The following is a 288,358-nucleotide window of genomic DNA, read 5'->3' as shown; positions in this document are numbered from 1 at the left end:
ACAGCTTAGATTTGCTCCGAAGTTAGGACGTTTCGTAAAACGTGAATAAAGTACAGAATATATAATCCTCTAATTTACATGATATACCTTCCACGTGCAGTTCAGCGGATGCATTTTCTTTTGGGTGGATACTCGGCAGCGAGGGAGCATCACATGAGACTTCTGCTTCAGTTGAGTCTTGGTCAGCTCTGGTCGAGGTACCTTGCGTGTGCTCTCCAGCAGACGAAGCTTCCCCCTGCTTCTCGTTGTCCTCCAGAGTCTTACTAACGTCACGACAGGCTTCTGCTTCTGCGTTGCTTTGGTCTTCACTGGTCAAAATTCCCTCTGCACCGCAATGTGTAGGACTATCAGATTTTCCACTCATTAAAATGCATTTAAAACTGCTAGCACACCAAGTCTGCCCTGTCGCGCCCTATTCTGACCTATCCCACTTATTACTCCAATGAATCACTCGTGGTGGTTGGTTCTTTCACTCCAACGTCAAATGCATCGGACGTCTATCGCTGTCAATGCCAGCCGAGTGTTAAGTCATCAAAGAGTTTGAAACGTTACTTGCAGCTCGGTAGCGTTCTCTCAAAACCCTCATGGGACTTACCATGGCTTTGCTTTTCAATGTCCCATGTCAAGACGTCCTCTTCAACATGTCCCACCTGGTCCAATGTCACCAAGGTTGTACAATCTTCTACACGCTGGCCATCAGACGCCACTTCTTCCTCCTCTGTTGGAGCGTGGCATGAAACTGCTGCTTCTGTCCCGTCTTGGCTCGTTTTGTCTGTGGCACAACACATCGCGGTTTATACAGATTCAAAAGACTGTCCAGTCAATCCTTGAAGCTAACCAGAAGCTGGTCGGAGTCGCTTCTTGTCACGGCTTATCGAGAGGTTCTCTTCGATGTGTTCCAATGTCTCCATGATTGTGCTGTCCCCTTAAAAAACAAAAGTCACATCCTCGTCCCCCTTCCAACCATAAGTTATAGGACAACTTTTTACCATACCTGTGTCGTCACTAAATTTACGTTTAACAGACGAGGAGGTCCGAACACTTCCATCTTTCTCCTCCTCTTCATCATCATCACCCGTTTCATCTAAAGTCAGCAGGGTCTGCAAGAAGAAACAAGCAGTTCAGTCATGACTTCCATGTATTTGCGCATCTTTTTCAAGGTCTTTCCACAAATTGCTCAGTTACCTCTGGGTTCAAACAGTCCTCTAATTGTTCTCCGTCGCTGGGTGGATGCTGCCCCATTGCCTCTTCCTGCTCCAACACAATCTCATCCAAAGTGACCAAAGTGAATTCCTCCTCTGAGACATCACCCTCTAATGTTGCCTTTGTGTTGTCAGGTGCCCGCTTGTCTTTGGCCTCCTCTTGGTGCGGAGTGACACGCTCTTCCGCACCTTCACTTCCTCTGGACCGACGCCTGCTGGATTTGCTCGGCTCCCGCCGCCGGCTCTTCTTCCGTTCCTTCTCGGCTCGTCCTTTCGACTTTTCTGGCTTCTCAGGTTTTTCGTCGTCAGAGAAGTTCTCTTCTTCGTCACTCACTTGTTCCAGTGATAGAGCGCTGGTCACAAGGGATGTCTCGGCGTGTGGTAGAGGTTGAGGGGACTGTTGTTGCGTTTCGGTCTCCGTTTGGGAAGGCTCTTTGACGTCAACCGTTTCACATCTCGTTGCTTCGACTTCCAATTCAGTTTGTGGTTCTCCCGTCTTTTCTGACCCACAAACTTCTTCGGCACACACTTCTTCTAGAGTCTGATCTTCTTCCAAAGAATCAACCACTTCATATGTCGCATCCTCTTCATCCTCTAGCTTTACGGGAGACATCCTCTTGGTGACGTCTTCCGTTTTTGGACTACTCTGTGTCTCCACGGTAGATGCCAGATCCTGGCCAGTCTCATCCTCCAAAGAGTCCAGTACTTCAAATGTAGCTGCTTCTTCTTCATCATCAGCAGTGTCCTTTTTTTCTATTTTCATCCTTTTTGCATCATTCTTTGGTCTTCCCCTTTTTCCTTTTCGTTTTGTAGCCGGAACCTTAACGTGGTCCAGGACCTCTTCGGGAGGTTCCTCTTTGACGACAATCTCTGTCTTCTTGATTGGTGCTTTTTCCTTGGCAGTTTCAGGTGATGTTCTCGAAGGAGGTTTCGTTCTCGAGACTGTTTTTTCTTCTTCGCTTGCTGTGTCTTTCTTAGATGGCCTTCCCCGTTTTCTGGAAGCTCTCGTGGTGACGCCCGCATCATCTTCTACAGAGGCTAGAACTTGGAAAGGGGGGTTCTCGTCCTTCACAACTATTTCGGTAGTTCTCTCTTGTGTCTTTCCCCGGGTGCTACGCCTTCTACCAGACGAGGGAGCGTTGCTAGAATCGTCCGCTTGTACAGAATCCACCACGAGGTACTTCTCAGGGTCAGGAGTTTTGGCATTGGTGTCCTCCTGCTTCTTTGAAGACTCTTTACTCTTTGATGCTTCTGGGACACTCTGCTCAATATCAGTAGAAGCTGGCTGATCTTCCACAGAATCAATCACCTGATATGCTTCTGCTTCTTCCCCTTTGTCTTCATTTTCCGAGGGGTCTTCTTTGGTTTCTCTGACTTGACTGTCTGAGGGTTGATCCTCAAATGTGTCCTGTTTTGCCGAGTGGGATTCTGCCATCTGCTCTTTGTCTACATATTCCTTCAAGTCAGCCATCTCCATTTCTGTTTGGCTGTCATTTTGCTCTTCAGGTTTCGGCGCATCAACTGGTGGAATCTGCTCTATTTCAACCTGACTGACGTTTTCCAGATTAGGAGCTTCTTTAAGCTTAGTAGGGCCGTCTTCCGATACATCGAATTTCTCGTCCGGAAGAGGTTTCTGATCATCACCCACACTATCCAACACCTGAAAGGTTTCGTCGCTAGCCATTGTCAACAAATTATCTTCTTCACAAGTAGTGGGAGACAGCTGTGATCTATGGGATGAATCCTTTGATTTTTTGGCTTTACTTTGGGCTCTAGTGGAGTCTCTAACAGGTAAAGACACAGTCCCAGAAGAGTGGCTCCTTCTTGATGAGCTTCTGGTGGTCCTTGAGGAGGCCGGAGAGGATGACTTAGAGCTCCTAGACTCTTTTGAGGCTCTCGTTTTGTTCTGTTTAGAATCACGCATGGAAGAAGGTTTCTTGGAACGAGAGGAGGCTCCACCACTGCTTTCCTCTTGTTCACCAACTTCATCAACTGTGACAAAATCATCAATGTTGAAAGGTTGCTGGTCACCAAGAGCAGCATTTAATGGAACGTTTTCGTTTTCCACCTGAATGGAGACAACAGAATTCAATATTTTCCAATCATCAACACAGAAGTCGCAATGACAGACCATACACATCAATTCTATGTTCCGTGCCAAAATGTGAGGTTCAGTAGATTCTAAAAGCAAAGACTTACCAATACGTCCTGACTTTTCACAAGGGATTCTTTACAGGGGACCGATGTGTCATCACTTTTCAGAAGGGTTTCATCTTGAACAGGGAGAGCCTCTTTCCGCTGTATGAGTGTCTCGTCGTGACTGCCAACCGTAGGCAGAAGGGTCTCACTGTCAGCACAAGTTGAAGCTGACAGTGTCACATTTTCCACCTTCACCAAATCGTCTTTATCGTCCTGAACCTCAGGAATGGCAGTGGGCTCCCCATCAACTGAAGATTCTGTTTTCTGACAATGCTCTTCAGCCGCCATTTCAACCTCCTGTGACTGTGCCACGAGCCCTTTTGTGGGTTGTTCAGAGTCAACTGATGGAGCGACTACCTCCAGCGACTTTGTCACGAGTCCCTTTGGTGGTTGTTCAGATTCAACTGATGGAGCAACTACCTCCTGCGACTGTATCACTAGACCCTTAATGGGTTGTTTAGAGTCAACTGATGGAGAGACTACATCCTGCGACTCTGTCACACACGACTTTGTGGGTTGCTCAGAGTCAACTGAGGGAGCGGCTATCTCTTGTGACTCTGTTATGAGCCCCTTTGTGGGTTGTTCAGAGTCAACTGATGTAATGACTACCGCCTGCGAGTCAGTTACTAGCTCCCTTGTGGGTTGTTCGGAGTCAACTGATGGAGCGACTACCTCCTGCGACTCTGTCACGAGCTCTTTTGTGGGTTGTTTAGAGTCAACTGATGGAGTGGCTACCTCCTGCGATTCTGTCACGAGCTCCTTTTTGGGTTGTTCAGAGTCAACTGATGGAGTGGCTACCTCCTGCGACTCTGTCACAAGCTCCTTTTCGGGTTGTTTAGAGTCAACTGGTGGAGCGGCAGTAAGTGTAGGAACCATCATCGGTTTTTCCACAGCCGTTGGGCTGGTCTTAATGCTGCTGACGTTACTGTCCTTCTTTGGACCCAGTGTAATCACATGTGGATCCTGAAGGCGCCGGTTCAGGCTTTCAATGCTGAAATCAAAGGAACTGGCTGTTATTCTGTCATGACTTGATGGTAATATATTCAGTTATTGAAAATCCTTACCTCTCAAACCTTTGAATTCTACAACTTGGTTTAATGGAAACCACATTTGAGTAAGGGTTTTTCTGGAATGTTGTTGTTGTAAACTGACTGGCATTCTCCAGCACACGTGCAAGTCCCACTGAGTCGGCCATCTCGATGCATATCTGCAGTGGCGAGATAATCATTAAAACAGAGAAGACAACCCTCATTAATGTGGATTTGCAATCGGAAATTTTCCCCGTTCTCTTACCCGGTTGGCCAATGGTAGGAAGTTGACAAACTCTGCATGGCTGGAGACAAACTGTAGAAGAGACAGAAGGGCACCTGGATGCAACTGTGGGGTCTCCACACAAAGCAGGCGCTTGACCAGGGACTCCACCTCACCAATGCTCTGAAATACACAAAAGCAGAGCAGAATCCCTGAAGCTGTTCCTGCATACTACCTCCCATAGTGTACACCTTATAAACTCACAGAATTGCTCAGCTGCATCAGTGACATGTACATGTTCTCCTGCGAATAAAGGGCACATTGTATGGTCAGTGATGCCGCCAATATACTGTGGGGCAAATAAGTATTTAGTCAACCACTAGTTCTTCAAGTTCTCCCACTTGAAAATATTAGAGAGGCCTGTAATTGTCAACATGGGTAAACCTCAACCATAAGAGACAGAATGTGAAAAAAAAAAACCAGAAAATCAGTTTGATTTTTAAAGAATTTATTTGCAAATCATGGTGAAAAATAAGTATTTGGTCGATACAAAAAGTTCATCTCAATACTTTGTTATGTACCCTTTGTTGGCAATAACGGAGGCCAAACGTTTTCTGTAACTCTTCACAAGCTTTTCACACCCTGTTGCTGGTATTTTGGCCCATTCCTCCCTGCAGATCTCCCCTAGAGCAGTGATGTTTAGGCGATGTCGTTGGGCAACACGGACTTTCAACTTCCTCTACAGATTTTCTATGGGGTTGAGATCTGGAGACTGGCTAGACCACTCTAGGACCTTGAAATGCTTCTTACGAAGCCACTCCTTTGTTGCCCTGGCTGTGTGTTTGGGAACATTGTCATGCTGAAAGACCCAGCCATGTCTCATGTTCAATGCCCTTGCTGATGGAAGGAGATTTTCACTCAAAATCTCTCGATACATGGCCCCATTCATTCTTTCTTTTACACAGATCAGTTGTCCTGGTCCCTTTGCAGAAAAACCGCCCCAAAGCATGATGTTTCCACCCCCCATGCTTCACAGTGGGTATGGTGCAATTCAGTAATCTTTTTTCCTCCAAACACGAGAACCTGTGTTTCTACCAAAAAGTTCTATTTTGGTTTCATCTGACTAGAACACATTCTCCCAGTCCTCACCTAGATCATCCAAATGCTCTCTCGCGAACCGCAGACGAGCCTGGACGTGTACTTTCTTCAGCAGGGGGACACATTTGGCAGTGTAGGATTTGAGTCCCTGGCGGCGCATTGTGTTACTGATAGTAGCCTTTGTTACTGTGGTCCCAGCTCTCTGTAGGTCATTCACTAGGTGGTTCTGGGATTTTTGCTCACCATTCTTGTTATCATTTTGAAGCCACAGGGTGAGATCTTGCATGGAGCCCCAGCTTGAGGGAGATTATCAGTGGTCTTGTATGTCTTCCATTTTCTAATAATTGCTCCCACAGTTGATTTCTTTACACCAACCGTTTTACCTATTGCAGATTCTGTCTTCCCAGCCTGGTGCAGGTCTACAATTTTGTCTCTGGTGTCCTTCGACAGCTCTTTGGTCTTGGCCATAGTGGAATTCGGAGTGTGACTGACTGAGGTTGTGGACAGGTGCCTTTTATACCGATAATGAGTTAAAACAGGTGCCATTAATACAGATGAGTGGAGCCTCGGTAGAAGACGTTAGAACTCTTTGACAGCCAGAAATCTTGCTTGTTTTTAGGTGACCAAATACTTATTTTCCACTCTAATTTGGAAATAAATTCTTTAAAAATCAAACAATGTGATTTTTAGGTTTTTTTCCCACATTCTGTCTCTCATGGTTAAGGTTTACCCATGTTGACAATTACAGGCCTCTCTAATCTTTTCAAGTAGGAGAACTTGCACAATTGGCGGTTGACTAAACACTTATTTTCCCCACTGTATAACTTTTCCCAAATGTGCGTACCTCGCTGTTTTGAGCAGTCATGTGCTCCATGACAAAGTGCACCCCGAGCTTTTGGCCCTTCAACTTAAATTCAGGGCCCTTCAAGTGGGAGCGGACGAAGTTGCCGCACGCAACCCAATCACTAAAATGCACAAAGGCCTGTAGGCAAGGAGAGAAAGAGGGGGAATTAGTACTTGCAGTCTAAAGACTATGCAACTCTGCAGTCTCCTCACCCTCCCCTGGAGCGGCAACGCAATCACATTGTAGTACAGAGACCGAAGGTCCTTCTGAGAAAAATACGGCCACGCAAGCGTGGCTACATCTTCGAGTCGGAAACCGTGTCGAGGCAAATTTGTCAACATGACTGTTGACGGCGCGCCACGCTGAATGGCCTCTTTGATGTTGTCTTCTGTTTTGACGGTCAGGAACTCTATAAAAAGCAGACCAGGCTTGCATTACTTACTCCTGACATTACATGGGCATTTGCAAAAGCAGGATCGCGGCTCTCACTGGGGATTATAAACCACGGCGAACTGGTGGAAAACAGATAGGGGGCTGTCCTCATTGTCCGGAAAAATGGGGAGATTGTGCCTTCAGGGATGCCAAATTTAGCGGTCTCAACAGTTGCCCCGGCAAATGCCACTTTAGGCATGGCTTCAACAGGAAACGTTTGTGCTGTGGAGAGAAGTAAATGTGCATGTACCCACCTTTATTTGTCATTTTACATTATGATGGCGTGTCCTGAGAAACTTACGACTTTGCGTTGATGATACTTTAGGCAATCTCAGCCTGCTTATCTGATAAGCCGGACATTGATTGTGAAAGGTGTACCAAACTCCCAAGCAATCAGCATATTTATCATTCTCAAATTCTACAAAGACCTGCAACAAACAGGTTGAGCATCAATGACTTCTGAAAGTAGCGCTCCTACACAACAACTTGCCTTGTTGTGGAGCGGCAGAAAATTTTTGACACCGCCAATCTTCCAAAGAGCTCGACGGAGAGTGGCCGTCTCGCCCAGTGTGATGCCTTTGATGAAGATGATTCTTGAGTGTCTTTCCTTCACCAGCTGAGAATCATGTCAAAGTTCAAATCGTGAACCGGCGATTACATTCAATGACTAATTTACTTACATAATCCATCATCCTCATCAACCACACGTAGAAGTTTTTCTGGAATATCAACATCAGATTAACATCTAAATCACCTTAAATCGCCCGTACTGAATAATTTTGTCACAAAGATTTACCGGAGACATGGGGATATTGTCTTTCAGGACACCCACGTCCAACTTCTTGTTTTTGAGAGTCGGTTTCGTGGTTTTCCAGGCATTCATGGCAGCGAGCACTGACTGCTTTTCAACCAGCTCAACGAATGCCTGAGACAAAAGTTTTCAAATTAGACATGACAACTTTTCAAATATGGATCAGTGTTCCCTACCATCCTTGATTGAGGAAGAACATAGATCTTATCTGCTGAGGGACCAAATGGCTCGAGTAATTGAATAATGTCTTGCACGCAGTAGCTGTGCTGATCAGCAGGCAGACTGGAGATTAACAGCCGTGTCTTCCCGTCATACTGTAATGATCAAAAAAACATGTCAACTCATCGAAAGTCATAAGGTTTGACGTCATCTTACCTTGTCTACTCTGTCTTCAAGGAGTGCCGCTGCAACAAAACACAATTGGGATTTGAATACCCATGAGCAGCATGTGTTGACAACATGTTGAGACTTACCGATCTTGTCCGGAAGCAGAAATTCGCACATCCTCTCTCCTATGGTGATTGTCGGGTCAGGATTTTTCTGTGGCGCTACTGCTTTTTCAGCGACAGTCACATTTACATCCGCTTTTTTCGAAGTTTTAGCCACTTTTGTTGTCTTAGCTACCACGTCTAGCTTCTTGTCTGGAGTGTTGACCTTCGTACTGGTAGCATCTTCTGGTGTGTTCGCTTTGGTCAATTTGGCTTTTGGTGCTTCACTATGGTCTTTGCCGGTGGGGCTTAATTTAGCCTTCACAGGAACCTTTTTCACTGTCACAGTCTTCGCTTTAACCTGAGCGGGGGAGGTACTTTTTGATGTTTGTGTCTTAGAAGCTTTGGTCAACGAAGGGAGTTTCCTGAGAAAACAAGGCGATTCCAATGTTAAGACTGGAGATGTCCCGATCCGATATTTGGATTGGATATACACTGCCTTGCAAAAGTATTCGGCCCCCTTGAACCTTGCAACCTTTCGCCACATTTCAGGCTTCAAACATAAAGATATGAAATTCAATTTTTTTGTCAAGAATCAACAACAAGTGGGACACAATCGTGAAGTGGAACAAAATTTATTGGATAATTTAAACTTTTTTAACAAATAAAAAACTGAAAAGTGGGGCGTGCAATATCATTCGGCCCCCTTGCGTTAATACTTTGTAGCGCCACCTTTTGCTCCAATTACAGCTTTGTAACTAATGCACGAAACATTAAAAGCATCTAATAGCTTGGGGGGTTTGTGGGATTTTCCACTGAGGTTGTTTGTGTGTTTTGCTTTTTTAAGACAGTTTACAATATTATTTGCACGTTTTACTGACTGACTATGCCATTTCTGTTTGTTATTTATAATGTTTTGTGTTTGTCACTGAATAAACAGGTCAGTTTCTTGTTACCAACCGTTGTGGGTTATTCAAACTCACCTAATTCAGCTGGCTAGTTGTTATCAAGAGTACTAAAACCCTTTTCAAAATGAGTCTGACAACTAAGTAAGGAGGCTAAATAACTTTAAATTTTAACACATGCTCAGATAGGCCGGTATCGGTATGGGCCAGTATCGGATCGGAAGTGCAAAACAACATCGGTATCGGATTGGAAGTGCAAAACCCTGGATCGGGACATCCCTAGTTAAGACCGTTCACCAAAGATAAACCTTCACAAGTGTGCTACTTACTTCTGAGGATTGTGCTTTTGTTCACTTGGGACACCCTCCTACCGCAGAAAAAAAAAAACATTTAGAAACAACAGGAAAATAAAAAATCATAACTACGCGGCCAAAATGCCCACCTTTTCTTCCTGAACAATGACTTCTAAACCTTTAATGATGATGTTGCTTTCTTTCCGGATTTTGTCTGCGTCTTCCTTTCTCTCAAAACACACAATGGCCTGAGCGAGCACACACAAACAGTGACCAAGGTGTTGACTACCAAGTCAAGGTAACACTGAATATGGGATTCATGCACCTTGTAAATACTGTAGATGGCTTTTAGTGTGTGATGAAGAAACACAGAAAAGGAAGCTACCTGCAATTGGCTGCGAAACAGGACGACGGATTTGGTTTTTCCGTACACCTCAACAGCAGTCACAACGTCTTTGTGGGTGAGAGACTTGGAAATTCCAGTCAGTGTCACAAACGTTGGGACTGAGGTTTTGACTGACTGAAAAAGCAGAGAAGACCACGACAAGACTTTAAGACAAACTACATTTCGCCAAGCCTAGCACCAACCTTTGCGGAGGACAATTTCTGCTCGTCAGAGGTTGTTTTGTCATCCACTGGCTTTTTGTTGGCTGGAGAGGAGGAGGAAGAGGCTTCGGATGCTGCAGAAGCACTTGCTTTGGAAGAGGTTGACTTCATCTTGGCTAGTTCTGCCAACAAGGCAGGAGCCAGAGTTTTGACCATCGCCTCCAAGTCGGTCTGCTTTGACAGAGATTGGACAACTGGACAGAAGACAACGTGGTGATTTTAATTTATATGCTTTCTTGCTTCGCACCTGTCATGACTCGATTGGACCCACCTGATGTTTTCATGAGTTTCTTTGCAAGTATGTCAGCTTTGGTCGACATATTTTGACTGTTCTGCGACGTAGCGCTCGATTCACGGCTTCTCTTGGCGGGTGACCGTCTCTCGCGGCTTCTCTTGGGTGACGAGCGCCTATCGCGGCGACTCCGCGACGAGGACCTCCTCCGCGTGGAGGACCGCCTTTCATCGCTTCTTCTCGAAGGCGAGTGTCTCTCCCGGCTTCGCCGCGAAGCGCTTCTCTCATAGCTCCTCGAACGCGAATGACGAGAATCGGATGAAATCGAGGAGAAAGTACGAGACCTGGAACATTTGGAGAATGGCAATTTCGAGCCAGAGGGAATAAGAATTGGGAAGAGTGAAAACTGGACAGCACCTGCGTTGGTGTCTGGAGCTCTGAGGCGAGCGTGATCGGGTCCTCTTCCGCGTCCTCTTCTCTTTTTGAGGTTCTGAGCTGCGGCGGCGGCGGGGACTGACAGAGCGGGAAGATGAGCGGGATCCACGATGAGGTTCCTTACTTTTGGACTCTGGTGTGGGCGCCGCAATGTTTGGCGTATCGTCGCAAGAATTCACCACCTCCCCATTCCATTCTGGATATCTAAATGGTTTCATCGCCGTCGGACCAGGTTTTACCAAACTACAACTTTTGAAACAATTGTTTTATAAGAAAAACTGACCGCTTTCGGAGGACTTTGCAGTTCTCAAGGTGAAAGTTGGTGTTCTGATGAGTGAGCCAATCCTGGCAGGCAAAACACAACACTAGATAAAAGGGTAGTATCTTCAAAGTATTCAAACACTACAAGCTTTGCTACTGGAATTGGTTTATTCCTCTAGTTTCATAAACAAAGACGCACAAGCATTGGTTTTCTTGCTGTAGCCCAGCAAGTCGAATAAATTCACGGGTTCCCAGTGAAATGATTTATTTCGAATAAATGTCCATGAAGACTTGGTTCGACGACACGCCGGGAAAATAACAAAAAGTCGATGCAAACTGGTAAAAAAATGACTAGGGGATATTTTTCTGTGACTTGGGCTAGAAATAAAATATGACGTGCCTTGGGCGTGGCTTAGAAAAAAAGGTATGTTGGATCACATAGCCAAAACCAAAAGTTTAAAAGGATTCTTCGATGCAATTGGTCCTCAATGTTGACAGGCGACGGCTCAACAAAACGCTGGTCCGACTCCAACAAATTGCAACAGATTACAACACAGCAGCAAAGTATGTGTGACAAAGAGGGAGAAATGAACAGCAGTAGGGAGACGGAACAAGACAGCGGATGTCCACTCACCTTTAAATGGACGCACTCTTTGTTACACAGAGAACACAAGTGTGGAAAGACCCTTGGCGTGGCTGCCGCATAGTCCCGCATCAGGTTTGCCTTCGGCAAACTCGTGCCGACCTTCACCTGCGCCGGTTTTTGGGGATGCGGGACGCCGGAACTCGGACCCGGGACGCCGGAACTCGGACCCGGGATGCCCAACGGACGTGGTGTCAAGTTTAGGAGGCTGGGGATAGCTAAAGTTCTCGGTACGGGGTGAAACTGCGGCCTTGTCGTTGGGGCAAACACTGGGATCTGCAACAAGGCCTGCGGCTTGCTCGGCGGCAGTGTCTTGCTCGGCGGCTGCGTCTTGCTCGGCGGCTGCGTCTTGCTCGGCGGCTGCTGCTTAGCCTTGGTGGTCTCCTGCGTCTTCTTGATCTCTGGTGGTTTCTGTGAGGGCGGCTTCTTTTGTGACTGCTCTTCCTTGATATTCTCCCACCGTGAAGGCACCTGCTGCTTCTTGGACTTCTCATCACCCGCTGGAGCTATATTTTGGAACTGGTCACTGCCGCTGAAATCTCCTCCGAGGACCACGAGATCAGGTCTGCTTGGATGGACGCGATGTAGAATCTTTTGTTGTGGTTGTGGCTTTAAGATGGGCTTAAGCACAGCCGGTACTTGTTCAAAACCACTGGATTTCGGGGCTTGAGGTTTCATGCCTCGAAGATCCGTGTCCTGTTTCGGTAAAGAGAAAGAGGGGAAAATGGACTGCGCAATAGCCGGCGCTGGTTTACCCGGATCGCGACCTTCGAGAGGGGTAGGCATCAGGAGAGAGCTAAAGTAAGAGCTGGGACTCATCTGTCGATCCAGGGAAGAAGTTGCCAAGCTAGAGCTTCTTCCAACCTGCTGCACCAGGTCTTGACCGCTACCTCTTCTGTCCAAATTGTCCATTGTCAGCAAATTGTCACCCTCAGCTCTTTTTGCCCTGCCCTGAACCTCCTCCTCCATATTGCCAGCATATTTGCTCATATGTCCATAGTCTATGACTTTACTTGTTTGGAGAAGAGGAGACGGGGTGTCCTTTTGTGCCAGTCCAGGCCCTCTCCAACTGTCCCCACTAGCATGGCTTCGCTCGGGGGCCGGTTCACGCGAGGGTTTGGAACGATTGCCGTCAGAGGCCTTTTTAGCCTTCTGAATGCGGATTTGGCGCAAGATGAAGGGCAAGGTCTCTGGGGTGATCTGGTCTTCGGGGTAGGAGATGAGATGTTCCAAGTCTTCCTTTTCAAGTCCAAACTGCACAAGGACGTCGACGGCTGACTCAGGTGTATATTTGGGTTGCGAGGCTTCAGCTCGGTCCATGTCAGGCTTACCGTAACGTAGGCTTGGACCGGAGCGGATGTCGCGATCCTCCTCAATGGACACAGCGAGCAAAGAACGTCCTCCTGATGAAGACGGTTGATAATAGCTTGACGAGGCGGCGGCAGCAGAAGTTCGGCCATAGTTGGACAAGTGACTGGCGGAGCTATCGGCTACGTCAGAGCGTCTGTTGATGTTTTGGGAAGACCTCGGTGCCGCACCCAAGGAAAGGAAGTCTTGCCCGCGATCGTTTAGTTCTGAAGCATAAATGTCTACACCAGCGTTGAGTCTTGGACGGTAGTTGGGTGCCAACGTGGGAATCACGCTGCCATCCGGAAGACTTTCGCCAGGGAACGAGCTACGGGGGTCTCTCGTCCTCTGCCTTCTAAGAGCCGCAAACAGGTCGTATGGGTTGTGGGACATGGTTGCCCGTGGGCCAATCAGGAACAGGCTCACAGCAACCCCAGCTAGTTAGCTGGAGCAAGGGAACAGGTACAATGCTTCGATGTCAACGCAACGCTGGAAAAAGTTCAAAAACAAAGCGATGTTATTGAAACAAACTGGACCGCTGCTCGCCGGTGGGAACGCCTTTCAACGCTGCTTCTTTTTCCAGGTAACGTCGCACGCTCGTGGGCAATTCCTGCTTGTCTTTTGCAAAAACAAAATTTCATACATGTAGCATCACTCGCATAAAGGACACACAAATCCTAACATGATTTATTGGGATTTCATTGTGTATCCAGCACAACCAACATCTTTTCACTTTTTGGATGTAGCGTTACTACCTTAGTATCAGAGAGAAATCAAACTCACCCGTAGGGTTTAGCAAAACATGAATACATTAAAATGACAGTAGAAAAGTCATGACGAAGTATATTTAGAAACAAAAATAAAAATTGTGGTTATCAGCACAAGCCGGTTGGCAACCGTCACGTATCCTATAGAAAACATGCATTTCTGATTGGTTCTTTGGGAAACAACATGAGCTTAGTTTCACAAAATATTGAACGTTTCTGTCCTCTTTTAGGCAAGATATTTACCATTTACGAACGTTTCTGTCCTCTTTTAGGCTAGAAATTTACATCTTCCGGCCGTCAAATGTATTTGAAGACACTTTTTAATCATTATTTGATGATGTTTCATGTAATTTCACGTCATTCTAAAAATAACTTGTTGTGTATAGCAGGGGTTCCCAACCTATTCCACTAAGGCACACTGTGGGTGCAGGATTTCATTCTTACCAAACAAGATGACAACACTTTTTCCCCAATCTGGTGTTTTACAAGTGCAATCAGTTGATTGCAGTCAGGTGTGGCTTGTTTTAGCAGAAGCCTCATTGGTTCAACTGTCTCTGCTGGATCGGCTGGAACAAAAACCAGGACCCACAGTGTGCCTTGAGGACTGGGTTGAAAACCCCTGGTGTATAGTACTTTGAGGCTCCCATATTTGGATTTGCACTCATATTTCATAACCGTATTGCACAATACAACACAAACTATACATCAAAATTTGTCTTTCAAGTCAAAGTAATGGCAGAACTCAGAAATAAAGAGACTTGCATCTTTGGTTCCTAAGTAAAAGCTTCGGTAACATATTTCCTTTGTTCTAAAATGTATTTGGGCGATTTTCTTACGTTAAATGAGCTGTATTTCCTCTATTTCTTAACCAATTCCAATCGTCTTTGAGTCCGTTTGTGTCCGTGTAGTAATGCACTGCGATGCAATACATGAAGAATGAGTGGGCACTATAAACACGTATTATTTAGCAGAAAGATTGGGCCCGAAAAAAAATATCACACACAAGAAACATCAGAATACAGTATTTGGCTAACAGGCACAGAAAACAGTACACAATTACCGCCGCTAATAAGGAGTTTAGCATGCTCGCTGGTTGAGCAAAATGCTGGCCTGTTAGCTTCCGACGATAAGAGTGCCCACACGACAAAATACAGCATTTTTGGCAATACAACTATACAAATACGCAACAAAATATTTTCGTGTGTTTACCTTTGATTTGAACAGAAGTCGGAAAACAAAATTTGAGTGCTAGCTAGCACTGCTAGTACTTGTTTTCGGTTGCGTTCGACGCCTTGTTTTTACGTCATAGAGCATTTGCGCATGCGCACTATCTCGTACGTGTCCTGCAGTTATTTTTATTTTTATTATTATCTGGTCTTTGCCTTTTTGGCAAAGGTCAGATAATGTTATTCTGCGACTTTATTATTATTTATTTATTAATCAACTTATTCTCCGCGTTTTTTCGGCGCGCCGCACAGCTCGTACCGCTGCACCGATCGGCACCGTTCAGGTATCGACACATCCGGAATTTTCGTGTTGACTGTGGGTTTTTGTCAAACGGCCCCGAAAAATTTTCCGTTTTCACGTAAACGCCGATTTTCCGATTTTTAATTTTTTTTTCAAAACGCTACTTGTCCTACAATTTTGACCAAATCACATAATTTGGACATAAAAAATTCCGGGACGGTGAGGGGCGTAAAGATTGTATACAGAATTTAGAAAAGATTTACGGTTCACCGGGAATTTGCCAAAAACTTTCCCATTCATTTTTAATGGGAAATGTCCCTTTCACTTTCAATGGGATTTCCAATAGAATCCACATTGCATTGTTGCCATTTACGGCCATGTATGTCAAATCTATTGATGCAAATGGACTTGAATTCGATCAACGCCTATGTAACTCAATGCCATTGACGGCCATGGGCGTCCAAAATGTTTCCCATTCATTTTCAATGGGAAAAACAAAAAATGTTCCCAAATCAACAGGAAATGACCAGATATCAATAGGACGTGTCCCCCAAACTTCCCCGATTCCATTGACGCTTTTGAAGGGTGCTGCCATTGACGGCCATAGACGTCCAAATTTCTCATTCATTTCTAATGGCATTTACTTTGTTTGATGCCATTGACGGGCATGTTTGTCCATTCTATTGATATCCCTGAGCGGGGGTTAGGTCTGTATCTCCGCACGGCAAAGACCAGAAGTAATTTCTCCAGAAATTGCAGTTTCTAGTTATAATGTAAATCTTTTTTTTTTTTTTACTTTCTGAATATGTCGTCCGTGAGATACCCATGATGATTTTTTGAAGGAAAAATAGGACACCAAAAACGATCAGTATAAAACTGCTGTTGTTCACACTCCAGATCAGTGGATGGCGGCAACGCACCTTTATGTTGTTTGCCAACCACCATAAAAACTAAAAAAAATGATGAAAGACGTATTTTACTTTGCTTTTTTAATACATATGTTTGCTTTTATTAGATGAATTGTACATACAAACAAGCAGTGTATTAGGTGCAGTTAGAGTATAAATGACTTCATTTTTCCTGTAAAGTGAAAATCAGTTGAGAATGTGGTTACCCTTCATTATATGTTCATAATTCACCCGTGGAACGTATGTGGGAAATGCTGTGTTCCGAGGGGGAACTATTTAGCCGTGCGTGTTTCCGGAAGAGACACGAGAGTTACGAGCAACCGAACACGGCAGCAAACTTTACTCAGCGAGCTATGAGACTCAGGAACATCATCCACGACACTGGTGACCCCGACGTGATTGGGGGACGTGTGTTGACCCTTCATTATATGTCCATTGTTCCCCCCGGAACACAACATTTCCCACATAAGTTCCACGGGTGAATTATGAACATATAATGAAGGGTCACCACAAGAACGTGTCGTCATTTGTGACTATTCAAGAAGCGTAGTACGCAATAATACATCAATTTTAATGACGAAAGCCGATTGGACTCTCATTACATTTGGGGGCCGCTGATTGATTTAATATGATATTATGTACACATTTAACACAATAAGTTAAATTCCAACAAAACAATAAAAACAATTTTGACGGTTTTGCCAATCTTGTTGCTTAACCATCAATGGATAATTACGCACCCCAGTTTCAACTATTTGTATAAATTTCAGAGTGTCGTCATTTCAGGCTATTCCAAACGATCACTTCTTGAAAGTCTTATTATGGCTTAAAAAGTACAAAAATTGAAGTCAGAACAGGAATACAAAGAAGAAACATGCGCCCTCAGCCCATGAGGAGGCAGTGCACTTGTTGCAGTTGCTGCTGCGACAAAACCAGGCGGTGCACTTGTTCTTGTCCTCGGGCACAAGGGATGGCCACGCGGCCCACAAACACCGTCCCGTCCTTCTTCTCTTCCTTTGCCTATAACAAATAGAGTGCATTCGTTAAGAAGTTACACTTATATCACATTTTTTACCTCGCCGTTTGCTTGCTAGCTGTTATTTTAGCTTTTAGCCAAAAACACCAGTGCGACAGTGTGATCTCACCTTAACAAAAGAAGTGACTGGGAAGGTTGCAAAGTCGGAAGCAGCTTTTGCTCCAGGTTGAGAAGACACCACGTGTTCAGTGACTTCACACTAGGAAAACATAAGACGTTAGGACTAGTGTTTTGGGCGGCGTGCTACTTACACATACGATAAAAAATTTCACACATTATGAACTTATGACGGAAACTTTGGCAAATTTTAATCTTGTTCTCGTCTCGTCAGACGAAAACTGGCATGCGTCTCATTATGTTTTAGTTTCCCAAGACACATTTTTAGCTAGTCATCGTCACGTCATGACAAAAATTGTCAGCTGACCAAATATTTTCGTTACTGTCATCGTTGACGAAAAAAAAGACTGGTTAGGACCAGTGTTGTTAACAACAACGGTAGACTATAACGGCGTTATTTTTTTCAGTAGTGAGTAATCTAATTACTGTATTGGGCTGAATATAAGACGGCCCTGATAATAAGACGACCAAGGGGGTGCCGATACTTTTGGCCAGCACTGTAGAACTAGATGCGAAATGACAGATACGGCGGCGTTAGCACATGTATTGAGAACTAGATGCGAAATGATCGACTCGCCCGCGTTGGTAAACAGCCGCCATCTTAAAGCAGTAGACTTCTCAGGAAAGCTCTGTTGTAGAGAACCTTCCTAGCGAACCTAAGTAACTTTTTCTTCAAAATACTCCTAAATCGGCAAAATCTTGACTTGAATTTATCTTTATATGATGAAACAGTTTTAAAACTTTTACATGTCGAAAGTAGACAGAAGGGAACTAATACAATAACGGGAGCAATTTGAACAACTTTAATGGTTGATTCTAGAGTTGAAACGAATACTCGAGCAACTCGAGTAACTCGAGTTTGAAAACTGATCCGAGTAATTTTATTCACCTCGAGTAATCGTTTATTTTGACAGCATTACGTTTTGCTCAGAATACTTTTAATGCGGGTCAACGCGCAAATGTCACGTGCGTACAGGAAGAAGCAAAAAACAAAAAAACTTACATCAGCCGACAGCCACTACAAACGACGCCGACGTTGCTAAATACTAGCCCGCACGATGCTACGGTGATAGCCATCTCTTGATAGCAGGTAGCGTCTGATGAGTCTCATAGAGATCACATGTATGTTGAACTAGATGCGAAATGACCGACTCCGCCGCGTCTGGGCAGCGTTAGTAAACAGCCGCCATCTGAAAGCAGTAGAGTGCTAAGCGCTAATAAAGAGCGCTAAGCGCGAATAAATAAGATTAACGTTACTGTCACAAACTCACGTAACGTTAGCCCTGCGGAGGGCTAGGTTTTTATTAATTATGACCACTGTCGATGCGTGGCTAACGTGTCTTACATACAGGGTTTAACATAACATAGCGTTGTGGAGTGATGAGGGTGTAAAATAAAAACTCAATAATGCTAACTATCAATTTTAGCTCAGTAGTCATTGCTGGATAAAACACCAAGTAGCACTGGTCCCTAATGTGCTCCAATACAGCCTGTATCATACATTTATTTTGAACACTGCAAAAACTCAAAATCCTATCAGGAATTACATTTCAGGCTAACTTAAAACTTAACTAGAACTTAAAAATGGCTTGACACAAATAGAAATTCAATTGAAACACGTGGGGAAAAAATCCTAACTTTTAAGTGATGTGTGTTATCAAGCGTAACGGCATTTTTAGGTATATATATATATATATATATATATATATATATATATATATTTTTTTTTAAGAGCTAAAGGTTTTTTGAGTGAAAGTGAATTAGTCTTTTTTTTAAATTCTAGTTACATCTGAGATGCAATTGTTGGCTGTTTTCAACAATATACATCGAAAATAAAGACATTGATTGACTGAAAATGGTTCAAGATTAGATTAAATGTCTTGTTTTCTCATGTATATTATTAATTGCTCTTCACCTAAAAATATATGTTTTATCCGATTACTCGATTAATCGATAGAATTTTCAGTCGATTATTCGATTACTAAAATATTCGATAGCTGCAGCCCTAGTTGATTCACAACATTAAATGACTTCCAAACATCGCAAAGGTTACTATGTTGTTGTTGTTTTTTTTTGGGAATGAAAAAAAAAAACTTAAGCTAAAATCAGTTACTTTGCCAAGTAACTAATTACTCTTACATTCAGGTAACTGAGCTACCAACTCAATTACTATTTGGGAGAAGTAATTTGTAACTGTAATTACTTTTTTAAAGTAAGATTAACAACACTGTTTATGACGCACATTCGAATTGCACAAGTATGTCATCCAAAATGTTTTCACCTTGAGTTTAGTTAGCGCTTCACTGAGGTTGTGCAGTCGAGCCGTCTGCTCCAGCAGCTGGGCGCTGGCGCTGACTAGAGGACGAGAAACCATGTCAGGAGTTGCGTATGCCATTAAAAAAAGTGTGTGGTCCACACACCTGATGTCTTCCCAGTGATGTCCACTACTTTAACTCCAGCGCTCATCTTGAGAAGAGTTGTCAGCAGCTGGTCTGTCCGGCGGTAGATACCCGTGTTAGGACCCTCTGATGGCACGGAACTCTCTTTGGACAGCTGGGGCAGTTTAGCAGGACAGAGTGGAGGCAACGAAGCCAGTTGGGCACTCATCTTCTCTGCCTGTATAGCAAACTCTCAGTCAAGCGAACAGAAGGAATGTTGTGAATTACAAATCTGCGATACCTTAAGTCGGATGTTTTCAGTATTGAGGCGTTTAATGGCCAGTCTCTGAACTTCAATCTGCTGCCGGAGAAGGGGAGAGTCCACCACTTGCATTTGTCCTCCTAGGGATGAGGCTAAACCTGTTGTGGGAGGATACAAATCACAATCTAGACCATAGCTCTTAAACTGCTAATTTAAAACCCCTAACAAAAAGTATGGAATCACCAGTCTCGGATGACCACTCACTCGGACATTTTATCATGTAGAACAAACTCAGATAAAAAGCTTGAAAAAAATGATGAATTAGCTCAAAAGTTGTTGAGTTAATTATCGAGGGTTGATTGAATATTTGCTTGTGCTCATACAGTGCCTTGCAAAAGTATTCGGCCCCCTTGAATCTTGCAACCTTTCGCTACATTTCAGGCTTCAAACATAAAGATATGAAATTTAATTTTTTTGTCAAGAATCAACAACAAGTGGGACACAATCGTGAAGTGGAACAACATTTATTGGATAATTTAAACTTTTTTAACAAATGAAAAACTGAAAAGTGGGGCGTGCAATATTATTCGGCCCCTTTACTTTCAGTGCAGCAAACTCACTCCAGAAGTTCAGTGAGGATCTCTGAATGATCCAATGTTGTCCTAAATGACCGATGATGATAAATAGAATCCACCTGTGTGTAATCAAGTCTCCGTATAAATGCACCTGCTCTGTGATAGTCTCAGGGTTCTGTTTAAAGTGCAGTGAGCATTATGAAAACCAAGGAACACACCAGGCAGGTCCGAGATACTGTGGTGGAGAAGTTGAAAGCCGGATTTGGATACAAAAAGATTTCCCAAGCTTTAAACATCTCAAGGAGCACTGTGCAAACCATCATATTGAAATGGAAGGAGCATCAGACCACTGCAAATCTACCAAGACCCAGCCGTCCTTCCAAACTTTCTTCTCAAACAAGGAGAAAACTGATCAGAGATGCAGCCAAGAGGCTCATGATCACTCTGGATGAACTGCAGAGATCTACAGCTGAGGTGGGAGAGTCTGTCCATAGGACAACAATCAGTCGTACACTGCACAAATCTGGCCTTTATGGAAGAGTAGCAAGAAGAAAGCCATTTCTCAAAGATATCCATAAAAAGTCTCGTTTAAAGTTTGCCACAAGCCACCTGGGAGACACACCATACATGTGGAAGAAAGTGCTCTGGTCAGATGAAACCAAAATTGAACTTTTTGGCCACAATGCAAAACGATATGTTTGGCGTAAAAGCAACACAGCTCATCACCCTGAACACACTATCCCCACTGTCAAACATGGTGGTGGCAGCATCATGGTTTGGGCCTGCTTTTCTTCAGCAGGGACAGGGAAGATGGTTAAAATTGACAGGAAGATGGATGCAGCCAAATACAGGAACATTCTGGAAGAAAACCTGTTGGTATCTGCACAAGACCTGAGACTGGGACGGAGATTTATCTTCCAACAGGACAATGATCCGAAACATAAAGCCAAATCTACAATGGAATGGTTCAAAAATAAACGTATCCAGGTGTTAGAATGGCCAAGTCAAAGTCCAGACCTGAATCCAATCGAGAATCTGTGGAAAGAGCTGAAGACTGCTGTTCACAAACACTCTCCATCCAACCTCACTGAGCTCGAGCTGTTTTGCAAGGAAGAATGGGCAAGAATGTCAGTCTCTCGATGTGCAAAACTGATAGAAACATACCCCAAGCGACTTGCAGCTGTAATTGGAGCAAAAGGTGGCGCTACAAAGTATTAACGCAAGGGGGCCGAATAATATTGCACGCCCCACTTTTCAGTTTTTTATTTGTTAAAAAAGTTGAAATTATCCAATAAATTTTGTTCCACTTCACGATTGTGTCCCACTTGTTGATTCTTGACAAAAAATTAAAATTTTATCTCTTTATGTTTGAAGCCTGAAATGTGGCGAAAGGTTGCAAGGTTCAAGGGGGCCGAATACTTTTGCAAGGCACTGTATATACCTAATACATACATAATACATATCGCCATATTTTTTCTTATTGATATAACCAGTAAATGATTATTGCTTTCTATACTAGGTTGTAGTATAATGTTTAAGTGTTATAAAGTGTCAAAGAGGGTCGGGGTGACAACTGCTTTGCTTCATGGCCGCAACATTGCGTAACTAGACCTTCTGGGACATCTTCAGCATCTTACGTCAAGACTTTCGTCTGGACTTTCGAGGACAACTTCCATTCGAGGACATCTTCCGCAGCGTTGCATAACTGAAGTGTCTGGGTCATTATGACCACTTTATCTAAGTGCGTTTGCTTACACACGTGTATTTAGTTAGTTTAGTTAGCTCCGCCTACATGCTCACACATAGCCAATCAAAATCAAATGGATGTCTCCAGCTTGCTTTCCCCCTCCCTTTGGGCGACACCTTTTTGTGTTAGGACAAGCCCCTAATAAAAGGGTGAGCAAGGAGTTTTAGTTTAGATCAATTTTGGTGACTAAACAGCGTAATCTAGCATTTCACTGTCTAGTACCGCCTTGCTCTCCTTGGCCAAGAAAACTGAGTGTCTTCTCTCCTTATTTTTGAGTAAATTTTACAAATGTCTACCTAAGGATCTATTTTTGAACTTGACAAAAGTGTAACTCTTTAGCATTCAGAAACAATAAAAGAAATGAATAAAAATAATGTAGTGGTCAGTAAATGTTAATTTTATAGAGCAAGTGCAGGGAAAAATATGTGGAATCACTCCATTCTGAGAGAAAAAAAACATGGAATCATGAGAAACAAACAAAGAAATAACAATCAAAACAAATCTCACCCAAGTTCCAGCATCAACACCTTGTCAAGAGTGAAGAATCTGCATTGGACAAAGTGATGATGCTGGAACTTTTCTTTGGTGCTGTTCCAGTGAGATTTACAAAGATGACTGCCTGAAGAAAACATTAAAATTCCCTCAGCCCTCGATGATATGGGGTTGCATGTCAGGCAAAGGCACTGGGGAGATGGCTGTGGTTAAATCTTTAATAAAGTTTACATTGAAATTTTAGACAGCTTTCTTATCCCTTCAATTGAAAATTTTCATTTTTCCAAGATGACAATGCATCATGCCATAGAGCTAAAACTGTGAAAGCATTCTTTGGAGAAAGACTCATCTAGTCAATGTCATGGCCTGCAAATAGGCCAGATCTCAACCCTATTGAAAACCTGTGGGGAAATTGGAAAAAAAAAAGTCCAAAGCAAAGCTCCGACCTGCAAGGATGATCTGGCAGTTGCAATCAAAGAGAGTTGGCACCAAATTGATGAACAATACTCATCAAGTCCATGCCTCAGAGACTGCAGGCTGTCATAAAAACCAGAGGTGGTGCTACGAAATACTAGAGATGTGTTTTGATTGTTATTTCTTTGTTTGTTTCTCATGATTCCATACATATTTCCCTGCACTTGCTCTATAAAAGTAACATTTACTGACCACTACAATGTTTTTTATTCATTTCTATTAGTGTTTCTGACTGCTAAAGAGTTGCACTTTTGAACTAATTCATTATTTTTTCAAGCTTTTTATCTGAGTTTGTTCTACATGATAAAATGTCTGAGCGAGTGCTCGTCCTAGAGTGGTGATTCATACTTTTTGCTAGGGGTTGTAGTATTACAAAGCAAAACAACATACCTCCTCCAGGTCCCTGAACAGCAGAGACCATGCCAGAAGCCGGCACGCCCCGCAAGCCCTCAGTGGTCATCTTTGATTGATTATTAATCCGCTGTTTCAGCTCCGCTTTCTCCGCCTCCAGCTGGTCGATGTCAGCTTGCAAAGCATCCATGGTCTCCTCGAATTCCCTGTCGCGAAAGGCGAGTCGGTAAGCGTGCGAGCACAGGGTGGAATACTTGACGTCTCACTTTTCTTTTTTCTTCAGCAAGTCCAAGTTCTTGTCCAGTTTGGTCTGGATCTTTTCCACTCGCTCATCTGCATCTTTTGTGGACGTGTCCAGTTTTTTTTCCAGCAAACTCAGACGCACATTGGCCTCACTCAGTTCTTCTCCCTGCATGAGACAAATCTTTAGGACAGTGGTTCATAACCTTGCTAAAGGTACTGAAGCCTACAAGTTTCAGATGTGCGTTCACCGATTAGCATTTGCCAGTATGATGTTGGACCTCCTCCTCTAAGCCGCGGCCATAGTTAACTTTTCTGTAGCCGAAGTATTCCCATACCATTGATTTCGTTTTCTTCGAAGGGGGAAAAAAGTTTAGGAGTTTTACCTCCTCCAGCCATCGTGTAGCACAGCTGACTCACTGACACTGACCAAAAACCGAAGGTCAGGGTTGAGCTTTGCAGCTGCAAGCAGGGGATTTATCCATGCATTTTTGGGACATAAAAATAGCTAATACTAGAGGTGGGAATCTTAGAGGCTCGCACCCCCCTCTAGCTTTTAATGTTTCGTACATTAGTTCCAAAATTGTCCAAAAATCCGATCAGCCTGAAACAAACTACTATTTCAGTATCAAGTTAACAGTTCAAAACTGTAAATAAAATACTCAAATGCCCATTCTGTATCAGCAGCAATCAAATGTTGTGAATAAACCGTTAAAGTTGTTAAAATTGCTCCTGTTATTCCATAATTTCCCTTCTGTCTACTTTCAACATGTTTGACAAGTTTTAAAACTGTTTCATCATTTAAAAGATAAGATTCAAGTCAAGATTTTGCTGATTTGGAAGTATTTTAGATAAAAAGTTAATTAGGTTCGCTACAACAGAGCCCTCCTGAGAAGTCTACTGCTTTAAGATGGCGGCTGTTTACTAACACCGGCAAGTCTGTCATTTCGCATCTAGTCCTCTATATAGCTGCTAACGCTGCCGAGTCTGTCATTTTGCATCTAGTTCTATATACATGTGACATCTACTGTAGCATTATGTGGCCGTGGTTTGTAGCAACTGGGCGTTGTTTGTTGTGGCTGTCTGCCGCAGTCAGGTATTATTGGTTTCTTATCTTGGGCATGAGTTCAACATGATATTTACTCACGGTCCGTTCCCCATTGCGCCCCGAAGACCGCGCTGACCATGTTTACTTCCGCTTGACATGATGTTCTGAAGCAGACTCAAAGAGGGAGGACGCATTTCGAGATCTCCGCTATCTATATCTTCGATAACGCTCATGCGCCAGCTGGAAGAAAACAAAACCTTCCAAAATGCCTCCTACGAGAAAAGCTGACAAGGCTGAAGGCATGGAAGATTTGAAATCATCTATGCAAAAAATAGAGCACATTTGGCTGGATTCTTGGCCCAGAATCAGGACCTCTTAAAATCAAGACATCTTGAAGGAAATCCAACTGCTGCGGGCTAAAAATGAACAACTGAAGAAGGCGATGAAAGAGAGGGATGATCGCGTCAAAAAACTGAAGTTTTGGCTGAGGATCTGGATCAAAGTGGACATGCAAACGATCTCCTCATCACCGGTATCCAAGAAAGATCACGTACATATGCGCAAGTTACTCAGGAGGACCATGAACCAAACTATGAAACGGTTGCGAAACAAGTGACTGCCAAGTTACAAGAATTGGGAATAAGAGTGGAACAGCAATACATACAACAATGCTATATCAGCTATATTCTCGAGTTAATAAACCGCCAGTGATCCTTATGAAGCTTTCTGATCGGAAGAGCAAGATTGCTCTCCTCAAACAAGGTCATCTCCTGAAAGGATCAAACATCTTCGCAACACCGAAATAGCAAGAAAGGCACGTCAACTGAAAAAAGCTGGAAAAATTGTGGGCACCTGGACCGCAAACTGCAAAATTATCATCAAAACACAAGACCTGTAAGTAGGGATGGGAATTGATAGGATTTTTACGATTCCGATTCCATTATCAATATTGCTTAACGATTCGATTCTTTATCGATTCTCTTATCGATTCTAATTTGGGGGAAAAGAAGAACAAACGTTTTGATTGGCATCGAGTTTGTTTAATCAGAACTCACAACCCTTCAAACTCACAACGAAATCAAAAGAGGCCCAAAGCCTCAATGTTAACTGTGGCAATAAGTGGCAAACACACAAGAATATGTAACATTTTACTGAAACATTTATCTAATAGAAATAAAAAATATTGGTATATATTGGCAGATAGGTTGTTGTTCTGAATTTGGCAATATGTGTTAAAGCAGGGGTCCCCAAACTTTTTCCTGTGAGGGCCACATAACTTTTCCCTTCTCTGATGAGGGGCCGGGGTCAATTTGTAACAGAAAAAGTGTGACGATTGCAGAAGTGCATAAATGTAAAAAATTATTGTTTTTCAGAAAGCCACAATCAAATAACCCTTTCTGGATTCTTCACGGAATGAAAGTAAATAAAATAAAAATAATAATATAATAATAATAATTAATAATAAAAACACTATTAATTAAATAGATAATAACCAAATAACCCTCTCTGAATTCTTCAAGGAAAAAGGCCAGGAAATAAATAACACAATTGAGAAAAAAAAAAAACATCAAAATGGCTGGACCAAATGTGGAGGCGGGCCGTATTTGGGCCGCGGGCCGCAGTTTGGGCACCCGAAGAAATGCCACATCCAAGCGAGTGAGCGAGCGAAGTGAGAGAGGGAAACACTTCTCCGAGCCTACGTTCTTTGTTAATGTTAATATCTACAGAGGCAACGCCTGTATGTATCATCTTTTGTGTTGTTGTTGTTGTGTTTCCACTCGCGATCGGACACTTAAATCCAGTTGTGTAGTGGTTTGAACGATGTGCTAATGCTAGCGAACGAATGCTAACCATACTGTTATTAGCAGCTAATCATCGCTGATTTACGTTGATGCAAACCTGTTTGTTATTGGGGACGAAATTCATTTGTTTCATTTCTATTCTTAGTTTCACTCTTCAAGTGATGGTTGAATAAAGTCAGCAAATTATACCAACGTCTTCTACATTGTCATTTGGGAGTTTAGCTAGCTGTATAGCCAGAACTGAGCTTTAGCCTCTCTGTGAGGACAGCGCAGTCGTATTCCCTCCCGATGCAGTTACCTCCACCTTGCAATGACTGCAAGTCGCTTAGTTGTAATTTTTCCTCGTGAAGTGAAGACACACTTTCGAGCGTTTGAACCTACGTGCTGTCATTGTTATGTTTATGGCTGCAATGCTCGTGCTTACCCGTCGTAACCTTTCATTTTCACACTTTCCTGGTGAAGTGTAGTCAAACTTTGGAGCGAGTGGTTCTTGGCGCCATGCTAGTTTGATGCGTCTGGACAACAAGACACGTCACGACGCAATACGCGTCTTTAGGAATCGTTAAAGGGATCGTTAAGGCTTTTCATTGTGATGTCGAGGCCTCGAAACACTCGGAACCGGTTCCGAATTGGAATCGGATTTCGATTCCCATCCCTACCTGTAAGTGTGCAGAAAGTTGACTTTTAACAGTAGTATTGTGACATTCTGTAAAGACATGGAACTGGTCAGTTGGTCACTGAGTGCCCTGGACAAGATCTTTTCTACGATGCGATCAGAACCTGAACAACAGCCTGCCCAGGATACACTTTCAAGTCTGGATAGCTGGGGTAGATGGCGGCCGCTGTGTCTGACCACACTCGAAATTGAAGATGTTTATCCAACGCTGCCTCAACCAGAGTGGTAATGAAAATTACTATGGACCTACGCAACCTGGAGATAAATGTTCGTCGGAATGCAGCAAGGAATGAAAACCGTGACGAGGATTAAATCATCGAAAGGGGGTGCCAGACACGGCCTGCTATCGGTCCTCAACTATTCCCTATCTTCTGGATCGAATCAACTGAATAAACTAACCTCTGAATTATGAACTAATCTACTGGATTTAATCAACATAACGAGCACATCGCCGCGATCGACAAGGATTATGGGAAAATGAACAATCAAGGCGAGGGGGGAAAAAAAAGCCTTGTGATCACTACACAATCTGAAATGTCAGTGTTACTCGATAAATTCTGTGTCCTATGGTATACTAGGGGCGGGATTCAATAAGCTTCGGCGTCTCCCGTCTGCCCTTTTCTTTTCGGGTTGAATTATATGTAAACACATATGAATGCTGTATGTTTTGGATCTGTCATGCCTGAATGGAAAATATAAGAAAAAGACATGACATAATTTAATAATCGGAAATTGGATGTTTGTGAATCGTTCTCGAATCTTCCACGGCCGAATCGTGAATAAACTAAGAAACAGAAATTTTGCACGCATCTAGTTAATACCTTAGGAAGGGTATGACGGAAAATTTTTGCGGTTTTGAAACCTTGACGTTTTCGTACCACGGTATACCTTTAAACCCGTAATCGGCACATGTCTATTCACCGAACACTTCGGAATTAGATCATTCCTGTTGAATATTCTTCATATTTTGAAAGCATGTTTTAATGGGGTCATAATTTGAGTCCAAGCCGACAGAAGGTCTGCTGTACTTCCTCATTCACAGTGCAAGTCAACCTTCCACTGAGCAAACCACTTTCTCCTCTTATCAAGTTGAGGACTAGCAGTTGGAAGAAATGGAATAAAAATGTGTATTGTGGGAAAACTAGTCCAGAACCTAGTCTGAAATAGCACTTTGCCTTTAGTCAGTGTATGTGTGTCATAACCTTTGCTGAGCCACGTAGACTTAATCACCGAATCCTTGGGGTTCAATCGAATCCAGTTTAAAAACCCCTACTTTTGGACTCCCGCACACAGTGACTATTGGACGTGACCTCACCTTGATCTTGAGAGACTTCTTCAGCTCCTTGATGGCCGTTTCTCTGTCCTCCAGTTTGACTCCGAGACCCTCAGCGTCAGTCATCTCAGCTCGAACTGTGGCAGCTCGCATTTCCACTGGAGGACTCTAAGATTGCAATCATAATAAAATAATTATTCAGATTTTTTTCACTGTCTAATGACTAATCAATACCTTGCCCTGTGGCTTGTCGGCATCATACTCTCCTTCCTGCATGGCGGTGGCCATCTTGTTCATCGTAGCGACAATAGAACTGCAAGATTGACGCAAGCACTCGGTGCCATTTAGACCGTGAACGCCATACACCTGTGTGAAGTACAACCGTTGTGAACTCGACCGTAAGCCAACATTTCTGATGGTTTCCTACCTGTTCTACAGCCTTGCATACAGTATCCTCCAATTTGAGAGCGTTCAGTCCTTCCTGCTCGTTGAGCGGCGCGACCATTTGCGCTCCCGCTGCCGCCACCTCCTGGAGTACTGCCACCACGCGGGTCAGCTGCCGTCTGCATTCTGTCAGCGCCTCGGACACCTGATAGAAAACATGCCGATTTTCTGATGATTTGCCATTAAAGACCCATTTTGATTTCAGTTATTACCGTAAATTTCAGACTATAGGGCGCGCCTGAATATAGGCTGCCAACAACCAAATTTGACACAAAAATGGCATTTGTTCATAGATTCCTCACTGTATTATGGGATGTTTACACCAAAGGATATTAACCGGCAACACTTTATTTGATAAGGGTATCATAAATCTGGCATAAGACCAAATGAACCATCATGAAGCTTTGAACCAATTGGCTGCAAAGCTTCATTGCTTCAAGAAGCTTCATTTGGCCATCACTCTTCAGGGAAACAGTCAACCTCTGCTGCCACCTGGTGTCAAAATTGTCGTCGTCCAACATGCCACTTAGCATGCATTGCTGCACTACAGATGTAAATAACAATCAAAATTCACGTCCGGTGCCAATAATTTCTTCAGTTACTGTTCCAGTTGTTTCATTAATTGCTAGTTATGGTAGTTTGGTAACATATTTGACAGTGGCGCCATAAGACTGTCATAAGACCATCATAATTATGACATGACACTGCCCTGAGCATTAATGAATGCTTATGACAGATGTCATTTTGTGTTATTCGGCAAATTATCTCACTTTTGAATGGATGTAAAAGATCCGAGCTGGATCTTTTACATCCATGACACTTAACTCATTTGCTCCCAGAAACATATAAATACGTTCTATTTTTAATTGTTTCAGTGTCCCAAAGACGTATTTATACGTTTTTTTTCACAATGGACATCTCTAGGTTCTGATGCAATTTAGCTCCAAAGCACAATGCTGAAAATCCATTTTAAAGCAATAAAACTGGCGACTGGAGGGCAGTAGCGCATTGGTAAGACCCGCAACCCGATTCAACGTAACGAACGGCCGAGCCGCAAGGCTGGGGCGCCGGCGGAAGATGACCGAATGGACGTGTAGGATGCCAGGCGGCGGATGACCGAGTAGAACGACCGGGACCACCAGTGCAGCGGACGATGCCGTTGAGTCCGTGCTGCTCGCCGAGCAGAGCCCACGCCACCGTGCTCGGCCGCTCGCGTCCCCTGCACCCTCCAGTGTCCCACGACTCAGCCGTAAACGCGCACGGCCAAACTAGTTCCCCCCCAGGAACACAAGTTCCCCAGGCGAACTCCGCCACAAGGCAGTGGTTACCACAAAAGAAAGACTCAAAAAAATCCATCTTGATGCGAGGCGGCTCTCAGTTCAATAAAGTAAATAAATTGTTACTTTGCTATCAAAAGCTCTATTTGTTTTATTGTTTATGTTAATTTGTACAAGGAAAACATTATTCAGATGTTTGGGATGTCACAAAGCAAAAAATTGCTGTGTTAAAGTCAAGGTTATGTTTGAAATGTATGCTTTTACAAAAAGCTTAATTTCTCTTTTTTTCATCAGAAATGGGAAAATTGCTCAAAATAAGCTATTTTCTAATGCTGATTTCTAAAGAATGGAAAAAGATATGAACTAACCCTGTTTTCCTTCTGAAAGAAGAGATTCTAATCTTTCTTTTGGTGGGTTCCATGTTTATATAGCAATAGAACAGAATTTTCTGTGGGCTTTGCAAAATCAGTCAAAATCCGGTAAAACGGCCGGGAGCGAAGGGGGTTGCACAGGTGAAAAAGGCTGGGAGTGAATGAGTTAATTGCTAGTTATGGTAGTTTGGTAACACATTTGACAGTGGTGCCGTAAGATTGTCATAAGACCATCATAATTATGAGATGACACTGCCCTGAGCATTAATGAATGCTTATGACAGATGTCATTTTGTGTTATTCGGCAAATTATCTCACTTGTAAATGGATGTAAAAGATCCGAGATGGGCATAAATGGAGTTAGTGGCATCTTTTGCCGGATGAGACTTAATGACATCCATCATAAGCTTTCATTAATGCCCATGATAGTGTCATGTCATAATTATGACGGTCTTATAGCAGTGTTATGACACCACTGTCAAATAAAGTGTTACCTATTAACCCAAAATAATCAACAAATATGTCGCACTGAAATATTTACCACAGGATTCAAAATGAGGGGAAAAAGTAGCAGCTTATAGTCTGAAAATTACTGTACCTGGAGACCAAAGTTGAGAGCAGCCGGCGCGCCAACACCGTCAGTTCCTGGCATTCGACGGCGGATCTTCTTGCAAAACTGCTTGATGTCCGAGCAGGACGTGTCCAGGTCCTTCAGAAGGACGGCCACCGTCGAGGTCTGCTGGGCCGTCCCGAGGAACGCCTGCAGACGGGCGACCTCGACTCCCATACAATCCAGGGCGCTCTGGGTAAACTGAGGGTCACAAGGTGAAGTTACACTTTCAGTGGAGTATTCCAAACTCAATTGTTAGCTCAACTTGTATTAAAAGCACTTATTGACAGCAATAGATGTCCAATCCATAACAACAGTTAATAGCAACACGAATATGACAAATTCATGTCAAATAGGGGCTGAAAAACATTGTCCCGTGGACTGCAAACTTGAGAATGCTGATCTAAAAACAGTTCAATTTCGTGCCATAAGACTTCACTATCAGTTCATGGAAAACGGGGCAGCTCTGTATGGGGCCTATTTTCAAAAACTTTGAATTCAAATATTTTCAACACCAAAGCCGCTAGCGACCTAAAACCAAAACAAACACCTCCCCATAGACTTCATTACCAATTGACGTGACACTTCGTCATTCTTCTTCGCTCATGTCTAAGCTGGATTCAAACTTGGATTTTTGAAGAACTACAAAGGCTGTACCGCATACAAACAGGAAGGATTGTCTAAGGAGTATTTTGTTTCAGAATTCAAGGTGAATATTATATATTTTGTACAATGCATGCATTTTGAAACATTGTGAAAAAAATCCAACGGGAGAATGCGAACCGCTACTACATTGGCGTCATTCTTCGACATATATACGTAAAATAGATGTGTAACGCCCCCTTTTTTTGCTCTTTTAACAAAAAGAGCATGGTGGAATGGGCCAAAATACCAGCAACAGTGTGTGAAAAGCTTGTGAAGAGTTACAGAAAACGTTTGGCCTCCGTTATTGCCAACAAAGGGTACATAACAAAGTATTGAGATGAAATTTTGAAATTGACCAAATACTTATTTTCCACTCTAATTTGGAAAAACATTCTTTAAACATCAAAGAATGTGATTTTCTGTATTTTTTTCCCCACATTCTGTCTACCATGGTTGAGGTTTACCCATGTTGACAATTACAGGCTGTAATATTTTCAAGTGGGAGAGCTTGCAAAATTAGCGGTTGACTAAATACTTATTTGCCCCTCTGTATAGGAACGTAAAACAGTCTAGATCAGGCATGTCCAAAGTGCGGCCCGGGGGCCAAATGCGGCCCGTGGTCAAATTTCATCTGGCCCCCAGCCTCTGTCATAAGATCAATATTGTCTGGCCCGCACACAGACTTTATAAATTGGTCAGCAGTACTTCTACCAGCATATGAAGTAGCCTACACACTAAATGCTGCTCCTCATTTACACACTAAAAGGCAGCAGCACTCTAAGCAACATTACCCCGTGTGATCCTTGACTTCCAATTTTCTAAAATGGCGACAATCAACAAAAAAAAAAAGTTGACTGCGACGGCTGACGCTTCAAGGATAGGTGGAAATTGGACTATTTCTTCAATAAAATATGCAACAACTGTGTCTGCCTCATTTGCAAAGAGACAGTCGCTGATTTTAAAGAATTCAATTCAATGTGAGTCGATATTACCAAACAAGACACGCTAACATGTACGACAAGATTATAGGGAAGATATGCAGCGAGAAATTGAAGCAACTTTTGAAGCTAGTTTAATTTCACAGCAGCAGTATTTCACAAGAGCCCGAGAGTCGAAAGAGAACGCTAGTTGCGAGATTGTTGAAATTATTAATTTAAAAAATATAATAAAACAAATGTGACACACAGAATGAGTTGCTAAAATTTGCTTAAATATATTGTTCTGCGTAAAGGACGTCAGCCAATATCGGCCCCCCACATTTTTACCACACCAAATCTGGCCCCTTTGGCAAAAAGTTTGGACACCCCTGGTCTAGATTCTTGGTTAAAACCAAAAAAATCAGGCAGTTATCCTTCATTTTACGTAAATATTTCAAGCTAAAGTTACGCTAATTTTAGGTTGAAAGTGCATGCATGGTGCTATTTTATATAATAATTACCTTGACTCCTCGACCAAATCACTCTTGAGACTCCCCTGCCTGCTTGTATGCACTAAAACCTTCGTCCTGTTTCCACCTAAATTCGGCGTTGGAACGCAGCGTGAGTTTATTGGAGTGAAAGCTGCCACGACGCTCTGCCTGGCCCCCTACGGGAAGCCATTGTGCAATGTCTGTAGGAGCTGTCCCGTCAATTGGTAGTGAAATCTATGTTCGTGCATCAAATTGTTAACTTGACATACTTTCAGAACCCTTTTGGTACCTTAATGTGGTCAGACAGTTGTGTGGTGCAGTCCTCTTTATGATCTGCGAGATGAACACTGTACAGTTGCTAGAAGGCAGAGGGAAACTGACTGTATTATTTCAGAAAAGGATGTTCCAAGATTTCTACCAAGTTCCTGTTACCTGGTAATACTTAATGGCCTTGGTCAGCGGTTCCACCTGAACAGTCTCATCCAGCTGGTCTTTGTGCAGCAGGTTGATGAAATAATCCAGCGAGCGCTCATGAAAGCTCATTTCTGAGTAAAGCGTCCCCATGCGCTTGAAAACCTCCACTGAGCAATCGTTCAAAGCTCTAAAACCAGAAAAGACGGACAACGTTTACGCTTTCTGTTGACGCTCACACTAGTCTAGAGCTGTCCCGACTAGTCGACATAGTCGACGTCATCCATTACGTAAATCCGTCGACGAGCACAACATCCCGTCGACGGTTAATGAAGGGTTAAAAAAATATATGCGTGGAAAGTTAGAATGTCAGATACTCTGTTTGCAAGCGGGGAAAGCGACACAAAGCCAAAAAAAAGCACACCAGAGTGTCCAAAACATTGCCTTATTTCAAAGAAACAAAGGAGAGTACACTCTTCTGTCCTGTCTCTTCAATGCCAAGCTTGGCTGCACGTCGGCCGTGAATAAACACGTCAAGCGCCTTCAAGCAGTTTGTAATTTTTATTTTATTTTTTTCATTTTTTGTACACCAGAGGGTGCTGTCGCCTTACTAAATAATAATGTTTCATTGACAATGGGCCTATAAGTGCTATTAGTATTGTTCTTAATGCTAATTGAAAGGTTTATTTCATGTTATGGTTTATTTTATGGTATAGAAAATTATATAAGGTTAAAAGGTCATAAATATATACAGTATATACAGTGATTTCACTCAAGGGAGAGATTGTCAATGATAAGGTAATAAATTAAGTTAAAGGCAATTCATATAGGCAATTCATTGATATATAAATAAGGTTTAAAAGGAAAAAGGTGAAAAGTTTTTGTTAATTTCTAATTGTGTTGCTTTATTTGTGTGCACCGTAGCTCTTACAGTGTGTTTACATCAAGGATGGAATAAAAGTTGTAAACCATCAGTTTAAGAGACCATCTTTTCAATCGGGATGGTACACTAGTTAATTCTATCAGCATTTGAACACATTGTTTATTTGTGATTTATTATTGTTATTTATGTGTTTATTTGTACTTTAATAAATAATTTGAGTGTTCCAATATGTTTTTGTGAATTGATAAGCTTCAACAAAAATTTCATTGCTAAATTAGTAAAAAAAAAAATAATAATAATAATTATTATTATTATTAGATTAGTCGACTAATCGTAAAAATAGTCGGCTGACTAATCGGGAGAAAATTAGTCGTTTGGGACAGCCCTACACTAGTCACTAGTGACTTACTGTTCATATTTGTGCAAAGTGGCTTGCAGTAAACTGAGGGAATAAACAAGTCCAGAGGCAAAACTACGTTGTTCTCCTGGAGGTCCTTTAAGCGCCGTTCCTTGAGCCAGGTTCCCGTTCAAATCGAACTTCTCCTGCGCCTGTTTGCTGATGAGCTCAGCCTAATGAAGGGACAATTTGGTATTCTTCTTAAAACGGGACGGACGCCGCGAAAGCTCGAAATGGCCACTAACCTTGCAAACGATCCTGGGGATGAGCAGCAGCACTAGTATGCAGTCGTGGTCGCCGCCGTGACGGAGGAAGGAGTCCGGCATAAAGGATTTGAGCAGGGACACCTCCTGGTTTAGCTGAGCCACTTCCATTTTCCTCAGCTCCATCTCAATGGCCTGAATGAAGCACACAATATGTTGGATTAAATTGTATTGAATGCATCATTCACTGTCTCAAAACTCACATTACCAATTTTTTTTTAATTGACCGCATTTTTGAGTTACTGCCATAGCAACACCCTAGCAACGAGGGACGTGCCTCGCTGCCAGCCACTACCTGATGACGTCAATTCCCGAATACCTCGCCAGCACTTCAATACGAAGGTATAGCACCACGCTAGCCTCGCCATATGTTGCAAACATTTTCTGGGTTTTACTCGCAAGATTTATCATTCTTGATGTGTAGTGAAGGGAATAGTATCCTTTCCCATATTTACTGTTTGACTGTTTGTATTACTCTAACACACCCAATATAAAAATAGCATTTATATCATAGTTTAAGAAAAACAAGCAGAATATATTTGATATTATGAATAGTCGGACTCGGATTGATTGTAATTTGCAGCGCCAAGAAACGGGCAGATAAGGGCATAACAGATACAGGACCACGGAAGCCCAACGCGCACGTTATGCAGCTGTCTGAGCGAGATTGACGCTGACAAGCAGGTGATAGACAAGACATTTACAAGCCCACGTCTGCACCACCAAATCACATCACACTTCCGGGTTTGGGAATGGACTATTAACGGAGTGCAAAAAAAAACTTAAAAAAAAAAAAACACGCAAATTATTCTCACAGTTATGTGTTAAAAATGACATGGTTGTTTTGACAAACTCGTCCAAAGTTTATATTCGTAAAATTGGACCGAAAACCGAAAAGCTCTTCAGCTCCCCTTTAATACAAAGTATTCGGCCTTCAACACCCTAATCTGACCTAACCTCCCTCCGCCTATCTTATTGGTTAGGAGATGTATCTCCTCCCCACATATTTTTTTCAGATATAGTGTGATTTATAATCGGAAAAATATGTTACTTTGAGGAAGTACCTACCTTGGCATACGCCTTGGTCTCTGCAAACTTGATCTTGAAGTCAAACAGCTCTGCGGCAGGCTGTTGAACTTGTTCGCTACTTTCATTTTGCTGGGTCATCAGCTCTTTGTTGGCCTCCTGTTGCACAAATTCAATCAAGCTCCATCCACGGGTCATCGTCCCATAATCCGTCGCGCACCCACCTGCAGTCTGTTGGTGAGCTCTCTGTATTTGCTAATGGTCTGCTGGTAATCAGCCACCGTTTCCTGGGCGGCCTCCACCCGCTTGTCCGCCTCGCGAACTTTCGCTCCGCTCAAATCCAGCTGCTCCCTCAATTCCATTTCAGTCTCTCTGGCGTTCTCCTGGAGCTCGTCGTTCATTTCGTTGATGGCCTCCTAAGAATGTTGACATATGTTACATTCTTACTGAATAGCGGTAGATGTCAATCAGTGTTGTCAGTAACGCGTTACTGTAATCTGATTACTTTTTTCAGTAACGAGTAATCTAACGCCTTCATTTTTCTACACCAGTAATCTGATTAAAGTTACTTTCCTTAGTGTCTCTGCGTTACTATTTTTTCATTGCCTCATAACATATGTAGAATGAAGAATATTGTAGTCATGTGCGAAGAGCATTTTGAATAGAAAATGCTCAAATAAAAGGTTCCCGGTACGTGTTACCATGACAACCTCTTAGCTATTTCCTGTTTTGGTCTCGCTTTACGTGTTGTGGGACTGAGGCGAGTGGACATTCGCGCCGAGTGTTGAGACGTTGCGAGGGAATGTTGATCTGTGGATATCCATGAATGAAGGTGAGTATTTTTCCTTCATTCTGGAGGGTATTAGCAAAAGGTTGGACCCCCTACATGCGCCGCCGTTTCGTAGCTTTGCCGTAGCAACGACGGGCAGTCATCGCTCCAAGTTGGCAAGCTTTGTTTACTCCATATGCGTGTTGCACATTTATGCCATGAGGTGATGTGTTCGTTTCGCATCTGTGGGATGTGTTGTAAGTCCGATTGGGTGTAAAGTGCTTAGTTGCCGCCACGTTTTGAGGCCAAATTGACCGTGTGCGCTGGTTATGCACGCGCATCCGCGCCCGCCACCACCTTTGCAATTTTGTGCAGTCAGTTTGCATTGTTTTACATTGGCACTGATATGCTGTTAACCATAACCAAAATTCTGAGTTAGCGGGGTTTAATTGGTCGGTGGAGTTGATTCCAACAATTTCCAAGCAGTTTGTCAGATATTTGTTAGTTTCAGGGCTCCAGAGTGGCTAAGCTAGCGTGAAATTCTGATATTCCCATTTAAATTCAATCATCGGAAAGTGATGACATTTTTCTGTTGTCATTCTGATGTTGAGGCGGCAAAGGGAGAAAAATGGGTAAAAGTAACTTATAGATTACTTTTAAAGTAACGTAGTTACTTTGATAATGAAGTCATCAGTAAAGTAACTAGATTACTTTTTTGAGGCGTAATCAGTAATTAAATTACTTTTTCAAGTAATCTTTGACAACACTGATGTCAATGAGGCCGGACTGACCAGATCGGTAACAGTTTCTCTCAGCTCTCTGACTTTCTCCTCTAAGTCGAGGTTCCTCTCTGTAAGCGTTTCAACCATCTCCTCCGATCCCAGGGCAGCATCCACCTGAAACGCAACACAGTGAGCCCAAAGTGTTGACATTTTTCAGCATCTCTGCGCGAACTTCACCTGCTCCTTCAGTTCATCCACGGTGTCCTCGGCCAGCTTGAGCTCCTCCTGCAGTTTTTCTTTCTGGGTCCTGAGAGTCTCCATCTCAGTGTTTTTCTTCTCCATCTGCTTCTGCAGCTTCACATGCTCCTGTTTCTCAGAGGCAGACAGGTCCCGCATCCTGGGGAAGAAAGTATGAATGAAGTATTCGAATCTACTTTGAATACTTTTGAACTGTTGGACATTTTGACTTAGATTTGAAGGGTGGAATGACCCCACCTACTTACCTGACCAAGGCCTCCTTCAGTTTGCTGTTCTGATCCTCCAGCTGTTTTACATGGTAATTGGAGGCAGCACCATCAGAGCCTGCAAGAGAAAAAAAAACATGTCAACCTGCGATAAGTCTTTTGCGAGACGAGTCAAGACGTACCTTTTTCTGAAATGTCGTGTCTAAGGATCTCCAGGTCCATGGAGAGCTCCTCCACCTTCTCCTTTAACGTGTCCAACTCCACCTGCAGTGATTCTGCTCGCTCTTCAGCCATCTCTTTATCCAGAGTCGCCATTTCGATGGCGTCGGCTGTGTCGGACATTTCTTCCATGTAGCGGTCTTTTGCCTCCTGGGCGTCACGTGCTTCCTGAAGGGACAAGACAAGTCGTGCTGCAATGATTAATCGGTTAACTCGAGTAGGGCTGCAGCTATCGATTATTTTAGTAGTCGATTAATCAATGAACTAGTTTGAATAATCGAGTAATCTGATAAGGAACATAAAAAAATTAAAATACCTGAGCTAAGCCTCAAACGGTATAGGAAATAAATAAATGAGGATGTACAACAAAAGAACAGTTGGCTAATTTACATAGCAAAAGTCCGCTATCTTAAATGCTAAAGTTTTTTTACAATGCTCTCAAATGGTTCAGACGCATATTCACACAAAAATGGCTAAATATACCTATAAACAATTACGAATGCATAAAAAAAAAAAAAAAAAAAAACCATTAGCTCAAACAAAAACTTAGCTTATGTTGGTCTAAACAGGGAGCAGCTAGATTCAGCTATGTGAAATGAGGTAGACTAGAGGGTCCTGTATCCACCCAAATCAAAAAAACTCAATGCAAACACTTTTAAAACAAAATATTACAACGCCATTTTAATTAAACGAATACTCGAAGCAGCAAAATTTCATTCGAATATTTTTTTCCTAATCGAATTCTCGAGTTAATCGATTAATCATTGCAGCACTAAACTCAAGTAATTCGATTAGAAAAAAAAAAGCTTCGAATCAAATTTTGCAGCTTTGAGGATTTGTTTAATTAGAATGGCGTTGTAATGGTTTGTTTTGAAAGTGTTTGCATTGAAGTTGTATTGATTTGGGAGGATACACTGCCCTCTAGTGGCAACAGTTAATGTGAGATAACTCGTCTAACATGGCTGAATCCAACTGCTCCTAGTTAAGGTCAACATAAGGTTGTTAGTAGATAGGTATTTTAGTTTATGTATTCGTAATTTAGTTTATAAGTATATTTAGAATTTTATTGTGGGAATATGTGTTTGAACGATTTGGTAAGAGCATTGTTAAAAAAAATAAATGAATAAAAAATAAAGCATTTCATAGCATATATGCTAGCGGACTTTAGCTAAGCAAGTTAGCCAATTGTTGTAAACATTAGCATTATATAGCATTTAAGCTAGCGGAAGTTATGTTGTTGTGAGGTGTATCAAGTTTTTATTCATGTGACCCTTTTGATCTATGAGCACCTAACCCTCCATCGGTCTCTGCACGGCCCTGCCGCAAAGTGTTGTAAAATCATTAATCAATCAAAAATCAATCTCCCGGTCACCTACAGATGAATTAAACAACATTTGTTTCCAGCTTCTGTGTGAAGGATGAATAGTAATAAGGTAATGAATCCAGTTGTGGCTAAACAATAGCATATGATGGTTAGCAACCGTGCGGCTTCGTGTGTGTGTGTGTGTGTGGGAGGGGGTAGCAACACGCCAGCGAGTGATAGGCGGGATTTTTTTCCCCTCCACAGACAAAACTTTTTGTCTCTTTTGTTGCCCTGCCATCTTTGCAGAATTCGTGCGAAAGCTTTCACATCAACTTCCGTCTTTATCATGAATGGGGAAAGGGGGAAGTGACGTATGCCGACTCAAGTTATACATGAGTTGTCATTCATCTAGTTGTCAGTCGACATATTATCACAAATGTGATGAAAATATGATATAAAGGTGGCATACAAAGGTGAATGATTGACAGCTGCAGCTTTAAAGACAAGCACTTTTTGAATTTCAACACAAGATTTTGTTACCCTCTTGGCTTCTTTTAGTTGTTTCTGGAGGTCGGCCTGCTGCTCCTGCATCTTGGTCTTCCACTCATGCAGTTGCTCCAGTTGGATCTTATGCTTCTCCAGCTCCTTCAGTTTGGCTTTGTCGTCCACACGCTTGATTTTTAGAGTCTCCAGCTTCTCCTCGAGGTCCTTGACTTGAGCACGCAATGACTCCTCCTCCTGGGAGCAGCAGGTTCCACAAATTAAAACTTATGAGAATGTTAATGAGATTTTATATAGCCTCTAAAGCAACCAAGCATGTGGTGGGCACCAGATAGTCTCTAGTGTACACTAAAAACAATCTGGCGGACACTAGAAACTATCTGGTGTGCACCAGATATTTTCTAGTGCGCACCACATTCTATCTGGTCCACACCATAATGGTTTAAATTTATTTCTGTCAATGTCCCTTTAGGGGCTTCGTAGGATTTAATTGTGTGGCTTCACCAATGATTTTTTTAGCATTAGCAATGAATGTGGTATTGGAAATGATTTCTATTGCTTTGGCATGAATAGGGATGAGTTTGTACTAGTGGGAACCTCTTTGTACCTCACGATACGATTTACGATACAATTGTCACGATAACGATGATCGGACGATACGACGATACAACGATTATCGATACATTGGTCAGGAAATCATTCTAGGATATTCTACAAACAACTAATTAACAGAGAAACAAGCTTCTAGTGTGAATTGGAATCAGTTTATCACTAGTAGACGTCCAATCCATTTGAACTGGGAGGGTCATCCCTTCCACTTCAAGCAGATTGAACGTCTATGGCTGTCAGTGGCAGTCAATGGCAGGCGATTAGGTAATTTTGGGCCATTTAAAGTCTCACTGGAACAGCACCAAACAAAATTTCCAGCATCATCTCCATGTCCAATGCAGATTCTTGACTCTTGACACCTTGTCCAATGCAGATTCTTGACTCTTGACAAGGTGATGATGCTGGAACTTTTGTTTGGTGCCGTTCCAGTGAGATTTACAAAGATGACTGCCTGAAGAAGACATCAAAATTCCCCTCAGTGCTTGATGATATGGGGCTGCATGTCAGGCAAAGGCACTGGGCAGATGGATGTGGTTAAATCTTAAATAAGAGCACAAGCTTACATTGAAATTTTAGACAGATTTCTTATCCCTTCAATTGAAAATTTTCATTTTTCCAAGATGACAATGCATCATACCACAGAGCTAAAACTGTTAAAGCATTCCTTGGAGAAAGACTCATTCAGTCAATGTCATGGCCCGCAAATAGCCCAGATCCCAACCCTATTGATAACCTGTGGTGGAAATGGAAAAAAATGGTCCACAGAGTTGGCCCCAAATTGATGAAGAATACTAATCAAGTCCATGCCTCAGAGACTGCAAGCTGTCATAAAAGCCAGAGGTGGTGCTACTAAATACTAGAGATGTCTTTTGATTGTTATTTCTTTGTTTGTTTCTCATGATTCCATATTTCTATTTATTTTATTTTTAAACATTGACACCTTTTTAAAGCGATATCGCAATTCTTGGCAGGAGCATATTGATAACCTTTTGGGATACAAAGTATCATATATCACCATTTCGATATTTTGTCACACCCCTAGTTTGTACATTTTTTTAGAAACAAATGCAGCTTTATTTTTGTCAAAACAAAACATGAATTGGTTTGGTTTGAGTTCTCAGGGCGGTATTAAAAGGTTCTATACGTCACATGAATTGTTCAAGTTGGGATGCCAAAAAACATACAGATAGTGACCCACCTTGCTCGGAGTAGCAGGAGCAGAGGCTGCTGTTGCCTCTGACAGCGACCCACCAAGCTGAGCAGTGATGGGAGTACCCAGCGCCCCCTGGTGAGGGGAAAGTCCCACTTCACTCACATCGCCAGAAGACAGACTCTCACGAGATGCCTGTCAAACAACGAGAAAAATTAAAGACTGGAACGTGATCGCCGCATTCTTAATTGTTTTTGGTTCGACCACCATTTCACCCCACTGTGTGTCCTCTGAATGAGTTAAGCAAGAAGATAAGGTCCCGTATTTAAGCCGAGCACCCGAAAAAGTTGAGAATCAGTGTCCAAATCCTTCACATGTTAAAAAATAAGAAGCTTTTGAACATTAGCTCACCTTGGCCGAACGACGGGTAGAGGACTGGAGAGTAGGGGGAACACGCACACGCAGCCAGCGTCGCAAGGTAAGAGATTAGCAAATAAAGTGAGTACGTATTGGATGTTAATGGTTTTAAAAAGCGCCGATGAACATGTCACTCCATGCAATTTCGTCAATGCTAGTTAAGCCTCACAACCATAAAAATGCAACAAAACATGCACATGCACTACAGTGCATAAGTAAGCTTGTGTGCAATTCTAAAATGTTTTTGTGTCGTTAAGAGAAGATTAAAAATGTTAGTTGAGCAAGACCAGTTATCACAAAATGAAACCAACCTTTTTAGTGCTTACGGGTGTCTGAAAAGGTTCAGAATGAAAATAACCGTTTAATCGTCATAAGGACAGAGTGCCTTAAAAAATGGCTGCCTACCTGTTTGGATGCTTTGGCTGTTTCCGAAATATCTGGTGGAACAAAGTAATATTTCATGTTCAGTTTTAGGCTTTGCGGATGCACGTACGGATGAAAATTGTCACCTTTTTGTTTTGGGATCTTGGAAACGCCAGACTCGGGAGTGTCAGGGGAGGTTGCGCTGGAGCCGTCCTCAACCACCTGAATCTGTTCACGGCACAACGACTATTAGTACAACCCCTAGCAAAAAGTATGGACTCACCAGTCTTGGACGAGCACTCACTCAGACATTTTATCATGTAGAACAAACTCCGATAAAAAGCTTGAAAAAAGAATGAATTAGTTCAAAAGTGCAACTCTTTAGCAGTCAGAAACACTAAAAGAAATGAATAAAAAAACATTGTGGTGGTCAGTAAATGTTACTTTTTTAGCGCAAGTGCAGGGAAATATAGAATCACTCCATTTCGAAGAAAAAAAATATGGAATCACTCCATTTTGAGTAGAAAATACTAGAGCTGGGAATCTTTGGGCACCAAACGATTCGATTACGATTACGATTCAGAGTCTCCGATTCAATTATAAAAGGATTATTGATGCACCCCCCTCCTTTTATTTTTATTTTTTTTAATGTTTTGTACATTAGTTCCAAAATTGTTCAAAAATACTCTCAGGCTAAACTAAACTACGATTTCAGTATCAAGTTAACATATAGCAGTAAACAAATATACAAAAATAACAGTAAATAAAAAACTCCAGTCCTCATTCTGTATCAGCAGCATTAAACTACATTCAATTAATTTAATGTTGTGAATCAACCGTTAAAGTTGTTAAAATTGCTCCCGTTATTCCATTATTTCCCTTTTGTCTACTTTCGACATGGGAAAGTTTTAAAACTATTTTAAAGATAGATTCAAGTCAATATTTTACCAATTTAGGAGTATTTTAGATAAAAAGTTAATTAGGTTTGCTTGGAAGGTTCGCTACAACAGCCTTGCAGGGAAGTGTACTGCTTTAAGATGGCGGCCATTTACTAACGCCCGCATCTAGCTTTTTGTAGATGTGCTGCTAACGCTACCGAATCTATATTGCATCTAGTCCTATATAAATGATATCTACCATAACATTATGTGGATGTACTTTGTCGCAGCTTTTCGGCAGCAGTCAGGTATGCTGATGTGTTTTTTTTAGGGCTGTCAAAATTATCGCGTTAACGGGCGTTAATTAATTTTTTTAATTAATCACGTTAAAATATTTGACGCAATTAACGCATGCAATGAATGACCCGCTCGCATATTGCCTCAAACATTACAATGAGGCCGTTTACGGACATTAAGAGTGGAGAGAATGCCACCGGCCGCTTGGGGGCAGCGCCGTTCCATACTCATGTTATGTCTTCTAAACGTGGGAGAATTAGTAGTTGTGAGACGTTTATGCTGTATTCACAATGCAATGCAAATTGCTATTTGTGCTCCACACATATTTCGGTAAGTTTTCTTTCTTTTAGTGGCAATTATGTGACTCTTGTTGTATTTTGGGTAAGATATGTACAGATATATGTTATTCAGTAAAGGCGAGTGGACACAGGCGTTCTTTGAACCGTGCCGTTTATTGGCAACTCCTTCACAACAAACATAAGTATCGTTGAGTGAAAGCACAACAAAAATAATATTCCTATCTCTCAAAAAAAAATAATAATAATGTTCACAAAAAGAAAAGCACTTCAGTCTATCGTAATGAGGCCCAATTCTGACACACAGTTAAAAAGTGCAAAATGAACTGGCATTCCATATCAAAATAGCTATGCAAAATACACGTAAAACTTTTCACTCTATTTTTATCATTGTTATTTTTATTCTTCTTATTATATTAACTCTTCTTTTGATTGAAAATTTTACAAATTTTATTCAAACGAAAACATGAAGAGGGGTTTTAATATAAAATTACTACAACTTGTAACTATAACATTTATCGTTTAAGAACTACTAGTCTTTCTATCAGTGGATCACTTTAACAGAAAGAATGTTACTAATGCCATTTGTGGATTTATTGTTACAATAAACAAATACAGTACTGATGTACAGTATGTTGCATGCATACATCCGTCGTGTGTCTTATCTTTCCATTCCAACAATAATTTACATAAAAATATGGCATATTTTAGAGACGGTTTGAATTATGATTAATTACGGTTAATTAATTTTTAAGCTGTAATTAACTCGATTAAAAATTTTAATCGTTTGACAGCCCTAGTTTTTTTTATCTCATGGCATGAGTTGAGCTAGAGCCGTGAGTTGAGCATTGGCATTACCCGAGGGGCCGGGTAATGAGAAGCATAATGTTTAGCTACTCTCGCTTCGTTCCTCATTGCGTCCTGAAGACCGCGCGGAGCGCTGAGTTTGTTGTACTTCCGCTTTACTTGGCATATTTCAATTATCGGAATTTGGATGTTTGTGAATCGTTCTCGAATCTTCCACGGCCGAATCGCGAATAATCTAAGAATCGGAAATTTTACACAACTCTAGTCAAGTCCATGCCTCGGAGACTGCAAGCTGTCATAAAAGCTAGAGGTGGTAGAGATGTTTTTTGATTGTTATTTCTTTGTTTGTTTCTCATGATTCCATATATTTTTCCTCAGACGGGGTGATTCTATATTTATTTCCCTGCACTTGCTCTATAAAAGTAACATTTACTAACCACCACAATTTTATTTTATTCATTTCTTTTAGTGCTCCTGAATGCTAAAGAGTTGCACTTTTGAAGTAATTCATTATTCATCTGAGTTTGTTCTACATAATAAAATGTCTGAGTGAGTGCTTGTTCGAGACTGGAAATTCCATACTTTTTACTAGGGGTTGTAATAACGGTTGTCTGTGAATTGTAAAAATGTTTTTTTATCTACAAACCTGAGTCTGTCTGACAAATATCCCATGGTTTTCCTCACAGGTAAAGTAGCGTTTTCCCTGTACGGAGCCGTCGTTCTTGCCTTTGGGTTCGTTGAGGATGATGCCCACCCATTTCCCGGGGGCAAAGAGGGTCGCTCCGATGAACGCGACGGTGCCTCGCTGACCTTTTCCTATCACTTCCACGATAGAACCAACCTATAAGAGGGTGGCGGGTATTTAGAACAAGCACTGATACAGATGTACTGTATGTTTTTGCAACAAACAAACAAACAAAAAAAGATTTCTGTCACTGTTGTCAAATTACCTTTGGAGGTTTTCCACTTTCCACAGTCCCCCCGCTGCTCATTCTGCTTATAAATGGGCTGGTTAGCTGATGGATTGTGGGAATTGAGAGAATGTGAGGATGTGGGGGTAGAAAAAAGACAGTTAGAATGGAGTTACAACTAGTGCTGCAACGATTAATCGATTAACTCGAGCGTCGAATCAAATTTTGCTGCTTCGAGTATTCGTTTAATTAGAGTGGTGTTATAATGGTTTGTTTTGAGAGTGTTTGCGTTTAGTTTTATTGATTTGGGCGGATACACTGCCCTCTAGTGGAAACAGAGAATATGACATAACTCATTTAACACGGCTGAATCCAGCTGCTCCCTGTTAAGACCAACATAAGGTTTTGTTTGCGCCAATGTTTTTTTTCCTGGGAATATGCGTTTGAACAATTTGTTAAGAGTCGAGATGTCCCGTCCGATCACGTCATTTTCAAAGTATCGGAATCAGCAAAAAAATATCGGACATGCCTTTTTAATTTTTTTTTTTTTTTTTAATTAAATCGTTTTCTAATTGTATTTAACATTACAGACATTATGTGTTACACTCTTCCAGAGTCTTTAGTTTAAGCTTAAGGTAGGGTTATCAAATTTATCGCGTTAACGGCGAAAATTAATATTTTTTACATTTATCACGTTACAATATTTAACGCAATTAACGCATGCGCTGCACGACCCACTCACGCATTGTCACGTTCAATCTATAATGGCGCCGTTTTACCCATACAGTATATAGAGTTAAAATGAAAATGTAATTAAATGTAGTTAAAATGTAAATGTAGTTAAAACGTAGCATAAAATGAGTAGAGAGTAACATTTACTGACCACCACAATGTTTTTTTATTAGGGCTGTCAAAATTTTCGCGTTAACGGGCTGTAATTATTTTTTTTAATGAATCACGCTCAAATATTTGACGCAATTAACGCACATGCCCCGCTCAAACAGTCTATTATATATTATTATATATATTAGTCCGAGTTTTATTCATTTTTTTCTTAATGCATTGCCAAAATGTATATGATCGGGAAAAATTATCGGGAATGATTGGAATTGAAATCGGGCGCAGATAAAAAGCAATCGGATCGGGAAATATCGGGATCGGCAGATACTCAAACTAAAACGATCGGGTTCGGATCGGGAGCAAAAAAACATAATCGCAACAACCCTAGTTATAATGGTTTGTTTTGAGAGTGTTTGCGTTTAGTTTTATTGATTTGGGGGTATACAATGCCCTCTAGTGGAAATACTGAATATGATATAACTCATTTAACTCTCACTCACTCCCTGTTAAGACCAACATAAGGTTTTGTTTGCGCCAATGTTTTTTTTATGGGGGAAGATGTGTTTGAACAATTTGTTCAGAGCATTGTAAAATTAATTTTAAAAAAAAAGGATTTTATAACATTTAAGATAGCAGACTTTTGCTTTGGAAGTTAGCCAATTGTTCTTTTGTTGAACTTAGATCCTCGTTTTTTTTTTTTTTTTCATACCGTTTGAGGCTAAACTCAGGTATTTTCGTTGATTTTATAAATGAAAGTGCAATTCTGCATAGTTTGAAGAACCCCCCGGGAATTTTATTTTGTATTCACATTTAACGCTCTTTTGAAAGTGTAATCTTAGCAAGCCTTTGTTTCACATCTCCGAAAATTTAATCTGCAACGCATGAAATGTTCCTGATCCGATGACTCGATAATTTGAACTAACTAGTTGATAGATTAATCGATTACTAAAATAATCCATAGCTGCAGCCCTATACTAGTGTACCGTTTTACAACACTAACGCATTCGACAAACTTGAACTATGATCCGTTTTATCTGGCAGTCATTAAATTTAAAGTGACTTGTGATCGGTTTCGAAAAATAAATATAATGAGGACATTTGACATCATTTTACGTGCACGCAGTCACATGTCACTGACCACAGGAGGCTTTTCCTCACGGTAGGCTTTACTCAAACAAAGCTCTCCATTCAAAACAAAGCAGGACAAGAAAACTCATGTTTAACTCAGGGGGGGAAATAGATTTGAATGACTTGATTTTCATTACAAAAAAAAAAAAAAGAAAAAGACAGTTATCAAATAATCATAAATTTATATCAATTATACTCTAGTAAAAATGACATCGGAATCATATTTTCAAATTTTTGTCATCACGAAGACACGTCGACATGGAGCCATCATCAGCTTATGTGAGTATTTTATCCGAATTTTCAATGTCAAATGATAGCAGAATTTTAGATTGTACTGATATTTTCATCCTTAGAGCATGCAAGTTGCTTACCTGGGGCGTATAAGAATGTCTTCTGTTCATGGCTATGGTTAAAAACTATTTCAAACTAAAAAATAGTTCCAGAATTTAAGAAAAAAAAAACTACTTAAATCAAGTGCTCGCTAATGATGCTTTTCCTTTCAACAGAAAATTTACTATTTTATAAGCCAAGCGTCATTAAACGCCACAGCTAGAATGTACAAGAAAAGGGAGGGGCAATAGTTCTCATATTTCATTTTGTTTAACCCTTACAGGGCGATCGTTTAACTGCTTGACTGCCAACAAAAATGAGCATTCACATTCAGTCTTCGCAGTTTAAATGAACTGGACGTGTATCGCCATCAATGTTATGCAATTTCAGTCCCTGACAAAAGTCCTGTCGCTTATCCATTTTGTAGAAACAATTGCTAATAACCTGACTTTTAATTATTCAATTGGTTTCAGAAATGGCTCATATGAAAGCTAAGACCCTCCCAAATGATGTTGAATGTACAAAAACATATTTGTTTCAATGAAAAAAGATTTATCATTTAATGAAGATATGAAGGTCAAATTTTGGCAAGACAAAGTTTTGTCGCCTATAGAAAGTTGTGTGAAAACTGAACAAAAAATGTACTTCAAATACAAAAATATGTTACATAACTAGGGCTGTCCCAAACGACTAATTTTCTCCCGATTAGTCAGCCGACTATTTTTACGATTAGTCGACTAATCTTATAATTAAAAAAAAAAATTTTTTTTTTTTTTTTTTTACTAATTTAGCAATGAAATTTTTTTTGACGCTTGTCAATGCACAAAAACATTTTGGAACACCTAAATTCTTGATTAAAGTACAAATAAACAGATAAATAACAATAATAAATCCCAAATAAACAAAGAGTTCAAATGCTGACAGAATTAACTTGTGCAAAAGAATGGAATGTAAACAGATTCAGAACACTGACTTCACCTTTCCGAAATGATTCAAAACAGTTCTTAAAAAAATACCTAGCATTAATATTATAGTATACTGTAGTACTATATATGATAGTATTATTATAATTATTCCTTGCCAATCAGAATTTTCATAAAGGGTGTCATTTTAAAGGTATTCTTAGAGTAGAATCTGAAGTATGTGGGATTACCTCCAGAAATCGTTATTTATATGACGAACATTACATGCTTTTATTTTGAAATGTTCACCGGAAGTACGTCCGCTAATCCGCTAACTAAAGCTTTACACTCCGCAAAAAAGCACTGTTTTATAGCCGGCTAAAGTAGGTCGTCTTTTTTCCCCATTCACCTCAATGTAGCAAGGCTAACATATATAGTGTTTAATATAGATGTGTTTTCTTATTTTGTATGTCTGAACTTTAATTCTACAGCGTGTTGATGAGAAAAAAGAACTGGAGTCTCATATGCCATCAGCACGCACGCACAAATGTACGCAAGCACGCGCGCGCAGCGATAAAACGCAGCCGTGAAAATGACCGCCCTCATTTTTATTTACCATGCGATAAATGGACTCATTCCATATCGCGTCAGGCTTAGAAACTTCAATAAAACATGTCATTAGTTAGTTAGACGAACTTACAATCTCCTGTCGTTATCATTCACGGCCGACGTGCAGCCAAGCTTGGCATTGAAGAGACAGGACACAACAGTGTACCGTCCTTTGTTTTTTTAAAAATAAGTCAATGTTCTGGACTCTGGTGCGCTTTTTTGGCTTTGTGCCGCTTTCCCCGCTTGCATACCAAGCGTCCGACATTCTGAACTTTCCACGCATATATTTTTTTAACCCTTCATTAACCGTCGACGGGATGTTGTGCTCGTCGACGGATTTACGTCGTCGACTATGTCGACTAGTCGGGACAGCTCTATACATAACATAAACGAATTAGGTAGCGATGCTGTGAGATCCAAATTTAATATTTTGTATGACTTCCATGGGCTTTGGCAAGGATTCATACAATTTATTAATGAAGTCATCAGGAACATCAAAAAAAGCAGTCTTGCATGCCTCCCAGAGTTCATCGACATTTTTGGGTTTCGTCTCCCATCCTACCCCAGATACGCTCAATGATGTTCATGTCTGGTGACTGGGCTGGCCAGTCGTGGAGGATCTTGATCTTCTTTGCCTTGAGGAACTTTGAGGTAGAGATTGAAGTATGCGATGGAGTACCCTCCTGCTGCAGAATTTGTCCCTTTTTATGGTTAGGAATGTAAGAGGCAGCTGAGATTGGTTGATATTTATAATACAGGAAAAAGGCAGCGATAGGTCATATCATGTTACATTTACTTGAGTAGATTCATGAAGAAGAAACACTACTCTTACTCCCCTACATTGTGCTAGAGTCATTTTTCCTATTTATTCTACTCATTGACTTCATTTTTGACAGAGATGCCAACAGTAGCTCCACCAGTTTCACCAATGAGATGTCGTAACAATAACCACATGACTACGTTATACCAATCAGACTCAAGCTTGCCATTTTTATATCACGCCAGCCTGTTCAATCACGTCGTCTTTAAAGCACCGTAAAAAATATTTGCTGTATGTGCCGAGAACAAAAATACCATATTTTTAAAAAGTAATAATACAAACATTGTAAGTGGTTACTGACAATGTTACTCAATACTTAAAACTCGTTTCTTGGCATGAACGTATCGATAACCTTTTAGGATGCAAAGTTTGACGATACTAGATTATCACCATTTCGATATTTTGTCACACCCCTAGCTAGGAACGTTATGATAATTGGATGTGGCTCAATGTGCTTTTAGGTAGCACAGGAATTATAAATGTATAAAAACCGAGCTGTTATCTGCTTACACTTAATTTACAACACTATAAAGCCAGTTTTGTCAGTTTGTATGATTGTGGTGTCAGCATAGCTAATGTAACGCTTTCTGTTTTGAGGAATGACTGGATCAGGGTTACACTGACAAGTAGTTTAAGTTAAGAATATTCACATTCGCGCTTAAAACGTAATTAGTTCGACGTACCTGCTCGGAATTTTGATTTAAGATGTTCTTGTTGATGTTTTTCTTGCTCCTATTCTTCGCCTGCTTCTCTTCTTCTATGTCATTTATTGTTCTTCGTTTAATGGAAGGTTTCTGTGTGCATTACTGCCGCCTTCTGGTATGGAGTAGCAGCCTGCTACTAGCAAGCAAGGTACTGGCTAATGAGTTAACCTGCTGCGTTAGTAACTGACGGCCATCTTAAAACAGAACTTTACTGGAGTGCTTAACGCGTAACTTGGCGAAATATAGACGGATTTCAAAACGATTGGCTTCACAAACCATATAATTATTATTCTTTAAGGTTGTCATCGTTTTTAGGGATGTAGTAACTTGATCCTGCATAGAAATTATAAGCAAAATGAAATATTTGTTCCAGTTCATCCAGTGTTATGATGAGATTCGTTAGTATTGTAGGGGCAAAAAGTATGGAATCATCAGTCTCGGACGAGCACTCACTCAGACATTTTTTAATGTAGAACAAACTACGATAAAAAGCTTGAAAAAATAATGAATTAGTTCAAAAGTGCAACTCCTTGGCATTCAGAAACACTAAAAGAAATGTATAAAAAACATTGTGGTGGTCAGTCAATGTTACTTTTATAGAGCAAGTGCAGGGAAATAAATATAGAATCACTCCATTCTGAGGAAAAATATATGGAATCACTCCATTTTGAGTAGAAAATACAGACACACCCAGTCATTTTCCTTTCCTTAATTGGGCCTCTTCCTCAGATTAAATCTGCTTGTTAGTCAGCAGTTAAAAACAATGCAGTTATCACACCTTGGGGGGCTGCTGGACCAAGTGGATTCACAAGAATTATGGCTCCAACAAGAGAGCTGTCTCTTGAGATCAAGGAGAGGATTATCAAACTTCTTGAAGAAGGTACGCTACACGTATGGTTGCCAAAGATGTGGGCTGTTCCCAGTCAGCTGTATCATAAATCTGGACCAAGTACAAACAGCATGGCAAGGTTGTTAAAGTTAAGGGTACTGGTAGACCGAGGAAGACATCGAAACGTCATGACAAACAACTAAAGGCCACCTGTCTTGAAAACAGAAGATGTACAACAAGACAAATGAAGAAATAGGAGGAAGCTGGAGTGAGAGAACTGTGCAAAATCGCCTAAAGGAAATAGGATTTACATACAGGAAAGCTAAAAGGAAACAATCATTGATGCTTTAACAGAAAAGAACAAGACTGCAATGGGCTAAGGAAAGGCAATCATGGACTGTGAATGACTGGATGAAGGTTATTTTCAGTGATGAGTCAAGATTCTGCATTGGACAAGGTGATGATGCTGGAACTTTGTTTGGTGCCGTTCCAGTGAGATTTACAAAGATGAATGCCCGAAGAAAACATCAAATTTCCCCCAGTCCTTAATGATATGGGGCTGCATGTCAGGCAAAGGCACTGAGGAGGTGGCTGTGGTTAAATCTTCATTAAATGCACAAGTTTACGTTGAAATTTTAGACTTTCTAAGGGGATAATGAAATCATTTTCCAAAATGACAATGCATCATGCCACAGAGCTAAAACTGTTAAAGCATTCCTTGGAGAAAGACTCATCCAGTCAATGTCATGGCCTGCAAATAGCCCAGCTCTCAACCCTATTGAAAACCTGTGGTGGAAATTGAAAAAAAATGGTCCACAGCAAGGCTCTGACCTGCAAGGACGATCTGGCAACTGCAATCAAAGAGAGTTGGCACCAAATTGATGAAGAATACTCATCAAGTCCATGCATCAGAGACTGCAAACTGTCATAAAAGCCAGAGGTGGTGCAACTAAATACTAGAGATGTGTTTTGATTGTTATTTCTTTGTTTGTTTCTCATGATTCCATAGATTTTTCCTCAGAATGGAGTGATTCTATATTACCCTGCATTTGCTCTATAAAAGTAAGATTTACTGACAACCACAATGTTTTTTATTCATTTGTTTTGGTGTTTTTGAATGCGAAAGAGTTGCACTTTTGAACTAATTCATTATTTTTTCAAGTTTTTTATCTGAGTTTGTTCTACATAATAAAATGTCTGAGTGAGTGCTCGTCCGAGACTGGTGATTCCATACTTTTTCCGAAAATGACGGTAAACAAATCCTCGAAGCAGCAAAATTTGAGTCCAACATTTTTTCTAATTGAATTTCTCGAGTTAACTGATTAATCGTTGCAGCACTAATATTAAGTGACAATCACTTGAAGCAGGTTTGATTTTTCTAATATAAAGTAAAGCTTTAATAAGTATATTTTTGGAAGTTCATAAGATGCGCTGCGCGATGTCCACGTTGGCTTGACTTGATCCAGACGGCCCAGCCTCAATTGACCAATCAGGCTGCGGAGGAGAGGCCGTGCTTGTCCCGGTTGACAGCCGCACACACCGGCTCCAAAGCTTCAGAGACCCGGTCGACCGCGCAGCGCAGCTCCGGTGTTGTGACGCCGCGTCACGACAGCGTTTGGACCCGAGCTGTCACTCGAAACACGTTAAAGGTGAATTCTGCTTGACTTTTACCAAACTTGCCGTTGTTTGAAATGCTTTTAGTTGTTTTGTTTATCCCCTTTCGATTCTGCGATAGCTGGTATTTTAAAGCTAGTCAAGTTAAATGCTAACTTCCGGTTTTCACTTGCAAATTAAAAGTTACGTTGCCTGACAACAAGCTGGAATTTCGAAACATTCTCGGGTTTTATTTTGATAAAACATGGCTTATATTCCGGTTTGGTGAATTCTCACTTTACTGTTTGTGTTAGGAGGATTGTAAATTTCAAGTACAGTATTTAAACGTCCTCGTAGTCAATGTCAACAATGTAATCTAATCGCAGGTATTCGCAACTAATTTTTTTTCCCTCGCACAAACTAAACAAAGCAAAACCGAGGAAAACTCATCCTAGTAGTTGAGTGTCGAATGAAGGGCGTGGAGCAGAAGTGTGACACGTTACGTCATTTTTAAGTTTCTTTTCTCGGGAAAACGATGAGAGTGCCTCACTTTGACTGACAACCATTGTTTGTCGTGGCTTGAAATTTCTTTTAAAGATATAAACGCATTTCATTGACGGCAATAGACGTCCAATCCTAATACTCTGACTCCCAGTCAGGCCCGTCGACAGGGGGAGGATAACCAGGTATGTTGTCCCGGGCCCTGAATGACCCTTGATTTATTTTACTTAACATTCACAAATTTCTTTTTTATTTAAATCATTGTCTGATTAAATATTATATTCAACTCTGTATATACTTAATTTTAAATATTTCAAATATTTTTTTTTTTCTTTTTTTGCACAACGCCCACCTCCTCTGTCTTAGCAGAGAATGGTTTGACCCCGCTCTCGCGCACTCAAGGCTACACTACGTACGTGTCCTGAAGCGGGAAATTAAAATCTGTCTTGTTATAAACTCTAACCATGGTGAGTCTTCATAAATCAGGTGGCCAAGACAACCACAGACAAAAACAAGCCAGAGAATTAGGGCGAGAGTTGGCTGTGGACCAGGGCCAGCCAAGCCTATACCCAGACTATGCAGCTGCTTAGGGCCCCTGACCACTAGGGGGCCCCCAAGCTGGCAATTGTTTAATTTATTATTATTTTTTGTTTACTACAGTTTTCTTTAGTTGACTTTTGTGAGTTTTGATACTTACTTTCAAGCTTAAAAAAATAAAAAGTTCTTCCTTAACTTTTTTGTTTGTTTGGGGCTATCTACTGTAAGTACTGACAATCATTTGGGGTAAGAAGTTTGAAGTATGCAGCGCAACAAAAGCTGATTAATATACAAAACATGGACGAATGGGTTGGATTGCATGTATGGGTTTCACAGTACAGTGTGACGAAATGGGCCAAAAATATGGGCCCCTTGGCATTATTTTGCTTAGGGCCCGCAAATGGCCTGGGCCAGCCCTGCTGTGGACGGTGATGTCGGTAAGTGAACAACAGCCGCTATCACTGAATGTTTACATTCGCGATCACCGTGACCAAAGATTCGAGTCTGTCACCGGCCGCTTGTAACCTATTGAGCTGCGATATGACAAGACATGCTGCTCGCGTTGAGCCGAGGAGAGAGATGGAGATGGGCGATCAGGGATAAAGTGGGGCAAATAAGTATTTAGTCAACCACCAATTGTGCAAGTTCTCCTACTTGAAAAGATTAGAGAGGCCTGTAATTGTCAACATGGGTAAACCTCAACCATGAGAGACAGAATATGGAGAAAAAAAAAAAAAAACTGAAAATCACCTTGTTTGATTTTTAAAGAATTTATTTCCAAATTAGAGTGGAAAATAAGCATTTGGTCACCTTCAAACAGGCAAGATTTCTGGCTGTAAAAGAGGACTAACTTCTTCTAACGAGGTCCACTCGTTACCTGTATTAATGGCACCTGTTTTAACTCATTATCGGTATAAAAGACACCTGTCCACAACCTCAGTCAGTCACACTCCAAACTCCACTATGGCCAAGAGCAAAGAGCTGTCGAAGAACACCACAGACAAAATTCTAGACCTGCACCAGGCTGGGAAGACTGAATCTGCGATAAGTAAAACGCTTAGTGTAAACAAATCAACTGTGGGAGCAATTATGAGAAAATGGAAGACATACGAGACCACTGATAATCTCCCTCGATATGGGGCTCCATGCAAGATCTCACCCTGTGGCGTCAAAATGATAACAAGAACGGTGAGCAAAAATTCTAGAACCACACGGGAGGACCTAGTGAATGACCTACAGAGAGCTGGGACCACAGTGACAAAAGCTACTATCAGTAACGCAATGCGCCGCCAGGGACTCAAATCCAGCACTGCCAGACGTGTCCCCCTGCTGAAGAAAGTACACGTCCAGGCCCGTCTGTCGTTCGCTAGAGAGCATTTGGATGATCCAGAAGAGGACTGGGAGAATGTGTTATGGGCAGATGAAACCAAAATAGAACTTTTTGGTAGAAACACAGGTTCTCGTGTTTGGAGGAGAAAGAATACTCAATTGCATCCGAAGAACACCATACCCACTGTGAAGCATGGGGGTGGAAACATCATGCTTTGGGGCTGTTTTTCTGCAAAGGGACCAGGACGACTGATCTGTGTAAAGGAAAGAATGAATTTGAGTGAAAATCTCCTTCCATCAGCAAGGGCATTGAAGATGAGACGTGGCTGGGTCTTTCAGCATGAAAATGATCCCAAACACACAGCCAGGGCAACAAACGAGTGGCTTCGTAAGAAGCATTTCAAGGTCCTGGAGTGGCCTAGCCAGTCTCCAGGTCTCAACCCCATAGAAAATCTTTGGAGGGAGTTGAAAGTCCGTGTTGCCCAACGACAGCCCCAAAACATCACTGCTCTAGAGGAGATCTGCATGGAGGAATGGGCCAAAATACCAGCAACAGTGTGTGAAAAGCTTGTGAAGAGTTACAGAAAACGTTTGGCCTCTGTTATTGCCAACAAAGGGTACATAACAAAGTATTGTGATGAACTTTTTGTATTGACCAAATACTTATTTTACACCATGATTTGCAAATGAATTCTTTAAAAATCAAACAATGTGATTTTCTGAGGTTTTTTTCCATTCTGTCTCTCATGGTTGAGGTTTACCCATGTTGACAATTACAGGCCTCTCAGATATTTTCAAGTGGGAGAACTTGCACAATTAGTGGTTGACTAAACACTTATTTGCCCCACTGCACTGTATATGCTAGTCTTTGGGGAGCAGGTGCGCAAGGCTGAACAGACTCGCGCACTCATTTTCTTGTCTTTGCCAGTGACTGTAGCCGGAGGAGCGCGAGCCTTCAGTAAAATGAAAATAATAAGATACTACCTGCGCTCCACCGTATAGCAGGGCAGGCTTAACAACCTAGCCATGCTCTCCATTGAGCGTAAGCTTGCTCAAAAACTGCATTTCACTGATGTTATAAATGACTTTGTTGTCAGAAAATCTAGGCGCATCACTGGTCGAGGGCTTGATAACCCCAGGGATGTGGAAGGGGCAGGCACAGGATGTTTAGTTATACTGTTTTGATGCTTAGCAGGCAGGCATAGCACTCTCAGTTGTATTGTATTGTAGCCAACATGGGACAATAAATGGAAATTGCTTATATTGTGTCACATCACATTACGGTCTGTTAAATTTAACTGTCCATCTCAAATAAAATAATTTGAAAATTTACACTGTCATTGCCTGCAAAGCATTAAAAGTACTGCGAATGTTGTCGTGACAAGCCGGTGGCAGAAGTGGGGTGGAGTGGGGGGCCCTATAATGGTCAATTCTGTTGACACTGCTCTCAGTCAAAATTGATTGGATGTCTATCAACGTCAATGTCAGTGAAAAATGATCAATGTAGAAGTTAAAACTCGTGACAGGATTAAACTTTGGTGTTTGTGTATCTGTTGCACAATTTAGACGATGTCTGACACCGAGCTGGTCAAGAAAATGCTGAGGGTCATCCTCCAAGCCAATAAGGGTGGAATTTCGCTGTCCCGTCTGGAGTCTGAGTACAAGGAGCTGACGGGTGAACAGATTCCACATAAGCAGATGGGACACAACCATCTGGACGCTCTGCTGGCCAGCATTCCCTCTGTTGTCCGCGTGGAACGCAGCCGCTCTGGAGAGGTGTTCACTTGCGAACAGTAGAATCCAGTCAAAGGACAACATTTAGAAAATTCACCTATTTCCTACTGTATTCATATTGGAGTTTGCGTGTCTCCAGGCGGTGTATTTGGCATCTGTGGACAAAGACACGGCCCATGTTGCCAAGGTGACGGCTCGACAGCGGGGCTCCAAGAAGACTGGGCGACCCCACCTGGTGAACACCCAGATGAGGGTCAAACCAACGGCCCTGCTTGTCCTCAATGGTAATGTGGTGAAATGTTTTGGAGAGCGAGAATTAGCTTATATACATATATTTATATATACACATATATGTACACAGACATATATAAAATGTATACAAATATATACATACAGTGGGGCAAATAAGTAGTCAACCACTAATTGTGCAAGTTCTCCCACTTGAAAATATTTGAGAGGCCTGTAATTGTCAACATGGGTAAACCTCAACCATGAGAGACAGAATGTGGAAAAAAACCCTAGAAAATCGCACTGTTTGATTTTTAAAGAATTTATTTGCAAATCATGGTGGAAAATAAAAATTTGGTCAATACCAAAAGTTCATCTCAGTACTTTGTTATGTACCCTTTGTTGGCAATAACGGAGGCCAAATGTTTTCTGTAACTCTTCACAAGCTTTTCACACACTGTTGCTGATATTTTGGCTCATTCAGCCATGCAGATCTCCTCTAGAGCGGTGATGTTTTGAGGCTGTCGTTGGGCAAAGCGGACTTCTAACTCCCTCCACAGATTTTCTATGGGGTTGAGATCTGGCTAGGCCACTCCACGACCTTGAAATGCTTCTTACAAAGCCACTCGTTTGTTGCCCTGGCTGTGTGTTTGGGATCATTGTCATGCTGAAAGACCCAGCCACGTCTCATCTTCAATGCCCTTGCTGATGGAAGGATATTTTTACTCAAAATCTCTCGATACATAACCCCATTCATTCTTTCCTTTACACAGATCAGTTATCCTGGTCCCTTTGCAGAAAAAAAAGCATGATGTTTCCACTCTCATGCTTCACAGTGGGTATGGTGTTCTTCGGATGCAATTCAGTATTCTTTCTTCTCCAAACACGAGAACCTGTGTTTCTACCAAAAAGTTCTATTTTGGTTTCATTTGACCATAACACATTCTCCCAGTCCTCTTCTGGATCATCCAAATGCTCTCTAGCGAACCCCAGACGGGCCTGGATGTGTACTTTCTTCAGCAGGGGGACACGTCTGGCAGTGCAGGATTTTAGTCCCTGGCGGCGCATTGTGTTACTGATAGTAGCCTTTGTTACTGTGGTCCCAGCTCTCGGTAGGTCATTCAATTGGTCCCTCCGTGTGGTTCTGGGATTTTTGCTCACCGTTCCTGTTATCATTTTGACGCCACAGGGGGAGATCTTGCATGGTCTTGTATGTTTTATATTTTCTAATAAATGCTTCCACAGTCTATTTCTTTACACCAAGCGTTTTACCTATTGGAAATTCAGTCTTCCCAGCCTGGTGCAGGTCTACAATTTTGTCTCTGGTGTCCTTCGACAGCTCTTTGGTCTTGGCCATAGTGGAATTTGCAGTGTGACTGACTGAGGTTGTGGACAAGTGTCTTTTGTACAGATAATGAGTTAAAACAGGTGCCATTAATACAGCTAACGAGTGGAGCCTCGTTAGACCTCTTTGACAGCCAGAAATCTTGCTTGTTTGTAGGTGACCAAATACTTATTTTCCACTCTAATTTGGAAATAAATTCTTTAAAAATCAAACAATGTGATTTTCTTAGGGGTTTTTTCACATTCTGTCTCTCATGGTTGAGGTTTACCCATGTTGACAATTACAGGCCTCTCTAATCTTTTCAAGTAGAATAACTTGCACAATTGGTGGTTGAATAAATACTTATTTGCCCCACTGTACATATATATGTTGCAGTATGGGGAAAAAGTCTAAAATATAATTAATATTTGTACACAATTAAAACCCCATTTCAATTTTACAAAACAATAATCAATCCTAACCTATTTTCGTGCAGTGCCTCCACTAGAGAGTGCGATTCTGCCGAATACTCTTATTGTCAGAGGAGGTGGATGTGGGGAGAGGAGTGTTCTAGGAAGAAAACACAGCACTTTGTTGAAAAAGAAACACCGCAGAATGCTAGTGAAGGGGTAGATGAGATGGTAGAGAAAAAAAAAGGACAAGAATGAAAGCCAAAGACGTTCAGAATTTGTACGACGATAACAGCTGATTCATGCTTCAGTACCCCGGATTTTGATATTCAGGGAGAGTAGAACCCCGGACTGTGAGTTTGCTGATTTCATGCTCGTCTGCAGGATTTTAACATTTGTTGTCCGTATGCATGCCTAAATAATTGATTGACTCTTAAAAGTATTTGGGCCTTTGCTTTGAAAAGATGGCAAATAAGATAAAGGTGGAGAAGCTAAATGTTTATGGATCAATATTAGGGTTGTTCCGATCATGTTTTTTTGCTCCCGATCCGATCCCGAACGTTTTCGTTTGAGTATCTGGCGATATTTCCCGATCCGATTGCTTTTTTTTTTTTGCTCCCGATTCAATTCCAATCATTCCCGATAATTTTTCCCGATCAAATACATTTTGGCAATGTATTAAGAAAAAAATGAATAAAACTCGGACGAATATATACATTCAACATACAGTACATAAGTACTGTATTTGTTTATTATGACAATAAATCCTCAAGATGGCATTTACATTATTAACATTCTTTATGTAAGAGGGATCCACGGATAGAAAGACTTGTAATCCTGAAAGGATAAATGTGACTTTGTATATTGTGACTAAATATTGCAATCTAGTGTATTTGTTGAGCTTTCAGTAAATGATACTGTAGCCATTTAACTTCTGCCCAAATGCATGATGGGAAGTGCAACCATGACTGTGCGTTGTGGTACCAATTGATATATCTTCTTTGCGTTGGGAAATAACATAGGGTGTTAAGAAAAAGAACAACTATTACCTTTCTTCCCCACATTGCTTACCACGATTATTCTAATCGTTGGGAGAGGGATTGTAAGGCTTTAGCCATTTAAAAAAAGGCTCCAAAGGCTGTCAAAATTCACTCTACTATGGGTGAAACGCCACCATTATAGATTGAACGCGACAATGCGTGAGTGGGTCGTGCGGCGCATGCGTTAATTGCGTTAAATATTGTAACGTGATAAATGTAAAAAATATGAATTCTCACCGTTAACGCGATAAATTTGATAACCCTACCTTAAGCTTAAACTAAAGACTCCGGAAGAGTGGAACACATTATGTCTGTAACGTTAAATACAATTAGAGAACGATTTAATTAAAAAATATATATATTAAAAAAAGGCATGCCTGATATTTTTTTGCCGATTCCGATACTTTGAAAATGACGTGATCGGACCCGATCGCCGATCGATCGGGACATCTCTATCTGTGAAACCTTCTTTTGGAATAAATTCTGCAAACCTTTTCCAACTTTGGTTGGTTTGACCTGCCAGTGAACTCAATTCAACTCAATTTACAGTAAATCACTTACAGTAGTACCGTAATTTTCGCACTAGATGGCGCACCTGACTACAGGGCGCCACACACCAAATTTGACATGAAAACGGCATTTGTTCATAGATAATCCGCACTGGACTATAAACTGCAGCTGTTCTCACTGTATTATAAGATATTTACTAGGGCTGTCAAATTTATCGCGTTAACGGGCAGTAATTTTTAAAAATCTCGTTAAAATATTTAACGCATTTAACGCATGCGCGGAATAACCCACTCATGCATTGCCGCAAAAAGACGACAATGGCGTCAAGTTTTGTACATTGAGAGCTAAAAGGCAGAGAAAAGCGAGTGGATACAAATTTATTGGCATAAGCTTTGGCAACTCTTTCACAACAATCATAACTACTGTGGCAAGCGACATGGGGAAGAAAGACAGGAGATGATTTTTTTCTTAACACGCTTCATTGAACACAACACAGAACATATACACTTTGCAGCCACAACTGACAGTCATGGTTGCCCAACTTCCCATCATGCATTTGGGCGGAACAGTTAAGTCGCTACAGTATTATTTAGTGAAAGCACAACAAATTTATCGCGTTAACGGGCGGTAATTAATTTTTAAAAACTAATCTCGTTAAAATATTTAACGCGTTTAACGCATGTGCGGAATAACCCACTCATGCATTGCCGCAAAAAGACTACAATTTTACAACTTTGAAAATGATGTGATCGGGCCATCTCTAATCAATATGAATCTTGTGTACAAAATGCAAACGGCACCCTTGATTGGTCACACGAGTCGAAAAATTCCACTCGCATGAGCACTTTGTGAATCATTCCAGAGTGGAAGGAGAACCTTCTCTCAGCATCTTGTGTATGTGTGTTCCTTTCAGCAGCAAAACCTCAAACGTCTCTGAGGCAGCCGAATCACCGCGGACGAGGCGGGGCGAGAGGAGGTGGCGGCCGAGTTACCGGACATGGCGATTTCAGACATACCGAGGGCAGGACGGGGTCGCAACAGTTGAAGATCTCCAACCAGAACATACCCAGCAGGTAAAAAAAAAGCTCTCTGGAATAAACTCCAGCCACTGTTGCTTATTCATCCGGAAAACAACTGACATCACCGTGGCCCCTCAACAACACAATGAGGCATCCTGGTCCCAGCCCGGTGTATTGGCAGGGTGTTGTATCCCTTTCTAATCCCCATCTATTCTCTGGTAGATTAAAGCATGGAAACCAATATAGAGTGAATCAGCACATCGAATAAAGTCCTCTGGATCTTTCATTTTGACAGCAGACATGTTCTATCGGCCACATACGTCTAGGAAGTCGACAATTTGCGCGTACTCGAAATAAACAAGAGTACTTCTTGCACTACCATAATGTTTGGACTACAAACTGCTACCTTTTTTCCTTCATTTTGAATGGATTGGAATTTTATTGTCATCATCATCGGTATCATTGACAATCACTGACAATTACAAAATGTGATACGATTTGCCCGAAGGAACCGACAAAGAGGACAAAGGCGGACGAGATGAAGCATATGCTTATCAGTTTCCCGTCCCCCATACAACTAAAGACACACATTCAGGCATGGAACATACATCAAAACTGTACAATAACACAATCAACAATCTGAGTTTAGTAACTTAGCGTCCAGTCAAGCAGCTCAATTAGTTTCAGGGTGTCCGTCGGCACTGGTCGAGATAAAAATTTCCAGCCTCTTGATGCGAACATCTCTCTCCTCGACCGCCTGCTTGAGTTTCTCGTTTTCAGCGCGAAGTAACTGGAGCTCTCTGACGATTTCTTGATTCTGGTTTTAATCAAGCCAGTCAAGGAGACCTCCAACTTCTGTATGGAGGATTTTATTTCATCCAAGTCTCCAGGTTTCAAATTCTTTGGAGCCATACTGGGAGTCGAGCTTGCTGGCCCTGAGCGCTTATCGGTTAAGATAAAAGAGTGCTTCAGGAACTCAGAGTGCGTCTGTACGCGTTGAAGGCTGAGCAGCGAATGAATGCTGAATCCTGCGGCTTATAGTCCAGTGCGTCTTATTTGTTGATATATTTGGATTAAGAGTTAACGCTATACAGTGTATCAACAAGTGAGCAAACCGCTCGCATTTCTGCAGCTTTGCACCTGGACCTAGTAACACTAATGAGTCACATGACATTTGGGGGGGAAATTGACAAGCAGTACTCAAATTGGACATTTGGGGATGTAGTTTCTAAGGGGTGTACTCACATTTGTTTAGATATTAATGGCTATACAGTGCCCTCCATAATTATTGGCACCCCTGAAAAAGATGTTTTTAGCTTCTAATATATATTTTTTTAAAATCAAATAATATGGGACCTTAATGGAAAAAAAGAGAAAAATCCAACCTTCAATACAAGTGCATTCATTCAGTGGGGAAAAAATCCCACATAAAGAAAAATTATTTGACATCAAATAATGTGTGTCACAATTATTAGCTCCCCTGGTGTTAATACTTTGTACAACCCCCTTTTGCCAACAAAACGAGGTCTGGGGACTGAGATGGCCATGGGAGGAGCTTGATTTTGTGTCTGGTGAACCATTTCTGTGTAGATTTGGCCATATGTTTAGGCTCATTGTCTTGCTGAAAGACCCAGTGACGACCCATCTTCAGTTTTCGGGCAGAGGGCAAAAGATTTTGATTTAAAATGTCCTGGTATTTCAAAGCATTCATGATGCCATGTACCCTAACAAGGTTCCCAGGGCCTATGGAAGCGAAACAGCCCCACAGCATCACTGACCCACCCCCATACTTCACAGTGGGTATGAGGTGCTTTTCAGCATGTGCATCTTTCGTGGCACGCCTGACCCACTTAGAGTGTTTGTGCCAAAAAGCTCAATCTTGGTCTCACACAAAAATACACACGGTCCCAGGCTTTGACTGGGACCGGTTTGGTCAGATGAGAATTTTGGTACGACGCCACAATTTTGGCCTCAGTTGCATGAACAATGCACCTCTGTGATTGTATTAGTTTGCAGAAAAACCAAGCTAAACCTAAAGACTAAGGTCCTGTGCCCAGGTCAGAAAAGAGGATGATGCTCCCATCCCGCTTTCAAAAGGAGGTACAAGCTCACCTTTCCAAGAATTCACAACAGACTAGTCGTAAGTCTCATCTCTCTGACCCTTTTTCGCCTTTCATTTAGTTAAATACTACTAAAAACCCCTTGTCTGCGCGTCCTCTAGCATCTTCGCATTTCACCGAGAGTTTGGACTCTGGCAAAGGCAAAGTCTACAATCCTCAGCAAGTCCAAAACTGCATTCGAGATATCCTGTCCCAATACAGCAATGGCTTCTGGGTGTCCAAATTGCCGCAGATCTACAAAGAGCTTTATAAACAAGACTTGCCAAGCGAGGCCATCCGAGACCTGGAGACCTGGAAACACATATGCACTGTAAATTTTCGAATGTAATCCCACAGTGTCAATTGACTGTCTAATCAGTGTGTTCTTTTTCACAGGTAGAGAGAACATGCAGCAGTAACCCATCTGAGCTGCTTCTCTACCCTGCCAAGGAGCCAAAGAGTACCACACCAGACAAACCGCCGCAGTCCCCTGTCACCCAGAGACTTCCACTGAAACGTTCCGACACACATCCTTCGACGTCACCCAGTCCACCGTCCTCGCCGACTTCCCTCAGCCCAGAACTGAAGTCGAAGCTGGAGGAACTCCTGCTAAAGTACTCCAGCGGACTTTGGGCTCACGCCCTGCCGAAGCTATTCCAGGACACCTATAAAGTCAGTTGAAGAACTTCACCAAGCTTTTCATGCTCGCTTCCAATCTTATCCTTTTTGTCCTTCAGACTAAACTGCCAGGATACGTCCTCGATAACCTTCACCTTCTGTCCGACATCTGTACCATCGACTACCCTATGCCGGACAACCCCAAGAAGGCTATTATGTACAGGAGGAGCAGCAGCAGTGGCGGTGCGGGAGGAGAAGACGAGGACTCTAACAGGAGAAGCTCGTTGGCCAGCGAGGAGGAGCAGAGACCGAAGCAAGAACCAGAGAAGACTCTCTGCAATCGCTCCATACCTACGCTGCACATACCAAAAGAGGAGTATCCCTCAGTCTTGGTGGTTGAAGCCACCAACACCAACGAAGTCGTTTTGAGGTTCGGGAGACATTTTTGCGCAGATTTAATTGGACGGATCACCAAGAATATTACTTGTTTAAAGGTACATAGGTGAGAGTTACTCCCAGGCGCAGGAGCGCATGGAAGATGAAATGAGGGAATTTTACAACCAGGACAAGCAGAAGTCGAGTCCTTGCTCATCTCCGTTCTCGGGTCAACTGGTGGCTGTCAAGACTGAGGAGGAGGAGGTTCTGAGAGCTCAGGTGTGCGAGCTCATGGCGGATAAAGTTAAGGTAAGAGCGATGGACGAATGAATATTAGCAAGTCCCAAGATTTTTCATAATTTGGACTTCTTAGGTGCACTTTGTGGATCATGGCTTCTCAGAAGTCATCAGCAAAGGGAAAATATTCGAGCTGCATGAGAAGTTCTTCGCACTGCCTTTCCAAGCCACCAAGGGCAAACTCGCAGGTGAGACCGGATTATAATCCAATGCATAGACTTCATCATCAGTTGACAAGATCGCTTCTACAAACACCGCGGCACGCCTTCCCGTTGGGGCCAACCCAGGCAGAACTGAGTTGGCTTTCACGTGATAAAACCCCGAGCAATAAGTATGGAATCACCAGTCTTGGACGAGCACCCACTCAGACATTTTATCATGTAGAACAAACTCAGATAAAAAGCTTGAAAAAATAATGAATTAGTTCAAAAGTGCAACTCTTTAGCATTCAGAAACACTAGAAGAAATTAATCATCAAGGACTGAGGGAATTTTGATGTTTTCTTGAGGCAGACATCTTTGTAAATCTCACTGGAACAGCACCAAACACAAGTTCCAGCATCATCACCTTGTCCAACGCAGATTCTTGACTCTTGACAACGGGTCCAATGCAGATTCCTGACTCTTGACAAGGTGATGATGCTGGAACTTTGGTTTGGTGCTGTTCCAGTGAGATTTACAAAGATGACTGCCTGAAGAAAACATCAAAATTCCCTCAGTCCTTCATGATATGGGGCTGTATGTCAGGCAAAGGCACTAGGGAGATGGCTGTGGTTAAATCTTCAATAAATGCACATGTTTATATGAAATTTTAGACAGCTTTCTTATCCCTTCCATTGAAAATATGTTTGTCAATTTCCAAGATGACAACGCATCATGCCACAGAGCTAAAAGTTTTAAAGCTTCCCTTGGAGAAAGACTCATTTCTCGTTATTTACAAGAATTTTCAACTTAAAAAGCTCTTTGTTATGGCCGCCATGTTGTATCCATATGCAGTACTGCCCTTTTTTTTCTCAAAAAATTCTGCGTCCACACAAAAAAAATTGGCCTTTTATTTTATGTAACATTTCAATCTCAGAACGACGAGAGCCTGATAGCTTGTGGTCTGTCTAATTTTGCACCCCATCAGAAATTGGTACTTTGCGGTTCTGCGAATGCGTGTAATGTTAAAAATGGCTGCAAATGCTGCAGTTTCAAAGTAAACACTACAAACTTTCTTTAAAGAAAGGAATATTTGATCATGGACGGACATGTTGAAAAGTTCTCCTCAGACACATCCCGCCATGTTAGCTGCACACAACAACTGCTCGCCGCTCTCTCACCGTTAATGTCTTCGCCGTGTCTTTAAGCTTTAATTTTAGTGCTGCAACGATTAATCGATTAACTCGAGTATTCGATTCGAAAAAAAAGATTTGAATTGAATTTTGCTGCTTTGAGTATTCGTTGAATTAAAGTGGGGTTGTAATGGTTTATTTTGAAAGTGTTTGCTTTTAGTTTTATTGATTTGGCTGAATCCACCTGCTCCCTGTTAAGACCAACATAAGCTAAGTAGTTGTTTGAGTTAATGTTTTTTAATGCATTCGAAATTCAGTTTATAAGTATATTTAGCTGTTTTTTGTGGGAATATGTGTCTGAACGATTTATTAAGAGTATTGGGGAAAAAAAACGTTAGCATTTTATAGCATTTAAGCTAGCCGACTTTTGCTATGTAAGTTAGCCAATTTTTTTGTTGTTGCACATAGATCCTCATTTATTTTGTTTATACCATTTGAGACGCAGCTGAGGTATTTTAATTTTTCATGTTCCTTATCCGATTACTCGATGATTCGAAATAACTAGTAGTCGATTAATCGACTACTAAAATAATCGATAGCTGCAGCCCTAATTAATTTAAGTCATTTTTGTGTTGCACGTGTATGTTTATGATGAGAAAAATATTGTAAGGGTGCACAATTTTTCAGAACACCGGCACCGTGCTGAGGCAATAGTAACATCGTAATTCAACGTAAATAAGTTTCGGCCGCGAGCCCCTTGTCCCGTAAACTGATAGTGAAGTCTATGTCCGATGATAAGGTCAGAAAATGCACGGCATCTTATTTTTCAGGCCTGGAGCCCTTTTGCCAAGAGGCGGCTGTGCTGAAGACATTTGAAGCCATGGCAAGCGGCCGCATCCTTTTGGCAGAAATCCTGCAGAGAGCGCAGACCCCTTTGGTGGTGTTGTATGACACGTCGCAGGATGATGATGTCAACATCAACGCCGCCTGCATGAAAGCTCTGCAGGACAAGACTCTGACCAGTCCCTTACAGGTAAACCTGATCGTTTACGTAATTTTCGGACTATAAGGCACACCTGACAATAAGCTGCCATCCACTAAATTTGACACGAAAACGAAATTTGTTCATAGATAAGCCGCACTGGACTATAAACCGCAGCTGTCCTCACTGACTAAATGAACCACTATGAAGCTTTGAACTAATTCATTGCTTCAAGAAGCTTCATTTGGCCATTGCTGCTCCCTTCGGGGAGACAGTCATCCTCTGCTGCCACCTGCTGTCAACACTGTCGTCGTCCAACATGCCTCCTAGCATGCATTGCAGCGCTACAGATGTAAATAATGAAAATTCATGTTCTTTGCTAATTGTTTCTTCAGTTACTGTTCTATTTGTTTCATTAATTGCTAGTTATTGTATTTGCTAACACTTTATTTCACAGTAGTGCCATAAGATTGTCAAAAGACCATCTTAATTTTGACATAACACTGCCATTAGCATTAATGAATGCTTATGACATGTCATTTTGTGTCATCTGGCAAATTATCTCACTTTTCAATGGATGAAAATGATCTGATCTGGACATAATTAGGGTTATGATTAGGGTTGTTCCGATCATGTTTTTTTGCTCCCGATCCGATCCCGATCGTTTTCGTTTGAGTATCTGCCGATCCCGATATTTCCCGATCCGATTGCTTCTTTTTTGCTCCCGATTCAATTCCAATCATTCCCGCTAATTTTTCCCGATCATATACATTTTGGCAATGCATTAAGAAAAAAATGAATAAAACTCGGACGAATATATACATTCAACATACAGTACATAAGTACTGTATTTGTTTATTATGGCAATAAATCCTCAAGATGGCATTTAAATTATTAACATTCTTTCTGTGAGAGGGATCCACGGATAGAAAGACTTGTAATTGTTAAAGGACAAATGTGACTTTGTATATTGTGACTAAATATTGCCATCTAGTGTATTTGTTGAGCTTTCAGTAAATGATACTGTAGCCATTTAACTGTTCTGCCCAAATGCATTATGGTAAGTGCAACTATGACTGTGTGTGGTGCTACCAATTGATATATCTTCTCTGCGTTGGGAAATAACGTAGGGTGTTAAGAAAAAATTACTACCTTGCTTCCCCACATTGCTTCCCACGATAGCTCTAATCGTAGGGAGAGGGATTGTAAGGCTTTAGCCAATTAAAAAAAGGCTCCAAAGGCTTCCAAAATTCACTCTACTCATTTTACGCTGCCTTTTAGCTCTCTATATAGGTAAAACAGCGCCATTACAGATTGAGCGCGACAATGCGTGAGTGGGTCGTGCAGCGCATGCATTAGTTGCGTTAAATATTTTAACGTGATACAATTTTTATAAAATTAATTACCGCCATTATCGGGATAAATTTGATAACCCTACCTTAAGCCAAAACTATGGATGAGTGTAACATATTATGTCTGTAACGTTAAATACAATTAAAAAACGATTTATTTAAAAAATATATATATCAAAAAAAGGCATGTCCGATATTTTTTTGCCAATTCCGATACTTTGAAAATGACGTGATCGATACTAAGTGACATCTATCATAAGCATTCTTTCATGCCCATGATAGTGTCATGTCATAATTATGACGATTTATTAGTCGTACGCTGTCAAATAAAGTGTTGCATATTAACCTAAATAAATCAACAAATAATACGCACTGGATTATAAACCGCATGATTGAAAATGAGGGGAAAAAAGGAACGTTTTACAGTCCGAAAATTACAATACTTAATATGCTCTCTATAGCATTGTGAACTCTTATGATGAAATTTCTCAGGTGAACAGTGCTTACATGAACGTGACTGTCACCAGCGTCTGCTCTGACGGGACCATCTACTGTCAACTACCCTCCAGAGGTCTCGCCAAACTCTGTGAGGTCCTCGAGAATGTCGAGACTTACTTCCACTCGCAGGTGAACAACAAACACGTTTAGAGTTACTTGCACGAGTCAACAGGTCAGTGACGACTGACATTTCAGCCTTTTGGGAATGCCCAGTCTCAAATTAGTGGACAGATTGAGATTAGGTTGATAATCTGGATTTGATGCATCGCCAAGCCACTTAGGAAGCAGCAGAGTGCCACCGCTCTCCTCTTAAAGTTTCACGATAGTGTTTAGGTAAACACGGTTCTTAAAGAGAATAAATGACCTTCACTTGAAAGACGGTTGCTCAAAGTGTCATTTGGGGGACACGTCCTGGTCATAACATGTCACTTCCAGTTGATTTGGGGACATTTGGGGGGCGTGTCCTGGTCATCAGGTCATTTGGGGACATTTGGGGGTTGTGTCCTAGTCATATCAGATCATTTGGGTTCATTTGGGGGGCGTGCCCTGGTCATATCGGGTCATTTGGGGGCGTGGCCTGGTCATATCAGGTCATTTGGGGACATTTTGGGGACGTGTCCTGGTCATATCAGGTCATTTGGGGACATTTGGGGGTTGTGTCCTAGTCATATCAGATCATTTGGGGTCATTTGGGGGGCGTGCCCTGGTCATATCGGGTCATTTGGGGGCGTGGCCTGGTCATATCAGGTTATTTGGGGACATTTTGGGGACGTGTCCTGGTCATATCAGGTCATTTAGCGACATTGGGGGACACATGCTATTGATATCTGGTCATTTCCTGTTGATTTGGGGACATTTGGGGGCGTGTTCTGGTCATCAGGTCATTTTGGGGACTTCTGGGGGGCGTGTCCTGGTCATATAAGGTCATTTGAGGACATTGGGGCGGCATGTTCTGGTCATATCAGTTAATTTGGGGGGATTTGTGGGGCGTGTCCTGGTCACATCACATCATTTGGGGACATCTGGGGGTTGTGTCCTAGTCATATCAGGTCATTTGGGGACATTTGGGGGGCGTGTCCTGGTCATATCAGATCATTTGGGGGGCGTGCCCTGGTCATATCGGGTCATTTGGGGGCATGGCCTGTTCATATCAGGTCATTTGGGGTCATTTAGGGACATTAGGGGGACACGTGCTATTGATATCTGGTCATTTCCTGTTGATTTGGGGACATTTGTTTTTTTGCCATTGAAAATGAATGGGAAATTTGAACATCCATGGCCGTCAATGGCATAGACTTACATTTGTGTCAATGGAGTTCAAGTACATTGGCATCAATAGAATCAACAAACATGGCCGTCAATGGCATTAAACAAAGTAAATGCCTTTGAAAATGAATGGGAAATTTGGACATCCATGGCCGTCAATGGCATCGACATCCATATGCGTCAATGGAATCCAAAAACATTGGCATCAATAAATTCGACATACATGGCCGTCAATAGCATCAATGCAATGTAAATCCCATTGGAAATTCTATTGGAAGTGAATCGGAAATTTGAACCAACGTTGCATCCCATTAAAAATGAATTGGAAAGTTTGGGGCAAATTTCCGGGGTTTCAACCCATATGCCCCTCACTGTCCCGGAATTTTTGATGTCCAAATTATGTGATTTGGTCAAAAGTTGTAGGACTCGATACATTTTGATTTTTTTTTTCCCCCGAAAAATCAGCGTTTACGGGCGAACGGAAAATTTTTCGGGGTCGTTCGAAAAATTCCCTGCGTCGCGTGAAATTTCCGGACGTTTCAATATTCAAATAGTGCCGATCGGTCAAATGGTTTGGGCTGTGTGGCGCGCCGAAGAAATCCCGTTCAAAAAAACCAAACAAACAGAATAACACTATCTGGGTCAAATTAACTATCTGGGTCTTCTTGAAAGACCCAGATAATTATTGAAAAATCATACAATGTGAAATTTCAGACCTCTACCTATTTTCTAAATGGCTGAACTCACAAGGGGTGCAAATACTTCTGCTCCTCACTGCATATTCTTCGCAGGTCACGTCAGAGTTCTTGGTGTCTCGACCGTTCTGCGGCAAAGGTTGCTTGGCTCGGTACAAAGGCAAATGGTCCCGTGTTGAAGTAAGTTGGCATAAGGAACAAAATGACATTACAATTTAGAAACAATTCCCTCTTGTTACTGTTTAGATAACAAACCTGCACGGCAGCAGAGTGTTGGATATCCTCTTCCTCGACGTGGGAGTCCAAGCTTCCGTGGAGGTGTTTGAGCTAAGGGAGATCCCACAGAAGTTCCTCCGGGACTTTATGGCTATCCCGCCACAGGTTGGCACGACTGGAAAAAACAAAACAAAGGCAAAATAACTAATTTTCCACCAAACCTGCACTTAGGCTATCAAATGTTGTCTGGCGGACCTGTCCGTTAGCATCGGGTCGTGGACTCCTGATACTGTCCAGTGGCTTCGGGAGAAAGTTCTCAACACCACAGGCTGCAGCATGAAGGTAACTTTGTGTTTTGCAATGCCTGGTGAAAATATTCACGGCTCTTTGCGTCTCAAGGTGGCCAAAGTGGACAAAAGCAATCAGTGTGTCTACGTTCACCTCTTCACTGATAAGAACTTCCACGACCCCGCCTGTAGTCTCAACCATCAAATGGCTCGATCTGACCTGTTCAAACAGCAACCTGATGTCTACTTGACGAGCCATAGGTACGTTTTACACTTGTCGGCCATTTTAGCCAAGTCATTCCTGTTTATATCGTCATTACTCTTACAGTCCCGTCAAGATCTCCACAGTCAGCAGTGGTGGCATTACCAACGGCAGTCCAATGTCTACTTCGGTCGCAACCAAGCCTCACCTGAGAAGGGTACCGTCTGCACCCAAGGGGAGCAGTCACACAACAAGCAGCAGCCTATCCGGAGCTCAGCCGGTCCCTTCATCTTCTCTCCAACTACCACCCCTGCTTGAACTGCCCCCTGCAGGTCATCACCTAGATTTAGTAGTCAATCAATTTATCAGGGTGAATACATTCGAACCCGCCGCCAATAGCAGCCAATGTGTTTAATGAGTGTTCTGTAAGGGTTAGAAGAAAAAATAATCATAATTTGTGCATGAAAAGCTTAAAGAACTAGATAAAACGTGTCTTAACCTATGAAAAACAGTGGGAAACATTGCCATCTGCAGGCGAGATATTGCAGTTGCAACAATTAAAAGGAGACCGAAGCAACTAAACCAGGGGTCCCCAAACTTTTTCCTGTAAGGGCCACATGACTTTTCCCTTCTCTGATGAGGGGCCGGGGTCAGTTTGTAACAGAAAAGTTGTGAGGATTGCAGGAGTGCCTAAATGTAAAAATTTATTGTTTTTCAGATAATATAATTAGGGCTGTCAAAATTATCGCGTTAACGGGCGGTAATTAATTTTTTAAAGTGATCACGTTAAAATATTTGACGCAATTAACGCACATGCCCCGCTCAAACAGATTAAAATGACAGCACAGTGCAATGCCCACTTGTTACTTGTGTTTTTGGGAGTTTTGTCGCCCTCTGCTGGCGCTTCGGTGCGACTGATTTTATGGCCTTCAGCGCCCATGAGCATTGTGTAATTATTGACATCAACAATGGCGGGCCACTAGTTTATTTTTTGATTGAAAATTTTACAAATTTTATTAAAATGAAAACATTAAGAGGGGTTTTAATTAATAAAATTTCTATAACTTGTACTAACATTTATCTTTTAAGAACTACAAGTCTATCCATGGATCGCTTTAACAGAATGTTAATGTTAATGCCATCTTGTTGATTTATTGTTATAACAAATACAGTACTTATGTACCGTATGTTGAATGTATATATCCATCTTATCTTTCCATTCCAACAATAATTTACAGAAAAATATGGCATATTTTATAGTTTGAACTGCGATAAATTACGATTAATTTTTAAGCTGTAATTAACGCAATTAAAAATTTTAATCGTTTGACAGCCCTAAATATAATAAATATAATATAATATAATAATAAATAATAATAACACTATTAATTAAATAGATAATAACCAAATAACCCTCTCTGGGTTCTTCACAGAAAAAAGTCAGGAAATAAATAACACTATTGAAAAAAAAACATATACAGTATATATATTTTTTTGTTCAGAGGGCCGGACCAAATGTGGAGGCGGGCCGTATCCGGCCTGCGGGCCGTAGTTTGGGGACCCCTGAACTAAACTGATAAGAAGTCGAGTTAGAGTTAGAAGTTGAGTAAAGGTAAAAGTTGAGATAATTTTTTTATTGATCCCCCATAGGGGAAATTAAGGTACTGCAGCAGCCTCAAAACAGCATACAAAGTTAGTAAAACTTGTCCACTGTGAGAGACAATCTAAAAAAAATTCTGCAAGGACGTCCATCCAGCCAAGGGTCAGGATAGTCAGGAGGCTGTGGCTAAAAAAATAGCCTCTCCCCAGAGGGGAGGGGGGAAAGGGGACACCGGGTGACTAGTGAGGAAGAGACTAGTCAACTAGCTACTCGAATTAGAAAAGAGAAATGTATTAAAGTCAAGTGGTAGGTAGAGTGAGAAACAGGGGATAGGACTCAGTGGCTGTACTTCCCCCAGCATTATAGCTTCTAGTGCAGCTTGGACTGAACTGTGAGTCTAGTCCGATTTCAACTAGCCTGACCATAAGCTTTGTCAAATAAGAACGTTTTTGGTATAATCTTAAATGTACAGACTGCGTCAGCTTCTTTAATACTAGCTGGAAGCTGATTCCATAAGACAGGAGTTTGGTAGCTAAAGGTTCTAGCTCATACTGTACTTTTAGAGACTCTGGGAATTACCAGTAGACCTGCATTCTGAGAACGGATTGTTCTGTTGGGGCGGTATGGAACCAGAGCATCAGTGAGATAAGATGGCCCCAAACCATTAATAGTCTTAAATATAAGAAGGAGGATTTTAAATTTAATTTTAAACTCGAGTGGAAGCCAGTGAAGGGCCTGGAGCACAGGGGTGATGTTCTCTCTTCTATTAGTTCCTGTTAAAAGTCTTGCTGCTGCGTTCTGGACTAGCTGAAGACCTTTTAGAGAACTTTTAGGACAAGCTGCAAGTAAGGAGTTACAGTAATCTTTCTGCATCATTTTTAGACAAAATATTTCTAATTTTGGCTATGTTGCGCAGGTGAAAAAAGGCTGTTCTGCAGTTTTGTTTAGTTTGAGCAACAAGTCAACAAGCTGCTTGGAAATTGCCACGTAACTCTTTCCAGCCTTGTAGAGAGAGGTCTACAATTCTGTCTCTGGGGTGTAGGGGTGGACAAGTGTTTATATAAAGCTAACCGCCTCAAACTGGTCAAAAAGTCAGACTAAAAAAATTACCTGTTCTAAACTTATTTAGGACAATAAGTGGAGTGGAGGTGGACTTTTTAAAGGCGACTAAGATGTCCTTGAGTCTCACAGTTCTAGCAAATAAACAGGTGTTTAAATACAATAGATTGTTAAAAACTCATAGAATGCATAAATGCAGATCCAAACTACTCCAGATGATCAATTACCAATCTTTTATCATACCTCAGCAACGACTTGCAATCGGTGAAAATAAGCGATTTTGTCGTAATCATCCCTGAATGCTCAGTAAAAACCATTTGACTTTCAGGTAACAACATGGACGTTTACGTACCGGTGGCGTGCCATCCAGGCCACTTTGTGCTCCAACCTTGGAGGGATATGTACAAACTGGTGGTGCTGATGGGCGAAATGATTCTGTTTTACAACCAAACCGATGAAACGCCTCCGAATGTGCAGAAGAATCAGATATACGCCGCTAAGGTGGAGAACAAGTAAGCACTTTGAAAGTCAGATGTGAATGAATTTTTAGGGTAAAAATGTTTCTAAAGGTGTAATTTACTGATTGGAAATGGACGATGGTTACAGTGGGGAGAACAAGTATTTGATACACTGCAGATTTTGCTGGTTTTCCCACTTGCAAGCCATGTAAAGGTCTGTAATTTGTAAGTTCTCTTCAACTGTGAGGGACGGAATCTATTACAAAAATCCAGAAAATCACATTGTATAATTTTTAAATAATAAATTTGTATTTAACTGCATGAAATAAGTATTTGATACATTACCAACTAGTAAATATTTTGGCTCTTAGTTCTTTTTTAAGAACCCCTCCTGTTCTCCACTCATTACCGGAAGTAACTGCACCTGTTTGAACTTGTTACCTGTATAAAAGACAACTGTTCATATGGTCAAACAAACAAACTCCAACCTCTCTACAATGGCCAAGACCAAAGAGCTGTGTAAGGACATCATGGATAAAATAATAGACCTGCACAAGGCTGGGATGGGCTACAGGAAAATAAGCAAGCAGCTTGGTGAGAAGGTAACAACTGTAGGAGCGATTATTAGAAAATGGAAGAAGTTCAAGTTGACGGTCAGTCTGCCTCGTTCTGGGGCTCCATGCAAGATCTCACCTCGTGGGGCATCACTGATCATGAGGAAGGTGAGGGATCAGCCCAGAACTACACGGCAGGACCTGGTCAATGACCTGAAACCACAGTCTCGAAGAAAACCATCGAAAACACATTACGCCGTCATGGATTAAAATCCTACAGCGCACGCAAGGTCCCGCTGCTGAAGCCAGTGCATGTCCAGACACGTCTGAAGTTTGCCACTGACTATCTGGATGATCCAGAGGAGTAATGGGAGAAGGTCATGTGGTCGGATGAGACCAAAATTGAACTTTTTGGTCTAAACTCGGCTCGTCGTCTTTGGAGGAAAAAGAAGGATGAGAACAACCCCAAGAACACCATCCTAACTGTGAAACATGGAGGAGGAAACATCATTTTTTGGGGCTGCTTCTCTGCCAAGGGTACAGGATGACTGCACCGTATTGAGGGGAGGATGGATGGGGCTATGTATCGCCAGATCTTGGCTGACAACCTCCTTCCTTCAGTGAGAGCCCTGAAGATGGGTCGTGGCTGGGTCTTCCAGCATGACAACGAAAAAAGCACACAGGCAAGGCAACTAAAGAGTGGCTCCGAAAGAAGCATCTTAAGGTCCTGGAGTGGCCTAGCCAGTCACCAGATCTGAACCCGATAGAAAATCTATGCAGGGAGCTGAAAGTCCGTGTTGCCCGGCAGCAGCCCCGAAACCTGAAGGCTCTGGAGAAGATCTGCATGGAGGAGTGGGCCAAAATCCCTGCTGCAGTGTGTGCAAACCTTGTCAAGGACTACAGGAAACGTTTGGTATCTCTAATAGCAAACAAAGGTTTCTGTACCAAATATTAAGTTCGATTTTTGCGATGTATCAAATACTTATTTCATGCAATTAAATGCAAATTTAATATTTAAAAATCATACAATGTGATTTTCAGTTCTTTTGTATTAGATTCCGTCCCTCACAGTTGAAGAGAACTTATGATACAAATTACAGACCACTACATGGCTTGCAAGTGGGAAAACCAGCAAAATCGGCAGTGTATCAAATACTTGTTCTCCCCACTGTTCTGCTAAAATTTACGTACTTCTCTTCCGTGCAGCTGGTATCGCGTTTTAGTGAAGGGGGTTCTCAGCAATGGGCTGGTGTCCGTTTACCAGTTGGACTACGGTAAGCACGAGCTGGTTAGTTGCACACAGCTGAGATCTCTAAACAAGGAATTCAGACAGCTCCCCTTCCAGGGAGTCACCGCTCAGCTGGCTGGTGAGTGCCAAGCCCAAAACATGGCTAAACTAAAATAAATCCGGCGTGAGGGTTTATTTTTCCGCTTCTCGGCCCTCAGGCGTGAAGACGAAGCAGTGGTCCGAGGAAGCGTCCATTGTCTTCAGGAACCACGTGGAGAAGAAGCCTCTTGTAGCCCAGCTGGAGGCCGTGCAGGAAGCTGCCAACCCTTGGGAAAGGAAGTTGACGGTCTTCTTGGTTGACACATCCCAACAAGATAGCGACATCTGGGTGCACGACATCATGGCCGAGTTTGCCGACGAACTCACCGGCGACGTGTAGCGCTAGTTTAGTCTCTAAAGAGTATATCCATTGATGAATATTTCCTGGGACTGAAAGTAGAATGGAAGCAACTGACACTTGACCAAATGTGATTTCAGTGACTGCTGTGTTCTATTTGCAAGGTAGCATGAAGATCATTGAAGTTGATGAACGTATTCAAGGCATCCATTCATTCCCTTGTTCTCACTTGCTACGCATTTAACGTTCAAGCAAAGCTCTGAGCTGGACTTTAAACTAATTTATTACTGAATGGAATCTGTTATATTTAACAATGAGACAAAAAGCTGTGGAATAAAGCGGTAAATTCATTCTTGAGTAGCGGTGTGACAATCGGGGGCGCTGACAGCAAGGGGTTCTGAGGATCTTATTTTGAATGAATGAATGAAATATTTACTGTCATCATCATCGGTATCATTGACAATCATTGACAATTACAAAATGTGATATCATTCGCCCGAAGGAACCGAAGAAGGAGACAAAGGCAGACGGGAGGAAGCATATGCTTATCAGTTTCCCGTCCCCCATACAACTAAAGACGCACATTCAGACAAGGTACATACATCAGATGGCCACAAACTACAATAACACAATCAACAATCTGGATTTACAATGACTCAGCGTCCAGTCAGGCAGCTCGATTAATTTCAGGTCGTACAATTTCATATCCCTGACATTTTTGCCTCTGTTTGCTGTGGGAACATTTTGTTGTGGCTATGTGTGTGGCAAAAGTGATTATGTGTTATCACAGCTGGTGTGAGTAGCGACTCAAAATGCTTTTCTTATAAGTCCTTAAAAAGATACATTCCTAAAGTGTACATGGTGGCAACAATTGGCGCACACAAAGATCACTGTAACAGTTTCATCAGACATGAATGTATGAGGAAAATCAAACAACATGTTGTACATATTTTATCCCAAGATTAATGTCTCCACAACAAAAAACGTGCTTATTATTGGTTTTATACAGTATCTTTTCCATATTTCTCGTTTTCAGCGCGAATTAACTGGAGCTCTCTGACGATTTCTTGATTCTGGTTTTGAATCAAGCCAGTCAAGGAGACCTCCAATTTCTGTATGGAGGATTTTATTTCATCCAAGTCTCCAGGTTTCAATTCTTTGGAGCCATACTGGGAGTCGAACTTGCTGGCCCTGAGCGCTTATCGGTTAAGATAAGAGAGTGCTTCAGGAGCTCAGAGAGTGCGTCTGTACACGGTGAAGGCTGGAGCAACAGTTTTAGTTTTAGTCTAGAACTACCAAAGGTGGATCAGTTGATACAAATCCCGTTTGTATCCAGAGAAGGATCATCTGACCCTAATCAGCATATCTTTTGTGAGAATTGAGGTCCTCATTAGTCATTCCCATTCACACTCGCAAAACCACATGGTTGGATTGCTCCAATTAGCATCTTGAGTGTTTGCAAGGAGCCTTGGCTTGAGTTACGGACTTGCCTCGGGTGCATATGGTGTCGGTGAAGATGAAAAATTCAGAATCCTGCCTCCAAAGTGGAAGAATCCGATTGCGGGGGGTGGAAGGGGGCTTCAGCACTCGTACACGTCACATTGGGCGTGCGCAGCGGTGCTACTAAACATTAAAAACAGCAAATATGGCGGAATTTCGGCTTTAATTTACTGTTTTAATAATATTTTTAAATTAAATTAGGGCTGTCAAACGATTAAAATTTTTCATCGAATTAATTACAGCTTAAAAATCAATTAAGCGTAATTAATCGCAATGAATCGCAATTCAAACCATCAATAAAATATGCCATATTTTTCTGTAAATTATATATATATATATATATATATATTCTTTAAAATAAATTGTTGGAATGGAAAGATAAGACACAAGATGGATATATCCATTCAACATACGGACTGTAGTGGGCATTTCCATCTACTGTCATTTAAATCTGTCTATGCTGTCCTCACTCCGAAGCGTCTACTTTTTCCTAAGCTAGACAGCTAGTGAACGACGCCTTAATAATCAGACTTCTTCCTTTTTCATCTGATTTATTAATAAAATGGCCTCAAACCATTGTCCTCTTTAGACCGTCGTAAAACTACAAAAAAAGTACACAAGCATTGCTTTAGCAACAACGTTAGCTTAGCACGCTATACAGTTCACTAAACATAAACAAAAAGCGTCTCATACAAAAAATAGAACATTTCGCTTACTAACATAATATGTACATTCTTTACAACAACCATACTTACGGACAAATCTTGTCCAAGGATCATATAAGCACAACATTACAAAGTAGGCGTCAGCCCGAGATGTCGTGGAGCCATATTGAACTGGCAAGAAAACAATAAACCATGCCGCAAAGCGACCACAAGAGTTCGCTGTTAGACAGCACAAAAAGCCTTGCTGCAAAACTTACCAAAAGGCAGAATACTGTCTGAGCGGGACATGTGCGTTAATTGCGTCAAATATTTTAACGTGATTAATTTAAAAAATTAACTACCGCACGTTAATGCGATAATTTTGACAGCCCTAAATTAAATATGTTGAACGTTTCAATTTTTGTGCCTTTTTGAGCAAAAGAAAAATGACATTGCTTCGAGTGGGCGGGCATATTTTTTTTCCGGGCTGAGGGAGCTTGGTGGGGTCAAAGTGCATCATTCTTTGTCGCCCGGTAAATCTGCACTGCCCCCTAGGGGCAGGCATGAATACTACATTGTTTTCATGCAGAATCGCGACATTGTTCAAATGGAGACGCAAATGCAAATTTGACATTGTTCGTATTCTCGGAGAGTCACCATGTAAACGGCCCCTTTGTTGGACAGTGGACTGCTCAGGCAGGCAATCGGGTGGACAACCTTTTTACATATAAAGTTGCAGTTTGCCTCCTGTACAAGGGATGGTGTGATAAAAAACAAAACATTTTTTATGTGGTAACGTATGACACTTCGCCCTTTTCCCGGGGCTAGGTGTTGGAGGTTGTTGCCGAAACAATTTTTCCATAGGAGTGTGTACGGGGGTTGTATGCTGGATTGCTTGTTTGGGTGGTCTATTGTTTCACAAAGCCAAGTAGTCAGTTTGGTATCGCGGTCATTTGACGCCTTTCTGGTCTTTCTTTATAGCCCCCCCCCAAAAAAACGGGACTTCCAAGTGTTAAACGTGACCCGGTAGCAAGCAAGGTGTCAGGTAGTGAACATGTTATTAACAAACAAAAACCTTTTTAACATGTACATTTAATCCCCGAAGTTAAACACACTATTGCTTCAATGCGTTTTATTTATTTTTCACAAAAAATAATCTTCAAAACATTTTCCTCCCGAACACCAGGTGGTACTGCAGCACCCTCAGCACCCCACTTCCGACGCCATTGGTGACAATCTATCGAAAAGGCGATATATCGCGATACTTTGTAGTCCAAAAGATTAACGATATGCTCCCACCAAGAATCGATATATCTTTGGAATCAAGAGGTTGCTACCAAAATCTTACATTAAAATAGTGTCTATGCCAGCTGCACTGAAACTAGAGCATTCACAGGCAGTCTTTTGTGGGCAATTGCAGATCACTTCCTGTTCATTTTAAGTCATTTACAGGCTATGTCTTCTTCATTTGGGGACATTCTCAACATAGGCAGAGTTAAGGGACATAGCCCCCCCAATGGCCGAAATATGTCATTGCATGTAATTGACTTTCCTATACTGTGTATATGAATTTAAAATAAAGAATTTGCTGGTGAAATGCTGTCTATAAAAGCTGTAAAGCAACAAAACAAACAACAACAATGAATTAAATGAACAAAACAAAAAAAAAGTTTTTTTATAATGGGTCAAAATTGTTTTTTGAACAGATCATATGACTATCACCTTAGAGAAGGTAATTTGCCTTACTTAGCCAAAACTACCTGAGGACAGAAGAGGCAAGATGGATAATGACGTTTTTCTTTTTTTTTCAAACATCAGCTTTCAAATGCGACAACTACTGAGTTAGAACCAAGTATTGAAGATGTGGACCATAAAATGCCAGAGAGCACCACCAAAATGGTGAGCGGAGTTTCAGTTTTCCCCCACTAAAAAATAATGGGAAACAAAAAAACGTTTACTTTCAATGTATTATCATAAATATTCCTGCCTGGAATATTCAGTCAAAAAGGATGCTGTCTCCTATTTTGCTTGCCGCCATTTTCAAACTGACCATGTTGAGGATTAGTTTTGCAAAGGTGCACACAGAGCTGGGATGCCTGTATTTACGAGCATGGGCTAAGCTACTAACTGATCATACATTTTGTAAATTAATTTTCATTGCTGACACTGCGTTTCGGGGTCATCAACATATTTTGCCCCCCCCCCCCGTGCTTGATTTGTAAATCAGTGTCGGAACGCAAAGTACATATGACAGCGCAGGGATGACCAGACGGGAACGGGTCCCGGAACATACGCAGAAAATGGTGCTGAAAACAACACGTAAATACCCACTTGCCATGCTGTGGGACTTAAAATCCTCAATTTCAGATAATATGCATGTTATAAATGTTATGACAACAATTTACAATTATTTAGGCTATACTCTGCACAGCACGGGCAATTGCCCACATAACCACAGGTGGGACTTACAGTAATGTACAGTCTAACTTGTAAACATAAAAAAAAAAAATCTGAGATGACTATAAATAACACAAACGCATTCTTTTGCGAGTTTTGTGTCTTCTCTGGCCCCAAAGTTCCCAGCACCTTACAAATTGTGCAGCCCAAACCTGTATTTCCTGTAAGGGTACTGGCCTGTTGGTGGTCCACCTGGCTGACTGCTGGCCCTAACTCCGGGTGGCGCTAAACCTGACCAGTGCTGCCACGGTAGCAGCCTCCTGCCCTGGCTTGGCTGGCTGTCCGTGAACCTGGCTAGCTGCTGCACCGGGTCCTGCCCGTTAGCATGATCGCTGCAGCTGCCCTCATGGCCGGTTGATGCTTTTCTGACTCGTTTTGAACCATCTTCCTTCTTTTTTGAAAACAAGACAGTAAATGCAACTGTCTTTTTGGCATGTTGAAATACTGTTTGATCCTGGCTGCTTGGTCCCAAGATGTCACAAATTTCCCCAATTTTTTTTATGTCAGGGGCCTGATTTGTCGGTCCAGCTATTCAGTGCATGGACAAATCTCCGACTCTTTCAAATGACGTTAAATTTTTATAAACAACATGCAAATTTATGCATATTATTATTGTATTTTATAGTATAATGTCCGTAACTATGCACGGTCCCTTTAAGAGCCCCTGGGACTGGAGAGCTGTGAGGCAGTAGGAAGCGAGGGGGAGACGGGCGAGAAGCAAAAGTTCGCGGTCGAATGTGGCGGCAGTCCGCTGTTTTTTTGTTCATCGTTTTCTTATCGTTGCCACAATAAAGTGGAGAAAGCCATCAACGACTCTCCTTCTTTCCCCTCATTCGGGACTATTACAATACATTTTTAAAAACGTTTTTATATTATTTTCTATACACGAGAGGTGCCGAATCTGCCCAAATATGTCCCGGAACACAGGGAGACCAAAATCAAGAGGTGCCGGATCTTGTTCCGGCAGGATCCGGCATAAAATTACCCCTGCAACAAAAGTCAAACTCCGCCTATGATTCTCAAGTCACTTCCTTTTCAATAACCCAAAATCAACAGGAAGTGACATCATGTAAATGTCAAATCAAATCAAACGGATTGGACGTCTACTAGTGATAAAGCTTGTTTTTCTGTCTTGAGTACTATTTTCTCTACAAACAGTCAAAAACCGCTTTAGATTTCTTTATTAAAATAACAAAACATTCACTCTATTTAATTGACAGGTAATTAACATTTTGCATATTTTTTTGATCACAATGAGGCACATGTATGTCGCGCTATAGTCAATCGCTTACTATTGTAAGTCTTGGTTGAAGGAGTGTTCGACTTTTAGCGAATGGAGAGCATCATAACAAATTCTGGGAAAAGAATAGAGACTGTGTGAGTGACCATCCAACCCAGGATAGGAAAAAAAAAATATCCAAATTTCACCTTCGAAGTCAATGTTTCCATCCGCATTGATGTCCAACTCCTTAAGGATCTCCTCCAGTTCTCCTTTCTTCAGCTTCTCCCCTAGCAGACCTTTCGCCGCTTCCTTCATCTCGTCCTGGGTGATCTTCCCATCTCCATCCAGGTCAAACTTCAAGATCACGAAGGTTTAATCGTCCAAAATTGTTAACTCACTTCCTGGGATAAAGAGGCCCACCTGTAAGAACGCCGACTGGAGTTCTTTAAGTCCCAGCATGTCGGCGGTCTCGCCCATCATTCTGGGTCCCATGAGTTCAGTGAAGTCTTCAAAGTCCATGAGTCCACCCACTATGAAGGGAAGTATTACAACTTTTGGCGCAAAAACGAACAAAACGAAGCTGGTTTGTGTACTCACTCCTCATTTTGATCTGCTGCACAATCTCCAGCAGCTCCATTTCTGTGGGCATGTAGCCCATAGTTCTCATGCATTCAGCTACATCTTTGTAGTTCAGGTAACCATCTTGGTCGTAGTCAAACTCCTTGAAGGCTTCTTGCAGCTCTGGAAGGGAGGAGGGAAAACCTTGAGAGCACTCCAGGAGTGGATTAATGCGCCTAAATCTTTAATTGGTGTCCAATTCGGTCAATTGCATTAGTCGACCTTGAAATGTTCAGCAAGCAAATGTTTATTTGAATGTTTTACATAATCTACGGAATCCCCCTGGATGCCAGATTAGAAAGAATTATTTTTCATAGCAAATATGTACCCACAGTTGAGTCATCTGTGGGTACAGATTAATAAATTTGTACAGATTAGTAAACTGTGGGTGTCTAGTTTGCTAAACTGTACCCACAGATTACTAATCTGTGGGTACAGTTTAGCAATCTGTGGGTACAGATTAATAAACTGTGGGTACAGAATACTAAACTGATTGTATAGATGACTAAACTATGTGTAAAGTTGAGTAAACTGTGGGTACAGTTTAGTATCTGTGGATACAGATTACTAAACTGTCTGTACAGATTGGTAAACTGTGGATACAGAATATTAACCTGTACTCACAGATTACTAAAGTATGGGTACAGTTTAGTTATCAATGAGTACAGATTGATAAACTGAGTACAGAATAATAAACTGTGGGCACAGTTTAGTAATCTGTAGGCACTGATTACTAAACTGACTGTACAGATTACTAAACTATGTGTGAAGTTTAGTAAACTGTGGGTACAGATTAGAAAACGATGGCTACAGATTAGTAAACTGTGTAAGAATACTAAATTGTACCCACAGATTACTAAAGTGTGGACACAGTTTGGTAATCTGTAGGCACTGATTACTAAACTGACTGTACAGATTACTAAACTATGTGTGACGTTTAGTAAATTGTGGGTACAGATTAGAAAACGATGGCTACAGATTAGTAAACTGTGTAAGAATACTAAATTGTACCCACAGATTACTAAAGTGTGGGTACAGTTTAGTAATATGTGGGTACCGATTACTCAACTGTGTGTTAAGTTTAGTAAACCGTGGGTACAGTTTAATAAACTGTGGGTATTACAGTTTGCTAATCTGTGTCCACAGATTACTAAACTGTCTGTACAGATTGGTAAACTGTAGGTAAAGAATACTTAACTCTACCCACAAATTACTAAACTGTGAGTACAGTTGAGTAATATGTGGGTACAGGTTAATAAACTGTGAGTACAGAGTAATAAACCGTGGGTACAGTTTAGGTATCTGTGAGTACCAATTACTAAACTGACAGTACAGATTACTAAAGTATGTGTATAGTTTAGTAATCTGTGGGTACAGATTGGTAAACTATGGGTACAGATTAGTAAACTGTGAAAAGAACAATAAACTGTACCCACAGATTACTAAACTGTGAGAACCGTTTATTCATCGGTTGGTACAGAATACTAAACTGACTGTACAGATTACTAAACTGTGTGCGAAGTTTAGTAAACTGTGGGTACAGATTAGTAAACGATGGCTACAGATGAGTAAAATGTGTAAGAATACTAAATTGTACCCACAGATTACTAAAGTGTGGGTACAGTTTAGTAATATGTGGGTACCAATTACTCAACTGTGTGTAAAGTTTAGTAAACCGTGGGTACAGTTTAATAAACTGTGGGTATTACAGTTTGCTAATCTGTGTCCACAGATTACTAAACTGTCTGTACAGATTGGTAAACTGTGGGTAGAGAATACTTAACTGTATCCAAAAAATAACTAAACTGTGAGTACAGTTTAGTAATATGTGGGTACAGTTTAATAAACTGAGTACAGAGTAATAAACTGTGGGTACAGTTTAGGTATCTGTGGGTACCAATTACTAAACTGACAGTACAGATTACTAAAGTATGTGTATAGTTTAGTAATCTGTGGGTACAGATTGGTAAATTATGGGTGCAGATTAGTAAACTGTGAAAAGAATAATAAACTGTACCCACAGATTACTAAACTGTGAGAACCATTTATTAATCGGTTGGTACAGAATACTAAACTGACTGTACAGATTACTAAACTGTGTGTAAAGTTTAGAAAACTGTGGGGACAGTTTAATAAACTGTGGGTATTACAGTTTAATAATCTGCGTCCACAGATTACTAAACTGCTTGTACAGATTAGTAAACTGTGAATATAAAATATTAAACTGTACCCACAGATTACTAAACTGCCTGTACAGATTAGTAAACTGTGGGTATAAAATATTAAACTGTACCCACAGATTACTCAAATGTGGGTAATGTTTAGTCATCTGTGCGTACAAATTAATAAACCGTGAGTACACAATAATAAAGTGTGGGTACAGTTTAGTTATCTGTGGGTACCGATTACTAAACTGACTGTACTAATTACTAAACTGTGTGTAGAGTTTAGTAAACTGCGGGTACAGATCAGTCAACTATGGGTACAGATTAGTAACTATGGGTATAGAATACTCAACTGTACCCACAGAGTATTAAACTGTGGGTACAGTTTAGTTATCTGTGGGTTCCGATTACTAAACTGACTGTACTAATGACTAAACTGTGTGTAGAGTTTAGTAAACTGTGGGTACAGATTAGTAAACTACGGGTACAGATTAGTAAACTATGGGTATAGAATACTCAACTGTACCCGCAGTTTAATACTCTGTGGGTACAGTTGAGTATTCTATACTCAACTTTAGTTATCTGTGGGTCTCGATTACTAAACTGTGGTACAGAATACTTAATTGTGGCAACAGAATACTAAACTGTGGGTACAGTTTAGTGAGCAGTGGGTATACATGACGAAACTGTGTGGACAGTTTACTAAACTGAGGGTAAAGAATACTAAATTGTGGGTACAGAATACTAAACTGTGGGTACAGAATACTGAACTGTGGGTACAGATGACTAAACTGTTAAAAAAAAAAAAAAAGATTTGGATATTTTTTAGGCCAAAACTAAAACAGTCATCGAATCATTTGCAAATCAAATCATTAGTCAATGAATCAGGAAGCGCGTTTATACAGTATACTGTATATACTAAGGAAACTTACCGTCTAATTCACCTTGAGCTAATTCTCTTTCCTGAAGAAAGATAACACGATTTTCAAAGCCAAGTTATATTTTAGTACTGGAAATAAACAACACTTACAGCCCCAAAAACACTATTGAGCACAGAGTTGTAGACTTTGTTCATGCTCTCGTTGCTCTTCTTGGACTTTTTGGAGGACTTCTTCGGCGTCTCCGACACCGACCCTGTTGGTGTCGTTTCGGATGAAGCTGCTCCACTTTTACTGTACGCAAACACAAGTTCATGTTTTGTACTTGTACAATTCTAAGCATGCACGGATAAGAGAACAAAACTGTACCCATCTGTTGACGTGGATTCTGCAGAAGTGGTAGATGTTGTTCTCTCTCCTGCCTTGGACATGCTGGATTTAAAGAATGAGTAACATTTATGGAATGTGAACTTCAAATCTAATGTATTAAATCCTTACCTTTTATATCTTCCCCGCCAGGCTGAGATAAGGAAAACGAAGTGTTTCTCGCTCTCTGATCTCTTGCGTCTACACCTCTTGACCCGCTTCCATCAGAGAGGCTTAGTAGCTAATTACCAAGCTGAACGTGCAGCCAAATAAAGCAAAACATGGCTGGCTTGGCCTGTGATTTGCCAATCCTTCAACCACAGTGCTTCTAACTTGTCCTTTGAACAAGGATTCAATACAGTAAATGTCTAGATAGCAATAACAGGTTGATTCCAGATTCTTGTGCATACAGTTAACATTTACAGTGGGGCAAATAAGTATTTAGTCAACCACTAATTGTGCAAGTTCTCCCACTTGAAAATATTAATTATAATATATTCACAAGCTTTTCACACACTGTTGCTGATATTTTGGCCCATTCCTCCATGCAGATCTCTTCTAGCGCAGTGATGTTTTGGGGCAGTCGTTGGGCAACACGGACTTTCAACTCCCTCCACAGATTTTCTATGGGGTTGAGATCTGGAGATTGTCTAGGCCACTCCAGGACTTTGAAATGCTTCTTACGAAGCCACTCGTTTGTTGCCCTGGCTGTGTGTTTGGGATCATTGTCGTGCTGAAAGACCCAGTCACGTCTCATTTTCATAGCCCTTGCTGATGAAAGGAGATTTTCACTCAAAATCTCCCGCTTCATGGCCCCATTCATTCTTTCCTTTACACAGATCAGTCGTCCTGGTACCTTTGCAGAAAAACAGCCCCAAAGCATGATGTTTCCACCCCCATGCTTCACAGTGGGTATGGTGTTCTTCGGATGCAATTCAGTATTCTTTCTCCTCCAAACTCGAGAACCTGTGTTTCTACCAAAAAGTTCTATTTTGGTTTCATCTGACCATACCACATTCTCCCAGTCCTCTTCTGGATCATCCAAATGCTCTCTAGCGAACCACAGACTGGCCTGGACGTGTACTTTCTTCAGCAGGGGGACACGTCTGGCAGTGCAGGATTTGAGTCCCTGGCAGCACATTGTGTTACTGATAGTAGCCTTTGTTACTGTGGTCCCAGCTCTCTGTAAATCATTCACTAGGTCCCCCCGTGTGGTTCTGGGATTTTTGCTCACCATTCTTGTTATCATTTTGACGACACGGGGTGAGATCTTGCATGGAGCCCCAGATCGAGGGAGATTATCAGTGGTCTTGTATGTCTTCAATTTTCTAATAATTGCTCCCAAAGTTGATTTCTTTACACCAAGCGTTTTACCTATTGCAGATTCAGTCTTCCCAGCCTGGTGCAGGTCTACAATTTTGTCTCTGGTGTCCTTTGACAGCTCTTTATGCTCTGTATGCATTTAGTCACCGGATTCTATCAAATTTTCAACCCCATCAGAAATTGCAACGTTAAAAATGTCCACAAATACAGTGATTACAAAGTCAACACCACAAAGTTTCTTTCAATAAAGGACTATTTACTTACGTTTGATCATGGACCCACATGGAGAAGAGTTCTCCTCGGACACATCCTACCATGTTAGCTGCACAACAACTGCAGACCGCTCTCTGTTTGCGTGTTCGCCGTGTAGTAAATCATTATTTTGTCATATTTGTTTTGACCATGTGGCAGCTACGCGCTCCTCCGACGTCGGCCGGTTTGTCCGGCTGTCATTCTTCAACTGCTTTCCCGGCAAACGAGCTCTCCTGCCCGCAGCAGAGGAACGAATCCGACGAGTTGTAACTTGCTTGCTGCCGGGCAGGTTGCTGATAGGCGAAGAAAATCGACAACCCAGCCACCGTGTGACATGCTCCTGGATAGTTCTGTGTGATTTTTCACTTCGAAAGCCGAGAATAAGACTTTGAAACATCCCTCGGTTCGGGTTAGCATGTTGGCTAGCCGTCACGCCTCCTGGTTTGTTTATGCTCTTCGAAGCCAGGGCAGGGTAATGACAAAAGCCGGACAAACTACGGTGGCATAAAATACAGTTTGGGAGGTGGAAGAAGTGGACAGTTTTGACCATTATGGAGTAATTTTGCCATGTCGTACTGAATAAAATTTAGCACAAGACTGTTATTTGTCATGACCATACCGTTTACTTAGCAATTGAGGAAAAATACTTTGATAAAAAGAATATCCTGAAAAAATATTGGCGTAGAGAGATTGAAACAATGACATTTTGGCTGGCTCTCTGTGTCGCATTTTCCTCGATCTGAATACCATGAAACCATGACCCTGGCGACGTCATCCCCCTGTTGGGGATGCTAGAGCCCTATAAAGGTAGGTGTGGCTAAACGACAGATTAAAAGACTCATTTCCCGTCATCTGCGCTTTGCCAAATTGTTGTATATAGTCGAATTGTCTCAAAATATGATTCTAACTCACATAATAATGCTGTTTAAGTTTTTTTTTAATCTGTCGTATGCACTTTAGTGACTCTTAAAATGATGTGACTTGGTCAAAAATGGTAGGACAGCTAACGTTTTGGAAAAAGAAAGTTTTTCCAAAAAACCCCTGTTTACGGGTGAATGGAAAATTTTGGGGGTCATTAAAAAAATTCCATGCGTTGCGCGAAAATTCCGGTCATTTCGATATTAGAACTATGCCGGTCGGTCAAACGGTTTGTACGAAATTTATTTTTACATATGGGCGTTTTGCCTTGCAAAGCCCCATCTAATTATTGGTAGACGGCTATAGCTAGCTAACTAGCTTAAAAAAAATTAAAGCTAAAAAAAACTAAAATATTTTTTTAGCTCAAGATAAAACAAATGTCAAAATAAACACCATACATACGACAAAGCATCAAAGACATTTAAAGCATTAGTTGAAAAAAAAATATCCAACAATAACAAGCTAAAATGTAGACGTTTAGCTGATAGCTTGAAAAATAAAAAGTGAAAATTAAAATTAGTTTACTAGCTAAAAAAAATAATCACGCACTTTTATACAATTTTTAAAAATTTAAAGATTGTCCTAGAGCCATGACATCAATTAACGTTTTTTTTTTTTTTTTTTTTTTATGAAAAGTACATAAAATATTTGCACGCTAGCTTCTCGTGTTGGGCTAATGCTAACATTAGCTACATTGAAGAGTCTATTTGGGTGTGTGACGTTGCCGTGACTGGTCTGACGGGTTTGAGGCGAGAGAACGTCAACCTTTTATCTAACGTTGACATGCAACTGTTGTGGACATTTTGGACAACGAAACAAATAATCAGAAGCATTTTTTTTTAAGCAAAAATATTTCTCGATAGCCAAAACACGCTTCTATCCAACTAACCACCAGGGAGCAGTAGCGAACTATTGTGCTATCAGAGCCACGAAGAAGAGCGCAACCCGGATCTCAGGCGCTTCTGTCAAAACTACAACTGCAAAGCGACTCCACTTCCTCGAGACGCTACTATGTCGTCCCGCAAAAGACTAATTGAAGGCGACGGACCGACTGACCTCAAGTTGAGCAAAACGGGAGGCGAAAAGAAACATATAGCCGCACTCGTCCTGGCAAGGGGCGGGAGCAAAGGCATCCCCCTGAAAAACATCAAGATGTTGGCCGGGGTACCGCTGATCGGATGGGTCATCAGAGCCGCGGTGGACTCCGACATGTTCGACAGGTAAAATTAACCTGAAGACACTCTACAAGAAAAGCTTTTTCAGTAAGCGCAACGTTATTTTGTATGGTTTTGCTACGCAGAGTGAAATATTTCCAATATTTCAACGTCAAGTATTCGAAACCACATTACACCAAGATTCTGGGATGAGAGACACCCTCATTTTTTTTGTGGTTTCGAATTCATTTTCCGCACAAAATCCGGACAGCCGTTGCAGACACGCCCACAAAGTTGCACGATAAAAGTCACCTTGACTGTAGACTCATTTGTAGCATTTAGCGCCATTCAATTTGAGATCTTGTTAGCAATGCAGTCAATTTCCATGCTTTTTATTAGTAGACACTTAAAACTGCCTTGTCTAGAACTTATTTAATTGTCAGTGAAATACGACAATCAGATTATCCTGCAGAAATCTGTCCGATCATGTGATTTTCCGATAGGGTGACTATAAATCAGATTATTTAGTCCCGCCCCCTTTTTTTTTTTTTTAAACAAAAACCTAGCCCTGAAGTCAAACACATTGTAGTCTAGTGCAACATAAAATCATGGAACATGCAGAATCCCTATTCATACAGTGCTGGCCAAAAGTATTGGCACCCCTGAAATTCTGTCAGAAAATGATTGCAATTACAAATACTTTGGTATAGGGCGACAGGTATCGATTATTTTAGTAGTCGAATAATCGAGTAATTGGATAAGGAACATGAAAAATTAAAATAGCTGAGCCACAAACGGTATAAAAAATAAATAAGGATCTATGTACAACAAAAGAACAATTGGCTAACATGCATAGCAAAAGTCTGCTAGCTTAAATGCTATAAAATGCTAACTTTTTTTTACAGTGCTCCTAACAAATGGTTCAGACATATTTTCCCACAAAAAACGGCTAAATATACCCATAAACTAAATTACGAATGCATTTAAAAACATGAGCTCAAACAAAAACTTAGCTTACGTTGGTCTGAACAGGGAGCAGTTGGATTCAGCCATGTGAAATGAGGCAGACCAGAGTGTGGTATATCCACCCTAATCAATAAAACGAAATGCAAACACTTTCAAAATAAACCAATACAACGCCACTTTAATTCAACGAATACTCGAAGCAACAAAATTCGATTTTTTTTTTTCTAATCGAATACTCGAGTTGAGTAATCGTTGCAGCACTACTTTGGTAGTAATGTCTTCGTTTATTTTGCTTGCAATGAAAAAACACAAAAGAGAATGAAAAAAATTAAATCATTATCATTTTACACAAAACTCCAAAAATAGGCCGGACAAAAGTATTGGCACCCTTTGAAAAATTATGTGATGCTTCTCTAATTTCAGTAATTAACAGTCCTTGTTACTTACCTGTGGCACATAACAGGTGGTGGCAATAACACTAGCAGCCAGTTAAAATGGATTAAAGTTGACTCAAGCTCTGTCCTTGTATTTACGACACTGCGCATGGAGAAAAGTCCAAAGAGCTGCCTTAGGACTTGAGAAGCAAAATTGTGATGAAGCATGGGCAATCTAAAGGCTACAAGTCCATCTCCAAAGACCTGAATGTTCCTGCGTCTACCGTGCGCAGTGTTATCCATAAGTGTAAAGCCCATGGCACTGTGGCAAACCTCTCCAGATGTGGACGGAAAAATTTTGCGGATGGTGGATAAAGAACCTTGACGAACATCCAAACAAATTCAAGCCGTCCTGCAGTCCGAGGGTACAACAGTGTCAACCTGTACTATCCGTCAGCGTCTGAATGTAAAGGGACTCTCTAGTAGGATACCCAGGAAGACCTAACTTCTGATCCAGAGACATAAAAAAACCAGGCTAGAGTTTTCCATAATTTACCTGAGAAAGCCAAATGCATTTTGGTAGAATGTTCTCTGGTCAGATGAGACAAAAGTAGAGCTTTTTTGGGGGGAAAAAACGAGGCCTTCAAAGAAAAGAACACTGTCCCCACAGTCAAACATGGCGGAGGTTCCCTGATGTCTTGGGGTTGCTTTGCTACCTCTGGCACTGGACTGCTTGACAGCGTGCATAGCATTATGACGTCTGAAGACTACCAACAAACTTTGCAGCATAATGTAGGGTAGGGTTGTTCCGATCATGTTTTTTTGCTCCCGAGCCGATCCCGATATTTCCCGATCCGATTGATTTTTTTTGTGCTCCCGATTCAATTCCAATCATTCCCGATAATTTTTCCCGATCATATACATTTTGGCAATGCATTAAGAAAAAAATGAATAAAACTCGGACGAATATATACATTCAACATACAGTACATAAGTACTGTATTTGTTTATTATGACAATAAAATCCTCAAGATGGCATTTACATTATTAACATTCTTTCTGTGAGAGGGATCCACGGATAGAAAAACTTCTTAAAGGATGAATGTGACTTTGTATATTGTGACTAAATATTGCCATCTAGTGTATTTGTTGAGTTTTCAGTAAATGATACTGTAACCATTTAACTGTTCTGCCCAAATGCATGATGGGAAGTGCAACCATGACTGTGCATAGTGGCACCAATTGATATATCCTCTCTGCGTTGGGAAATAACATAGGGTGTTAAGAAAAGACCAACCACTACCTTTCTTTCCCACATTGCTTCTCACGATATTTCTAATTGTTGAGAGAGGGATTTTAAGGCTTTAGCCAATTAAAAAAAGGCTCCAAAGACTGCCAAAATTCACTCTACTCATTTTACGCTGCCTTTTACCTCTGTACATAGATAAAACGGCGCCATAATAGATTGAACGTGACAATGCGTGAGTGGGTTGTGCGGCGCATGAGGTGATTGCGTTAAATACTTTAACGTGAATAATTTAAAAAAAATTAATTACCACCGTTAACGCGATAAATTTGATAGCCCTATTTTAAGCCAAAACTAAAGACTCTGAGTGTAAGACATTTTGTCTGTAACGTTAAATACAATTAGAAAACGATTCAATTAAAAAAAAGGCATGTCCGGTATTTTTTGCCGATTCCGATACTTTGAAAATGACGTGATCGGACCCGATCGATCGGCATCTTTAATGTCGGGCGTAGTGTGGGAAAGCTGGGTCTCCCTCAGAAGTCATGGGTCTTCAAGCAGGACAATGACCCAAAACATACTTCAAAAAGCACTGGAGACTTCTAAAGTCGCCACAAATGAGTCCAGACCTGAATCCCATAGAACACCTGTGGAGAGATCTGAAAATGTTTGGAGTTTGGAGAAGGCACCCTTAAAATCTCAGAGACCTGGAGCAGTTGACCAAAGAAGAATGGTCTCAAATCTCAAAAATCTCAAAATCTCAGAAACTTTTGTGTTTTTTCATTGCAAGCAAAATAAATGAAGATAATACAACCAACGCATTTGTATTGCAATCATTTTCTGGGAGAAATTGCGAATTATCTGACAGAATTGCAGGGGTGCCAGCACTGTAAGTGCAATTCGTTTTTGGAGACAGTTTGCATGCATCTTTACAGTGTGTGGGTGTCAACCGATCACGACGAAATCGAGCGTGTGGCCCTGGCCTGGGGCGCCCAGGTACACCGCCGGAGTCCCCAAGTCTCCCGAGACGCTTCGTCATCGCTGGAGACCATCCAGGAGTTCCTGCGACTCAATCCGGGTATGAAATGGCGCTTTGAGATTATTTACATTTCGTTGCTATACAAACAGACGCCTTTGTTTGCAAAGAGGTGGACATCCTGTGCCACATCCAGGCCACGTCACCCTGTCTCCACCCGTTCCACATCAAGGAGGCCTTGGAGTTGATCACCTTGCACGGTTTCGACTCGGTTTTCTCCGTGGTCCGGCGTCACCACTTTCGCTGGCAGGAGGTTAAGAAAGGATGTAGGTGAAAAGCGCCTGTTGCTCTTTTTGTACTGCCACTCTCACTGCTTTTCCTCCTTACAGCCGGCGAATTGACCAAAGCTCTGAATTTGGACACGGCCAACCGCCCTCGGCGTCAGGACTGGGACGGCGAGCTGTGTGAGAATGGATCCTTCTATTTCAGCACTAAGGAGCTCATCAGCAAGCAAGGACTTATGCAGGTGAATGACTCCGCCGCTTTTTGCATCGCTATTCTCAACTAATTAGATGCCGTGTCCGTCCAGGGTGGGAAGGTGTCCTACTACGAGATGCTTCCCGAGTACAGCGTGGACATTGACGTGGACATTGACTGGCCTGTCGCAGAGCAGAGAATCCTCAGGTACAGTGGGGCAAATAAGTATTTAGTCAACCACCAATTGTGCAAGTTCTCCTACTTGGAAAGATTCGAAAGGCCTGTAATTGTCAACATGGGTAAACCTCAACCATGAGAGACAGAATGTGGGGGAAAAAATCGCCTTGTTTGATTTTTTTTTAAAGAATTTATTTACAAATTAGAGTGAAAAATAAGTATTTGGTCACCTACAAACACGCAAGATTTCTGGCTGTCAAAGAGGTCTCACTTCTTCTAACAAGGCTCCACTTGTTACTTGTATTAATGGCACCTGTTTTAACTCATTATCGGTATAAAAGACACCTGTCCACAACCTCAGTCAGTCACATTCCAAACTCCACTATGGCCAAGACCAAAGAGCTGTTGAAGGACACCAGAGACAAAATTGTAGACCTGCACCAGGCCGGGAAGACTGAATCTGCAATAGGTTAAACTAGAGATGCCGATCAATTGGGTCCGATTACGTCATTTTCAAAGTATTGGAATCGGCAAAAAAATATCGGCCATGCCTTGTTTTGTATATATATATTTTTAATTAAATCGTTTTCTAATTGTATTTAATGTTACAGACATAATATGTTACACTCATCATGGCGGTAATTTAAAAAAAAATGTATCACGTTAAATTTTTAACGCAATTAATGCATGCATTGCATGACCCACTCACGCATTGTCGCGCTCAATCTGTAATGGCGCCGTTTTACCTATATAGAGAAATAAAAAGCAGCGTAAAATGAGTAGAGTGAATTTTGGGAGCCTTTTTTTAATTGGCTAAAGCCTTGCAATCCCTCTCCCTCCCAGAGAAGATATATCAATTGGTAGCACTACGCACAGTCATGGTTGCTAAAGGCGTGTTACATCCACCCATCATGCATTTGGGCATGGCTACAGTATCATTTACTGAAAGCTCAACAAATACACTAGATGGCAATATTTAGTCACAATATACAAAGTCACATTTATCCTTTAAGAATTACAAGTCTTTCTATCCGTGGATCCCTCTCACAGAAAGAATGTTAATAATGTAAATGCCATCTTAAGGATTTATTGTCATAATAAACAAATACAGTACTTATGTACTGTATGTTGAATGTATATATTTGTCCGAGTTTTTTTCTTAATGTATATGATCGGGAACAATTATCGGGAGCAAAAAAAAGCAATTGGATCGGGAAATATCGGGATCGGCAGATACTCAAACTAAAACGATCGGGATCGGATCGGGAGCAAAAAAAACATGATCGGAACAACCCTAGGTAAAACGCTTGGTCTAAAGAAATCAACTATGGGAGCAATTATTAGGAAATGGAAGACATAAAAGGCCACTGATAATCTCCCTCGATCTGGGGCTCCATGCAAGATCTCACCCCGTGGCGTCAAAATGATAAGAACGGTGAGCAAAAATCCCAGACCCACACGGGGGGGACCTAGTGAATGCCCTACAGAGAGCTGGGACCACAGTAACAAAGGCTACTATCAGTAACACAATGCGCCGCCAGGGACTCAAATCCTGCACTGCCAGACGTTTCCCCCTGCTGAAGAAAGTACACGTCCAGGCCCGTCTGCAGTTCGCTAGAGAGCATTTGGAGAACGCGTTATGGTCAGATGAAACCAAAATAGAACTTTTTGGTGGAGAAAGAATACTGAATTGCATCTGAAGAACAACATACCCACTGTGAAGCATGGGGGTGAAAACATCATGCTTTGGGGCCGTTTTTCTGCAAAGGGACCAGGACGACTGATCTGTGTAAAGGAAAGAATGAATGGGCCTTTGTATCGAGAGATTTTGAGTGAAAATCTCCTTCCATCAGCAGGGGCATTGAAGATGAGACATGGCTGGGTCTTTCAGCATGACAATGATCCCAAACACACAGCGAGGGCCACAAACGAGTGGCTTCGTAAGAAGCATTTCAAGGTCTTGGAGTAGCCTAGCCAGTCTCCAGATCTCAACCCCATAGAAAATCTGTGGATGGAGTTGAAAGTCTGTGTTGCCCAACGACAGCCCCAAAACATCACTGCTCTAGAGGAGATCTGCATGAAGGAATGGGCCAAAATACCAGCAACAGTGTGTGAAAAGCTTGTGAAGAGTTACAGGAAACGTTTGACCTCTGTTATTGCCAACAAAGGGTACATAACAAAGTATTGAGATGAACTTTTGGTATTGACCAAATACTTGTTTTCCACCATGATTTGCAAATAAATTCTTTAAAAATCAAACAATGTGATTTTCTGTTTTTTTTCCCCCACATTCTGTCTCTCATGGTTGAGGTTTACCCATGTTGACAATTACAGGCCTCTCTAATATTTTCAAATGGGAGAACTTGCACAATTAGTGGTTGACTAAATACTTATTTGCCCCACTGTACATTGCTATCATCCAGAGTGACCGTCTCATGCTATACGCGCGCCTTCTCGCAGGTACGGCTACTTTGGTCGGGTGACCCCGGAGGTGGTCCGCTTGATGTTCTGCAAGGTGTTGGGATGTTTAACGGATGGAAAGATCTACCTGTCTGCGGCCGGAGAGGAAATGATGTCCATCAGCATCCAAGACATCGGCGCCATTCGCATGCTGCAGAAAGATGACGTAGAGGTTCGTGGACCCTTGCCAAGTCGCCGCCTGAATATTTTCGATGGATGTACACAGAAGCGTTGCGTCCCATTAGGCAAACCAGGCAATTGCCTATGGCCCCCAGCCAGCAGGGGCCCCCAGAGGGCCAACAGATTTAGCACACGCAGCTTTATAGGGAGTGTTTAAAATATAATGGAATCATTTGGCAGATTATCTAACGATTCCGTTATCAATCCCAATCAGCACTAACCATGTCACGTAGATTATACATTAGTGCTGCAACGATTAATCGATTAACTCGAGTATTCGATTAGAAAAAAAGATTCGAATTAAATTTTGCTGATTCGAGTATTCGTTTGATTAATTTGGCATTGTAATGGTTTATTTTGAAAGTATTTGCATTCAGTTTCGTTGATTTAAGTGGATACACTGCCCTGTAGTCTGCCTCATTTCACATGGGGGAATCCAGCTGCTCCATGTTAAGACCAACATAAGCTAAATTTTTGTTTGAGCTAATGTTTTTTTAATGCATATATAATTTAGTTTATGAGTATATTTAGCCGTTTTTTGTGGGAATATGTGCCTTAAAAAAATAATTACAGCATTTAAGCTCACTGACTTTTGCTATGTAAGTTAGCCAATTGTTCTTTTGTTGAACATAGATCCTTATTTTTTTTTCAAATACCATTTGAGGCTCAGCTCAGGTATTTTAATTTTTCATGTTCCTTATCCGATTACTCGATTATTCGACAAACTAGTTCATCGATTAATCGACTACTAAAATAATCGATAGCTGCAGCCCTATTATACATGTTTAAGAAAGTCCAGTCAGCTATTAATACCACATGATTATTTAAAGAGTGACTCACCAACTACTCTCTGGAAAGTCCTTGGCGAGTTGTTTTACGTCGATTTTCACAGGCTACCTCATTATTCATGTGACTACATAAAGAAATGGTGATTTTTTCCAAAAAAGGCTATTGATGGGTCGATCGTATTCCTCGTCGAATACGCTATAAGGAAAAATATAACATATATGGCGGAAAACACAGACAAGACTGAAAAAGCAGTTTCTGCTCTTGCACTCCTCTTTAAAAGAAGCTGCAGCCAAAGCCAAAACAACTGTTGTTTGATAGAACAATATGTCTATATGCTGCCATAGCAGATTCATGGCGCATTAAGCCCCCAAACTGTTTTCAATTTGTCCGTTTTACTCTGAAAACCCCCGTTTACAGATGTCGCGCAACCGCTTTTGTTTCAACCCAGCCATAAAACAAAGCTAATTAATTATATTTATTATTCAAAATGTCGTTTTTAGCTTAGAATCATTAATTGATGTCTAATATCTTGTTTTTTGAAAAAGCGACTTTAGAAAATGATTCACTCACATATTTTAGACTTTTAAACAAATTGTGTCACAATGAAAAAAATGGCGTCTGTAAAAAAGTCACGGATATCTACCTCATAACTATCGCTTAATTGTATTTTTTTTGTTTTGTTTTTTGTTACTGTCGCATTTTCTCCGATATATTAGATGATAATCGATCCAAACAAACAAAAAACGTTTAAAAGGGTAAACAGATGAAAATGAACATCTCGACCACTTGTTGATGTCTGCGATTTCTGCATTGTGACCCTTGTTATATTACCGTGTTTCACCCATAAAATCCAGCTGTGGCCATTCACAGCTATGTCTTGACACTCAGTGATACATGCTACATGGAGTTTTTGGATCGAAACATGGTAAGTACGCGATAATATCTCGTAAAAGCCATGGCGTCTGTAATTCTGTTCACGCGTGCTCTCACCTCCAGATAGGGTTTTGCCGTTTAAAAAAAAAATTCCCTCCAGTTCAAAAATTTTCTTCCCCTAGAAAATTGAGATTTTAAGCTTTCCAATGATATATCACACGTGCATATCGAACAATTTTGAAGGTTGCCTAAATTGGGGGTCTCAGAGCGGAACTTCAAGTCACCTGAGTGTTTTCATGCATCTAAAAATAATCCTAAACGATTTTAGTAGCAATTTTAATACTCCCTTTAGCACGGTTCCTTGGGTATGCGTACGTTCCCATAGCAACCAGTCCTGTTATTGTGCTGCGTATTCTGCATCCATATGAGTCAGTGTAAAGTGCTTAGTTTTCGCCACTTTTATGGCCAAGATGACCGCACGTGCACTCGCGCCCCCCCACCTTTGTGTTCATTATACTGCGCGAGTATGTGTGTCACGTGACTCAGACGGGCCCCAGGCAACATGGGGCCCGGGAACTCTTTCTATGCCTCTGGATGTACATGCCGGTCCGCAGGTGATGCTGTTGACCACTGCCGAGGACCCAGTAGGAGACACGTTGGCCGACAGACTGGCCAAGCGGACGGGCTGCCAGGTTATGCGGGTGGGAGCTAAGCCGGCTGACGAATTGGAGTCTGTGTTGAGAACCAGGAAGTTGGTTTGGAAGGACGTGGCATATTTGGGTAAGCCATTTTGGAAACATCTGATGAGCCGCCATTTGAGACCCGTGTCTGTGTCTCAGGAAACGACGTGCCCGATGTGGACTGCCTAAACCTAGCCGGCTTGAGCGCCGTACCCGCCGACGCGCCGGTGGTGGCCGTCAACGCGTGCAAGTACACCTGCCACCGCGCGGGCGGAAACAACGTCGTCCGCGAGTTCGCCGAGCACATTCTGTTGCAGAAGGCGAAGGCCAAGTCTCAAATGAGACAGGACCGCATCAATTGAGAGCGGAAAGAGGACCATACGGATTGTAATCGGGAATCGAATCAAAGCTTTCCTATTTGCACTTTTTTTGGCTGCTTTGTAATCATGTTTACTTCATTTACTGCTAATTGAGGTATTCAAATTTTAAAGCAACTGCTGCCGGGCGTGTCCAGTTCAAGTGAGTCATCACACAGAAGGATTGAGGTGGCTCGCCACTTGTTGTACGCTAATGCTAGTTAGCGAACTGTTTGAAGTCACTTGATTCAACAAAAACCCTTGATTAAGAGGTATCAATCAAAAAAGAAAAATCCAATAAAGTAATTTTTTAAATACAAGTTGTACTTTCATTTGAAAGCTAGCATGAACAACTGAAATATGATACCGTTTTAATTAGGGGTGGGACAAAATATCGAAATGGTGATATATCGTGATACATTGTATCCCAAAAGGTTATCGATATGCTCCTGCCAAGAATCGAGATATCGTTTAAAAAAAAGAAGGAACCAACAAGTTGCTATCAAAATCTTCCACCATAATAGTGTTTCAGTTAACTCTAAAACTGCCATTGACGGTGCTCGTCTCCAATCCATTTCGACTAGGAACGTTCGTTCATTCGACACCAGAGCATTCGCAGTCATTCTGTCCGATTTTCGGGGCATTTATAGGTCACTTGCTTTTAATTTACAGGTCATTTCCTGTTGAATTTTAGTCACTGCCTATTCATTAGGGTGATTCCCAGGTCACTTCTTGTTCTATAACTCAAAATAAACAAAGTGACCCATAAAATACCCCAAAATTAACAGGAAGTAACAAAAAATCAACAGGTAAATGACCTCAAATGGCCCAAATTTACCTCATTGCCTGGCATTGGCTGCCACTGACGGCCATAGACGTTCAATTCGTTTGAAGTGGGAGGGTGCCATGTGGCAAAAATTTTTCGCCATGTGGCAAATTTTTTTTGCCATGTGGCAAACAATTTCTACCATGTGGCATCACCTTGTCAAGAGTCAAGAATCTGCATTAAACAAGGTGATGATGCTGGAACTTTTGTTTGGTGTTGTTCCAGTGAGACTTTAAACGGCCCAAATTTACCTCATTGCCTGGCATTGGCTGCCACTGACGGCCATAGACGTTCAATTCGTTTGAAGTGGGAGGGTGCCATGTGGCAAAATTTTTTCGCCATGTGGCAATTTTTTTTTGCCATGTGGCATTTTTTTTTTTTTTTTTTGCCATGTGGCATCACCTTGTCAAGAATCTGCATTAAACAAGGTGATGATGCTGGAACTTTTGTTTGGTGTTGTTCCAGTGAGACTTTAAATGGCCCAAATTTACCTCATTGCCTGGCATTGGCTGCCACTGACGGCCATAGACGTTCAATTCGTTTGAAGTGGGAGGGTGCCATGTGGCAAAATTTTCTCACCATGTGGCAAAATTTTTTCGCCATGTGGCAAAAATTTTTTGCCATGTGGCATTTTTTTTTTTAACCATGTGGCAAACAATTTTTGCCATGTGGCATCACCTTGTCAAGAGTCAAGAATCTGCATTAAACAAGGTGATGATGCTGGAACTTTTGTTTGGAGTTGTTCCAGTGAGACTTTTAATGGCCCAAATTTACCTCATTGCCTGGCATTGGCTGTCACTGACGGCCATAGACGTTCAATTCGTTTGAAGTGGGAGGGTGCCATGTGACAAAATTTTTTTTGCCATGTGGCAAACAATTTTTGCCATGTGGCAACACCTTGTCAAGAGTCAAGAATCTGCATCAAATAAGGTGATGATGCTGGAACTTTAGTTTGGTGCTGTTCCAGTGAGACTTTGAATGGCCCAAAATTACCTAATTGCCTGGCATTGACTGCCACTGACAGCCATAGGCGTTCAACTGGGAGGGTGGCAGCGAATGAATGAAATTCACTGCCACCCTCCCAGTTCAAACCGATTGGACGTCTACTAGTGATAAACTCATTCCAATTCATAGCAGAAGCTTGTTTTTCTGTTTATTAGTTATTTGTAGAATATCCTAGAATGATTTCCTGACCAATGTATCGATAATCGTTGTATCGCCATATCGTCAGATCATCATTATCGTGAGCTTTTGTATCATCGTGAGGTAACGAGAGGTTCCCACTCCTAGTTTTAATCGATTTTAAGAGATTCAGCAAGAAAACGGCGGAATAAAAATCAATGCAAATCAAGCGCGACGTCGACTGAATTCGTCCCGGGTCGCCTCATTTCGACGCGTCGACCGGCGTGATGACGAGCGGGCCGTCGTTCTTTCCGGATCTGTTGGTGCACGGGCTGAAGAACGGCAAGACGCACTCGGTGAAGGTGTCGTTGAACGTGTAGATGTGGAGTTTGGCTTCTACGTTGTAAAAAGAAACCTGTCCCCCTTCAAAATCGACCAAAATTCCTATTTTGTTGGGCTGGAGGTTGAGGTGGACGTCGGTGGAGGGCTCGGTCCGACAGGCGTATTTGTTCCTGAGGACGGCACGTGACACGAATCCGTCACAAATTTGAATTTTACCGTTTAAAAACACTCTAGCCAACTCACTTGTCTCTCAAACTGAGAAACCAGTATCCGTTACTTGGCGTCACCTCAATCTTGCCCTTCCTATTGATGGATTGTTTGGCCACGCCCAGATCCCAGTCGGTCTTCCCGCCCACTTGGACCTAACACAGGGCACATTCAAACTGCGCCGCTTGTACGACAATCGTCTATCGATCGGCATTACCTCCCAGTAGTGTCGCCCCGAGGAGATGGCCTCCCTTCCCAGAACGCACGTGACCCGGTCAAACCTTTCCGCGTTATCTGGAAGGAGCTGGTGTCGGTCGCCGCACCGCACCTGCACGAGCAGACACGGTTGTGAGAATCTTTGCAAACTCGTTCCAGGAAGACGCTTCAGACGCCTCACGCTTTTCATGTCGTCGGAGAGAATAAGTCTGGGATGGGCCGTGTTGCAGTCCAGAGTGATGTCAACTGCAGTCAGTGAGAATAACATTAAGCACGAGGCCAGGCGTGTCTACCGTGCTGCTCGGCTAACGTACCTGCATACTCTTGTACCTTCTTTACCCCTGTGGAGAAACGGACAACGTTATGTCAATATTAAATATATATCTGGGTTGGCATCAAGGGCGTAGGTTTGCATAGGGACAGTAGGGACACAACACTACCAACTTTTCAGGATGCTCAAATTGTCCCCACCAACTTTTAAGCCACCTTATTTCCATGATATAATGAGTTCAGATATACGGGTAATTTAGACAGAACATACAACATGCCGCCTCCAGAACATGCAACTGTAAGTAATGTAAAAAGACGTCAATGTTGTGGAGGTGGGGGAAACACCACTAATTTTGCTACTAAAAGGCCGGCCTGCATCAGAGTTATAGTGTATCACAAAAGTGAGTACACTCCTCGTATTTCTGCAGATATTTAAGTATATCTTCTCATGGGACAACACTGACAAAATGAAGCTTTGACACAATGGAAAGTAGTCTCTGTGCAATGAAAAGTAGTCTGTGTGCAGCTTATATGTCTCATGTCAACATGTACTAGCTAGCGCAGCGGTAGAAAGCAAGAGAATCATATTCTGGCTAATAGGCTACATACGGTGCCCTCCATAATTATTGGCACCCCTGAAAAAGATGTGTTTTTTTAGCTTCTAATATTTTTTTTTTAATTCAAATAATATGGGACCTTAATGGAAAAAAGAAAAAAAGAAAAATCCAACCTTCAATTCAAGTGCATTCATTAGCACCCCTGGTGTTAATACTTTGTACAACCCCCTTTTGCCAACAAACTGAGACACACAGATGGCCATGGGAGGAGCTTGATTTTGTGTCTGGTGAACCATTTTTGTGTCGATTTGGCCATATGTTTAGGGTCAATGTCTTGCTAAAAGACCCAGTGACGACCCATCTTCAGCTTTCGGGCAGAGGGCAACAGATTTTGATTTAAAATATCCTGGTCTTTCAAAGCATTCATGATGCCATGCACCCTAACAAGGTTCCCAGGGCCTTTGGAAGCGAAACAGCCCCATACTTCACCGTGGGTATGAGGTGCTTTTCAGCATGCGCATCTTTCGTGGCACGCCAGACCCACTTAGTGTGTTTGTTGCCAAAAAGCTCAATCTTGGTCTCATCTGACCAAAGCACACGGTCCCAGTTGAAGCCTGGGATCATGTGTATTTTTGGCAACAAACACAGCATGCTGAAAAGCACCTCATACCCACTGTGAAGTATGGGGGTGGGTCAGTGATGCTGTGGGGCTGTTTCGCTTCCAAAGGCCCTGGGAACCTTGTTAGGGTGCATGGCGTCATGAATGCTTTGAAATACCAAGACATTTTAAATCAAAATCTGTTCCCCGAAAGCTGAAGATGGGTCGTCACTGGGTCTTTCAGCAAGACAATGACCCTAAACATATGGCCAAATCTACACAGAAATGGTTCACCAGACACAAAATCAAGCTCCTCCCATGGCCATCTCAGTCCCCAGACCTTGTTTTGTTGGCAAAAGGGGGTTGTACAAAGTATTAAAACCAGGGATGCTCATAATTGTGACACACATTATTTGATGTCAAATCATTTTTTCTTTGCGTGGGATTTTTTCCCCACTGAATGAATGCACTTGTATTGAAGGTTGGATTTTTCTCTTTTTTTCCATTAAGGTCCCATATTATTTGAATAAAAAAAAATCATTAGAAGCTAAAAAACACATCTTTTTCAGGGCTGCCAATAATTATGGAGGGCACTGTAAGGAAATTAGATTCAAAATAGTCTTTGGAAGATGATGTCACATCCAGAACGAGTTGCAGATTTTTTCAGGATGCTAATATGCTATCCATTGGCTTTTTATTCTCTTGTTGCTATGTGAGAGTTCTATTATTCTGTCAACACGTATTAGCTAGCTCAGCACTAGAAAGCTAGAGATAATCATCTTCTGGCGAATAGGCTAGATAATGAAATTAGATCCGAATAAGTCTTTATTTGCCCCGTGGCAGATTTTTTCAGTATGCTAGCATGCTATCGGTGTGACCATTCTGTCATTCTGTCAACAAGTACCGTATTGGCCCGAATATAAGACGGTGTTTTTTGCATTAAGACTGAAAAAGCGGGGGTCGTCTTATATTCCCGGTCTAGACATTATACCCATTCACGACGCTAGATGGCGCCAGTTCTCAATGAAGTGATGTCATGACAGATCTCAGCTACTCTCAAGTTTAACCAGTTTGCATTATTTTATTGCTTATTCAGATTTGTTTCAAGACTACAGTTACAGTTAGACTTCACTTTGATGGTTAATGCAGTTATTGCAATTTTGTTGTTTTATCACAATAGGCTTTTTCTCTCAAATATATTGTTATAATATTGTTCTCCGCCCGTCTGCGTGGCTGTCACGCGCCCGGTGGGGCTCGCGTGCTGCTGAATGTGGTAGGGCATTCTTGGGTTGGGGGTCCTGGTGCCGGGATTGGTGATGGGGCGGCGTAGGGTTGGTCGCCAACGGGCTCACACTCATAAGAGATTCACACGATTACTGGGTTCTAGATCACAGAACTGATTAGTGTACACTCTACCCCTTTCAATCACTTAGCTTATAGACACCCCCGTCCCCCTCTTTCACTGGCCAATAGGCCCCCACATGGTGTACACCGGAAATACATCTCGCTGACGATGGCACCAGCATATTAGTAATTAGTTTAGATGTTCAATGTATTTCTTGTTGTTGTTTGTGTATGTGTTTCTTTTCTTTCTTCTCTTGTGTTTCTTTTCGTCTGCCCCCCCCCCCCCCCCCCCATAATCCCTTCCTGTTCGCTGCTTTGTCATAATAAAAAGGTATTTTGAATGACCACAACGGGAGTATGTCAGACTCTCAATGTGAAACATTAAAACTGTTCAGACTATCCGGGCACTTAGACTTCCATTCTCTGTGTCAAACAGCTGAACAGGACAGGTTTAAGAAAAAAAAGAAAAAAAAAAAATTAATGGCTATATTTTGAGTTATTTTGAGGGGAAAACAAATTAACTCTGTTTTTGTGATTGTTCTGCGTGTGCTTTTCTGACAAAATGTTTGGATCGCTCTAATGAACACGGTGTGACACTTACTAGGCTGTGCACGTGCCAGACTGGTTTCCAGTGAAGAGGCCGTGAAACCTGAAGAGTGCAAATCAAAGAATAAGCTGGATAGCTACATATCTAGAGCACTCTTTCCTAAGCCTGATAAAGCAAAAGGGCATGTTTTACTTGAGAAAAATCTCACAGCATATGGTTCGACTCACCTGTCTCTGCGATGCCCCGTAACTGCTCCTGGAACTTCTCCACTTCACTTGCAAGCGACCTGTAGATGGCGCTGATCCCCAGATCAGAGGTGATGGATACGCCTGACCAATCAGTACTGGGTGGAGGAGTAGAGACGGTGGCAAAGTTCTAGAGAATGACAGAAACAGCTTTCAAATTTTTGACTTCCTTTTTGGGAGTATTTTGTTAACTTAAGAATTTCCGTGGCTGAACTTCACCGTGTACAGACGCACTCTCTGAGCTCCTGAAGCACTCTCTTATCTTAACCGATAAGCGCTCAGGGCCAGCAAGCTCGACTCCCACTATGGCTCCAAAGAATTTGAAACCTGGAGACTTGGATGAAATAAAATCCTCCATACAGAAGTTGGAGGTTTCCTTGGCTGGTTTGATTCAAAACCAGAATCAAGAAATCGTCAGAGATCTCCAGTTAATTCGCGCTGAAAACGAGAAACTCAAGTAGGCGGTCGAGGAGAGAGATGTTCGCATCAAGAGGCTGGAAATTTTGGCTGACGATCTCGACCAGTGCCGACGTGCAAATGAGCTCATCATTTCTGGATTACAACTGACGCCTAGCCCATGTGACAGTGGCGCAACTGGCAATTGCTAAGCTGAAAGAGTATGGAATAAACATGGAACCGCTGGACATCCGTCGCTGCTTTCTGCTCCCATCTGGGGGGAGAAGACCGGCGACGGTGCTCTGAAGCTGGCAGACCACAAGACCAAGACTGCCCTTCTTAACCAGCGCCGCCACCTGAAACGGTTGATGATTTTTTGGAATGACAACTTGACTCGCCGAAATGCGCAAGAAAAGCACGTCAACTCAAGAAAGCTGGGAAAATAGCCAACACCTGGGTCTCGGATTGCAGGATCCTTGTCAAGATGCAAGATATGAAGATTAAAGCTATTACAAAGTCTTGACCAGCTGACGAAAATTAATGATGACATCTGAAACCACACTTCTGGACCACAACTTGAACTGAGTATATGGAAAAGATACGATATAAAACGAATAATAAGCATGTTTTTCACTGTGGAGACGTCATGTCTGATGAAATTGTTACAGTGATCTTTGTGTGCGCCAATTGTTGCCACCATGTACACCTTAGCAATGTATCCTTTTAAGAGACTTATAAGAAAAGCATTTTGAGTCGCTACTCACACTTGCTGTGATAACACATAATCACTTTTGCCACACACATAGCCACAACAAAATGTTCCCACAGCAAACAGATAGATTTGTATCAACTGATCCACCTTTGGTAGTTCTAGACTAAAACTAAAACTGTTGCTCCAGCCTTCACCGTGTACAGACGCACTCTCTGAGCTCCTGAAGCACTCTCTTATCTTAACCGATAAGCGCTCAGGGCCAGCAAGCTCGACTCCCAGTATGGCTCCAAAGAATTTGAAACCTGGAGACTTGGATGAATTAAAATCCTCCATACAGAAATTGGAGGTCTCCTTGACTGGCATGATTCAAAACCAGAATCAAGAAATCGTCAGAGAGCTCCAGTTAATTCGCGCTGAAAAACGAGAAATATGGAAAAAATACCGTATAAAACGAATAATATGCATGTTTTTTGTTGTGGAGACATTAATCTTGGGAAAGATATGTACAAAATGTTGTTTGATTTTCCTCATACATTCATGTCTGATGAAACTGTTACAGTGATCTTTGTGTGCGCCAATTGTTGCCACCATGTACACCTTAGCAATGTATCCTTTTAAGAGACTTTTAAGAAAAGCATTTTGAGTCGCTACTCACACCAGCTGTGATAACACATAATCACTTTTGCCACACACATAGCCACAACAAAATGGTCCCATAGCAAACAGATGCAAAAATGTCAGGGATATGACAGAGCCATAACCTTGTACGCCCTGAAATTAATCGAGCTGCTTGACTGGACGCTGAGTTACTAAACCCAGATTGTTTATTGTACAGTTTCGTGGCCATCTGATGTATGTACCATGTCTGAATGTGCGTCTTTAGTTGTATGGGGGACGGGAAACTAATAAGCATATGCTTCTTCCCGTCCGCCTTTGTCTTCTTCTTAGGTTCCTTCGGGCAAATCATATCACATTTTGTAATTGTCCTTGACTCACCTTGATTCCGTCTATGTGGTCATCCGAGGCGTAGAGTTGTTTGAGAGTGCTCTCCCTCTGCCGCAGTTCTTGTACCTCCAGCTCCAGTTGCTTTATTATGGCATCCGCCTGGTTCTCTGCCGCCCGACGGTTGGCCTCCATGGCCTGGATGAGGTCAGCCTGAGCTCGCTCGATGGCCGCCGTCATCGCCGAAAACACGCACACGCTGTCGGCCGTTGCCCGATCCACCCCCAGCTGGGCCCACACAAAATATCGCCCAGAAACTTCTCAAAATAGACGGACAATTGCCTCCAGAGGAACGTGTCGAACGGGAGTCACGCGTGTTAGACAGACCTCCAGGTTTGACCGTGCTGTTCGGATTTCTTCAATCTTCATGAGTCTTTCTTGGATCAAGTTCTGGGTCTGCTGCTCCGATTCTTTGAGCTGAGCCTGTAGACAGACACAACGTTATGGACTACAAAAACGGAACTTTAACTCGAATGAAACACCTTGAAATCAAACCGTAGCTGCTTGGCTAAGATATTTCACGGTCAATGGGTGGCGTTTTGCTTGCCCACCTGCTTTTCTATCCACGCGGCTTCCAGCGTCACTGTGTCGTGATCGAAATGCGTCTCGGTCACACAGTTGGGACAAATGCATTCCCCGTCCGTCCGGCAAAAAATCTGATCCCAAACACCAAAATAAGGCTGTGGCCATCCAAAAGTGTGCAACCAAAGAGTGTACCATGATCCCTCTGCGGTGAATGTCGCAGACAGGAAGGTTGTGGCTGCTCGCCGCCCCACTCACGGTGAACCTTCGTCGGCCGAATGGCTCGGTCGAGCCGGCGGGAGCTTGAGGACTGCTGTCGATCACTTCATAGATCGGACTTTGGTCGGGGACTGACGAGGCTACGAAGGCTGTGACCAAGGAGGCTCCGGGGATGGGTTTACCACCTACGTTGTCACACAGCAGGGTTCAAGTCTTAAAGACCTTCACATTACATCAACCTAAATTCCTATCCAACTCACCTTGCTCCTCGGTAGCCACTGTCACGCTGCCGTGAGGTCGCGGCAGCTTCTTAGTCAGTTCGTCCAACAAAGCATTGGGCATTGCGCATTCTCGACCTTTTACTCGATTTTTCTCCCTGGCCGTGGTTCCTCCACCTGTCCCGCCCCCAGACATGGACCTGAACTGCTCGGTGATCTCGCGCAGGGTTCGGTTGATCTGGAGATCCGGACGCTTCTGGAAGGTCTTTTTGCACAGAGGGCACTGACAGACCTGCAAAGAGACGACACGTCATGGCATAGCAGAGCGACAAGGAGGATGCACTTCAAGGACCCACCTTGGCTCCATCCCAGTACTGGTTGATGCACGTGACGCAAAAGCTGTGGCCGCAAGGTGTGGACGACGGGTTAGTGAAGATGTCCAAGCAGATGGAACACTGGAACTGCTCGCTGGACAGGAGACTACTGTATAAGGACATCCTGCGCAAAGATTCACACACAGGTGTAACACATTGCGTGCACACGATTAGTACATCATTACCCAGTGTTTTGAAGTAGGCTTGCCTCACATTTAGTTTGTGTGCCCCTGACTGGTTACCTACAAACCAGCAAGATTTCTGACTGTTTAGAACTTCTTCTAACGAGACTCCACTTATTACCTGTATTATTGGCACCTGTTTTAACTCATTATCGGTATAAAAGACACCTGTCCACAACATCAGTCAGTCACACTCCAAACTCCACTATGGCCAAGACCAAAGAGCTGTCGAAGGACACCAGAGACAAAATTGTAGACCTGCACTGAATTGCAGCCGAAGAACACCATACCCACTGTGAAGCATGGGGGTAGGAACATCATGCTTTGGGGCTGTTTTTCTGCAAAGGGACCAGGACGAATGATCTGTGTAAAGGAAAGAATAATCGGGCCCATGTATCGAGAGATTTTGAGTGAAAATCTCTTTCCATCAGCAAGGGCATTGAAGATGAGACGTGGCTGGGTCTTTCAGCATGACAATGATCCTAAACACACAACCAGGGCAACAAAGGAGTGGATTCGTAAGAAGCATTTCAAGGTCCTGGAGTGGCCAAGCCAGTCTCCAGATCTCAACCCCATAGAAAATCTGTGGATGGAGTTGCAAGTCCGTGTTGCCAAATGACAGCCCCAAAACATCACTGTTCTAGAGGAGATCTGCATGGAGGAATGGGCCAAAATACCAGCAACAGTGTGTGAAAATCTTGTGAAGAGTTACAGAAAACGTTTGGGCTCCGTGAATGCTAACAAAGGCTACATAACAAAGTATTGAGATTAAGCCTGTCGCAATATGCAATAATTCCATTTATCGCACGATAAATAAAAATGAAGGCAGTAATTTTTCCACTGCAATTTATCGCCTCGCGTGCACGTGCGTGTGCTCGTGCGGCAGATGTGCTGTTATAAATTTGGCTTCCTCGTTACCAACTACGCAAAACGCATCTTCGTTCCGGGTCCGGCAAAAAAAAATAGCGCCGGAGACCATCGTTTCCATTATATCGTATTGTTCAATGTATAATGGCAGCGTCAGTGCTCCGGACTGACTGCAGACCATCCCCGGCGTGCCGGAGCCCACTAGATGGTTGAGGCGATTTTCTATTTTTGCCGGCTACGCATACATAAAAATGGGCGGATCCAGGCCTGGAGTCAACAGCAGTTGCTTATTCATGGTTTAAAGACCAGCGAACATGGACGAAGAACGTTTCATCATGGAGGTGGAGAGTCACAAAGTGATTTATGATGCAGCAGATCATTATTATAAGGAAAGCATTAAAAAGGAAGCTGCAAGGTGTCCTATTAAGTGTGTTTTTCTGGCAACGATATCAAACACACGACGTGCTGACTTTGTTTTTATTAACACACGGCGCTAACAACACTTCCTCAACCAGTGGCTCTCGGTAGACCGTCTCTTTCTCACTCCCGCATCACATGAACAAAACAACATCACCGTTGCGTGCGCTTCAGGGTGCCTTGGAAAACATCAAATCAGAAGATTACACATGGAACGCCATAGCAAACGTTATGAGGGGAAAAGTTTTCATTTGCCTAAGTCACAGGTGTCAAACCGATTCCAGAAAGGGCCAAGTGGGTGCAGGTTTGCTTTCCAACCAATGAAGAAGACACCTTTTCACCAATCAGATCTTTTACATGTGTAATCAGTTAAACTTTCAGGTGCTGCTTGTTTCAGTAGGAAGTTCATTGGGTAAACTCTCTGCACGGTATCGGTTGGAACAAAATCCAGCACCCACTTGGCCCTTTCTGGAATCGGTTTGACACCTGTGGCCTAAGTGCTTACTTATCAAGTGCAATTTTATTTTATTTTTATTGAAAAAGACATTTTATTTATTCTGTGTTTCTGTGCGGTATTAGTATTGTTGTCTTTTACTTAAAAGAGGCATGGTCGATTGTTTTTAGTTGTGATTTCTTAAAAAGTAATTTTGAATTTAAGAGTAAACATTTATCGTGTTTAAATGGGTGTACTTGATCTTAATATATGCTGTATTCTCACTTTGTTATTGTAAATTTGTTTTTTTTAAAAAATGGGGGGGTGCAATAATATCGCATATCGTAATAATTTATGAGATAAATTATCACACACTAAAATTTGTTATTGCGACAGGCCTAATTGAGATGAACTTTTGCTATTGACCAAATACTTATTTTCCACCATGATTTGCAAATAAATTCTTTAAAAATCAAACAATGTGATTTTCTGTCCCCCCCCAATTCTGTCTCTCATGTTGACAATTACAGGCCTCTCTAATCTTTTCAAGAGGGAGAACTTGCACAATTGGTGGTTGACTAATTACTTATTTGCCCCACTGTACCCTACGACAGCTCTTTGGTCTTGGCCATAGTGGAGTTTGGAATGTGACTGACAGATTGTGGACAGGTGTCTTCTATACTGATAATGAGTTAAAACAGGTGCCATTAATACAGGTAACGAGTGGAGCCTCGTTAGAAGAAGTTAGACCTCTTTGACAGCCAGAAATCTTGTTTCTAGGTGACCAAATACTTATTTTCCACTCTAATTTGGAAATAAATTCTTTAAAAATCAAACAATGTGATTTTCTGTTTTTTTTTTTCTTCCACATTCTGTCTCTTATGGTTGAGGTTTACCCATGTTGACAATTACAGGCCTCTCTAATATTTTCAAGTGGGAGAACTTGCACAATTTTTTACTTATTTGCCCCACTGTTTGTGAACATTTCTTACAAAAAACGGTATATTTAATGGGGTGTCCGAATTTTTTGACATGACTGTATTTCCCAACAGAAGTTCGATTGAAAACCCAGTTTGAGACAAGAGTTTGTCAAAACACACATCCTCCGATCTGATTAAGACGAAGCAAAGACATTAGGAATGAAGTGGGGCAGGATGTTATCACATCCTTAAGCGTGAGAATCTGTATAAAGCTTGTTTTTAACGTGCTTGTTATGATGTTTACTTCCATGACAAAATAATTTGGTGTCAGTTTGACTTCGGCTTCAATATGATAAACTACACTGAACAGTATCGGTTTTGGAACGGCAGGTGCTCAATGCTTTCAAAATCATAATTATTGGCAATGTCAGCCAATAATTCCAAAGTAAAGGTTGAATATCAAATGGATGTAGCTGAGAAAATGTCTTCTTACACCATTGGGAAATTTCAGATTACAAGGAAGTTGATGCAACAAAGATTTGAGGAGTATTTACAAAGAAGCTAAACAAGGAAGAAGACATTGCTTCGCTATCAAAACGAGAAATTCCTGTTGGCTCACCCTCAGCTCTCCTTCTCTAACAACAAGCAAAGCCAAGTTTTAATCGTGAATTTGCATTTTTCATCAATTCCATGATGCATTTAATGAGCGCTTACCTTATTTTCAAAGGGTCGTCTCCTCCGTCCACAGAGTCCGAGTCGTTCTTTTCGACGCCTGATGACAAAGTGAGGAATCAGGGTAGGCGACGGAGGTGATTTGCCTTTGCCACCACGCCCACTTGAGTGTCGTCTTCCCGGCTCAATGTGGCCGAACTGGTTGAGTTGGGAGAACCAGGAACTTTCTACCTGATTTGGATCAACAGACTTAGTGCAGCTCTTGCTGTTGCGGAGAACCTTTGCAAAAAATGTTGAGAGGTGGCCCTTTTGAGCCCTGGAGAACAATAGATCCAAGTCATTCTTCGAGGGTGCTAGGACATTTCTTTTTTGAAACATGAAATCATGCATGATAAATGCGTCCATGTATTTGACACTTTATTTCTTGCGGAACATGAATTCTACAATGTTCTCTTTAGTACAGGCGTTCTGGTGTATTTCTACCCCTGTTGCTCTTCGAGGGCCTTCAAAACGGCGCTTAAAATGGCGACGATAGCCTTAGCGCCCGGGTCAGGCAGGGTGAGGCGTTCGCTTGCGATGTAGCTAGCTCGGCCAGCCTTAGCCCGAGCGAGGTTGCGAGTCGATTCTGCGCCCGAAACTGCTCTCTGAAGGAGGACAGAGGCGTTCGGGTTTCTCGAGGATTGCGCAATCGGCCGGCGATAGAAAACATACAAAACAAACAGGTCGAGAATGTTTTGCCGCACCTGCACCGCCGCTTTCAGTACGGCAATCTCTCCGCCAGGGGGTGCGTCGTTCAGTTTCATTAGCTTGTCAACGGCGGGTTCCAGAGCATCTATCTGTAGACGGAAAGCGGCGATGATTGGCAAACTGAAAATATTGCCTATTTGCTGTTTGCGGAGAGAAACATTTGAAGTGACTCACCATGGTTCTATCGCCAAGATCGGCGCCGCCGTATCTATTGGCGAAAAAAACGAAAGAATGTTCATTAGATGCTAAAGATGTCCCGATCACGTCATTTTCAAAGTATCGGAATCGGCAAAAAAATATCGGACATGCCTTTTTTAATATATATATATACATTTAGGGCTGTCAAACGATTAAAATTTTGAATCGAGTTAATCACAGCTTAAAAATTAATTGATCGTAATTAACCGCAATTAATCGCAATTCAAACCATCTATAAAATATGCCATATTTTTCTGTAAATTACTGTTGGAATGGAAAGATAAGACACAAGACGGATATATACATTCAACATACTGTACATAAGTACTGTATTTTATTATAACAATAAATCAACAAGATGGCATTCTGTTGAAGCGATCCATGAATAGAAAGACTTGGTTCTTAAAAGATAAATGTTAGAACAAGTTATAGAAATTTTATATTTAAACTAGGGCTGTCAAAATTATCGCGTTAACGGACGTTAATTGATTTTTTTAAATTAATCACGTTAAAATATTTGACGCAATTAACGCAGATGCCCCGCTCAGAGAGATTCAAATGACAGTACACATTAAAAACGCTCACTTGTTGTGTTTTATGGAGTTTTGCCGCCCTCTGCTGGCGCTTGGGTGCGACTGATTTTATAGGCTTCAGCATCCATGAGCATTGTGTAAGTAATTATTGACATCAACAATGGCGGGCTACTAGTTTATTTTTTGCTTGAACATTTTACACATTTTTTAAAAATGAAAACATTAAGAGGGATTTTAATATAACATTTCTCTAACTTGTACTAACATTTTTCTTATAAGAACTACAAGTCTTTCTATCCATGGATCGCTTTAACAGAATATTAATAATGTTAATGCCATCTTGTTGATTTATTGTTGTAATAAACAAGTAGTCCTTATGTACCGTATGTTGAATGTATATATCCATCTTGTGTCTTATCTTTCCATTCCAATGATAATTTACAGAAAAATATGGCATATTTTATAGATGGTTTGAACTCCGATTAATTGCGATTAATTACGATTAATTAATTTCTAAGCTGTAATTAACTCGATTAAAAATTTTAATCGTTTGACAGCCCTAATTAAAACCCATCTTAATGTTTTTGTTTTAATAAAATTTGTAAAATTTTCAAGCAAAAAATAAACTAGTAGCCCGCCATTGTTGATGTCAATAATTACACAATTCTCATGATGCTTAAACCCATAAAATCAGTCGCACCAAAGCGCCAGCAGAGGGCGGCAAAACTCCATAAAACACAACAAGTGAGCGTTTCACTGTGCACTGTCATTTGAATCCCTCTGAGCGGGGCATCTGCGTTAATTGCGTCAAATATTTTAACGTGATTAATTTTAGAAAATCAATTAACGTCCGTTAACGCGATAATTTTGACAGCCCTAGTTTTAATATAAAATGTCTATAACTTGTTCTAACATTTATCTTTTAAGAACCACAAAAAGACAAAAAACACAAGTAGCAAGTGGCCATTACATTGTACTGTCATTTAAATCTATTTGAACGGGGCATGTGTCAAATATTTTAACGTGATTAATTTAAAAAATTAACTACCGCCCGTTAACGCGATAATTTTGACAGCCCTAATATTTTTTATTTAAATCGTTTTCTAATTGTATTTAACATTACAGACAAAATGTCTTACACTCATCCAGAGTAGTTTTGGCTTAAAGTAGGGCTATCAAATTTATTGCGTTAACGGCGGCAATTAATTTTTTAAAAATTAATCACGTTAAGTAATTAACACATGAGCTGCACGACCCACTCACGCATTGTTGCGTTCAATCTATAAAGACGCCGTTTTACCTATAGATAGCGCTAAAAGGCAGCGTATAATGAGTAGAGAGTATTTTGACAGCCTTTGGAGCCATTTTTTATGTGGCTAAAGCCTTACAATACCTCTCTCAGCAATTAAAAATAACGTGGGAGGTAATGTGGGGAAGAAAGGTCGTGGTTGATCATTTTCTTAACACCCCATGTTCTTTCCCAACGCAGAGAAGATATAGCAATTGGTGCCCCTACACACAGTCATGGTTGCACTTCCCATCATGCATTTGGGCAGAAGTTAAATGGCTGCAGTATCATTTTACTGAAAGCTCAACAAATACACTAGATGGCAATATTTAGTCACAATATACAAAGTCACATTTATCCTTTAAGAATTACAAGTCTTTCTATCCGTGGATCCCTCTCACAGAAAGAATGTTAAGATTGGATTTATTTGGATTTATTGTCATAATAAACAAATACAGTACTTATGTACTGTATGTTGAATGTATATATTTGTCATTTTTTTCTTAATGCATTGCCAAAATGTATATGATCGGGAAAAATTATCGGGAATGATTGGAATTGAATCGGGAGCAAAAAAAAGCAATCGGATCGGGAAATATCGGGATCGGCAGATACTCAAACTAAAACGATCGGGATCGGATCGGGAGCAAAAAAACATGATTGGACGTCTATCATCGTCAATTTACGAGACCGACCTTCTCATAGCCTGCAACCCAGCATGCATCGCGTTGGCCCATGCGGCAGCGTGGCTCCGCCCCTCAGTCATGTGACCGCTGGCCGCCGTGAGGAACAAACTGTACAACTTAAAACATAATGTCATTTTGTGTGGATTCCTGAAGGAAAAATTGCACTTTGTGGACAATACTTTGGTCGAATACTTACTGCTCCTGAGGAACCACCCATCTTCTCTTCCACCAATGCAGCGAGGACAGACAACAGTTGCCCTGGGCAACCAGGAACCACGTGATCCTGGAGCCACACCTGAATGGCTGAAATGCATTTTTTTGCAGTCAATGTCATGGGTTTGTGGACCGTCAGGGTGCTACGAACTCTACCTTGGGGTCCACAAAATATTTTTCAACAATTTCCACAAGCGCTCTTTTGCATTGTCGTCACCTTTGGCCGCCTGCGCGTGAGTGTTTCCACAGTCGCCATCCCCGGAAGCACGGTCCAACGCGTTGAGCTCCTCTTGGCGTTCCATCAGCGTAGAACACACCCGCTCCAGAGCCTTCCGCATCACAGGACTGTGTGGTCCTAGTAGCAAGAGAAACCCAGCGTGAAGGTGATCAGTGTGCTGCAATTTTTTTCCAGTGTGACTTCTAGGATATGAACCTTCGACCAGCGTGCCTTCAGGAGCTCTCACAGGCACTGTGGTAGGGTCCGTGAGGTAGCTGCGTCCACTGACATGCACGCCGCTGATGTTGGGCCAGGCGGGGGCGCCGGTCTTGGCATCTAGTCGAAAGAGGTACAACTGTTAGTGTTGTACTAATTTCTACATACAGTGGTGCAAATAAGTATTTAGTCAACCACTAATTGTGCAAGTTCTCCCACTTGAAAATATTAGAGAGGCCTGTAATTGTCAACATGGGGAAACCTCAACCATGAGAGCCAGGATGTGGAAAAACACCCAGAAAATCACATTGTTTGATTTTTAAAGAATTTATTTGCAAATCATGGTGGAAAATAAGTATTTGGTCAATACCAAAAGTTCATCTCAATACTTTGTTATGTACCCTTTGTTGGCAATAACGTTTTCTGTAACTCTTCACAAGCTTTTCACACACTATTGCTGATATTTAGGCCCATTCCTCCATGCAGATCTCCTCTAGAACAGTGATGTTTTGGGGCTGTCGTTTGGGCAACATGGACTTTCAAATCCCTCCACAGATTTTCTATGGGGTTGAGATCTGGAGACTGGCTAGGCCACTCCAGGACCTTGAAATGCTTCTTGTAAAGCCACTCCTTTGTTGCCCCGGCTGTGTGTTTGGGATCATTGTCATGCTGAAAGACCCAGCCACGTCTCATCTTCAATGCCCTTGCTGATGGAAGGAGATTTTCACTCAAAATCTCTCGAAACATGGCCCCATTCATTCTTTCCTTTACACAGATCAGTCGTCCTGGTCCCTTTGCAGAAAAACAGCCCCAAAGCATGATGTTTCCACCCCCATGCTTCACAGTGGGTATGGTGTTCTTCAGATGCACTTCAGTATTCTTTCTCCTCCAAACACGAGAACCTGTGCTTCTACCAAAAAGTTCCATTTTGGTTTCATTTGACCATAACACATTCTCCCAGTCCTCTTCTGGATCATCCAAATGCTCTCTAGCAAACCGCAGATGGGCCTGGACGTGTACTTTCTTCAGCAGGGGGACATGTCTGGCAGTGCAGGATTTGAGTCCCTGGCGGCGCATTGTGTTGCTGATAGTAGGCTTTGTAACTGTGGTCCCAGCTTTCTATAGGTCATTCACTAGGTCCCCCCGTGTGGTTCTGGGATTTTTGCTCACCGTTCTTATTATCATTTTGACGCCACTTGGTGAGATCTTGCATGGAGCCCCAGATCGAGGGAGATTATCAGTGGTAGAGATGGCAAAATATCGGCCATGCCTTTTTTTTCATATATATATATTTTTTATAGGCTCCAGCACCTCCGCCACCCTCGTGAGGAAAAAGCGGCATGGAAAATGAATGAATGAATGAATGAATTAAATCGTTTTCTAATTGTATTTAACATTACAGACATAATATGTTACACTCATCCAGAATCTTTAGTTTAGGCTTAAAGTAGGGTTATCAAATTCATCCCGATAACGGCGGTAATACGTTTTAAAAAAAAAAAAGGATCACGTTAAAATATTTAACGCAATTAATGCATGCGTTGCACGACCCACTCACGCATTGTCGCGCTCAATCTGTAATGGCGCCATTTTACCTACAGAGAGAGATATAAGTGTAAAATCAGTAGAGTGAATTTTGGCAGCCTTTGGAGGCTTATTTTAATTGGCTAAAGCCTTACAACCCTCTCCCTACGATTAAAAATATCATGGGAAGCAATGTGGGAAAGCAAGGTAGCTTTTTCTTAACACTTTATTTAATTTCCCAACGCAGAGAAGATATATCAATTGGTAGCACTACGCACAGTCATGGTTCCACTTCCCATCATGCATTGGGGCATGGCTACAGTATCATTTACTGAAAGCTCAACAAATACACTAGATGGCAATATTTAGTCACAATATACAAAGTCACAAGTCTTTCTATCCGTGGATCCCTCTCACAGAAACAATGTTAATAATGTAAATGCCATCTTGAGAATTTATTGTCATAATAAACAAATACAGTACTTATGTACTGTATGATGAATGTATATATTTGTCCGAGTTTTATTCATTTTTTTCTTAATGCTTTGCCAAAATGTATATGATCAGGAAAAATTATCGGGAATGATTGGAATTGAATCGGGAGCAAAAAAAAAAAAGCAATCGGATCGGGAAATATCGGGATCAGCAGATACCCAAACTAAAACGATCGGGATCGGATCTGGAGCAAAAAAAACATGATCGGAACAACCCTAATCAGTGGTCTTGTATGTCTTCCATTTTCTCATAATTGCTCCCACAGTTTGATTTCTTTACACCAAGTGTTTTACCTATTACAGATTCAGCCTTCCCAGCCTGGTGCAGGTCTACAATTTTGTCTCTGGTGTCCTTCTACAGCTCTTTGGTCTTGGCCATAGTGGAGTTTGGAGTGTGACTGACTGAGGTTGTGGACAGGTGTCTTTTATACCAAGTTAATACAGGTAACGAGTGAATCCTCGTTAGAAGAAGTTAGACCTCTTCGACAGCCAGAAATCCTGCTTGTTTGTAGGTGACCAAATACTTATTTTCCACTCTAATTTGGAAATAAATTCTTTAAAAACCAAACAATGTGATTTTCTGTTTTTTTTTCCACATTGTGTCTGTCATGGTTATGGTTTACCCATGTTGACAATTACAGGCCCCTCTCATCTTTTCAAGTATGAGAACTTGCACAATTGGTGGTTGACTAAATACTTATTTGCCCCACTGTACAAATCCAGTCCAAAAGAAATCATACCAAAGAGTCTTAGTATTTCTGGATTGGCCTTCATCAAGGTCAGCGACATTCCTGCCATCTCCAGTGATGTCATAAAGGACCCTGAAATCACCCTGGCGATCAGCATCCCATGATTTTCTGTTGGTAAAACGGGATGGTTAGCGATAGTTCGTTATCATGTGATCAAGCGCGTCATCACCCAGACAGACGATAGCGGCCCGAGTCACCACGGCCATTTCTAGACGAGACAGCGCTCCGAGATTGTTCACGCAGACGACCAGTTCGTCGCCTGTGCCAGAGAACACGCCACTTGATGAATCATAATTTGAGGGAAACTAAAAGTGAGGTTGCATGAAGGGTTACCTTTGTTCAGATGTAAGCGCGACTGACTCTCTGCACTGGTCATGTGATCTATCATAGTTGAAACCACCTCATCTGCAGAAGCTACCTGATGGGCAAACAGAAGAAGAGGATCTAGATGCACTTTCATGACTTGAGAGTTTATGTCTCCCCATCCCAGGTCTTCTCACGCTGGGCAAGTGGAGATGCTAACAATTGTCCCTGTTCTTTTATGCAGTACTGTGGAAATGTTCAATAAGAGCCAAAGCTGCTGACCTTAGATCTTTTCACCCCAGGCTCCCCATGGATTCCTGCAAGAGAAAGTACAATCTGAAGAGGTGAACTTGAGGGTTCACTTGCCATTTGATGGGGGAAAATATTACATTATGCCTTTGTGATGAATGATTGCTTCTGTGACCTAGATTGTAACAACTTCTATTGTTTTTTTACCTTGAGTTTCATAGTTAGGAGGCAATCTCATGAGATTACTTGTTTTGCACCATAGCACGCGCTTGAGTCCCATAGTTAGGAGGGAATCTCACAAGATAACTTGTTTTGCACCATAGTATTGTTTCTAACACGCCTGGGTTCCATAGTGAGGAGGGAATCTCACGAGATAACTTTTTTTGCACTCATAATATTTACCGTGGGAACACAACATCTGCTGCCGGACGGCACAACCTGGGAACCACGCAGAGAAAAGCCTCTTTTTCGAGGGCCTGAAGCAAAAGTAGCTTTGTCATTGGACAGGGCCGCGCCGCCTGGGAGCGGAGGTTGGCCGTCTCCGCCCTCGTGTGGCGCGTTCCTACAAAAACCGGGCATTTCCGGGCGACCAGTGAAGGCCGCCAGCGGGTCACGTATGGATCGCTTTGTTCCTCCGCCGCCTTACCGGAGCGTTGGCTCCCGCTCATTTGTCACGGTAAGTGATTTTCATTGCTAAGAGACATTTGGTTGTGCTGTAACGGTAGCGCGTGGATTCTGGGATTGACAAACTCAATCTAGCGTCATCGTTACCCTTGTTATGCTTGTTTTAGATACTTGTTGCTTGCTCTTGTGGGATTGTCATCAATAAATCTCATTTATTCTGCATTTTCTAATCAATAAACATTGTCTATTTTGCAAAAGTGTGCCTGTTACTGATTCACCGCGAACCTGGAAATTTCGGACCACACCATTCATGGCATGGTTTAGTCCCTGTTCCATGAGAGTTGTAGGGGTTGAAGGACATAGTACCTTTTCTCGTAGGCACCGTCTAACTGTTTGTATTACGCTAACACACCCAATATAAAATAAATAGCACTTTTACCGTAGTTTATGGAAAACAAGCAGAATATAGGGCATAAGAGATCACAACGTCTTCTTATCATGGGACCCCAGCGCGTGTTTCATGAGCAAGATTGACGCACCACCTCTCGCAATCAATTCTCCCGGACAGTCCACGACAAACGGCGGGGCGTTCTGTCCTTACACAAGGAGCACTGGAGAACGCCCGATATCCAACTGATAACACGACTGACAAGACTCCAAGAGCCCCTTTGACGCTGACGTGGCAAAATCCACAACCCTCGTTCCCCGGACAATAGTAACTCCCGAATCCTCCTGCCCAATCCACAAACAGACAATAATCCCAAACAAACCCTTCTTCCTGCCCACGGCCCACCCTGCGAGTGGTCTTCAAAAGACAATGTTTAACGAAGCGTTGTCATTTTTCCTCAGGAACCTTATGATAGGGTGATCTTGCCTCCCCGCCTGAGTGTTTCTGTTTCGCCTTGCCGTTTTTGATCTCTGTTGAACTGAATAAATTGTCAACTTGTTCTCGGGGAGCCTTCTTTAAACCTTTTAAAATGGAGTCAGTACAAAGGGATAAGACTAAGGTGAACGCGCAGAGTTTGCCCTTCTGGCCGGATTGCCGGGGTCTCGCCGGCCCAGCTCGTTGGATCTGCGCCAGCGCAGGTCCGGAGGTCTGGCTAGAGGGGCAGATTCACAGTTGTCTCCATACTCACCTAGCCCAAGTTCCATGTCTCCAGGAGGAAGCTCAAAAGACGGCTGGCAGCCGGGAACGCTACACGGAGACAGGCTGACTCCAAGTGTACCTGAGAGAGACAATGCAGTGTTTCATGATAACAGTTGGGGGCGCAAGTTAGCGAAAAAGCCTTACCAATGCCCTGAAAAACAGCATTCACCCTGGCAACAATCTCGACCAATGAGCAGTCTTCTTCTGCTAAGGCACCTGCCAACTAAAGGAGTGTCCTTCTATCATCTAATTCTTGTTTTTTCTAGATTTCAGCGTGAATTTATTCACCTTGTGAATCAGAATAGTGCCACACAAGCCCCTCTTCCCGGCCTTACTCGGGCAGGTAAAAGCGCAGTCATCAGCGACGACCACCATGTCGACATCCACGCCGTGGTTGCGTGCCTGCTCTGCAGCCAGTCCAAAGTTGAGCCGGTCTCCCGTGTAGTTCTTTACGATGAGGAGGACCCCCGATGCTCCTGGGGGGCCACAGTAATAATTCCTAGTAAACTAATTGTCAGGCTACTCTGCTTTTTGTACTTAGACCCAACACTATCACAAACTATATACAAAATACACAACTATTGTATGTATGTACGAACTAAGGGCGTAGATTTGGTCTCAACTTTGGTAGGGACGGACGATATAGCACTAAACTACTTAAGAAACATTTGGAAAACTTCCAGAAAAAAATTTATGGACAAATTTAAATTGCATTATTTGAACATAACATACACAATAAATACAAGCTTGGTAATCATCTCTTACAGTGGTATGAAAAAGTATCTGAACCGTTTGGAATTTCTCACATTTCTGCATAGAATCACAGTCAAATGTGATGTTTGTCAAAATCACACAGATGAAAAAAATTGTCTGCTTTAACTATAACCACACAAACATTCATAGGTTTTCATATTTTAATGAGAACAGTATGCAAACAATGACAGAAGCGGGAAAAATAAGTGAACTATCACATTTAATAATTTGTGTGCCCCCCCGCTTTGGCAGCAATAACTTCAACCAGAAGCTGTAGATCAGTCTGGCACATCGATCAGCACTAATCTTCTCGACAAAACTGCTTTAGTTCAGTCATTCCTGGGAAGTCTGGCATGAATCGCTGTCTTTAGGTCATGCCACAGCATCTCAATGGGGTTCAAGTCTGGACTTTGACTTGGCCACTCCAGAACGTGTATTTTGTTCTTATGAAACCATTGTGAAGTTGACTTACTTCTGTGTTTTGGATCATGTTGCAGCATTCATCCTCTTTTTAGCTTCAACTGTCTGACAGGCGGCCTCAGGTTTTCCTGCAAAACATCCTGATAAACTTTTGAATTTATTCTTCCATTAATGATTGCAAGTTGTCCAGGTCCTTAGGCAGCAAAACAGCCCCAAATCATGATGCCCCCTCCACCATGCTTCACGGTGGGGATGAGGTGTTGATGTTGGTGAGCTGTTCCATTTTTCCTTCACACATGACATTGTGTGTTACTCCTAAACAATTCAACTTTGGTTTCATCAGTCCACAAAATATTTTACCAAAACTTCTTTTGAGTGTCCAAGTGCCTTTTTGCGAACATTTAACGAGCAACAATGTTTTTTTTAGACAGCAGCGGCTTCCTTCATGGAGTCCCCCCATGAACACCATTCTTGGCCATAGTTATACATATAGTTGATATGTGCACAGAGATATTGGACTGTGCCAGTGATTTCTGTAAGTCTTTAGCAGACAGTCTAGGGTTCTTTTTTACCTCTCTGAGTATTCCGCGCTGAACTCTTGCCGTCATCTTTGGTAGACGGCCACTCAACAGTGGCAAAAGGAAAAGCGCTATACAAGTATAACACAAAAAGAAGCAACAGTGCCAAACTCTCTCCATTTGTAGACAACTTTTCTGAATGTCAAATGATGAACATCCAGACTTTAGAGATGGTTTTGTATCCGTTCCCATATTTATACAAATCAACAATCCTTGAAGACAGCTCTTTTGACCGAGCCATGATGCACATCGGACAATCCTTCTCACCAAGGCATTTCTTACCAGGTGTGTGTTTTATAATGGGCAGGGCACCATTAAACCACTCATCAGTGATTGGGCACACACCTGACTTATAAAGTTTGGTAAAAATTTGCATCAATTGCTCTTTAGGTCTCCTTAGGTAGAGGGTTCACTTACTTATTTTTCCCCCTTCTGTCATTGTTTGCATACTATCCTCATTAAAACATGAAAACATATAAATGTTTGGGTGGTTTTAGTTAAAGCAGACACTGTATTTTCATCTGTGTGATTTTGACAAAGATCAGATAACATTCGATGGTGATTTTATGCAGATATGTGAAAAATTCCAAAAGGGGGGCAAATACTTTTTCATACAACTGTATCCAGGAATGCAAAAAAAAAAATCTAAAGACCACTCAACATTGTCTAAATAAAGATATTAAGTATAACAAAAGGTTCTTAGTCAGGAAATAACAAAAATAAATAAAAATTGAGCCGTCCTTCAGGTAAAACACTACTGTTTTTGTCCACGAGCACAGCCAACGAAAAAAAATGAAAGCTCCTGTGGGTTGCTTTAAAACCACATAAATAAAATAAAAAGTAAAATTGGAAGGCGTGGGTGAACCTCGGTTCAATACATTTCTTACAGTTAATTTAATGTTAACAGTAGAAAACACATAGAGGAGGACACTGCTCTTTAAGCAGCTTCCTACTCGGGTTTTGCAGGTTAGCAAGTTCACACAGTTTAGTGTTATGCTAACTCTGATGCAGGTTGGACTTTCAGTAGCAAAATTAGTGGTGTGTTCCCCACTTCCACAACATTGACGTCTTTTTACATTTCTTACAGTGGCTGCTGCTGGCTGAAAATAATATCTAATGTGTGTGGACATGGGGTCAAGTCATCAGCTAATCAAATGTGCATTTAGGAGGGGTAAAAAAAAAGTGGACCGGCACATTCAGCAAGTGAAAAGAAAAGAGGTACATGTCAATCTGAATATAATGAAAATAATTCACTTAATAATGGTGGGGTCAATTACAACAATTAAAACTTATGGGAAGACTATCTAAATGACTTATATAACTGAAGTCATTATATAACACAAATAAGGTTGCTTAAAAGTTGATGGGGACAATTTGAGTATCTTGAAAAGTTGGTCGTGTTTTGTCCTTATCGTCCCTATGCAAATCTACGCCCCTGGTATAACAATTTTGATGTTGTTAATTACATTGAATTCGAATGATAAGCTTACCTGCGTTGTGCAGGCACAGAATGGCAGCCAAGATGCTGGCAGGAGGCGGAGATGCAAAGACGGCCCCTGCTACTGCCGCTGACAGCATACCGGCACCCACGTAACCTGGACGTGGTGTTTCAGAAAAGGCTTAAAACGTTTCCGGAAAAGCTTTACAGGAGTTGTCGGTCGTACCCCCATGTGCGGGCTCGTGACCCGACCCGCCTCCTGACACCAGAGCCACTTTCCCCTTCAATTGGTCCAGGTCTGATCGCAGCACGACCCGATGACCCCTCAGCAGAGATAAACCGCCGGAAGCCCTGACCAGGCCACAAAGAGCCTCGTCAACGCAGTCCTCCGCAGAATTAATCAGTTTCTTTTGGGGCTGTATGGAAAAAGAAAAAAATTGTTCATTGCAGTTTCATTACAATAAACAACACCATATTGGATGTCTACTGTGACTGAAAAGGGATCGATTATAATCCCCAGCTCTTCCATTTCATGGTACTAAATCCAGAGTTGTCAATAACGGCGTTACTAACGGCGCTATTCTTGTCAGTAGTGAGTAATCTAATGAATTACTTTTCCCATCTTTGCAACGCCGTTACCGTTACTAAGAATGTTATTCCAATTTGGTTGAATGACACAGAGAGAGTACAGCAGGAAGGGGAAGGAGGGAAGGGGGTTGTGACGCCGTAGCATAGCTTTAGCGTTTTTGCTAGAATTAGCATTTAGCGTGGCGAGCATCTTGTTAAACGCTCGGGAAACTTTTTACATGCAGTTCGTGGCGTTCAGGTGGGTACAATTAATTAAAAATAATAGACTGTTTTCCTGATCAGTTTGCATTATCATTACCAAGTGGATGTAGTCCTTATAGATGCTACAATATTATAATAATAATCCGATCACGTCATTTTCAAAGTATTGGAATCGGCAAAAAAATATCGGACATGCCTTTTTTTAATATAGATATATATTTTTTAATTAAATCGTTTTCTAATTGTATTCAACGTTACAGACATCATGTGTTACACTCTTCCAGAGTCTTTAGTTTAAGCTTAAGGTAAGGTTATCAAATTTATCGCATTAACGGCGAGAATTAATATTTTTTACATTTATCACGTTACAATATTTAACACAATTAACGGATGCGCTGCACGACCCACTCACGCATTGTCGCGTTCAATCTATAATGGTGCTGTTTTACCCATACAGTATATAGAGCTAAAAGGCAGCGTAAAATGAGTAGAGAGAATTTTGGCAGCTTCTGGAGCCTTTTTTTTAAATGGCTAACGCCCTATAATCCCACTCCCAACGATTAGAATAATCGTGGGAAGCAATGTGGGGAAGAAAGGTAGTAGTTGATCTTTTTCTTAACACCCTATGTTATTTCCCAACGCAGAGAAGATATATCAATTGGTACCACGACGCACAGTCATGGTTGCACTTCCCATCACGCATTTGGGCAGAAGTTAAATGGCTACAGTATCATTTACTGAAAGCTCAACAAATACACTAGAAGGCAATATTTAGTCACAATATACAAAGTCACATTTATCCTTTAAGAATTACAAGTCTTTCTATCCGTGGATCCCTCTCACAGAAAGAATTTTAATAATGTAAATGCCATCTTGGGGATTTATTGTCATAATAAACAAATACAGTACTTATGTACTGTATGTTGAATGTGTATATTTGTCCGAGTTTTATTCATTTTTTTCTTAATGCATTGCCAAAATGTATATGATCGGGGAAAATTATCGGGAATGATTGGAATTGAATCGGGAGCAAAAAAAAGCAATCGGATCGGGAAATATCGGGATCGGCAGATACTCAAACTAAAATGATCGGGATCGGATCGGGAGCAAAAAAAACATGATCGGAACAAACCTAACTGTAATTAATTACTTTTTTAAAGTAAGATTAACAACACTGACTAAAAAACAATGTTGCAGTTTGCAGGCACAATTGCTCTCAACATTTCTGTTAGCCATCGTTGCTCCATCAGTCAATATTGTGAAAGGACAAGCTCAATTCACTCGGACTTTGATCCAACTGTGACTGAGGGAAAAAAAAAGTATTATTAAATGTACCAAAAGTCTTAGCAGAAAACACAAACTAATAGTAAGTGTTGCGTTCACAAGTCAGACATTGCTTATTATTGATCTGCCACTTTACACCTTCCTTACCTCCATGACAAGTCGACTATTCTTTCCCAGTTAGATCCCTGGATGACGTCACACAGGCTGGCCGGATGTCCTCCCTTCAGAACAAAAGCACAGCATAGACATTGTTGAACTAAAACTGCATTTTGAGTTGAAATTTTCAGCTAAAACGCGTCTAGAATGTTGACACTATTAAAAAGTCCTTCGAATGTCGTTTGGTTGAAACGTAAACAAATAAAAACAGAGTATTTTGTCGTTATGATTGATTTTAATCACGATGCGGGCCGAACACGTATTTCGTGTATGTTCAGTGATGATAAGTGTTAACTCCGCTCAATTGGGCGGCGCTGACTCTATACAACGAAGCAACCCCGGCGGCGCGACATGACGCACTGAGCTGAGAGCTCAACCCGTCTTCTAAAACCCAGCTCAACTCAGCTCGGAACCGTCCGGAGCAACATGCGCTATGGCGAGTGTGGAGACAGCCGCCGAGCACGAGCGAATTCTCCGCGAAATAGAGAGCACGGACACCAACTGTATAGGGCCGACGCTGCGGTAGGTCGCCCGGCGTCGTCGCCCAAAACTTTGAAAACGCCTACGTCCATTATCGGACGGCTAGCAAATACGAATTAGCTGATGGAGTTGCATCAAAGGACGTACAGTAGCTTGGCTTTGAATGTGCTTCTATCGAGTAAAGGATGTTGACAGGCTATTTTAGCTAGATTGAGCTAACTACTTACAATTCTGGTCACTGGTGGAGTTGACACTGACGGGGACTCGAACCCGCAACACTCGATTTGCCACTTGTTAGAGTGGACAAAGTGACAAGAACGTGACGCGGAATATTCTTTTCGTTTTTCACGTTGCCAAAGCACGGGTCATGTTTGACGTCCAGTCCAGTTAAAATGAATTGGACGTCTCGCGCCGTCAATGGTAGCCAATAAGTTAAATGAGTGGCTCTCACAGCGAGCGCCCAATCAAATTGAACTGACGTCATCTGCTATACTGCTCCCGGTCACTAGAGGACACAAGTGCGCCATGCTTGAGGTATTAATACATTTAGAATAATAGTAATAGGGTTTTATTATAGCTAGATTTGCACCGATACTATTTTATGGATACATACTAAGGCTGCAGCTATCGATTATTTTAGTAGTCGATTAATCGATTAACTAGTTCGAATAATCGAGTAATTGGATAAAGAAAATGAAAATTAAAATACCTGAGCTGAGCCTCAAACGGTATTAAAAAAAAATAAAGAAATAAGGATCTAAGAACAACAAAAGAACAATTGGCTAACTTGCATAGCAAAAGTCCGCTCGCTTAAATGCTATCAAACACTAACGCTTCATTTTATTTTAACAATGCTCTTAACAAATGGTTCATACACATATTCCTACAAAAATGGCTAAATATACATATAAACGAAACAACGAATGCATTAAAAAATAGCTCAAACAAAAACTTGGCTTATGTTGGTCTTAACATGGAGCAGCTAGATTCAGCCATGTGAAATGAGGCAGACTAGAAGGCAATGTATCTACCCAAATCAATAAAACTAAATACAAACACTTTCAAAATTAACCGTTACAACGCCGCTTTAATTAAACGAATACTCAAAACAGCTAAATTTAATTTGATTCCTTTTCCTAATCGAATACTCGAGTTAATCGATTAATCGTTGCAGCACTAATACATATAGTACTGATCTTTCAATACTAAATTACTGCAGATGTACTTGGTCAGCACGACGTGATGCGTCCCCCTCGGCCAGGTCAGGACTTGTACCCACACGTACGATGAGACCAGCATGGCAGGCGAACGTGCTAACCAATAAGCCAATAGCCCAGGCTAGCAGCTTTAGCTGCCAGCGCGTCCTCTTGAAGATGGGAGGGCTGTTTCTATGCATCCTACATAACGGACCCGCGTTACCCGAGGGAGTTGGGGGAGTCTATAGGTGATTGGGAGGGGTGAAATGTACACAAATCAGCTCTGCGATCGAGAAACCAGTAATCGTGTGAATCCCTTGTGTGTAAGTCTGTCGGCAACCGATCCTACGCCGGCCCATCGCCAATCCGGGCACCGGGGCCCCCCACCCGAGCGCGCCAAATCACATTCAGCTGCGCGCGAGCCCCACCAAACATGCGACAGCCACGCAGACGAGTGTGGGCGCCACCCCAGGGAAGGAGGGCGGGCGGGCGGGGGAGTGCAGCCCATCCCTCCTCCATCAGCCCAGCAAAGAAGCCATCGTCACCTCCCCAGGATACACCCGCGCCCCCATCAACCAGCCTTCAGGGATGGGAAGAGGGGACACACCGCCAACCCCACCCCCACCCCAGCTTCTCCCTGTTAAGACCAACATAAACTAAGTTTTTGTTGGAGCTAATGTTTTTTTTAATGCATTCATAATTTAGTTTACAGGTTAATTCAGCTGTTTTTTGTGGGAATTTTTGTTTGAACCATTTATTAACAGCACTGCAAAAAAAATAAAAAAGAATAAAATAAACACCATTTTGTAGCATTTAAGCTAGCGCACTTTTGCTATGTAAATTCTTTTGTTTTACTTAGATCCTCATTTTTTTTTATACCGTTTGAGGCTCAGCTCGGGTATTTTAAATTTTTATGTTCCTTATCCGATTACTCGAGTATTCGAACTGGTTTACCGATTAATCGACTACTAAAATAATCGATAGCTGCAGCCATAGTGCTAACCACTAAGCCAATAGCCCAGGCTAGCAGTTTTATCTGCCAGTGTGCCCTTTTGAAGGCATCCGGAGGGAGATTTCTATGCATAGTACACAACGGACCTGCATGGACCCATTACACATACTCACTTTAATTAATGTAAAATAATTGCGATCATGACTTGGTCAGACACATTGTCTGCCATTGACGGCATTAGATGTCCAATCCTATTGAAGTGGTAGCACTGGCTACGACTACGGCATCTGATTGGATGTCTATCCTGTGAGCAGGATGAGACAAGCTGCTACATTCCTCTGTTTGGGAGTCGACCTTGGACTTGTGCAGCTCTGGTAAAGAAATGTCGAAACAATAGAAGACGACCTATATTAATAGCGTGCAAGTATCTAAAGAAAGCACTTCATTGCTACATCCTGGTCAACAGCAGGCTGGGGGTTTCACGCCGTACGCAGGTGTGTACGTAGACGGGAAAAAACAAGGGAAGAAAATGTATCCTTTGTTGCTCAAAAATGGGAACACAAGCTCGCGTGTTACTTCCTGTTTCTCCACCTTTCAACTATCTAATGGTTTCAGCCCGACGGGAAATCACGACAAGTTTCTGTCATCCAGGTCTGTGTACGATGGCCAGGAACACGGCCTGTTCATGGCCAAGCTGGATGCTCGGATTAGGAATCACGATCGCGAGATAGAGAAGATGTGCAACCACCACTTCCAGGGCTTTGTTGACTCCATCACGGAGCTGTTGAAAGTGCGTGGTGAAGCGCAGAAGCTTAAGGTAGGGACCACGAGAGCATGAAGGTAGAGGTTGTTTCAACTGTTGATCGCATGTTTTTTACCCCCTGCAGAGTCAGGTGACTGAGACCAACCGTTCCATTCAGGGCGAAGGCAAAGATGTAAGTCCCTTCCCGTCAGCATCTACAGTGGGGCAAATAAGTATTTAGTCAACCACCAATTGTGCAAGTTCTCTTACTTGAAAAGATTAGAGAGGCCTGTAATTGTCAACATGGGTAAACCTCAACCATGTCAGACAGAATGTGGGGGAAAAAAAACTTTTTTAAAGAATTTATTTCCAAATTAGAGTGGAAAATAAGTATTTGGTCACCTACAAACAAGCAAGATTTCTGGGTGTCAAAGAGGTCTAACTTCTTCTAACGAGGTCTAACGAGGCTCCACTCGTTACCTGTATTAATGGCACCCGTTTTAACTCATTATCGGTATAAAAGACACCTGTCCACAACCTCAGTCAGTCACACTCCAAACTCCACCAAGGCCAAGACCAAAGAGCTGTCGAAGGACACCAGAGACAAAATTGTAGACCTGCACCAGGCTGGGAAGACTGAATCTGCAATAGGTAAAACACTTGGTGTAAAGAAAACTGTGGGAGCAATTATTAGAAAATGGAAGACATACAAGACCACTGATAATCTCCCTCGATCTGGGGCTCCATGCAAGATCTCACCCCGTGGCGTCAAAATGATAACAAGAACGGTGAGCAAAAATCCCAGAACCACAAGGGGGGACCTAGTGAATGAGCTCCAGAGAGCTGGGACCACAGTAACAAAGGCTACTATCAGTAACACAATGCGCCGCTAGGGACTCCAATCCTGCAGTGCCAGACGTGTCCCCCTGCTGAAGCCAGTACACGTCCAGGCCTGTCTGCGGTTCGCTAGAGAGCATTTGGATGATCCAGAAGAGCACTGGGAGAATGTGTTTTGGTCAGATGAAACCAAAATAGAACTTTCTGGTAGAAACACAGGTTCTCCTGTTTGGAGGAGAAAGAATACTGAATTGGATCCGAAAAACACCATACCCACTGTGAAGCATGGGGGTGGAAACATATGCTTTGGGGCTATTTTTCTGCAAAGGGACCAGGACGACTGATCTGTGTAAATGAAAGAATGAATGGGGCCATGTATCGAGAGATTTTGAGTGAAAATCTCATTCCATCAGCAATGGCATTGAAGAGGAGACGTGGCTGGGTCTTTCAATATGACAATGATCCCAAACACACAGCCAGGGCAACAAAAGAGTGGCTTCGTAAAAAGCATTTCAAGGTCCTGGAGTAGAAAATCTGTGGAGGGAGTTGAAAGTCTGTGTTGCCCTTCAACAGCCCCAAAACATCACTGCTCTAGAGGAGATCTGAATGGAGGAATGGGCCAAAATACCAGCAACAGTTTGTGAAAAGCTTGTGAAGAGTTACAGAAAACGTTTGGCCTCTGTTATTGCCAACAAAAAGTACATAACAAAGTATGAACTTTTGGTATTGACCAAATACTTATTTTCCACCATGATTTGCAAATAAATTCTTTAAAAACACACCACATTCTGTCTCTCATGGTTGAGGTTTCCCCATGTTGACAATTACAGGCCTCTCTAATACTTTCAAGTGGAGAACTTGCACAATTAGTGGTTGACTAAATACTTATTTGTCCCACTGTACGTCCACATCATTTATCTTCAAAACTATCCTTGCGCAGCTCATGAGCTCCATGGAGGAGCTGAGACAGTGTCGAGTTCAACAGAGGAACATTGCGACCACCGTCGACAAACTGACCCACTGCCTGCCAGGTAACACACAAAGACACACACGGGTACCATCCATTAAATCCTAACACAAGCGTTATATGTGTTCCAGTCTTGGAGATGTACAGACGCCTTCAGGAGCAAATGGATGCCAAAAGGTATGACAACAAAGCATCTTATGCAAAGGCTGTCAATGCACATCAGAGCAGCAGGTGGCGCCACACAACCTGGCAATGTGACCTCACATGTCAAAGTGTTTACGGAATACAGCGAGGTTTCAGGACGTCACGTTTTGTGGAAACTTTTGAGGTTCTTACGCTACCGGAGCTCTTGCTAAGGCAGTGATTCTCAAACCGGTCCTCCGGTTTTTGTTCCTACCGATCGAGCACAGACCGTTTAACCAATGAGGTCTCTGCTAAAACAAGCAGCACCTGACTACAATCAACTGATTACACTTGTAAAACACCAGATTAGTACACATGTGTCGTCCTGTTTTGTTGGAAAGAAATCCAGAACCCACAGCGGCCAGATGCGGAATAGTTTGGGGACACCATGTGGGAAGGGAAAACAACTAGTAACCAATAGGGTAGGGAAAAGGAAGATAGGTCAGATAAGAGTGTGATAGGGTAGTGTGAGTACGCAAGTAAAATTTACCTGCATTATGTACAGCAGGGGTCTCCAAACCGGTCTTTAAGTGCCGCTGTGGGTCCTGGTTTTTGTTCATACCGATCGAGCACAGACAGTTTAACCAATGAGGTGTCTGCTAAAACAAGTAGCACCTGACTGCAATCGACTGATTACACTTGTAAAACACCAGATTGGTGCACAGGTGTCGTGCTGTTTTGTTGGAACAAAATCCTGCACCCACTGCGGCCCAATGTTGAATAGTTTAGAGACCACTGATGTACAGTTTTTGTTAGTTGTTCCGATCATGTTTTTTTGCTCCCGATCGTTTTAGTTTGAGTATCTGCCGATCCCGATATTTCCCGATCTGATTGCTTTTTTTTTTTTTTTTTTTTTTTGCTCCCGATTCAATTCCGATCATATACATTAAGAAAAAAATGAATGAAACTCGGACGAATATATACATTCAACATACAGTACATAAGTACTGTATTTGTTTATTATGACAATAAATCCTCAAGATGGCATTTACATTATCAACATTCTTTCTGTGAGAGGGATCCACGGATAGAAAGACTTGTAATTCTTAAAGGATAAATGTGACTTTGTATATTGTGACTAAATATTGCCATCTAGTGGATTTTTATGAGCTTTCAGTAAATGATAATTCAGCCATTTCTGCCCAAATGCATGATGGGAAGTGCAACCATGACTGTGAGTAATGGTACCAATTGATATATCTTCTCAGCGTTGGGAAATAAAATAGGATGTTAAGAAAAAGATTGACTACTACCTTTCTTTCCCACGATATTTCTGACCGTTGAGAGGGATTGGAAGGCTTTAGCCAATTTACAACAGTCTTCAAAGCATGCCAAATTCTCTCTACTCATTTAACGTTGCCTTTTAGTTCTATGTATACGTAATACAATGCCATTATGGATTGAACGCGACAATGCGTGAGTGGGTAGTGCAGCGCATGCGTTAATTGCGTAAATTATTACCGCTGATGACGCGATAAATTTGACAGCCCCAGTTTAAGCCAAAACTAAACACTCTGGATATGTGTAAGACATTTTGACTGTAACGTTAAATCCAATTAGAAACGATTTAATTAAAAAAAAAAAAAAAAAAAAATATATATATATATATATATATTAGGGGTGTCAAACGATTAAAATTTTTAATCGAGTTAATTACAGCTTAAAAATTAATCGTAGTTCAAACCATATATAAAATATGCCATATTTTTCTGTAAATTATTGTTGGAATGGAAAGACACAAGATGGATATATACATTCAACATACGGTACATAAGTACTGTATGTCTTTATTATAACAATAAATCAACAAGATGGCATTACCATTATTAACATTCTGTTAAAGCGATCCATGGATAGAAAGACTTAGTTCTTAAAAGATAAATGTTAGTACAAGTTATAGAAATTTATATCAAAACCCCTCTTCATGTTTTCGTTTTAATAAAATCTATAAAATTTTCAATCAAAAAATAAACTAGTAGCCCGCCATTGATGATGTCAATAATTACTTACACAATGCTCATGGGTGCTGAAGCGTATAAAATCAGTCGCACTCAAGCGCCAGCAGAGGGCGGCAAAGCTCCGAAAAACACAACAAGTACACCTTTCACTCTGCTCTCATTTTAATCTGTTTGAGCGGGGCATTTGTGCGTTAATTGCGTCAAATATTTTAACGGGATTAATTAAAAAAATTAATTACCGCTCGTTAACGCGATAATTTTGACAGCCCTAATAATATATATTTAAAAAGGCATGTCCGATATTTTTTTGCCGATTCCGATACTTTAAAAATGACGTGATCGGACCCGATCGATCTAGTTTTTGTTTTATTATTTTTAGGGCTGTCAAAATTATCGCATTAACGGGCGTTAATTTTTTTTTTAGATTAATCACGTTAAAATATTTGATGTAATTAACGCAGATGTCCCGCTCAGACAGATTTAAATGACAATACAGTGAAACGCTCACTTGTGTTTTATGGAGTTTTGCTGCCCTCTGCTGGAGCTTGGGTGCGACTGATTTTATAGGCTTCAGCGCCCATTACATTGTGTAAGTAATTATTGACATTAGTGCTGCAACGATTAATCGATTAACTTGAGTATTCGATGAGAAAAAAATATTCAAATTAAAATTTTGTTGCATCGAGTATTTGTTGAATTAAAGTGGCATTGTACTGGTTTATTTTGAAATTGTTTACATTTAGTTTTATAGATTAGGGTGGGAACACTGCCCTCTGGTCTGCCTCATTTTACATGGCTGAATCCAACTGCTCCCCCTTAAGACCAACGGAAGCCAAGTTTTTGTTTGGGTTAATGTTTTTTAATGCATTCGTGATTTAATTTGTAGGTATATTAAGTCGTTTTTTTGTGGGAATATGAGTCTGAACCATTTGTTAGGAGCACTGATAAAAAAAAAAAGTTAGCATTTTATAGCATTTAAGATAGCGGACTTTTGCTATGTAAGTTAGCCAATTGTTCTTTTGTTGTACATAGATCCTCATTTATTTTTTATACCATTTGAGGCTTATCCCAGGTATTTTGATTTTTCATGTTCCTTATCCGATTACTTGATTATTCGAACTAACTAGTTCATCGATTAATCGACTACTAAAATAATCGATAGCTGCAGCCCTAATTGACATCAACAATGGCAGGCTACTAGTTTATTTTTTGATTGAAAATTTTACAAATTTTATTAAAACGAAAACATTAAGAAGGGTTTTAATATAAAATTTCTATAACTTGTACTAACATTTTTCTTTTAAGAACTACAAGTGCCTCTATCCATGGATCGCTTTAACAGAATGTTAATAATGTTAATGCCATCTTGTTGATTTATTGTTATAATAAACAAATACAGTCCTTATGTACCGTATGTTGAATGTATATATCCATCTTGTGTCTTATCTTTCCATTTCAACAATAATTTACAAGAAAATATGGCATATTTTATAGATGGTTTGAATTGCGATTAATTGCGATTAATTACAATTTTTAATCGTTTGACAGCCCTAATTTTTTTCAATCGAGTATTGATGTGAATTAGCAAGGTTTGCTCTTCATTGGGGTGATTTGTGACTGTGTGAGGTAGTTCAGCAGTCACCCAAGCGGTGGCGCCAGAGCACAGGGAATACTTTCCAAATGGCCTGGCCCTGACCTAAAGACAGGAGTCTTCTCGCTCATAAATGAATGCTTTGTTTATGTGCTTTTTTTTGGTCCCCTCTGAGAGCACAGAGCAGTGAGAGGTCAGCCAACGTTGACACATGCAAAAATTTATGTGTGTACGTTCTGTTACCGCGCTAATTTTCCACTCGATCTGAGCGTAAGTCAAGAAATGCATGTGCGTTAGGTACTATCCGGCCCTGCGTACATCGGAACAGCTGGAGCAGACGTGTCTTCCCAGAGCGGGCCAATACCGGTTCTGCGCCATCATGGCGGAAAACCTGCCCAAGTTGCGAACGCAGATCCGCGACACGGCCATGACCCAGCTTAAGGACTTCCTGGAGAGCATCCGAAAACACTCGGACAAGATCGGAGAGACGGCTATCAGGCAGGTATGTCAGTCGCAGAAGGATGACCATCAGACGTGCGTTTGAGCACGCATGTTACTCGCCAAGCGTGTTTTTCATTGGGAACAATGCGCACAAGCACACACAAACGTATACCGAAATCCTGCTTTTCAGCACTTAGCTCATTGTTTCTGTGTTTTCCAAGGCCAAGGAAGCTCAAAGTGAGGCCTCTTGTTTATTCGGGGAATGTTGTTTAGTGAAAAGTGCAGGATGAGGGGGCGGGACGGGAACAGGGAAGGAGCGGTTGGCGACAGACAGATGAGCCTCAAAGGAGGAAAAGTCCAACTCTCAGTCGCGTTGGAGATAGCTACCTGTCCAGTGGCGCCTCCAGAAATTTTTCATAGGGGTGGCCAGATGGGGCCACTTAAAATCTTGGGGTGGCACACCAAAACTAAAAGCCATGATTTCAGGTTTTCATTATATTATTGCAGTAAAAAGGTCAGGGGAAAACTATCAGAAAGACTAAAGGACACGGCTACTGATATACTTTGGTGTATTGTGTAATATTTGATCTTACAAACGATTTAATATGCATAGTCCATAACTGTCCAGTCAACATTTTGAGTTCCACAACAATTCGGTTTTATTGCATTTTGTATATGGCGGAAAACACAGACAAGACTGAAAAAGCAGTTTCTGCTCTTACACTCCTCTTGCAGAGAAACTGTTGTATTTTAAGCCAAAACAACTGTTTTGTTTGATAGAACAATATGTCTATATGCTCCCATAGCCCCCAAACTATTTTTAATTTGCCCGTTTTACCCTGGAAACCCCCGTTTACAGACGTCTCGCAACAGTTTTTGTTTCAACCTAGCCATAAAAAGTAGTTATATTTATTATTCAAAATGTCTGTCATTTTTACCTTAGAATCATTAATTGATGTCTAAAATTTAGTTTAAAAAAAAGAAAACGACTTAAAAAAATTATTCACTCGCATATTTTAAACTTTTAAACATATTACGTCACAATGAAAAATTTGGCGTCTGTAAAAAAGTCAAGGATATCTACCTCATAACTATCGCTTAATTGTATTTTTTTGTTACTGTCGCATTTTCCCCGATATATTAGATGATAAATTATCGATCCAAACAAAGAAAATTTGAAAAATAACATTTGAAAGGGGAACTATATGAAAAAGAAAATCTCAACCACTCCTTGTTGTCTGCGATTTCTGCATCGCTACCGTTGTTATATCACCATGTTTCACCCATAAAATCCCCCAAAAAATCTGGCTGTGGCCATTCACAGCTGTGTCTTGACACTCAGTGATACATGCTACATGGAGTTTTTGGATCGAAACAAGGTAAGTTCGCGATAATATGTCGTTAAAATCGTGGCGTCTTTAATTCTCCTCTCGCCTCCAGTTATGGTTTTGCTGTTTGAAAAAATTTTTCTTTCAAAAATGCCCTCCTGTTCAAAATTTTTCTTCCCCCTGAAAATTGAGATTTTCAGCTTTCCAATGATGTATCACACATGCATATCGGACAATTTTGAAATCTGGCCAAATTGGGGGTCTCAGAGCGGAACTTCAAGTCACCTGAGTGTTTTCCGCCATATATTAGGCATAAGGTGTACATTTAACTAGGGCTGTCAAACGATTAAAAATTTTCATCAAGTTAATCACAGCTTAAAAATTAATCGCAATTCAAACCATCTCTAAAATATGCCATATTTTCTTGTAAATTATTGTTGGAATGGAGAGATAAGACAAGACGGATATATACATTCCACATACTCTACATAAGTACTGTATTTGTTTATTATAACAATGTATCCACAAGATGGCATGAACATTATTAACGTTCTTTCTGTGAAAGGGATCCACGGATAGAAACACTTGTAATTCATAAAGGATAAATGTGAGTTTGTATATTGTGACTAAATATTGCCATCTAGTGTATTTGTTGAGCTTTCAGTAAATGACACTGTAGCGACTTAACTGTTCTGCCCAAATGCATGATGGGAAGTGGTGCAACCATGACTGTGTGTGGTGGCTAGGGCTGCAGCTATCGATTATTTTAGTAGTTGATTAATCGATGAACTAGTTAGTTGGAATAATCAAGTAATCGGATAAGGAACAACAAATTCAAATACTTTAGCTAAACCTCAAACGGTACTAAAAAAAAAAAAAAAGGATTCATGTACAACAAAAGAACAATGGCTAGCTTAAATGCTATAAACCGCTTTTTTTTTTTTTACAATGTTCTAAACAAATGGTTCGGACACGTATTCCCACAAAAAAATAGCTAAATATACCTATAAACTAAGAATGTATTAAAAAAAAAAAAAAACATTAGCTCATACAAAAACTTGGCTTATGTTGGTCTTAACATGGAACAGCTGGATTCAGCCATGTGAAATGAGGCAGACTAGAGGGCAGTGTATCCACCCAAATCAAGAAAACTAAAGGCAAACACTTTCAAAATAAACCATTACAGTGGCACTTTAATTAAACGAATACTCGAAGCAGCAAAATTTAATTCGAATCTTTTTTTCTAATCGAATACTCGAGTTAATCGATTAATCGTTGCAGCACAGGTGGTGGCTGCAAATGCTATATCTTCTCTGCGTTGGGTACACTTCAGGGTGTTAAGTAAAAAGATCAACTCCTGTCATTCTTTCCCACGTCGCTTCCCACAATATTTATAGTTGCTGTGGGAGAGATAAAGCTTTTGCCAATTAAAATCACAGCCCCAATGAATGCTTGTATCTACTCCACTCTGCCTCTTACCTCTGGAAATAAGTAAAACGGCGCCATTGTAGGCTGTTTGCGGCAATGCGTGAATGAGTCGTACTGCAAATGCGTTAGTGGCGATAAATATTTTCACGTGATTAATTGAAAAATTAATTACTGCCCGTTAACGCGATAAATTTGACAGCCCTACATTTAACAAAACAAAATAAATGCATTAATTTGGGATGAAATGCATAACTGATGCGACAACAATGTAACGATATACTGGCAGGAGGGGTGGCCAACCAATTTATAGGGGTGGCGCCACTGTACCTGTCACACGCAGACGCCGTAATGTTTCTGAAAATGTCTCACAAGCCCAAGAGTCTTCTTTGTTTCTAACTCCCAAGTCACTTCCATCCTCTCCAAGAAGAGGCCTCGGTAGAGCCAGCAGTAGAGCTGGATGACTGTTCCTAATCCGCTTGTGTAACCGCGACACAGCAGGATAAGACCGTCCTGTGATCGAGATACGCGATCACATGTTCGCACTCGGAAATCCAACCTTTCCGGAGTCGGGTGTGAAAATAAATACAACACTTTTCATTTAGGGGTGTGATAAAATATCGAAATGGTGATATATCGTGATACTTTGTGTCCCAAAAGGTTATCGATATGCTCCTGCTAAGAATCGAGATATCATTTTAAAAAGGTGTCAATCTTCCACCATCATAGTGTCTCAGTTAACTCTAAGGCTGCCATTGACGGTGCTCGACGCCCAATCCATTTAGACTGGGACCATTCGTTCATTCCAAACCAGAGCATTCACAGTCATTCTGTCCGGTTTTCCAGGTCACTTATTGTTCATTTTAGGGCATTTATAGGTCATTTCCTGTTGAGTTTGAGTCACTGCCTATTCATTTGGTTGATTCCCAGGTCACTTCCTGTTCTGTACCTCAACATAAACAGGAAGTGACCCATAAAATACCCCAAAATCAACAGGAAGTAACTGAAAATAAACAAGTACAGTTGTGGTCAAAAGTTTACATACACTTGTGAAGAACAATGTCATGGCTCTCTTCATTTTCCAGTTATTTTTACAACTCTGATTTTTCTCTGATAGAGTGATTGGAACAGATACTTCTTTGTCACAAAAAACATTCATGAAGTTTGGTTCTTTTATGACTTTATTATGGGTTAACAGAAAAAGTGATCAAATCTGCTGGGTCAAAAATATACATACATGGATCTGAAAAAGCGAATCATTGACTTGAACAAGTCAGGAAAGTTACTTGGAGCCATTTCAAAGCAGCTGCAGGTCCCAAGAGCAACAGTGCAAACAGTTATTTGTAAGTATAAAGTGCATGGCACTGTTTTGTCACTGCCACGATCAGGAAGAAAACGCAAGCTACCACCTGCTGCTGAGAGAAAATTGGTCAGGAGGGTGAAGATTCAACCGAGAATCACCAAAAAGCAGATCTGCCAAGAATTAGAAGCTGCTGGAACACAGGTGTCAGTGTCCACAGTCAAGGGTGTTTTGCATCTCCATGGACTGAGAGGCTGCCTTGCTCCAAAAGCGGCACCTTAAGGCTCGACTGAAGTTTGCTGCTGATTACATGGACAAAGATAAGACCTTCTGGAGGAAAGTTCTGTGGTTAGACGAAAGAAAAATCGAGCTGTTTGGCCACAATGCCCAGCAATATGTTTGGAGGAGAAAAGGTGAGGCCTTTAACCCCAAGTACACCATGCCTACCGTCAAGCACGGTGGTGGTAGTATTATGCTGTGGGGCTGTTTTGCTGCCAATGGAACTGGTGCTTTACAGAGAGTAAATGGGATAATGAAGAAGGAGGATTTACCTTCAAATTTTTCAAGATAACCTAACGTCACCAGCCCGAAGATTGGGTCTTGGGCGCAGTTGAGTGTTCCAACAGGACAATGACCCCAAACACACATCAAAAGTGGTAATGGAATGGCTAAATCAGGCTAGAATTAAGGTTTTCGAATGCCCTTCCCAAAGTCCTGATTTGAACCCCGTTGAGAACTTGTGGACAATGCTGAAGAAACAAGTCCATGTCAGAAAGCCAACTTAACTGCCAATTTAACTGAACTGGACCATGTCAGAAAGCCATCAAATTTAACTGAACTGGACCAATTCTGTCAAGAGGAGTGGTCAAAGATTCAACCAGAAGCTTGTGGATGGCTACCAAAAGCGCCTAATTGAAGTGAAAATGGCCAAGGGACATGTTACCAAATATTAGCGCTGCTGTATGTATATTTTTGACCCAGCAGATTTGATCACTTTTTTCTGTTTATCCATAGTAAAGTCATGAAAGAAACAAACTTCATGAATGTTTTTGTGACAAAGAAGTATCTGTTCCAATCACTCTATCAGAGAAAAATCAGAGTTGTAGAAATAACTGGAAACTCAAGAGAGCCATGACATTATGTTCTTCACAAGTGTATGTAAACTTTTGACCACAACTGTAAATGACCTTAAATGGTCCAATTTTTATGTCTTCTTCAGGCAATCATCTTTGTAAATCTCCCTGGAACGGCACCGAACTGAAGTTCCAGCATCATCACCTTGTCAAGAGTCAAGAATCTGCATTGGACAAGGTGTCAAGAGTCAAGAATCTGCATTGAACAAAAGTGACGATGCTGGAACTTTTGTTTGGTGCTGTTCCAGTGAGACCTTAAATGGCCCAAAATGAATTTTGATGTCTTCTTCAGGCAATCATCTTTGTAAAGCTCCCTGGAACGGCATCGAACATAAGTCCCAGCATCATCACCTTGTCAAGAGTCAAGAATCTGCATTGGACAAGGTGTCAAGAGTCAAGAATCTACATTGGACAAAAGTGACGATGCTGGAACTTTTGTTTGGTGCTGTTCCAGTGAGACCTTAAATGGCCCAAAATGAATTTTGATTTCTTCAGGCAATTATCTTTGTAAATCTCCCTGGAACGGCACCGAACTGAAGTTCCAGCATCATCACCTTGTCAAGAGTCAAGAATCTGCATTGGACAAAAGTGACAATGCTGGAACTTTTGCTTGGTGCTGTTCCAGTGAGACCTTAAATGGCCCAAAATGAATTTTGATGTCTTCTTCAGGCAATCATCTTTGTAAATCTCCCTGGAACTGCACTGAACTGAAGTTCCAGCATCATCACCTTGTCAAGAGTCAAGAATCTGCATTGGACAAAGTGATGATGCTGGAACTTTTGTTTGGTGCTGTTCCAGTGAGACCTTAAATGGCCCAAAATTACCTAATTGACGGCCATAGACGTCCAATCCGTTTAAAGTGGGAGGGTGGCAGCGAATGAACATTCATTCGCTGCCACCCTCCCACTTTAAACGGATTGAACGTCTACTAGTGATAAACTCATTCCAATTCACAGTAGAAGCTTGTTTTTCCTGTTTATTAGTTGTTTTTAGAATATCCTAGAATGATTTCCTGAACAATGCATCGAAAATCCTTGTCTCGCCATATCGTCAGATTATCGTTATCGTGGGCTTTGTATCGCAAATCGTATCATGACGTACCAAGAGGTTCCCGCTCCTACTTTCATTACGAAAAGGGTTCTTAAATTGTTTCGAACGCGACTCGCGATTGCTCTCGTCCATCTCGGAACGTCTTCATTTCAGTCTTTCCATGTCCTCATCTTTCCATGTATTGCCTCTTGACATATTTACTTGGAGACGGGAGCAGCTCCGACTTGTGCTGAGCGTTCGGTAGTCCGAAACGCGCACACCCGCGCGTACGCGCAGACACTAATGGGAAACAGATTGTTGGGTCTGTGAAGTGGAAGAAGATTGATTACCTGTATTTAGTTACTGAACACACACATGCGTGCGCGCGTGGCAGAGAGTACCCGCTGGGTCGGCGCGGCACACCATCAGAGAAAATGGAGCGGCTGCCCCGGCGTGCGGTGTCTGCTACCGAGTTCACCGCCTTACCGGGAACTCCGCGTCTGGAGTTTTCCTCTTTCTGACCGAGTCAATTCGTTCAATTGCAGACCGTCGTGAATGATGTGAATATAAGCGTTGGTGACTTTGGCGCCGGTTTGGTTGTGGGTTTCAGGCGCAGCTGCAGCGCTCCCTGGACAGCTCCATCTCCTCGCAGCCCAGGGCTCTTTTTGGCCGACGCCTCAGGAGAGAGGAGGCACCCGGCGGGGTCACGCAGAGCAACGGCGGGCTAGAAGTGCACCCTGGCATCTTGGATGTGGGGGATGAAGAAGAGGCTGACCAAGTGAGCCACACACACACACACAATTGGACCCGGTTGTTTAAATTTGAAAACGTGTGTTGAAGTGAAAAGCAGAAACAAATAGTGGAGCATTTAATGGGAATGTGGGAATTAACGAGGATGTTTACTCCCAACTTGTGCCACTATTGCCAAAGTGCGAGGACAATGAACTCCTCAAGTCGCTCCTGGCGGGATCCGAGCTCTTTTATGCTGCCGACGTGTTCGCGTTTAAGGAAGGCCGAGCACAATGCGGCTGAACTTGTCACCCTGGTGCTGCCATTCTCTTCGCAGGTCCCCGTTGTCCCTTTTGGCTTATTTACGTCCTGTAAAACTTGCTCGAAGCCTCGGCTCCCACAAAGACTTGACCCCGCGGTCGCCGGGGTTACAGCCGCGTCGGCACCAATGCCAACCTTACGCCGTCTCTGCCCCTGGCACGTCTTCCTCTTCCCGTCATTCACGGCTGTCCCCTTGAGTCTCTTCTTCCTATGTTCCTCTGCACTCTTTGTACTCCTCTTTTCCTCTGCAGGGTTTTTTTCATTTTACCTGCAAGCCTACCTTCTTGCTGTATTTACATCCATCAATCATCTACTGCTTAAACCGGGGTCAGGTCGTGGGAGCAGCAACTTTAGCAGGGAAGGCCAGACTTCCCTCTCCCTAGCCACTTCAACCAGCTCCTCCGGCGGGATCCCAAGGCGTTCCCAGACCAGCTGAGAGATATAGTCTCTCCAGCGTGTCCTGGGTCGTCCCCAGGGCCTCCCGCCGGTGGGACATGCCCGGAACACCTCTCCAGGGAGGTGTCCAGGAGGCATCCGAACCAGATGCCCGAGCCACCTGAAATGGATCCTCTCAACGCGGAGGAGTAGCGACTCGACACAGAGTCCCTCACCCTAAGGGAGAAACCGTACACCCTGCGGAGGAAACTCATTTTGGCTGCTTGTACCCGGGATCTTGTTCTTTCAGTCACGGCCCAGAACTCCATAGGTGAGGGTAGGGACATAGATCGACTGGTAAATCGGGAGCTTCGACTTTTGGCTCATCTCCTTCTTCACCACTACGGACCGGTGCAGACGCTGCACCGATCCGCCTGTCGATCTCCCCCTCCCTCCTACCCTTACTCGTGAACAAGACTCCAAGATACTTGAACTCCACGAATTGGTGCAGAATCTCATCTCCGACCCAGAGAGGACACGCCACGGACCGGTGCAGATCCTGCACCGATCCGCCTGTCGATTTCCCCCTCCCTCCTACCCTTACTCGTGAACAAGGCTCCAAGATACTTGAACTCCTCGAATTGGGGCAGAATCTCATCTCCGACCCAGAGAAGGCACGCCACCCTTTTCCGACTGAGGACCACTGTCTCAGATTTGGAGGTGCTGATCTTTATCCCAACCACTTCACACTTGGCTGCGAACCGCTCCAGAGAGAGTTGGAAGTCCCGGCTTGATGAAGCCAACAGCACCACATCATCTGCAAAAACCAGAGATGCAATGCTGAGGCCACCAAACTGGACCCCCTCAACACTTCGGCTGTTCCAAGAAATTCTGTCCATAAAAATTATGAACAGAATCAGTGACAAAGGGCAGCCTTGGCGTAGTTCAACCCCCACTCGGAATGAATTCGACTTACTGCTGGCAATGCGGACCAAACTCTGACACCAGTCGTACAGGGACCAAACAGCCCTAACCAAGGGGTTAGGTACCCCATACCCCTGGAACACCCCCCATAGGACTCCCCGAGGCACACGGTCGAACGCCTTCTCCAAATCCTCATCCTCGAGGGTGTAGAGCTGGTCCACTGTTCCACGGCCGGGACGAAAACCACACTGCTCCTCCTGAATCCGAGATTAGACTTCCCGACAGACTCTGTATGTTTACGTGACTGACCTCATTTAGTTTTGTCCTGAACAATCTCTTGTTTCTGCGCAGGTGACCGGTGCCCAGGACTTGGTGGACTTCTCACCAGTGTACCGCTGTCTACATATCTACACTGTGCTGGTGAGCTCATCTTCCCCCCCTGTTAGCATATCAGCTGCAGACCAACTGGATAGAAACCTCTTGGCAGCAGAAGAGAGGCGACGCAAAACGATTGCGCGCCACGAGCCGACATTTTGGTAGCGCCACCGGAACGTTTCTTTAGAACTGGTGACTCATCACACGTTGCGGCCCGATGGCGGAAAGTTCCGATGAAACGGAGAAGAGCCTGGCTGAGCTCCAACCAGGTGGCTGCAGTGTGTCACGTCAATTGGAGTGAAGGCGACATGGGTGAAGGGTTGACTGGGTTAGCTCCCCATATTGTGTGCGCGCCTGCAGGCTCTTTAGAGGTTGTGGCCGGGCCAGCACATCCACCACGTCGACTGTTTCTGTTCACCGTATGTGTGTGCGCTCTCTGGCAGGGGGACAGGAAGTGCATGAACTTTGACAGGAAGGAGAAAGTGAGCGATGGCGGGAGGGAGCCGAGGGAAGAGCGGGGTTAGGGAGAGGCTAACTGGGTGACATGACGGCGAGGAAAGAGGTCAGCAAAGGTTTAGAGGGAGCGAGAGCGCGCAGGTTAGCCATGCGCTAGTAGCTGACAGTAGCCTGACATCACTTAGTGATAATAATGCCTTGTTGTTTTTCACCCCCCTTCGGACCTCCGAGGTGAAGAAGGTTAAATCTTTCAGCACCTTCTCCTGACACTGCACACTACTTTCCCTCATCCCCCTGCCACTTGACCTTTTTATCTGCTCGCTCACTATATCTGCGCCACCCCTCCCCTGAAAAAGAGCAGCGGGGCTGCTGTTTCGAGGCCGTGATAAGGTGCCGCGTCATGGACGGAAGAGATACTAGCGTGGGTTCAGGAGCCGGCTGCTTTTAGTTTGATGTCGGACGGCAGGTTTTTGTCATATCTTAACTGCAGGCGCACTTTATCTCAACTTTCCCAAAGCCATTTTGTTCACGGCGTCTTCAGTGTCCTAACTAATAAACCAGACCTCACCCCCCCCACACACACACTTGTACCTGTAATGTGTTGCAGGGTTTGCGTGATGTGTTTGAGAACTACTACCGAAAGCAACGGAGGAAACAGGCTCGCCTCGTGCTGCAGCCACACTCTAACATGGTACTGCCTCACTCTTGTTTTTGTCCACACGCTGCTAACTGCACCCCTACACGTGGATTGGAACACTGCAAAAACTAAAATTTTTAACCATAATTAGATACAGTGGGGCAAATAAGTATTTAGTCAACCACTAATTGTGCAAGTTCTCCCACTTGAAAATATTAGAAGCCTGTAATTGTCAAAATGGGTAAACCTCAACCATGAGAGAGAGAATGTGGAAAAAAAACATTGTTTGATTTTTAAAGAATTTATTTGCAAATCATGGTGGAAAATAAGTATTTGGTCAAAACTTTGTTATGTACCCTTTGTTAGCAATAACGGAGGCCAAACGTTTTCTTTAACTCTTCACAAGCTTTTCACACACTGTTGCTGGTATTTTGGCCCATTCCTCCAGAAGATCTCCTCTAGAGCAGTGATGTCTTGGGGCTGTCGTTGGGCAACACGGACTTTCAACTCCCTCCACAGATTTTCTATGGGGTTGAGATCTGGAGACTGGCTAGGCCTCTCCAGGACCTTGAAATGCTTCTTACGAAGCCACTCCTTTGTTGCCCTGGCTGTGTGTTTGGGATCATTGTCATGCTGAAAGACCCAGCCCCGTCTCATCTTCAATGCCCTTGCTGACTGATAGAGATTTTCACTCAAAATCTCTTGATACATGGCCCCATTCATTCTTTCCTTTACACAGATCAGTCGTCCTGGTCCCTTTGCAGAAAAACAGCCCCAAAGCATGATGTTTCCACCCCCATGCTTCACAGTGGGTATGGTGTTCTTCAGATGCAATTCAGTATTCTTTCTTCTCCAAACAAGAGAACCTGTGTTTCTACCAAAAAGTTGTATTTTGGTTTCATCTGACCATAACGCATTCTCCCAGTCCTCTTCTGGATCATCCAAATGCTCTCTAGCGAACCGCAGGGGGACACGTCTGGCAGTGCAGGATTTGAGACCCTGGCGGCGCATTGTGTTACTGATAGTAGCCTTTGTCACTGTGGTCCCAGCTCTCTGTAGGTCATTCACTAGGTCCCCCCGTGTGGTTCTGGGATTTTTGCTCATCGTTCTTGTTATCATTTTGATGCCACGGGGTGAAGAGGGAGTTGAAAGTCAGTGTTGCCCAACGACAGCCCCAAAACATCACTGCTCTCGAGGACATCTGCATGGAGGAATGGGCGAAAATACCATACCATATCATTTTGACGGCACTGGGTGAGATCTTCCATGGAGCCCCAGATCGAGGAAGATTATCAGCGGTCTTGTATGTCTTCCATTTTCTAACAATTGCGCCCACAGTTGATATCTTTACACCACAGGTGTCAAACCGATTCCAGAAAGGGCCTAGTGGGTGCAGGTTTGCTTTCCAACCAATGAAGAGGACACCTTTTCACCAATTAGATCTTTTACATGTGTAATCAGTTAAACTTTGTCAGGTGCTGCTTGTTTCAGCAGGAAGTTTATTGGTTAAACTCTCTGCGTGTTATCGGTTGGAACAAAATCCAGCACCCACTAGGCCCTTTCTGGAATCGGTTTGACACCTGTGCTTTACACCAAGCGTTTTACCTATTGCAGATTCAGTCTTCCCAGCCTGGTTCACGTCTACAATTTTGTTTCTGCTGTCCTTCGACAGCTCTTTGGTCTTGGCAATAGTGGAGTTTGGAGTGTGACTGACTGAGGTTGTGGACAGGTGTCTTTTATACCGAGTTAAAACAGATGCCATTAATACAGGTAACGAGTGGAGCCTCGTTTGACCTCTTTGACAGCCAGAAATCTTGCTTGTTTGTAGGTGACCAAATACTTATTTTCCACTCTAATTAGGAAATAAATTCTTTAAAAATCAAACAGTGTAATTTTTTTTCCCACATTGTGTCTCTCATGGTTGAGGTTTACCCATGTTGATGATGAAAGGCCTCTCTAATCTTTTCAAGTAGGAGAACTTGCACAATTGGTGGTTGACTAAATACTTATTTGCCCCACTGTATCACAAATTGCACGATATGCTTGTTTACGCGCTTGATGCCTTCTCCCTTTGGCATTTGCAGCACGAAACTCTAGAAGGCTACAGGCGATACTTTAATCAGATCGTCGGGTAAGTCGGTCCCCTTCGTTTGGACGTCGAGACAAATTTCCTGTGAATTGACTTGCATTGTGTGATGTTCACTTCAGGTTTTTTGTAGTGGAGGACCATGTGCTCCACACCACGCAGGGTTTGGTCAACAGAGCCTACGTGGAGGAGCTTTGGGAGTTGGCGCTGTCCAAAATTGTGGCTGCTTTGAGGACGCACTCTGTAAGAAGGCGAGAAAAACACTACCGGGAATGTAATAGCGCAAACTGAGCCGAGCCTCTGTATTGTCAGTCCTACTGTGACGACCCGGACCTGGTGCTGGATCTCAAGAACCTCATTGTCCTCTTCGCTGACACGCTTCAGGTACAGCGGAAGTTGTTTTTGTGAATGCTTATGAAGTAGGGGTGTAACGGTACACAAATATCTCGGTTCGGTTCATTTTCGGTACAGTAAGAAAACAAAATGCAAAATATAAATGTGCTAGTTGTTTATTACACACCTTTGTGCTTTCAACAATTGGAACATTAGCCTATACAAAGCTATAATTCTGCTCAAAAAATAGCAGGTATTTAAAGATAATCCAACAACAATTTGCCTTATTGGTCAGCTTTCTTTCTGAAAGAAAGAAAAAAGAAGTCCTGTTCTAATGAGAAAAGCAATCCCAATGACAAAGATTTTAACATGTATTTTACAAATGAAATGCCTCAATTAATCGTTTTTTTTTTCTTATGAACAGTTTTCAAAAGCTTTATTGGTGGATTTTCTCAAGTTAAAGCACCACACAGAAATAAATAAATTTAATTGTGTAAGCAGGATCTGTGTATTATTCTTATTATTTAATTACAGGTGTTTTAGCTACCCTAATTTTCGGACTATAAGCCGCCACTTTTTCCCCCTCATTTTGAATCCCGCGGCTTATTTGATGATTTATTTGGGTTAATAGGTAAAACTTTATTTGACAGCGGCATCATAAGACTGTCATAAGAACGTCATAATTATGACATGACACTATCATGGGCATTACTGAATGCTTATGACAGATGTCAATATGTGTCATGTCACTTACTCCATTTATGTCCAGCTCAGATCTTTTACGTCCTTTCAAAAGTGAGATAATTGGCTGGATGACACTAACCGACATCGATTATAAGCATTCAATAATGCTTATGACAGTGTCATGTAATAATTATGACAGTATTATGGCACCACTATCCAAGAAAATGTTACCAAATACAGTAGCTAGCAATTAATGAAACAACTGGAACAGTAACTGAAGAAATAATTAGCACAGAACATGAATTTTGATTGTTATTTACATCTGTAGTGCCGCAATGCATGCTAGGAGGAATGTCGGATGACAACAGTGTTGACAGCAGGTGGCAGCAGAGGTTGACCGTCTCCCCCAAGGGAGCAGTGATGGCCAAATGAAGATTTTTGAAACAATAAGGCTTTGCAGCCAATTGGTTCAAAGCTTCATGGTGGTTCATTTGGTTTCATGACAGTCTTATAATGCCTTTGTCAAATGAAGTGTTACCAGTTAATATCTTTTGGTGTAAATATCCCACAATACAATGAGGACAACTGCGGCTTATAGTCCAGTGCGGCTTATCAATGAACAAATGCTGTTTTCATGTCAAATTTGGTGGCTGGCGGCTTATAGTCTGGTGCGCCTTATAGTCCAGAAATTACGGAAATTTCAATTAATTTTATTATGTGTTTATATTTTACAAATGTGATGTGATGGACTCAAAAAGTGGGTTACGATTGCATATTAGTTTGAAAATTGAACGGATCCACCGTATTTTTACACGAGTGACTTCCGGTCTGCCCGATCCTAGCTACCTGATCACGTCATTTTCAAAGTATCGGAATCGGCAAAAAAATATCGGACATGCCTTTTTTAATATATATATATATATTTTTAATTAAATCGTTTTCTAATTTAACGTTACAGACAAAATGTCTTACACTCATCCAGAGTCTTTAGTTTTGGCTTAAAGTAGGGCTATCAAATTTATCGCATGCGCTGCACTACCCACTCACGCATTGTCGCGTTCAATATATACTGGCACCGATTTACGTATAGATAGAGCTAAAAGGCAACGTAAAATGAGTAGAGAGAAATTTGGCAGCCTTTGAAGCCTGTTTTTAATTGGCTAAAGCCTTACAATCCCTCTCTCAACAATTAGAAATGTCGTGGGAAGCAATGTGGGGAAGAAAGGTAGTAGTCGATCTTTTTCTTAACACCCTATTTTATTTCCCAACACTGAGAATATATCAATTGGTACCATTGCGCACAGTCATGGTTGCACTTCCCATCATGCATTTGGGCATAACACAGTATCATTTACTGAAAGCTCAACAAATACATTAGATGGCAATATTTAGTCACAATATACAAAGTCACATTTATCCTTTAAGAATTACAAGTCTTTCTAACCATGGATCCCTCTCACAGAAAGAATGTTAATAATGTAAATGCCATCTTGAGGATTTATTGTCATAAAAAACAAATACAGTACTTATGTACTGTATGTTGAATGTATATATTCGTCCGAGTTATATTCATTTTTTTCTTAATGCATTGCCAAAATGTATATGATCGGGAAAAATTATCGGGAATGATTGTAATTGAATCGGGAGCAAAAAATACAAAAAAACAATCGAATCGGGAAATATCGGGATCGGCAGATACTCAAACTAAAACGATCGGGAGCAAAAAAACATGATCGGAACAACCCTAACCGGTAGTAGTATTGACGCTGGAGGGTCGCGTCTCGCGTCAAATAATAAACTCTGCCGTTCTTTTCGCGTGCATCGTGTTGAGCCGCTTCTGGGACGCGTCTAACAAGCGGCCGCACTGCGACTGGTGTGCATTGGCTGATTGACTTTAACGCCCACGTTTCACTACGTTGTCGCACCGTTGACGTTTCTGGGTTATACTGTCCTACTGTGTTGGTCCTCATTATAGTAGAGAAGACGTAGTAAATATCGACCCACAGCCTCGAAAAGTAAGGGTTACATTACGTCAGAAACAAGTTCGGTACGCCTCCGTTCCGAACCGAACACCACGTACCGAAACTGTTCAATACAAATACATGTACCGTTACACCCTTACTATGAAGCTGAATTTTCCTCTCCCGCAGGGCTACGGTTTCCCGGTGTCGCAGCTCTTCGACATGCTCCTGGAGATGAGGGAGCAATACGGCGAGATCCTCCTCAAGAAATGGAACCTCACCTTCAGGTCTGCCGGGATTTGAGCTGACATGTTTCTGACCTTCCTAACCCCCGGTCAAAAGGGCGCGCGCTCACACGGCAGTTTGTGGGAAATGTCTCCGTTTTTGAAGTTTAACGACCATCCAGAGGCAGGAAGTGTTTTAAAGCCACGTCCGGAACATTCTCTGCCGTTCAGGATGGGTAGTGCCCCTCGCAAGATATGTGTGAGGGCACCGCACGCCATTGTTCCTCCATCTGCACAGTAACACCAGTGGGACTTTAAGAGGCAGCGCACAAACAAACACGCTGAAACTCCTCACGTTCTCCCCCCCCACATGCACACACACACACGGGAAAGCCACAGGAATGTGTTGCATTGTTGGAGAGGGAGCACTCTCCGGTTCATGGCCTCTCCATGGAACGTTGGAACGTCCGAAGTCTCGAGAGCCAAACAAGAAAGGGGGTGATGAAAGAGGGGGGTCCGGGGGGAGGAAAACCTCAAGCATTAGAATGAACCCCCCTTCGCTCGGCCCCGCGGGATGATTGTCGCCGACTTATCTCGGCCTCAGCAGAAAAGACCTCTGCTCACCTCCATCTCCTCTGCAGGCAGGTGTTGGACCAGGACAACTTCAGTCCTATCCCGGTGTCCACGGAGCAGGAGTACAGACACTACATGTCCCAGTTTCCCCTGCAAGACCCCGAGTTGGAGAAGGTAGAGGGCGCTAAAAGCGCATGAAAGCTGAATCCAAGATTCCAATTGACATGAAAATGTGCTGTTTTGTGCAGCTTCCCTTCCCCAAGAAGCTTCCCTTCTCTGAGTTTGTGCCAAAAGTCTACTGCCAGCTCAAAGAGTTCATCTACGCTTGTCTCAAGTACTCTGAAGACCTGCATCTCAGGTACACGCTGCTTCTTTTCTCCCTTTTTCTCTCCTTCATCAAAATTCTTCCTGCGCCACGGAGAGTCTCAGGCCCGCTCTTTACAAAAATAAATCGCTCTCCCAATCGGACAATACAAGAGAACAAATCGACGTCACTTCCTCGCTGGGCTCAATACTAGTCGTAGTAACGGCCCGAAAATGACCACACGGCCTTACGGCCATCCAAAATAACGTGCCGATGCTGCGCAATACGCCCTTTTGAGTATGAGGCTATCGCAAATACAGTGTATCACAAAAGTGAGTACACCCCTCGCATTTCTGCAGGTATTTAAGTATATCTTTTCATGGGACTACACTGACAAAATGACACTTTGACATAATGAAAAGTAGTTTGTGTGTAGCTTATATAATTGAGTTAATTTATTTCCCCCCGAAATAACTCAAAATACAGCCATTAGTATCTAAACCCCTGGCAACAAAAGTGAGTACACCCCTTAGAAACTACGTACATCCCTAAATGTCCAAATTGAGTACTGCTTGTCATTTTCCTTCCAAAATGTCATGTGACTCGTGACAAGAGTGCTGTCAGCATTGCTGCAGAGATTGAAGAGGTGGGGGGTCAGCCTGTTAGTGCTCAGACCATACGCCGCGGTCTACATCAAATTGGTGTGCATGGCTGTCACCCCAGGAGGGAGCCTCTTCTGAAGACTGTACACAAGAAAGCCCGCCCGTCTTATCAGACCATAGGACACAGTTCCAGTAATCCATGTGTTTCGTTGAAATGTCTTCAGCAAACTGTTTGCGGGATTTCTCATATGTCTCATGAACATTCTTACCAATTTTGAGAAGGATCCAACTAACACTATCTAGGCACCAAGGTTAGTTGGATCCTTCTCAAAATTGTTGAGAATGTTCATGAGACATAAGAGAAAGCCCGCAAACAGTTTGCTGAAGACATGTCAACAAAGCACATGGATTACTAACTAACCTAACATGGATCCATGGATAGCTATGCTATCTATGGATAGCATGCTCGCATACTGAAAAAATCTGCAACTCCTTCTAGCTGTAACATCATATTTCGGATCCAATTTCCTTATGTAGCCTATTAGCCAGACCATGATTATCTCTAGTGCTCTAGTGCTGCGCTAGCTAGTACAAGTTGACAGAATGACAAAACTCTTAAATAGCAACAAGAGAATAGAAAGCCTATGGATTGCATGCTAGCATACTGAAAAAAATCTACAACTCGTTCTGGGTATGACATCATTTTCCGAAGACTAATTCGGATCCAATGTCATTATCTAGCCTATTAGCCAGAATGTGATTAGATTTCTAGTGCTGCGCTAGCTAGTACATGTTGACAGAACTCTCACATAGCAACAAGAGAATAAAAAGCCTATGGATAGCATGTTAGCATACTGAAAAAATCTGCAACTCTCTCTGGATGTGACATCATCTTCCAAAGACTATTTCGAATCTAATGTCCTTATGTAGCCTATTAGCCACAATATGATTATCTCTTGCTTTCTAGTGCTGCACTAGCTAGAACATGTTGACAGAATGACAGAACTCTCACATACAGTGGGTATGATAGTATTTGATATTAAGTATTTGATACACTGCCAATGGGAAAACCCATTGACAGTGTATCAAATACTTGTTCTCCCCACTGTAGCAACAACAGAATAAAAAGCCTATGGATAGCATGCTAGCATACTGCAAAAATCTGCAACTTGTTCTGGGTGTGACGTCATCTTCTAGAGACTATTTCGGATCCAATTTCATGATCTAGCTTTCTAGTGCTGCGCTGGCTAGTAATTGTTGACAGAATGAACGCTCACATAGCAACGAGAGAATAGAAAGCCTATGGATAGCATACTGCACTCATTCTTGGTGTGACTATTTAGGATCTACTTTCATTATTAGGTGTTTTCTGTCACTTATTCAGATTGATCCGTTGTCCAAAATATGGTCTGCTATCCTTTTTTTCATAGCAACTTTAAGCTACTATTGCAACCCCATCTGCCTTGGGGCAGACTGACCGAAGAGAGGCACAGCCAACTTTTGAGATCGAATCAGCAGCCTAGTCAAGATGCTGAAGTGAAGAAAGTGAGCAAGGTGCGGGGTTGTGAAGGTGTTGATCGGCAAAAGCGGAGCGCCGCGTCGCTGAGAAAGAACACGCGAAGCTCGGAAGGAAAACAAAGGCCACTACGCGCGGACGGAGAGCGCTCCAAGTGCTTTTTCGGCCACGCAGCCGTGCACGCGTCCATCTTGGCGCTTCCTCCTCGCTCCAGTTGGGATGCAGCTACTGTTGTGTTGTCAACATTGGCTCACCCATTCTGCCCCGTAATCCGCTCCAGACAAGTCTTGGCATTTAGGAAGGCATATGAAGCGTTTAAGTAGCTGCTTACATGCCCTCTGGCCTCTGGACGCCGCGGTGCTGGCCTCCCCTTGACTGCACCGACCCTCCCACCCCACACACCTCCCCGTTCTTTTCACATCTGTTGCGGCTGATGGCAGCGCGAACGCAATGAAATCCGATCAAAATTCTGCGGTGCGGCTATATTTGTGCGCTTGCGGAGTTCACTTGCGGACGTTGACTTTTTGACACTCTCGCCACACACACACACACCAAACTCTCAGCGTTTCCAAAAAAGTAGAAGAATCCTAAATACATTCCAACGATTCAAAGCAGGGGGAAAAATTCCTGTAGAAGTGCAGAGTGAGCAGAAGTTTGCGCGCGCGGGTGTTTTTAGTTCCAGGCACAGACAATCGAGCGAATTAGCCGGAATGCGACTATTAGCCGCAGGCCTCTGGAATTGAACTCGCAATTACACATGTATGCGCGGAACAAAAACCCTCTGTTGTTTGTGTCGTCTTTCTCCCTTTGCTTAATTAGCATTAGCTCGATCGGGATTCGACGCGAGCTTCGGTCCAGACGGTCGTTCACGTCAGACTTCCGAAACCTGTTTTTCTTCAGCTGGACATGCGGCGCATTTCAAAGCAAATAAACTTGAGAGCGTGTCAGAGACTCGTTAAGTGGCTCTGGAGCTCGGAACAGGAAACGTGAGCCTGTTCTCGACCTCCATGTGTTCATTTTAGCGGCAATATCTGCGCAAACGGTTTTCCCGAATTCTTTCAATGCTGGGAAAAAAAATGTCAAATGATGTGCTTTCTTAGCTCTACAGAGGTTGATGACATGATCCGCAAATCCACCAATCTGCTGCTGACCCGAACACTGAGCCACTGCCTGCACTATGCTATTAAGAAGAAGAATGTCGGGCTGGCTGAGGTACCATGTATAATGATTTGAACTTCAAATTATTTCAAGTACTTCAAAGTCTGGCATATATTGTGCCCAGTTGGTTCAAGTGATCATCAACACTACTCACTTGGAGCAAAGCTGCCACTTTCTGGAAGAGTTTATCTCCAACATCACTAACGTTCCGCCTGACACGGCCAACGCCACCAAGCTGTACGGGACGTCAACGTTCAAGGTGAGCGTCCGCGCAAACTCGGCGAAGGTACCCGTCAAAGCCCGTCTCCTCTCACAAGGATGCCCGTCACGCGGCCGAAGCGGAGATCTACACGGGCCTCAATGCCAAAATCGACCAGTTTCTGCAGCTGGCAGATTACGACTGGATGGTAAGCCTGCCTAGTGGTACCTCGCCAACGCCTAGCGACTACCTGCTGGATCTGATGGCCTTCCTGAAAAGCACCTTCAGTGTCTTCACCAACTTGCCTGTGAGTACGGCCGACGACATTTGAGACCTTGGTGCCTAGAGTGTTTGTTGGATCCTCCTCAAAATTGGTGAGAATGTTCATGAGACATATGAGATCTTAGGTTCTCAAAACTGTGAGTTTTCATTCACGGGCCTGACCTAGGCGGGGTGCCAAAGTCAGAAAATGACATTCAATCTTTTTCATATCTGGCATGTATATGAGGTATCCCAGCCTGAACACGACTGCATTGAAATATTACCCATTAGGCCTTTATGAGACAGGCTCCTTCTCCGAAGGAAAAAAATCTATTGACCTCAAACCTGTTTCAGGGAAGCCTTAAGACATGTGTTCAGGTGCCTGATGAAAAACATTGAGGTTTCGTTGAAGCGGAGGGGTCCAAACAGGAAAGTGAAAATGATCGTTGCCATTTCGTCTCACCATAAATTCTGAACAGTCATAACTTGGCAGACATACAACATATCTGTGCCAAAGAGGTGTACCCTGAATGGTCCCTTCAAGTGAAAGTCACTCATTTTACTTATACATATCCAGTTCTTTTCAGGTTGGTCACTGTAGTTTCAAGACCTTTTGTAAGACTACAATTTAAGGCCCATGTCCAGACGTCTGTCTGTTGCCGTGACGACCCTTTGCTTGCCATTAAAAGGAAGTAGATTTTTTTCAGGGACTAAGCTTATAGACCTACAAAATTTGGCACACTTGGTCGAATTGACCCAATTAGAAGATTCATTTTGGTTTTGAATATGGTTGTGGCTGCACAGCTCAGTAGCGCTTCCTTTTTTGTAGGACTGTCTTCAATCGGGGCTTTTTCACCTAGGTGTGTGAATGTATTTGTAATCCCACAAAAGAGGCGAGTTCCAAGAAAGTTAAGTTTTCAGGAGATGATGGGAGGGAGATGATCTGCAACCCTGACCTGCGTGCCGTCCGAGTTGCGCCAAAGTGCGAGGGCCCGCTCAGTCCTGCTCGCAGGCCTAGTTATATTTGATGTCTCCAAGCACAACCGCGTGTTAGCATGACGCGACGACGGGGCGTTACGAAGCGCTTTAGTTGGTTTTGCGTAAGCTGGTTAGCGCGGCTGATTACAGCTCTTAGTTGCGGATTAGGCCGCAGCTCAGGTTATTGACTCCATGGACGCGCATCGGCGCCGCCGCGACACGCTCGGCTCGCTCGTCGTGTCGCCGCGCCGTCAAGTGAGCAGAGTTGGAATACACACGCACGCGCTCGCACACACAAAGCGGTTGAGCTAAGTGTTTTTCAGCACTTCTAAGGAGCTTTATTTTACACCCCCACAAGCCCCGGACGTGACCCTGTCACACACACACAGTGGGGCCGCCTAAGCAGATCGGATGCTGCGGATCAGTAAATCTGAGTGGCATGACCCTCTGAAATGAGAGAAGTGGAGTTGCTCAAACTCGGGCCCAAAAGTCATATCCTGCTAGTGTTTTACCGCGTGACCATGAGGAGATCGTTACGCGGCGGAAAAGTGCTTCGCTAACTGTTACGATAGTCTTTTTGGAAGTGTTGTTTACATTGTTTGTTTGGGTTGAGTTCTAGTAATGTTCTTCCTCTATCATTGGAAGTCTTAGCTTACTTTGCCACATCAAATGCTTTTTTTTGCCTCTTTGTTCATAAGAATAGTTTTTATGTTGCTCAGGCAGCTTAACAGTTAGCTTTGGCCTAAGCATTAGCTAGCAGGCGTTCGAAAAATGAGAAATACTTTGAATTTCTTTGGTATGCAGTTAGTTTATTTCACAGGGAGTGTTATAAAGTGCCTGAAAACTATCAAAATTGGACTCTTTCAAAATTAAGCTAACTAGTTAGTTCACATCTGCATAGAGTCAATAAAATGGGGACTGATCGAGGGCTAATTTCTACAGCAGGGCAGAGAACCAAAAGTGGTATTTGCCGTGTGGCAAAATGGATTTTGACATGTGGCAAGAAATGGAAAATTTGGACGTGCATAGCCTGACTTGGGTGCCAGTTGAATGTCAATGCGCTCTAATGTAAAGTGTAAAAAAAATAAAAAAAATCACAGCCACACGTTTTTTTGCCATTTAAATTTAAAAAAAAAATTTGGACGTGCATGGCCTGCAAAACTGCCATATACCCCAAAAAATGTCACAAACCAAAATCCATTTTGCCACATGGCAAAGAAAAAATGCCACTTGGCAAAATCCATTTTGCCACATGGCAACGGAAAAAATGCCACTTGGCAAAATACATTTTGCCACATGGCAAATAAAAAATGCCACTTGGCAAAATACATTTTGCCACATGGCAAATAAAAAATGCCACTTGGCAAAATACATTTTGCCACATTGCAAATAAAAAATGCCACTTGGAAAAATCAATTTTGCCACATGGCAAAAAAATGCCACACGGCAGAGAAAAAATGCCACATGCCAAAAAAAATGCCAAATGCCACATGTAAAAATCCATTTTGCCACATGGCAAAAAAAAAAAAGCCACTTGGCAAAATCCATTTTGCCACATGACAAAGAAGAAATGCCGCATGGCAAAATCCATTTTGCCACATGACAAAGAAGAAATGCCACTTGGCAAAATCCATTTTGCCATATGGCAGAGAAAAATGCCACATGCCAAATAAAAAATGCCACTTGGAAAAATCCATTTTGCCACATGGCAGAGAAAAAATGCCACATGGCAAAATCCATTTTGCGGAATGGCAAATAAAAAAATGCCAGATGGAAAAATCCATTTTGCCACATGGCAAAGAAAAAATGCCACTTGGCAAAATCCATTTTGCCACATGCCAAAAAAAATGCCACATGGCAAAGAAAAAATGCCACTTGGAAAAATCAATTTTGCCACAAGGCAAAAAAAATGCCACATGGCAAAATCTATTTAGCCACATGGCAAAGAAAAAATGCCACTTGGAAAAATCAATTTTGCCACAAGGCAAAAAAAATGCTACATGGCAAAATCCATTTAGCCACATGGCAAAGAAAAAATGCCACTTTGCAAATACCACTTATGGTTCTCGCTGTCTTTCAATTTTGAGTGAAAATTAATTTTTACTTGCAGTAACATTTGTTTTTAAGTTCAATATTCGTTTCTGAACCATGGTATGTACACTACTCCCGAAACGTTTTAGATAAATTGCAAGCGCGCCTAATTAAACTAGCAAACTTTTTGGTGAGTAGTGTATTTGTGGTTTATGTTTCTCGCCATTTAGGGAGCGCCCATAGAACATGCTATCTTACCGGTGAGTATCATTATAGCACCTTGCTAACCCTTCCACTGTTCCCCACGTACTGGCCCGACAGTGGAGTTGGCAGCATGCGGCGAGTGAAGAAGCGCTAATGCACGCTTGTGTCCCGTTTGTGTGTGTTCTGACGTAAAGCCGCAAACGAGGGGATTCGAGTAAACATCTCAGGGCTTGCGTCAGCAGCCGTTTTACTTGAATATTCTTGACCGTTTTCAAAGTTTCGGCGGGATAACGGCGCTGGATTACGTCCCCACTGAATGCCCAGGTAGCAAATGCACGGCCCGCCACTGGTGTGCGCATGTCAGTCCGAACCATGTCACTACAATTAGCTCGTTTCACGCTCAATCTCACCCTATTATGACTGACCCCGAGGTTGCGTGTGTGTATGGACGTCCGGTGTGTGTTCCTTCGATGTGTGTAATTGAATTTCCATGCGAAGTGAAGCTGTCGCAGGGCCGGAAGATCGGGTTTCGCGCTTCTTCGCTCCCCGCGCCCCGCTGCGTTTTTAAGAGTCTACCCGGTGCTCTTCCTCAGGGCAAAGTGGCGCAGACGGCCTGCATGTCGGCGTGCAAGCACGTCTCTACGTCGCTGCTGCAGCTGCTGCTCGACCCCGAGGTCAAACAAATCTCCATGGGGGCTCTGCACCAGCTCAACGCCGATGTCGACGAATGCGAAGGTGAGCGGCGTTACCTTGTTGTCAGTGTTAGACCATAAAATTGAGTATGGAATCCCCAGTCTCAGACGAGCACTCACTCGGACAAAAAGCTTGAAAAAATAATGAATTAGTTCAAAAGTGCAACTCTTTAGCATTCAGAAACACTAAAAGAAATGAATAAAAAACATTGTGGTGGTCAGTAAATGTTACTTTTATAAAGCAAGTGCAGGGAAATAAATATAGAATCACTAGAAACAAACAAAGAAATAACAATCAAAACACATCTCTAGTATTTAGTTGCAAACCTCTGGCTTTTATGACGGCTTTCATTCTCAATCATCAAGGACTGAGGGAATTTTAATGTTTTCTCCATCTTTGTAAATCTCACTGGAACGGCGCCAAACAAAAGTTCCAGCATCATCCCCTTGTCCAAGGTTTTCAATAGGGTTGAGATCTCGGCTATTTGCAGGCCATGTCATTGACCGTATGAGTCTTTCTCCAAGGAATGCTTTCACAATTGTAGCTCTGTGGCATGATGCATTGTCATCTTGGAAAATGATTTCATTATCCCCAAACATATTTTCAATTGAAGGGATTAGAAAGCTGTCTAAAATTTCAATATAAACTTGTGCATTTATTAAGGATTGGATCACAGTTCATTTGCCTGACATGCAGCCCCATATCATCAAGGACTGAGGGAATTTTGATGTTTTCTTCAGGCAGTCATCTTTGTAAATCTCACTGGAATGGCACCAAACAAAAGTTCCAGCGTCATCACCTTGTCCAATGCAGATTTTTGACTCATCGCTGAAAATAGCCTTCATTCAGTCATTCACAGTCCATGATTGCCTCTCCTTAGCCCATTGCGGTCTTCTTTTCTGTTTAAGTGTCAATGATGGCTTCGTTTTAGCTTTCCTGTATCAAAATTCCATTTCCTTTGAGCGATTTTGCACAGTTCTGTCACATAGCTGGACTCCAGCTTCCTCTCATTTCTTCATTATCTGGGTCTTTGAAAAAGCCCGAACCGTTTGACCGATCGGCACCCTTCAAATATCGAAACCATTGGAATTCTCATGCGACGCAGGAAATTTTTCGAACGACCCTGAAAAATTTTCCGTTCGCCTGTAAACGCTGATTTTATTAGATTTTTCGGGAAAAAAAAAAAAAAAAAAAAAAGACAAAAAGTTTTTAGTCCTACAGTTTTTGACCAAATCGCATAATTTGGACATAAAAAATTCCGGGACGGTGAGAGGCATAACAGTTTCCAGAATTTTGAACAAAATTAACGGTTCCCCGGAAATTTGCCAAAAACTTTCCCATTCATTTTTAATAGGATGCAACGTTGGTTCAAATTTCCCATTCACTTCCATTGGAGTTTCCAATGGAATTTACAGTGCATTGATGCTATTAACGGCCATGTATGCCGAATCTATTGATGCCAATGTACTTGGATGCCATCGACAGCCATTGACGTCCAAATTCCCCATTCATTTTCAGTGGGAAAAAAATTATTGTCCCCAAATCAACAGGAACTAGGACATGAGCCCCAAATGTCCCAGATTCCATTGACGGCCATGGACGTCCAAATTTCCCATTAATTTCCAATGGCATTAACATTGCATTGAGGCCAATTTAGACATATGCCATTGACGGCCATGTATGTCGATTCTATTGATGCCATTGTGCTTGAATTCCATTGACATCCAAATTTCCCATTCATTTTCAATGACATTTACTTTTTTTAATGCCATTGACGGCCATGTTTGTCGATTCTATTGATGCCAATGTGCTTGGGTTCCATTGACGGCCATGGACGTCCAAATTTCCTAATTATTTTCATTAGCGTTTACGTTGTTTAATGCCATTGACTATCATGTTTGTCGATTCTATTGGTCCCCGAAATGTCCCCAAACTAAATTTGGGGGGGGGCTAAGATCGGTATCTCCACACAGCAAAGACCCAGAGATTTCTCCAGAAATTTCAGTTCCTAGTTTATCTTGTTGTACGTCTTCTGTTTTCAAGCCATATGGCCTCTAGTTGTTTGCCATGACGTCTGGATGTCTTCCTCGGTCTACCAGTACGCTTAACTTTAACAACCTTGTCATGCTGTTTGTACTTGGTCCAGATTTTTGATACAGCTGACTGTGAACAGCCCACATCTTTGGCAACCATGCGTGTAGCGTTACCTTCTTCAAGAAGTTTGATAATCCTCTCCTTGGTCTCAAGAGACCTCTTTCTTGTTGGAACCATGATTCTAGTGAATCCACTTGGTCCAGCAGCCCTCCAAGTTGTAATAACTGCACTGTTTTTAACTGCTGACTAACAAGCAGATCCAATCTAAGGCCTAATTAAGGAAAGGAAATTGACTGGGTGTGTCTGTATTTTCTCCTCAAAATGGAGTTATTCCATATTTTTTTCCCTGCACTTGCTCTATAAAAGTAACATTTACTGACCACCACAATGTTTTTTATTAATTTCTTTAAATGTTTTTGAATGCCAAGGAGTTGCACTTTTGAACCAATTCATTATTTTTTCAACATTATAAAATGTCTGAGTGAGTGCTTTATTGCTAGGGCTTGTATAACCTACTTACAATGCTTAGCATTACCATTTATTGGCTAAAGCTAGCTCACAAAAACTAAATTGTAACTCTTGAAAGGAGTTTGCCACGAGTAGACGTCCAATTCATTTGAACTGGGAGGGCTGGCCGCGAATGAACAACCCTTCCAGTTCAAATGGAATGGACGTCTATCACCGTAAATGAGTTCACTGAGTTCTATGGATAAAATATTTTCTACGATGAGACCGACATCGGGCCAACGCCCATGTCCAGCCAGCACCTTCAATGACTTTTGAACGAAATGCGTTAGACTATGACTGGACTGATACACAATATGCTTTTTGTGCGACCCGGGCTGATGGGGGACGGGTTTCCGATAAGCTTTCGCTTTTCCAGTCTTCCTTGTCTTTCCTTCGGGTAAACAAATTCACACTCTGAAACTGTTGATGATTTTTTGTTTGTTGACAATTACAATAAATTCATTCATTCTTTCATTCAAATGTCAGCCAATGAGTCAAAATCAGTTTCCTAGCTATCTCGATTAGCATTAGCCTTCTAACGAAGCTAATGCGCCGGACACTGAGCATTAAAAATTTGTCATCTGACTTGTTGCATGCATTTTCGCCCAAAGGGGGCGCCGCGAAACAACACCGGCGCCTCCCACTGGGTCGAAATCGGAACTTTTCCCCCCAAAGACACAATTTAAAATGGATTAAAAGGAGACAAAAGGGGCAACGCGATGAAAGGGGCTGAGGGAAAATCGGATTAAACGAATGAGGTGCGAGATGGAAAAAAAAGACAAGTACAGCTGACAAAAGAGAAACGCGCACGGAGGGAATGAAAACCGACGTGGACTTTGAAAAGGGCGGATTAGAGGTGAATTTGGGGCTTCAAACGTACTTTGAGAAAAGATGGCCGCCTGCCGCAGGAAGGAAGTGACAGACATCAGACGGAACGCGGGAAGAAGCGGAGTTGCGGTGGCGGCCGCCTTTTTTGTGTGTCACGGGGTCACCGGAGATGGCAGGCGTGTAATTCGGGGGCCGCCATTTTTGGTCAAGTGGAAGGACTCGAAACCACAGTAAAGTACATTATCAAGCTAAGTTTGTTCATGACAAGACCCCAAGGTCTGACATCTGCCATTGACGGCGCTAGACGTCCAATCCATGGCAGCTAATGAGTCAATAATTGACCAGTTATTTTTGGCGAACGCCAGCGGGCTTGTTTGCCAAGTGACGCCGAGACCCCGGCATCGACCCGACAATGAAATGCAACACACACACATTCCCTTCTCTGACATGACTCGAACCGCCACCCCTCCCCCCTCCCGCTCCTCCCCCCGCCCGTCATTTGTCTGCCAATCTGTCCTGATGCATAGCGAATCTAACCAGGTCTTTTATTCCTTTTTTTTTCTCCTCTCCTCCTCCTCTCTTCCCTCGCTCCGGGGGTGGACCGTTTGTGTTTTTCCCACAGGTTTTGCCAGAGCCGGCCCGGTCGCAGGCTTCCAGGGTGACACGTTGCTTCTGGCCTTCAGTGACTTGAGACAAGTAGGTCTTTGTCTACGTCGTCGTCTTCTCCTTCGTTCCTCGCTATCCCTCCTCCCGCTTTCATCCTTCCGCCCATCCTCCTCGGACAAGCGTTCTTTAAAATACTTTCACCCTTCAGATTCGCGATCTTTTTCATTTGTGGCAAATGGTAACATTTTCTTGAGATTTTCGCGTTCCTGGTAACCGAAGTAGAAATCAAGAGGACGAGAAGCTTAAAGGTGCTATGAAATGGCGACCGTGTCAAAAAAAATGAAAGGGACTCCATGTAGGAAGAAATTTTTGGCACGTTTTTAACCTTTTTATAGTTATTCCACCCAAAATAATGCACTTTTTTTTCATTGCGATGTCTAGCTTTCTAGCGCTAGGCTGGCTAGCTAACACTGATAGCATGCTAGCAATCCGCTGTTTGGAGATCTTTTAGGTGGTGGCGCAAATGAAGACTAATTCGGATCTAATTTCTTTATTTAGCGTATTAGCCAGAATATGATTATCTCTAGCTTTCTAGTGCTGCGCTAGCGAGTACATGTTGACTGAATGACAATACGCTCACATAAAAAACAAGAGAATCGGAAGCCTAGGTACCAATAGCATGCTAGCATCCTTAAAAAAAACTCCAACTTGTTCTGGGTGTGACATCATCTTCCGAAGACTAATTCGGATCTAATTTCCTTATTTACACTATTAGCCAGAATAAGGTCATCTCTAGCTCTCTAGTGCTGTGCTAGCATGCTCAAATAATGACAATACACTCACATAAAAAACAAGACAATAGAAAGCCTACATACCGATAGCATGCTGCAAAAATCTGCAATTCGTTCTGGATGTGACATTATCTTCTTTAGACCACTTCGGATCTAATTTCCTTATTTAGCCTATTAGCCAGAATATTATTATCTCTAGCTTTCTCGTGCTGCGCTAGCTAGTACATGTTGAAAGAATGACAATACGCTCACATAGCAACAAAAGAACAGAAAGCCTAAGCACCAATAGCATGCTAGCATCCTGCAAAAATCTGCAACTTGTTTTGGATGTGACATTATCTTCTTTAGACCACTTCGGATCTAATTTCCTTATTTAGCCTATTAGCCAGAATATGATTACCTCTAGCTTTCTAGTGCTGCACTAGCTAATATATGTTGAAATAATGACAATATGCTCACATAAAAAACAAGAGAATTGAAAGCCTATGCACCGATAGCACGCTAGCATCCTTCAAAAATCTGCAACTTGTTTTGGGTGTGACATCTTCTGAAAACAGCTTCGGATCTAATTTCCTTATTTAGCCTATTAGCCAGATGTCTAGCTTTCTAATGCTGCGCTAGCTAGTACATGTATACTGAATGACAGTACTCTCACATAAAAAACGAGAATAGAACGCCTATGTACTGATAGCTTGCTAGCATCCTTCAAAAATCTGCGCCTTGTTGGGTGTGACATCAACTTCCGAAAACCACTTCGGATCTAATTTCCTAATTTAGCCTATTAGCCAGAATATGATTATCTCTAGCTTTCTAGTGCTGCGCTAGCTGTCACATGTTGACTGAATGACAATACGCTCACATAGCAACAAAAGAATATAAATCCTATGCAGTGATAGCATGCTAGCATCCTGCAAAAATCTGGAACTTGTTCTGGGTGTGACATCATCTTCCGAAGACTAGTTCAGATATAATTTCATTATTTAGATTATTAGCCAGAATAATATTATCTCTAGCTTTCTAGCGCTGCGCTAGTAAGTACATGATGTTAGAATGACAGAACGCTCACACCGATAGCATGCTAGCATACTGCAAAAATCTGCAACTCATTTTGGGTGTGAAATCTTTCGAGATTTTGGATCTAATTTCATTATTTAGCCTTTTCAGACACTTTTATTGGATGGAATTGCGTCCAAAATACGGTCTATCATTTTAAAGTCAATCGCTGTTGCATTTCAGGGCGGCTTTAACTCATTCGGTGCGAGACAGCGGATCTGTTTTTACTGCGAAAGTGCAACAACACTATGATGTCTATTGCTATCAATGGCGACAAACGGGTTAACCAACAAGAAGTACGGCGGGCCGAACAGAACCGCCGTTGGTGGTTTTTGGGACTCCGGCGGGTGAGGTTGGCCTGTGTGCGCGTGACAGCAGTTGACGGATGGGCCGGCAGGACGGAGCGAGTAGGATGAATGAGGTGACGGACAGAGACGGATAGCCCTTTATCCCTCCTGTCACAATCCCGCTTTCTTCCCCGCCTCGCTTCTCTTTCTGCGCCTGTCGGGATGATGCAGTGCCTCGGCTTCATCCTCCTCTTCCTCATCTCGTCCCTCCGTCCGTCTCCTTCCTCGGCTTTCTTCTCGCTCGCCGCTCATTGTTTTTGACGCCATTCTTATCATATCAAAAGGAGCTTTTCATACCTCGCATGTGTCATGTGCCAGGGCGTCCCCTTTCACACGCGCATTCTTCGCCCCGCCCGCGTTCTCACACCGAGTAATGTACGCGCCCGCCCGAGAGATGATTCCGTCGCGTTTGAAGAATTTTACAAAGTTCATCCAAACGACTAAACACTATCTTAAAAGACGTACAAAAGTAATGATGACAACAGTGATGCTTTAACTTACAACTCAATACTCCGACAAAACTTAACCGACATAATTTTGGCTCAATTGCAAAAGGGGGCGGAGCTATAACATAGTACATAACCTAAAAACGGACTGCAGGCTCACCGCTAGCATCTGTTAGCTATAGCTAGCTAGCAATCTATGTACATAGATTGATCGAATGCAAATTGTTGAATGGATAATTCAACGTCTCGTAATCGTGAACACCGCTAGCAAACTTACCTTGACCTGTCACACCCTTATCTCACCGATCCTATTTGTTACTAGGTGTAATTTCAATGAGTTTATCGCTTGTAGACATGAACGTCCATTCATTCGCTGCCATACCTCCTGCTTCAAACAGATTTGGACTTCTACAGTCCCTGACAAAAGTTTTGTCGCTTATCCATTTTGTAGAAACAATTGCTAATAACCTGACTTTTAATTATTCAATTGGTTTCAGAAATGGTTCATATGAAAGCTAAGACCCTCCCAAATGATGGTGAATGGACAAAAATATATTTGTTTCACTGAAAAAAAGATTTATCAGTGAATGAAGACATAAAGGTCAAATTTTGGCAAGACAAAAGTTTTGTCGCCTACAGAAAGTAGTGTGAAAATTGATCAAAAAATGTACAAAAATATGTTACATAACATAATATTTTGTATGACTTCCATGGGCTTGAAGGACTGCATCCATGCAATTTATTGATTAAGTCATCAGGAACATCAAAGAAAGCAGTCTTGCATGCCTCCTAGAGTTCATCAACATTCTTGGGTTTCGTCTTCCATGCTTCCTCTTTCATCCTACCCCAGACATGCTCAATGATGTTCATGTCTGGTGAATGGGCTAGCTAGTCCTGGAGGATCTTGAACTTCTTTACCTTGAGGAACTTTGAGGTAGGGATTGAAGTATGCGATGGAGCACCATCCTGCTGCAGAATGTCAGAGGCAGCTAAGATTTGTTGATATTTCAGACTATTTATGTTGCCTTCCACCATGCAGATCTCTCGCACACCCCCATACTGGATGTAATCCCAGACCATGATTTTGCCACCACCGAACTTCACTGTTTTGTGAAAGGTGGATATTTCAGATGAATCTTCCATTGAATTACACCACAGTCGCCGCAAATATTGCAGGAGACCTACTGGAGCCCGCATGGATCCGAGATTCACTCAGAAAACTGTTAAGTTTGGTGGTGGAAAAATCATGGTCTGGGGTTACATCCAGTATGGGGGTGTGCAAAAGATCTGCAGGGTGGAAGGCAACATAGTCTGAAATATCAATAAAACTTAGCTGCATCTTACATTCTGCAGCAGGATGGTGCTCCATCGCATACTTCAATCTCTACTTCAAAGTTCCTCAAGGCAAAGAAGATCAAGATCCTCCAGGATTGGCCAGCCCAGTCACCAGACATGAACAGCATAAAAGAGGAAGCATGGAAGACGAAACCCAAGAATGTTGATGAACTCGGGAGGCATGCAAGACTTCTTTGATTTTCCTGATGACTTCATCAATAAATTCTATGAATCCAGTCTTTGAAGCCCATGGAAGTCATACAAAATATTAAATTTGGATCTCACAGCACCACTACTTAATTCGATTAGTACTTTTTTGGGATCAATTTTCACACTACTTTCTGTTGGCGATAAAACTTTTGTTTTATTGATATTTCAGACTATTTATGTTGCCTTCCACCCTGCAGATCTCTCGCACACCCCCAGACCATGATTTTGCCACCACCAAACTTCACTGTTTTCCGAGTGAAGTCGGTCTCCTGCAATATTTGCGGCGACTATGGTGTAATTCAATGGAAGATTAATCTGAAAAATCCACCTTTGGCACTTTTCCAGCGTCCATCCTTTTGACAGGCTGTGGGCCTTGGCAAATGCATCACGGTTTTTTAATTGTCTTTTGTTTAATGCTGGTTTCTGGGCACTGATTCGACCATGGAGGCCATTTTCTAGACAGAATTCGACAGACTGTTCTGGTTGACACAGGGACTTCAGGTGACCAGGTGCATTGGAAAAAGGGCTGGCTTTGGATTTTCCAGCCAACAACTGGTCCTCCCGAGCAGTTTTCTTGCGGGGTCAAAAACGTCTCCAGTCTGTTCATATCTTTTTTTAATCTTCTGTACGAGATGCTGAGACACATTGAAGGTGTCTGCCACATCTTCAGTGGATCTGGTCTTCAGGCTCTTAAATAATTAACACTTTGGTCTGAGGAGGAATCTTGTAAAAGGTCAGGATGCAGTTAATGTGACAGTCTAGTGCACTGGGGTTCTTTTTATACACACCTGAGAGTTAATTGATCCTTTATTGGTAACAGGTGAAGCTCTAATCTGTGATTGTGTGCATTATATGACAAGGCGACAAGACTTCTTTGCAAAACTTGACTCGCTGGGCTTTACCAAGCTTTAAACATCAGAACAGTTTTGTTTAGCACCGAAATGTTATTCCAAAACCTGTTGGGATTAAAATGATCCATTTCTTGAAAGAAAATATTGATTACAAATATATTAGAGGGACACTTCAGGTCCATGTGTATGCAAGCGACAAGACTTTTGTCAGGAACATATTAAGCAGATCCTAACCCTCCGTCGTTTTGACTTTCGGATCCGAATGTCAACGGGGAAGGGAGGAAACGACAACAAAACACGGTCCCGGTTCTGTATGCTGATGGCGGGTGAAAGCATCCAGTCAGGTGAAAGTGATACGTACAGGGTGGTCTCTCGACCTCACTCCCCCTCGCTCTCCTCGGGAGGCCGACACTTTCCTTCAAGCGTGTGAGAGCTCACACGGGGCGGGCGGACGGGCTTCAATAGTACGGGTGAAAAAGGCCGAAAAGGAGGATGAGCAGCAGATGGACGTGTAAATGCGACGCCGCGAACGTGACTGCTTTTACAAACAGAAAATAGCGCAATTTTGACAGGCGTAGAAAAGCCTCGATGGACTTTTTTCCCCTCCCTCTTTGCCGTACTTCCTTTTCGAACGAGCGCATTTGCCGTCAATCAATCCGAAATCCTCGAAGTGCTTTCGTGTAAAAGGTCGGAGGTCACCTTAAGTTCACCTGATGTTATATGAGAGTAAGCACTACTTTTATCTAGAGCTGAAGGTGATTAAATTAGGGTCAGTAGTGCCACGGACGGTGGAAACTTGTCTTAAGACCCCTGCAAACTCTTATCTGATGAGCGCGTGCGCGTACGCCGGCCCGCGGTACGCGACGGAAAGCAAAAGCGCTCTTATCTGCGGGATTTATGAGTTCAAGCTCGCGTCGGTGTGGGAGAGGTCGGCGCGCGTTCTTCTCGACCCCCGCCTCAACTTCCTGCCCCGTCTGTGGCCGGGCCTTATCGCCGTGACGACGGGTCAGCCAGTGGTCATGACAACAGCGTCGGACGGGGCGATAACACCTGCGCGCGCGCATGTTTCCTGTTTGCAAAACATCTTTGTCGACATTATATTTCGAATTCATTTATAAAATAACGCAAAAGTACCTAGTAACAAGGTTGTCGATGTGTTTTCTTAGTTTCATTGTACTGAGTGGTAATTTGATAAAGTTACTGTGCGGTCAGCATAAAAACAGTTCCTTTTTTTCGAGCAAATCTAGTTCGCCAATCACTGTCATTGAGTTCAGATTTACGTGTTTGTTGTGTCCACATTCAACCAGCTATTTAAAATTGTATAGATTTTGATGAAATCATACTGTTTTTATTAGCTTTAACATTTATAGGGCGACGGACTATTTTTGCAAAATAATAAGAAAAAAATAATAATCTAAGTCCACATATGTCGACATCACATTTTGGGTAATTTACGCCAAGATATTAACATTTGGTATATAACTGTGGCCGACAAAATGTCATGTATGTGTAATATATAATGTATGTGTGTATATATATATATACAGTATATATAGATCAATGGTTCTTAACCGTGCGAATGGTACCGAACCTTTTGGAATTACATGATTAAGAATTTTTCAATTTCAAAACATATACAACTATATATCTAAGCTAGCAAGATAATAACTTCACAAATTCCCATTCAAAATTCCTCTCATGTTGACAGCATGTTTGAGACCCCGCTGCCCATTGGTCTGTCATATAACCTCATACCAAGTGTGAGTCAACCTTCCACTGAGCAAACCAGTTCCTCCTCCCATCAGATCGAGGACTAGCGGTTAAAAGAAATGGATTAAGCCTGTAAACTGGGAGCAAACCAGTCTACAATGTGGTCTAAAAAGCCACTTTGGTTTAATCAGCGTACGAAAATAGGGCTCTGTGTTTCTTTGCCTTCACCAAACCCCTCAGACTGACTCAACGAACCCAGTTTAAGAACCACTGATATAGACGCATACATCTATGTGTAGATGTATATATAAATATACAGTGGGGAGAACAAGTATTTGATACACTGCCAATGGTTGGCAGTGTATCAAATACTTGTTCTCCCCACTGTATATACATATAGACATATACATTTATGTGTGCATCTAAATACTATAAAGACGTTTGCATCTATATACTATAATGACGTATACATCTATATAAAATATACAGATGTATACATTTATGTGTGCATCTATATAAAATATATAGACGTATACATCTATCTGTACATTTATATATATATATATATAGACATACATCTATGTGCATTTATATAAAATATATGGACGTATACATACACCTATATGTGCATCTATAGTATATAGATGTATATATCTGTGTGCATCAATATTAAATATAGAACGTATCATCTATGTGTGTATGTATATATATATGTTAGGGCTGTCAAACGATTAAAATTTTTAATCGAGTTAATTACAGCTTAAAAATGAATTAATCGTAATTAATCGCAATTCAAACCATCTATAAAATATGCCATATTTTTCTGTAAATAATTGTTGGAATGGAAAGATAAGACACGAGACGGATATAAACATTCAACATACGGTACATCAGTACTGTATTTGTTTATTCTAACAATATATCAACAAGATGGCATTAACATTCTCTTAAAGCAATGGATAGAAAGACTTGTAGTTCTTAAAAGATAAATGTTAGTACAAGTTATAGAAATTTTATATTAAAACCCCTCTTAATGTTTTCCTTTTATTAAAATTTGTAAAATTTTCAATCAAAAAATAAACTAGTAGCTCGCCATTGTTGATGTCAATAATTGCACCTTTTCACTCATGGTACTAACCCATAAAATCAGTTGGACCCAAGCGCCAGCAGAGGGAGCTAAACACCAAAAAACAAGTAACAAGCAGACATTACACTGTACTGTCATTTTAGTCGGTTTGAGCGGGGCATGTGCGTTAATTGCGTCAAATATTTTAACGTGATTAATTTAAAAAATTAATTACCGCCCGTTAACGCGATAATTTTGTCAGCCCTAATATATATATATATAAAGTCATATATACAAAGTTTCGTTGTGCTTTTTGTAACAATGACAATAAATATTCTGAATCTGAATATATACAGTATATATATATTAATATAGTATATATATATGCCAATGGGAAAACCCATTGGCAGTGTATTAAATACTTGTTCTCCCCACTGTATATATATATATATATATACGTATGTGTGCATCTATATAAAATATATAGACGTATTGTCTATGTGTGTGTATATACATATATATACTGTATACATATACACACACACACATCTACTTGTACGTGTGCATTTTTATACTATATAGACGTATACATCTATGTGTACAACTATATATAATATATAGACGTATACATCTGTGTACATCTATACCTATACTTATGTGTTTTTCTAAATTATTATCTTATCCAAAATTGGTATGAGCAAATAAAATGATGAATTGTTAAAATAATTTTATAAAAAATTATATATATTTTTAATTTCATGGTATTTAACTCATTGCCTGCCATCGACTCGCTAAGCTACTGACAGCACGAGACTTCCAATCCAGTGGACATCAATTAGTGATTTAAAAAAAATGAAAAAACAACTAATATAAGTCGAACATTTTTATAGCATATTGACCAAAAGAAAAAAAAAAGTTTTTGTCTTGCGGAAATTTTTTTGTCGTCGGGGGGGGGCTGAGCGGTCGCGCCGCCTCGACGCCGCGCGCTTCGCCCGCTCAAAGGCGCTGGCGGCTGTTGTCCAAGTGGCTTTGTGTATTTCCACTCTTTTCCGCGGCTCCCCCTTCCCCCAACATGTGGTTTCGCTCGCCATCCCTCTGCATCCCCCTCGTCCTCTCTCATCCCTCTCTCACATATGGTTTCTCTCTCGCGTGTTTGGTGTTACCCAGAGTTCACTGGGGCTCCCGGCTCGCGTGTTCTTCCAGGCAGAGGATCGGGGGTTAAGGGGGGCAGCGGCAGGTTATGCAACAGTTTGAGATGTGGGTCATTTCACCTTGTGTTTTTAGCTGTTGGAGCTCTTCACGCAGTGGGACTGGTCCACCTACCTGGCCGACTACGGCAAAGCCAGCTGCAAGTATCTGCGCGTCAACCCGCACGCCGCGCTCGCCCTGCTGGAGAAGTAAGCTGCCGGCGCGCCCCGCCGTTTTACACCTTCCCTCTATCGCTCTCAGCCCACTTCTTTCTCCTTTTGTGTTCTGTCCGTCGCGACAGGTTGTCGAAACCGTGAGTATCGTTCTCAGCACGAGTGATCTAACGAGTGATTTGCTCGCGAACTGACATTCCCTTTTTACAGAGTGGTCACTTGTGTTGTAAGCTGAAATTGGAGTGGAAAAAAAACAATGCACCCCACAGTCATTTTGATTCTAAATTGTAGAAAAATACTGTATATTTCCAGATTGTAAGTGGCATTTTAGTGAGCAATGTTTAGGTTTTTTTCCCTCTTCTGATATGGTTTCTTATCTACAGATTTGACTATTTTGTGTTATGTTTTACCGATCATAGCCTATATTTTTATACCATTAAAAATAATGCAACCAGTATTAAGTCCATCATTTTGTCAACCAAAATAAAAATAAACTGAATAGCAACAAATTCTATTCATAAAATGTATTAAATAATAAATATCACATCCGAAAATAGTTCAATCTCAAGCCATATCACAACTCGGATCAAGAAAATACAGAAAAAATTTTTAAAATCCTATTTTGTTGGCGTTAAAGTGAGCCTCCATGATAAAATAACACATTTATCTTTTAAAGATAAAGCAGATTTACAGCTGCCAAACAATTAATCGAATCTGCTTTTGCAACCAAAAACAACCGATAACAAATATCGAATTGAGACAATGCTAATACATTGCAATAATAACAATAAAACAGAGAACAACAAGCTAAAAAGCTAATAGCATTTTACAAACTAAGGAACCACGTCAACAACTGTTCCAATGGCTTTAATGTCATTTCCCGGCATTGACAGGGACAGACGTCCAATCCGTTTGGACGGGGGAAAAAAATGAAATCATAGACTTCATAACCTATTGACATGACATGGAAAACGGGGCCGATACGTAGGGGGCCTATTTTCAAAAACGTCAAATTCAAATATTTACAAAACCAAAACAGGCACCTACCTTAGCCATATATGAGTCTCCATGAGCAGCGGCATAAAAAAAAAAAATTCAAAGTCGTTCCCTTACAAAATCCCGATTAAGAATTTTTTTACATAAGTATAACACTTAAAATGGCTATAAAAGTCTCAGATTTTACACTAGTTACACAAATATCACCAAATGCAGAGATAATCACCTGTATTTTCAGGATCAATAGCAATATTTAACAAATCATACAAGTTTTTGACCAAAATAGCAACTAATTTTTTTTTTTTTTTTTTTATCGCAAGTTTTCAACAGCTAATAAATCACTCAATTTAACATTAGAAACTTAATACTTGAGGAAAACATGCAGAATCCATCATAAATAATATGTAAATAGATAGTTAATAAAGTCTATATACAATCACAACTTATTGTACAGTACAATAGAATATCCCTTTATTATCACATACACGATATACTGTACTGTTGGCGAATGAGGCTAACTGCCGCCTGGCGTAACAGAAGCATTTCTGGCGAAAATTCTTGTGAATAAATGCTTAAATCCCCAAATTCTTCACAGATATGGACGTAAAACAGTCTCGATTCTTGGTTAAAAGCAAAGAAACCGTGCAGTTAGCGTTTATTGTACATAAATATGTCGAGGTACGAATGCTACTATGTTAGCGAATGAGGCTTGCGACCGCCTGGCGTAAAAGGAGCTTTTCTGGCGAAAATTCTTGTGAATAAATGCTTAAATCCCCGAATTCTTCATAGATATGGATGTAAAACAGTCTCTATTCTTGGTTAAAAGCAAAGAAACCGTGCAGTTAGTGTTTATTTTACATAAATATGTCGAAGTACAATGCGACTATGTTAGCGAACGAGGCTAGCGGCTGCGTGGCGCAAATTAAGTAAAAGCTTTTCTGGCGAAAATTCTTGTGAATAAATGCTTAAATCCCCAAATTCTTCATAGATAGGGACGTAAAACAGTCTCGATTCTTGGTTAAAAGCAAAGAAACCGTGGAGTTAGCGTTTATTTTACGTATATTGTCGAAGTTCAATGCTGCTCCGTTAGTGAATGAGGATAAAGGCTGCCTGGCGTAAACAGAGCTTTTCTGGCGAAAATTCTTGTACATAAATGCTTAAAACCCTGAATTCTTTATAGATAGGGACATAAAAAAGTTTCGATTCTTGGTTAAAAGCAAAGAAACCGTGCAGTTAGCGTTTATTTGAAGTATATTGACGAAGTACAATGCTACTATGTCAGCGAATGAGGCTAGCGGTCGCCTGGCGTAAACAAAGCTTTTGTGGTGAAAATTCTTGTGAATAAATGCTTAAATCCCAGAATTCTTCATAGATATGGATGTAAAATAGTCTCGATTCTTGGTTAAAAGAAAAAAAAAAAAAGGTGCAGTGAGCGTTTATTTTACGTATATTGATGAAGTACAATGCTACTACGTTAGCGAATGAGGCTAGCGGCCGCCTAGCGTAACAGGAGCTTTTCTGGCGAAAATTCTTATGAATAAATGCTTAAATCCCTGAATTCTTCATAGATATGGACATAAAACAGTCTTGATTCTTGGTTAAAAGTAAACTATGAGGCTCGGCCCCCTCTGATAAGGCGTCGCGCAAAGAATGACAAAGTGACACGTCAATAGTAATGATGTCTATGATGAAACAGTGCGTCTTATAATCCGGAAAAGACCGTCATCAGAACAACGCGTGGCGACAAACGAGTGACTCTGCTTTTTGCGTCAGGTTGCGGGAGAGCAGCAGGAAGAACGTGGTCTTCGTGCAGTTCCGCAAGACGGAGCGCGACAGGCAGAAGCTGATCGACGCCGTGGTCAAGCAGCTGCGCAACCTCATCGCGCAGCACCACGCCTGAACCGAGTCAACGGGCACACTATCTATGCAGACGCACTGAATTTGCTTCTTTTCACTTCACAATAAATGTTCTAATCCACCGAGTCATCGTTACCTTGTGTTTTTGTCGCCAGCGGTGGATGTCATCGGTGATGCTTGGAACCTAAAGACAAAAAATATATGTATATATTAATAAGAAATTACAATGGGACTTTGCTTTGGTAGATACAGATCTATCAGGTTGATTTGGGGACATTTTGTGGACACGTCCTGATGCACGGCTGTCAATGGACTGTAATGGTAGGTTTTTCTGACATTGGACGTACATGTCTGTCAATGGCATTGACTTACTTGGGCGCCAGTTGAATGTCAATGGGCTGTCATGGTTGAAAAAATAAATCACAAGGACCTATTTTTCTGCCATTGAAAATGAATGGAAAATTTGGATGTACACGGCTGTCAATGGGACAGTTTTTGGCCAATTATGGGGAACCTTAAGTTTTTGCCAAATTCTGTATATGGCGGAAAACACTCAGGTGACTTGAAGTTCCGCTTCGAGACCCCGAAATTTAGCCAACTTTCAAAATTGTCCGATATGCATGTGTAATACATAATTGGAAAGCTTAAAATCTCTATTTTCTGGGGGAAGAAAATTTTTGAGCGGGAGAGCATTTAAAAAAAAAAAAAAAAAAAAAGTTTTTTAAACAGCAAAACCCCATTTGGAGGTGAGAGCACGCGAGAGCAGAATTACAGACGCCATGACTTTAACGAGATATTATTGCGTATTTGACTTGTTTTCGATCCAAAAACTCCATGTAACATGCATCACCGAGTGTCAAGACACAGCTGTGAATGGCCAAAGCCGGATTTTGGGCGGATTTTACGGGTGAAACGTGGTAATATAACAAGGGTCGCGATGCAGAAATTGCAGACATCAAAGATTGGTTTAGATTTTCTTTTTCATATATTTACCCTTTAAAACTTTTTTTTTTTTTTTCTTGTTTGGATCTATTATTTATCATCTAACATCTCGGAGAAAATGCGACAAAGACAAAAAAATACAATTAAGCGATAGTTAGGAGGTAGATATCCGAGACTTTTTTACGGACGCCATTTTTTTCATTGTGACGTCATTGGTTTAAAAGTTTAAAATATGTGAGTGAATAATTTTTTAAAGTCTTTAAAAAAAAAAAAAAAACATTTTTTTTTTTACGAAATATCTGACATCGATTAATGATTTTAAGCTAAAAATAACAGACATTTTGAATAATAAATATAACAAATTACCTTCGTTTTATGGCTGGGTTGAAACAAAAGCGGTTGCGCGATGTCTGTAAACGGGGGTTTTCAGGGTGAAACGGACAAATTAAAAATATTTCGGGGGCTTAGTGCGCCATGAATCTGCTATGGCAGCATATAGACATGTTGTTCTATCAAACACAACAGTTGTTTTGGCTTAAAATACAGCAGTTTCTTTTAAAGAGGAGTGCAAGAGCAGAAACTGCTTTTTCAGTCTTGTCTGTGTTTTCCGCCATATACAGTCGTGGTCAAAAGTTTACATACACTTGTGAAGAACATAATGTCATGGCTCTCTTGAGTTTCCAGTTATTTCTACAACTCTGATTTTTCTCTGATAGAGTGATTGGAACAGATACTTCTTTGTCACAAAAAACATTCATGAAGTTTGGTTCTTTTATGACTTTATTATGGGTGAACAGAAAAAAGTGATCAAATCTGCTGGGTCAAAAATATACATACATGGATCTGAAAAAGCGAATCATTGACTTGAACAAGTCAGGAAAGTTACTTGGAGCCATTTCAAAGCAGCTGCAGGTCCCAAGAGCAACAGTGCAAACAATTGTTTGTAAGTATAAAGTGCATGGCACTGTTTTGTCACTGCCACGATCAGGAAGAAAACGCAAGCTACCACCTGCTGCTGAGAGAAAATTGGTCAGGAGGGTGAAGATTCAACCGAGAATCACCAAAAAGCAGATCTGCCAAGAATTAGAAGCTGCTGGAACACAGGTGTCAGTGTCCACAGTCAAGGGTGTTTTGCATCTCCATGGACTGAGAGGCTGCCTTGCTCCAAAAGCGGCACCTTAAGGCTCGACTGAAGTTTGCTGCTGATCACATGGACAAAGATAAGACCTTCTGGAGGAAAGTTCTGTGGTCAGACGAAAGAAAAATCGAGCTGTTTTGCCACAATGCCCAGCAATATGTTTGGAGGAGAAAAGGTGAGGCCTTTAACCCCAAGTACACCATGCCTACCGTCAAGCACGGTGGTGGTAGTATTATGCTGTGGGGCTGTTTTGCTACCAATGGAACTGGTGCTTTACAGAGAGTAAATGGGATAATGAAGAAGGAGGATTACCTTCAAATTCTTCAAGATAACCGAACGTCATCAGCCCGAAGATTGGGTCTTGGGCGCAGTTTGGTGTTCCAACAGGACAATGACCCCAAACACACATCAAAAGTGGTAATGGAATGGCTAAATCAGGCTAGAATTAAGGTTTTTGAATGGCCTTCCCAAAGTCCTGACTTAAACCCCATTGAGAACTTGTGGACAATGCTGAAGAAAAAAGTCCATGTCAGAAAGCCATCAAATTTAACAGAACTGCACCAATTCTGTCAAGAGGAGTGGTCAAAGATTCAACCAGAAGCTTGTGGATGGCTACCAAAAGCGCCTAATTGAAGTGAAAATGGCCAAGAGACATGTAACCAAATATTAGCGCTGCTGTATGTATTTTTTTGACCCAGCAGATTTGATCACTTATTTCTGTTCACCCATAATAAAGTCATAAAAGAACCAAACTTCATGAATGTTTTTTCTGACAAAGAAGTATCTGTTCCAATCACTCTATCAGAGAAAAAGCAGAGTTGTAGAAATTACTGGAAACTCAAGAAAGCCATGACATTATGTTCTTCACAAGTGTATGTAAACTTTTGACCACAACTGTACAACTTTAATGCCCCTTAAAATGATGTTATTTGGTCAAAAATTGTAGCACAAGTAACATTTTTGGAAAATCTTTTTGAAAAAACCCGTGTTTACGGGCGAATGGAAATTTTTTGGGGGGGTTCATTCGAAAAATTCCCTGCGTTGCATGAAAATTCCGGTCATTTTGATATTTAACGGTGTTGATCGGTCAAACGGTTTGTACGAACGAGCGCCATTCAAAAAAAAAAAAAAAAATTACTATGGCCCATCTAATGATTAGTTTACAGCTAGTTAGCTAGCTAGCAATCTGTGGCTATTAATCTAATGCTATTTGCTGAACGGATCATAAGTTTTATTACTAATAGACGTCCAATCATTTGAAGTGGAATTCAAATGATTGGACGTCATAACTGTCAGTGGTTGCAAATAAAGAAAAACAATCAATTAACACATTTGGGTTGCAATCCAGGCTTGGATACAGAAATACAAAAAATGTGAATAAATTGGCATATTTCATCTACAGTGCTGGCACCCCAGCAATTCTGTCAGATAATGCTCAATTTCTCCCAGAAAATGATTGCAATTACAAATGCTTTGGTAGTAATATCTTCATTTATTTTTCTTGCAATGAAAAAACACAATAGAGAATGAAAAAAACTTAAAACTCCAAAAATGGGCAGGACAAAAGTATTGGCACCCTCAGCCTGATACTTGGTAGCACAACCTTTACACAGAATAACTGCGAAAAACCGCTACCAGTATCCAACAATAAGTTTCTTACTGCTGGAATTTTAGACCATTCTTCTTTGGCCAACTGCTTCACGTCTCTGAGATTTGAAGGGTGCCCTTTTCAGATCTTTCCCAGGTGTTCTATGGGTTTCAGGTCTGGACTTATTGTTGGCCACTTTAGAAGTCTCCAGTGCTTTCCCTCAAACCATTTCCTAGTGCTTTTTGAATTGTGTTTTGGGTCATTGTCCTGCTGGAAGACCCATGACCTCTGAGGGAGACCCAGCTTTCTCACACTGGGCCTTACATGATGCAGCAAAATTTGTTGGTAGTCTTCAGATTTCATAATGCCCACGGTTAAGCAATCCAGTGCCAGAGGGAGCAAAGCAACCCCAAAACATCAGGGAACCTCTGCCCTGTTTGAGTGTGGGGACCGTGTTATTTTTTTTGAAGGCCTGGTTTTTTTCTTCCTGTAAACTTTATGATGATGCCTTTTCCCAAAAAGTTCAACTTTTTGTCTCATTTGACCAGAGAACATTCTTCCAAAACATTTTTGTCTTTCTCAGGTAAGTTTTGCCAACTCCAGCCTGGCTTTTTTAAGTCTCTGGGTCAGAAGAGTCCCTTTTAATTCAGACGCCGACGGATAGTACGGGTTGACACTGTTGTACCCTCGGACTCTGGGCCGGCCCAGCCTATACGCAGACTGTGCAGCTGCTTAGGGCCCCTGACCACTAGGGGGCGCCCAATCTGGCAATTGTTTAATTTATATTCTATTTTGTTTCCTACAGTTTGCTTTATTTGACTTTTGTGAGTTTTGATACTTGATTACAAGCTTAAAAAATAAAAGTTCTTCCTTAACTTCTTTCTTTCCTCTTTTGAAGCATGCAGTGAAAATCTGATTAATATACAAAATATGGACGTATGGGTTGGATTGCATGTATGTGTTTCACAGTACACTGTGACGAAATGGTGGGCCAAAAATATGGGCCCCTTTGCATTATTTTGCTTAGGGCCCCCAAATGACCTCGGCCGGCCCTGCTCGGACTGCAGGACAGCTTGAACTTGTTTGGATGTTAGTCGAGGTTCTTTATCCACTATCCATCTCTCGTTAATTTTTCTTTTCCATCCACATCTAGGGACACTGACACTGCGCACGTTAGACAGGAACATTCAGGTCTTTGGAGATGGACTTGTAGCCATGAGATTACCCATGCTTCCTCACAATTTTGCTTCTCAAGTCCTCAGACAGTTCTTTGGTCTGCTTTCCTTTCTCCATGCTCAATGTGGTACACACAAGGACACGGGACAGAGGTTGAGTCAACTTTAATCCATTTTAACTGGCTGTGTGTGATTTAGTTATTGCCACCACCTGTTATGTGCCACAGGTTAGTAACAGGTGCTGTTAATTACACAAATTAGAGAAGCATGACATGATTTTTTTTCAAAGGGTGCCAATACTTTTGTCCGGCCCATTTTTGGAGTTTTGTGTAAAATGATAATGATTTATTTTGTGTTTTTTCATTGCAATCAAAATAAATGAACACATTACAACCAAGGCATTTGTAATTGCAATCATTTTCTGGATGAAATTGAGCATTATTTGTCAGAATAGCAGGGGTGCCTGTTTTCCTGAAATTTCCAGGTTGGCGGTGAATCAGTAACAGGCACACTTTTGCTAAATAGACAATGTGTATTGATTGGAAAATGCAGATTAAATGATTTATTTATTACAATCCAACAAGAGCAAGCAACAAGCATCAAAAACAAGCATAACAAGGGTAACGATGACGCTAGATTTGAATTTGTCAATCCCAGAATCCCCGCGCTACGTTACAGCACAACCAGGTGTCCCTTAGCAATGAAAATCACTTACCGTGACAAATGAGCGGGAGCCAACGCTCCGGTAAGGCGACGAAGGAACAAAGCCAGGCGAGCCGTACGTGACCCGCTGGCGGACTTCCTTCGCCGCCTTACCGGAGTGTGTTGGCTCCCCGCTCGTTTGTCACGGTAAGCGATTTTCAGTGCTAAGGGACGTTTCGTTTTGCTGTAACGGTAACGCGGGGATTCTGGGGTTGACAAACTCAAATCTAGCGTCATCGTTGACATTTGTTGATAATTGTTTGCTTGCTCTTGTGGGATTGTAATCAATAAATCTCATTTATGCTGCATTTTCTAATCAATAAACATTGTCTATTTTGCAAAAGTGGGCCTGTTACTGATTCACCGCGAACCTGGAGATTTCGGAAAACAGTGCCAATACCATAGGTGGAGTTTGACTTTTGGGGCAACATGATGATGACCCTGAAACGCAGTGTTAGCAATAAAACTAACTTACATTAATTTTTAAAAACTGAAAATGAGTGTTTTTTTGTTTCCCGTCATTTTTTATGGGAATTCAAAATCTGGTTGCTTAGGACAGCTACAGTATAATTTTAACCAAGATTGTCATCCATTAAATATGGTACACATGGTGGTGGCTCTGTTGTACAATTAGCGTCTTTAGTGGCGCAAATTGAAATTTTGCTCACCATTTTGGCGGTGCTCTCTGGCATTTCATGTTCCACATTTTCAATCCTTGGCTCTTGCTCAGTAGTTGTTGTCGCTTTTGAAAGCTTAGGTTTGAAAATTTTTTACCTATATCTACCTTCTTTGGTCCTCAGGTGGTTTTAGCTAAAAAACGCAAATGACCGTCTAAGGTGCTAGTCACATGATCTGTTCGAAAAATAATTTTGACCCATTATAATTTGTTCATTGTTGTTGTACAATTTTGATCGACAATATTTTACCGGAAAACTCTTAATTTTAATTTAATTTTAAAATCATATATAGGATAGTTAATGTTGGGTCTAAACTAGGCTCAAACCTTTTTACCAGACGGCCACTTGAGGAGAGGTTGGAGAGAGCGCAAATCGGAGTCTTACCGAACTTTCTCTCAGAGCTCCTCACTCTGCCGTCTTTTTATTAGGGAGCCGTTGTTATGATCATGCATTACATCAGTTGCAAGGCGTCATTGTGACGGCAGTTTGTGATTTGCAGCGCACCTCTAAGTGAAGATAGCAACTTTGTTTTGAACACACACACACTCGCATACAATGTGGTTGGGGGAGTACAAACATGTACATTAGTCACTCCGCGTGAGAATGCATTGTTACAGTGTTTAACTAATTCGCGTCATAGCTTGGGAGCAGTTATGGGAGAGCATACTTGTACAACTGGCGTAATAAGTGTCATACAGATAAGCTTATCTTACAGTTAATTACATGCAATGACACTTTTTTGGCACAGGGGCATGCCCCCCTTGGCTCCCCTTAAACTCCGCGTATGGCCAATTCTTTTGGACAGCAGTGTATGTACTCTGTACCAAAACGAAATACTCCAATAAATTCTAAATCCCCACTTTAGACCAAAAGGAGACTCAGAATAAATATTAAAACTAATAGGTACAATGTGGTTATCTTTATATAATGCACCCACGCAACCATGAGCCATGAAACTTTTGTGGCAGTTTTTGGTCAAAATTGTGTATTTCTTGTCCTACATTTACATCTAAAAAAATTAAAGCGCACAAATGTTATATAGCGGTTTTGCAAAAAAAAAAAAAAAAAAACCAAAAAACAAAAAACGATTTCATCAAAATTGGACAAAAAAAAAAAAACATTTATTTCGAGCAACTCGGGTATTTTTTGGGGAGTCCGTTAGTTTGTCCGACATCTGCAGGAGATAATATGATCAAGCTCCTCTTGATTTTGTGGCACTTTTTGGTCAAAATTGTGTATTTCTCATCCTACATTTACATGTCAAAAGAACTAAGGCCCCCAATTTTAGATAGCGTTTTTGCCCAAAAACAAGTACGGTTCTACCAAAATTGGACAAAATACCCCAATTTATTTCTAGCAACTTGGTATTTTTTGCGGAGTCCGTTAGTTTGTCCGACATCTGCAGGAGACGATATGATCAAGCCCCCCTTGATTTTGTGGCCCTTTTTGGTCAAAATTGTGTATTTCTCGTCCTACATTAAAACTAATATGTACAATGTGGTTATCTTTACATAATGCACCCACGCGACCATGAGCCAAGAAACTTTTGTGGCAGTTTTTGGTCAAAATTGTGTATTTCTTGTCCTACATTTACATCTCTAAAAAATTTAAGCACACAAAAGTTATATAGAGTTTTTGCAAAAAAAAAGTACGGTTCCACCAAAATTGGACAAAAAAAACCAATTTATTTCTAGCAACTCGGTATTTTTTGCGGAGTCCGTTAGTTTGTCCGACATCTGCAGGAGATAATATGATCAAGCTCCCCTTGATTGTGTGGCACTTTTTGGTCAAAATCGTGTATGTCTCGTCCTACATTTACATTAAAACATATGTACAATGTGGTTATCTTTTTATAATACACCCACGCAACCATGAGCCATGAAACTTTTGTGGCAGTTTTTGGCCAAATTTGTGTATTTCTTGTCCTACATTTACATCTCAAAAAAATTAAAGCACACGAATGTTATATAGCGTTTTTGCAAAAAAAGTACGATTCCATCAAAATTGGACAAAAAAAACATTTATTTCGAGCAACTCGGGTATTTTTTGGCGAGTCCGTTAGTCTGTCCGACATCTGCAGGAGATAATATGATCAAGCTCCTCTTGATTTTGTGGGACTTTTTGGTCAAAATTGTGTACTTCATGTCCTACATTTACATGTCAAACGAACTAATGCCCCCAATTTTAGATAGCGTTTTTGCCCAAAAACAAGTTCGGTTCTACCAAAATCTGACAAAAACCCCCCATTTATTTCGAGCAACTTGGGTATTTTTTGGGGAGTCCGTTAGTTTGTCCGACATCTGCAGGAGACAATATGATCAAGCTCCCCTTTATTTTGTGTCACTTTTTGGTCAAAATTGTGTATTTCTCATCCTACATTTACATTAAGACTAATATATACAGTGTGGTTATCTTTATATAATGCACCCACACAACCGTGAGCCATGAAACTTTTGTGGCAGTTTTTGGTCAAAATTATGTATTTCTTGTCCTACATTTACATCTAAAAAAAATTAAAGCGCACAAAAGTTAAATAGCGTTTTTGCAACAAAAAAACCAAAAAAAACAAAAAACGATTTCATCAAAATTGGACCAAAAAAAAAAAAAAAAAATTATTTCGAGCAACTCTGGTATTTTTTGGGGAGTCCGTTAGTTTGTCTGACATCCGCAGGAGACAATATGATCAAGCTCCCCTAGATTTTGTGGGACTTTTTGGTCAAAATTGTGTATTTCTTGTCCTACGTTTACATGTCAAAAGAATTAAGGCGCACAATTTTGTGTAGCGTTTTTGCCCCCCAAAAAGTATGGTTCCACCAAAATTAGACAAAAACCATTTATTTCTAGCAATTCGGGTATTTTGGGGGAGTCCGTTAGTTTGTCTAACATCTGCGGGAGACAATATGATCAAGCTCCCCTTGATTTGGTGGCACTTTTTGGTCAAAATTGTGTATTTCTCGTCCTACATTTACATTAAAACTAATATGTACAATGTGGTTATCTTTATATAGTGCACCCACGCAACCATGAACGCAACTTTTGTGGCAGTTTTTGGTCAAAATTGTGTAAGCGCACAAATGTTATATAGCGTTTTCGCAAAAAAAGTACGATTCCATCAAAATTAGACCAAAAAAACAAACCCATTTATTTCAAGCAACTCCGGTATTTTTTGGCGAGTCTGTTCGTTTGTCCGACATCTGCAGGAGACAATATGATCAAGCTCCCCTTGATTTTGTGGGACATTTTGGTCAAAATTGTGTATTTCTTGACCTACATTTACATGTCAAAAGAATTAAGGCCCACAATTTTATATAGCGTTTTTGCCCCCCCAAAAAGTACGGTTCCACCAAAATTAGACCAAAAAAAAAATATATATATATTTCTAGCAATTTGGGTATTTTTGGGGAGTCCATTAGTTTGTCTAACATCTGCGGGAGACAATATGATCGAGCTCCCCGCCCATTTTGGTCAAAATTGTGTATTTCTCGTCCTAAATTTACATTAAAACTAATACGTACAATGTGATTATCTTTATATATCAGATACGGAACATCAAAACATGTATTCATGTGAAATTGTGAAATGTACAAAATCATTTTTTCTAGATTTACTTGGAGTTTTTAGCCTATCAAATGGCAATTTATAGATGAAACGTGCAATGGTTTAAACATGTATATGATATAAATTAGGTTAAAAAATTCCCACTGAGGATTGAAATGTCAAGTTGTTTGCCACACCGCCACCAGGAGGCGACATCGCGCAACAAGTAGTCTCGGAGCGAAATTTCCAACTCCACGCGACTCATCAACACCTACCCGCGCGGCTCTCGTGATGTCACACGAGATCGATCGCAGTCCGTCGGACTTCTTTTGCGCCAATTTGGGGAGCGTCAGAAGAAGTTGAAAAAGTCACTATGCCGCAACTTTTTTTTTTTTTTTTTTTAAAGCGAACTTTTTTAGACGCGCAGGTGATAGTCCAACCGTCACCTCTCCGCAGGAGGAGGCAGGCGGAGAGGGTGAGGCGGGGGTCCTCCAGGAGCCGAAGGAGGTGGAGCAGAAGAGCGGGGAGGGGGGAGACCTTGGCCGCTGCCTGCGCGCTATATAAACACTCATTTGACTGACGCACACACGCACAGTGCGCCCATGCACACGCGCGCGCAGCATCCTCCTCCTTTTCTCCTCCTCCCTCCTCCTCCTCCTCCCCGTCATCATCTTCACCTTCACGCGAGCGACATGAGGTGGTCCGGCTGCTAGGAGCTCGTCACGCGCGTCCCCCCCACCCGCAGCCCCAGCATGCTCTTCGACACCTTCGACCTGCTGTCTGCTCTGGCCACGCTGGCGGCGTGCGCGCTGTGCGTGGCGCTGCTGCTCGCCGTGTCACAGCAGCTGTGGCAGCTGCGCTGGACCGCCACGCGGGACAAGAAGTGCAAGCTGCCCATGCCCAAGGGCTCCATGGGCTTTCCCTTCATCGGCGAGACGTGCCACTGGCTCCTGCAGGTGAGTCTCCGCTTTTGCGCTCTTTTTGCGCAAAATACTTATTATCCTCTTGTAATCATGTCATAACCGCAACTGGACAAAACGCCTCCATTTTCCCTCTGAAGTAAAATTACCTCTATTAAATGGTACTCTCATTCAAATTCTGGAAAGAATTTCAATTGATCTTAGAGAAACTATTCCAATGCTTCATTTTCAATGTTAAAAACTACTTTATACTACAAAAACAAGTCGCGGAAAAGTAAATGAACACCGTATGTCATTGAAATAATCCCAAAAACCAAATACAACTATTAAAAAACAACTAAACATTTCGCTTAACAAAAAATACGTCATAAAATGATGAGGCGATGACACATTTTCCCCTTACGTTTAATTCTGGGAATTTTCCAGATTCTCCAAAAAAGGGTCAAGTGGATGCTGGCTTTGCTTTTTACAATGAAAACCAGCGCGTGGACAAAGGAAGGACGCGTGTCGGGAGGGGGGTGCACAAAAAAAAACAAAAAAAACTGGCGACTTGTCCCGGCTATTATAGCGTTCCGCAGATTCAAACCACATGGGCAACGGGAGAAGTTTGAAACGGGATGTACGCTGGGGTTATTTTTGGGGGTGCCGTTTGTTTGTTCAACATATGCGGGAGACGATATGATCAAGCTCCCTTGATTTTGTGGTTCTTTTTGGTCAAAATTGTGTATTTCTCGTCCTATATTTACGTACATGTCAAAAAAATTAAGGCGCACAAATGTTATATAGCGTTTTTGCCCCCCCAAAAAAGACTGTTCCACTAAAATGTCTCATTTATTTCTAGCATTTTCTGGGGAGTCCATTAGTTTGTCGAACATCTGTAGGAAACAATATGATCAAGCTTCCCTTGATTTTGTGGCACTTTTTGGTCAAAATTGTGTATTTCTTGTCCTACCTTTCCATGTCAAAAGAATTAAGGTGCACAATTTTATATAGCGTTTTTGCCCAAAAAAAAGTACGGTTCCACCAAAATTAGACCAAAAAAAAAAAAAAATTATTTCTAGCAATTCGGGTATTTTTGGGGAGTCCGTTAGTTTGTCTAACATCTGCAGGAGACAATATGATCAAGCTCCCCTTGATTTTGTAGCAGTTTTTGGTCAAAATTGTGTATTTCTTGTTGTACATCTCAAAAGAATTAAAGCGCACAAATGTTATATAGGGTTTTTGCAAAAAAAAAAAGTACGGTTCCACCAAAATTCGACAAAAAAAACCCAATTTATTTCTAGCAAATCGGTATTTTTTGGGGAATTCCGTTAGTTTGTCCAATATCTGCGGGACACAATTTGATCGTTTTTGCCTAAATAAAAGTACGGTTCCACCAAAATTCCACCAAAAAAAAAAACATTTCCAGCAACTCGTATTTTTGGGCAGTCTGTTTAGTTTGTCCAACATCTGCAGGAAACAGATCCCCTTGATTTTGTGGCAGTTTTTGGTCAAAATTGTGTATTTCTTGTGCTACATTTACATGTCAAAAGAATTAAGGCGCACAGAACTTAGTGTTTTTGCCACAAAAAAAAAAAAAAAAGTAAAAGTATGGTTTCACCAAAATTGGACAAAACAACCCCACTATTTATTTCGAGCAACTTGGGTATTTTTTGGCGTCCGTTAGTTTGTCCTACATCTGCGGGGGACAATATGATCAAGCTCCCTTTGATTTTGTGGCATTTTTTGATCAAACTTGTGTATTTCTCGTCCTACATTTACAAGTCAAATAAATTAAGGCGCACAAATTTTATACAGCGTTTTTGCCACAATTTTTAAAATTTTCTTTAAAGTACGGTTCCACCAAAATTGAAAAAAAAAAACCTCTCTATTTATTTCGAGCAACTCGGGTATTTTTTTGGGGAGTCCGTTAATTTGTCCAACATCAGCGGGGGACAATATGATCAAGCTCCCTTTGATTTTGTGGCACTTTTTGGTCAAAATTGTGTATTTCCCGTCCTACATTTACAAGTCAAATAAATTAAGGCGCACAAATGTTATATAGCGTTTTTGCAAAATAAATAAATAAATAAAGTACGGTTCTACCAAAATTGGACCAAAAAAAAAACATTATTTCGAGCAACTCGGGTATTTTTTGGGGAGTCCGTTAATTTGTCCAACATCTGCAGGAAACAATATGATCAAGCTCCCTTTGATTTTGTGACACTTTTAGGTCAAAATTGTGTATTTCTCGTCCTATATTTACGAGTCAAAAAAATTAAGGCGGTCAAATATTATATAATGTTTTTGCCCCTCCCAAGAAAAAGCATGGTACCACCGAAATTGGACAAAAAAACATCTGCGGGAGACAAGATGATCAAGCTCCCCTTGATTTTTTTGGCACTTTTTGGTCGAAACTGTGTATTTCTCATCCTACATTTACATGTCAGAAGAATTAAGGCGCACCAATGTTATATAGCGTTTTTGCCCAAAAAGTATTGTTCCACCAAAATTGGACAAAAAACCATTTATTTCTAATGGTCCTATTCATTTCCAATGGGGAAAAAATGACCCGGTATTAATAGGAAGTGACCTGAAAAAGCCCAAAACTCTACAAAAAGTACAGAAATGCCCTAAAATCAATGGTAAATAACCTCAGTGTCAAACTTGGAAAAATCTACAAAAACATTTAAGTAAAAAAACTGTAGGAACAGCGTAAAAAAATTGTGTAAAACTGGAATAATAACACTCAAAACCACCCAAAAAAGTTACATTGCCATAGTTGATATTTTAGTTTTAGCCGTTCTGGCCACTCATTGGCCAGTAACAACACTATTTGTTCATTTGCCCTTCTCCCAGTCAACATGAATTGGACATCTAGCGCTGTCAATGGCAGCCGATGAATTTAACAACGCCCCAAAATGCATCATGTACTTTGAAATGTGAATGATATGAACATTTTGGTCAAAAATAATGAGCGCCAATGGCGGTTTTTGTGTTCCTGCGCGCACTTATGGCGCGCGACAAGTTGCTCAGAGACATTATTCCGAACGGTGTGCTTGATTTTAGCGCCGCTCGACTACTTTTAAGGGGTAATTTGCGCCACGGAGAATGTGTGTGCGTTGGGTGGGAATTAACGGGGGTCCCGGGGTGAGCGCTTAGAGGGTTTTCAACAAGCATAATCTCCTTTTCTAAAATGTCCTCAGGTCAGGGGCCAACGCTCCGGCTCTCTCTCTCTTTCCCCTCGCTCGCCCTCGCCGCATTCTACTGGTGTTCTGGCTGAACTATCCGAAGCCCTTGGCGGCTAATCCGCCCTCCTCCTCCGCCGTTCCGCCTTCCTCCTTTTCTTTCCCCGCCTTCCTCCCTTCCTTCCTCTTCTGTTTGTGACGCGGCGGCGTGACCGCGAGGCGACGCGGGTCATTGTCGGAGTCCGGGTCCTATGGCGGCGTTCACACGCGCACGCGCGGGTTCTCCGGCATCTCTGGCAGAGGCTGAATGATTGACAGCTGAAAAGAGGGGAGGAATTCCCTCGCGGCCTTTCACGCTAACCCTCCTCCTTTCCCACTCACTTTTAACCTTCTTCTCGCCCGTTTGGGCTTCAGACCTCGTCAAACTTTGGGACGGTGTTTCGCATCGCCTGACGTTGGAGAAAGTCCAACTTCCTATTAGTCTTGCTCACTTGACATTTTCGCTCAACGTTCTCTTAAACTACTTATTTAAAGTATTCCGAACTCTGTTTATCAGTTCAACTCTTATGAGCATGAATTATGATTTTCAAAATTTTATTATTATATTATACATATTATTTTTATTATAATATTTTCAAATTGTATTTTATTATTTTTTGACTATTCATCAATTTTATTATATTTTTAAAAATTTTGTATTTAAATTTTTATTTTATTTTTACAATTAATTTTATTATGGTTTAATTTTTTTAAAATTATTTTGTACTTTTATTTGTATTTATTTAAATAATTTATTTTTTGGTATTTATTTTTTATGACTAATTTTGAAAAAATATTTTATTATTTTGTACTTTTTTTGTAATTATTTAAATAATTCATTTTTGGTATTATTTTTTTTTAATGTTATTTTTTTAATTTATATTTATATTTTTTTGATTGAATTTTTATATTATTATCTTTTTTTCAAATTTTATTATTTTTTTTATTTTTATTGATTTTATGATTACGGTTTTAACTTTGTATTTTATTATTTTGGATTTGTATTTACATTTATTTAATTTATTGCATTTATTTAATATATTTTATTATTACTCTTTTTATTTCATTTTTTCATTTTTATTTTTATATGTTTTTTATTAATTTTATTATGATTTTAATTTTTAATTTTATTATTTTGTAGTTTTATTTGTAATTATTTAAATAATTTATTTTTTGGTATTTATTTTTTATTACTGTAATTTTTTAAAAATATTTTATTATTTTGTACTTTTATTTGTAATTATTCAAATAATTCATTTTTGGAATTAATTTTTTATTACTGTAATTTTTAAGAAATGTTATTTTATAAATTTATATTTATATTTTTTTTGATTGAATTTTTATATTATCTTTTTTTCAAATTTTATTATTTTTTAATTTTTATTGATTTTATGATTATGGTTTTAAATTTGTATTTTATCATTTTGGATTTGTATTTACATTTATTTAATTTATTGCATTTATTTAATATATTTTATTATTACACTTTTTATTTTATTTTTTCATTTTTCTTATTTTTATGTTTTTTATTAATTTTATTATGGTTTTAAATTTTTATTTTATCATTTTGTACTTTTATTTGTATTTATTTAAATATTGTATTTTTTTGGTATTCATTTTTTTATAATTTTTAAAATTTTTATTTGACTATTTCTTCATTGATATTTATGTATTTATTTTTTATTACTGTAATTTAAAATTTTATTTTATAATTTTTTTCTTTATTATTTTTTTTATTTATATTTATATTTTTTTGATTGAATTTTTATATTATTATCTTTTTTTCAAATATGATTTTATTATTGTTTTATTTTTATAGATTTTATGATTACGGTTTTAAATTTGTATTTTATCATTTTGGATTTGTATTTACATTTATTTAACTATTTCTTCATTGATATTTTGGTATTTATTTTTTATTACTGTAATTTAAAATTTTATTTTATTATTTTTTTCTTTATTATTTGTTTTTTTTATTTTTTGAATTTATATTTATATTTTTTTGGAGTGAATCTTTATTTTATTATTATCTTTTTTTCAATTAATTTAGCTATGTACGTAGTTTCTATTTGGTGTACTCTCTTTTGTTGCCAGGGGTTTAGATATTAATGGCTATATTTTGAGTTATTTTGAAGGGGAAAATAAATGAACTCTATTATATAAGCTGCACACAGACTACTTTTCATTGTGTCAAAGTATCATTTTGTCAGTGATGTCCCATGAAAAGCTACACTGTACTTAAATATCTGCAGAAATGCGAGTGGGTGTACTCACTTTTGTGATCCACTGTATTATTGCATGCAAAATATTCCAAAATCTTTTTTGCTTTGACTACAGCTTGCCAGATAATCTTTGTTTTCATGTTTAGCATTGAAAACACGTTCTTGTAAATGTCACGTGACATCTTCTCTTTTTCTGAAATAGTCGTCGGTTTTGACTGGAAAGTGTATATAGTGAAATTTTCTCCCCCACCCCCTTTCCTGTAAAGCAAACCCCCACTGTCTCCCTGCTAAGCATCACCGCGATATGTCACACACACGCACACAGATCTAAGTCAACATCATTAGCTGTGTTTTTTTGTCATGGCCTAATAAAAGAGTCATTTGTTGGACATTTCCACGGCGCTACAAAGGGGACATTTATAAGGCCGAGTGCAGGTTCTCCGGCGGGCCAAGGCCAACAGAACACGCGGGTATTTTTAGCGCCGCTCGGACCCTGGGCGTGTGCGCTTTTCTGTTCTCCTCGGTTATTATCAGCGGTAGGTGGAGTAGCCAGAAATTGGGACTGGAGTATGAGTGGCGTTACTTCAAAATCATGTTGCGCTGCCGTCCCAAAAAAAAAAAAAAAATGGACTCAAGTATTCAATTAGAAAAATTCTAATTAAATTTTGCTGCGTTGAGTATTAATTTAAGTGGGGTTTTAATGGTTTACTTTGAAAGTGTTTGCATTTAGTTTTACTGATTTGGGTGGGTACTCTCTGGTCATGCTTCATTTCACATGGCTGAATCCAGCTGCTCCCTGTAAAGACCACCATAAGCTAAGTTGTTGTTTGCGTACGTTTCTTCTAATTGATTCGTAATTGAGTTTTTAAGTATATTTAGCTGTTTTTTTCTAGGAATATGTGTCTGAAACATTTTTTTAAGAGCATTGTTAAAAAAAAAAAAATGTTAGCATTTTATAGCATTTAAGCTAGCGGATTTTTGCTATGTAATTGTTGTTTTGTTAGATAGATAGATAGATCTTCATTTATTTATTTGTTTTGTACTGTTTGAGGCTCAGCTCAAGTAATTTTTCATATTCCTTATTACTTGATTATTTGAACTAAATTGATTAATCGGCGACTAAAATAATCGATAGCTGCAGCCCTACTTAAAATGGCTGATTTTTTTCAACCAACTAAAGAACTGACGATCCAATCGGCAACTATTTCGATAGTCGATGAAGCGTTTGGAAACGTTTGCTAAGCTAAAACTCCAAATGATCCAATTTTGAGCCTCTAATTAGTAAATATTTTTCTTACTGTGAATATATTTTCCATTTTTATTTGTTTTTAAGTGTACATAGAGTCAAAGATTATTGATTTGGGTGGATACACTCTGGTCTGCCTCATTTCGCATGGCTGAATACAGCTGCTCCCTGTTAAGACCACATAAGCTAAGTTGTTGTTTGCGTACATGTTTTTTAATTGATTCGTAATTGATTTTTTAAGTATATCTAGCTGTTTTTTGGCAGGAATATGTGTCTGAACCAATTTTTAAAGAGCATTGTTAAAAAAAAAAAAAAAAAAAAATGTTAGCATTTTATAGCATTTAAGCTAGCGGACTTTTGCTATGTAAGTTAGCAAATTGTTGTTTTATTAGGCTCGAGCGTATGACGTGGCACTCGTGAGGTTTCCGCCGCTATCGCCATTATGGAAGCGGTAAACATAAACAGTGAGGCATTTCAACACAGGTCGCTCTTTAAAAATGGTTGGAAATTATTGTGCGGTAAAGAATTGCAACAACCGATCGAATAGAAAGGAGAATGTACAGCTCGACGGAACACCATTGAATTTCTTCCGGATCCCTACATGGAGAAAAGGCGAGGGAAAGGTCATATCTGAACTTACCAAACGTCGAAGAATGGCATGGGTGGCCTCGATCAGAAGGAAGGGCATAACGTTTGATTCTCCAGTTACACACAGAGTTTGCTCTATGCACTTTCACTCCAGTAAGTTAATTTCGTTTGTTTACGCAAATTTCGGTAACTTTATGCCCTAAATTAGCCTGTTGTTAGCTATAGCTACAGCTAAACAACTAGCATGCATACATGTGCATTGTCTTCAAAAGACATAATTCCTGTCGTTGCCAAATGAAAAAGCTGTAATATTTTGACGTGAGAGAGTGGCAAAGAATTTGTACACAAGCTACATTTTCTGCAACAAAAAATTTGTACATCCGTGGTCACGGACTAATGTAAACACACATTGCCTACCTTTGCTAGAAAGATGGTGTTGCCGTTTGCTATGGTCATAATGTGCAGATCCTGCACCCATCCGCAGCAAAACTGTTTGTAGCTTTGTAGCGATGTGTAGTTTCGGAATTGCTGATGAGTGTAGTAACTTACACCAAACACTAAATACAGCACGATGTCAGTTTCGCGTAGTGGTGGAAGCTTGTCGACATCTTTATTCCATTTGTGTTCGGCTTGCTCGTAAGGGTCAACATTGTTCACATCCTTAAAATTGCTCACATATCTGTCCTTCGCCGTGGTAACAAGTTTGTCTCCGTATCGAACTGGCAAGTTTTCCTTAATTTTTTCCCATCTTTGGCACTCGTAGTTGAATTGTATTTGCCGTTAAGTTTAAATGTCCCGTGATGCAGACGCGCTCCCAATATGGCTGCGTTGTCGCAAATCTCGCATGATCCCGTGCTGCTGTGACGTAAACGCTCGAGCCTAATTGTACATAGATCTTCATTTATTTATTTTTTTCGTACCGTTTGAGGCTCAGCTCAAGTAATTTTTCATGTTCCTTATCCAATTACTTGATTATTTGAACTAGTTCATCGATTAATCGGCGACTAAAATAATCAATAGCTGCAGCCCTACTTACAATGGCTGATTTTTTGAACCAACTAGGGGTGTTGAATCGATCGGCAACTATTCTGATAATCGATGAAGCGTTTAGAAACGTTTGCTAAGCTAAAACTCCAAATGATCCAATTTTGAGCCTCATATTAGCAAATATTCTTCTTACTGTTAATACATTTTCCATATTTATTTGTTTTTAAGTGTACATAGAGTCAAAGATTCATTTTTTTAAATTATTGTTTTGGATTTTTTATTAAAAAACACTTGATTTTTATTTTTAAATTCAGTAAATATTTTTGTTATTCTTGATTTCTGATAATATCAAGCTTTCATCTCGGAGTACAGAAATTTGATTTAAATTTCATTTTAGCAGGAAACATGAAGTCAATACACACAAATTAGTTTTGCGGGCCACACAAAATGAAGTGGAGGGCCGTATCTGGCCCCCGGGCCTTGCCTTTGACACCTGTGATCTATGTATTATAACCAATTATGACCATATTAGGCCAAAAAAATACACAAAAGTAATCAAATTCCGACTAGAAAAATATAAACAGAAATGAAACATCACCAGTCCAAAGACCATCAGTGCCCTCTAATGGAGAGAGCATTTCCTACCATGAAATAAAAACAATCATATCTACCGCGATCTTTTGGCGCCAAATAAAAACTATGAGCGCTAAACACGGCGTTCTATGTCGAGTCGTGCATTTTATATGCAACGTGATTGAACACGCCGGCGTGATTATAGGACTCCCCCGACTGCAAGCTCGTATTTGGTCATGTGACTGTATTGTTACGCCTTATTGGCATCAAGGAGTCATGCGATCATGGTTGTGACGTCTCATTTGTGAAACAAGGAAAATGTAACGACTCTAGTGTAGCCCAACGTCGCGGAGTACGTGTAGCGTAAAAAGTATGACCTGGTAAAACTACTCTTAGAAGTGCATTTTCCTCCAAAACCTACTCAAGTAAATATAACCGTGTATATGGAACATGCATTAATCCCCACTGCTGGTTATTATTTTGCCCTTTTGGTGCGTGGAGGCACCAATTTTCAAGCACCGCGATTTAGCTTAGCTTCATTACATCACAACTTTTCCATTCCCCTTATGTGTGTGTATGTGTATTGCCAGTTTTGGGACAGAGAGGGGAGTCGACTTCTCACCTTTTAAGCTAAATGTCATCCAGACCACACCCCTGCTGCGCACGCACATACAATGTAGCATTTGTATGGAACAGCATTTTGTATCCTGCCAAAATGTGCGCGGAAAGCTAAAAAATGAAATGGAAAATGGTATAGTAACGTATTGCGCACGCACCAATCTGATGGTGTATCTTGGGAGTGTGAAAGGGAGCCTTGTCTTGCTGCCTGAGGAACTCCCCTTCCACTGTTTGTGTGTGCGCGCGTTTGTGTAGGCCGACATGCCAAGCAGACATACTAAACCACTCTACATCCATGTGGCAGCAAAATGTGGCTCGGAAAACAACTCGCACGCACGCTCGCGCGCACCCCGAGGGCTCCAGAGGCCGGTCGGCGACCTGGTGAAGACAAAATACCGTCTTAACCCCCAAAAAAATCCAGAATATTCATTCTACCGGCCTCTGTTAGGGAGTGGGGGTTAGTTTCACTAGACAAAACGTCGACACCCCGTCAAGGCGGGTTAGCACAATTAGAAAATGCTAATTAGCCGCATCTGGGGTCAATTTGCGCAAGGCAGCGGATTAGGCGACAAGAAGGTAGGCGTATCACAGCGGCACAGTAAAGTCGCTGGGGTAATTAGCTGCAGTAAACAGAAAATCACATTGTTTGATTTTTAAAGAATTTATTTGCAAATCATGGTGGAAAATACGTATTTGGTCAATACCAAAAGTTCATCTCAATACTTTCTTACAGGGCCGGCCCAGCCTATATGGAGACTATGCAGCTGCCTAGGGCCACTGACCACTATGGGGCCCCCAATCTGGCAATTGTTTAATTTATATTCCATTTTGTTTACTACAGTTTGCTTTATTTGACTTTTTGGAGACTTGATACTTGATTATAAGCTTAAAAAAAAAAAAAAAAGTTCTACCTTCTTTCTTTCCTCTTTTAGAAAAACGTTTGTCAGTACTTAAAGTAGATAGCGCCAATCATTTGGGGTGAGAAGCTTGAAGTATGCAGTGCAACAAAATCTGATTAATATACAAAATATGGGTTGGATTGCATGTACGGATTTCACAGTACACTGTGACAAATTGGTGGGCCAAAAATATGGGCCCCTTTGCATTATTTTGCTTAGGGCCCCCAAATGGCCTGGGCCGGCCCTGCTTTCTTATGTACCCTTAGTTGGCAATAACGGAGGCCAAACGTTTTCTGTAACTCTTCACAAGCTTTTCACACACTGTTGCTGGTATTTTGGCCCATTCCTCCATGAAGATCTCCTCTAGAGCAGTGATGTTTTGGGGCTGTCATTGGGCAACACGGACTTTCAACTCCCTCCACAGATTTTCTATGGGGTTGAGATCTGGAGACTGGCTAGGCCACTCCAGGACCTCGAAAAGCTTCTTAAGAAGCCACTCATTTGTTGCTTTGGCTGTGTGTTTGGGATCATTGTCATGCTGAAAGACCCAGCCATGTCTCATCTTTCGCTGCTCAGCCTTCATCGTGTACAGACGCACTCTGAGCTCCTGAAGCACTCTCTTATCTTAACCGATAAGCGCTCAGGGCCAGCAAGCTCGAATCCCAGTATGGCTCCAAAGAATTTGAAACCTGGAGACTTGGATGAAATAAAATCCTCCATACAGAAGTTGGAGGTCTCCTTGACTGGCTTGATTCAAAACCAGAATCAAGAAATCGTCAGAGAGCTCCAGTTAATTCGCGCTGAAAATGAGAAACTTTTGATGTATGTTCCATGCCTGAATGTACGTCTTTAGTTGTATGGGGGACGGGAAACTGATAAGCATATGCTTCATCCCGTCCGCCTTTGTCTTCTTCTTCGGTTCCTTCGGGCAAATCATTTAACATTTTGTAATTGTCAATGATACCGATGATGATGACAATAAAAATTCCATTCCATCTTCAATGCCTTTGTTGATGGAAGGAGATTTTCACTCAAAATCTCTCGAACCATGGCCCCATTCATCCTTTCTTTTACACAGATCAGTCGTCCTGGTCCCTTTGCAGAAAAACAGCCCTAAAGCATGATGTTTCTACCCCCATGCTTCACAGTGGGTATGGTGTTCTTCTAATGCAATTCAGTATTCTTTCTCCTCCAAACACGAGAACTTGTGTTTCCACCAAAAAGTTCTATTTTGGTTTCATCGGACCATAACACATTCTCCCAGTCCTCTTCTGGATCATCCAAATGCTCTCTAGTGAACCGCAGATGGGCCTGGACGTGTACTTTCTTCAGCAGGGGGACACATCTGGCAGTGCAGGATTTGAGTCCCTGGCGGCGCATTGTGTTACTGATAGTGGCCTTTGTTACTGTGGTCCCAGCTGTCTGTAGGTCATTCACTAGGTCCCCCCGTGAGGTTCTGGGATTTTTGCTCACCGTTCTTGTTATCATTTTGACGCCACGGGGTGAGAGCTTATATGGAACCCCAGATCGAGGGAGATTATCAGTGGTGTTATAAGTCTTCCATTTTCAAATAATTGCTCCAAAGCGTTTTACCTATTGTCTACAGGTCTACAATTTTGTTTCTGGTGTCCTTCGACAGATCTTTGGTCTTGGCCATAGTGGAGTTTGGAATGTGACTGACTGAAGTTGTGGACAGGTGTTTTTTATACCGATAATGAGTTAAAACAAGTGCCATTAATACAGGTAACGAGTGGAGCCTCGTTAGACCTCGTTAGAAGAAGTTAGACCTCTTTAACAGCCAGAAATCTTGCTTGTTTTTAGGTGACCAAATATTTATTTGCCACTCTAATTTGGAATTAAAAATTCTTTAAAAATCAAACAATCTGATTTTCTGCTTTTTTCCCCCATATTCTGTCTCTCATGGTTGAGGTTTACCCATGTTGACAATTATTGGCCTCTCTTATCTTTTCAAGTAGGAGAACTTGCACAATCGGTGGTTGACTAAATACTTATTTGGCCCACTGTATGTCAATCACAGTACCCTCATAAGCATATATTCATTCATCATGTAGCGAGCCAACCTCTGCTCATGCTAATGCTGCTTCGCGAGAAATGTTTGACACTTCATGGCGGTCGTTCGCGAGGGCGACTCTCGCATATCTCACTTCCCCCGCCCGAAAGGCCTCCGGCGAGGTCAAACCAGTTAGTGTTGTCGCAGTCCGGCCTTGCCGTGTTTGTTGACTTTGCACGTTTTTGTGAATTTCATGAATTTACTGCCAGCATGTGTGTCACCACACGTGTGCGTGTGAATAACGTGCCTGTGTGTAACACGGTAAGCCGCTTCGGGCGCGCACACTCGGCCCATTTACAGGGCAAGAGTCCAAAATGGCGACGGCGTGACCCGCTTGACCCGGATGTCTCTCTTTTTCTCTTGCAGGGTTCGGGTTTCCACGCGTCGCGGAGGCAGAAGTACGGCAACGTGTTCAAGACCCACCTGCTGGGCCGCCCGCTGATCCGGGTGACTGGCGCCGAAAACGTGCGCAAGGTGCTGATGGGCGAGCACACGCTAGTGACGGTGGACTGGCCGCAGAGTACCGCCGCCCTGCTCGGACCCAATTCGCTCGCCAACAGCATTGGCGACATCCACCGTAAGAGGAGGAAGGTCAGTACGCGTGTACAGTGCTTCATCCACTTAAAATGGCAACCATTACTGCGATTTGGAACTTTGACACCCCTGAATTAGCGAGCCCTGGAAGAGCCACTCCTCTGTTTGTGAACGCGCACCCCTTAATTCCACCCCGATGCTTATTATCTCTCTTTCCGCCATCTTTTCCTCACCAGGACCATTTCAGGTAATCAGCCACTTACTGCCATTATCCCCTCGCGCCCGGGGCAAATACCTTCCTCACATATACACACACGCGCCGAGGCACAATCCGGTGCATTTCCTGTAAATCAGTCCCTCACTTTCTCCCGCCGGGTCCTCCAGGAGGTGGGCGGGGTCAGCTGCCCGGGGACGGCGAGAGGTCGGCCGGGTCTAATCTGGGCTCTGATCCCCTCTCGGCTCCCCGGAGACCCTCTGCGCTAACCTCGTGTAATGACCCCTGATTAGGAAGGCACAAAGAGGGGCTTTCTGCCGGGGGCCCTCGACGAGCGCGCGCACCTGAACTCGCTCTACGCCAAATACGGCGGACAGGAGACCGAATAGGGGGATGTCGGGTGCGTGAAGCCGCTGCACCTGCAGACCCAGGGCCAGCAGAGGGGGCTGCCACGTGAGACGCAAACTTACCCGCTCCCTGAGCTTGACCATTTTGACGTGTGATTATAAAAGGAGTCAGTGGAGTAGATAATAGAAACCGGGAGTGGGTCAAATAGAAAAAGCGAGGAGTAGGAGTCTTTGGGTGAAGGCAGCAAAAAGGAGGCCAGCGAGAAGAATAAAGGAGTCTTTACATGTTTGAGGAACCAGCAGCTCACAGCACTTAAAGCACATAATTTAAGACATATGGACGTTATTAGGACCACTGTGTCTGTGTGTCGCTTACTATACTGCACTCAGTGTGTGTACGTGCCTAAGGCTACACAAAGACAGTCACGTTTCTGTGGTGTAGCAAAATAACTCCTGAACAATTGTCTGCCCATCCCAGACCACACCCCCTCACTTCTAAGTTTGGAACATCCCAAAATGTCACACACTTACATCTGAAGCAAGTATTTGTAGTTTTTCCCCTCCTAACCTGTCCATGGCATATCTAGGCGACGACAAACTACTCGCGCAGAACACCCTCTTATCTGAGTCTGTGGTGTCCTTGAGCAAGACATCGCTACTAAGAACCAATTCAGCTTACCCATCTTTGTTCTTCCATGCTCACAGGTGTTCGCCAAGGTGTTCAGCCATGAGGCCTTGGAGTCGTACCTGCCCAAAATTCAGCAGGTGATCCAGGAGAGCCTGCGTGTGTGGAGCTCCAACCCCGAGCCCATCAATGTCTACAGGTAAGGTCCACGGACATTCAGTGCCTGTGGCCTCATCCTGAATGGGAATCCTTACGTTTCTCCCAGGGAAAGCCAGAGGTTGTCCTTCACCATGGCGGTGAGGGTCCTGCTGGGATTCCGTGTCTCTGAAGAGGAAATGAGGCACCTGTTCTCCACTTTCCAAGACTTTGTCAACAATCTCTTCAGCTTGCCGATCGACATGCCCTTTAGCGGCTACAGGAAGGTACGCATACCTCGCCCCGGGCTTTCCAGACTCTGAACTGGATGTTGATAGTTTTTTCCGCGAATGCACGCAGGGTCTGCGAGCGCGCGACAAGTTGCAGAAGAGCATCGAGAAAGCCATCAGGGAGAAGCCGTTGTGTACGCACGGCAAGGACTACAGCGACGCCCTGGACGTCCTGATGGAGAGCGCCAAGGAGAACAGCGCCGAGCTCACCATGCAGGAGCTCAAGGTCAGAGGCAAAGATGCACACAAGAGCTTTTGTCGCGTCACTCATCAATCACTTACGCGGAGGCCAGAACACGACACACACACAGCGCTGTACGGGCACACCCTCTGTTTACCTATTCAAGTCATTCCAAGGAATTCTGTGGAAACTCAACTCACTCTCTCTCCATATGGTTTCTGGGTTAAGTCCAGGGCCAAAAATAAGTCAACACTCCCCCTGGAGCGGTCTGAAAGAGGCCTCCTGTACACACACACACACTGAGAGTGAACTGGGGAGGCCCTGTTGCGCACACAGCAGACGCTAGCTTGCCTGTTATTTATTCCGTCACTTTTGCAAACTTCACAGGATGACCGATCTTTACCCGCTGTTACAGGAGTCCACCATCGAGCTGATCTTTGCCGCTTTCGCGACTACGGCCAGCGCCAGCACCTCTCTCATCATGCAGCTCCTGCGCCACCCGCCGGTCCTGGAGCGCCTACGGGAGGAGCTGAGGGCACGAGGCTTTCTGCAGAATGGTCGCCTGTGCCCAGAGGGTGAGCTGCGTCTGGACACTATCGTCAGCCTCAAGTACTTGGACTGCGTCATCAAGGAGGTTCTCAGGCTCTTCACGCCAGTCTCAGGGGCCTATCGGACCGCCGTGCAGACCTTTGAACTCGACGTGAGTAAAGACGGCGTTCGAAAAGCAGCTTATGAAACAACCTTTTCGTTGACTGACGCGGCAGATTCAAGCACCTCCTTATCGGTTGTAGTAGCCGTAGCATTGTTTGCTATCCGTTTATCCGAAGTCGAGTCGCGGGGGCAGAAGGGAGCCCCAAACTTCCCTTTCACTGGCCACATTAACTAGCTCTGACTGAGGGATCCTCAGGTGCTCCCAAGCCAGTGTTGAGATATCCTTCCACCTGGTTCTGGGCCTGCCCTGAGGTCTCCTCCCAGCTGGACACCTCCCTCGGGAGGCGCCCTAGTGGCATCTGCACCAGATGCCCAAACCACTTCGACTCCTTTCTATGTGAAGGATCAGCGACTCAAGTCTGATCCTCTCGTGAATAGCAGTGTTTCTCACCCTGTGAGACGCCAGCTTTCCACCTGAGAAATCCCATTTCGGCCACTTGTACCCACAAACAATTTCTTTCGGTTATGGCCATAGGTGAGAGTAGGAACAAAGACTGAACGGTACATGGAGAGCTTTGTCTCTCGGCTCAGCTCCCTCTTCATTGCAACAGTGCGATAAAGCGACTGCAATACCGGTCCTGCTGAACCGATTCTCCGTAAAAAAAAATGCTATTTCCGTAGATGGGGTTCAGTCAGTAAGTCAGTTTTTGGGTCTTTCCATTGTTAACTCGTGTTTCAATGCCATTGATGGAGCTAGACATCCAATCCATTTTGACTGGGAGGGGGCGAACCAAAACCACCAAATCAATTAGTCAACGGGGTATCTGAAAGTTTATCGGATCATGCTCCCTTAATACTAGAAGTCCCAGAGAATACTGGTACTCCTACTAGTCCCAACCAATGGCCGATATGGCCTCTCCCCCGGAAAACCCAGAGGTGGCAAAAATGTCTCAAGTGCTTTTGAATTGGCAAGTCGTTGTCAGACAGACAACAGCCGTTCATATGGAAATGCAACCACTAGACATACATTAACTTCAGACACAATGACCACAATCCATACTCCATGCCCCTGATTCAGTCCTTCTAAACTATAGACACAATTCTTGCTTTACACTCAAATTGCAGTTCTAAAACGCTTATTTTTCTTCTTCAAAACAATGGACACATTTGGGCCATTCGTTCTGTCGTTATGTGTGAAGTATAGGAGAAGTGGATGAAAAAAATTGTAAGAGGAGTCAAACTTCATAAATACATGTAATTATCTGGTCTTTACCTTTTTGGAAATTTGGCAAACACTTTTCCATTCATTTCTAATGGGAACATTTCCCATTCACTTCCAATGGGATTTCCAATGGAATTTATATTGCATTGACGCCACTGACAGCCATGCATGTCGAATCTACTGATGCCAATGTACTTCGATTCAATTGACTATATGGATGTCGATGCCATTGACGGCCATGGACGTCCAAAATGTTTCCCATTCATTTTCAATGGGGAAAAAACAAAATTTCCCCAAATCAACAAAAAATGACCAGATATCAATAAGACGTGTTCCCCAAACATCCCCGATTCCATTGACGCTCATAAGGGGTGCTGCCATTGACGGCCATGGACGTCCAAATTTCCCATTCATTTCCCATGGCATTTACTTTGACAGGCATGTTTCTCCATTGTATTGATGCCAATGTACTTGATTTCCATTGACGCCTATGTAAGTCATTGCCATTGACAGACATGGACGTCCAAAATTTTTCCCATTCATTTTCAATGGGGAAAAAAACAAAATTTCCCCAAATCAACAGAAAATGACCAGATATCAATAGGACACGCCCCCAAATGACCTGTTATGATTAGGCCACGCCCCATAAATGTTCCCAAATGACCTGATATGATCAGGCCACGCCCCCTAATGCTCCCAAATTACCTGATATGAATAGGCCACGCCTCCCAAATGTTCCCAAATGACCTGATATCGTTATCCCAGGCCCCATAAATATCCCCAAATAGACAGGACCTGATATTGCCTCCGAAATGTCCCCAAACCAACCTAGGCTGGGGCTAAGATCTGTATCTCCACATGGCAAAGACCAGAAGTAATTTCTCCCGAAATTGCAGTTTCTAGTTAAATAAATGTAGCTTGACTTGAACTGACATAAACTATCACATGAGTCACGGAGGAGAGGCCAAATCGGCCATTGCTCGGGAATATTAGGAGTGTTTGTCTTGGGAAAGGCCAAATCGGCCTGTGCTGGGTTTTCTAGTGTTAAACAATGAACGTTTGATTTGTCCATGGCTGTTTAGGAAGCTTGCTAAAAGTCAATTCTAGACATAAGATGAGCGTCTAACTTTAAAACTTTCGTCTTCTGGTGCGCAGGGGGTGCAGATTCCAAAGGGCTGGAGCGTGATGTACAGCATCCGGGACACCCACGACACATCGTCCGTCTTCAAGGACGTGGACGCCTTCGATCCCGATCGTTTCAGCCAGGAGCGCGGCGAAGACAAGGAAGGGCGCTTCCATTACCTGCCCTTCGGCGGCGGCGTCCGGTCCTGCCTGGGCAAGCAGCTGGCTACGCTCTTCCTGCGCATCCTAGCCATCGAGCTAGCCAGCACCAGTCGCTTCGAGTTGGCCACGCGAAACTTCCCGCGCGTGGTCACCGTGCCCGTGGTCCATCCGGTGGACGGGCTTAAGGTCAAGTTCTACGGCCTGGACTCCAACCAGAACGAGATCATGGCCAAGTCCGAGGAGCTCCTCGGCGCCACCGTGTGACGACTGAAGGATGCAGCGTTTTCTTTTCCACCTTTTTATGACTTAAAAAAACATTTTCGCCGGAAAAGCAAGACGCTACCGTAAGGATTCTGCTCTCATCTCTACAACAAACAATGGAATATCATTGGACAAGAGCGCAGGGGGAGGGAAATCAAGTATTGATCAAACAGGGTACCGGACGACAGGAAACAAAGCCTTCGGGGAATTCGTTCGAATCCTTAACGTCAAATACGAGTTTGGATCTTTGAACGGTTTTTCGGTGGATCGTTTATAGTTCATCTGCGTTCCAATGATTGTCTAAATCTCCCTAGCTCGTAGCACACTAGCACCCGCTGCTCACGGTTCCGACGATCACTCGACATGTAAACGCTGCTCGTCTTCGTCGCGTTTCGGCGCTCGCGATTCGCTGCTTCTCGACGCAGAGTAATTCCAACCAAACGGACGGTGATCGACCAATCGCGTGGCTTGCACTCCCGTCTTAACACACCACTGACTCGTTCAGGATTTGCTGCTTCTCACGGAGAGTTCTAGACGTCCCGACTCTTTTTCACGATTTCTGAGGCTAGCGTAAAATTCTTCAACGGTTTTAGGATCTGCGTTTTGTACAAAGCAAAAAACGTGCTACTTTTTATTTCGCAAGCCACGGGAAAATTCAGCTATTGACTAATAACCTATTATTAATGATAATGTCATATTTTTTTTTAAATTGTACTACAGAGTCGTTTTAGTTTTGAGCCGAAATGAGGAAAAACAAAAAAAGGTTTGGAAAATACTGGATTTCTAGAGAATGTTATGTATATCATTTACTTTGTACACAGTGTTGAAATTGTTAATAGTGTTAATGGATGACTGTAATTATGTGTTTTTGTTATTCAGACTTATTATGGCTGCATTTGATTTGCTATTAATTATGGAAAACGCAAAGCACTTGGGGGTTAAGATTTATTTTTTAAGGGCCAAGCGACTACATTTCCTCTTTTCTGATGCTTTGTCTGAACGTCCTGTACATATTTGTGTTTCATTTCATAGGAAATATGATGTTGCTTAGCTGAATTATGAATGTCTATCTTGTTTTTTGTAACCGTGATTGTTCAATGTACTCCTGCAATAAACTATGTAGTAAAAAAAACAAAAAACAAAGGAAATAGGGAAATAATGGTTTTGTGAGTTTAATATTCCAGATATATTCAATATATGGCGCATCTGACTATAGAGGCCGCTCACCACCAAATTTGACACGAAAACGGCATTTGTTCGTAGATAGGCTGCAACTGTCCTCACTGTTTTACGGGATATTTACGCCAGAAAATATTAACCGGTACCCAGTACTTAATTTGTAAATCATAAGGTGCCAGAACACAAAGTACATGTGACGGCGCTGGGATGACGAGACGGGCACAGGTCCCGGAACATACGCAGAAAATTGTGCTGAAAATAACACGCAAATGCCCACTTGCTATGTTGTGGGACTTACGAGCCTCAGTTTCAGATAACACCAATGGTATATGTTATGACAACAATTTATAATTATGAAGGATATATACTCTGCACAGCACGGGCAATTGCCCACATAACCACAGGTGGGACTTACAGTACACAGTCAGCAATTAGTTTCTTGTTACTTGTAAAACAAAACAAAAAAATAATCAGAGATTACAATAAATATTACAAACCCATTCTTTTGCGAGTTTCATCAACCCCGTCTTCTCTGGCCCCAAAGTTCCCACCGCCTTACAAATTGTGGAGTCCAAATTTCCCATTAGGGTACTGTCCTGTTGCTCCAGATGTTGGCGGCCCACCTGGCTGACTGCTGGCGCTGTAGCTGGCCCCCGCTCCGGGTGGCGCTGAACCTGACCAGCTGCTGCCACGGTAGCAGCCTCCTGCCCCTGCTTGGCTGGCTGTCCGTGAACCTGACTAGCTGATGTGATGCTAGCCTCTTGCTGCACCGGCCCTGCCCGTTAGCATGATTCAAATACCGTTTAATCCTAGCTGCTTGCTCTCCAGATGCAGCAAATTTACAAAGTTTAAAAAAAAAAAAAAAAAAAAAAATTCTATGTCACACGGAGGTGCCGGATCTGCCCAAATAAGTCCCGGAACACAGGGAGGCAAAAAATCAAGAGGTGCCAGATCCTGTTCTGGCAGAATCAGGCACGGTAACACTCTATTTGATAGCAGCATCAAGTGACTGTCAAAAGACCAGATGAACCACCATGAAGCTTTGAACCAATTGGCTGCAAACCTTCATTGCTTCAAGAAGCTTCATTTGGAAATCACTGTTCCCTAGGAGACAGTCAACCTCTGCTGCCACCTGCTGTCAACACTGTTGTTGTCCAATATGCCTCCTAGCATGCATTGCTGCGCTACAGATGTAAATAACAATCAAAACTCATGTTCTGTGCTCATTAGTTCTTCAGTTACTGTTCCAGTTGTTTCATTAATTGCTAGTTATGGTATTTGGTAACTTTCTTTGACAGTGGTGCCATAAGACTGTCATTAGACAGTCATAATTATGACATGACACTGTCATGAGCATTAATGAATGCTTATATCAGATCTCATTTAGTGTTATCCGGCAAATTATCTCACTTTTGAATGGATGTTGAAGGAATCTGACCTTCTAGCCAGGCCCGGGCCGGCTCATAGTCTTAACCCTTTGTACTGACTCCATTTTAAAAGGTTTAAAGAAGGCTCACCGAAAACAACTTGACAATTTATTCAGATCGACAGCGTTCAAAACGGCTAGGCGAAACAGAAACACTCAGGCGGGGAGGCAAGGTCACCCTATCACAAGTCAACAAAAGGTTCCCGAGAAAAATGACCACGATGAGTTAAACATTCAGTCTTTTGAAGGCTCTCGCTGGGCGTGCCGTGGGCAGGAAGAAGGGTGTGTTTGGGCGTTGTTTAAGATTATTGTCTGTTTGTGGATTGGACAGGATGATTCGGGAATTACTGTTGTCAGGGCAACGAGTGTTGTGGATTTTTCCACCTCGGTGTCAAAGGTGCTCTTGGAGTCTCGTGTTATCAGTTGGATATCGGGCGTTGGTTTTCCTTTTGTTGGGACAGGGTGTCCCGCCATTTGTTCTGGACTGTCCGGGAGAACTGATTGCGAGTCAATTACATGACGCACACATTGGGCTTCGTGATAAGAGGGCGTCATGTATCTTTTATGCCCTATATTTTGGTTGTTTTCCTTAAACTATGGTATAAGTGCTACTTATTTTATATTGGGTGTGTTAGAGTAATACAAACAGTTGATCGGTAAATACGAGAAAATAAACTATTCACTGATTGATTATGTTAAGTGTGTTAGAATAACGCAAACGAGAAAGTGCCTACGAGATAAGGTACCATCTCATTCAATGTAAAAGATCCAAGCTGGACATAAATAGACTATGACAGTCTTATGACAGTCTTATGATGCCACTGTCAAATAAAGTGTTACCTCTTAATCCAAATCAATCAACTGGACTATAAAGCAGAGGATTCAAAATGACGGAAAAAAGTAGCGGCTTATAGTCCAATAATTAAGGTACTTAAAATATTTCCTGGGTAGTTCTTTTTATTATTTTTACTATTATTGGCAGTAAAATTTGCACCAAAATTTGCCAAAAAACACCCGTTGATTTCTAATGCCACAAAATTTCCTATTCATTTCCAATGGCACAAAAATGTCCGTTCACTTCTATTGATTCCCAATGAAAAATCTACATTGGCACACCAAAAAACCACATCTATTGATTGTCTATTGTGATTTTCGACCCCTCCCAAAAAAATAAATTTTAAGCAACATTAGGTAACTTTTCAACCTTTATAATATATTTTTATAACATTTGTGATATGTCGACTGAAAAAAACTACAAATGTGCTGACTGCTTTTCGACATACGTCACTTCCCCCTTTCCGCATTCATTATAAAGACAGTCAAGTTGATGCTAACGCTTTCGCATGGATTTTGCACAGATGGCAGAGCAACAAAGACAAAAAAATTTATCAGAGGAGGAAAAAAAAAGGGCGGCTACAAAGATACAGTATAACAACCATTGGCTCGGCTTTCACTCACTGGCATAACACCCCTCAACCTAACTCGACTTGTCAGCGCTGACAAGTTCGGTTGGGGTGGTTAGCCACACGGTTGCTAACCATTAGATGCTATTTTTGAGCCAAAACTGGATTCATTAGCTTATTACTTTTCATCCTCCAAACAGCCGCTGGAAACAGAACTGTTGTTTAATTCTTTTGCAGGCCACCATCATGATTTTACGACACAAACTCAGTCTTCCTTCAGGCAAAACAGTACTGCTTTTGACCACAGGCTTTGCTAAAATCGACTAAAACTACATCGGAAAACTACCATTGCAATTTCTCCAGAAATTGGCATTTTCCAGTTTTCATCCAACTTTATTTAAGATATAGAAATAATTATTCGTACTTTTTAAATAATATTTACCAAGATTGAAAGTGTTTCCAATGAGCAAAACTAGTCATTTTACCACCGAATGGTTCAATAATTCTACACTTAATGCTAGTGACCGATGTTCCCCGAAAGGGTTAAAGTTTCGCAGTCAAAGGTCAAGTCGGCTGCGAAACGGAAGTTTTTCCACAGACTTCTTCATCTCGACTGGAAACGGAGGGGAGAGAGAGAGAGAAAAAAAACACACCTCTTCAAAGATGTACGCTAAGTGCTTCAAGATGACCAAACCGCACGACCTGACACGGGACATCCGACACGGCTCGCGGGAAACCATCGGCGACCGCTGCCGCCTCGCCGACCGTAAGGGTCGACTTCTCCGTACGAGAAAGAAAGCGAAAGCCGATCCCATGGTCTCCGGTGACATTTCTTATCGTCTTACCGTGACCTTGCGGCCCCGAAAAATCAATGTTTGTGCCGTAAAATGCTGTAGGGCCACAAATGGATGGTCTTGTGGATGGAACAATGGCTTTCAAAGACCCAGATAGTGTTATTCATTTTTTTGTTGTTGTTTTTTTAAAAATGAGATTTCTTCAGCGCGCCGCACATCTCGAACCGTTTAACTGAAAAATTTTCCGTTTGCCCGTAAACGCCGATTTTTCACACATTTTTGAAAAAAAATTTTTTTTCAAAATGTATTTAGTCCTACAATTTTTTACCAAATCACATAATTTAGACATAAAAAATTCCAGGACAGTGCCCGGGGGCATAAAAGTTGTATACAGAATTTGGAAAAAATTTACGGTTCCCCGGAAATTTGCCGAAAAATTTCCCATTCATTTTTATCGGGATGCAACGTTGGTTCAAATTTCCTATTCACTTCCATTGGAATTTCGAATAGAATTTACAGTGCATTGATGCCATTGACGTCCATGTATAAAAATTCTATTGATATGGCTGTCGATGCCACTGACGGCCATGGACGTCCAAATTTCCCATTCATTTTCAATGGCATATATTTTGTTTGATGCCACTGACGGCCATTTGTTGATTCTATTGATGCCAATGTACTTGGATTCCATTGACGCAAATGTAAGTCGATGCCATAGACGGCCATGGACGTCCAAATTTCCCATTCATTTCCAATGGCATTTATCTTGTTTAATGCCACTGACGGCCATTTGTTGATTCTATTGATGCCAATGTACTTGGATTCCATTGACGCAAATGTAAGTCGATGCCATTGACGGACATTGACGTCCAAATTTCCCATTCATTTCCAATGGCATTGATTTTGTTTAATGCCACTGAGCCCATTTGTTGATTCTATTGATGCCAATGTACTTGGATTCCATTGACGCAAATGTAAGTCGATGCCATTGACGGACATTGACGTCCAAATTTCCCATTCATTTCCAATGGCATTGATTTTGTTTAATGCCACTGAGCCCATTTGTTGATTCTATTGATGCCAATGTACTTGGATTCCATTGACGCAAATGTAAGTCGATGCCATTGACGGACATTGACGTCCAAATTTCCCATTCATTTTCAATGGCATATATTTTGTTTGATGCCACTGACGGCCATTTGTTGATTCTATTGATGCCAATGTACTTGGATTCCATTGACGCAAATGTAAGTCGATGCCATTGACGGACATGGACGTCCAAATTTCCCATTCATTTTCAATGGCATTTATTTTGTTTAATGCCACTGACGGCCATTTGTTGATTCTATTGATGCCAATGTACTTGGATTCCATTGACGCAAATGTAAGTTGATGCCATTGACGGACATTGACGTCCAAATATCCCATTCGTTTTCAATGGCAAAAAAACAAATGTCCTCAAATCAACAGGAAATGACCAGATGTCAATAGGACGTGCCCCCAAATGTCCCAAATGACCTGATATGACCAGGACACGCCCCCCAAATGTCCCCAAAGGACCTTACATGACCAGGAGATGCCCAATGAATGTCCCCAAATGACCTTATATGACCAGGACACCCCGCCAAATGTCCCCAAATAACCTGATATGACCTAGACATGTCCCCGAAATGTCCCCAAACAAACCTGGGCGGAGCTAAGATCTGTATCTCCACATAGCAAAGACCCAGAGTAATTTCTTCAGAAATTGCAGTTTCTAGTTTGTACTTGAAACACTACAGCAAGTAAGTTTTAAAATGATGGCTGACCATTTTGATTCTCATGAAAGCTACCCATTACGGTAATGAAGGACATTTACCAAAGCTAGCTTAAAATAGCAAATAGTTTTTTTTTTTTCCACTGACAGTTTGAGCTCCCTAATATTTTATTTACGGTAAAATATCTCATTGATTCAGGTCTAAAAAACACTCCATATTACACGTTATGGTAAAGACCTTTCGGCTACATAGCGGATTTGGCGTTTAGCGCTGTGACTCCGTTCCATTCCACTCATTTCCCAGGATAAACTGGCAACATGAAAAGAATCGCGCGGCACTTCAGTAGGCGTACAAAATGATTCGGTTTCCACAGTCCGCAATAAAGCAGAAGACTTGACAGCGAAAGCTGGATCCAAAGTCTACAACAGGGCTGGCTGAGGATTCCCTCTGGTGCGCCTGGCGTTGTTTTAACGAGCTATCTAATTGCAAGTTAACGTCAGACTGAGAAGGAAATGACCGGCGGACACCCAACGCGCGACTTTGCGGCTGCGGCGGCCCGACGCGGTCCGTTTCAAGAGAAGAAAAGTTCTCTGTCCTCCGTAAGATTCTGTCCGGGCTAGCCGCTATCGCCGGATTATATTCCAGGTTTAAAAACCGCGGCGGCTGGCTGAGGCTTCTCCAAAGGGCGTTTTGGGATTAGGGCGTGAGTCGCAGAACAGTTCAGTTATTACCTCAGTTATTCGCAGTTGGTCGCAGCGACACATGCAACGATCCGACGCCTGATTTATGTTGAAAAAGTGCGAAAGCTGTACCGTATACAAACAGGAAGGATTGTCTCAGGAGTGATTTGTTCGAGGATTCGAGGTAATTATTATATTTTTCGTACCATGCATGCATTTTGAAACGTGAAAAAAAAAATAAATCAATTAAATAAATGCTACCTGCACGTTTTTTATTGCGTTTAACCAAGAATTGAGACTCTTTTATGTCCATATCTAAAGAATTCAGAGATTTAAGCATTTATCCACAAGAATTTTCAACAGAAAAAGCTCTTTGTTTACATCAGGCGGCCGCTAGCTACAGTCACTAACAGACTAGCATCGTACTTCAACATGTTTACGTAAAATAAATGCTAACTGCACGTTTTTTTTTTGCTTTTAACCAAGAATCGAGACTGTTTTATGTCCATATCTATAAAGAATTCAGGGATTTAAGCATTTATTCACAAGAATTTTCAATGGAAAAAGCTCTTTGTTTAAATATGGCGGCCACTAATTTCCTTACCGACTAGCCTCATCGTTCGCTATATTTACGTAAAATAAATGCTACCTGCACGTTTTATTTTCTTTTAACCAAGAGTTGAGACTTCCATATCTATAAAGAATTCTGAGATTTAAGCATTTATTCACAAGAGTTTTCACTGGTAAAGCTCTGTTTACATATGGCGGCCGCCACATTGACTGACAGACGAGCATCATAATTCAGAATATTTACGTAAAATAAATGCTACTTGCACGTTTTTTTTTTTTTTGCTTTTAACCAAGAATCGAGACTGTTTTACATCCATATCTGTAGAGAATTCAGGGATTTAAGCATTTATTCACAATAATTTTCCCTGGAAAAGCCCTGTTTACATATGGCGGCCGCCACATTGACTGACAGACTAGCATCGTTTGCCTGGAACTCCAGACTCAATGCTCTTCCCACGATAGAGTCTGGCGGCCGTTCCAGGGATCAAATTTCCAGGGCGGAGCAAGCCACAGCAAACAGACAGCAGAGTGGACCAATCAGCGATGGGCAGACAAGACGTTGGTAAAGCGGCAAGAAACTCTAGTGCATCGAAATAAACATACGAGGAGAGCGGAGAAGTTTATTCAACATGGTTAGAGCGAGACAGACTGTTGGTTTTAGCGACTCGATGTGTTTCTGGTCATTTTAAAACTGAATTTACCGCGGATTGGAACATATTCTCGGCTCTCCGGTTCGCCATCTGTATTGTTGTGGAGACGACCTCTGGCTCCACACCCCGTGTCCCGCTAATATGATTATTAGGTCTATGGCTTGCTCGTCACAAGCTCTAAATATTAGCACTGATTTTTGCCAACTTTTTTAGCAAGATGGCTAACCCTCCCAAAAGAAATCATACAGGCTCGTCTTTCATTTGTTAAGAACATGTACTGTAATATTCGCACTATTAGGCGCATCTGACTATAAGCCGCCATCCACCAAATTTGTCACAAAACGGCATTTGTTCATCAATAATCTGCACTGACTATATACCGCAGGTGTCCTCACTGTATTATGGGATATTTACACCGAAAGATATTAACCGGTTACACTTTATTTGACCGCGGCAAAATTCCATTGCTTCAAGAAGCTTCATTTGGCCATCACTGCTCCCTTGGGGGAGATAGTCAACATCTGCTGCCACCTGCTGTCAACACTGATGTCGTTCAACATGCCTCCTATCATGCTTTGCAGCACTACAGATGTAAATAGCAATCAAAATTCATTTTATGTGCAAATTATTTCTTCAGTTACTGTTCCAGTTGTTTCATTAATTGCTAGTCATGGTATTTGGTAACACTTTATTTGACAGTGGCGCCTTTACATTGTCATTAGACAATCATAATTATGTCATGACACTGTCATGAGCATTAATGAATGCAAATTATGGCCATAAATGGAGCTAATAAAATTTGCCGGATGACACTTAATGACATCTGTCATAAGCATTCAGTAATGCCCATGATAGTGTCACGTCATAATTATGATGGTCTTATGACAGTCTTATGACGCCGCTGTGAAATAAAGTGTTACCAAATACCATAACAAGCAATTAATGAAACAACTGGAACAGTAACTGAATAGATGAATTAGCACAGAACATGAATTCCTGGACTTCATGTATCCATGGACTCCTGTCCAATCCACAAACAGACAATAATCCTAAACAACGCCCAAACACACCCTTCTTTTGCCCACAACCCGCCCCGCGAGAGACTTCAAAAAGACTGTTGTCGTTGTCATTTTTTTCTCGGGAACCTTTTGACTTGTGATATGGTGACCCCGACTCCTCGCCTGTGTCCCTCTGTGCTGTATGATCGCTATTAGCCTGAATAAATTGTCAACTTGTGCTTCGAAGCCTTTTTCCAGCTTTCAAAATGGAGTCAGTCAAGGGGTTAAGACTCAGGTGAACGCGTGGAGTTTGGCCTTTTGGCCGGGTTGTTGGAGCTGCACCAGCGCGGATCCGGCGGTTCGGCTAGCGTGATTCGGGTAATCTGGCTAAAAGGTCAGATTTCTTCAACGTGGAATGCAATGACTTGGTCAAAGCGTTCCCACGACAAAAATGGCAAAATATAAAGCTCCGCAAGCAGCGAATGGGTTGAACTTCTTCTACTCCACAAACTAATGCTAATTGAACTTGGCTTGTTAGCCGGTGAGTCAAATCTGGAATCTGATTAGCTCAAGAAACGGTATGTATTAACAGCAGAGGCTATTCTGAAACGTCTGGGCATAAAAAGCCAGCAAATTAAGATAATGGCTCGTTCCGAATAAATTCATCAGGCCTCGCTAGCCCTGATGGCACTTTGACGCGGACACCGTGCCAAGCCTTCGCGCATGAGTTTGAGTCGTTTTCTGTCAACAGTAGCTCAGGTTTCACATGGATCGCAGAAACATATCTTGTGTGTCGCGTCGCCAAATGTGCGCGTATCAGAACCGCAGCATAACCCGAGGACGACGTCACTTGGCAGGCAAACCCTAGCCCAAATGTTAGCGCCGCTGCAGACAGGCGCAACAATTTGAAAAGACGCCTACCTGCTGGCCTCTCCGCACTTTTTTGTACACGCCGCACGCACGCTCATTTTTTTTTTCCCCACTCCGAGCTGATTGATGAGCCAAATAAATATTTTGGACTCGCCCATCCCTCTCGCTCGCTCTCCAACGCCACGCTAAGATGAATGTCTCTGCGAGAGGACCGTTCATTTAGTAGCCCTCCATTTATTTCCCCGCGCTGTGGTGCGCGAGCGTCGTGCCAGAAAATCTCAGCGCATCAGCAGTTTGCGCGACGCCCAGAGCGGCAGCCAAGCAGGTCGCCTCGCGAGTGTAAATTAGCAACAGAAAGAGAAACGTTTCCACTTGAGAATTTAGAGCCGGCACAAGTGGGTTTTGCAGACAATTGAGTCTTGTCTCTGTTTAGCATTGCATTTGCAAAACGGGTCAAACTGCGCAAAAAAAAAAAAAAAAAAGTCAAAATTCTTGAAAAATAAACCGTAACATCAGGTTTTCTGCTTAATATTAATTAATAATATATCATAAAAACTTTCAATGGCTTGATTGATTGCCATAGATGGTGGTAGATGTCCAATTCATTTGAAGTGCAAGGCCTTGCAGCAAATGAAAAATACTTGTACCACAAGTGAGTGTATCTGCCTGTACCTGTTCTACAAGTGCATATACCTCCATGTACTTGTACTACCAGTGCGTGTATTTGCACTACACGTGCAAGTGTACTACAAGTGCGTGTACCTGTACTACAAATGTGTGTACCTCTGTGCATCTGTACTACAAGTGTGTGTACCTGCGCGTAACTGTAGTCCAAGTGAATGTTGCTGCATCTACCTGTACTACAAGTACAGGTACCTGCATCTACTTGTTCTAAAAGTGCGTGTACCTCAGTGTTCCTGTTCTACAGGTGCATGTGCCTGAGTGTACCTGTTCTACAAGTGCGTGTACCTGCATGTGCCTGTACCACAAGTGCGTGTACCTGCGTTTACCTGTTCTACAAGTGCGTGTACATGCATTCACCTGTTCTAGAAGTGTGTGTACCTGCATTTACTTGTACTACCAGTTTGTCTATTTGCACTAAAAGTGCAAGTGTACCTGTACTACAAGTGCGTGTTCCTGCATCTACCTGTACTACAAGTGCAAGTACCTGCATCTTCCTGTTCTACAAGTAGGTGTACCTGAGTGTACTTGTTCTACAAGTGCGTGTACCTGCATGTACCTGTTCTACAAGTGTGTGTAACTGCATGTGCCTGTACCACAAGTGCAAGTACCTGGATCTACCTGTTCTACCAGTGTGTGTACCTGCATGTGCCTGTACTACAAGTGCAAGTACCTGCATCTACCTGTTCTACAAGTGGGTGTATCTGAGTGTACCCGTTCGACAAGTGCGTGTACCTGCATGTACCTGTTCTACAAGTGCATGTTCCTGCATCTACCTAAGTTTGTGTACCTGTGTGTATCTGTTCTACAAGTGTATGTACCTGCGTGTACCTGTTCTACAAGTACGTGTACCAGAGTATACCTGTTCTACAGGTGCGTGTACCAGAGTATACCTGTTCAACAGGTGCGTGTACCTGCATGCACTTGTACTACAAGTGCGTGTACCTGCATGCACTTGTACTACAAGTGCGTGTACCTGCATGCACTTGTACTACAAGTGCGTGTACCTGCATGCACTTGTACAACAAGTGCGTGTACCTGCATGCACTTGTACTACAAGTGTGTGTATTTGCACTACAAGTGCAAGTGTATTACAAGTGAAAGTAACTGCATGTACCTGTTCTACAAGTGCGTGTACCTGAGTGTACCTGTTCTACAGGTGCGTGTACCTAAGTGTACCCGTTATACAAGTGCATGTACCTGTTCTACAGGTGTGAGTACCTGCATGCACTTGCACTACAAGTGTGTGTATTTGCACTATATGTACAAGTGTACTACAAGTGTGTGTACCTGCATGTACCTGTTATACAAGTGCGTGTACCTGCATGTACGTGTACTACAAGTGCATGCACCTGTTCTAAAAGTGCGTGTACCTGCATGTACGTGTACTACAAGTGCATGCACCTGTTCTAAAAGTGCGTGTACCTGAGTGTACCTGTTCTACAAGTGCGTGTTCCTGCATCTACCTGTACTACAAATGCAAGTACCTGCATCTACCTGTTCTACAAGTGCGTGTACCTGCGTGTACCTGTTCTACAAGTGCGTGTACCTGCATGTACCTGTTCTACAAGTGCATTTTCCTGCATCTACCTGTTCTACAAGTGCATTTTCCTGCATCTACCTAGGTTTGTGTACCTGTGTGTATCTGTTCTACAAGTGCGTGTACCTGCATGTACCTGTTCTACAAGTGCGTGTACCTGAGTTTACCTGTTCTACAAGTGTGTGTGTACCTGCATGCACCTGTTCTACAAGTGTGTGTGTACCTGCATGCACTTGTACTACAAGTGTGTGTATTTGCACTACAAGTGCAAGTGTATTACAAGTGAAAGTAACTGCATGTACCTGTTCTACAAGTGCGTGTACCTGTTGTACAGGTGCGTGTACCTAAGTGTACCCGTTATACAAGTGCATGTACCTGTTCTACAAGTGTGAGTACCTGCATGCACTTGCACTACAAGTGTGTGTATTTGCACTATATGTACAAGTGTACTACAAGTGTGTGTACCTGCATGTACCTGTTATACAAGTGCGTGTACCTGCATGTACGTGTACTACAAGTGCATGCACCTGTTCTAAAAGTGCGTGTACCTGCATGTACGTGTACTACAAGTGCATGCACCTGTTCTAAAAGTGCGTGTACCTGAGTGTACCTGTTCTACAAGTGCGTGTTCTTACATCTACCTGTTCTACAAGTGCTTGTTCCTGCATCTACCTGTTCTACAAGTGCATGTTCCTGGATCTAGCTGTACTACAAGTACATGTTCCTGCATGTACCTGGACTACAAGTGAGTGTACGTGCACTTTATGTACCTGCATGTACCTGTACTACAAGCAGGGCCAGCCCAGCCTATACGCACACTATGCAGCTACTTAGGGCCTCTGACCACTAGGGGGCCCCCCAATCTGGCAATTGTATTATATTTATATTCTATTTTGTTTACCACAGTTTGCTTTATTTGCCTTTTGTGAGTTTTGATACTTAATTTCAAGCTTAAAAAATAAAAGTTCCTTAACTTCTTTTTTCCCCTCTTTTAGAAAAAGGTTTGGCGCTATCTACTGTAAGTACTGACAATCATTTGGGGTGAGAAGTTTGAAGTATGCAGTGCAACAAAATCTGATTAATATACAAAATATGGACGTATGGGTTGGATTGCATGTATGGGTTTCACAGTACACTGTGACGAAATGGTGTGCCAAAAATATGGGCCCCTTGGCATTATTTTGCTTAGGGCCCCCAAATGGCCTGGGCCAGCCCTGACTACAAGTGCGTGTACTTGGACTACAAATACATGTTCCTGCATCTACCTGTACTACAAGTGTGTGTACGTACATTACAAGTGCGTGTTCCTGGGTGTACTTGTAGTACACGTGCTGGCATTGAGTGATCATATGCCACTGGCATTAACAGCGATAGACGTCTAATTAATTTTGACTAGAGGGTTGGCAGCGATCGAACTGGATTGAACGTCTATCAGCGCCAGTGGCAGCTAATACAAATCCTATTCTAGTGGATTTTGGTAGCAACCTTTTTTTTTTCCCAACAATGACACATTTTTATAACGATACATCGATTCTTGGCAGGAGCATATCAATAACCTTTTGGGATACCAAGTATTGAGATGCATCACCATTTGGATATATTGTCAAACTAGTACACATGACTCACTCATTCCATTCATTCAGAACACACGCTGGTGAGTAACGTTGCGGTCACGCGAACCACAACTAAACAGAGCCGAGGCCCCGTTGCCGTGACGCTACATATCTGTGGGCTGAAAAGGGGCGTGTCCTAAATCATTTCTAATACCTTGTTTATAATGACATCACTGCCCCCGCGATGCGCCTGTGTTTGCATGGAATCCCGACAGGTCAGCCAGAGGCCGACCGCGAGACTGCTCTTCGCCACGCGTACCGCCACCCGCACTCTAAATGGCTTTACCTGCGCAAACGAAGGAAAAATAATAAGTTTTGGAGAGGACGCCGTTTGACTGTTCCGTGCGACGGAGTCCAAAAAAACAGGATGGAAAAGCAGGTCAATGTCGGGCCATTTTTCGAAATTGTTTTCCCGCATGAGTCACCTTCAGGGACGACGTGACCATAAAACAGACAGATACGCACCCGCGCACTCCTACACGTGGCCGGCGGTAGCGAGACGACTTGTTTTGGCGAGCGTCTGTCTCGCCGAGCTCAAGCAAAACACGCTCCGTTTAAGTTGGGCGCGGGCCAAGGATGCTGCATGCTTCTGGTCAGCGCCACTATTCATAGAAACCCGCAAATGTAAAACTCTGCGCGTGTGCTGGAGGAGATCTCATCAATCTGGACAAAACGTCCCACAAACAGATCACAGGCGGGCATTCCTACGGGTCCCTGAAAGCGTCACGAGGAAACCGTGCACGCGTACAAAAAAGTCATAGCTGTGGTTTTGGGATGTCCTGTGGTGGGGATCCAGTCCCTGAACTTGCACTGACCTGCAGTCCTTTAAGGAAAAGAAGGAACATTGAACTAGCGGTGGAGTCGTCTTTAAAATTGTAAAGTCCCACCTGAACGGCACCGACAAGCTTGGCGATCAGGTGAGAATCAGAGCACCGGCTAGCGCGCGAGCTTGGCGCAATAGCGAACAGATGAGACGAAAGTCAAGTTGAGGACACGCGAGAGGATCGCCGAGCTGATTTACAACAGACGGCTTTTGGCGACCGCGGGAAGCCTGATTAGAGGTTTGGACGCGTCCTCTCAGGGAGGCGGGAGCGTCTTGTAACTGGCGAGTTTCAACCTCCTCGCCCCAAAATACCCGCAACGAGGTTTCTTGCCCACAGACAAGTGTCCGGACGGTCTTTGGTATGCCGGATGGTTGTCCCTCTCGCCACGCCGGGCAACGACATCAGCGGTATTTCGCCTAGTAAGTCGCAAAACCGAAATTTCGTTTTGAAAAACTGTAAATGCCTGAATTTAGAATTCGGAGGTTAGAATTCGTACACGTACTTGCAGTACAATCGCGTGTACTTGTCACACTTGTACTATTTATCTGGAAAAGTGGCAAAAGGTGGATTTTTCAGATGAATCTTTTCCATTGAAATACACCACAGTTGCCACAAATATTGCAGGAGACCGACTGGAGCCTGCATGGATCCGAAATTCACTCAGAAAATAGTGAAGATTGGTGGTTACATCATTACTAAAATCATGGTCTGGGGTTACATCCAGTATGGGGGTGTGCGAGAGATCTGCAGGGTGGAAGGCAACATAAATAGTCTAAAATATCAACAAATCTTAGCTGCCTCTTACATTCCTAACCATAAAAAGGGACAAATTCTGCAGCAGGATGGTGCTCCATCGCATACTTCAATCTCTACCTGAAAGTTCCTCAAGGCAAAGAAGATCAAGATCCTCCAGGACTGGCCAGCCCAGTCACCAGACATGAACAGGATAAAAGAGGAAGCATGGAAGACGAAACCCAAGAATGTTGATGAACTCTGGGAGGCATGCAAGACTACTTTCTTTGATGTTCCTGATGACTTCTTTAATAAATTGTATGAATCCTTGTCAAAGCCCATGGAAGTCATACAAAATATTAGATTTGATCTCACAGCACCACTACCTAATTCGCTTATGTTATGTAACATTTTTGTATTTGAAGTACATTTTTTCATCAATTTTCACACGACTTTCGGTAGGCGATAAAGCTTTTGTCTTGCCAAAATTTGACCTTTATGTGTTCATTAAATGATAAATCAGTGAAACAAATATATTTTTGTACATTCAACATCATTTGGGAGGGTCTTAGCTTTCATATGAGCAATTTCTGAAACAAATTGAATCATTAAAAGTCAGGTTTTTAGTAGGGGTGTCAAACGATTAAAATTTTTAATCGAGTTACAGTTTAAAAATTAATTCATCGTAATTAATCGCAATTAATCGCAATTCAAAATTAAAAAATAAGAAGATGGATATATACATTCAACATACGGTACATAAGTACTGTATTTGTTTATTATAACAATAAATCAACAAGATGGCATTACCATTATTAACATTCTTAAAAGGTAAATGTTAGTACAAGTTATAGAAATTTTATATTTGTATTTGTATTTTTTTTTTTTTTTTTTTTTGTTAGGATCCCTATTAGCTGATGAAAACATCCGCTACTCTTCCTAGGGTCCACACAAAACATAAAACAGACAAAACATCAACATACTAATCAACATAGGCTATACTGTAGATAAAAGAAAGAAATCTTGAAATATTTACACACTAAAACAAACATAATTCAACTTACTAACATAAAGACAGAAGAAAGTTAGTAAGGAGGTAAATAGACAATATAAGAGGTATATTAAATGGTAAATGGTGTTATACTTATAACCCCTCTTAATGTTTTCGTTTGAAAAAAATGTGTAAAATTTTCAATCAAAAAATAAACTAGTAGCCCGCCATTGTTGATGTCAATATTTACTTACACAATGCACATGGGTGCTGAAGCCTATAAAATCAGTCGCACCCAAGCGCCAGCAGAGGGTGACAAAACTCCGTAAAACACAACAAGTACACATTTCACTGTCCTGTCATTTTAATCTGTTTGAGAAGGGCATTTGTGCGTTAATTGCGTCAAATATTTTAACGTGATTAATTTAAAAAAATTAATTACTGCCCGTTAACGCGATAATTTTGACAGCCCTAGGTTTTAGCAATTGTTTCTACAAAATGGTTAAGCGACAAGACTTTTTGTCAGGGATTGTAAAGATGCTGGCATTGAGCGATCATGTTCCACTGACATTACAATAGACGTCCAATCCGATTCGATTGCTGTCATCCCTCAAAGTCAAAATGGTTTGGTTGTCTTCCGCCGTCAATGGCAGCCATTAAGTTAATCCGTAAAAAATGCCAAGAACAAATACATTTTTGAACGCGATCGTTTTCCTATCCTCTGAAAATGATCGGATCGGTGACGTCCCTAAACCAGTGGTTCTTAACCTGGGTTTGATCGAACCCCCGTGGGTTCGGTGAGTCAGTCTAAAGGGTTCGGTGAATAAGACACTCAGGGCCCTATTTTTGGAAGCTGACTAAATTTAGGCAAAGAGGCATTTTAAACCAGGTTTTGGACTGGTTAGTCCCCGATTGACAGTCTTTTTTTAAATACATTCAACTGTTAGTCCTCTATCTGATGGGAGGAGAGAATGGTTTGCTCAGTGGAAGGTTGACTTTCACTTGGTATGAGGAAGTACAACAGACCTACGGTTGACGCGCACTGCGTTGACATAAACAACAACATTTACGTCACATTTTACGTCATGTGAGGCAAATATGCGATAGAATGAGAATGACATGAAAAAAACAAAACAGTGTGAAATGTATAGAGTTTTCCAATGTGAAACGCAAATCAGAATGAAAAGCTCTAGGATATGTGATAAGATATATGGACCAGTCTTGGTTTGGTGTTCTGATGATCCTGCAGGCATAAAGATAAAAACATACATTTTGGCCTGTTTAAAAAGTGGTCTAAATGAAAAGACATTTGAATGGAAATTCACTTGGCTTTTAGATTGCTAGCTTACAGTACAGTGATCCGTCATTTTTTGTGGTTAATGGGGACCAAAACCTGCCGCGATAAGTCAAAAACCGTGAGGAAGCGAACTTCAAAGAAAAAAAAATTTTTTTTTGTGTTCAATGTGTTTATTCAGATTCAGCATGGGAAAGAGACACATATAAGACATGTTTTTCACCCCCCCCCCAAAGTACAATAAAAAAAAAACGTACACATATGTATTTTAATAAATATTTTTTTCAAGCACTTCAAATGTAATAATTATGATACATTTTAAACATGTTACTGTCTCACTGAACTATTTTTAAACAATGAAGTAGAAAACTGCTTGGCTTTATTAAACGCTTCATTGAGTGAGTCTTCTCAAATCCACTCAAGCTGCTCACTTACACACAATGAGTTGCCACAGCAACTGTTAAACAAGTTAATGATTGACGCATGCGCTGCTTTTGAAGTTCCTGACTCTGGCAAGATCAAAAACATTCATCTGTCAATCATCGTTAACGAACAAAGAGCAGGGAGGAGGGGGAGGGAGACAGAGTGAGAAAATTATCGCGTTAACGAGCAGTAATTAATTTTTAAAATTAATCCCGTTAAAATATTTGACGCAATTAACGCACAAATGCCCCGCTCAAACAGATTAAAATGACAGCACAGTGAAAGGTGTACTTGTTGTGTTTTTCGGAGTTTTGCCGCCCTCTGCTGGCGCTTGGGTGCGACTGTTTTTATAGGCTTCAGCCCCCATGAGCATTGTGTAAGTAATTATTGACATCAACAATGGTGGGCTACTAGTTTATTTTTTGATTGAAAATTTTACCAATTTTATTAGAACGAAAACATGAAGAGGGGTTTTAATAGTACAAGTTATAGAAATGTTATAACATTTATCTTTTAAGAACTACAAGTCTTTCTGTCCATGGATCGCTTTAACAGAATGTTAATAATGGTAATGCCATCTTGTTGATTTATTGTTATAATAAACAAATACAGTACTTATGTACCGTATGTTGAATGTATATATCCATCTTGTGTCTTATCTTTCCATTACAACAATAATTTACAGAAAAATATGGCATATTTTATAGATGGTTTGAAATGCGATTAATTACGATTAATTAATTTTTAAGCTGTAACTAACTCGATTAAAAATTTTAATCGTTTGACACCCCTAATTTATTTTTTTTCTATTGAAAAAAAAAATTCGGGATGGACTGAGGGCGCAAAGTTTGAAGCGCGAATTAGCGAGGAATCACTATATATCAATTTTGAGTTAATGCACGTGTGTAACTGATGGGGGTTCGGTACCTTTAGCAAGGTTAAGAACCATAGCTTTTCCCGTTTTTTTCCAGGTGAAATGTCTTCAACGTCTACCTTCTGGCAGTTGCTGAGCCTGCATATTAAGTTCGTGTGTGAGCTGCCACAGTGTAGAACTGATAGAGATACAAGACAGTCAATGGAAACCTCCGCGTCTTTGACCCGTTCACTTATTTTTAGACGGGACGGCATCCAAGGATCATTTATGGCCCTTCAAACTCTCCGCTGTCATGTTGCGGGAAGACGAGCGGCGAAATGTATCCGCTCGCCGCCGCCAAATAGTCCAAGTCGTGCAAACACGAGACACACACTCCGCCTTTGTGTTGCGGTGAAAACGAACCGGTCAGCACTCGGTCGGATTCCCGTAACTGAATGCTTTTCCTTTTTTCATTTCACGCTTTCTGCATTCCTCAAATAAGCGTGACTGTTAACATTCCTCGTTTTCCTCTCCTTGAACGCTTCGAGCTCGGACCGCACGCGTCCATGAGGATCGTTCTGGTCAGACGTCTCCGCGGCGCTGGTAGTCAGCTGTACGGCGACTTTGCGAAACTACCAGCTCGCCTTGCAGACCGCGTCCCATCCTGTTCGGGTGTGTACCTTTTAAAGGAGCAATATGTAAGATTTGCACTTCAATTATTGCCATTTACCAGCCAGATAAGTTCTTTGCATTTGTCCAGGACAAGGATAAACGATGTGCACTTGTACTAAAATTACGTTTACTTATTCTACAAGAACGTGTGCCTTATTGCACTCATTGAATGTTACTTGTACTGCGAGCCAGTCCGCTTGCGCGTACCTGTACTGCAGGCACATGCACACCTGTACTGCAGGCACATACACACCTGTACTGCTGGCGTGCACACACCTGTACTGCAGGCGCGTACACACCTGTACTGCAGGCGCGTACACACCTGTAGTGCAGGCCGGTGCACTTGCGCGTACCTGTAGTGCAGGCCGGTGCACTTGCGCGTACCTGTAGTGCAGGCCGGTGCACTTGCGCGTACCTGTAGTGCAGGCCGGTGCACTTGCGCGTACCTGTAGTGCAGGCCGGTGCACTTGCGCGTACCTGTGCTGAAGGCGCGTGCGCGTACCTGTGCAGCAGTTGCGTGCACTTGAGGGTACCTGTGCAGCAGGCGCCTGCACTTGCGCGTACCTGTGCAGCAGGCGCCTGCACTTGCGCGTACCTGTGCAGCAGGCGCCTGCACTTGCGCGTACCTGTGCAGCAGGCGCCTGCACTTGCGCGTACCTGTGCAGCAGGCGCCTGCACTTGCGCGTACCTGTGCAGCAGGCGCGTGCACTTGCGCGTACCTGTGCAGCAGGCGCGTGCACTTGCGCGTACCTGTGCAGCAGGCGCGTGCACTTGCGCGTACCTGTGCAGCAGGCGCGTGCAATTGCGCGTACCTGTGCAGCAGGCGCGTGCACTTGCGCGTACCTGTGCAGCAGGCGCGTGCACTTGCGCGTACCTGTGCAGCAGGCGCGTGCACTTGCGCGTACCTGTGCAGCAGGCGCGTGCAATTGCGCGTACCTGTGCAGAAGGCGTGAGCACTTGCGCGTACCTGTGCAGCAGGCGCGTGCAATTGCGCGTACCTGTACAGCAGGCGCGTGCAATTGCGCGTACCTGTACAGCAGGCGCGTGCACTTGCGCGTACCTGTACTGAAGGCGCTGGCACTTGCGCGTACCTGTATTGCAGGCGCGTGCACTTGCGTGTACCTGTACTAAAGCCAGGCACTTGCACGTACCTGTACTGAAGGCCAGGCACTTGCACGTACCTGTACTGAAGGCCAGGCACTTGCACGTACCTGTACTGAAGGTGCGGGCACTTGCGCGTACCTATAGTGCAAGCTGGTGCACTTGCGCGAACTTGTATTACAAGTGCTTGTCCTGCAAGCACGTGCACTTGTACTACAAGTTCAGGTACTTGAATTTACTTGTACTACAAGTATGTGTACTTGCATTTACTTATATTACAAGTATACCGGCCAGCACAGGAAAGCTACCCACGCAATTTCTCCAGAAATGGCATTTTCTTGCAGTACCATTTTTGGCCACCGATCTTACATATTGCTCCTTTAGGGAAAATAAAATCTCAATTTTTATGACTTTCATTCTTTGAGGCGTAATTACCCACTCTTCAGTTCTCTCTGCCACCCTCATATAACCTGGCGAGCGGCTTTATTCGCTGAACGTGGCCAACGTTTGTGCAAAGCGCCAGTTATTGCTTTCATTCTCCATCAATGGATTCAGCATCTGTCTGCACTAAAGCCACACATACGCGCCAAGATTTGGAATTTTTGTCTGGAGGTGTTTGACCCCGGCAATACGGTACCGTATCTGTCCAGACTCGGTATTTCACCCGTAAACACATCATAAAGCCCGATCCCGACTAATGACTCGGCTAAAGAGGGAACCAGATTGCCTGGCTCCGTCCTTCTCGCTCGACTTAGCGTCCCTGACGCCGCAAGCGCCTTTTTTTGGGGTCGATCAAACCGGGTTTTGGACTTTGAGGAATGCTATCGAAGAAGAACTCCCAGGTGACGTGACCGGCCAAGTACAATAATATCGTAGGACGCTGGGAGACACGGTCGCTTATAAACACTTCCACATTACTGGAATAGTTGAAGGGGGTGGGCTGGAGGACGCTCGTGCGAGGGTCTTCCAAAGGGCAAACTGTTTGATGATGCCTGACGGGAAAGGGAAAAGCAGTCTCCTTGTTCACTCTTAATCCCTTTTGACAATCTAAATGTATTTTACCATGGACCAGAACCAAATTCAACATATAGTAGACGTCCAATCCATTTGAAGTGGGAGGGTGGCAGTGAATGAAAATTTGTTCAAGATGAGCAATCACTATGTCAATAACAAGTTATCGAGGCACTGCACATGTTTTAGTAGGATCACATGATCGAATATCGGATGAAAACTTTTTTTAATGTACAAAGTAACAAAACAATGAAAATGTACAAGTAAATTGTCAAAAGAAACATCACAACGAGAACATTTTGGTGTCGCGGGGAAGCTAACGGCTAGAAGCTATCATGCAAGTGCAGAGGCGTCGTGTCCCATTAGGCAAACCAAGCAAATGCCTAGGGCCCCCTGGGGCCCCAGAGGACCAACAGATTTAGCACACGCAGCTTTACTGCACTGTCACAGCGACAAGTGTAGGCAGTGTTTCAATACCATGAAATCATTTGGCAGATTATCTAACGATTCTGTTATCAGTCCCAATCAGCACGAACCATGTCACGTAGATTATACATGTTTAAGAAAGTCCAATCAGCTATTAATACCACATGACTGTTTAAAGTGTGACTCACCAAGCACTCTCTGGAAAGTCCTTGCTGAGTTGTTTTACCTTGATTTTCACAGGCCACCTCATTATTCATGTGACTACTTAAAAAATGCTGCTTTTTCCCCAAAAAGTCTATTAATGGGTCTATCGTATTTCTCGTCGAATACTCGATAAGAAAAATATAACATATATGCATCTAAAATAATCCTAAACGATTTTATTAGCAATTTTAATACTCCTTTTAGCAAGGCTCCTTGGGTATGCGTACGTTCCCATAGCAACCAGTCCTGTTATTGTCCTACGTCACAAGCGCTGCGTATTCTGGGAGTGAGAATAGGCCTAAGGTTCGCAGTTTGAGCAGAGGACGGCCATCCATGTGAGTCAGTGTAAAGTGCTTCGTTTTCGCCACTTTTATGGCCAAGATGACCGCACGTGCACATAGCTTGCACTCGCATCCCCCCCACCTTTGTCTTAATTATATTGCGCAAGTACGTACGTGTGTCACGTGACGCAAAGTGAGAGGCGATCTGGCCTTTTTTAATTGGCAAAATGAAGAGAAGTTATGCTTCTGGAAGCGAAAAAAGAAAAAAAAGGAGAAAAGGAAGCAAAACAGTAGTGAGTCTACTATGTCACTGTAGTTTTATGTCCTAATGTAGTAGAAGCACAAGAGACTAGTAGTAGTAGTATTTTTGTGTCCTAAACCAATTAACTGCCTTGTAACTAGCTTGTTAGCGTTTGCTAACAGCATTGCAGCATGCTAGTTCTTCATACATAAAGATGTTACCTAGAGCATAAAATCAGTGTTCAGAATCAACATACAGTGGGGCAAATAAGTATTTAGTCAACCACTAATTGTGCAGGTTCTCCCACTTGAAAATATGAGACAGGCCTGTAATTGTCAACATGGGTAAACCTCAACCATGAGAGACAGAATGTGGAAAAAAAAAACAGAAAATCACATTGTTTGATTTTTAAAGAATTTATTTGCAAATCATGGTGGAAAATAAGTATTTTGTCAATACCAAAAGTTCATCTCAATAATTTGTTATGTACTCTTTGTTGGCAATAACGGAGGCCAAATGTTTTCTGTAACTCTTCACAAGTTTTTCCACACACTGTTGCTGGTATTTTGGCTCATTCCTCCATGCAGATCTCCTCTACAGCAGTGATGTTTTGGGGCTGTCGTTGGGCAACACGTACTTTCAACTCCCGCCACAGATTTTCTATGGGGTTGAGATCTGGAGACTGGCGAGGCCACTCCAGGACCTTGAAATGCTTCTTACGAAGCCACTCCTTTGTTGCCCTGGCTGTGTGTTTGGGATCATTGTCATGCTGAAAGACCCAGCCACGGCTCATCGTCAATGCCCTTGCTGATGGAAGGAGATTTTCACTCAAAATCTCTTGATACATGGCCCCATTCATCTTTTCCTTTACAGAGCAGTCGTCCTGGTCCCTTTGCAGAAAGACAGCCTCAAAGCATGATGTTTCCACCCCCATGCTTCACAGTGGGTATGGTGTTCTTACGATGCAATTCAGTATTCTTACTCCTCCAAACACGAGAACCTGTGTTTCTACCAAAAAATTCTATTTTGGTTTCATTTGACCATAACACATTCTCCCAGTCCTCTTCTGGATCATCCAAATACTCTCTAGCAAACCGCAGACGGGCCTGGACGTGTACTTTCTTCAGCAGGTGGACATGTCTGGCAGTGCAGGATTTGAGTCCCTGGTGGCGCATTGTGTTCCTGATAGTAGCCTTTGTTACTGTGGTCCCAGCTCTCTGTAGGTCATTCACTAGGTCCCCCCGTGTGGTTCTGGGATTTTTGCTCACCGTTCTTGTTATCATTTTGACGCCACGGGGTGAGATCTTGCATCGAGCCCCAGATCAAGGGAGATTATCAGTGGTCTTGTATGTCTTCCATTTTCTAATAATTGCTCCCACAGTTGATTTCTTTACACCAAGCGTTTTACCTATTGCAGATTCAGTCTTCCCAGCCTGGTGCAGGTCTACAATTTCGTCTCTGGTGTCCTTTGACAGCTTTTTGGTCTTGGCCATAGTGGAGTTTGGAGTGTGACTGACTGAGATTGTGGACAGGTGTCATTTATACCGATAATGAGTTAAAACAGGTGCCATTAATACAGGTTAGACCTCGTTAGAAGTTAGTCCTCTTTGACAGCCAGAAATCTTGCTTGTTTGTAGGTGACCAAATACTTATTTTACACTCTAATTTGGAAATAAATTCTTTAAAAATCAATGTGATTTTCTGTTTTTTTTTTTCCACATTCTGTCTCTCATGGTTGAGGTTTACCCATGTTGACAATTACAGGCCTCTCTAATCTTTTCAAGTAGGAGAACTTGTGCAATTGGTGGTTGACTAAATACTTATTTGCCCCACTGTACATACTGATCAGCCAAACTGATAAGATGTTACATGATTCACTTCTGTGCCAGAATGTTATCCTTACTAACTTACCAGCTAGTCAGTAGAATGCGGTATGTGTAAAGGTATGTGTACTAAACACAATAATAATAATAATAATCTGAAGTACATTTTGTGTATGAAGGCAAATGTGTGTAAATAATGAAGGATAGTGATTTCTTTGTTTTCCTCAGTTGTGTGAGCAACAGTTATGAATTATGCAATGCAATGGGGGGGGGCACTTTGAGTGTCTTAAAAAGCGCTCTATGAGAGCGAGGCGTAATTAGACTTTTATTAAATATACTATTGCTCCAACTGTCCATCTTACTTGCACACACTCAAAGAGCCCCATGTTGCTTCTTGCCTGCGGCCCCCGGGGTTGTTCCAATCCAATCCCGATCGTTTTAGTATGAGTATCTGCCGATCCCGATATTTCCCGATCCGATTGCTTTTTTTTTTTTGCTCCCGATTCAATTCCAATCATTCCCGATAATTTTCCCCGATCATATACATTTTGGCAATGCATTAAGAAAAAAATGAATAAAGCTCGGACGAATATATTCATTCAACATACAGTACATAAATACTGTATTTGTTTATTATGACAATAAATCCTCAAAATGGCATTTACATTATTAATATTCTTTCTGTGAAAGGGATCCACAGATAGAAAGACTTGTAATTCTTAAAGGATAAATGTGACTTTGTATATTGTGACTAAATATAGTGTATTTGTTGAGCTTTCAGTAAATGATACTGTAGCCATTTGTTCTGCCCAAATGCATGATGGGAAGTGCAACCATGACTGTGCGTATCGGCACCAATTGATATGTCTTCTCTGTGTTGGGATATAACATAGGGTTTTAAGAAAAAGATCAACGACTATCTTTCTTCCCCACATTGCTTTCCAGCGATATTTCTTAATGCTGAGAGAGGCATTTTAAGGCTTAAGCCAATTTAAAAAAGGCTCCAAAAACTGCCAAAATTCACTCTACTCATTTGTCGCTGCCTTTTAGCTCTATATATAGATAAATCGGCACCATTATAGATTGAACGCGACAATGCGTGAGTGGGTCGTGCAGCGCATGCGTTAATTGCGTTAAATATTTTAACGTGATTAATTAAAAAAAAATAATTACCAGCGTTAACGCGATAAATTTCATAGCCCTACTTTAAGCCAAAGCGAAATATTTTTTTGGCCGATTCCGATACTTTGAATATGACGTTATCGGATGCCGATCGATCGGGACATCTTTACCGGGGACCCTTGCTACGCCTCTGTGCAAGTGTGCAATCTCTTTTAAAATTGCGATCATTCTCGATTGTCCGCGTTATTTGCGAGTCTTTCGTTTGACAGAAAACACCCGACTGAGCTGTCAATCGACAACTTAAACACTCAGGGAGGGCAGAATAACATCCGCCACATGCTAGCTTGCAAGCCACAGGTGTGTTTTCACTACGCAGGATATGGAAGGAAGCCGAGATGACGTGAAAAACAAAACATGCTATCAATAATCGTCCTGATATTAATCAGTGTGAATTCAAGCTACCGCCGCTGCTTCACTCTCTAGCTTTCTTTACCACGACCTCCTTCTCCTCCCGGCACCTTTTGACCCGAAACTCGACTCTGCGGCTCCTGCCCCGCTAACACTCAACTCACCTCGTCGCCTCTCGGCAACCCCAAAACTCTCACCCGGTCCGAACGAGCCTCCGAGCTCCCTCCTCCTCCGCCGGCTGTAACCCGAAACGCACCTTTACACATTGTAACACCCCCATTTTCCACACACACACAGAGCACTGCAAGTCTACCATAACTTCACACAGAGCGCTGAACTTGTGACCTGGACCAACACTCACACACAAAAAAAAACTTTCACTTGATCCAACGAATGCCACTGAAGTGGACCATCGGTTAAGAAAAAAACAGTGGGAACCTCTTGGTACCTCACAATACGATACGATACAATGCTCACGATAACGAAAAACAAACTCCTAGTGTGAATTGGAATTAGTTTATCACTAGTAGACGTCCAATCCATTTGAACTGGGAGGGTGGCAGCGAATGAACATTCGTTCATTCGCTGCCACCCTCCCACTTCAAACGGATTGAACGTCTATGGCTGTCAATGGCAGTCAATTAGGTAATTTCGGGCCATTTAAAATCTCACTGGAACAGCACCAAATAAAAGTTCCAGCATCATCACCTTGTCCAATACAGATTCTTGACTCTTGACAAGGTGATGATGCTGGAACTTTTGTTTGGTGCCGTTCCAGTGAGATTTACAAAGATGATTGCCTGAAGAAGACATCAGTTTTTTCTATCCGAGTTTGTTCTACATAAGGGGTCATGAATTAAAAATCCTTCGGGTCCGGAAATATTTTTAATGCTTCTTTTTTTCCAAAAAATATACAAACGTATCTTTACGTGGCCATGCTGATAATTACAACATTCAAAAATGAAAATAAAAGATAAAAAATACATTTATAGTAAGTAATAAATAATATTTAATAATAATTAATTAGTAATAAATAATGAAGCGATCATATTGAGCCCTTAATTCCGCTATTTTTTGAGAACGGATGGCAGAGTTCATAGGGAAACTTTGCGAAAAAGCTGCGTGCTTCGCCTCATAGTGCCTTTTCAAATTGCTGCTTCAGCAGGGCCGAACACCAAAAGTTTTTTTTGCCATGTGGCAAAAATGTTTCAACATATGGATACTAGTTTATTTTTTGATTGAAAATTTTACAAATTTCATTACAACGAAAACATTAGGAGGGGTTTTAATATAAAATTTCTATAACTTGTACTAACATTTATCTTTTAAGAACTACAAGTCTTTCTATCCATGGATCGCTTAAACAGAATGTTAATAATGTTAATGCCATCTTGTTTATTTAATGTTATAATAAACAAATACAGTCCTTATGTACCGTTTGTTGAATGTATATATCCATCTTGTGTCTTATTTTTCCATTCCAACAATAATTTACAGAAAAATATGGCATGTTTTATAGATGGTTTGAATTGCGATTAATTACGATTAATTAATTTTTAAGCTGTAATTAACTCGATTAAAATATTTAATCGTTCGACAGCCCTAATTTATACGTCTTTTTTCACAAGAGACATCTCTAGGTTCTGATGCAACTTAGCTCCAAAGCACAATGCTGAAAATCCATTTTAATTCAATAAAACTGGCCACTGGAGGGCAGTAGCGCATTTGGTAAGACCCCGCAACTCGATTCAACGGGCCGCACGGCCGGGGCGCCGGCGGAAGATGACCAAGTGCGACGACCAGGCATGTCCAGGATGCCAGGCGGCGGACGACAGAGCAGAACAACCGGGAGGATGCCCAGGATGCCAGGCACTGGAGCAGAATGATAGATGGTTTGAATTGCGATTAATTGTGATTAATTACGATTAATTAATTTTTAAGCTGTAATTAACTCGATTAAAAATTTTAATCGTTTGACAGCCCTAATATATATATTTAAAAAAAGGCATGTCTGATATTTTTTGCCGATTCCGATACTTTGAAAATGACGTGTTTGAACCCGAACGATAGGGATACATCTTTAATTTTATCCATTATTCATTTAACAATTTTATTTGCAGCCTATGCAGATATTTCTTTAGCCCCCCCCCCCGCCCCCCAAAAAAATAACACACACAAAAACGAAACCCCTTGTAAATTTCCTTTATATGAAAAAGGGAAAATTCTCCTATTTTCTCCCTTGAAAGTAGCAATTTTAACTTTTTTCCATTTTTTTATTTTTTATTTTAGGCAACACATCAGCATATTTGTGAGAAATGTAGGCCTGACCCCCGTTCACCCAATCTGTTTGGTCTTATTAATGTCCCGTCCCCAGCAAAAAGTGTATATGCAGGTTATGCTGTTATAGCGCCCCTACCAATGTTGTGACCAAACTTACGCCCATGACTCTATGTATAGGGTTTTGTTCATCCCCTGTCAACCCTCCCACTTCAAATGGATTGGACGTTCATCGCTGTCAACGGCAGCTAGCGAGTTAACGGAAAACCAAGGCGCTAATGCTAGCAGTGCTAGCAATTCCAAGTGCTTTTATAGCCTGTGACAGCGGGTTTATACCACAGAGAACAAGTTATGCTGCGGTTCTATTTAGTGATACACAGGCCTTGCATTGCGGTCAAATCATTTCCACAAAAATGTTTTATATAACTTTATGGGCCCATTTCTTATATTGAGTGTACAATGTCACATCTTATGTTACCTACTGTCTGATTCGCTTTGCTAGCGTGCGTGCGTGTGTTCCTACAAGGTCTGTACTTTTTATTTATTGCTCTCCGGGCTCCAACTGAAAAGCAAATCTTCAACTCCAGCCTCGGCGCGACCCGGGCCCACGTGTGCGCGTTGCGCCAACGGTGTCATCGTTACCTCCGCTCGACCTGCGCGTGCGTGCGAGAGAAGCGGAATCGTTTTCACCTATTAACCCTGTCAACTCTCAACTCCCCCACAGGACTCGCTTTCACAACGACGTGTTGGCACGTGTGATTTTACGTAACATCGGCATTGTCGTTAACGCTCACCTAATTCCGACCTCGCCACATAAAAAAAGAAAAGTGTAAAACATGCGCTTCAAAGCAGCTGCGGCGGCCAAGGCTTGTGAACCAAAATGGGACTTTATACATCTACGTCTATGAAAGTGAAGGAGATAAAACTGTCGGAGCGCATTAAGCGAACACAAAATTACACTTTTTTTTCCTCGTGACGCTGTATATCTACGGTTGTCTCGAAATTGGCCTTGAAACTAGCAAAATAGACGGAATTCAAAGAACACGGCGACCGCTCTTTTACCTCGCAAACACCTGCGCTTGTCGCTACGCCGCCCCCTGTGGATCTATCGGTGAGGTGAGGCAGCCTTTCAACGTTTTACAAGCACATGGACATAATTCAGATGTACCGTATTTTTCGGACTATAAGTCGCGTTTTTTTTCATATTTTGGCTGGGGGTGCGACTTATACTCAGGAGCGACTTATGTGTGGAATTACTAACACATTATGATATAATTTCACATGTTATTTTGGTGTTTTTTAGTGACACTGATGGTTTTGTAAAGTTGTTAGCATGTTCTTATGCTATCGTTATCTGAATAACTCTTTAAAGCTATGGCCACGTTCGCGTTCTGCCTTTGGCAGTGTATGTTCAATTGTATTATTGATTTTTTTATCTTGAAATGGATGCATTTAGTTTGTGGCGCTTTCACGCCCACGTGAGGGCGCACTCGCACTTGTTTACTTGACACGCCAGAAGAAGACGGACAGCTACGTAGCTCTGAGTGAGTGAGTGAGTGGGCGAGTTAGCTAGAGAGAATAGACGGATGCGAACCTACTTTCATTGTTTATGCTTTTAAATCATCTCTACAGAGGCAACGCCTGCGTGTATCATCTTTTCTGTTGTTGTTGTGTGTTTTCCACCCGCGATCGGACACTTAGAGCCAGTTGTGTGGTTGTTTGAACAATGTGCTAATGATAGCGAACGCATGCTAACCTGTTACTTATTACTAATAGTACCTAATTATCATTTATTTACGTTGATGCGAACCTGTTTTTTTAAATTGCCTTTCAAGATGACGTCTGTTCTATGTGTTGGATTTTATCAAGTAAATTTCCCCAAAAAATTCGACTTATACTCCGGTGCGACTTGTATATGTTTTTTTTCTCTTCGTTGGGCATTTTATGGCTGGATCGACTTATACTCAGGAGCAACTTGTAGTCAGAAAAATACGGTATGTAAGAGTGTAAGAGTATTAGTGGTGCAACGATTAACTCGAGTAATTCGATTAGAATTTTGCTGCTTCGAGTATTCGTTTCGTGCATACACTGCCCTCCAGTGGCAACGGTGAATATGACATCTCATTTCACATGGCTGAATCCAACTGCTCCTGTTAAAGCCTGAGTTATGCTCCTGCGTTGCGGTTACAGCGAAGTGACTACGGCGTCAATGAGCATTCGATAGTTCTGCGGTGAGGGAACGTGTTGCTCTGTAATTCACCGCCAAGCCACTAGAGGGGTGTAGTGTTGTTTTGGGGCACACTTGTTGACTTCCTCTAGTTAAACGGAGAAAAAAATAAGATGGAATGCTTGAATGTGGATCTTCAGCTCATCCACATTGAATAAATGTTGTTCATACAAATGTTGAGGCGCAGGCTAGTGATGGGATTTTCGGCTCTTTTTGGTGATCCGGTTCATTTGGATCGGCTCAATGAAAAGAGCCGGCTCTTTTTGGCCCTCAAACGGCTCTTTTAACTTTAGCTTTTCTTTTAAATATTTATGACAAATTTAGCATTTATTTTGATAAATGACTTGGTGAACTAAATATTGCACTCTACTGACTGCAAATAGCAAAAATTATCAAGCAAAGAAAGGTTTTTTTTAGGGCTGCAGCTATCGAATATTTTAGTAATCGAGTAATCGACTGAAAATTCTATCGATTAATCGAGTAATCAGATAAAACTTTTTTTTTTTTTTAAGGTAAAGAGCAATTATAAATATAGATGAGAAAACAAGACATTTAATCTAATATTGAACCTTTTTCAGTCAATCAATTACTTATTTTGGATGTACATTGTTGAAAACAGCCAAAAATTGCGTCTCAAATGTGACTTAAAAAAATAAATAAATAAATAAAACTAATGTAAAACTAATTCACTGCTTTCACTCAAAAAACTTTTTAGATCTTATAAAAAAATATATATATTTCTTACCTAAAAATGTAATTACGCTTGATAACACATATTACTTAAAAGTTAGGTGTTTTTCCCACGTGTTTCAATTGAATTTCCACTTGTGTCAAGCTATAAGTTCTAGTTAAGTTTTAAGTTATTCTAAACTGTAAGTCATGAAAGGATTTTGAGGTTCCATGAGGAGGAAAAAAAATCTGGATTTAGCTAAAAGACTGGACAAATAATTACTGAGAGAAGGAGCCGGATCAGCCCGTCCAAGTTGAAGTATTTAGTGCCAAAAGGTGGATTTTTCAGATGAATTTTCCATTGAATTACACCACAGTCGCCACAAATATTGCAGGAGACCTACTGGAGCCCGCATGGATCCGAGATTCACTCAGAAAACAGTGAAGTTTGGTGGTGGAAAAATCATGGTCTGGGGTTACATCCAGTATGGGGGTGTGCAAAAGATCTGCAGGGTGGAAGGCAACATAAATAGTCTGAAATATCAAGAAATCTTAGCTGCCTCTTACATTCCTAACCATAAAAAGAGACAAATTCTGCAGCAGGATGGTGCTCCATCGCATACTTCAATCTCTACCTCAAAGTTCAAGGCAAAGAAGATCAAGATCCTCCAGGACTGGCCAGCCCAGTCACCAGACCAGGGCTGCAGCTATTGAATATTTTAGTAGTCGATTAATCGATGGACTAGTTAGTTCGAATAATCGAGTAATCGGATAAGAAACATGAAAAAATACCTGAGCTGAGCTTCAAACGGTATATATATATATATATATATACATACATTTTTTAAATGAGGATCTATATAAAACAAAACAATTCGCTAAAACTTAAAAAGTCCGCTAGCTTAAATGCTATAAAATGCTAAAGTTTTTTTTCAATGCTCTTAACAAATGGTTTAGACACATCTTCCCACAAAAAAAATCGCTAAATATACCTATAAACTAAATTATGAATGCATTAAAAAACATTAGCTCAAACAAAAACTTAGCTGACGTTGGTCTTAACTGGGAGCAGTTGGATTCAGCCATGTAAAAAGAGACAGACCAGAGGGCAGTGTATCCACCCTAATCAATAAAACTAAATGCAAACACTTTCAAAATAAACCATTACAATCCCACTTTAATTAAACGAATACTCGAAGCAACAAAATTTAATTCGAATATCTTTTTTCTAATTGAATACTCGAGTTAATCGATTAATCGTTGCAGCACTGCACCAGACATGAACATGATGAAAGAGGAAGCATGGAAGACGAAACCCAAGAATGTTGATGAACTCTGGGTGGCATGCAAGACTGCTTTCTTTGATGTTCCTGATGACTTCATCAATAAATTGTATGAATCCTTGCCGAATTGCTTGGATGCAGTCCTTCAAGCCCATGGAAGTCATACAAAATACTACATTTGGATCTTCCAGCACCACTACTTAATTCACTTATGCTATGTAACATATTTTTGTATTTGAAGTACATTTTTTGTTCAATTTTCACACTACTTTCTGTAGGCCACAAAACTTTTGTCTTGCCAAAATTTGACCTTTATGTCTTCATTCAATGATAAATCTTTTTTCAGTGAAACAAATATATTTTTGTACATTCAACATCATTTGGGAGGGTCTTAGCTTTCATATGAGCCATTTCTGAAACCAATCGAATAATTAAAAATCAGGTTATTAGCAAGTGTTTTTACAAAATGGATAAGCGACAAGACTTTTGTCAGGGAGTGTATAGTACAAACTTCAACTTTCAAACACTGCGATAGAAAAAGCCTGTTGTACCGAACCCGTACCGAGCTGCGAAATCCGCGACTTGCGTGTACTGTCACACCCCAATTCTTTAGGTAAATAACTGAAAGAATCACACTCGTAACACCTCGCTTGAATTTCACAAGATCCACTTACCAAGAATGAGTTAACGTCTCGAATGGATCCCTGATTTTCCACATGGTGGATCAATGATTTATTAGCGTTCAAACGACACGTTTTCTCACACTTTAGATTTGGCGACGCACGAACCCTAGGATGGAAACAAAATCAAGTAGAAGATTAAGGGCTTGCGGAGGCCATGTGACACACATGCATTGTATATAAAAATGGAACCTAACAAAAACACACGCGAGTTGACTTCTGGTGATTAACAGCTGACTTCTTTGTCCACACAGCCAAACGGCTTCACCCCGATGAACCAAAAGCAGCAGAAAAATGCGGAGGACAAAACAAGAAAACCGCATAAACATCTGCAAATGTGTGTCACGCAGACGACACGCCGTTGGCACCGACTCGCCAAAACATCCCCGGTTACACAACATTTCCAGGAAGACATCAAGGGTTGCGACCTCTGGAACACGTATACCAGTGCGAGATCAGATAGGATCTCCGACGCGTTATCTTTGGCTTTTCGTGGTCGGCTGCCAGACGAGGTTGTCGCTCGGTGAGAGATGATGTCACCGGGTCATCTGCGGGTTGCTTGGACTCACTCGACTGTTTACTGCGGGCGCCAACGGTTGTATTGTGTCTTAACCTTTTAGAGTAGGAGTCTGACAATATGTACGATATGCTCCCACCAACAGGTTGCAACCAAATTCTTCCATTAGAATAGTGTCTACGTTAGCTCACTGGCTGCCATTGACGGCGCTAGACGTCTGCGGCTTATAGTCCAGTGCGGTATATTTGTTGATTTATTTGGGGTAATTGGTAAAACTTTATATGACAGCGGCGTCATAAGACTGTCACTAAATGGCACTATGACACTAAATGATATCTGTCATAAGCATTGATTAATGCTCATGGCAGTGTCATAATTGTCTTATGTCACCACTGTAAAATAAAGTGTTACCAAATAGCATAACTTGCAATTAATGAAACAACTGGAACAGTAACTGAAGAAATAATTAGCACAGAACACGAATTTTGATCGTTATTTACAGCACTGTCGATATTTCACTAAACGAGCAGCAAAGGCAAAATGAACAGGAAAGACAGGATGAAACGAAACGAGACTAGGACAAAACCGGTGTTCTGCCAAAATGTGCAACACCGGCGAAACGTTCTACAAGAGGCGAATTTGACACCCAAAGTACTCCTGTGCGCTTTCAGCTTGTTTTGTTTCGATGCGTACAGACAGAACATACTAAAGCCCCGCATCCGCCTACCCCCCCCCCCGCTGCCTGAGCACCCACTCAGCACCTCAAACAGGCCAAGCGCCGGAGGCCAGGGGATATCCACCCCACCGGCAAGGGAAAACAAGCCCCACCCAAGGCCCCGCCGACGACCCTGCAGAGATGAGGGGAGCGGCAGCCGGCGCGGTCCGGAGAGGCGGACGGGACCGGAGACAGACCAAGCAGACGGAGACGCGACCCCTCAACCCACCCCCAGGCCACGAGGGGTGCGCGGTATGACACCAAGGAGCACCTCCCTGGTACCCAGTACAAGGAGACGCGGCTCCGACCGGGCCGACCTGGGAGGGATCCGTGATTTAAAAATCTTTATATTCAGTACATATTTTGACCTAAGGAGGGCGCCATTTTTTATGCAAGCAATGGACGCTCAGGGTGATGACATAGTCACTGTCACAAGACGAACACTTCCGGTGTTCTGCAATTCGTCCAACACATGCGCTAAAAGCGGCGAGTACTTACTAATTGATTTTTTATTGAGTCTTTAATTACCTTTTCATTGCCTCAAAACATCCTCTCATAATTTCAAGCATTGTGTTTTCTTGTGGTAGCTTTAAAGCAGATTGTTGATCTGTTGACCACATTAGTCAAGTGGCGTATTTAAACCACCCTTATTTGATATGATAACGTTTAAGTATTTTCTTAAGGCATCTTTAGTATGTTCTGTCTGCACGCATCGAAACAAAACAAGCTCAAAACGCAGGGGAGTACTTTAGGTGTCAAATTCGTCTCTTGTAGGACGTTTCGCCGGTGCTGCACATTTTGGTAGAACACCGGTTTTGTCCTAGTCTCGTTTCGTTTCATCCCGTCTTTCCTGATCATTTTGCCTTTGCTGCTCGTATAGTGAAATATCAACAGTGCTGTCATGTTGAAATTGAAAGGGTTGAAAATATCCGATCGATCGGGTCTGATCACGTCATTTTCAAAGTATCGGAATCGGCAAAAAAATATCGGACATGCCTTTTTTTTAATATATATATATATTTTAATTAAATTGTTTTCTAATTGTATTTGACGTTACAGACAAAATGTCTTACATTCATCCAGAGTCTTTAGTTTTGGCTTAAAGTAGGGCTATCAAATTTATCGCGTAAACGGCGTTATTTTTTTTAAAAATTAATCACGTTAAAATATTGTATGCAATTAACGCATACCCTGCACGACCCACTCACGCATTGTTGCGCTCAATATATATAGAGAGCTAACAGTCAGCGTAAAATAAGTAGAGAGAATTTTGGCAGTCTTTGGAGCCTTTTTTAATTGGCTAAAGCCTTAAAATCCCTCTCTCAACAATTAGAAATATCATGGGACGCAATGTGGGAAAGGGCGGTAGTGGTTGATCTTTTCCTTAACACCCTATGTTATTTCCCAACGCAGAGAAGATATATCAATTGGTGCCCCTACGCACAGTCATGGTTGCACTTCCCATCATGCATTTGGGCAGAACAGTTAAATGGCTACAGTATCATTTACTGAAAGCTCAACAAATACACTAGATGGCAATATTTAGTCACAATATACAAAGTCACATTTATCCTTTAAGTATTACAAGTCTTTCTATCCGTGGATCCCTCTCACAGAAAGAATGTTAATAATGTAAATGCCATCTTGAGGATTTATTGTCATAATAAACAAATACAGTACTGTATGTTGAATGTATATATTCATCCGAGTTTTATTCATTTTTTTCTTAATGCATTGCCAAAATGTATATGATCGGGAAAAATTATCGGTAATGATTGGAATTGAATCGGGAGCAAAAAAAAAAAAAAAAAAGCAATCGGATCGGGAAATATCGGGATCGGCAGATACTCAAACTAAAACGATCGGGAGCAAAAAAAAAAACATGATCGTAACAACCCTAATAATAACATTTATCTTTTAAGAACTACAAGTATTTCTATCCATGGAAGTTTTTTTTAATGACCAAAACACCATTTTTTGCTTTGAAAATAATGTCCTGAAAATAGCTAAATGCCCATCCGTCATTGGAGGATGTTATGTGTAGAGTGCTGTTTGTTTGCCTGTGTGTATGTGTGTGTGTCAGGTGTCAAGTTCACCCCTGGATCGACCCAAGCTGGGAATGATCTCGTCTCAGCGGGGGAAGCCAAAAAGTGCTCTTCTATACGCAAGCGTGTGTGTGCGTGCGTGCGCGTCTAACCCGAGGATGACTCACTAACCATCTGGAGGCCAGATGCAAATTTGCACCCCCCCCAACCCCAACCCCACCACACACACACAGCCCCCCCTACCCCTTACAGTCCCCTTAGTTAACCTGTGAACTTTGACTTGTGCTCCATGTGCTTGGATAACAGCGGCGTGTGAGATCTCGGCGCGCACGCGGCTTTCTGGTCAAGTTCACTCAAAAGAGGGCATGGACTGTAAACGCTTGGATTTTGGACACCAAATCGGTTATAGCTTCGATTGGACGCCTCGCTAAAATCAACAGGTGGTGCGTACGCGCAGATTCGTCAAGTCAAATAAAAGTCAGTAACGTGTTCCTTCATTTTAAATCATTCGCTATAGCAGCCAGTGAGTTTATTTATTAGCTAATATTTTTGTTTATTTGGGGAAAAAAATGTTAATATTGTATACATGGTCTTGTATACCTTAAGACTGTATTCAAATGTTAATATTATGGAAAACATTTTTATTATTGATCATGAGGGAATTTCCATATTTTTATTTAATAATGAATAAAATGAGAAATTAAATATTAATCAATTGAATAAATAAAGTTAATGTTGCCTGGTATTGACAAAAATAGACGTCCAATTCAAAGACATCGTTTTTTTTCTTAATTATATCATATCGTTACTTTTAACTACAGTTAATTATTTACTTCTTCTTATTCTTGAATCTGACTTAAAAGCTATTGAGAAAAATTCTGTAATTTTTGACCTATAAGGCAAATTTGGCATGAAAATGACATTTGTTCATAGATAAGACACACTGGACTATAATCCACCTCACTGTATTATGGGATATTTACCCCAAAAGATAATAACTGGTAACACTTTATTTGACAGCGGCATCATATGACACAACCCTCATTGTCCAGACAACAGTAACTACTGAATCCTCCTGTCCAATCCACAAACAGACAATAATTCTAAACACACCCCTCTTCCTGCCCGCGCCCGCCCCGCGAAACCCTTCAAAAGACTGAATGTTTAAATAAGTGCGGTCATTTTTTTTCGGGAAACTTTTGTTGACTTCTGATATGGTGACCTTGGAACGAGTTTGCCTCCTCGCCCGAGTCTGTCTGTTTTGCCTTTCTGTTTCATCACGGGAGCCCAGCGAGACAGCAAGACTGACGCACCGACTCTCGCAATCAGTTCTCCCGGACAGCCCATAACAAATGGTGGGACGCTCTGTCCCCAAAAAAGGAACGCCCCATATCCCACTGATAACACGACTGACAACACTTCAAGAGCCCCTTTTACGCTGAGGTGGCAAAATCCACAACCCTCGTTGCCCGGACAACAGTAACTCCCGAATCCTCCTGTCCAATCCACAAACAGACAATAAACTCAAACACACCGTTCTTCCTGCCCACGGCCCGCCCAGCGATAGCCTTCAAAAGACTGAATGTTTAACTAAGTTTTGTCATTTTTTTCATGGGAACCTTTTGCTGACTTGTCTAATGGTGACCCTGGATCCAGTTTGCCTCCTCGCCTGGGTCTCTTTGTGCTGTATGATTGCTGCAGACTTGGACTAAATTGTCAACTTGTGTTTCGAAGCCTTTTTCCGGCTTTTAAAATGGAGTCAGTACAAGGGGTTAAGACGAGAGATGTCCCGATCGATCGGCATCCCGATCTATCGGGTCCAATCACGTCATTTTCAAAGTATCAGAATCGGCAAAAAAATATCGGACATGCCTTTTATTAATATATATATATTTTTTAATCAAATTGTTTTCTAATTGTATTTAACGTTACAGACATAATGTGTTACACTCATCGAGTCTTTAGTTTAAGCTTAAGGTAGGGTTATCAAATTTATCGAGTTAACAGCGAGAATTAATATTTATTACATTTATCACGTTACAATAATTAACGCAATTAACGCATGCGCTGCACGACCCACTCACGCATTGTCGCGCTCAATCTATAATGGCGCCATTTTACTCATACAATATATAGAGCTAAAAGGCACAGTAAAATGAGTAGAGAGAAATTTGGCAGCCTTTGGAGCCTTTTTTTAAATGGCTAAAGCCTTACAATCCCTCTACCAACGATTAGGATGATCGTGGGAAGCAATGTGGGGAAGAGAGGTAATAGTTGATCTTTTAACACCCTGTGTTATTTTCCAACACAGAGAAGATCTATCAATTGGTACCACGACACACAGTCATGGTTGCACTTCCCATCGTGCATTTGGGCAGAAGTTAAATGGCTACAGTATCATTTACTGAAAGCTCAACAAATACACTAGATGGCAATATTTAGTCACAATATACAAAGTCACATTTATCCTTTAAGAATGACAAATCTTTCTATCCATGGATCCCTCTCAGAGAAAGAATGTTAAGGTAAATGCCATTTTGAGGATTTATTGTCATAATAAACAAATACAGTACTTATGTACTGTATGTTCAATGTATATATTCGTCCGAGTTTTATTCATTTTTTTCTTAATGCATTGCCAAAATGTACTATATGATCGGGAAAAATTATCGGGAATGATTGGAATTGAATCGGGAGCAAAAAAAAGCTATCGGATCGGGAAATATCGGGATCGGCAGATACTCAAACTAAAACGATCGGGATCGGATCGGGAGCAAAAAAACATGATCGGAACAACCCTAGTTAAGACTAAGGTGAACGCACGGAGTTTGGCCTTTTGGCCAGGTTGTCGGGCTTCCCGCTTGTTGGAATTGCGCTAGAGCATTCCCGGCAGTGATTCCGGTAACCTGGCTAAAAGGTCAAATTCCTTCAACTGGGTGAGCTGGCAGCGACCTCCCAGTCAAAATGGATTGCTCAATGAGTTAAGTGAGTGCTTTATTAAGGAGATTTAAGCAGATTAAAATAATAGAAAACTGAGTTGATATGCAAAAGTGACAGCGGTTTAGAATTTCCCACTGTCCGCGAAGTGTCCAAAAGTCGACTCCGCCGCAAAACAGTCTAAAGTCGTCGCACCCCTAATTTAAAGAGTGTTTTATTGTCCTCGACTCAAAGTGTGCATGACAGTGAAGAATGTACTCAAACAACAGTTTCGAAAATTTTACGTCAGTAGTTTGGTATTGCCACCAGAGGATTGCGGTTGAGAAAAATAAAAGGGGAAATAATAATAATGAGAAAGGTAGGGAAGGAAGCGGTCGGACATGAATGACGAGACGGAGCCTAGAAAGCGGCCGTCGAGGCCTGGAAGCCATTGCGCGACACTTTGCGTGATGATTAGGAGATAATTGGTGGACACATTTAACGCGGGTAATGTCTTAATTGCAGCCATAATGTTTCCCCCGGCGTGAGAACAAAGGGCAGCTTTCAGTGGTGACACGCAGCCCCTTTGGTGGATGTTTGTTGCCGCTCCTCTCCAGGCTGTAAATCTCAGGCTGAACTCATCTTTAAGTTACGCTCGCGTCATTTCCAACCCTTAACGTCGTGCGTCACATCTGCGCTTATTTGGAAGGGACTGTATACTCGCGGTCTTCCCCACAAGTGTTTACTTAAACATGCGAGGATTGGCAAATATGAGAAAAGCCCCACTTCAAAAATACCATAAATTACAAACCATTTTCAACCTTTGTTCAATAGAATACACAACAGGCAATATATCTCATGTTGAAATGTATCAACTTGGCTGTTTTTTGCATCGTAAATCATTTTTCGGGGTAGACAGTTTCCCCTTTAGCCACCATTTCCTTAAGACTGTACGTCGAAAAATGTTTTACAGTGGGGCAAATAAGTATTTATTCAACCACCAATTGTGCAAGTTCTCCGACTTGAAAAGATTAGAGAGGCCTGTAATTGTCAACATGGGTAAACCTCAACTATGAGCGACAGAATGTGGAAAAAAACAGAAAATCACATTGTTTGATTTTTAAAGAATTTATTTCCAAATTAGAGTGGAAAATAAGTATTTGGTCACCTGCAAACAAGCAAGATTTCTGGCTGTCAAAGAGGTCTAACGAGGTCTAACGAGGCTCCACTCGTTACCTGTATTAATTAACTCATTATCGGTATAAAAGACACCTGTCCACAGCCTCAGTCAGTCACACTCCAAACTCCACTATAGCCAAGACCAAAGAGCTGTCGAAGGACACCTACTGGCACCTGTTTTAACTCATTATCGGTATAAAAGACACCTGTCCACAGTCTTAGTCAGTCACACTCCAAACTCCACTATGGCCAAGACCAAAGAGCTGTTGAAGGACACTAGAGACAAAATTGTAGACCTGTACCAGGCTGGGAAGACTGAATCTACAATAGGTAAAACGCTTGGTGTGGGAGCAATTATTAGAAAATGGAAGACATACAAGACCACTGATAATCTCCCTCGATCTGGGGCTCCATGCAAGATCTCACCCCGTGGCGTCAAAATGACAACAAGAACGGTGAGCAAAAATCCCAGAACCGCACGGAGGGACCTAGTGAATGACCTACAGAGAGCTGGGACCACAGTAACAAAGGCTACTATCAGTAACACAATGCGCCGCCAGGGACTCAAATCCTGCATTGCCAGACGTGTCCCCCTGCTGAAGAAAGTACACGTCCAGGCCCGTCTGCGGTTCCCTAGAGAGCATTTGGATGATCCAGAAGAGGACTGGGAGAATGTGTTATGGTCAGATAAAACCAAAATAGAACTTTTTGGTAGAAACACAGGTTCTCGTGTTTAGAGGAGAAAGAATACTGAATTGCATCCGAAGAACACCACACCCACTGTGAAGCATGGGGTTGGAAACATCATGCTTTGGGGCCATTTTTCTGCAAATGATCTGTGTAAAGGAAAGAATGAATGGGCCCATGTATCGAGAGATTTTGAGTGAAAATCTCCTTCCATCAGCAAGGGCACTGAAGATGAGACGTGGCTGGGTCTTTCAGCATGACAATGATCCCAAACACACAGCCAGGGCAACAAAGGAGTGGCTTCGTAAGAAGCATTTCAAGGTCCTGGAGTGGCCTAGCCAGTCTCTAGATCTCAACCCCATAGAAAATCTGTGGAGGGAGTTGAAAGTTCGTGTTGCCCAACGACAGCCCCAAAACATCACTGCTCTAGAGGATATCTGCATGGAGGAATGGGCCAAAATGCCAGCAACAGTGTGTGAAAAGCTTGTGAAGAGTTACAGAAAATGTTTGGCCTCCGTTATTGCCAACAAAGGGTACATAACAAAGTATTGAGATAAACTTTTGGTATTGACCAAATACTAATGCCATCTTGTGGATTTATTGTAATAATAAACAAATACAGTACTTATGTACAGTATGTTGAATGTTTATGTCCGTCTTGTGTCTTATCTTCAATTCCAACAATACTTTACAGAAAAATATGGCATATTTTATAGATGGTTTGAATTGCGATTGATTACAATTTTTAAGCTGTGATTACCTCAATCAAAAATGGTAATTGTTTGACAGCCCTAACTATTAAATTTTTTTTTTAATGATTTTATTTTTTTTAATGATTTTTTTCTTTGATTTAAGATATTTTTTAATGATTGAAGTAATTTTTAGTGGGATTGAATGATTTAGACACAAATGTCCTACCCATAACATGGCCCAAACACAAAAAGGATAGCTAAAATCAAAACTTTTTTTTAATGAAAATGTATGTGTTCAAATACAAATTTGAGTCTCAAATATTTTTTCGCTGTCAAAAACTTTTTGAAAACCTATGGTTAAGACTAAGGTGAGGGCGCGGAGTTTGGCCTTCTGGCCGGATTTCCGGGTTCCCGCCGGCCCAGGCCGTTGGAGCTGTGCGCCTGGTGGTTCGGCTGGCGAGATTACGGCGGCTTGGCTAGAAGGTCAGATTCCTTCAGTGGAAATTTATCTCTCATTTTTTTTGTCTCCCCAAGTGTCTAGTCATCCCAGGAGGGGGCATACGATAGACCGATTATCGCCGCCGATATTTGGAAATTTCAAAATCATTTGTGCTTACAAGTGAACATTAACCATGTCGTTTCCTTCAATGCTAGGTTTAATGCTCGGCTGGCTTGCACTTCGCTTACGTCGCAAGACTTCATCCCACATGTTAAGTACTTGTACATAAATAAAATTGTTTTCATACTTAAAAATTTCAGACAATTTAGCCTTTAAAATAAATTATTACTGGAAAATAGTAATTTCATATGGAGAAAACAAATTCACGTGAGCTTGGTCGTGGAACAGTTTGTGCTCATATCGTGAGAGTCCACTCGAATAAGGTCAAAATGATTTGGACGTCTAGCGCCGTCAATGGTAGCCAATGAGAAACGATTTCCCAATGCAGCACGCTTTGCTAGAAATGTGTAAAACAGTGGTCAGTAGCTCGCTCTCGTTCCACCGCTCCCCCTTACATTGACATTTCCATGAACCACCGCTTGATGTTCCTCAGATGACGAGGAGCGGGATGAAAGAGCGACTCCGAAAAGAAACAATCAAAATCTGCCGTGCAGATGTCTCGTGTGCGTGCGCGGCGAATGGAGGAAAATCTGCAACCCCCCCGCAAAACCTTCCCTGTTCTCCAGAATCACTGTCAATGGCAGCCAATGAATTAATACATTTTGTTCGTGAGCTGATTTCGACGTTTTGCCTGACCGAGATTTTTATCAATGTAGCATATTTGAAGTGATGCAATGACCGCACATGTAGTAACTTGAGCGGACAGTCACAGTGGGATGTGATATTGCATTATTTTAAGAAATTCTTGCGACCTCGTGACCGCAAAATGTAATCACTTCCTCAGTTTCATATGACAAACATATCCTGAAAGTTGGATAATCATCCCCTTATTCATATTGAATTATCTTGAACACAGATTCACAATTGAATGTCTCATTGAATATACCATAAATGCGGGTAGGTGAGCAATGGATGACAAGTGACTCAAGAGGCATCATTATTTTGTTTCCCTGAGCAAACCCGAACAAAAAAAAAAACAAACCTTACATGTGTCACAGCCTGGAACTGCAGCCGAGTAGACCACGCTGGCGGGAATCACTCACTTCCTGTAAGAGAGCCACAAAAAAAAACAAAAAAAACACTCACACATAGGTACCAGCATTCAAGTACATTCATCAATTAAGAATCAGAATGATCACCGCCATTGACCAGTACACATTGCCGGTCCACTGTGAATTTCAAGCTTTGAAAAAGAACTGAGACAGATGTACAGTGATATGAAAAAGTATCTAAACCTTTTGGAATTTCTCACATTTCTGCATCAAACCCCCATCAAATGTGATCTGAGCTTTATCAAAATCACACAGATGAAAAAACAGTGTCTGCTTTAACTAAAACCACCCAAACATTTATAGGTTTTCATATTTAAATGAAGATAGTATGCAAACAATGACAGAAGGGGTAAAAATAAGTAAGTGAACCATCACATTTAATATTTTGTTTAAGGTTCAGATATTTTTTCATACCACTGTACAAGTGCCAGTCGATGGCGGCAATACAGCATTTGAGAATCCAGTTTGAGCGCAAAAATTCAGAGGTTTCTGGCTACATTTTTTTTTTTAAATCCTTCACATATTTAACTGTTGGGTTGGGAACCTCTGAGTACCTCACGATACGACACGATCATTTCTGATGTGAGGTTCACAATTCTATATTTAACAAGACGATTCAAACAAGCTCTTTTCATCTTTCTGCTGTGAATTGGAATGAGTTTAGCCCTAGTAGACATTTCTGTAATTTTCAGACGATAAGCCGCACCTGACTATAACAAATTTGACATGAAAACGCCATTTGTTAATACATAAGCCGCACTGGACTATAAGCCGCAGCCGTCCTCACTGTATTATGGGATAGTTACACCAGAAGATGTTAACCGGTAACACTTTAACAGCAATGTCATAAGACTGTCATAAGACCAAATGATTCCATATTACCATACCATGACTAGCAATTAATGAAACAACTGGAACAATAACTGAAGAAATAGTAAGCACAGAACATGAATTTGGATTGTTATTACCGAGGGCTGAAAACCAAAAGTGGTATTTGCCATGTGGCAAAATTGATTTTGCTTGTGGCATTTTTTTGGGGAGTATGTGGCAGTTTTGCAGGCCATGCATGCCCATGCCATTGACGGCTATTCACGTCCAAATTTTCCATTCATTTTAAATGGCAGAAAAACATCTGTGGCTGCGATTTTTGACCATACACTTTACATTACAGCGCACTGACATTCAACCGGCACCCAAGTCCGGCTATGCCAATGACGGCTATGCATGTCCAAATTTTCCATTAATTTAAAATGGCAGGAAAAAATGTGGCTGTGATTTTCGGCCATCCATTTACCATTACAACGCATTGACATTCAACTGGCACCCAAGTCAGGCTATACTAAAAAAAGAATGCCTCATGTCAAAATCAATTTTGCCACATGGCAAAAAAATGCAATGTGGAAAAATCAGTTCAGCCACATGGCAAAAAAAAAAAAAAAAAATGCCAGATGGCAAAATGGCAAAAAAAATGCCACGTGGCAAAAAAATGCCACATGGCATCAACAATTTTGCCACATGGCAAAAAATGCCATATGGAAAAATCCATTTTGCCAAATGGCATCAAAAATGCCACATGGCAAAATCAATTTAGCCACATGGCAAAAAAAAAAAAAATGCCAGATGGCGAAATCCATTTTGCCACATGGCAAAAAAATGCCACATGGCAAAAACAATTTTTCCACATGGAAAAATGTATTTTGACACATGGCAAAAAATGCCCCATGGCAAAGAAAAAAATGGCAGATAGCAAAATCCACTTTGCCACATGGCAAAAAAAAAAAAAAAAAAATGCCAAATGGCAAAAAAAAAATGCCAGATGGCAAAATCTATTTTGCCACAGGGCAAAAAAATACCAGATGGCAAAATCAATTTTGCCACATGGCGAAATCCATTTTGCCACATGGCGAAATCCATTTTGCCACATGGCAAAATCCATTTTGCCACATGGCAAAATCCATTTTGCCACATGGCAAAAAAAAATGCCAGATGGTGAAATCCATTTTGCCACATGGAAAAATCCATTTTGACACATGGCAAAAAAATGCCCCATGGCAAAAAAAAATGCCACATGGCGAAATCAATTTTGCCCCATGGCAAAAAAAAAAAAAAAAAAAATGGCAGATGGCAAAATCCATTTTGCCACATGGCAAAAAAAAAAAAAATGCCACATGGCAAATACCACTTTTGGTTCTCGGCCCTGCAGGAGAGACTGCGAGAACCAAGAGTTATTAAAAAAAAAAAAAAAAAAAATGCCACATGGCAAAAAAATGCCACATGGCAAAATCGATTTTGCCACATGGGCAAATACCACTTTTGGTTCTCTGCCTGCTGAAATAATTAGCACAGAACATGAATTTTGACTGATATTTACATCCGTAGCGCTGCAATGCATGCTAGGAGGCATGTTCGATGACAACATTGTTGACAGCAGGTGGCAGCAGAGGTTAACTGATTGTCAAATTAAGCTTCTTGAATCGATGAAGCTTTGCAGCCAATTGTTTCAAAGCTTCATGGCGGTTCATTTGGTCTTTTGGTATCCTCCTGCCTTTTATCTATCATGAAGCATGTTTTGTCTTTTTTGTAAAGCATTGATTGATTGATTGAAATAAAGTGTTACCTATTAACCAAAATAAAACAACAAATAAGCCGCACTGGACTAAAAGCCGCAGGCGTAGCGGCTTATCGCCCGAAAATTACGGTATTCGCTGCTATCCTTCCCACTACAAATCGATTCTTAGCGGGTGCATATTGCAGATAAAGAATTCATGAAAAAGTAGAAAAGTGGCATAAGAAGAGTCTATGTTTATGTCTATGTTTAACTTTAGCAAACGAAAGCTGGGAGCGCGTCCCGGCGCAGGAAGGGGGGGCGTTTATGAACCTCTGGACCTTTCCCTGACCCTCCCCCAGCAGTCCCTTAAACACATTCACCGCCATAAAAACACTTTTCACACACGTTTTTCCCCAGCCAGAAATTCATACGAGCGTGCCCCCTCGCCAACCTTCCGCGCCGGACTTTTCCGCGCACGCCCCCTTCCCGTTTTAGCTCCCCCTTTCACGGTCCGCTCGGTCTGTCATCGAGCCGTACGTGCGCCTTTTTCCCCGCTCCCCGCGTACGCGGTTCCAGCTGGCGAGCGCTTCAGTAGCGGCGAGCCAGCGGCCGCTCACAATTCGTAAAGCAGAGACGGCGGCGGGCCCTGACACATGATGATTTCATAGTCTAGAGAGAGGAGGGCGGGGAAGATACGGCAGATATATTAGGAAGAAGATACACGGCCAAGAGCGCGAAGTTGTCACAAGTTGATTAAACAGTCACACAAGTACGCCACCTCGTGACACGGATGAGTGCATCCCTAAGTGTTAAAACCGTCTCACACAGGGGTCCCCAAACCTTTTCCTGTTAGGGCCACATAACTTTTTCCTTCTCTGATGAGGGGCCGGGTCAGTTTGTAACAGAAAAAGTGTGATGATTGCAGGAGTGCCGAAATGTAAAAATTTATTGTTTTTCAGAAAGCCACAATCAAATAACCGTTTCTGAATTCTTCATGGAACAAAAGTAATAATAATAATATAATATATAGGGCTGTCAAAATTATCGCGTTAACGGGCGGTAATGAATTTTTTAAATTAATCACGTTAAAATATTTCACACATTTAGCGCACATGCCCCGCTCAAACAGATTAAAATGAGAGCACAGTGTCATGTCCATTTGTTACTTGTGTTTTTTGGTGTTTTGTCACCCTCTGCTTGCGCTTGGGTGCGACTGATTTCATAGGTTTCAGCACCATGAGCATTGTGTAATTATTGACATCAACAATGGCAAGCTACTAGTTTAGTTTTTGTTTAAAATTTTTACAAATTTTATTAAAACGAAAACATTAAGAGGGGTTTTAATAGTAAATTTCTATAACTTGTACTAACATTTATCTTTTAAGAACTACAAGTCTTTCTATCCATGGATCGCTTTAACAGAATGTTAATAATGTTAATGCCATCTTGTTGATTTATTGTTATAATAAACAAATACAGTACTTATGTACAGTATGTTGTATATATCCGTCTTACATCTTATCTTTCCATTCCAACAATAATTTACAGAAAAATATGTCATATTTTATAGATGGTTTGAATTATATGAATAATATGATTAATTAAATTTTAAGCTCGTTTTAATCGTTTGACAGCCCAAAATACATTACATTATAATTAGGGCTGTCAAAATTATCGCGTTAACAGGCGGTAATTAATTTTTTAAATTAATTACGTTAAAATATTTGACGCAATTAACGCACAAGCCCCGCTCAGACAGATTTAAATGACAGAGTGAAATGCCCACTTGTTAATTGCGTTTTATGGAGTTTTGCTGCCCTCTGCTGGCGCTTGAGTGCGACAGATTTTATATGTTTTAGCACCCATGAGCATTGTGTAAGTAATTATTGACATCAACAATGGCAGGCTACTAGTTTATTTTTTGATTAAAACGAAAACATTAAGAGGGGTTTCAATATAAAATTTCTATAACTTGTACTAACATTTATCTTTTAAGAACTACAAGTCTTTCTATCCATGGATCGCTTTAACAGAATGTTAATGTTAATGCCATCTTGTTGATTTATTGTTATAATAAACAAACACAGTACTTATGTACAGTATGTTGAATGTATATATCCGTCTTACATCTTATCTTTCCATTCCAACAATAATTTACAGAAAAATATGGCATGTTTTATAAATGGTTTGAATGTGGCATGACCTAAAGACAGCGATCCACGCCAGATTTTCATGAAAATATCAAAAGCTATAAATGTTTGCATGGTTTTAGTTAAAGCAGACACTTTTTTCATCTGTGTGATTTTGTCAAAGATCAGTTCACATTTAGTGGTGATGTTCTGCAGAAATGTGAAACTCGAAAAGGTTCAGACACTTGTTCGTAACATTGTACTTCTTAGAGTAGTTTTACCATTTAATATTTACTTTTACTTGAGTTGATTTGTGAAGAAGAAACATTACTCTTAATCCGCTACTTCGGGCTACACAAGATACATTTTCCCTCTTTTTACTACATACTGACTTTATCTTCGCCAGAGATGCCGACAGTGGCTGTCTCAGTTTTACCAATGAGATGTTGCAATAATAACCACTTGACTCCATTGTACCAATCAGCCGTAGCATTTTTTTTCTCCACTAGAGGGCACTCATGCAATTTGGACAGGGGATGTTTCAGTGTTGTTGTGGTCTGAATTCGAAGATTTTTGCGTCTTCTTTTTGAACTAATATGGTCATGTAATAAGTTATAGTACAGCATAATAATAACAATAGATGAATATAATGTAGATGAAAAAAATACATTATTACACAAAAATCTGACATTGTAAACAGTTACTCACAATGTTACGCTTAAGTCTTCTATTCAACGAATATTCTTTTTTTTTTTACTTGTACTTCAGTAAATTTTTGAATGACTACTTTTACTTAAGTAATATTATTTCGTATTTAGTAAAGCTACTCTTACGTGAATATTTTTTTGGGCTACTCTTGGGCCAATTTGACCAAGTGTGCCCAATTTTGTGGGTCTATAAGCTGCCGAAGTCCCTGAAAAAAATCGACTTCCTTTTCATGGCGAGAAAAGCCCTTGCTTGGTGAGAGTCGTACCCCTTCAGGGTATGACTCTCACCAAGCACAGTACCTGAAGAGGTACGACTAAGCACGGAATTTTGGCGCAGATATGTTGCATGTCTGTCAAGTTATGACTGTTCAGAATTTGTGGCTAGACAAAATGGTGACGGTCATTTTCACTTTCTTGTCTGGACCCGTCTGCTTCAATGAAACCTCAATATTTTTAATCAGGCACCTGAACACATATCTTAGGCTTCCCTGAAACAGGTTTGAGGTCAATATATTTTTTTCCCTTGGAGGAGGATGATGTCTTGTAAGAAAGGGCATTTCCTGTTCCCATTAGGGGGCGCTAGGCCTAATGGGTAATATTTCAATGCAGTCGTGTTCAGGCTGGGATACCTCACATACCGGCCAGATATGAAAAAGATTGAACATTGTATGAGGGAGTTTTTTGACATTTTCTGATGTTGATTTGGTGTTTCTCCCAAAAAATAGCCAAGTTTGGCACCCTGCCCAGGTCAGGCACATGAATAAAAACTCACAGTTCTGAGAACTTAAGATCTCATATGTCTCATGAACAGTGCTGGCCACGTTACTGTAAAAAAGTAATTAGTGATAGTTACTACTTCTTCCAAAAAGTAACTGAGTTATTAACTGAATTACTCTATAGTAAAAGTAACTAGTTACCAGGGAAAGTAACTATTTCTGTTACTTTAAAAAAAGTTGTTGTATGTCAAAGAATTTGAAATTTCCTGAGCAGTATTCGAGTCAGTTGAATAGAGAAGAACAGAGAGGTAGTTGTGTTATAGAACCTTGTAATATTTATTGCACCTCACCAGCAACAGATTTATCCTACACTTGAAGTGCAACAAAAATAAAAAGATTTGAACTGCCCCGGGACATAAATTACACTTTACATGCACGTTCTTTCCTTTAATTTCGACCAACTTGAAATAGTGTTTATATCTCCACCTCGTAAAGGACAAATTTTCCTCCGAATGCTCTGCCATCATATCCCTCTGCATCCGTTTTGCGTATGTGCGTTTGCCGCACGCGCTGTTCCGGTTTGTGTGTGAAAGCTCCGGCTCTGAAGTGCTATTAGGCTCGAGGGTTTACGTCACAGAATGGGGGATCACGTGAGATTTGACAACAACGCAGCCATATTGGAAGCAGGTCTGGCTCGCGGGACTTTAACTTGCCAGTTCGATAAAGAGACAAACTCGTTACTAAGGCGAAGAACAGATATGTGATCAAACTTAATGATGTGAACAATGTTGACCCTTACGAGCAAGCCGAAGACAAATGGAGTAAAGATGTCGATGGGCTTCCACAATTACGTGAAATGGACATTCTGCTGTGTTTATTGTTTAATGTATGTTACTAAACTCATCAGCAATTCCGAAATTACAAATCGCTACAAAGCTACGAACAGTTTTGCTGCGGATGGGTGCAGGACCTGCACATTATGACCGTATCAAACGACAACTCCATCGTTCTTGCAATGGTAGGCTATTTGTGTTTACTATTTTCATTGCCATGAACCTGAACGCACCCAAAGTCTTGGATGACAAATAAACAGAGCAGAGTAGACTTGCTACGGCTGGTAGTTTCTTCATTTTATTCAAAGTAAGTAATGCAACGCTTTTGACCTTCAGTAACGGCGTTGTAACACTGCTCATGAACATTCTTACCAATTTAGATGAGGATCCAACTAACACTCTAGGCACCAAGGTCTCAAATGTGCTCCCCGTTAATCGATAACAATTTCGCATTCAATCCAAAATACCCGATTTCCTGTTGGGTTTGGAATATAGGTGAAAGAGACTTTTTGGAGCAGTTTTGCAATGTATTGACTCCCCAAATTTCATTGCTCTACGTCGAAAAAAACCTAAATGGACATGCCTTTTTTACAATTCAAGGGGGCGCCACTGAGCCATTTTGTTACTTTTCTTCGCAACGTTGCAAAATAATCGAAATGTACGCGAAGCCGCACACAGTAAAAACTGGTCGTCCATCGCCATCATTGGCAGCCGATCCCTTAAATACACACCAATAGTCAAATTTAGTGCGATAATGGCTTTGTCGTTGCGTTGCCGTGTGGGAACGCGGCCGTAAAACAAGGACTTGGATACGCTACTGACAGCGCGCGGCACTATTAAAACATAGCTTACAGGTGTGTGCGTTCAATAAGATGAAGTGGAGAAAGTGTTGCGGCGCGGACGCATACATGTGCGTTTTGTGCGTGGCTGTAAAAGCTTATACAAGGTGCCAACGGCTCTGACCCTTCACCTCTTTTCAATGTTGCTGTATGTTGGAATGCGTATTAGCAGGATTTGGTGTTCCGGTGCCCCTGAAGGGGGGCCGTGCCTGTGTGTGACCTTAGACATGTGTTGGTGTTAACTGGCACCACCGAGCCCGGAGGGGATCATTAGTGGGCTCTTTACTGTACGTGGCGGGAGGCGCTTTGCACACTTTCCGCATCAAAACCTCCTGATGGTGGCGACGCCAAGATGGCGGCCTGAGCGGTCGCCCCCCACGGGCAGCCCGTTAACCCTTTGGAGGGCGCTCGTTTAACTCGTCGGCTGACGGCGCTAGATGTCAATGACAGATTATATTTGCATTGCAAATGTACGGTGGCCCTGAAGTGCAAAACACATCGACAATGTCAAACACACCAGTAGGAAAGTTGCGCTGACATACCATCGCAGTACGCTACGGAGCCCTTAAAGGGACATCGACAGAATTAGATTAATTAAAGCAATATGGTGCGCACCAGATTTTTTCTCGTGCGCACGAGAAACAATCTAGTACACGTTAGCATTATATAGCATTTAGGCTAGCTAGCCAGTTATTGCATTATTGCATCATTGCAATTGGCCAACTTGCAGAAGTCCTCTAGCTCAAATGCCATATAACGCTCATGTTTATAACAATTGGCTAATTTGCAATTTGCTGTTGTGTTTTTAAATTTGCCGTTGTGTTCTGTGATTTGCCGTTGCACTTTTGATTTGCCGTTTTGTTACGTGATTTGCCGTTTTGTTACGTGATTTGCCTTTGTGTTTTGGAATTTGCCGTTTTGTTACGTCATTTGCCGTTGTGCTTTGGAATTTGCCGTTTATGTTTTGGAATTTGCCGTTCTGCTTTTGAATTTGCAGTTTTGTTTTAAAATTTGCCGTTTTTGTTTTAAAATTTGCCGTTGTGTTTTTAAATTTGCCGTTGTGTTTTTAAATTTGCCGTTTTGTTACGTAATTTGCCGTTTTTGTTTGGGAATTTGCCGTTGTGGTTTTGAATTTGCCGTTGTGGTTTTGAATTTGACCTTTGGTTATGTGATTTGCCGTTTGGTTACGTGATTTGCCGTTGTATTTTTGAATTTGCCGTTTTGTTAAGTGATTTGCCGTTTTGTTACGCGATTTGCCGTTGTGCTTTGGAATTTGCCATTTTTGTTTTGGAAATTGCCGTTCTGCTTTTGAATTTGCCTTTCTGTTTTAGAATTTGCCGTTGGTTTTTAAAATTTGCCGTTTTTGTTTTAGAATTTCCGTTGTTTTTTAAAATTTGCTGTTTTGTTACGTAATTTGCCATTGAGTTTTGGAATTTGCCGTTTTGTTGCGTGATTTGCCGTTGTTTTGGAATGTGCCGTTGTGGTTTAGAATTTGACGTTTGGTTATGTGATTTGCCGTTTTGTTATGTGATTTGCCGTTGTGTTTTTGAATTTGCCGTTGTGTTATGATTTGCCGTTGTGTTACGTGATTTGCCATCGTGTTGTTTTTTTGTTACGTGATTTGCCGTTGTATTTTTGAATTTGCCGTTTTATTACGCGATTTGCCGTTTTTTGTTTTGGAATTTGCAATTTTGTTACGTGATTTGCCGTTGTTTTTGAATTTACCATAGGTAAAAATTTAAAGGGATTTGCCCATCGATTTTTAGCTGAGATTAAAAAATAGATTAAGTTAAATTTATATATATTTTTAAATGTAAAAAAAAAAATAGCTGTAGTTAATAGAATAATGACATTTTAAATACTTCAAAAAATACCATCCGACCTATATCTTAAAAAATTACTTTTAAAAAGGTCATTTGAAAAAAAGTTATTAATAAAAATTTTAATGATATTGAATAGACTAGAGTAACTAAGTATCTAACTAATACGCATATATATATATATATATATATATATATATGTATGTAAAAGGTAAAAATAATGCAATTGAGATCTGTGTTGACAATAAAAAAAAAATGTAAACATCGAAGCCAATTTTGTGTTTCCCACAATTTGGAAACTTAAGTTTGACAAAATCTTGAAATTAATCATATTTTAAATTATATATTAACCTTGTAATACGCTTAAAACTTACAGCCCTCAGTCCATTGCCAATTTTTTTCAATTAAAAAAAATACATTTGCAGTGCTTAAAAAAACATTTATAAAAACACACATACTGTATCCATATAAGGGTTTTTGTTGTTTTTTTTTATTTTACATTGGGGAAAAAGGAGAAATGGGGAGAGGGATTCATCATTAACCGCGAAAAACGGGGGATCACTGTGCTGCATTTTAAAATTCATTCAGTTTTTATGTTCTATCAGCATTTGGAAAGTTGTGTATTTGGAAAATATTGTTTTAATATCGGCGCTCAACAACTACATTGAACCAAGTTAATTTTAAGTTTAAGTTTCATTGCGTCACTTGCAAGTGTTAATATCGCTTTAAATGACCAAAAAGTCACTTAAAATTGCGATGTTCGAGACGGCAGGGGGATTTTTTTTTTTTTTTTTTTTTTTTTAACTCCAGCGGCGATGCTCGGTAAAGGAGCCTGTAGAGAAAGGTGACGAGGGACACCCGGATAGGATGGGCTAGGGGGACGCGCAAACAACTTCTTGGGGAAGTTTTAAGTGGTCCCTTTTGTCCGCCGTCATGGTTTCGTTCCCTCCTTTTCTAGCCGTCTTTTCTTCTGGCCTTTTAACAGTAACCAGAGAGGCCAAGAACAACGCTGGGACACAGCGGGAGACGAGGAGGGTGAGCGGGGGACACCGAGGGGAGACAGCCAGGCGCTTAAAGGGGGTCGCAGATAAGAACTGTCTCCACGCTGTAAGAGAATCCCGTCTTCCTTTTCCTCTTCTGTTTTCAGATAAGAGAAAGAGCAGGTTTATCTACGCGCGGACCGCTTTCTCCACCATCATCTGTTTTCCACCATTCATCCATTCACAACTGCGTCCATGTGTGTGTGTTACACTGAAAAAGCCGGCCTGTCTGATGCAACTTGCTGTGGAAACTAAGCAACGACCAAGGTTGTTTTTTCCCTCCAATTAGCTTCCTTTCACAAGGTATGGTAGCGGTGTGACAAAATATCATGGTTAAGAGTGGGAACCTCTTGGTGCCTCACGATATGATTTGCGATACAAAGCTCACGATATGGCGATACAACGATTGTCGATAATTTGGTCAGGAAATCATTCTAGGATACTCTACAAAAGAACTACTGTAATTTTTGCACCTGACTATAACACACTCTTCAAATTTGGCACAAAAATGGCATTTGTTCGAAGATAATCCGCAGCTGTCCTCACTCTATTTTGAGATATTTACACCAAACCGGTAACACTTTATTTGACAGCGGCATCATACGACTGTCATAAGACCAAATGAACCACCATGAAGCTTTGAACCAATTGGCTGCAAAGCTTCATTGCTTCAAGAAGCTTCATTTGGCCATCACTGCTCCTTTGGGGGAGACAGCAAACCTTTGCTGCCACCTGCTGTAAAACTGCTGTCGTCCAGCATGCCTCCTAGCATGCATTGCTACAAATGTAAATAATACAAATTCATGTTCTGCGCTAATTATTTTTTCAGTTACTGTTCCAGTTGTTTCATTAATTGCTAGTTATGGTATTTGGTAACAATGTATTTGACAGTGGTGCCATGAGACTGTCATTTGACAATCATAATTATTAAAGATGTCCTGATCGATCGGCATTTTCAAAGTATCGGAATCGGCAAAAAAATATCGGACATGCCTTTTTTTTAATATATATATATATATATACATAGGGCTGTCAAAATTATCGCGTTAACATGCGGTAATGATTTTTAAAAAACGAATCACGTTAAAATATTTGACGCAATTAACGCACATGTCCCACTCGGACAGTATTCTGCCTTTTGGTAAGTTTTACAGCAAGGCTTTTTGTGCTGTCTAACAGCGAACTCTTGTGGTCGCTTTGCGACATGGTTTGTTGTTTTCTTGCCAGTTCAATATGGCTGCACGACGTCTCGGGCTGACGCCTACGTTGTAATGTTGTCCTTATATGATCCTTGGACAATATTTGTCCCTAAGTATGGTTGTTGTAAAGAATGTACATATTATGTTAGTAAGCGAAATGTTATATTTTTTGTATGAGACGCTTTTTGTTTATGTTTAGTGAACCTGTATAGTGTGCTAAGCTAACGTTGTTGCTAATGCAATGCTTGTGTACTTTTTTGTTGTTGTAGTTTTACGACGGTCTAAAGAGGACAATTTTTTGAGGCTATTTTAGTAATAAATCAGACGAAAAAGAAAGAAGTCTGATTATTAAGGCGTCGTTCACTACCTCTCTAGCTTTGGAAAAAGTAGACGCTTCGGAGTGAGGACAGCATAGACAGATTTAAATGACAGTAGAGTGAAATGCCCACTACAGTCCTTATGTACCGTATGTTGGATGTATATATCCATCTTGTGTCTTATCTTTCCATTCCAACAATTTATTTTACAGAATATATATATAATTTACAGAAAAATATGGCATATTTTAGAGATGGTTTGAATTGCGATTAATTGCGAGTAATTACGATTAATTTTTAAGCTGTAATTAACTCGATTAAAATTTTTAATCGTTTGACAGCCCTAATATATATATTTTTTTTATTAAAGCGTTTTCTAATTGTATTTAACGTTACAGACAAAATGTCTTACATTCATCCAGAGTCTTTAGTTTTGGCTTAAAGTAGGGCTATCAAATTTATCGCATAAACGGCTGTAATTAATTTTTAAAAAATAAATCACGTCAAAATATTTCATGCAATTAACGCATGCGCTGCACGACCCACTCACGCATTGTCGCGTTTAATCTATAACAGCGCCGTTTTACCTATATATAGAGCTAACAGGCAGCGTAAAATGAGTAGAGAGAATTTTGGCAGTCTTTGGAGCCTCTTTTCAATTGGCTAAAGCCCTAAAATCCCTCTCTCAACAATTAGAAATATCGTGGGAAGCAATGTGGGGATGAACAGTAGTGGTTGATCTTTTCCTTAACACCCTATGTTACTTCCCAACGCAGAGAAGATATATCAATTGGTGCCACTACACACAGTCACGGTTGCACTTCCCATCATGCATTTGGGCAGAAGTTAAATGGCTAAAGTATCATTTACTGAAAGCTCAACAAATACACTAGATAGCAATATTTAGCCACAATATACAAAGTCACATTTATCCTTTAAGAATTACAAGTCTTCCTATCCGTGGATCCCTCTCACAGAAAGAATGTTAATAATGTAAATGCCATCTTGAGGATTTATTGTCATAATAAACAAATACAGTACTTATGTACTGTATGTTGAATGTGTATATTCGTCCGAGTTTTATTCATTTTTTTCTTAACGCATTGCCAAAATGTATATGATCGGGAAAAATTATCGGGAATGATTGGACTTGAATCGGGAGCAAAAAAAAAAGCAATCGGATCGGGAAATATCGGGATCGGCAGATACTCAAACTAAAACGAGCGGGATCGGATCGGGAGCAAAAAAACATGATCGGAACGACCCTATTGGAAATGAATGAATATTTGCAAACTTTGCCGGTTCAAGACAAAAGTTGTTTTTAATGACTGTCGACAGTTTGTCGGGAAGTTTCCATTTCCACTCTGTTCTATAAATATATAGCGAGCGGGGGAAACACGTGTCGGTGGAAGTGAAGCTTCGCTTCATTTGTCGGAATCCCCGATCAGGTGCTCGACGCGTCTCGTTAGCCCGTCTGCAACCTTTGACTGTGAAAACAAGACGAGAGCGCGCTAACCGCTAACCCTTTCTGATCGATGGCTGAACACCCCGCGCAAACATTCCGCGGCACCTGCTCGGCACGGTGATTAAGCGGCCGCCTCGTCGACGGGTGAAAAAACAGAAGAGCGAGGATTCGGCGAGACTTAATGATTTCACCATGTTGAGACCATAATGCTCCCTTCAAGGAACGAAACCCGAGCCCTCGCTATCGTCCGGCCGTCCTTTCTCCTCGTCTCTATTGACGCATAATGCCCGTCATTACATCCCGACTCATTGTCCGGCTTATCAGGCCGAACCGGAGACGAGTTTTCTCTAACTAAGTGGAACGGAAGCGAGAGGACAAACTCGCCAATTTGCAGCCGCGAGTCGACGTGTTGCGTCACAAGACGGATGGCGCTCGCGAAACCATCAAAGCTCGGATTGAAACCGAGCGTCGTTGTTTACGAGATGTCGCCTGGAATATTTTGCGCTTTGGCTGATTTATAAAGATGCCCCACAGACCGAGTTGCCCGTAATTATGGTGAGCGAGCAGAGGTTTTGGTGGGTTCCTCAACTCATTTTTGAGGGCGGTCGACCATGCGAGAGGTTGAAAAGGGGCTTTTTTTCGACAGATCCTTACAATCCTTTTCCAAACCATTTGCCGATGTTCCTCCAGGCGAATCTCGGTTCCCATAGTAACACAACGCAGCAGCGCATCTTTGAAGGTCGTGCCATCCAATAATAAGTCCACTAACAGGTCTTTGATTGATACGGAGGGCCGCCGCGACCCTCCGCGGATCGCCCCGGAGACGGCAGTCAACAAAGAGGACGAGTTGTCAAAACAAAGGGAAGGCCGCCATGAAAGCTTCTGGCGTGAAGCGAAGCACGCTGGGAAATATTGAGAGTCATCTCGAGGGTTTTGGCTCCGAGATGGCCTGATGAGTTTTGAATAGCCTCTTGTTCGAGGATGAATCTGCGGTCGCGGCGACGGTGGCGGCTCTACCAGGAAGCGACCATGAATCTCCCTTGATAGTTCACTAAAAAGTCAACTCAAATCCCAATGTAGTGCTTAGGGAGTCAAAAACCAGTGAATGATCATTCCGGACTTTCCTAATGACTATATAGGAATTTTTATGAAGTTTATCTGTCCCCGACTGCACTTCGGCGCCACTTTGACAAGTGTGAACGTGGACTCCGTCTGTCCACAGTGAGTTTGTCAAAACAAAACAGGATCTGTTGTTGACAAAGTCTTCTGTTACCACCGTTGAGGAGAATGCAGAACTCCTAAAGCGGACTTTCACGTCTGCCATAAACTTCATCATGGTATTGACGGGTCAGCTCGGTCATTCAAGTAGGGGGATGCTCACATCAAGAGGAGCTATTCACAAACACAAGCACGCAGCGATCTAACGCCGGATTTCTGTTGAAAAAGTACGAAAGCTGTACCGAATACACACAGGTATGCTTACTGACTAGCATCATAGTTCGCAGTATTTATCACAGTCATTGGTAGCTAATGAGTTAACTAGCGGCATTCAAAGCATCGCTCTTAGAGTGCGCACTCACTCCCTCTACTCATCACCTACCCAGCAAATTGTCGTTAAATAGGCTAATCCGTTATCAACTTATTGCGAAATTCCTTTCCTGAATCACCGCTTCCGTTTCATATTACCAAAAAATCCTGTAAATTTACTAACAATGCCTTCATTCGTCCTCTTGAACACCAACAGACTGAAAACACAACCTTGACCTACCGACCGAGGTAATTACAGGATAAGTTTTTGGGTGGATTCATCAAGACCCTTTTTTTTGGAAACGCTAGATGCAGCCCAGACTCACTCGAACTTTCAAACTTACATTTAAAAAAAATATATAAACAGTACTGTGCAAAAGTTTTAGGCAGCACACCTGCCTAAAACTTTTGCACAGTACTGTATATTTTTATTATATTATGTATATACAGGATATACTGTATGTATATATTTTCCCCAAGTGGAAGCTTCCATGATCCTAATAAATTTAATAATTAAAAAAATATATATACAGTTCTGTGCAAAAGTACTGTATATTTATACGTGTATACAGTGGTGCAAATAAGTATTTAGTCAACCACCAATTGTGCAAGTTCTCCTACTTGAAAATATTAGCAAGGCCTGTAATTGTCAACATGGGTAAACCTCAACCATGAGAGACAGAATGTGGGGAAAAAAAACAGAAAATCACATTGTTTGATTTTTAAAGAATTTCTTTCCAAATTAGAATGGAAAATAAGTATTTGGTCACCTACAAACAAGCAAGATTTCTGGCTGTCAAAGAGGTCTAACTTCTTCTAACCAAGTCTAACGAGGCTCCACTCGTTACCTGTATTAATGGCACCTCTTTTTACTCATTATCGGTATAAAAGACACCTGTCCACAACCAAAAGTATTTTTTCAATACCATAAGTTCATCTCAATACTTAGTTATGTACCCTTTGTTGGCAATAACAGCGCCCAAACGTTTTCTGTAACTCTTCACAAGCTTTTCACACACTATTGCTAGTATTTTGGCCCATTCTTCCATGCAGATCTCCTCTAGAGCAGGGATGTTTTGGGGCTGTCGTTGGGCAACACTTCCTCCACAGATTTTCTATGGGTTTGAGATCTGGAGACTGGCTAGGCCACTCCAGGACCTGAGCTGTGTGTTTGGGATCATTGTCATGCTGAAAGACCCAGCCACGTCTCATCTTCAATGCCCTTGCTGATGGAAGATTTTCACTCAAAATCTCTCGATACATGGCCCCATTCATTATTTCCTTTACACAGATCAGTCGTCCTGGTCCCTTTGCAGAAAAACAGCCCCAAAGCATGATGTTTCCACCCCCATGCTTCACAGTGGGTATGGTGTTCTCCGGATGCTTTTGAGTATTCTTCCTCCTCCCAACACGAGAACCTGTGTTTGAACCAAAAAGTTCTATTTTGGTTTCTTCTGACCATACACATTCTCCCAGTCCTCTTCTGGATCATCCAAATGCTCTCTAGTGAACCGCAGACGGGCCTGGACGTGTACTAGCTTCAGCAGGGGGACACGTCTGGCAGTGCAGGATTTGAGTCCCTGGCGGCGCATTGTGTTACTGATAGTAGCCTTTGTTACTGTGGTCCCAGCTCTCTGTAGGTCATTCAATAGGCCTCCCGTGCGGTTCTGGGATTTTTGATCACCGTTCTTGTTATCATTTTGACGCCACGGGGTGAGATCTTGCATGGAGCCCCAGATCGATTGCCTGGTATACCGGTCTGGCGACCGTCCGGCGGATCAAATTCCGAGGGCGGACCAAGCCACAGGAAACAGATAGCGGAGTGGACCAATCAGGGACAGGCAGACATGATGTTGTTAAAGCGACAAGTAATTAGCGTGAGCGGAGGGGTTTATTCAACATGGCTAGCGCGAGCCATGTTGACTGCTGTCAATGACTTGTTTCGATGTGTTTTTGGTCATTTAAAACTGGTTTTACAGCGGATTGGAACATAGTCTCGGCTCTCCCGTTCGCCATCTGTGTTGTTGTAGAGATGACTTTCGGCGCGCAAGAGTGACATTACTCCTTAAGAACACATCACGCAAATAAACATATCTGATTGGACGATTGATTTTGTACCTTGCGCGAGAGGCCGTTTATGGGCTGGGTCCCAGACTATTTCTCACAGTGTTTGAAAAATACAGGGAGAATAGTCTGCCGGTGCCAGGCAACCAGATCGAGGGAGATTATCAGTGGTCTTGTATGTCTTCCATTTTCTAATAATTGCTCCCACAGTTGATTTCTTCACACCAAGCGTTTTACCTATTGCAGATTCAGTCTTCCCAGCCTGGTGCAGCTCTACAATTTTGTCTCTGGTGTCCTTCTACAGCTCTTTGGTCTTGGTCATAGTGGAGTTTGGAGTGTGACTGACTGAGGTTGTGGACAGGTGTCTTTTATACCAGGGGTCTCCAACCCAGTCCTCAAGGCCCACTGTGGGTCCTGGTTTTTGTTCCAGCCAATCCAGCAGAGACAGTCGAACCAATGAGGCTTCTGCTAAAACAAGCCACACCTGACTGCAATCAACTGATTGCACTTGTAAAACACCAGATTGGGGAAAAAGTGTTGTCACCTTGTATGGTAGGAATGAAATCCTGCACCCACAGTGGGCCTTTGTGGAATAGGTTGGGGACCCCTGTTTTATACGGATAATGAGTTAAAACTAGAGATGTCCCGATCGATCGGGATCATGTCATTTTCAAGGTATCGGAATCGGCAAAAAAATATCGGCCATGCCTTTTTCAATATATATATATATTTTTTAATTAAATCGTTTTCTAATTGTATTTAACGTTACAGACATAATATGTTACACTCATCCAGAGTCTTTAGTTTAGGCTTAAAGTAGGGTTATCAAATTTATCCCGAGAACGGCGGTACTTAATTTTTAAAAAAATGTATCACGTTAAAATATTTTACGCAATTAATGCATGCGCTGCACGACCCACTCACGCATTGTCGCGCTCAATCTGTAATGGCGCCATTTTACCTATATAGAGAGATAAAAGGCAGCGTAAAATGAGTAGAGTGAATTTTGGCAGCCTTTGGAGCTATATTTTAATTGGCTAAAGCCTTACAATCCCTCTCCCTATGATTAGAAATATCATGGAAAGCAATGTGGGGAAACAAGGTAGCAATTGATCTTTTTCTTAACACCTTATGTTATTTCCCAACACAGAAAAGATATATCAATTAGTAGCACTACGCACAGTCATGGTTTCACTTCCCATCATGCATTTGGGTTGAATGGCTGCAGTATCATTTACTGAAAGCTCAACAAATACACTACTTGGCAATATTTAGTCACAATATACAAAGTCACAAGTCTTTCTATCCGTTGATCCCTCTCACAGAAAGAATGTTAATAATGTAAATGCCATCTTGAGGATTTATTGTCATAATAAATACAGTACTTATGTACTGTATGTTGAATGTATATATATATATATGTATATAGTTTTATTCATTTTTTTCTTCATGCATTGCCAAAATGTATATGATTGGGAAAAATTATCGGGAATGATTGGAATTGAATCGGGAGCAAAAAAAAAAAAAAAAAAAAAAGCAATCGGATCAGGAAATATCGGGATCGGCAGATACTCAAACTAAAACGATCGGATCAGGAGCAAAAAAAAAAACATGATCGGAACAACCCTAGTTAAAACAGGTGCCATTAATACAGGTCACGAGTGGATCCTCGTTAGACCTCTTTGACAGCCAGAAATCTTGCTTGCTTGTAGGTGACCAAATACTTATTTTCCACTCTAACTGGGAAATAAATTCTTGAAAAATCAAACTGTGATTTTTTTCCCCCCACATTCTGTCTCTCATGGTGGAGGTTTACCCATGTTGACAATTACAGGCCTCTCTAATCTTTTCAAGTAGGAGAACGTGAACAATCGGTGGTTGACTAAATACATATTTACCCCACTGTAGATGTAATGACGCCTTGCCGACTACTTCCTCGTGGACAAATACAGCTCGAGTGCCAGTCGACCACTCGACAAACATCGAGAACGTACCGTGCAATTACACCTTTACTCTATCTACGCTTCTATTTATACACGGTTGCCTTAGCGACCCCCCCGCTGAGCGCAGAGGTGGAAGCGATTGACAAACAGATGGACGTGACCCAAGTGAAACACGCGAGTGCCAAAATGGGAATTGAGGGCATGTTGAACAGTAGCTGCGAGATTCGCGTGCTACATCTCAATCAAAGGAGGAAAAGCGCCGACCTGACAGCGTCATCCTCGCCACGTGGGAAAGAGTCGAAAGCACATGTGGATTCCGTTGGGAGACGGGGGAAGTAAACAGTTTGATTTCGTGCGCGTCTGTCTGATGTTGATTTTCGAAAACGGGGGGAAATGAAAGAGAGGACAAAGAGGACACGGGAAGGTCGTCGGGAAGGTCGCATGACATCAGTGAGGTATCAAAAGGGGTCAAAGAATCACGTTGAGCCCTCCTTTATGAAACCTTTGAATGCGGCTATTGAACGCCCCCCCTCCCCCGCCCCTCCCCGAGGCTAAAACAAATCATTAGCATTCCGCGTAAGACTCCGAGAAGCCCGTTCGGGAGGAAATGAGAACTTTGCTCTTTCATATTTGACATTTTCCGAGCTGCCGTCGAAGCTCCGAGTGATGAAGTGATCTGGATTGCCGACGTTTCGTCTTAATCCAGGTGGGAAGACCGGGAGGCGGCCTGTCCAGTATCATTCCGTGTTTGTTCTCGCGACTTTCATCTCGGAGTTCTTTTCTCATTTCCTCACACATTCCTCGGCCCCGCGGCCTCGGACGCTCCTTCCTGCGCCGCGACGGACAACAAACGGACTCAATCATCGAGCGTGACGCTCACATGTCGGAGTCAAAACGTGAGCGCGCTCAAGGTTCTTCCCGGCGAGGTCACGAGGACCGCCGCCTGCAAATGATTCTACCGCCGACGAGTTTGGCCTCGTACGGCGAGTGTGGGAAAGGTTTACGAACAATAAAAGCCGACATTGCGAGAGCACACACAAAGAGAATGCTTGCGGTGAGTACAGAAGAATTACAACTTCTTCTGACATGACTGTTTGTGTGTGCGCGGACGAAAAACACCAGCGGCATGCGACCATGAATGATGACCACGTTAATCGCAAACATATTTCCACATGTGCGCGGAAGACACAACAGCTCGTCCGGCGGAGAAAAACCAAAGACGAGAAGATCGCAGGCCTGGCGTGATGTCATCGCGTTTGGCGTTGTTCCACCTTATGAGTTGCGTACATTCATTTTCAGCATTAAAACAAACAATGTAAATACAGGGTTTGTACACCTTTTTCATGGCCATGATGGTATGAAAAATGATCTGAACTTTTTGGAATTTCTCACATTTCTGCAAAAATCCACATCAAATTTAAGCTGATCTTTGTCAAAATCACACATGTCAAGTTCAAAAATAGACCCTTAGGTAGACATTTGTAAAATTACTCAAAAATAAGGAGAGAAGACACTCAGTTTTCTTGGCCAAGGAGAGCAAGGAGGGACTAGACAGAGAAATGCTTGATTACGCTGTATAGTCACCCAAATTGATCTAAAGAAAAACCCTCCTTGCTCTTTTTATTAGGGGTTTGTCCTAACACAGAAGGGTGCCGCCCTAAAGGGAGGGGGAAAGCAAGCTGGAGACACCCATGTGATTTTGTTGGCTAAGTGTGAGCATGTAGGTGGAACGAACTAAATACACGTGTGTAAGCAAGGGCACTTAGGTAAAATGGTCAGAATGACCCAGACACTTCAGTTATGACACGCTGCGGCAACGGAAGATGTCCTCGAATGGAAGATTGTCCTCGAAAGTCTAGACGAAAGTCCAGACGTAAGATGCTCAAGATGTCCTAGAAGGTCTAGTTACGTAATGTTGCAGCCATTAAAGCAAAGCAGTTGTCATCCCGACCCTTTTTAGACTTTGTAACACTTAAACATTATACCTATTATAGCAAGCAATAATCATTTACTGGTTATATCAAATAAGAAAAAAAAATGGCAATATGTATTATGTATTAGGTATATATGAGCACAAGATGAAAAAAACTGTCAGCTTTAACTAAAACCACCCTAACAGTGATAGGTTTTCATATTTTATTGAGGATACTATGCAAACAAAGAAAAAGTGAACCATCACATTTAGTATATTGTGCCTCTCACTTTGGCATCAATAACTTCAAGATGGTGGTGGAGGAAGTGCGGCGTCAAGAGGAGGCAACAAGAGGGGCCAAGGCAGTCGCCCTTGGCAAACAAGGCCTGTGGGTAGGGTGGGAGGGTGTTGAAAAGAGGAAGCTGAGTTGGAGAGATGTACTGGCCATGGACGCTACGAGCTTGAGCTTCGCCATCAGAACAACATACGATGTCCTCCCAACGCCAACTAACCTCCACCAGTGGTTTGGCAAAGATCCTGCGTGTGTCCTGTGCACCAAGCCAGCCTCCCTCAGACACATACTTACAGGGTGTAAAACCAGCCTCACCCAAGGATGGTACACTTGGCGCCACAACCAGGTCTTGAAGAGCATTGCTTCTACTCTGGAGGGAAAGCGAGTTAACATCAACGCCCTACCACAGATATCTAATATGTCCTGGGGACCTGCCTTTGTTCGTGAAGGGGCCACAGCTGCCATGAGGTCTACTACACCATCAGAGAGAACCCAGTTGTTCCCAGCACGCGACGGGGTGATGCTGGCAGATGTTGGCAAACAGCTGGTGTTCTCCTCAGAGATCGCCACTACCACCTTGAGGCCTGATCTGGTGCTCTGGTCCCCCTTCTTAAAAAAGGTATTCATCATCGAACTCGGACTCCATAGAGGAGACATATGAGCGGAAACACCTGCGGTATTTCGAGCTAGCTGCTGAAGCTCAACAGCGTGGCTGGAACGCTGAAGTCCGCCCAGTGGAAGTCAGGTGCAGAGGCTTTGTGGGAACAACTTACACAAAGCTCCTGAGGGACTTGAGAGTCAGGAGCCAGCGCACAGCTATCAAAGCTGCGTCAGAAGCAGCTGAAAGAAGCAGCCAGTGGCTATGGCTAAAGAGGAACGACCTAAGCTGGGCCCCCAGGTAGTGCCTCAAGAGGTATGCGGTCAGCCTTAGCCTGGCTCAGGGAACTGGACACCCATGCCATGCATAGTCCCCTTGAGGTTTTTTGCCACCTTGCACCCAGGCGACTGCCTTGGCTAACTGGGCTTGGGACGCAAGCTCAGGGCTGATCACCCTGTAGCTGGCCTCCTCTGGGGAGGGTGTATAGTGTCAAAGGCCGAAACACCCCATGACCCAGTGGAACACTACTGAGGATGCGTACCCACAAATTAATTCCCCCATCTTTACTACCAACATTCAGTACATACAGTATTGGCACCTTCAGCCTAATACTTGGTAGCACAACTTTCAGACAAAATAACTGCGAACAACCGCTTCCGGTATCCATCAATGAGCTCCTTACAATAATCTGCTGGAATTTTAGACCATTCTCCTTTGGTCAACTGCTCCAGGTCTCTATGATTTGAAGGGTGCCTTCTCCAAACTGCCATTTTCAGATCTCTCCACAGGTGTTCTATGGGATTCAGGTCGGGACTCATTGCTAGCCACTTCAGAAGTCTCCAGTGCTTTCTCTCTTTTTTTAGTTATTATCCTGCTGGAAGACCCAAGACCACTGAGGGAGACCAAGCTTTCTCACTCTGGGCCCGACATTATGCTGCAAAATTTGTTGGTCGTCTTCGGACTTCATAATGCCATGCACACAGTCAAGCAGTCCAGTACCTGAGGAAGCAAAGCAACCCCAAAACATCAGGGAATCTCCGCCATGTTTGACTGTGGGGACCGTGTTCGTTTCTTTGAAGGCCTCCTTTTTTTCCTGTTCCTCTATGTTGATGCCTTTTCACAAAAAACTCTATACTTTTGTCTCGTTTGGCTTTCTCAGGTAAGTTTTGACAAACTTCAGCCTGGCTTTTTTATGTCTCTGGGTCAGAAGTGGGGGTCTTCCTGGGTATCCTACCAAAGAGTCCCCTTTTCAGTCAGAAACCGACTGATAGTACGGGTTTGCACTGTTGTACCCTTGGACTGAAGGACAGCTTGAACTTGTTTAGATGTTAGTCAAGGAGCTTTATCCACCATCCGCATAATCTTTCGTTGAAATCTCTTGTCAATTTTTCTTTTCCGTCCACATCTAGGGAGGTTAGCCACAGTGCCATGGGCTTTACACTTATTTATAACACTGCGCACGGTAGACACAAGAACATTCAGGTCTTGGGAGATGGATTTGTAGCCTTGAGATTGCCATTCTTCAAAATTTTGCTTCTCAAGTCCTCAGACAGTTATTTTGTCTTCTTCCTTTTCTCCATGCTCAATGTGATACACACAAGACACAGGACAGAGTTTGAATCAACTTTAATCCATTTTAACTGGCTGCAAGTGTGATTCAGTTAAGTCCACAGGTAAGTAACAGGTGCTGTTAGTTTCAAAAATTAGAGAAGCATCACATGATTTTTCAAAGGGTGCCAATACATAATCAGACAATACTGTCTGATTATGATTAAATTTTTTTCCCATTGTCTTTTGTGTTGTTTTTTTCTCATTGTAAGCAGAATAAATGAAGATATTACAACCAAAGTAGGGTTGTTCCGATCATGTTTTTTTGCTCCCGATCCGATCCCGATCGTTTTAGTTTGAGTATCTGCCGATCCCGATCGTTTTAGTTTGAGTATCTGCCTATCCCGATATTTCCCGATCCGATCGCTTTTTTTTTGCTCCCGATTCAATTCCAATCATTCCCGATAATTTTTCCCGATCATATACATTTTGGCAATGCATTATGAAAAAAATTAATAAAACTCGGACGAATACATACATTCAACATACAGTACATAAGTACTGTATTTGTTAATTATGACAATAAATCCTCAAGATGGCATTTACATTATTAACATTCTTTCTGTGAGAGGGATCCACGGATACAAAGACTTAAATGTGGATAAATGTGACTTTGTATATATTGTGACTAAATACTGCCATCTTGTGTATTTGTTGAGCTTTCAGGAAATGATACTGTCGTCATTTAACTGTTCTGCCCAAATGCATGATGGGAAGTGCAACCATGACTGTGCGTAGTGGCACCAATTGAGATATCTTCTCTGCGTTGGGAAATAACATAGGGTGTTAAGAAAAAGATCAAATACTACCGTGCTTCCCCAGATTGCTTCCCACGATATTTCTAATCATTGGGAGAGGGATTGTAAGGCTTTAGCCAATTTTAAAAAAAGCTCAAAAGGCTGCCAAAATTCACTCTACTCATTTTATGCTGCCTTTTTGCTCTATATACTGTATGGGTAAAACGGCGCCATTATAGATTGAACGCGACAATGTGTGAGTGGGTCGTGCAGCGCATGCGTTAATTGCGTTAAATATTTTAACGTGATCAATTCAAACAAAATTAATTACCGCCATTAACGCGATAAATTTGAAAGCCCTACTTTAAGCCACAACTAAAGACTCTGGATGAGTGTAAGACATTTTGTTTGTAACGTTAAATACAATTAGAAAATGATTTAATTAAAAAATAAAAAAGGCATGTCCGATATTTTTTTGCCGATCCGATACTTTGAAAATGACGTGATCGGACCAGATTTGTAATTGCCATCATTTTCTGGGAGAAATTGAGCATTATCTGACAGAATTAAAGGGGTGCCAATACTTTTTACATTTACTTCTTACATTCTTAAATACTTCTTACATTTTCTAATGATTGCTCCAACAGTGGACATTTTTTTCACCAAGCTGCTTGGCAAATGCTCCGTAGCCCTTTACAGCCTTGTGGAGGTGAACAATTTTGTCTCTGGTGTCTTTGGACAGCTTTTTGGTCGTGACCATGTTACAAGTTTGAGTCTTACTCATTGTATGGGGTGGACAGGTATCTTTATGCTGCCATCGACCTCAAACAAGTGCATCAGATTCAGGATAATACATGGAGTGGAGTTGGATTTTTAATACAGGTTTTTCAGGGTCAGAATTCTAGCTTATAAACAGGTGTTCAAATACTTACAGTATGCACACTTTTGGCTTACCTAAACTGCAAACTACTCACGCACGGACTCAAATGCTCGATATGAAGCGGGATATCAAGGGAAAGCAACTTCAGAACGAGCATGTAGAACCGATGAAAAATATTTATCAGATTTTCCTTCATTTAATAATTTATTTTCTTAAACAGTGTCCTTAGAGATATAGAGTGCCTAACACTTCCAAGCATTTTCAAGTCCCTTTACGAACCCTGTAAATACATTCTGTCAAATATACGTGTTTTCGAGACAGACTTTTTTCCTGGCGCCGGAGGGTCTTGAACGAGCATATTAAGTCATGGTCGGAGAACAAATCAAAACACCTGACACGCAACTTCGCTGATGTCATTGCTCGCGTTTGACCTCCGAGTTGACCGACCGCGCCAAAAAGTATCCCCGCCCTCCGAGCGTCGGTCGGCGAACGTCGATCCGTCACGCGGTTGACAGCACTTACTTGACTTTTGTCGCCACAAAGACATGATGTCATATTTGGACTTGAAGAGCAAAACAAATACGTTTTAATCCATCATCGATGTACCCGCTTTTATGTGCCGCCTTCTGATTTACCGCGCCAGTCAAAAAATATTGATTAGCCGAGCATTAGCGAGTCACTAAATCCCTCTCTCCTTACCTTTGACCCTTGCCGGAGCAGTAAAGTAACACCTTATTATCACGAGTCGGGTGCGTCACTTTCCCCCCCTTAGCTTTCATCATCGGGTTTCTCGCCCGCAGAGCTGCTGAGTTCCAAGTCTGCGGGACGCCTGCGTCGATGCGAATGGACTAACAAATCACCTTGAAAGAGGGTGTTAAGCTGCACATCACACACAGAAAAGAAAAAAAAAGGCTTCCTACGCCATCCTGTTCTCTGCCGCCATTGTACAGTACAATGTGGCGTCTGTACGAGGGCGCAGGTACAGTAACGGCGCCTCCATATGGCTCCCATTGCTCACAGGAAGAAAGGCTATATTGTTGGCGGCCTGTAAAAAATTAACTGGGCCTACTCTTGAAACTATAACAAAAGCGCCGCCGTCGCTTGACGTGGTCTGAAGGCGTCGTTTCACTTGATTGGACGAAAAAAGCCATAATTGCTAAAGAAGTGGGTACAGAACGATAGCAAAAATGCTAATAACTAGGGTTGTTCCTATCATGTTTTTTTACTCCCGATTCAATTCCAATCATTCCCGATAATTTTTCCCGATCATATACATTTTGGCAATGCATTAAGAAAAAAATGAATAAAACTCGAATATATACACTCAACATACAGTACTTAAGTATTGTATTTGTTTATTATGACAATAAATCCTCAAGATGGCATTTACATTATTAACATTCTTTCTGTGGGAGGGATCCACGGGTAGAAAGACTTGTAATTCTTAAAGGATAAATGTGACTTTGTATATTGTGACTAAATATTGGAATCTAGTGTATTTGTTAAGCTTTCAGTAAATGTTACGGTAGCCATTTAACTTCTGCGCAAATGCATGATGGGAAGTGCAACCATGACTGTGCGTCGTGGTACCAATTGATATATCTTCTCTGCGTTGGGAAATAACATAGGGTGTTAAGAAAAAGATCAACTACTACCTTTTTCCCCACATTGCTTCCCACGATATTTCTAATTGTTGAGGGAGGGATTGTAAGGCTTTAGCCAATTAACCCTTGAGAGTCGAAGGACGCGCCCTCAGCGCACGTCGTCTTTGAAGCGCCCTCACGTTTTAATAACGTCACCCACATGCCGTTGGTTGGTCTCGTTTTAAAGTGCGGAAGTTGCGGTTTACTCTCGTTATTATTTGAAGTCAATCGACCAACTAGAATGTGAGATATTGTCATTTAAGTTTTATAGTTTTATTGTCCTCTCAAAAAAACATTAAAACGCTGCATGGATCATTTGTTTATGTCTATATTTCCATCATTTCTTGTCCTTTTTCAAAACGGAAGCTCCATGAAAAAAAAAAACAAATCAAACGAACCCTTTCGAAGTCACAGTGGAAGCACATAATGCGTTTTTTTTTTATTTATATAAATATAATTGCCGTGCGAGGTTCTACCGAACGAGAGGGAGGAGTGTTCTGAAGCAGCGAGGTGGCGAGCGACGGCCGTTTGGATCGAGCAGCGACTTTGTGTGACTTTGACAATGAACGGAAAACTAAATTTAGCGCAAGCAACTGTGCTTTTTGATCAACTTGAGGAAGAGGATGGTCCAAATTCGTCATCATCGTCTTCTTCGGAAGAGTCCTCGAGTGAAGATAGTGACGGATTTGAACACGTGGGTGACGCCATCGACGAGCAGAGGTAAGCCAACTCACTTTTTTTTTTAATGCTGAAAAAGTTTCTTTTGAAAGTTTCTTTTGATATTGCAAAACAAAGTTAATTTTGATGCAATATAAGTGTGTGTTTGTGTATATAATAATAAAATGTGCATATCAGATCAAAGTCGTACGTGCACTTTGAGTATCCCAGGCAGGAATTTATAATTTGTGGTGTTCTTCTTTCTATACGAGGATTAGGGATGTAGCTCATATTCAGCTATGGTATTCTTTCTACTGTCATACATATAGATTTCCATTATTATTTATTACTGTATATATTTTTATTTTATACTTTATTATTTTCATAAATACTGACTTTTTTCATGTCCATTTATAGTGACAATGAAAGTAAAGTGAAATGAAAATGGAAGGGTGCAAAGAGGACCGACACCCCATGGAAGTGTGAGGTGTGTGATGTAGCCCTGTGTCTAATTCCAGGACGAAACTGCTTTTCGGAGTGGCATGACTGAAAAAAATTTAACTTGTTTATTGTTAATATTTTTGATAATACTTTTTTTTCCAATGTAGTATATATATTTTTTTCCCCACAATCAGTCTTCTCAATTTGTGTATATAAATGTGTGTTCAAGAAGCTTGATTGTGTGTACATAGTTTTCATCAGGTGATGGGCCGCAATACCTAAACTCATAAAGAGATGGCCTCTAAACACTTTTTGTGTTAGATGGTATATAATTTTTCACTGTTCTTCACTGTTTGGTCTGCTGTATATAACCTGTTTTGACTAGAGCATGTATAAAGGCAAAAAACGCCTATGGCTATACCTGTTGTTTATGTTGAATTGTCAAATATAAGACTATTTATTCTAAAAAAATTTTGGTAGAATGTTCATCCTAACATGTTGAATAAATATTACAAACTTTCAAAACGGTTCGTTATGTATGTTTGGTTGTCAATTGGACATCAATATCAAAAATTTTGACAAAACGATTTTGGAATTTTTGGTCTTTTTGGGCCCAAAATGATAATTTATAATTGGTCAGTGAAGGAAACAAGTTTGGACATGAAGTTCAAGGTGTCACAAAAAAGGGACCAAACCAGGCCATCGTAAACAATTCTTTCTTTGAAATATAAAGGCAACTTCAAAGGCATGCAAAATCAGACAAAATAGGCCCAGACCTTAAAGGGTTAAAATAGGCTCCAAAGACTGCCAAAATTCACACTACTCATTTAACGCTGCCTTTTAGCTCCATATATAGGTAAAACGGCACCGTTATAGATTGAATGCGACAATGCGTGAGTGGGTCGTGCAGCGCATGCGTTAATTGCGTTGAATATTTCAACGTGATTAATTTTTTAAAAAATCATTACCGCCGTTAACGCGATAAATTTGATAGCCCTACTTTAAGCCAAAACTAAAGACTCTGGATGTGTGTAAGACATTTTGTCTGTAACATTAAATACTATTAGAAAACGATTTAATTAAAAAATATATATATTAAAAAAAGGCATGTCCGATATTTTTTTGCCGATCGATCAGGACATCTTTACTGATAACTAGAGGTGGGTAGTAAAACATTTACTCCGTTACATTTACTTGAGTAACTTTTTGATAAAAAAGTATTTTTACTAAGCTATACTTTTACTTGAGTACAATTGTTGAAGAAAAAACGATACTCTTACTGTCTTTTTGGGGCCAAAGACAGCAACAGTGGCTCAACCAGTTTCACCAATGAGACGTCGCAACAATAATCACATGACTCAGTTATACCAATCAGACTCAGGCTTGGCGTTCTATGATCACGCCGGCGTGTTCAATCACGTGGCGTCTTTAAAGCACCATAAAAAATTAAGTATTTGACATAGAGCGCCGCCATCGACATGACTCGAAAGCGCGAGTTTAATCTCTCAACCAGTTTTTACTTGGCTGAGATTAATCACAGAAAACTGGGGATATGATCCTTTTAATTTCATAATAGGAAATGCAGTGTATCACAAAAAGTGAGTACACCATTCGCATTTGTGCCGATATTTACGTACCAGATTGGCCTGAATATATGACGGTGCTTTTTGCATTAAGATTGAAAAAAAGGGGGTCTTGTATTCGCGGTCTAGACATTATACCCATTCACGACGCTAGATGGCGCCAGATATCATTGAAGCGATGTTTTGTCATGACAGATCTCAGCTACTCTCCCCATTCACGACGCTAGATGGCGCCAGATATCATTGAAGCGATGTTCTCTCAGCTACTTTCGTTTAACCAGTTTGCATTATTTTATTGCAATGTTTTTCCTTATTCAGGTTTCAGGACTACAGTTAGTTAGACTTCACTTTGATGGTTAATGCAGTTATTGCAATTTTGTTGTTTTATCACAATAGATTGGTTTATTTACAAAACCAGAAGCCATTCATTTACGAATGGGATTGCAGTTTAGTTTACGTATTTAAATGTTCAGATATGAATATTTGAATGAGGCAAAATAACATGCTTTTTCTCTCAAATATATTGTTATAATCATTTGTTTCAGATGTAATTATTTTCTGTATACAAATTCATTTGGTGTTCAAAAAGTCTTTTTTCAAACTTGAAAAAGAGGGGGTCGTCTTAGTTTTTGAAAATAGGCCCCCTACGGATTGGCCCTATGCCAGGGCCGGCCCAGCCTATACGCAGACTATGCAGCTGCTTAGGGCCCCTGACCAATAGGGGGCCCCCAATCTGGCAATTGTTTAATTTATATTCTATTTTGTTTACTACAGTTTGCTTCATTTGATTTTTGTGAGTTTTGATACTTGATTACACGCTTAAAAAAATAAAAGTTCCTTAACTTCTTTCCTCTTTTAGAAAAAGGTTTGGGACTATCTACTGTAAGTACTGAAATTCATTTGGGGTGAGAAGCTTGAAGTATGCAGCGCAACAAAATCTGATTAATATACAAAATATGGACGTATGGCTTGGATTGCATGTATGGGTTTCACAGTACACTGTGACGAAATGGTGGGCCAAAAATATGGGCCCCTTTGCATTATTTTGCTTAGGGCCCCCAAATGGCCTGGCCCTGCCCTACGCCCCGTGTCATGTCAATATATTATGAAGTCTATGCTCAGGGATTTTTATTTTGTATTCATATATAGTAATCTTTTGAAAGTGCAGCATAAATGTTAATGGAAGCATACACACTACACTGCAACATTTGTAATCTGATTACCCAATTAATCGAATTAATTCATCCATAGATTAATTTATTGCTTAAATAATTGATCGCAGCAGCCCTACACTAAGCCTATGGTGGTGAATGAGTTTTAAAAAAAAAATACATAATGGAGATTTTTTTTAGGGGGTCAAAATTCCTGCTGAGGCTTCTGATTGGCAGCTGGACCTCAGCCAAGTAGCAGTGAGAAGCATGTCTGCCACATCAAAGTTATGTGTGGGTAGGTACTCCAAGGTGACCACACACACACACTCACATCCATATAATATACATTTACTATTAAACTACTTCAATTAGATTTGTGGTTGAGTGTGTTGAGGTCTTGAAACTCACGTGTGTGTGTGGGGTTCGTGCCACAATGGTCCTTGTAGTCTTACAGCTGCCATGCCCGCACATACACACACAGACAGAGTAAAGTCAGTTATAAAAAATGCAGACGAGCAAATTAAAAAAGAAAAAAAAAAAAGTGCGGTGAACAGGAAATGGCATCATGGCGCTGGCGGCCTTCCCAACCCTTTGAGGCGCCATTATGGCTCCAAACATTTAGGCTGTTTTGGAAATCACTCCCCATCCACTGTATAGTGAGTTGGCCATGGAATATGTAGTGTGTAACCCCTATACCAGGGGTCGGCAACCCAAAATGTTGAAAGAGCCATATTGGATCAAAAGAACAAAAAATATAATATCTATATCTAATATCTAAGCCCTATAATGAAGGCAACACATGCTGTATGTATTTACATTACCTATTTTAGCCTTTCAAATGACTAAGTTGCCTACAGCTACATAATGAGCCTTCATGATTAAATGTTTATTTTCCCTGCAGTGCATCCTCTAGAGAATGACGCACCACGTGACTACCCTGTTGTACGATGCCGCCATAAGTTTAACTTCATTACAAAATTATAAATTAGAATGTTTGCGTCATGTTCGTACGGAGCCCCTAAAGGGTCATAGACAGAAATAAAATAAATTTAAGCAATCTGGTGCACAGCAGAAACTATTATGGTAAACATTAGCATTATAGCATATAGCAATTAAGCTAGCAGAATTTTGCTATGCACGTTGTTGCATTGTTGCAATTGGGTAACTTGTATACCAAAAGTCCGCTAGCTTAAAGGCTTTAAACTGGAATGCTAAAGTTATTCCATTATATAGCATCTAAGCTAGTAGACCTTTGCTATGTAAGTTAGTTAGCCAGTTGTTGTAAACATTAGCATTATATAGCATTTACGCAAGCGGATGTTTGCTATGCAAGTTAGCCAATTGTTGCATTGTTGCAATTGGCTGACTTGTATAGCAAAGGTCCACTAGCTTAGATGCTATATAATGGAATAACATTAGCATTCCAGTAGTTAGCCAATTGTTGTAGACATTAGCATCATATAGCATTTAAGCTAGCGGACGTTTGTTATGCAAGTTAGCCAGTTGTTGTAAACATTAGCATTATATAGCATTTACGCTAGTGGACGTTTGCTATGCAAGTTAGCAATTGTTGCAATTGGCTAACTTGTATAGCAAAAGTCCGAAAGCTTGAATGCTATATACTGGAATGCTAATGTTATTCCCTTATATAGCATCTAAGCTAGTGGACCTTTGCTATGCAAGTTAGCCAATTGTTGCATTGTCGCAATTGGCTAACTTGCATAGCAAACGCCCACTAGCTTAGATGCTCAATTGTTGCATTGTCGCAATTGGCTAACTTGCATAGCAAACGTCCACTAGCTTAGATGCTATATAAGGGAATAACATTAGCATTCCAGCAAAGGTCCACTAGCTTAGATGCTATACAATGGAATAACATTAGCATTCCAGTAGTTAGCCAATTGTTGTAGACATTAGCATCATATAGCATCAAGCTTTCGGACTTTTGCTATACAAGTTAGCCAATTGCAACAATTGCTAACTTGCATAGCAAACGTCCACTAGCGTAGATGCTATATAATGCTAATGTTTACAACGACTGGCTAACTTGCATAATGGAATAACATTAGCATTCCAGTAAATAGCATTTAAGCTAGCGGGCTTTTGCTATACAAGTTAGTCAATTACAACAACACGACAATTGGCTAACTTGCATAGCAAATACCCGCTAGCGTAAATGCTATATAATAAAATAACATTAGCATTCCATTATATAGCATTTAAGCTAGCTTAAATGCTATATAATGGAATAACATTAGCATTCCGGTATATAGCATTTAGGCTAGTGAACTTTTGCTATGCAAGTTCAATGTTAAATGGAATAACATTCCAGTATATAGCATTTAAGCAAGCGGACTTTTGGTATACAAGTTAGCCAATTGCAACAATGCAACAATTGGCTAACTTGCATAGCAAATGTCTGCTAGCGTAAATGCTATATAATGCTAATGTTTACAACAACTGGCTAACTAACTTGCAGACCAAAGGTCCACTAGCTTAGATGCGATATCATGGAATAACATTAGCATTCCAGTATATAGCATTTACGCTAGTGGACTTTTGCCATGCAAGTTAGCCAATTGCAACAATGCGACAAATGGCTGACTTGCATAGCAAACGTGCGCTAGCGTAAATGCTATATAATGCTAATGTTTACAACAATTGGCTAATTTGCATGGCAAAAGTCCGATAGGTTAAATGCTATATAATTGGATGTTTACCAAATACTTTCTGGTGCGCACTAGAGACAATGTGGTGCACATGAGAAACAATCTGGTGCGCACCAGATTGCTTAAAGTGATTTAATTTCTGTCGGTATCCCTTTAGGGGCCCCGCATGTTTGTCGTCTTCCCAAAAACATATTAAAACATATTTTTCCATTATCAAACATTTTTGAAAAAGCTCCAGGGAGCCATTAGAGCAGCGCTATAGAGCCGCATGTGGCTCTAGAGCCACAGTTTGCTGACCACTGCACTATATGCTGCTCTAACTTTACCCCGCACTGCATTTTGAAAGTTGTACATCATGTAAAAAAATGTTTTGATTTTTAAAAAATTCATGGCTTGATTTGTGAAAATATTTGAGGGGACATGAAGTGCTTTATTTGCAGGAAAAACACTAAAAATCAATATAATATCATAATTGACATTCAAAAATACAGCTGGTGTTAAGTAATTATTGCTGAGGCAATGATGATTCAAATCCAGTGTATATTTTAAATAACTGGCAAAAATCAAACAAAATACGTAAAATAACTTGCATAGATTTCAGCACGTCATTTGTAACAAAGCTGTCACAGCTGCGCCACATTTTGATATTAAGAACAGCATCTTCCTTATCGGACGAGTCACAAATCAAACTGCACTTTATCCTTCATATTTAATCGCTAAATAATTGTTATCATACTTGAATAACTTCATAAAAATAAATTTCGATATTTGGCTTACCTGTCGTGTTGCGTTTAAAGCACTTTCACCTGATGACGCTTCTTCGTTTGCTCGCAAACCGACAGCAACAACGCTAAAAAGGCGATCTCGCGCCCCCTCGTGGATTTTCTCCGCATAGCCGCGGTGGCGTCATGGAAAAATTCTCCCTCGGAAAACCTACAGCGCACTCATATACAGTACGTGACAAACAACGATGAGTGTCTTTAACTACTCACATTTATAGAGCAATCATCACAGCACGGCACCAAGTTTACAAGTTTACGGCCAGATTGTGCAAGTGTGAACGCACCGCGACCCACATGTGGACATTAAGATATCCAATAAAGTTTTTTTTTCTCCATTAAAACTACATTTAAATCCATTTTAAGTGTAATTACTGGTGTTGATCTGGAATTCTAATGATGTCTCAGCCAGTCCTAATAATGATAATAAAAATGAACAAAACAGTAGTGTTTGTGTCACGAGGTGTCAAAAGTACATAACTTCACATATTGTCCACAGGAAAAGTACAGATGCAGTACCGGTAATTAGCTACTATTTTTATTGTTTGAAAAAAATCACTTTTTCTAATAACATCAATAACCCTTGAAAGTGCGTATGACAGGATTAAAAAAAAGTCTTAAATAGCATTATTATGTGATTTAGAATCATATTTTGAGACGATTCGACTATGTGCAACAATTTGGCTAAACGCAGATGACGAGAAATTAGTTTATTAATCTGCCGTTTAGCCACGCCCACCATTATAGGGCTCCCGCGTCCTCAACAGGAGGATGACGTGAGCAGGGTCACGGTTTCATCTGATTTAGTATTCAGCCCATTGAGGGGGAATTATTCAGAATGAGGAAAATTCGACAAAGAGAGCAGGAAAATGTCATTGTTTCAATGTCTCAACTTCAATATTTTTACAGGATATTCTTTTTACCCAAGTATTTTTCCCCAATTGCTAAATAAATTGTATAGCCATGACAAATAACACTCTTGTGCTAAATGGAATATGAAATATTAAAAATGTATTTATTCAGTACGACATGGCAAAATTACTCCATAATGGTCAAAACTGTCGACTGTACTGTAGCACCTCCAGAACGATATTTTATGCCACCGTAATTAGTCCGGCTTTTGTCATTTCCCTGTCCCGGCTTCTGAGAATGTAAACAAACCAAGAGGCGTGACAGCTAGCCGACATCCTAACCCGAACCAAGTGACGTCTGAAAGTCTTATCGTTTTGAAAAGCGAAAAATCACCCAAAACTAGCCCGGATCATGTCATTGACGGTCTTCGCTGATCGGCAACCCACTCGGTGGCGAGCAAGTTACAGCTCGTTGCTCCCCTGCTGCAGGAGAGCTCATTTGCTGGAAGCAGCTGGACAATGACCGCCGGATAAACCGGCCGACGTCGGAGGAGCGCGTAGCTGCCACATGGTCAACACGAATATGGCATAAATTAATGCTTAACTACACGGCGAAGACGTAAACAGTGAGAGAGACGTGTGCAGTTGGTGTTTACAGCTAACAAGGCAGGATGTGTCTGAGAACTTTTCTACATGTCCATCCATGATCAAACGTAAGTAAATATTCCTTTATTTAAATAAAGTTTGTAGTGTTTACTTTGTAATAGCTGTATTCGTGGCCATTTTTAACACAAAGTTGCAATTTCCGATGGGGTGGAAAATTTGACAGAACACCGGGCACACGAAGAGGGCAATAAGCCAAGTATAGCGCTATCGAGGTGGGTGCGACAAGCTGCCTGTCGTCGACCGAGTCGCATTCTCGGTGGACAAGGAGCATTGTCAGCCACAAAATGCAAGCCACCTCCGTATTAAAACGTGTGCCCTGATCCCAGTATTTGACATAATACAAAACACGATGTTTACTCACGTCCTCGTAAATCCTATACTCCCAGTTGCCACACGCTTGTCTTGGTCGATCTCGGGATGAACGGGACCTTTCTGAAACCCAAAAAGGCTCACACACCTCTCCCTGGTGCAGCTACAAAAGCCTGCAGCCGTTTGGCTGGCGTAATGCGAAAAATAAACAAATTAATCCGGAAAATTAGCTGAATTCGCAGTCCATCTGCATGCTATAAAGCAATGCTGTATTGGGAGATGCTGACCCTGGTGACGTCACATTTGTATTCATCTTAAACCCGGAAGCCGGAAGTCACTTATTTTCTTGGCGCGGGATTAAAAAACTGAACATATAAAACGAACGCTTCCAAACACGTCCAAGCGGTCCATTTCATTCAGGAGCATAAAACACTACGTGAAATATGAAATAAACATGCTTTTTGGTGTTTTACGCACTTTAATAGGGCACTAATTTGTTGCCACTGACAGATGGCACTTGACTGCCCTGCCACATCCATATCTGACCTATCTTCCCTGTTCTTATCCTGGTTACTTGGTTACTAGGCGTCAGTGTTGGAAAGTAAATTGACCGATATGGGTTTTTCAGGACTGATACCGATTATTAATAATAAGAGGGGCTGATTTTTGGGAGCCGATATTCATTTCCAGTGAACAACGCAAACACTGAACTTCATTTACAATAAATGCCGAAAGCATGTTTATTGAATCACACAAATAGAAAAAAATAGCTAATAATATGGGGTGGCGTGGTTCAGTGGTGGTTGTTCCCCAACCAAGAGGTTGTGGGTTCGATTCTCCGCCCTGATGACCTTGCTAAGTATCCTTAAACAAGATACTAAAGCCCACTTTGTTCCTGAAGCTGGACGGAGTGAATACTAGTGCAGGAGACAGCAGGCAGGAAAGACAAAGTTGCTCAGTTTTAAATTGATTTTTTACATTTTAAATCCAGTCGGATTAAAAAAAAAAAAAAAAAAAAAATGGCCGATACCAATATACGTCAAATTTCCAAATATCAGCGCCGATAATCGGCCCGGCCAATAATCGGTCTATCCCTAGTGGAATCTAATGTAAAGTACTTGGTTACTGTACTTAAGTACATTTTTGTGCATCTGTATTTTACTTGAGTGCAAATTGTTGTATGCGTTACAAGTTACTTTTGTTTGTTTTTCTCTCATTGTGAATTAACAGTCATCATGCCTCCGGCGCAATCAAAAAGCCCCACGCAACAATACCATAATTGAGCACTAGAGGCAGCAACACAAGTACACGCAAGATTAGGCGGCTGAACAAGATATTCACCAATTAAAAACCAACAGTGAAAGCAGTACGCTTTCAGATGGGTGCTGCACACTCTTTCTTGTACAGTAGATGGTAGGCATGTGCTGGTATGAGATTCTGATGGCATAACCTTAAGCCAAAATATCACGGTTTCGCGGTATTGC

At 41.6% G+C, this 288,358-nt stretch overlaps 9 protein-coding genes across 18 annotated transcripts in view; 4 read left to right on the top strand and 5 right to left on the bottom strand.

The window, feature by feature from the left end:
- Window positions 1-15,057, bottom strand: part of znf638 (zinc finger protein 638) — an 18,211-nt gene extending 3,154 nt beyond the window's left edge. The window contains exons 1-28 of the mRNA XM_057855994.1: window positions 14,964-15,057; window positions 11,632-13,476; window positions 11,020-11,081; window positions 10,719-10,940; window positions 10,341-10,645; window positions 10,052-10,263; window positions 9,849-9,983; window positions 9,613-9,711; window positions 9,500-9,537; window positions 8,311-8,690; window positions 8,213-8,241; window positions 8,014-8,151; window positions 7,823-7,951; window positions 7,707-7,745; window positions 7,517-7,642; window positions 7,328-7,454; window positions 7,084-7,248; window positions 6,807-7,003; window positions 6,595-6,732; window positions 4,917-4,955; window positions 4,695-4,835; window positions 4,466-4,608; window positions 3,402-4,392; window positions 1,186-3,270; window positions 995-1,100; window positions 839-925; window positions 596-772; window positions 88-324 (exon numbers count right to left, since the gene is read on the bottom strand). Coding sequence (XP_057711977.1) covers window positions 88-324; window positions 596-772; window positions 839-925; window positions 995-1,100; window positions 1,186-3,270; window positions 3,402-4,392; window positions 4,466-4,608; window positions 4,695-4,835; window positions 4,917-4,955; window positions 6,595-6,732; window positions 6,807-7,003; window positions 7,084-7,248; window positions 7,328-7,454; window positions 7,517-7,642; window positions 7,707-7,745; window positions 7,823-7,951; window positions 8,014-8,151; window positions 8,213-8,241; window positions 8,311-8,690; window positions 9,500-9,537; window positions 9,613-9,711; window positions 9,849-9,983; window positions 10,052-10,263; window positions 10,341-10,645; window positions 10,719-10,940; window positions 11,020-11,081; window positions 11,632-13,380 — 8,296 coding nt within the window. The 5' untranslated portion in view covers window positions 13,381-13,476; window positions 14,964-15,057. The remainder of the gene's footprint in view (window positions 1-87; window positions 325-595; window positions 773-838; window positions 926-994; window positions 1,101-1,185; window positions 3,271-3,401; window positions 4,393-4,465; window positions 4,609-4,694; window positions 4,836-4,916; window positions 4,956-6,594; window positions 6,733-6,806; window positions 7,004-7,083; window positions 7,249-7,327; window positions 7,455-7,516; window positions 7,643-7,706; window positions 7,746-7,822; window positions 7,952-8,013; window positions 8,152-8,212; window positions 8,242-8,310; window positions 8,691-9,499; window positions 9,538-9,612; window positions 9,712-9,848; window positions 9,984-10,051; window positions 10,264-10,340; window positions 10,646-10,718; window positions 10,941-11,019; window positions 11,082-11,631; window positions 13,477-14,963) is intronic.
- A 1,159-nt stretch (window positions 15,058-16,216) lies between these two features.
- On the bottom strand, window positions 16,217-51,498 carry dctn1a (dynactin 1a). Of its 4 annotated transcripts, XM_057855868.1 has the most exons (30): window positions 51,354-51,498; window positions 46,081-46,146; window positions 45,777-45,971; window positions 42,999-43,080; window positions 42,895-42,926; window positions 42,801-42,821; window positions 42,484-42,507; window positions 42,121-42,267; window positions 40,353-40,550; window positions 38,473-38,677; window positions 38,330-38,408; window positions 38,064-38,223; window positions 37,896-38,000; window positions 36,560-36,751; window positions 36,378-36,494; window positions 35,292-35,444; window positions 35,059-35,219; window positions 33,788-33,956; window positions 33,645-33,713; window positions 31,291-31,503; window positions 29,028-29,189; window positions 28,835-28,966; window positions 28,643-28,768; window positions 23,828-23,970; window positions 23,601-23,767; window positions 19,962-20,080; window positions 19,703-19,898; window positions 19,564-19,637; window positions 17,275-17,364; window positions 16,217-17,149 (listed from the first exon to the last, which is right to left on the bottom strand). In XM_057855868.1, the coding sequence occupies exons 2-30, from the start codon at window positions 46,120-46,122 to the stop codon at window positions 17,012-17,014; spliced, it is 3,711 nt and encodes a 1,236-aa protein (XP_057711851.1). In that variant the 5' UTR covers window positions 46,123-46,146; window positions 51,354-51,498; the 3' UTR covers window positions 16,217-17,011. The 4 variants fall into 4 exon arrangements, with proteins under 4 accessions (XP_057711851.1, XP_057711853.1, XP_057711852.1 ...); XM_057855870.1 differs by lacking the exon at window positions 42,484-42,507; XM_057855869.1 differs by lacking the exon at window positions 42,801-42,821.
- A 2,212-nt stretch (window positions 51,499-53,710) lies between these two features.
- tdrd7b (tudor domain containing 7 b) lies at window positions 53,711-78,938 on the top strand. Of its 3 annotated transcripts, none has more exons than XM_057856172.1 (20): window positions 53,711-53,852; window positions 57,730-57,939; window positions 58,037-58,181; window positions 62,326-62,482; window positions 64,486-64,568; window positions 64,650-64,858; window positions 64,924-65,199; window positions 65,265-65,575; window positions 65,640-65,829; window positions 65,894-66,005; window positions 67,921-68,123; window positions 69,917-70,051; window positions 71,980-72,063; window positions 72,130-72,264; window positions 72,331-72,441; window positions 72,499-72,647; window positions 72,715-72,920; window positions 75,576-75,759; window positions 77,466-77,626; window positions 77,706-78,938. In XM_057856172.1, the coding sequence occupies exons 2-20, from the start codon at window positions 57,733-57,735 to the stop codon at window positions 77,924-77,926; spliced, it is 3,279 nt and encodes a 1,092-aa protein (XP_057712155.1). In that variant the 5' UTR covers window positions 53,711-53,852; window positions 57,730-57,732; the 3' UTR covers window positions 77,927-78,938. The 3 variants fall into 3 exon arrangements, with proteins under 3 accessions (XP_057712155.1, XP_057712153.1, XP_057712154.1); XM_057856170.1 differs by having other exon boundaries at window positions 62,323-62,482; window positions 77,706-78,937; XM_057856171.1 differs by lacking the exon at window positions 53,711-53,852 and adding an exon at window positions 53,922-54,482 and having other exon boundaries at window positions 62,323-62,482; window positions 77,706-78,937.
- A 4,525-nt stretch (window positions 78,939-83,463) lies between these two features.
- si:cabz01076231.1 (calcium-binding protein 2) lies at window positions 83,464-88,091 on the bottom strand. Its single transcript, XM_057855613.1, has 8 exons — window positions 87,867-88,091; window positions 87,738-87,800; window positions 87,521-87,662; window positions 87,423-87,453; window positions 84,305-84,448; window positions 84,128-84,237; window positions 83,914-84,061; window positions 83,464-83,840 (listed from the first exon to the last, which is right to left on the bottom strand). The coding sequence occupies exons 2-8, from the start codon at window positions 87,797-87,799 to the stop codon at window positions 83,812-83,814; spliced, it is 666 nt and encodes a 221-aa protein (XP_057711596.1). The 5' UTR covers window position 87,800; window positions 87,867-88,091; the 3' UTR covers window positions 83,464-83,811.
- Window positions 88,092-91,000: 2,909 nt separating this feature from the next.
- Window positions 91,001-101,249, top strand: cmasa (cytidine monophosphate N-acetylneuraminic acid synthetase a). Its single transcript, XM_057853821.1, has 8 exons — window positions 91,001-91,447; window positions 94,903-95,045; window positions 95,114-95,269; window positions 95,333-95,469; window positions 95,533-95,627; window positions 98,058-98,229; window positions 100,514-100,679; window positions 100,739-101,249. Exons 1-8 carry the CDS (start codon window positions 91,239-91,241, stop codon window positions 100,939-100,941), a joined length of 1,281 nt encoding a protein of 426 aa, XP_057709804.1. The 5' UTR covers window positions 91,001-91,238; the 3' UTR covers window positions 100,942-101,249.
- On the bottom strand, window positions 96,365-114,350 carry LOC130927791 (E3 ubiquitin-protein ligase TRIM39). The gene is made up of 14 exons (XM_057853814.1): window positions 114,186-114,350; window positions 110,635-110,776; window positions 110,321-110,570; window positions 110,037-110,245; window positions 109,871-109,975; window positions 109,647-109,742; window positions 109,314-109,547; window positions 107,192-107,339; window positions 107,019-107,066; window positions 103,963-103,989; window positions 103,830-103,894; window positions 103,650-103,760; window positions 103,469-103,587; window positions 96,365-103,395 (listed from the first exon to the last, which is right to left on the bottom strand). The coding sequence occupies exons 2-14, from the start codon at window positions 110,773-110,775 to the stop codon at window positions 103,146-103,148; spliced, it is 1,803 nt and encodes a 600-aa protein (XP_057709797.1). The 5' UTR covers window position 110,776; window positions 114,186-114,350; the 3' UTR covers window positions 96,365-103,145.
- Window positions 114,351-114,487: 137 nt separating this feature from the next.
- Window positions 114,488-285,148, bottom strand: tkfc (triokinase/FMN cyclase). Of its 4 annotated transcripts, none has more exons than XM_057853816.1 (21): window positions 285,047-285,148; window positions 282,009-282,054; window positions 250,882-250,945; window positions 178,130-178,177; window positions 128,741-128,814; window positions 126,747-126,936; window positions 126,573-126,677; window positions 123,620-123,807; window positions 123,476-123,554; window positions 123,321-123,410; window positions 121,594-121,628; window positions 121,342-121,426; window positions 121,178-121,267; window positions 121,000-121,116; window positions 118,242-118,361; window positions 118,026-118,163; window positions 117,792-117,898; window positions 117,605-117,711; window positions 115,065-115,098; window positions 114,887-114,979; window positions 114,488-114,787 (listed from the first exon to the last, which is right to left on the bottom strand). In XM_057853816.1, the coding sequence occupies exons 5-21, from the start codon at window positions 128,744-128,746 to the stop codon at window positions 114,623-114,625; spliced, it is 1,749 nt and encodes a 582-aa protein (XP_057709799.1). In that variant the 5' UTR covers window positions 128,747-128,814; window positions 178,130-178,177; window positions 250,882-250,945; window positions 282,009-282,054; window positions 285,047-285,148; the 3' UTR covers window positions 114,488-114,622. The 4 variants fall into 4 exon arrangements, with proteins under 4 accessions (XP_057709799.1, XP_057709798.1, XP_057709800.1 ...); XM_057853815.1 differs by having other exon boundaries at window positions 250,887-250,945; XM_057853817.1 differs by lacking the exons at window positions 250,882-250,945; window positions 282,009-282,054; window positions 285,047-285,148 and adding an exon at window positions 188,028-188,141.
- Window positions 129,043-179,569, top strand: exoc6b (exocyst complex component 6B). 2 transcript variants are annotated; one of them, XM_057853811.1, is made up of 22 exons: window positions 129,043-129,271; window positions 132,029-132,194; window positions 132,265-132,312; window positions 133,897-133,987; window positions 134,055-134,100; window positions 137,953-138,157; window positions 144,922-145,089; window positions 147,012-147,080; window positions 148,099-148,182; window positions 150,213-150,259; window positions 150,337-150,457; window positions 150,527-150,598; window positions 153,382-153,479; window positions 154,058-154,163; window positions 154,238-154,347; window positions 157,512-157,623; window positions 157,694-157,828; window positions 157,887-158,075; window positions 161,836-161,977; window positions 165,987-166,060; window positions 175,064-175,176; window positions 177,910-179,569. In XM_057853811.1, the coding sequence occupies exons 1-22, from the start codon at window positions 129,183-129,185 to the stop codon at window positions 178,034-178,036; spliced, it is 2,412 nt and encodes an 803-aa protein (XP_057709794.1). In that variant the 5' UTR covers window positions 129,043-129,182; the 3' UTR covers window positions 178,037-179,569. The 2 variants fall into 2 exon arrangements, with proteins under 2 accessions (XP_057709794.1, XP_057709795.1); XM_057853812.1 differs by lacking the exons at window positions 161,836-161,977; window positions 165,987-166,060; window positions 175,064-175,176; window positions 177,910-179,569 and adding an exon at window positions 161,269-161,829 and having other exon boundaries at window positions 129,044-129,271.
- On the top strand, window positions 188,362-210,002 carry LOC130927793 (cytochrome P450 26B1). Its single transcript, XM_057853820.1, has 7 exons — window positions 188,362-188,708; window positions 201,449-201,673; window positions 202,883-203,001; window positions 203,068-203,224; window positions 203,298-203,453; window positions 203,824-204,108; window positions 206,437-210,002. The coding sequence occupies exons 1-7, from the start codon at window positions 188,505-188,507 to the stop codon at window positions 206,827-206,829; spliced, it is 1,539 nt and encodes a 512-aa protein (XP_057709803.1). The 5' UTR covers window positions 188,362-188,504; the 3' UTR covers window positions 206,830-210,002.
- Window positions 285,149-288,358: the final 3,210 nt, after the last annotated feature.

The sequence above is a fragment of the Corythoichthys intestinalis genome, chromosome 13 (genome assembly GCF_030265065.1).
Source record: "Corythoichthys intestinalis isolate RoL2023-P3 chromosome 13, ASM3026506v1, whole genome shotgun sequence".
NCBI classification, from domain to species: Eukaryota; Metazoa; Chordata; class Actinopteri; order Syngnathiformes; family Syngnathidae; genus Corythoichthys; species Corythoichthys intestinalis.
Note: the sequence above shows the minus strand (reverse complement) of the source record. Positions and strands in the feature narration are given on the sequence as shown.

What these genes read in the sequence shown, in the direction of transcription:
- tkfc (XM_057853816.1), bottom strand. An exon ending in AGACATGGAACTTGGGCTAG is followed by an intron (nt 121,629 to 123,320) that starts GTGAGTATGGAG and finishes TTTCTCTTGCAG; the next exon opens with GAATCCATGGGGAGCCTGGG. An exon ending in GGGTTGCAGGCTATGAGAAG is followed by an intron (nt 115,099 to 117,604) that starts GTCGGTCTCGTA and finishes TTTCGCCAATAG; the next exon opens with ATACGGCGGCGCCGATCTTG.
- tdrd7b (XM_057856170.1), top strand. Translation starts at nt 57,733, where the DNA reads ATGTCTGACACCGAGCTGGTCAAGAAAATGCTGAGGGTCATCCTCCAA. An exon ending in CCTGGAAACACATATGCACT is followed by an intron (nt 64,859 to 64,923) that starts GTAAATTTTCGA and finishes TCTTTTTCACAG; the next exon opens with GTAGAGAGAACATGCAGCAG. An exon ending in AGACTTACTTCCACTCGCAG is followed by an intron (nt 70,052 to 71,979) that starts GTGAACAACAAA and finishes TATTCTTCGCAG; the next exon opens with GTCACGTCAGAGTTCTTGGT.
- exoc6b (XM_057853811.1), top strand. Translation starts at nt 129,183, where the DNA reads ATGGCGAGTGTGGAGACAGCCGCCGAGCACGAGCGAATTCTCCGCGAA. An exon ending in CTGCTTTGAGGACGCACTCT is followed by an intron (nt 150,458 to 150,526) that starts GTAAGAAGGCGA and finishes CTGTATTGTCAG; the next exon opens with TCCTACTGTGACGACCCGGA. An exon ending in TCTTCGCTGACACGCTTCAG is followed by an intron (nt 150,599 to 153,381) that starts GTACAGCGGAAG and finishes CCTCTCCCGCAG; the next exon opens with GGCTACGGTTTCCCGGTGTC.
- LOC130927791 (XM_057853814.1), bottom strand. Translation starts at nt 110,775, where the DNA reads ATGTCCTTATACAGTAGTCTCCTGTCCAGCGAGCAGTTCCAGTGTTCC. An exon ending in ACCACATAGACGGAATCAAG is followed by an intron (nt 107,340 to 109,313) that starts GTGAGTCAAGGA and finishes GTCATTCTCTAG; the next exon opens with AACTTTGCCACCGTCTCTAC. An exon ending in TCTGGCACGTGCACAGCCTA is followed by an intron (nt 103,990 to 107,018) that starts GTAAGTGTCACA and finishes GTTTCTCCACAG; the next exon opens with GGGTAAAGAAGGTACAAGAG.
- LOC130927793 (XM_057853820.1), top strand. Translation starts at nt 188,505, where the DNA reads ATGCTCTTCGACACCTTCGACCTGCTGTCTGCTCTGGCCACGCTGGCG. An exon ending in CGTGCCACTGGCTCCTGCAG is followed by an intron (nt 188,709 to 201,448) that starts GTGAGTCTCCGC and finishes TTTCTCTTGCAG; the next exon opens with GGTTCGGGTTTCCACGCGTC. An exon ending in TGCAGACCTTTGAACTCGAC is followed by an intron (nt 204,109 to 206,436) that starts GTGAGTAAAGAC and finishes TCTGGTGCGCAG; the next exon opens with GGGGTGCAGATTCCAAAGGG.
- dctn1a (XM_057855868.1), bottom strand. Translation starts at nt 46,122, where the DNA reads ATGAGCAGCGGGGGGACTGTGGAAAGTGGAAAACCTCCAAAG. An exon ending in TATGCAAGGCTGTAGAACAG is followed by an intron (nt 28,967 to 29,027) that starts GTAGGAAACCAT and finishes TACTTCACACAG; the next exon opens with GTGTATGGCGTTCACGGTCT. An exon ending in TGTTCAGGGACCTGGAGGAG is followed by an intron (nt 20,081 to 23,600) that starts GTATGTTGTTTT and finishes CTCCCACAACAG; the next exon opens with GTTTAGCCTCATCCCTAGGA.
- cmasa (XM_057853821.1), top strand. Translation starts at nt 91,239, where the DNA reads ATGTCGTCCCGCAAAAGACTAATTGAAGGCGACGGACCGACTGACCTC. An exon ending in GTTCCTGCGACTCAATCCGG is followed by an intron (nt 95,046 to 95,113) that starts GTATGAAATGGC and finishes TTGTTTGCAAAG; the next exon opens with AGGTGGACATCCTGTGCCAC. An exon ending in TGCAGAAAGATGACGTAGAG is followed by an intron (nt 98,230 to 100,513) that starts GTTCGTGGACCC and finishes GCCGGTCCGCAG; the next exon opens with GTGATGCTGTTGACCACTGC.
- si:cabz01076231.1 (XM_057855613.1), bottom strand. Translation starts at nt 87,799, where the DNA reads ATGTCCAAGGCAGGAGAGAGAACAACATCTACCACTTCTGCAGAATCC. An exon ending in TCAATAGTGTTTTTGGGGCT is followed by an intron (nt 87,454 to 87,520) that starts GTAAGTGTTGTT and finishes ATCTTTCTTCAG; the next exon opens with GAAAGAGAATTAGCTCAAGG. An exon ending in AGCTCAAGGTGAATTAGACG is followed by an intron (nt 84,449 to 87,422) that starts GTAAGTTTCCTT and finishes CCTCCCTTCCAG; the next exon opens with AGCTGCAAGAAGCCTTCAAG.